The 287143-nt window shown below is 37.7% G+C and overlaps 3 protein-coding genes, 1 long non-coding RNA gene and 1 pseudogene across 7 annotated transcripts; 3 read left to right on the plus strand and 2 right to left on the minus strand.

Moving 5' to 3' along the window:
- Window positions 1-3015: 3015 nt before the first annotated feature.
- Window positions 3016-20801, minus strand: LOC141279191 (uncharacterized). 2 transcript variants are annotated; one of them, XR_012333113.1, is made up of 5 exons: window positions 20312-20801; window positions 18871-19239; window positions 17515-17612; window positions 9488-9542; window positions 3016-4755 (listed from the first exon to the last, which is right to left on the minus strand). It is a non-coding gene; the product is annotated as an uncharacterized lncRNA (long non-coding RNA). The 2 variants fall into 2 exon arrangements; XR_012333112.1 differs by lacking the exon at window positions 20312-20801 and having other exon boundaries at window positions 18871-20279.
- A 228-nt stretch (window positions 20802-21029) lies between these two features.
- On the plus strand, window positions 21030-112416 carry ACVR1C (activin A receptor type 1C). Its single transcript, XM_019922259.3, has 9 exons — window positions 21030-21233; window positions 65998-66228; window positions 87053-87292; window positions 92068-92298; window positions 94887-95054; window positions 96391-96547; window positions 98526-98650; window positions 100794-100924; window positions 105284-112416. Exons 1-9 carry the CDS (start codon window positions 21161-21163, stop codon window positions 105407-105409), a joined length of 1482 nt encoding a protein of 493 aa, XP_019777818.1. The 5' UTR covers window positions 21030-21160; the 3' UTR covers window positions 105410-112416.
- A 43533-nt stretch (window positions 112417-155949) lies between these two features.
- CYTIP (cytohesin 1 interacting protein) lies at window positions 155950-220298 on the plus strand. Of its 2 annotated transcripts, none has more exons than XM_073807698.1 (8): window positions 155950-156076; window positions 197958-198010; window positions 198224-198278; window positions 203352-203454; window positions 203668-203761; window positions 206534-206603; window positions 214582-214648; window positions 217077-220298. In XM_073807698.1, the coding sequence occupies exons 1-8, from the start codon at window positions 156074-156076 to the stop codon at window positions 217535-217537; spliced, it is 906 nt and encodes a 301-aa protein (XP_073663799.1). In that variant the 5' UTR covers window positions 155950-156073; the 3' UTR covers window positions 217538-220298. The 2 variants fall into 2 exon arrangements, with proteins under 2 accessions (XP_073663799.1, XP_019778849.1); XM_019923290.3 differs by lacking the exon at window positions 155950-156076 and adding an exon at window positions 190813-191055.
- Window positions 220299-231400: 11102 nt separating this feature from the next.
- LOC117313058 (U2 spliceosomal RNA) lies at window positions 231401-231607 on the minus strand (annotated as a pseudogene).
- Window positions 231608-276473: 44866 nt separating this feature from the next.
- ERMN (ermin) lies at window positions 276474-281236 on the plus strand. Of its 2 annotated transcripts, none has more exons than XM_004324286.4 (3): window positions 276474-276714; window positions 277367-277459; window positions 280318-281236. In XM_004324286.4, exons 1-3 carry the CDS (start codon window positions 276474-276476, stop codon window positions 280839-280841), a joined length of 858 nt encoding a protein of 285 aa, XP_004324334.1. In that variant the 3' UTR covers window positions 280842-281236. The 2 variants fall into 2 exon arrangements, with proteins under 2 accessions (XP_004324334.1, XP_019777890.1); XM_019922331.3 differs by having other exon boundaries at window positions 277427-277459.
- The last annotated feature ends 5907 nt before the right edge of the window (window positions 281237-287143 follow it).

Genomic DNA, 287143 nt, shown 5'->3' on the forward strand with positions numbered 1-287143 from the left:
TTGTATTTAATTTTTGGTAGTTTGATTAATATGTGTCTTGGTATGTTTCTCTTTGGATTTATCCTGTATGGGACTCTCTGCGCCTCCTGGACTTGATTAACTGTTTCCTTTCCCATATTAGGGAAGTTTTCAAGTATAATCTCTTCAAATATTTTCTTACTCCCTTTTCGTTTCTCTTTCTCTTCTGGGACCCCTATAATTCGAATGTTTGGGCATTTAATGTTGTTCCAGGGGTCTCTGAGACTGTCCTCAGTTCTTTTCATTCTTTTTTCTTTATTCTGCTCTGTAGTAGTTATTTCTACTATTTTATCTTGCAAGTCACTTATCCATTCTTCTTTCTCAATTATTCTGCTATTGATTCCTTGTAGAGAATTTTAAATTTCATTTATTGTGTTGTTCATTATTGTTTGTTTGCTCTTTAGTTCTTCTAGGCCCTTGTTAATCATTTCTTGCATTTTGTCTGTTCTATTTCCAAGATTGTGGATCATCTTTACTATCATTACTCTGAATTCTTTTTCAGGTAGACTGCCTATTTCCTCTTTATTTGTTTGGTCTGGTGGGTTTTTACCTTGCTCCTTCATCTGCTGTGTGCTTCTCTGTCTTCTCATTTTGCTTAACTTACTGTGTTTGGGGGTCTCCTTTTCGCTGGCTGCAGGTTCGTAATTCCCATTGTTTTGGTGTCTGTCTCCAGTGGCTAAGTTTGGTTCAGTGGGTTGTGTAAGCTTCCTGTTGGAGGGGACTAATGCCTGTGTTCTGGTGGATGACGTTGGATCTTGTTTTTCTGGTGGCCAGGACTGCATCCTGTGGTGTGTTTTGGGGTGTCTGTGACCTTTTTATGATTTCAGGCAGCCTCTCTGCTAATGGGTGGGGCTGTGTTCCTGTTTTGCTAGTTGTTTAGCATAGGGTGTCCAGCACTGTAGCTTGTTGGTCGTTGAGTGGAGCTGGGTCTTAGTGTTGAGATGGAGATCTCTGGGAGAGCTTTTACTGTTTGATATTATGTTGAGTCGTGAGGTCTCTGGTGGACCAACGTCCTAAACTTGGCTCTCCCACTTCAGAGGCACTGGCGTGACACCTGCCCAGAGCACTAAGTCCCTATCAGCCACACAGCTTGGGAACTTCATGTTAGTCTGGTGGTCAAGACTCAGCTCTTTCACCACCATGGCCCAGGTTCAATCCCCCGTTAGGGAACTAAGATCTGAAAGCAAATGGTTTCTATAGTGACAAGATACATCCACACTGGTGTTGACTGAAAGGAACATATCTCAGACCTAACAGAGGACACAGAGGATGGATATCTTTGGGAATCTTTCTTTTCTCCAGCCTTTCTGTCCTTGGTCCTGGCTGTGGACCCTGCAGTGCCTGGTAAACTGGCTCTCATCCTTCAGCGTGGTCTGGGAGTCCCTGGAGAACACAGAGTTAGACCGAAGGATGAGAGTGCCTTTGTAGAAGTCCACAAATCCTGTAGCGTAGTTCCAGCGTAACAGGCATACGGCCCTTCACCTGCGGCTGGCAGCACGGCATGCCGAAATTCGAATTTCGTGCGTCTGGCGAGCTGGTGTAGCATCCAAGATATATTTTTTAATAAGCTAAAATAGGGACTTCCCTGGCAGTCCAGTGGTTAAGACTGGGTGCTCCCAGTGCAGGGGGCACGGATTCGATCCCTGGTTGGGGAACTAAGATCCCGCATGCTGCGTGGCGCGGCCAGACACCGAATCTGCCATCTGCCAGCACCTTGATCTTGGACTTCCCAGCCACTCCCGTTGTCCGTCTTTGGTCAGCCAGGGTGGAGACATGTTCCTGCCCCTATGGCCCGAGAGACTGCACAGTGACTGCCTGAGTTTTGTTTGATAATTAGAAAGTTCATGTCATGTTCCAAGTTGTTTAACAAAATCACTTGATCTTTTTAGCACTTCTACAGATTAATATTTTTTCACATTTAGATCTTATGTCCATCCAGAAATCCATATCAAGTTTCAAATTTACTCATACTGATTTAATGCCCAACGTACATGACACAAACCCCTACTTATCTAGATTTGAGGACCTCAGCCACTGTGTTAGTGTCCTTCAGTTGTTTTCTGGATATTCTCATAGGGGTTATTTCATGAACCATCTGATATGAGGCAGGATAATTTCTTGGCTATAATTATAGCTTCTGGAATCAGACAGGTTTTGATTTGAAATCTGGTTCTGCTATTTACTAGCTGTGGCATCTCCAGAAAATGTGAGTAGTTGCTGAAGGTCATAGCAGTAATAAGACTTACATCATAAGATTACTGGGAATATTAAATGAGATGATACATGTCATCCTGATACACCTAACTGGCAATATTTGGAATGATTATCATCATCAACATATTAATGTGATTATTAATAATTAATAATAATGTTATTATTGTTATTATCATTAAAGTCAGTTTGCTGGGTAGAACCCCAATTGTGATAGCTTCCTCTGCTGATCTAGAGAGAGCCCAAGTGATGCCAAAGGTAAACATAGTGGGAATGTCATTGTTTAAGGTAGTGTCTCTAAACGTGCCACACTCCCAGAGCCACACGATTTTAGAGCTGGATTATATGGAAAATTGTTGACTGCACATTGCCACATGGGCCCTGAAGAACCTGGCCTGCCCACCAAGCTTTTCAAGAAGGCTGAAGACCCACATTCATCTAATTATGAGATTCAAACCCAGGCCAGTAGGCCTGGTGAGTAACCGGTATAGAAAATAGAGAAGAGGGACTTCCCTGCTGGTCCAGTGGTTAAGAATCGCCCTCCAATGCAGGGGACATGGGTTCGACTCCTGGTCAGGGAACTAAGATCCCACATGCAGTGGGGCAACTAAGCCTGCACACTGCAACTAGAGAGAAGCCCATGCGCCACAACTACTGAGCCCGTGCACCACAACTAGAGAAGCCCTCATGCTGAAACTAGACAGAAGCCCTCATGTCACAATGAAGACCCAGGGCAACCAAAAAAAAAAAGAGAAAATAGAGAAGAATAGTATATTTATAACCCTGAAAGAGGTAAAACTTTCCTGGGATTCACAAAATTCAGAAGTTATAAAGGAAAGCATCAACTGATTTTAGTATTTAAAAGTTCAGAATTTCTGTGCAATAGATGTCAAAATTAAAGTCAAAAGACAATTGTCAACCTGACAGAAATTTTTTGCAACATATGGGCATAAAATGATATCAGCCTTAATATCTAAAAATTTCATGCCAATTAAGATGGGAAAAAACAACCTAATAGAAATTCAAGAAATTACAAATGATTAATAAACATGTGAAAAATGTTCAAATGCAAATTCAAACAGAGATATATTTTTGCCCTTAGATAGACAAACATTTAAAATATTTGTAATAGCCAAGAGCATATAGGTATATTGCAGGTAGAATATAGTTTGGGAGTACCTAAAAAATTATACATTCACTTTGAATTGGCAAATGCCACTTCTAGACATCTTTTGTACATACATGTGTGTACTAAGATATAGGATTAAGAGAATTAATTGCCACATCATAAAAAATATAGAAACAATTTAAATATCCATCAACAGAAGAATGGTTGATATGGAATGCTATACAATGGTTAAAAATCATGTGGTAAATTCTAATAAGGAACGGTTTCCCAAACATACTGCTGTATGAAAATGCAAGTTGCAGAACAAAATGTATAGTGTGATTCCAGAAGTGATAAGAAATCCTCCAGACAAAAGTATATATAGTGTATATAGCTATGTAGAAGAATGTCTGGAAAAGTCATACGTAAAGGTTAGTTTAGAGTGCTTCTGTTAAGGAAAGTGGGATCCTCTGAGGAGAGGGAGGTGGAGAGGTAGGGGAGAGAGTATGGGAGATTTTCACTTTTTATTCTCTATATCTCTCTGTGGTTTAAAGGTTTATGACTAGAATGTATTCAAGTACTTGTGTATCTGAAACTTAACAAAAATGACATCATGGTTATCCTTATACAGTACTGCTTGCTGCAAAGTTTAATGGAATAGTTTCTTCTAAAATCTCACCTAAGATGATTTATAGTTTCAGAATACAGTTGGAAAACCAATTATGAGATCACAAATAAGCAGGGTGTATAGCAGGATTGCTCACAAACCACTAAATTTAGGACTGGTTTGCCAGCAGCACATGTTTTAAGATAAGGCCGAAGTCCTTGTTAGAGCTGGTGCCGGTTATAATGAGGTGATTTTGCTGACAAACTGAACCCAGCCCCATCATACTAAATTCTGCACTGCAGCAAGTAGTGTCACATTCTGGGATGGGCTTTCTTTCTCTGCTGCAATCCTACTGAACTTTTGCTCTTTAACATATAAGAAAAACGGTGGCAGGATGAAATTTCCCTGGTATCATTAAAATTGTGAAACTGACTTACAGTTGTTTGGCAAAGCCATTACATAAGAACATAATTTTTCTTGAAATTTCATGAGAAAAAGCTTGATGCCCTCATATTCATGAATTTTCTCCCTCTAAGAATGGCCTTTTTGGTCTGTCATTTGTTTTCCTGCTTTTGACAAAGACAGAGGTCCAAAAAATATTTCACTTTCCTCTTGTCTGTACACACTATCTGCATAAGCAAAGCAAGAGTGAAAACACCATGGTAAACAGCAGTGATATTCATCTGTAGCAGCAGGGAATGAAGAGGACTGTGACAAAATAGTAAGTGCACGCCCCATCCAAAGAGGCAGCTTCGTTCAGTTCCAGCTGGTTATTATCATGTTGGAATGGAAGTCCAGTGCTGCAGATTTTCTAGTTTTTAAGGAGAAGCCAAAAAAAAAAAAATTCTGAGTTTATGTGGTTATTAAATATTGGGAAATATAAACTATAAATACAAAATATAATGTGTAAAAATCACTTAGCCAGCCCTGTAAAACATATGAAAACCAAATTTAGCTTGTGGGCCACCACTTTGCAACTCTGGATTCATGTCATTCTTTTTGTCCTGAATGCTCTGCATCATGGGTTCCCAAACATGGCAGTGCAAAAGGATTCTCTATGGAAGTTATTAAAAGTCCAGACTATCAGGCCCCATTCAGTGTACTAAACTTGTAATTACATTTTTAACAAGTTCCTCTATTAACTGTATACAGCTTGCCCAACAAGAGCTTTTGAATAGCTGCCTATCAGCTACAATTGGAATAGCAGATGAAACCCATCTTGAATGCAAATCGCAATCTATTAATGGTAGTTGCCCAGGGCACTGATTTGAGGAGAACTGTCTGAGTGTGACCAGGTTCAGTGGGGAGATTGATGATCTGTTAGTGATGTCTACCTTGGGCATAGACAGGGAGAAATGCGGTACATGTGCAGTTTCTTTGCTGACCATGACCAATTGGTGAGGATCTGTGCTTTTAAAAATAATATTTGAATAGCTCCATGATGTGGCCTCACCTTCTTCTCTGGTCTCATCATCTACTATATCCTGCCTCATATGTGAATCTCCAGTAACAAAGTATTTGTTGCTTCCCATATGTGTCGTTCTGTTTCACTGCTCTGTGGCTTTGCTCCTGCACTTTCCATCCCTTACGCCCTCCCTTTCTGGCTGACTCTACTCCCTGGGTAGGGCTCAGCTTGGACATCTTCTTCCAGAGGAGGATTTTTCTGACTTCTTCTCCCTCCCTCTTTATTTCAGGATGGGTTAAGTGCCTTGTGCTTCCTCATATGAGTGTCCTAAGAATATCTCCATCATAGTATTTGTTTCATATTATTAAAACCATCAGCTTACACTTGACATTTCTTTCCCAAACTTGAAGCTTTCCCATCTTGAATATTTTATTCATATATGTATAAACACACAATGTATCATCAATTACATAACTAAACTACATCTGATATATCTGTAGTGCTGAATTAATGTTTATTAAATTGAACTTAGCCATTTTTATTATGGATAGCCTTATATTATATATATTTGTATTGGAGACTTATCTTTCTTGCTGAATCTTATCTTGCTTAAACATAGATGTTAAAAAATGTTGAAGCGTAGAAGCGCCTTAGAAATTATCTTATTAATATATTTCTCTTGTAATTATACACAAGAGGAAAATGAGGTTAGGAGAGGAGAGAAGCCTATGTGGTTAAGCTTAATTTCTGGAATCATACTGTCAGGGTTCAAATCCTGGTTCACCACTTCCTAGCTATGGGAACTTAACTGTAAATTCTGAGCTTCACTTTTTTTGATGCGAGGATGAGGCCAATAATATTAAGTCCTTAAGAGGGATAATATGTTGTTTCAATGAGAAAACCCCTTTTTTTACGCTTGGTAAAATTCTTATCATGTTTCAAGCACTAACTACATGTTACTTGTTGTAGTTTGCCCCTAAAATACATAGTAGTTAGTGAAAGAACCAGAAGAAGAACCCAAGTTTTCTGACTTTCATTCCAGTTACGTTAACAGTTTAATTAATCCTCTACTATGGCAGACTACATGTTTACCAGTTTTGGCACTGGCCTTGCCCCCCAAACACCTAATACTTAGCAAGAGGGCTAAGCAATGAGGGCTTTTTGCTGGAGCCTTTAAAAGTGCGTGCAAGGTAAAGGGAAAGCATTCTTAAGCAAAAACAAAACAAAATGAGAACAATGACAGAAATTTGGACTAGATGAATAGACAAATTCTTTTTCTCACATGTAATACATTCTGCAAAACATTTAGATAAGCCACTGAATACATTTCAAGTCAAGTTTGCTTCGGTGGTTTAAAAATAATCATCCAAGGTGAGTTGGAGGGAAACATGTCTGGCTGTGTCCTCTCAATGACAACGTGCTTGTAAAATGGCGAGCATTTGGGAGTCCTTGATAAAATCATGACAATCATTTGAGCCATAATCATAGTGAATAGTGTCAATAAATTATTCTTTTAAACATTGTCTGTAGCATTACATAATGTTCAAGTTCTTGTTTTTAAATCAATTCTACAGGATTCTCACTAATCTAAAGAAACCAAAAATATTTTACCATTGCAGTGGGACAACCAATTGCTCATCAGTTCAGCTTTGTATAGAATGTTCTATTCAATGTAATGTCTGGCATCCATTTTCTTGCCTTGCCTACAATATCCTCTATCAAGGCTTCAAGACATTATTTAATGTTAGCCATGCTCACTGGAAACTGATTAGTTTGATCATATATATAATCAAATAATCAGTTTTTAACAGATGGTTTTAATGGATATGTTTTTAATATATATTATTGTAAAATTAATCTGTTTTAATATATAGCATCAAAAGGTTTTTGATAATCCCAATATTGAAGTTGACAGAAATCATTGTGTTTTTATTGAAAACAATAATGCTTAACTATAGATTTAGATCAGTATATCGTAGGAACCTAAATCCTTTAAAAAAAAGGGATATATGTTACCTGTGCAGAGTTGAGGCTGGCATGGTACGTTGGTTCTTTATGACAATGTGATCTACCAAACCAATGCTGAGACTGCCCACCTCCAATTCTTTTGTTAATGAGTAAGAACTGTGTCATATTCCTACCACAGGACAAAGGGGAGTGACTTAGGCCAATGATAATTTAGTCCACAGGGCTGGACACATTGCAACCAACAAATCAGAAGGAAGGGGATAATGAGCAATGGGGCAGTAACCAAAGGTGTGTGCTGCATCACCTCTAGAAATCAATTCGAAGAATAGATCCTAGTGCTAGGATGATGAGTGTTTCCTCACACCACGATGGCATTCCTAATGATCAGGCATTCATGTTCATGAACAGCTTGGAGGATAAAGGTGTGCAGAAGTAATAACTAGCATGAATTTAGCTGTGGTAATAAGATACATACCATTTAAAAACTGCTCTAGTATCTATGCAAATACGATACGTATTTAGGGAAACTTTTATTATTTCAGGCCACCAACTGGTGCTAGTTAATAAGAGGTTTTAGTTAATAAATAGGATTAGTGTTACACCAAGAGTCTCAGGAAATAATAGTTGTTCCCAAACCTGGCTATGAAGCTGAATCACATGGACTTGAGAAATTCCAAGGACTTGTGGGATAGATGAAGAGGTGTTAGTATGAAAGGTGGAATGGTCCAACGTATTTTTAATTTGAGCAATAAAAAAGCTTTGAGATATTTTGTGACCTATAGAGTTTAGAGTAACACCGTATGAAATAAACACGCCTGCCCTGAGCACGCTGGTATTCTTAAAAGGTGAATAAAACGTACTCAGGTGTGAATAGAAACCCTCATTTAAAAAAATGGAACAAACTCGCTTGTGTTTGCCTCTATCCAGTGGTTCTTAACTTTCTTGGTTCAAGGGCCTCATTGAGAATCTGATCAAGGTTATGGAACACTTCCCAGAGAGATGCACATTTACATATTCACACAGTGCTTTGAATATTAATACTCCCTTCTCTAATGTTCTTGGTCTTATTAGAAAAACCGAAACAGCATAACTAATAACTAACAACAGATACGATTGATCAAGTCCTTACCAGTTTTCCAAGTTCTACCTAGATCTACTGAATTAGAAGCTTCAGGGGCTCAAAAATACGTAATTTCATAAAGTCCTTTTGTTGTTTCTGATGAAATTAATTGGATCCCTCTTGATTAGTCAGAGAAACAAGGGCTTTAGAGTCAGACAAACTTGAGTTAAAAAATCAAAACTTTACATTCAATGAGCAAGGAAGTCACTTAAACACTGTGTCTTAGTCCCTCTCACCTATAGAATGTGAAAGGCAGCTGTCTTCACAAGAGTGTGATAAAAATAATATGATATAATGTATGACAGGCTCAGAGCACGCCCCTAGCATATAGTAAGCACTATATGCATCTTTTCTTTATCGTAGATACTCATAAGGGGCCTGATTTGTTTGCAGTGAGGATATTGTCCTAATATTAAATAATTCCTTGAGATAAAAAATTCAGAAAGCAGAAATCGTGATACTAAAACCAAGATAAAATAGGAAAGGCAAGAGCTGCAGATGGCTTTTATTTGAGTCGCATAATGTATAAACATATTATCACGGCAGAGCTTCAGAAAACAAAGCTCATTGCTCCCCAGATGCACAGGTCTCATCTTTAACCTTAATTTTGCAAGGCTTCTGGAAGGTTTCCAATTCTTAAAGCTTTTAAATTTTCATGTCAATATAGTGAATTCTTGGTTGTGTGAAAGGAGACACAAGTGTTCAGAATGGTTCTGAATTGGGAAAAGGATAATATAAATCATGTTTTATGTCTAGCAACAAACCTTTGAGCATGATGCAATAAACACTGTGGAGAAGAGTTAAGATTTAGAGATGTACCCCGATTGTTTGGTCAACCAAAAAAGAATATTCTTATTGGAAACGTTAGCTTTAAAAAGGATAAAAATGGGGGGTCTGGGTTAGACAAAAAAAAAAAAGAACAGTAGCGGCATTGGGTGAAATAACTGAGAAAATGGAAAAGGAGGAAACAGCCAAAAACAGGGAAGCAGTGATGACTGCTGGCATTTTGGGAGAGATTTTAAAGTAATTTTGCATAGCTCAGTAACTTACCTGGGAGGTTTTCTCTCGCTTCTTAGGTTAATGTATCTTTGATACATCCAAGAATCTAAGAGATGGGTCAGGAGAGTTAAGGTCAATGATGGAGTGTCCCGAAATAGAATCAGATCACTAAAAGAGCTTAGTGACATTTAGTGACCCATGAGGCCACTATTGTCTCACAGAGAATCAACATATGAGATAAATATTTGCCCTGAGCTGGTGAGTGTCCTCTCAAAATGTTGAGTGCGGAACCATGGCTGTGAATCAGTACTTTCACAGAGAACAGAGCCAACACGTGTTTGTTTTTTTTCCGTGGTCTTTACGTTTTCCACCCATGGACTTCACTGAAAATCTGACAAAAGATTTTATATACCCTTCCTAGAGAAATTGTTTACATTTACATATAAGCATAGTTTTTTGTTGTTTGATCGCCACTTCTCTCATGTTCTTGGTCGTCTAGGGAAATATAAACAATGTAACAAGTAATAATACCTTCAATTATTAATTAAGCTAATAATAACTAATAGTTACCATTAATTAAGTCCTTACTGTGGTAAGGACATTGTGCTAAGCCCTTTATATGCATTACCTCATTATATCCTCACATTTACCCTATGAATTAAGTAATATTATGGACCCCATTTTATAGATGAGAAAACTGAGGCTTAGAGAACTTAAATAGCTTGCTTAAAGCTCTACGGCTAGCAAGTGGCAGAGCCTGGAATCAAACTGAGGTCCGTGTGGTGCCAGTGCATATAATCTTAAACACTCCTTCATAATACCTCTAATTTTTTTATAGAATTTTTTTATAGGCACTTAAGATTCCATATTCCAACCTGAGCTCTAAAAGATTAGTGAACCTTCTGAATTTATACATTGTGTGCGTGTGTGTGCAATGTTTGTTTTTCTGGAGATCGATAGCTTTAAGCGGATTCCCTTAGGATACCTCGTCTAAAACAGTAAAGAGTCAGTCATCTAGCTCTGTCAGATTTTAGCTGTGGAGTAAGTTAGGCCATCATAGAACCACATATTTGGGCCACATTGACCGTCTTCTCTCCACTTCTGTCATCTCACAGAATTGCTGTTATTGAGTTGTTTTTGGAATAATGCCCTAGTCTTGAATTGAAGAATACTGCCAGAAATAGATGTATAAAATCTACGACTGCATTTGCTTTAGGAATATTTTTGAGTATATTTTAAATATACTCAAATATTTTAAATATTTAAAATGTTTAAAAATACCTCCAGTGTCTTCTAAACGAAACCTCAACCAACAAATTACTTTTAGAAGAGAGAATATACCTTCCTTATGCATAATAAAGAAAGTAATGATGTATCCCTTTACGCAAAAGCCAAAATTTCAGACTCGAATCTGCAATCCAACTTTAGTACTTTTGGAGGGGTCTTTGGCTTGCATACTTGAATTTTATCTCACCCTCAGTTATAGTCATCTACTCTGATTTGTATTTTCCCTTGTTTTGTGTGTGTGTGTAAATAAATATATATATTTCATTCCATGAATTTTTGTTTTTGGCGGGAGAAGGATTTATTACTTGCAGCAAGTAGGGAGAACACAAGGGATCTTTCCTAAAGCAGTGTCTCCATTCCATGAATTCTTGTAAAGCGTCTGAAATTCTTTATGGAACACTGAGGAATATAAATTAAAAATTTAAGTTTTCCTCCTTCTTCCTTTTCTATCACTTCATGCCTAAAAAGAGGCAGAGCTTTAAGACCTTGCAAATGTTTGTTCTTTAATGCCTTAACCGACAAAGATCATTTTCAAGGAAATGATCCCCAGTTAGGGCAAAATAGCAGATTAAAATAGTACAAATGCCTTCAATGACAAACACTTTCCTTACTGATTAACTTAGCAGAGGACCATATCTTGCTTCCCTCCTCCCCTACAAATATTTTCTCAGGCAAAAATGGATTTCTTTCATTCACGACTGGATTTTCTGAGAAGTAGCTGTATTGTAGCTATTTTGTGTTGTGAATCTAATAAAGCCACATGGTTTAAACCCAGATTTGAAGGGGCAAAGTTCTCTTCCGGTTGTGTATACTTAAGTACCTGAATGTGAAGTCTAGCCCAGTGAAAAGATCAACACACCAGCTCAGGCGTTAGCTAATATTGCTGATATTTATGCATAGAGTTAACATTTGGCTCAAGAAAGAACTTTGAATTTTCTTAGTCAATTAAAACAAGTAATTGGTTAAGAGTCTAAACCTTGGTGCCATAGAGCATGATTCTTGAAAACATTTTAGGTCAGGTTGAACCAATTATGAACTCTGCTGGGAAACTGTAAAAAATCAGGAAAAACTTTAAGACAGCTACAGTGGGTGTCTGTTCTGAAAAAAGTGTATACAGAAAATCTTTTCCACTGCCTTGCATACCAAGAGAACTCTCAAATTTTTGCTTCTCACCAAGATCAGTCTTATAAACCCTACACTTACATATCTCACTACTGGTTCCTCAGCTCTAACGCATGTCTCATCATTTCGAACTCAGTATCTGAAGTGGAATTCATACACATCCAACCTGACTCTTTTTTTTAAGTATAGTTGATTTACAATGTTGTGTTAGTTTTAGATGTACAACAAAGTGATTCAGTTATGCATATATATATATATATATATATATATATATATATATATATAAAATGTACTTTTTCAGATTCTTTTCCCTTATAGGTTATTACAAAATATTGAGTATAGTCCCTGTGCTATACAGCAGGTTCTTGTTGGTTATCTATTTAATATATAGTAGTGTATATATGTAAATCCAACCTGACTCTTCTCAGTGTTCCCTCTCTGAGTGAATGGCCCACCCAGGGCAGGCATCAGAACGCTGAGGGATACCTTGAATCATTCCTCTCCTTTCCTGTCTCCCCCTCCTCTTTCAACAAACTGCTCTTTTTTCTATTTCCTTTGTCAAAATTTGTTCCTGCCAAGAGTCTTTTTTCAGCCAGATGACTGAGCAATCCTCCTGGCTAGTGACCTAGATTTCACTCTTGCCTAGGCACAGCCCATTCTCTGCATTAGAAGCTGGAGTGGTATTTTAACATTTCAGTCTGATCATGCCATTCCCTTTATTGAAAACTTCCAGTGACTCCCCATTACTTTAAAAATTAGGATCCAAATCCTTAATGTTGCCTAAAAGGTGCCCATCTTCAGACTCATCTCTAGCATTCGGATTTCTCTAAAACCAAGTGCCTACTTGCCTTGAGTCTTTCATACACACACACACACACACACACACACACACACACACACGCAAGCACTCAACCCCTAACTAATTTCTATTCTACTTTCAAACTCTGCTCAACACACATCCTAACAGAAACTTTCCTTGCTACTTCTGACAGATTCAACCCACTGTAATTTTTAGAGTACCCTATATTTGCCCTTTCTAATACTTATCACAATTTAATTAATTCTGTAACTAGTTTTTAATATCTTTTTCTTTTGTTTGACATAAATTTCAAAAAAGTAGATGACATTTTTTTTTTACACTATATACCCAGTGTCTGAAATTAGTGCCTTGCACAAAGCAGGTATTGGGTGAATTAAGTAACAATTGGTGAACCACCTTGTGAGTTAGGTACAAAATGCTACTCTAAATAGTTATATGATTTTTACCTTGTGGAAATTATTAAACATTAATGCTACTAACTATTCCTATTTCCTTTGGGAAGAAGTCAATTTTAAACACAATTTTTAGTAAAAACTAGGAAAGAAGAGGATGGACATATACATTGACTGAGTGCTTACAGTGTAGAACGGCTTTAGATCATCAAGCGATACTAATTCTAGTGTAATTCTCACAATTGCTCAGTGAGAATTCATGAGAAAAGAACAGAGACCCAAAGGATAACTTGACCATAGTTACACAGTTATCAAATGACAGAGATGGCAATAATTCAAAGGTTTCAACAAAATAAGTCCACTTTTGGGAAATAACAGGACCAAATGTATCTTCTGGTGTATTAACACTCGTTAACAAAGGAGATGCTGGGATCTAGGTGTATTTGACTCAAGTGTCAAGAAACCATTTCCATCACATAACTGTCACTCCATCTATGGAATGAACGAAGAAAAGGCTCTTAGCAGTAGTGCTTTGATATACACGCTGAAGATGTATTAACTGCCCATAAAAATTAAAACTAAAGTGAAACTTTGGGGCTTTGTAGGAGCCATCTAAATTAAATCAAGATACAGCATAGCAAGTTTTCCATCTGCTTCTATGCCATGTGCTATCAGATACTTTGACCTTTGAGATTTATGAAAGAGTACGACAAAATCCTGTTCTCCAGTTTGTTTATCCTAAGGACATCATGGCTTCAAGGTCTTCCAGGACCTTGAAGAAACAGATGACAACCTGTTGTCCACTTCTCTGCCTCTCTGGTATAGTCTGAGCTTGATCTCTTAATAGATAGCTGCAGCAGGGTAATGGGACAGGCCACCCTCTTCAGCGAAATGAAATTCATATTTGGTGCTTTTGATTGCAGACTTGACTGTCAGTGATCCACAAAGAGATACGTACGGTGCTGCAGTGAATTGGGTCCTTGCTACTCTGTGTGTGTGCACATGTGTGTGCACCTGAATGTGCACATGTGTGTGCACATGAATGTGTATCTCTTTTGGTGCTTTTGGTGCTTTGGATTCTGATATGGTTCTCCTGTGAAGTGGTAAGGTCACACCTATGTGGGTGGAAGGAGAGTAAGTGGTCTCACTTTAAAGAGTTGGATATTACTGGAGTCAATGATGTGGTGAAGAGGAGGATTCTCAGAAAAAAATGAACATTTAGAAGGTGGGCTTTAGAAAGGCAAGAGGGAATGTCTGTTGCTCTCTGGGGTCAGCCTCCCCCTAAATAAGATGGCCTCTGCCGAACAGGCCACAGGGAAATGAGTCTGGAGCTGAGGGGGGAAACGCCTCTCTAGGAGACCACAGGAAAGAACATGAACAAATAATACTTTATGAACTATGTTGCCTGGTTGTATGTTCCTATCTGGTTTGGTTTCCCTTGTTATTATATCTGAGCTTCAAGTGGAGTTTGTTTCACTCCTCCAGCCTTGCATCAACTCCAGGACTAGGAATTTAGAGAGCAGTTGTGTTCCACATCAAGCTGTAGTATTACACGTGAATTTTTCTTCTATTTATGTCCCCATGTCCCCACTCTCTGGGCCCACGTGGTGGTGGCAGAGTTGATTACTGAGTTGTTTATCCGTCAACCTCTTGCCTACATGACAATATTCTCTCCATTGAAACCTCAGAAGGTATTAGACTTGAGTTATTGAGCAAGGTTCTGGACTCTTTAGAGGAATATCTTTAGATTCTTCTTTCTCGTAAGTTTCTCCATAGCCCTCAGATTTCCCACTAATAATTGCTGTTTTCTGAAAGTCATGTAAGAAAAAATTTTTCTTCAAAAAAAAAAAAAACACTTAAAGGCACAATATACAAATACACAGCTATATACTAGCCTGAAAGAATTTTGTTCATTCTGAAATATAATTTATCAACCAATAACCATACAATTTCAGAACGTTTCTTGTTTGAATGGGAGGAATGGGTGGGAGATTAGGAGCCCTTTGTGTAGGACAGAGGGGGCAAAAGAGGAATAAGAGAGGCTAGAAATAGCAAAGACCAGCTGGGCTTACTTTGCCTCTTTTCTTGGAGTGAGGCTAATTTACTTTCAACTGGTGGAGTCCTTTTGCCCAGAGTGGGAAGAGATAAGCTGTGAGCCAACTTGTTTTTCAGTGATGGACCAAGTATTGGATGACTTTTTCCCTCAACCACAGCAGTTTCTTAAGAATCTGGTTTCCAGAGAATTCATAAATAGAAGTATCAGTGTATTTTACATCTCTATACAATAGATAAGGAGAAGGGGCACACCAAGAAAATAATGTACCTCATCTTCCAAAATGTCATGGTTTGCTGTATGTTTGGTAATCCTAATGTAGGAGTCACCTTAAAGGAAATGAGTGGGTTGATAATGACTTATTATGAACCTCTAAGAGCAGGACACATGTGGGTCCTATCACAAGATAAGCACCCTACTTGGCAGCAGGTTAGTAAAAGCTACTGGGTCACATAGACAATCCAACAGGAAGTAATTGAGTTTGGATTATTTTTGAGATCTCCCAGCATCCTTCGCATCACTCTCAAGTTTACTCCTCTGGAGCTTTGGGCAGTAATGCTTTCTATCATTGTTCTTTTTGGTTTCTTGTCCTGTTAGGTTATAGAAAAATCCCTGACGTCTCAGTTTAGGAACAAGAGTCTCACTCTTAGGGGATAGAAAGTGAGTACTTCTGATAACTATTTTTGGGCTTTTGTCATTGGCAATCTTTTTTACTTTGTGCATTTTATGTTTTACAGCCAAAAGTAAATAAATAAATAAATAAATATTTTTAAAAACCTGATGCTCTGTTCCCAAGCCTTCCTTGAAGCTACAGTTAGGGTGAAGAAAGGCACAGCTAGTGTTCAGATGCAGCAGCAGGAGAGATCCTAGCGGAATCATCCACTGTCCGGCCTCAGAGTGTTGATGGCATCAGATGCACTGTCTGTGCCCATTGGGGGACAGGGCAGAGCACTTCAAAGGCCAGTCCCCCTGGGTGCTTATTATGTGCCAAGTTAATTTCAGTTGCCAATGTCAGAACTGCCAGTGTTAGAACTAGCAATACGTCTTAGGTAGCATTCTGTTACATGAACACATTTGTGCTATAAAAAGATCCTTCTGGCTGAAGAGTCCATGAGAATAGATTGGAGAGGAGTGAATCTCAAGGAAGGGGGACCAGTTAGGAGGCATGTTTGACATTTCAAGTAAAAGAAGATGATGACTTGCGGTAGGATGGTCGCAGTGAGATGGAAAGAAGTGAAAAAATTTGAGAGATTTTTAATAAAAGTTAGAATCCATAGAAACTGCTGATTAACTGGATGTAAAAGATGAAACAGAGGGAAGTGATAAGGGGGAAAGAAACAGGGTATTTGTCTGGGGTTAAAAATAACTGTCCTTTTTGAGTGATTTACTCAGGAAGAGATGCATTTGTACTGAGTCATCTAACTCTCTTACCTCCCTGTAACCTCACTCTGGTAGAGTATAATTACAGGCCCATTTTAAGGAAATGATCCAAGTGGTGGAGGCTTGCTTACTTGGAACTGAATCTCTGACCTGCCTTTTATAGATAGAGCCTGTATTGAATGCACCTAATCAGCTTAGCACACTGACATTAGCCAGTGGAAGAGAAAACAGACAAAGTTTGAGTTTGTTGAAAGACCATATTAATAGTATTAAAAGCATACAAAAATCAGTGAAGGGGGTGCAGTCATTTTGGAAGGTGGTGAAAACACCTAGTGTGAATACTTTACAAAGATATTAAGCTTTTAGCAGTGGCAGTCGAGCTAAGAAACTGTTTGATATCCCCCCATTATCCATGTCCACAGAGCGGGGTCATTATTTTTCTTTTTTATGAGACCTGAGCTGTCTCATGAGGTATAGACACTTTGAAGGTATATATTGTAGAATCTCAACAAAGTTCCTAAAACACATGACTATTTTCATGGGATGGAATTAACAACAGACAAGAGAAGAAGAAGAACCGAAGTGAAACTAAAATTTCCCAGTGTAAAACTTTCTGGGATTAAGAGATGAGATGAGTGAAGATGAGTGTGTCATGCACTTCTTTAGAGAGAATGTGAGTTTAGGGAAGGAAAAACGCAGTAAAATGAGAAAAGATTAGACCTTGACAGTATATAGCAAATTATCATAGTATGCCTCCTCACCATATGCTTGTTCCATGACAAGTTCATGTTCCAAGATGAAATGAGAAATTAAGATGCATGGCATTCATGATTCTGGAAAGGATAATAATAAAAGAAACCTGTACAATAAAAAAAATCCTAAACAACCACACCCAACCAATAGTCATTTTCAAAGTTCAGTTATTACACATTTACTTGCCTTATTCATTTGGAATGTTATTCTGCAAATGCATCAAATCTTTACAATTTATACCTGTTTCCCTGGTTATGTAAGATTTACTCACCCGAAGTCTGTTTTGCTGATGGGTTATGAACTCCTCAATTATTTGTTGTTTTTGTTTTCCGTTGATGATGAGAATCCAGGAGTCATGACGTAATGTTGCTATGGTAATGAATATGTACAAATAGATGATTAAGGGTGGGGGGAACCTTAAATCTTTAGAAACATATTTGCATGTAAATTTCTTTCCAGTGAAATTTTTTAAAATTTCACATGTAAATTTTTTTGTTATGTACAAAAGTATGAAAGATGTACTATATTATATCGTATCTTGAACAATGCATTTGTGCTGCTTGTATTAAGTAACAGGAGTCACTCACTATGCTCCAAGGAGTGTTTTCTTAATAATAGTTCATTTTTAAAGATATTGGATTAAAACTGGATTAATTTCCATAGGTGCGTTTATGTGTGTGTGTACAAATAAAGTATACTCTTTTAAGTAAAAATTGGGACACATTATAAGGGTGAAGCTCTTTTCTTCAAGCCTATCAGAAATATTTATAGTTGCCTAAGAATATACTTTGCCAGCCATTGGAACTCAATACATGCTGAGTGGTTAACTTGTTACTTCAAAGCTGCCATAGAACTGATGTTGGAAGAAGACATGAACTTAGGACAGAGGGAAATGGTATTTGGAGATGTAGTTTAATATAATCCTACCAGTTAAGTATTTAGATTTTGACTTATTAACCTTTTTTTGTTGTATCACAGAACTTTGCACCAAGATGTCAAGAGTTGCTGCTTCCTTCATTGGCTGGCCACATGTTGTCTGGCAAGGTACTTAACAACACTTGGCTTTTTTATACTGTGCTTAAGACAAAGGTAATGATCTTTTGCCATTTGAGGAGGATTCATTAGACCAGCATTGTCCAATAGAGATAGAATGCGAGCCACACATATAATTTAAAATTTTCTAATAGCTATACTAAAAAGTAAAAAGGAAGAGGTGAAATTAATTTTAGTAACATTTTATTTGACCCAATGTATCCAAAATATTATCATTTCAACATGTAAGCAATATAAAATTATTAATGATATATTTTACATTCTTATTTTGTAATAAGTCTTTGAAATCCAGCATGCATTTTTTTTTTTTTTTGCGTTGCACGGGCCTCTCACTGTTGTGGCCTCTCCCGTTGCGGAGCACAGGCTCCGGACGCGCAGGCTCAGCGGCCATGGCTCACGGGCCCAGCCGCTCCGCGGCATGTGGGATCTTCCCAGACCGGGGTACGAACCCGTGTCCCCTGCATCGGCAGGTGGACTCTCAACCACTGCGCCACCAGGGAAGCCCCAGCATGCATTTTATACTTACAGCACATGTCAATTTGGACTAGACACAGTTCAAGTGCTCACTACTCACATGTGGCTGGTGGATAACATAGCAGACAATGCACCATTAGACTAAGAGGAAAGTGTTGAATTTATTTAGAATATTGAAGTTATTCAGTATCAGACTTCTTGGGCTAATAACCTTGCTTTCTTAGAAGATGAGAGCTTTCCAACTTGCAGGGAAATTGCTTACTGTATTCAAGAGACAAAATAAATATGTGGAGGGTAAATACCTGACATTAGCATAATGCCTTGGTTTGACAGTATGTTCACTTTCACTACCCTTTTTAATCCTGTCGTGGTTCTGAGAAATAGGGAGGAATGAAGTTCCACTTACTTTTGAGGAAGCAGGCCCTGATCTTTAGGCTCCAAGTCTCATGATCGAATGGTAGATCACCATCTAGGGTATAGTTACCAAATAATGAGCAAGCCAAGTCAGCCAAAATATAATGTGTTCTAGCATTTTCTTTTCTTTTTTTAAAAAAAGCATCTGTTTTGTGGGTGTCTGGAAGGGCTCAGGCTTGTCCCAGATCTCCATTTTTTTTTTGATTTATTTGTTTGCTTGGATCCAGAATGAAATGAGAACAAAGTCTTTTTATGCTTAGGAATGTTTTGATTCATACAAGGTGGTGGTGGTGGGGGTGAGATCCTCAAGACTGTCACTATCATGCATCAAAGTCCAACAAATATCCCACCCCCAATACTGTGACTCTTTGATTAAGTCAACTGCATACAGCATTTCACCATAGGTCTTCCATAGATGTGCTATTTAGAGCTAAAGTAGGTGAAGAAGCAAGTAATATCTCTTACTCGAAAGCAATTCATTTATATGACAATCACTTTTCAAAGAGGCCCCTAACAGCAGCAATAACACCAGCACTGGATTCTTGGCTTTTTGTGTTGTTCAGTTTAAAATAATCCCATTCAGACTGACATATACACACTACCATATATAAAATAGATAACTAATAAGGAGCTACTATATAGCACAGGAAACTCTACTGAATACTCTGTAATGGCTTATATGGGAAAAGAATCTAAAACAGAGTGGATATATGTATATGTATAACTGATTCACTTTGCTGTACACCTGAAACTAACACAACATTGTAAATCAACTATACTCCAATAAAACTTTTAAAAAATAATTCCACTCACTTTAATGTACAAGCTACATACCTGGATTAAATTTAGGCTACTTTCTATTAATTGGTAATGCTGCCCTTATATTTTCAAACGCAATCCACATGGGAAGCACACTCATTTGATAAGCCCCAGGGATTTAAACAATACTCAAAGTGTCTAGTGCAGTACTTTCAATCATTCTTCACCTCCCCTTAAAGCTTGTGTATGATTCCAACCCGCCCCTCAGTTTTTCAACTGCTGAAATTGTACTTGCTAAGTATTTTGCATAGGACGGGTCCTCTACTTCCTTCTAAACCTGGATTACACATTGCAGACGACCACATCACCTGGTGCAGGTAGTCCAGCTTCGGTCGCCATTCATGGGGGGGCGGGTCACTTGAAGGCATCAGATTAGAGATGAAGTTTGTTAAGCCAAAACTATAGGTAGCCTAGGAAGTGAGGCACCTGGTTATTTCCAGGGCTGGACAGAGAGGGCGCCCTTCCACAGACGCGCGCACAGCCAGGACGTGGCGGAGTGAGGAGCCAGGAGGAATACCCAGGATGTTTCAGGGCTCAGTCTAGTTAGAAAACCTTTAGGGCACTGGACAACAAATGAGTGTCGAGACCTGGACGCGTGGATCTTCTGTAGGAGACTATAGAGCGGAGCAACAGGAAGCAACTGCTGCAGGGTTTAAGTCTTCCTGAAGTCTCAGTAGGGCTTTCCCTCCTGTCCCGACGCCCTTCTCAGCGTATCCAGTCTTGGGGACTCCGCGCCACCCCACCTGCTTTCTTTGCCTCCCCCTGCGCCCCCCCCGCCCCCACCTTTCTGCGATCTCACTGCTTCTCCTGCGGGCCGCCCTTGCCCGCCAGCCGGGCTGCGGCAGGCCCCGTGCGGCTGCCGGAGAGCCCAGGGGGCGGAGGCGCGGCAGGGGCGGGCTCTGTCGCCCCCCCGCCCCCCGCCAGCCGGGCTGCCGGGGCCAGTGGCTGGAGCGCCGCGCACCGCCAGCCGCGGGGGCGGGGGATGGGGGAGGCAGGGGAGGGGGGCGCCCGCGCTGATTAGAGCCAACCGCACACTTCAAAAGGGTGTCGGGCAGTGCTTCCCTCCTGCGCCCCGGGAACTTCAAAGCGGCCCGCGCTGCCCCGGCCGTCGCGCTCGGCTCCGGGGCCTCGCAGCCCGGGCGCGGCGCCTGGTGGCCATGACCCGAGCGTTCCGCGCCGCGCTTCGCCAGGCTCTCCTGCTGCTCGTCGCGGCCGCCGCGCTCTCGGCAGGTACTACAAGCGACCCTTTCTCCGCGCCCGTGAGGGTGGGCGTCGGGGGCGGTCTGCGGGTGGGCAAGGGGTGGGGAAAGAAAGTGCTCCGAGCGAACTGACCTTCCTCGGGGCGGAGTGCAAAGCGCCAGTTAGATTGAAGGGGCGCGGGATAGGGCGCAGCGTGGGCACCTGAAGTCGGCCAGCAGGGTAGACAGGTGTGTTGGGGATGAAGCCACCAGGAGGGGGGAAGAGCTCCAGGGACGTTGGGGTATGGGATTAGGGGTGAGGTGGGTGACACATTTGGGGGCAGATTGTAGCGGAGGGAGTAGGAGAGTGTTTGTGGGTGTGTGCAGGGCTGGGAGTTGGGTGGCACCGTGAGTTCACTCTGCAGGGGCTTGGGGGACGCTCCGTGCTGAGCTCCGGAGAGCTAAGCAAGGATGACGACACGGTGGTGGTGGGAGAGTGGGGAGTGGTGGTGGCGATTCAGTCAGAGTTTTAGGAGATGAGGGATACCTCAAAAGCCGCTGGTGCCAAGCTCTGTAGGCGGGAGTGGGAGCTTAAATCTGCGTGGTTTGCAAGGCACAATGCTTTCGAGGTATGATCTTTACTAAGAGCTGCAGGGAAAAAAATTTCTGGCAAGAGTCCCAGCGTTTATGACAGGTCTGTGCTTTGATAGGCTAAATAGAGCCCTCGGCCCAAGCTAGAAATTAAACATTTCTTCATAATGTTTACTAGAAACTGGGGCAAATGCATATAGTGTGCTATGATGAAGAGCCCTTTAACTCTAAAATTCTTTTCATTATCACATTATTCTGGGTTATGGAGAGAGACCAGGAGCAGATTCCTTGCTAACTCATTCTTTAAACATGTCAATCAGACATTTAAGACATTTGCACATAAAAACCTGGTGTTTTTCCGTAGGGCTGTACTTTGTCTGAAGCTGATTTTGATGCATTTTTGTTTTCTCCGATGACAGTCTGTTTGACATTAATAGCTATACTCCAGGGTAGGTAGTTTTCCTCTTAGTGACATGTGCACGAGAATGTTTTGAATAGTATGATTGCTGTCACGTGCAGATTCAGTGTTTTAGATGGTCTGAGAGACTCACCAAATACAATATTCAAATGAAAATTTGATTGTTGGAAGTGATCAGTTGATACAATATTAGAATGAAAACATTTCAGTTATCTTTGAAAAGGCACAGCCTTTTAGGAAGCAGTTACCCAGAGACTTGTCAGGAAGATGATGGGATAAAGGGAAGTATTTGCATTCAGAGTTAGTAAATTCATCACTGGGAAGAAAAATGACTATGGGAAGGTCTTTATGAGAAATGGGCAGAAACTCCACTAACTTGGAATACTCAAAGTGCTCTTGATGACTTAGTAGAATTTACACACACAAAGTCTTCTGGAGATCACAGTTTTAACTGGACACCTGTGAAGTTGCCTCTGAAGGCTATCTTTACAAACCCTTTTTTATTTCAGGGAGCTAATAGCTTTGTTGCAGACATTTAAAAAAATAGACTCAATTATTTTTTATCTAGCTTGAAAGGTATATTTTGTTGTATGACAGAATCATTAGAAGATTTCAGAGACTCTGGGCATAGCAACATGGGAAACACATGCCCTGCCTGCTATGTTCTTAAAAAGGCATGGAAACTTTTGACATTGAAATGTGCAAAAAAAAAATTTGATTGTTTCCTTAAAATTTGAAGGCTAAGAAAAATGCCTGATATGGAAATAATGTGGCAATACAGTAGAGAAGGACTTATCAAAATTGAACTTTAATGATGAACTTTTCTATGTAGAATGCAATCATTCTGAAACCTGTTTAAGAAATTTTACTCCTCTTTGTGTCCCACAGGAAAAAAAAAGTATATTGCAATCTACATTTTTGATTCTTATTTCTTTATACAAATCTTTGATTATTTGATAGAGGGAGTCAAGGTTATTTATTTATTTAATCTTTTAAATTGTTTTCTCATGTGGCTACCTTCATTATCTTTGACCTGGTCACTTTTTTTTTTTTTTTTTTTTGCGTTACGTGGGCCTCTCACTGTTGTGGCCTCTCCCATTGCGGAGCGCAGGCTCAGCGGCCATGGCTCACGGGTCCAGCCACTCCGTGGCATGTGGGACCTTCCTGGACCGGGGCACGAACCCGTGTCCCCTGCATCGGCAGGCGGACTCTCAACCACTGCGCCGCCAGGGAAGCCCTTGACCTGGTCACTTTTACAAATTGCATTGTTAATCATATTTACCATGTTTTGGAGATGTACATGCCATTGTTGACATGTTATATGAGAAGTTGCTATTGACAGTGACATAGCAAAACCACATGACAGAAAACACTACTTTCCAACTTGGCTCTGTTGAGCACCAAGCCTAGGATCTTAAATATCTGAAGATATTGATGAACGAATAAACCCTTTTTGCTTTGGCTGTTCTTCCCCAGCATCTCTAGCACCTTAGGTATGTCAAGCCTTGACAGCAGAGTAGAAATCATTGCTCCTTGGTGAAAATCTCAGAGGGTAACCGCTGGTCTGGTGGAAACTTAGAGAAACTATTTATTGGTCTGGACTGGCTAAAAAAATTAGGCTGCTCTGTGTTGCTCTAATTATCTAGTTTCTGGGTTCCTTGATGTTGATAAGAAAGACCTGACATGACCTCACAACATTTATCATGTGTATTAAACAAAGAATTGCCAGAAAATGCCCTGGAGTTCTCAAATTTGAAGCTGGACTTGGGCATTATACAGATTTACACATTGTATATTTTCTACTAATTTCATGAAACTCCTTTGTCTTCTGGCTAGAAAGGATTATTAAGAGTCCAGAAAGCTAGATGCTGTTACTCTAAAGGTGAAAAGATAACTGTTTCATTTAATAACCACAGTGGGGTAGGGGTTTCAGGTAGTGAGGGGTTTTTTTTCCCCCACTTAACAGCAGTTAGCAGTTCCTACCATACATTTTAAACTGTGCTGGAAGTAAAAGTGAAAGCCTTGGACTGAGTTTATAATGCAAAAGATGGCACCTTTGCCCTTCTTTAAGCATGGTCATTTATTGGTTGATTGACACAAGTGTAGCAAGAGGCTCCCTGGTTCCAAAAAAGAGACTTCTTTGGACTAGGAGAAACTCTGTGCAGAAGTCCTTGGGAGCGTATTTCTTCATTGATTGTACTGCCTGAACCTGTTTTCTAGCCTCAAACTTACAGAAGTATAAAATAGAGAGTTCCTCCGATTTTCTACAATGACGCAAAAATACAGGATTTGAGGTGTGAGAGTAAGAGAGGAGCAAAGGATGACACAAAATTTTGACCCAAGCAATAGAAGAATAGACCATTAAGTAAGGTGAGGCTGACTGCAGGTGGAGCAGGCCTGGGGAGAGGTGGGGCATGGTGGAGGAGAGCTGGAGCTCAGTTTTGGGTATGTTGAGTGTTAAATGTCTCATAGGTACTGGGGTGGAGATGTCATGTGAGCAATTGGTTTTATGAGTCTGGAGTTCAGTCTGACCTGAAGATTAAAAATCTAAAGCCAATGGCATTTACAGATAATTTTATTTATTTATTTATCTTTAAATATAATTTATTTATTTGACTGCATTGGGTCTTCATTGCTGGGTGTGGGCTTTCTCTAGTTGTGGCGAGCGGGGGCTACTCTTCGTTGTGGTGCACGGGCTTCTCATTGTGGTGGCTTCTCTTGTTGCAGACACGGGCTCTGGGCGTGTGGGCTTCAGTAGTTGTGGTTCACGGGCTCAGTGGTTGTAGCTCACAGGCTCAGTAGTTGTGGCGCACAGGCTTAGTTGCTCTGCGGCATGTGGGATCTTCCTGGACCAGGGATCAAACCCATGTCCCCTGCATTGGCAGGTGGATTTTTAACCACTGCACCACTGGGGAACAAATAATTTTTTAGTATAAGTAAGTTACAAATATGACATGGGGCATATATATATTAAAAATTAATTGCTGTTTAATTCTAGTTTAACTGGGTATTCTGTACTTTTATCTGGCAGCCCAACATTAAATAAATATTGTGGTGAGATGAACTGCTTCAGATATATGTATTCCCGGCTCTTGCATTAGAGAATACACTTATTTTCTAGTTCTCATCTCTTAAAACTTCTGTTCTAGCTTTGCTGCCATCCCCATGTGTATCTCTGAATAGATCACTTCCAAGTCTTGGCACTGAATGTCCTTCTGAGTCAACAGAGGGGGATACCCAGCCTTTCCTAATCTTACATGAGTACCTTAACATAAAAGGATGTGTGAAAGAGAAACAATACTCTCTAGACTCTCTGCAAATATTTATTGTTACGTGAAAGCAGTTGGTTTTGCCCAAAGTTATGGTCTTTTGAATGTGATTGTTGCTTTCAAATGCATTTTTAGGGTATAGGGGGACTGGTTCCAGGATCCCCGGGATACTGAAATTTGAAACTTGAGGATGCTCACGTCCCTTATGTAAAACGGTGTAGTATTTACATATGATCTATGTACATCCTCCCATGTATTGTACTTTAAATCATCTAGATTACTTATAATACTCAATACCGTGTAAACACTATGTAAATAGTTGTAAATATAATGTAAAACCTATGTAAAGAGTTACCAGTGCATGGCAAATTCAACTTTTGCTTTTTTGGAACTCTCTGGAGTTGGTTGGTTATATCTGCAGATGCGGAATCTGTGGCTACAGAGGGCCAACTGTGTTTTCCTTTTGAATAAACATTCATGTGTTTCTCTTTAAAAAACTTCTAGGCAGCAGCTGAGATCCAGGTTGTTGTATTTTTCTTGGCAGAACTTGCATCTCTTATTGTAAATAAGGAAAGGTTCAAGAGAGGAGAACAACTAGGGTCACACAGGACCTGATAATCTGACAGTTTATGGTTCCAGAGCATCTTCCTAAAAGAATGATCTTGAGTCCTTCAGGAGAGGGACAGGGATACATAAATATCAGCCAGAGGATGTTTAGTTCCTGCTCTAGCTAAGTCTCGACCTGCTACCAAATAATTAGCATTGGCTTCATTTTGAGGTTTGCATGGGAAAAGTGTCCTATAAGTGAACTGTAGGCATGGATCATTAAAAACTCAAACAGATATGTTCACATGAATAGAAAGAGTTTGTTTTAATAAATAAACAATAGGATTAATTTTCAAATATAAATGGAAAACAGAACTAAACAGGAAAAAAAGGAAAAGTTCTAAGCACAGAGTGTGTATTTATCATTCCTTATCTTTTATATCTTTTTCTGGATTTTTTATCGATTGGGATTTCATGTTTAAAAATTTTCACAGCAAATACTAAAAATCTCAAGGTTTATCTTTACATTGTTTAAGAAATTGGGATAGGACTTCACTGGTGGCACAGTGGTTAAGAATCCGCCTGCCAGTGCAGGGATCACGGATTCGAGCCCTGGTCTGGGAAGATCCCACATGCCACGGAGCAACTAAGCCCGGGCGCCACAACTACTGAGCCTGTGCTCTAGAGCCCGTGAGCCACAGCTACTGAGCCCACGTGCCACAACTACTGAAGCCTGTGCGCCTAGAGCCTGTGCTCTGCAATGAGAAGCCCACACACCACAATGAAAATTAGCCCCTGCTCGCCACAGCTAGAGAAAGCCCGCGTGCAGCAACAAAGACCCAACGCAGCCAAAAATAAATAAATAAATTTATTTTAAAAAATTGGGATAATATTGGGATATGTTCATAAATGATATAGAAATTCAAGATAGATGCACAACTATATGAATGTACTAAAGCCATCAAATTACATACTTTGACAAATTGTATGGTATATTATTTTATCTCAATAAAGCTGTTAAAAAGTAAATATAATAATAATAAAAAAAAGAAATTACTCTTTTGTTAAGGGACCTAGGAATACCTAAATACTGTCTTGGTTCAGCTGTGCCTCTCCTCCAGTCTAAGATGGCTTACTAAGGGGGGCATCTAGAAAAGGGAGGGAAAATAAGGCAAGGTAACTTTTTTTTGTTGTTGCCTGGTACTTTGGCCGCAAATTCCATGGCAGAACTCTAATATTCTCCCTTTTTCTAAACTTTGAACAACTAAATAGCCTAGGATAAAGAAAGGGAGGTTATGATAAGTCAGAATCCTGGATCCTGACACTACGCTACCAACAAAAGGTCTTGCAATGCATGGATGAAGCCAGAGTGACAAAGCAGGGGACCTCTATCTCCAGTAGCTCATGGTAGTTCAACCTTCATGGCAGCTCTGACAGGAGTTCTAGGCCATAATCTCAGGGGTGACTGCTAAGTGGGGAAAGATGGAGTGTCTGTGGAGTTAGGTGGCTGGTTCTCTTCTATGAGGAAGCAGGTCCTGCCCTTCCCACGCTTGCTATGAAAAGAAGTAGGAGACAGGGACATGACCATGAGCCCTGTGCCTTTCATGTTCTTTGAAAGCTGGATCCCTGAAGCGCGTGGGTCTCTCGGTTCCCTGGAACCTGAACAATACAGATCACTACTCCTCTCACTTAGGGATCCAGCAAAAAGTAAAAGAGAGGGAGGAGGTGAGTAGGAGTGTGAAAGAGACAAGGAAGACTTTATTTTCATAGAAGCCAATACTCCATTATTTTTCACTCTTTTGCCTTATCATGTGGCTCTTGAATTCATCTGCTCTGATTGGCCAACCAGGCTAACAAGGTTCTATTCTGTCCTGATGCTTCCCTTTTTCTCCTCTAGAATAATTTCCCTTTTCTGTTGTTCTCTTCTGGTTTTTTTAGAGTAGGTATGTGAAGATGCTGTTTCTTCGGAACTGTTTTAAATTAATCCCCTCAAGAATTCATGGGTGAATCATTCCGTATGACTCAAGAGCTTGGCTTATTAGTTTTTTTAAAACAATTTAAATTTGCCAGTGACTTAAGCATCCCAAATTAGATCAGTCTACTTTTTCATTAAACTTTTCACGTCAAGAAAATGATTAGGTTCTCTAATTTTGAAAGTGAAACACATATATTTTCTTCTAATCTGTTTTATCATTCTTGTCTCATGCTAAAGTAAAATGACAGAGATAGATGCTACATCTCTGTATGCTGATTAAGTTCCTTATACATTTTTCATTCAGTGCCATGACTGAATTAATACTTTGGTCAAAAACCAGATTAGAAAAAAATCTAATCCATCAGGATCTGGACAATTATCATTTTAACGCAAAATGTTTAGTTTCATAAGTGCATGCTTATCTTAGAGATGTTAACTCAGAGGGTGGTAACCCAGATTAACACAGCTTTCAGGAGCCAGATTGTTTTCAAACAGAGCCAAAATATATTAAAGAATATTAACTCATCACATCTCATAACTTTATCTGATGACATTTTCCTGGCCTGATCCCCTAGAAATGTGTTTTTTCCTTCTTTCCATTCCCATTATTTCTCTTCAAGAGTGAAGATCTACACTGTGAACCTTTGCCTCTCTAAAATCATAGTGAGACTGCATTCTCACTCAAATTCCACTTGGAATCAAGAGTGTGTATTTCCAGGAAATAGACAATACACTCTAAATTTGAAACACTGAAAAAAGAATAATTATATGATTAGCAGAAGATTCCTTACAGAATAATAAATGCATAGTTGAATGAACCTCTCTCCCTTTTATAGCTGTTCTCTAGATACAGCTGTTCTCTAGATATATTAGCTATATTATATTAAAAGGCATTGCTTTTTTGCACATAGAAGAAAGTTGACTTTGTTAAAACAGCTGGACCTCTTTAAAAGGATTGAGAGTTACTGTGACAAATCAAGATGAGATGCTCCTTTAGAGTTAGTTTTCCTGAACTCTCCTTTGGATATTGTCTTTATCATAGTTTTTCATAATATTTCCTTATTACCTTTTTAATACCTATAGTATTTGTAGTGCTGTCCCTTCTTATATTCTTGACATTGAGAATTTGAATATTCTTTCTTTTTCCCTTGATCAGTCTAGCTGGAGATTTATCGATTTTATTGATTTCTTTCAAATAAAAAACTTTTGGTTTTATTGATTTTCTTTGTTGTTTTTTTCCTTCAATTGTTTTCTGCTCTTATCAGCACTGTTTCTTTTCTCTACTTACTTTGAGTTTATTCTTTTTTATTCTATCTTCTTAAGTTGGTACCTTAGATCAAGAGTTGACAAACTTTTTCTTATAGGGGCAGATAGTACATATTTTACTCTTATGGACCCTACAGTCTCTGCTGCAGCTACTTAATTCTACCATTGTAGTATAAAAGCAGGCATAGACAATACATAAATAGGTGTTGCTGTGTTTCAATAAAATTTTATTTACAAGTGGGACAGCCAGTGGGCCATAGTTTGCTGACTCTTTCTTAAGTCATTCACTTAAGACCTTCCTTCTTTTCTGCTATAAGCATTTAAAGCTCTAAATTTCCTTCTCAGCAGCTGCTTCAGCTCATCCATAAATTGTGCTGTACTGTGTTTTTGTTACCATTGAGTTCAAAATATTTTCTAGTTTTTGTGATTTTTCTGGGACCTGTGGGTTATTTAGATATCTGTTGGTTAATTTCCAAATATTTTGGGAATTTCCAGATCATATTATTATTGACTTCTAATTTAAATCCATTGGGGATGAAAATACATCAGCTGTATGATTTCAGTTTTTTAAATTTCATTTTTATTTGTTTCAGAACCTAGCATGTGTCTGACCTGGTGAATGTACCACATGCACTTGAAAATAATATGTATTCTGTTGTTGTAGGGTGGAGTGTTCTATAAATGTTATTCAGGTCAAGTTGCTTCACATGTTATTCAAGTCATCTATATCTTTACTGATATTCTGTCTTCTTATTTTATCAATCACTGAGAGAGGATTGTTGACATCTTCAACTTACATTTGAATTCAGCTATTCTTCTTTTTAGTTTTTCCAATTTTTGCTTTATGTATTTGAAAAGTTTGTTAATGGGTACATACACATTAAGATTATTATGTCCTCTTGATGTATATTCAGCATTAGGAAACCACTTGCTTTATCCCTGATAATATTTATTATCATGACATATCTTTCTTTATCACTGGCAGTATTCTTTGCTTTAAAGTCTACTCTGTCAAAATTAATATAGACATCCCAGCTATGCTTAATATTTGTATATCTATCCTTTTTTTACTATTAATATAGCTATTCCAGCTATCTTGTGCTGAATGTCTGCATGTTATAGATTTCCCATCCTCATATTTTTAACTTTATGTGTACATACATACATTTATACATGTACATATACGTAATATATACATATGTATATATGTATGTGTGTGTTTATGTATGTGTATAGATGGTTACTTGAAGAGAGCAAATGGTTAGGTATTGTTTTTCATCCAGTCTTCCATACTTGTCTTTTAAATGCAGTGTTTAGACCATATACATTTAATGCATTTATCAATGTGGTTATGTTTAAATCTGTCATCTTATTATGTTTATATCTCTCCTTCTCTTTCTTCCTTTTTTTGCCTTCATTTAATTGACTAAATGTTAGTATTCTATATTATTTCTTTTTTAAAAATTAATTAATTAATTAATGGCTGTGTTGGGTCTTCGTTTCTGTGCGAGGGCTTTCTCTAGTTGTGGCAAGCGGGGGCCACTCTTCATCGCGGTGCGTGGGCCTCTCACTATCGCAGCCTCTCTTGTTGCGGAGCACAGGCTCCAGGCGCGCAGGCACAGTAATTGTGTCTCACAGGCCCAGTTGCTCTGCGGCATGTGGGATCTTCCCAGACCAGGGCTCAAACCCGCGTCCCCTGCATTAGCAGGCAGACTCTCAACCACTGCACCACCAGGGAAGCCCTTATATTATTTCTAATACTAGTTTATAAGCTACATCTCTTTGTTTTTAGTGATTACTGCAAGATTTATAACATCCATCTTTAAATTATCAGAGTTTAATCTAAGAACATTATTATCATATTCTTCCATTTCTGTCTTCTTGTCCTTTGTGCTATTAATCTCATATATTTTACTTCTAAATATTTTATAAACCATGGGACAAGTTATTATTCTGGCTTTAAATATTTAATTTTATTTATTTTATTTGTTTTTAGTTTTATTAACTTTTCCATTGAAGTATAGTTGATGTAATTACCTTTAAGTGAATTAAAAAATGAATGTGGGGGCTTCCCTCGTGGTGCAGTGGTTAAGAATCTGCCTGCCAATGCAGGGGACACAGGTTCGATCCCTGGTCCAGGAAGATCCCACATGCCACGGGGCAACTAAGCCCGTGCATCAAAACTACTGAGCCTGAGCTCTAGAGCCTGTGAACCACAACTACTGAGCCCTCACGCCACAACTACTATAGCTCGGGTGCCTTAGAGCCCGCAGGCCGCAACTACTGAGCCCACGTGCTACAACTACTGAAGCCCGTGCACCTAGAGCCTGTGCTCCGCAACAAGAGAAGCAATGAGAAGCCTGCACACCACAATGAAGAGTAGCCCCTGCTTGCCACAACTAGAGAAAGCCCACACGCAGCAACAAAGACCCAACGCAGCCCAAAAAAAATAGAAGAAAAAAATGAATGTGGTATTTTGCGTTTACCCACCTATTTATCATTTCCATTTATTGCTCTTCATTATTTTGTGTGGATCTGAATTTACAACTGGTGTCACTTTCTTTCACTTACACTGGAATTGAAAGTTTTCTACATCTTTGACTCAACTCCTGTTTTGTAAATAAGTTCATTTGTACCATTTTTTTTTAGATTACACATATAAGTGATATCATGTGATATTTGTCTTTCTCTGTCTGACTTACTTCACTTCGTATGGCAATCTCTAGATCCATGCATGTTGCTGCAAAATTATTTTGTTCCTTTTTATGGCTGAGTAATATTCCATTGTATATGTATACCACATCTTCTTTATCCATTTCTAATCTGTTTTTGTTTTCTGGAAATGCTTTTATTTTCATTTTTCTCAAAATTTTATTATTAAGCTTTTCATACACTGGAATTGAAAGAATTTTATAGTTACTACTGACACATTCACCAACTAGATTATATTTGCTTTGTCCATATACATCCATTTATCTCTCTATTCATTAATACATATTATTTTTGATGCATTTTTAAATAAATTACAAATAGCAGTACACTATTCTCTAAGTACCTCAGCATGCATGTCATTACACAAATTCAATATTTGCAAACACTTGCAAACACAACACTATCCTCTTTTGATGAAACATTTACATATAATGACATTCACAAGTCTTATGTGTGCATTCTTGGTGTTGAGAAATGCAGTCACTTAATCTTCTTCAAGATGTTAATGTTAAACGTCACCACAATGAGTTTACTCATGTCCTTACCCAGTCATTTCTCAATGCCATACTCCCAAAAGCATTTGCTGTTCTTATTTTTTTCACTGTAGATTAGTTTTGGCTGCTGAGTGTGTTGCTTTGTAAATGCCAATTAGGTAAAGTTTGTTGATAGTGTTGTTCACATCATCACATTTTTACTGAGAGGGGAGTGTTAAAAATCTCCTACTGTACTTGTGGATTTGTCTCTCTCTCCCTTTATTTCTGTCGGTTTTTATTTCATGTGTTTTGAAACTCTCTTATTAGACACATACACATTTAGAGTTGTCTGTCTACCTGATGCAATGACTATTTAATTACTATAAAGTCTCTCTCTTCATCTCAGTAATACTTCTTGTCTTGAGTCTATTCTCTCTGATATTATTATAACCATGCTTCATATTTGCATGTATATTTTCCCCATCCTTTTACTTACAACCCATCTGTATCTTTATATTTGAAGTGCACCCTTTGTATATAATGTTCAGTTGGTTCTTGATTTTTATCCTTTAACGATATGACAATATCTGCATTTAATTTGGTGCAGATATTGCATCAAATTAAATGGCTAGTCCATTAACATTTAGTGTAATATTTGATATGGATTTAAGCCTACCATCTTGCTATTTGTCTCTCTTTCTATTGTTCCTCTGTTTCTTCTCTTTTGCCTTCTTTGTGTTTGATCATTTTTGGGGCATATTCCATTCATTTCCTTTATGGATTTATTTACACTCTGTTTTAATTATTGTTATTTTTAGTGTATCTAGAGTAACCTAAAATTAATAATAATAAATTAGGTTACTCTAGACCTAACTGTATTCTTTCTTAACTTAATGTTTACTTTGAGTCAATATTGTACTATTTCATACTTCACTCTTTATACCTGACACTTCATTCTTCCTACTTTACTCCCCTCTTTATCCCATGACATCTCCTACTTTAATGTAAAGACCATATAATAATATGATTACATTTACCAATAGTATGATTACACTTGACACCAACCAAAAATTATTAGAAACACAAATAATCAAGGAAAAAACCTTACTGTCCGGAGACAGGGCACTCAATAGAACCTAGTTTAGATGTGATGCAGATATTGGAACTATCATACAGGGAATTAAAAATAACTGTGATTAAAAGCTGTGTGGAAAAGGTGAAAAATATGCATGAACATCATTTGCACTCTGAGTGCCATCCCAAGTGAAAGAAAATTGACAGAGTGAGGCACCTTTATTGATAAAGGCTTGTTTTTTCAAAGGATTAAAGCTTAAATGACAGAGCTTGGTTTATGAGTCCTAAATGGAAAAGGCTTCCCAAACAGGTGTTGAATTCCTCCCTATTCACAACTTGCTCAGCTTAATACATGCTTCTTGTGCTCCCTGAAGTGCCTGAAAGTTTTTATTTTTAATTTAGTCTTTTTGCTTTGAAACAGGTTTCATTTACTGTGTGCTTTTGGCATTATTTATTCTTTTCAATTTTATTTTCTAAAATACTGTTGTCCTAGATTCTACTCTACCCTGGAGCCCATTTTTATGTTTTAAAACTGATTAGGTGGTTTATTTCATTTGTTTGCTTCTGTTTCCTGATTTTATGTTTAGTAGAAATAAAGCACCATGTTACGGTATGCCTGATGAGAAAAAAATATGCATGAACAGACGTGGCATTTTAGCAGAAAGATAGAGTGTAAGAAAATGTCAAATGGAAATGCTAGATGTGAAACATGAGAGGAAGAATGTTCTTGATGTGCTTATCAGTAGACTTAACACAGCCGAAGAAAGAATCATGAACTTGAAGACGGAACAATAGAAATTACCTTATAATTATGTAATTTTACTATTATAAAGTCATTACACAAAAGTGGAAGGTGTCAGGAGGTAAAGACGGAAGAATGAAAAGAACAAAAACAAGGCATCCAAGAGGTGTAATACAATATCAAGTGGCATAACATATGTGTAAATGGAATCAGGTGGAAAAGAGAATGGGATAGAAGAAATATTTGAAGAGATTGATGAATAATTTTCCAAATATAATGAAAGATATCAAATCATCAATCACAGAGACTCAAAGAAGCCCAAGCAGGATAAATATCTCTCCTTCCAACCCCCACACTATTAGACATATCATATACAAATTGATCAGATTCAAAGATGGAGAGTAAATCTTGAAGGAAGCCCAAATAAAATAGACCTATAACATACAAAGGAACAAAGTTAAGAATTAAAGCAGATGTCTCATCAGAAGCTATGCAAATCAGAAAACAATAAAGTGACAACTTTAAAGTACAGTATAAAACTGTCAACTCAGTATTCCATAAAGTTATCCTTTAAAATGGAGGAGAAACAGACATTTTCAGGCAAATAAAAACTGAGAATTTATTACCACAAGACCTGCACTACAAGAAATGTTAAAGTAACTTTTTCAGACGGAATGAGTACAACATCAGAGACTTGTATCCACAGAGTGAAGCAAAGATCTCTGGAAATGGCTAAAATGAAGATAAATATAAAATAAATTTTTCCTTAACTTTAATCACTCTAAAAGATGATTGACTCTCTGAAACAAAAATAAACTCTGTGAGTTTATAGCATATGTATGGATAAAATGTATGACAGCTTCAGCACAAAGGATGGGAAGGAGGAAATGGGAATATACAATTGTTAAGTTTCTCATATGTGAAGGGTTATATAGTATTATTTGAAGTTATACTATAATTAATTAAAGATGTATATTTTACAATCAAGGGCAATGCCTAAAATAGTAAAGTGTAAATTAAAATATTAAGGTATAAATAAGAAACAAGTACTGTACATAAAATAAAATGAAAAATTTTAAATCCCAAAACATGATGACAAAATGGCAAAGGCACCAAACATAGATGGAACAAATAGAAAGAAACTAGCAAGTTGGTAGATTTTAATTCAACCATATCCATAATCACATTAAATGCAAGTGGTTTAAATACAGTAATTAAAAAGATGAGACTATCAAATTGAAAAAACAAACAAGAACTAACTATATGCTGGCTATAAAAAACTCACTTTCAATATGAGAAATGCACTTTAACTATAAAGACACAAATAGGTTAAATGTAAAAGAATGAGAAAAGTGGTACCATGCAAACAATAATCATAAGAAAACTGGAGTGACTATCTTAATTATAAAATTGACTTCAGAAAATGGAATGTTGAAAGGGATGTTCCATAATGATAAAGGAGATAACTAACCAAGAAGATATGATAATCTTAAATGCGTATGCACCTAAATACAGAGCTTCAACATTCGTGTAACAACAATTGATAGAACTGAAAGGAGAAAAGACAAATCCATAATTAAATTTTGAGTCTTCAACACTCCCCTCTCATAATTGATAAAATAAGCAGACCAAAAATTAGTAAGAATATATAAGGTCTGAAAAATACTTTTAACCAACTTGACTTAATTGACATTTGTGTAACATTCCTATCAACAACAGAATATACATCATTTTAAAGTGCACATAGAATGTTAATCCACATAGATCGATTGTGGGTCATAGAACAAACCTAATAAATTTAAAAGAACTTAAAATATACAGGGTATTTTCTTTGAACATAATGGAAGTAAACTAGAAATCAACAACAGGAGCCTACCTGGAAAATCCCCAAATATTTGGAAATTAAGCAATAAACTTCTGAATACTCATGGATCAAAGTAAAAGTCAAAAGAAAAATTAGATATTTTTAATGGAAGGAAATGAAAACACAACATATCAAAAACTGTGGGCTATACCCAAAGCAGTGATTAGAGTGAAATTTATAGGAACAGCAAATAAAGCAAACAGAAGGAAGGAAATAAAGGTAAGAAGAGAAGCCAAGGAAGTTAGAAATAGAAAAAACATTAAAGAAAATCAAGGAAACCAAAAACTTTGTTTTTAAAGATCAATATAATTGGTTTACCTCTATCTAGATTTACCAAGGAAAAGGGCAATACACAAATTACCAATGTCAGAAGTGAAAGACGACATCACTATAGACCCTACATACATAAAAATAAGGGAATATTTCAAACATTTTTACGCTCACAATTAGGATATTTAGATAAATGAATACATTTCTTTTTTTTGATTTTTTTTATTGGAGTATAGTTGATTTATAATGTTGTGTTAGTTTCTGCTGTACAGCAAAGTGAATTAGTTATACATATGTATATATCCATTCTTTTTTAGAGTCTTTTCCCATATAGGTCATTACAGAGTATTGAGTAGAGCTCCCTGTGCTGTACACTAGGTTTTTATTAGTTATCTATTTTATATGTACTAGTCTGTATATGCCAGTTCCAATCTCCCAATTTATCCCTTCCCACTTTTCCCCCTTGGTAACCATAAGTTTGTTTTCTACATCCATGACTCAGTTCCTGCTTTGGAAATAGGTTCATTTGTACCAGTTTTTGGTTCCACATATAAGTGATATCATATGATATTTGTCTTTCTCTGTCTGACTGACTTCACTTCACTGACAGACTCTAGGTCCATCAACCTCACTACAAATGGCATTATTTCATTCTTTTTTATGGCTGAGTAATATTCCATTGTATATATATGTACCACATCTTCTTTATCTATTCCTCCATCAATGGACATTTAGGTTGCTTCCATGTCCTGGCTATTGTAAATAGTGCTGCAATGAACACTGGGGTGCATGTATCCTTTTGAATTATGGTTTTCTCTGGTTATATGCCCAGGAGTGAGATTTCTGGATCGTATAGATCCAGCTGGATCATATGATAATATCTCTATTTTTATCGATAGTGTTTTTAAGGAATCTCCATACTGTTCTCCATAGTGGCTGTACCAACTTGCATTCCCACCAACAGTGTAGGAGGGTAATGAACACATTTCTTAAAAAGTACAAACTACCAAGTTTACTCAAGAAGTAACTGAATAGTCAGAGGGATTTATTTCATAGCTCAAAGCTTGAAAACTTTTATCAAAGAAGTATCCAGTCCCAGATGGCTTAACTGGAGAATTCTATAAAACATTTTAAGAAGAATAATGTCTATTTCCACAAATTCTTTCAGAATATGGAAGTAGAGTGAACACTTTTCAGTTCGTTTTATAAGACCAGCATTACACTGAGACCAAAACTAGGTAAAGACATCTCAATGAAAAAAACCTACAGACCAGTATCTCTCATAGAGATGCAAAAACTTCAACAAAATATCAAATTGAATCCAACAATATAATAACAGGGTAATACATCATGATCAAGTGGGGTTTTACCTGGGTATACAAGACTTTCGACATTCAGAAATCTGTTATTACAATTCACCATTTCAGTAGCCCAAAGAAAATAAAAATATGACAATATCAATAGATGCACAAAACCCAGATGACAGCACTCACATCTATAATAAAAACTCTCGGGCTTCCCTGGTGGCGCAGTGGTTGAGAGTCCGCCTGCCGATGCAGGGGACGCGGGTTCGTGCCCCGGTCCGGGAAGATCCCACATGCCGCAGAGCGGCTGGGCCCATGAGCCATGGCCGCTGACCCTATGCGTCCGGAGCCTGTGTTCCACAACGAGAGAGGCCACAGCAGTGAGAGGCCCGCGTACCGCAAAAAAAAAAAAAAAAAAAAGTGTAATTAAAAACTCTCACCAAACTAAGAATAGAAGGTGAACTTTCTTAACATGAGAAAGAGCTTTTTCAGAAAACTTACGGCTAACATTGTACTTAGCTGTGAAAGACTGGATGCGTCTCACTAAGTGTGGGAACAAGGCAAGGATGTCTGTTCTTACTACTTCTAATAAATACCAAATGTAAAGTCCTAGCCAATGCATTAAGGTAAGAAAACTGTATAAAAGTCATATGGATTAGACAGGAATAAACAAAAATTCTTTATTCACAGATGATTTGATTTTATATATTAAAATACTAAAGAATCTCCAAAAAATTATTAGAACCAATAAGTTCTTGTTTAAGTTCAAGGTTGCATGATACACAGTATAAAAAAATCAATTGTCTTTTTATGTAGTAGCAATGAAAAATTAGAAATTGGAAAAAAGGAACCATTTACAGTAGCATTTAAAAATCCATGTAATATTTAGGTATCAATCTAACAAAATATGTGGAGAATCTGTATTTTGGAAACTGTAAAACACAGTTGAAAGATTCAAAGACCTAAATAAATGGAATGATATACTATATTTACAGAATTGAAGGCTCAATGTTGTTAATAAGTCAGCTATCTACAAATAAGTCTATAGATTCAGTGTAATCACAGTCAACATCCCAATCAAAATTCCAGCAGGGAGTTTTGCAGAATTCACCAAACTTTAAAAAAAAATTACTATATATGGAAAGGCAAATGAGCTAAAAGAACCAATCAGTTTTGAAAAAGAAGAACAAAGTTGGAACTTCACAATGCCTGATTCAAGGCTTATAAATCTACAATAATTAAGACAGTGCATTACTGGCAAAAGGAGAGAGGAATATTGGTTAATGGAATAGAATAAAGAAATGAGAAATAGATCCACACATTATGATCAATTGATTTTTTACAAAAGTATAAAGGCAACTCAGTAGAGAAAGGACAATCTTTTCAACAAATGATGCTAGAAAAATAGGCAAAAAAAAAGAATAAAGAACCTCAAAACATGACTGACATGGTTATAATTGTTAAGTCAGAATGGGTAATACATGTAAAAATAACATCTAAAACTATAAAAACTTCTAATAGAAAACATAGAAGAAAATCTTGTGATCTTGGGTTAGGCAACATTTTTTAGATGAGAGCACCAAAACCATGATCCATAAAAGAAAATATTGATAAATTGAACTTTATCAAAATTTAAAACTTTTATTCCTTGAAAGGTGCTGCTAAGAGAATGAAAAGACAAGCTGAAAGCCGGGAGATAATATTTGCAAGACACATGTTTGATAAAGCACTTGAATCAGAATATATGAAGAATTCTCAGGACTCAATAACAGGGAAACAAAGAACCCAGTAAGAAGTGGGCAAAAGACCTGAACAGGTATAAGGAAGATATCTGAATGGAAATAAGCACACCAAAAAATGAGGAAACGCTTATTAAAACCACGACATGCTGCCACACACCTGTTCCAGTGGTGAAAAAACCAAAATAAAACAAAACAACAAACAAAAAACAAGATAAAAATACCAAGTGCTGTCAGGAAGGCTAAATACCTAGAACTCTCATACATTAGCAGTGGGAATATAAATGGTACAGCCACTTTGAAAAACACTGGTAACTTTCTATAAAGTTAAACATACACTTTCTGTAAAATGTACTAATCCCACTCCTAGATACTTAGAGAAGAGAAATGAAACATTTCATATAAAAATCTGTATATTAATGTTTATTACAGACTTGTTCCAAATCAGCAAAAACTTGGGAAATACGTCCTTTAACTAGTGAATGGATCAACAAACTCTTGAGCATTCATTCAATGAACTTTAAACATTTTTAAAAAAATTTTTATTGGAGTATAGTTGATTTACAATGTTGTGTTAGTTTCTGCTGTACAGCGAAGTGAATCAGTTATACATACAGTTTTAGATCCTTTTCCCACATAGGTCATTATAGAGTATTGAGTAGTGTTCCCTGTGCTATACAGGAGGTCCTTATTAGTTATCTATTTTATACATAATAGTGTGTATATGTCAATCCCAATCTCCTAATTTATCCCTCCCACCCTCTTTCCCCCCGGTAACCATAAGTTTCTTTTCTACATCTGTGACTCAATTTCTGTTTTGTAAATAACTTCATTTGTATCATATTTTTTTGATTCTGCCTATAAGTGATATCATATGATATTTGTCTTTCTCTCTCTGACTTACTTCACTTAGTATGATAATCTCTAGATCCATCCTCATTCAATGAACTTTGGTTGTATGCAACAACATGAATGAATCTCAAATGCCTTCAGGCAAATGGCAGAAGCCAGACTCAAAAGGCAACATTCATTTGACATTCTAGAGAAGGCAAATGTATAACAGAAAACAACATTGTTTGCTATGGGCTGGGGTAGCAGGAGGAGTTGTCTAACAAGCTGTATAGGGAATTTGGGGGGAAATTTGAACTGCAGTTGTCAAAACTCATAAAACTGTATACTAAAAAGGATGAATGTTACCATATGTAAATTACACCTCAATAAACTGGACCCTGCTTCCCAAATTGGAATGCATGTGTATGAACTAGGGAGTCTTAATATAAATCAGGAAGTCAGCAGATAGTTGTTCAAATTGGTTAATCAAGAACAGCACTCTATTTTTAGAGTTAATGCCCTAAGACAGTATCCTAAAAACAAGAACAAAAATAGTTAAAAATGGGTGCCTCTGGGAAGTGAGACTGGACAGATTCTTTTCATTTTAATTCTTCCTATACTACTTTTTTTTTTATCATGTGCATTTGTAACATTGATTAAACAAACAAAAAATTAAAAATTACAAGTAATTGATTTACTTTTGTTATATAACTTCCATGTAAGTAAGGGATGTCTGTACATATTAAAATGTTTTTTTGTGTGTATCATCTTCAGTCTGTAAAATAGCATAAGGTAGACAGAAATGAAATCAAATTAGGGTACATAAGGCTGTGTTTCATTCATTAGTGGGGAGTAGTGATTTCTTCTCTTAGCAAAGGAAATTGCAACTGAGGGTTGTTATCCATACACAGATAAAGCCCATTGTAAATGTGGCATTGCTCACCTGCTTTTTTAGGTGAAAGCATTTGGTTCAACTTGAAAGGTCATTTATCACCTACAAGAGAGCACTTATGGGCTGCTTTGGCTCTTTTTGTTGGTTTACTATAGCATTAAGCTTGCTTATGGAGAATTTTGCTTACATCTGCAGTCTATACACAGACCCATTAATGCATTAACAAACCTTATTTTGCTGAGTCAGGTTAGAGGTACCCCTTGTTTAATACAGTGTCATGCACATAGTGGGCAGTCAGCATTTTCTTGATTGTCTTCTACACAGTCAGAGAAAGTCACCTTGCTGGTTTTGACACTCTTCTAAGACAAATTAAAAGATGAGAGGAAATGTTGTAGAAAGATCATCAGGCTACACTGGTGTGTTGGTTTATGTCCTCGAGATCAGGTAAGATTCCAGTGTAGAGTGGGAGTCATTATGTGATATTCATATATCTGAATTTTCAGGGATAGCCCTGCTTTCAAATATGCTAGCCTATTTTCAGAGCACAAATTACAATTTTTGGACTTGAAAATAGAGTTGCTGTAAGCAATGGGGTAACATGGCAGCACACATGTGGGTGAATGCCAGACTCTGCCATCAGTGTTATTTTAAAGGCATAGGCAGAAGAGCTGACTGAAGATATCCCTATGACATCCTCAGGCACTCCCTATGAACTAAATATTTTAACAGAGCAAAAAGTGATTTTAACAAAACTTTTTTGTTAGTTTCTGATCATAGCATTAATATGTGTTCATTATAGGAAATTAGGGAAAAGTGTTCAAAAATGTAAAAATCATCTTTAGTTTGATACCTCAGAGATAACCACTATTACTATTTTGTTTTCTTTCCTCCTAATCTTTATTTCTATGTAAATTAAGATCATATCCTAGATGTTTTATGACTCTACTTTTCATTTAATATCTATAGTGAGCTACTCTAATTAAATATTATTAAAAACAGAGTATTATGCTGTCATATGTATTATCAAAATTTATTTAAACATTTTGATTTGGGGATATTTAGGTTATTTCCATTTTTCACTTTTGTGAATAATAATTCCGCAATGGAAATTTTAAATAAAATTTTTTTTTTGATTATTTCATATAGAGGAAGTGGAAATGCAACCGCAAAGATGATAAACATTTTTAGGACTCTTGAGACAGATATGTCAGATTGTACTCCCAAGTTTGTACCAAATGATACTCCATCAACTGTGTGTAAAGGTGAAATTAATTGATCCCCTCTTGTCATTTCTGGTTGTTATAATTTACAAAATAATTTTAAATAAAAATTATGTCTTTGTATTAATTTCCTGTTTTGATTATTAATGAGATTAAAGCTTTTCATGTTTATTGAAAGTTTTTCTTTCTCTGTTCATCTTCTTTGTTCATTTTTCTATTGACATATTTGTCATTTTCAAATTTATTTGTCAAACTCAAGAAATCATTGATTGATATGTGGGAAAAAAATAAGTGTAGCAACCAATATGAGAGTTAACATTCTAGATACTTCTACTCTTTGATCATGCTCAGATGTCAAAGCTTTGGGGTTTTCTTAAGACAAAAAAAGTCTATTTCGAGTTACAGCTGCTGATTTTATCACCTTAGTGGAGCAGTTTCACTACCAAAGAAAAAATTAATCAAAGCCAGAAAGAGTTGTCAGAAACACTCACAGTTATATTCAGGGAGTATGGTTTGGGCTTTGAATGTTGAGCTCTGAACAGCTTATAACTTATAACAGCAGGAACTTAATTTTTAGGTTTTTTGTTTTAACCTCTGTGTCAAATGTTTTATATAAAATATCTCTTTTAATCACAAAAACCTTGTGAGATTGGAATTATTATCCCTGCTTCCCCAGTGCGTAGTCACATTTAGAGAGGTGAAGAAACTTCCCGGGCTGTGCAGCTGGTCTAGCAGTGGCTCAGGATTTCAGCTACAGATGTGGAGTCTTCTGAAGCACAGGATGCTTTCCCTACACCTTACTGAATTCCCACAATGTTAAACTTAAACGAACAGAGCTAGAAAGATAAGGGTTGTTTTTATTATTTTGCTACAGTTTTTGTTTTGTACTGTTTTATACTGGCTTATCACGACTGTAGCAGCAAAACTCAGGACTACCTGCCTTAGACTTTCCTTTTCTTTTGGCTTAATATGAATTCTTTGAGGTTTCTGAGGTCCTCTAATTTCTTATATTTCTTCACTTTTATGTCTTGAAATATATTTGCGTAGCTGAAAAAGCAAGCAGTTATTTTGTTTAATAATGCTTTGATAAACAAAAGGAAGACATAATTCCAGGGAAAGCCATGTAACCTACCTTCTGTAGCAGCTATGATAATCCCTAGAGGTCTGAGAATTACATATGTTTTAAAAATTATGAATTTAAAAATGTCATCTCCCACTCATCCGCTCCCACTCCTACCCATCTTCTTTGAATAGAGGAAGGTAATGCTGCCCATTTCATGCTTGTACAATGTAAGTTCTTCACAGTATCCAAGCTAAACCTTTGAGTTTTGGGGTCAGTGTTGGAAAGAGGCCCAGTGGGATCAGCCTTAGAGAAAACTTTCCTTTTAAATCACTTGCCCTCCTCTTCCCCTTTCAACTCTTCACTTGCCACTCTATTTTTAGTTAGAGTAGGTTCTTACTTTGTATAGTTTCCTTTTATTTCTAGATTGAGAATTATCTATTCCTTACCATATCTGATCGTAGAAATGAAGAACTGTGGATTGTGATAAAAATTTCTGACAAGTGAGCCCTTAAGAACGCTGAAGACTTTAATTTTTCAATTTTATTTGCCACTTTCATTCTAAACTTGCTACCATTTTGTCTCTTTTTCTATCTGTGTATTCTTTTAGTCCTGTTGTTTGACTATTAATTATTAGTTACATTTTTCTTTATTGATTATTTTAATTGCCTCCTTTAAATAAGTCAGAACCTCCTTAGCTTTTAAAAGTTTATCTTTGTATCAACTTTCTGTATTTTTTTTTTTTTTTTTTTTTTTGCTGTACTTGGGCCTCTCACTGTTGTGGCGTCTCCCCTTGCGGAGCACAAGCTCCGGACGCGCAGGCTCAGCGGCCATGGCTCACGGGCCCAGCCGCTCCGCGGCATGTGGGATCTTCCCAGACCGGGGCACGAACCCATGTCCCCTACATCGACAGGTGGACGCTCAACCACTGCACCACCAGGGAAGCCCCAACTTTCTGTATTTTGTTCCATTTTTTTATAAATAGATGAAATATTTCACACGTTCGTATTCTCCTTTCATCACCAAATTCTCTGTGTTCCTCTCCCACTTGGTTTCTATCTTCTCTACTTCATAGAGATTGAAAAGACAACACTAGCTTTCTATGACTCAGTGGACTTCCAAAGTATGAACTCTGATTATACACTTCAATCTTCAGCAGAACGATGCAATAGTCTCCTGAACAGGTTTCTTCGAGAACTAAGATTCTAGGACAATGACTTCTTTGTTCTCTGGGTATGCAATCACTCACATTGCTCTATCTCATACTGCATGGTGACCATCTATGCATTCACCTCTTGGAGTCATAGATCTTTAGAACTGGGAAGGACATTAGAGGTCATCTAATTGAATTCTTTCTTGGATGGATCAGTTGAGGTCGCAGAAGTCTCAAAGGCCATGTTACTAGAACTAGGATTAACACCCTGCCTCCAAAATACACTGAACTGAATCAGAATTCCTGGGCCGTTCTTTTCTTTACCTAGGTTCATTTCTCCATGCAACAGAGTAGCAACCTGTGCTCATCACTACAAGATATTGCTGGAAATCATATCCTTCAGGAGGTGGTTATAATTGGTAATAATTTCTCATGGAAACAATGTTAAAATTGTACAGTGTGTTCCTGATTAAGAGCTCATCATCAAGTAAATCACAGATTTGAGAAGCAGTATATTGAACACAGGTCTGTAATAATTTTAAAAATACCTTCCTCCAAGTTCAATAAAATAGACCTAAAAGTACAGGTTGATTAAATACAGTGTTAATATCTGTGCCCCAATACTGGTGGAAGCATTTACAAAGTGAATCTTTGGCAGGTGAGAATTTGCCTAGACTGAGCTCATTGAGTTGAGTCCAGAAGGCCCAGCAGTCTGTTTTCTGAACAAAGAAGTCCCTTGTTAGTCAAACACTGTGCTGTCTCCCACTATTAGCTTTCTTTGTAGCTTGGCGTGCGTGGCTTTTATTATTCAGCTTTATTCAGTTTTTTGGAATGTTCCATATTGAATAAAAATAGCACTGTGGATGGTTGCCTCTTGCATTTAAGAGAACATTTCTATGTGGATTGTGGCCATTGATCATGAACAAAACAAAGTACAGGAACAGGTTGAACACTCAAGTTCTGCTTTCTGATGCACAGTTCATCCCCAGATGAACAATCTGTATCAGAAAAAGACAAAAGAAATGTAACATGATAAAATACAATTATGTTTTACAACATCTGAAAATTTTAAAAGATATCCTTGATCTTATTAAGGTCTGTCCTTAAACCTGGGATTTATGTCCTTCCTTACTTCATTGGTATTGTAATTCCCTTTCTTTTTTGAAATGATGCTAATAGAGTGTGCTTTTTTTTTTCTTTTTTTAATGTTCTTCCTTGGGAAAGCAAAAATTTAGTTCAACCCTTGACTGAGTCTCAAAATTATTTTCGAAATTTTATGGGTGGGCGATATCCCCAAATCTGGTAACCATTACTATCAAGTGTGATTTTATGTGAACATCAACATAGCAGCTCTATGGGCAATGGGATCTAAATGAATATGCAAATAATAAGTATTAAAGACTTAATTATCTATTTTTCTTTTATTCATTTTATTTCCAATGTCAAATAATAGAAAACTAAGGGTGTCAGATTTTTATGTTTAGTTAAAAGAAATACGGGTTTTAAAAATGCTTGAGAGGGACTTGCCTGGTGGCACAGTGGTTGAGAATCCGCCTGCCAGTGCAGGGGACACGGGTTCAAGCCGTGGTCCAGGAAGATCCCACATGCCATGGAGCAACTAAGCCCATGCGCCACAACTACTGAGCCTGCACTCTAGAGACCATATGCCACAACTACTGAAGCCCGCACACCTAGAGCCTGTGCTCTGTAGCAAGAGAAGCCACCACAATGAGAAACCTGCGTACCGCAACAAAGAGTAGCCCCTGCTCGCCACAACTAGAGAAAGCCCGTGCGCAGCAACAAAGACCCAACGCAGCCAAAAATAAATAAATAAATTTATTAAAAAAAAAAAAGGCTTGAGAAACGCTACTCGGGAGTGGAGGTTATTCTGTAAAAAGTAGCCCGCGTCCTCTCTATGCTGCCACTAGATGGTACCCAGGATCACTGGGAAGGCATCTCTGGAGTGAGACTCTCTCTGGGCAGGCAGGGGGTGAAGCCAGCCGGAGCTGACTGGGTCCGGAATTCACTCATGCCAAAGCCCAGCTGACATCCTGGGGATCTGGGCAACCCGAGGGAGGACCTGCAAACCGTTCAGGTGAAGAGGAGGTAGAAGTCCCCAGGCCCTGTACAGGGGGAGGGCTCTGAGCCCCAACCTGCAACTCCAGGGAAGGTGACTGAACCTTCCCAGTCAGTGCCAGAAGAGTCGAGGGGCCCTTGGGAGGGTGGTGCCCAGGACACTGAGATGCTTGGACTGAGAATGTAGTTCCATCTGGGGAATGGGTGTGACAAGAATATATTGGCAAAGTGGGGACAAGTTAGCGCCCATATATTTCAGCCCCATAACAGGAGCTATTTCCTCACTGTCCAGTGGGTGAGGACTGCCATGCTTTCCCCAGGCTGGTGGGGCTGGCTGGAGGGTCTTTGGGGACTGCTGAGAGTGTGGGGTGGGACTGGTACTCTGAATGGGGGAGGAGAGGAGACTGGGGATGGTGAAGAACAATTGTGCTTCTCAAGACTCACCTCAAAGGAACCTTCCCTATCCACCCCTGCCCCCTCCCCAGCTGAATTAAGCAGCACTCAGCCTCTGTGTCCTAACACACTGTGTACACATCTCTGGCTCCGTTTTCCACATTATAGTACTGTCCTTTAACACTGCAATTTCTTTAGGAAATGACCTTTTTGCTTTCCTCCCTACCTCCTTTCCTTAGCTCTTACCATGGTGTTTGACACATAATAAATACTTGTGATGGTTAATTTTATGAGTCAACTAGACAAGACCATGGTACCCAGTTTTTGATCACCAGTGTGGATTTTGTTGTGAAGTTATTCTTAAGATGAGATTAACATTTAAATCAATAGTCTTAGAGTAAAGCAGATTACCCTCCATAATTGGGTGGGCCTCATCATATCAGTTAAAGAGCTTTTGAGGAAAATTAAGGTCCCAGAAGAAGGAATTCTGCCTCCAAACCATTTTTAGACTTGAGTTGCAACATCAACTCTTCCCTAGGTCTCCATTCTCCTGGCCTATTCTGCAGATTTGGAATTGTTAACCTCTACAATCCAGTGACCAATTCCTTAGAATAAATTTCTCTTTCTCTCTGTAGGTACAGATGTATAGATATATATATATACACACATACGCGCATGTGTGTGTACACATCCTACTGGTTCTGTATCTTTGGAAAACCCTAACTCGTACAATATCCTTTTTGTTAAAGTCTAGTTTATATTTATCACCATATACTATCACAAGAGTTTAATTTTCAGATTCTACATATAAGTGAAATCATATGATGTTTGTCTTTCTCTGTCTGACTTATTTCACTTGTCATGATGCCCTCAAGGTCCAGACATATTGTCACAAATGGCAAGACTTCATCCCTTTTTATGGCTGAATAATATTCCAGTGTGTGTGTGTTGTGTGTGTGTGTGTGTGTGTATGTGTGTGTGTGTATACCATATTTTCTTTATCTATTCATCTGTTGATGGACACTTAGGTTCCATATCTTGGCAATTGTAAATAATGTTGCAGTGAACATTATTTACATATATAATGTTCATATACCTTTTCAAGTTTGTGTTTTTGTTTTCTGTGAATAAATATTCAGGAGTGGAATTGCTGATTATATGATAGTTCTATTTAAAATTTTTTTAGGGACCTCCTTTTCCAGAGTGGCTGCACCAATTTATATCCCCATGAACAGTGTACAAGGTTTCCCTTTTCTGCACATCCTCACCACCTCACTTGTTTGTTCTTTCCTTCTTTCTTTTTCTTTTTTTTTTTTTTTTTTTTTGCGGTACGCGGGCCTCTCACTGTTGTGGCCTCTCCCGTTGTGGAGCACAGGCTCCGGACACGCAGGCTCAGCGGCCATGGCTCACGGGCCCAGCCGCTCCGCGGCACGTGGGATTTTCCCGGACTGGGGCACGAACCCGTGTCCCCTGCATCGGCAGGTGGACTCTCAACCGCTGGGCCACCTGGGAAGCCCCCTTTTTCTTTTTTTTTTTTTGATAATAGCCATTCTAACGGTATAAGATGATATCTTCTTGTGGTTTTGATTACACTTCCCTGATACAAATTCTTAAAAATTGCAATATTCTTTTAATAATGTTTTAAAAAACATTTTTAACATCTGGGAACTTGGCATAAAATAATTCACTTATCACCTTCCCTGGTGGCGCAGTGGTTAAGAATCTGCCTGCCAATGCAGGGGACATGGGTTCGAGCCCTGGTCCAGGAAGATCCCACATGCCGCGCTGCAACTAAGCCCATGCGCCACAACTACCAAGCCTGTGCTCTAGAGCCCGTGAGCCACGACTACTGAGCCCACGTGCCATAACTACTGAAGCCCACATGCTTAGAGCCCATGCTCCGCAACAAGAGAAGCCACTGCAATGAGAAGCCTGTGCACTGCAACAAAGAGTAGCTCCCGCTCTCCACAACTAGAGAAAGCCTGTATGCAGCAACGAAGACCCAACGCAGCCAAAAATGAATAAATAAATAAGTTTAAAAAATAAACAAAAAAGATTTATGTATTTTTTCATACCACAATCAAATTCCACATGAATTTAATGGTTAGTGTATAAAAAATCATTAGGTGGAATAAAATATTGAACATTTAGAAAACATCTGGATGGGAGATTTTTCAAGCTTGAAGGCAAAGGAGGAAAGTGCCAAGTAAAAGACTGGTAATCCAGAGGAAATATATATATTTTTCAAAACAATGAAGATGGTGCATTAGGAAAAAAGCAAATAAAATGAAAGTGGGAAAGGTTATATGTGACACATATGACAAAGGATTTCTATCTTTATAGACAGCTCTTTTAAACTGAGAAGTTTCAAGATTTATCCAAGAGATAAACGGCATGGACAAAAAATCACCTAAGAGAAAATCCAGAGGAAATATTAAAAAAAATTTCAACCCCATTAGGAGGGAAAAGCAGATTAAAATGAGATGCAACTTCCACCTGTCATATTATTAAGTTTTTAGTGAGAATATCTAATGCTGAAAAATGTATTGTGAAATAGGTACTTTCATAAGGGCCAATGGAAATCTTAATTAGTACAACTTTTCTGGAAAGCTGTTTGACAATTCTATCAAGAATGTCAGATGTTGTAATTCTGGGGGCTCTAGATTAGGAAATTAAATTTGGTTAAAAATTAATCCACAAAGATGTTCAACAGTGTTATTTAATTGCAAAAATTAGAAACAACTGAAACGCCTAAAAGTAAGGAAATGCTATATGCCATCCATTTACATTAATAATAGGTCTATCAATACCATCGAATTACCATAAAGAAGATATTATAAAGCTCATGATATAATGCTGACAGACTTAAAAAGCAGCACTTAAAATTGTGTTTATAGGTAGAATTCAACTGTGAAAAACTCTTACGGAAAAAACTAGGAGAAAATATACCACAATGAGAATATTATAGGGTTTTGAGTTGTGTTATGAATTTAGCTATCTTATATTCTTCTGTACTTTGCAGTTTTCTACAATTTTTAATTTAATACTTGTTAATTGGGTTTTTATCATATGCCATACCGTCTTCTAGTTGTTGGAGAATATGATGGTAGATAAGGCAGGAAAAGATCCCTGTCTTCATGAAGTTTTCATTCTAGTGAGGCTGATATAATAAATAAGCTAATTACAGATTGCAGTTAAGTACCAGAAAGGACGGAGAGCAGATGGTCTGGCAAGAGGAGTCTGTGAAGATTTCTCTGAGGTGGTGATGTTCGAGCTGAGATCTGAAGAATTAGAAGGAAAGGAGGAGCATGACAGGCAAAGGGACCAGTCTGAGCAAAGACAATGATGTGGGAAAGAACTTGTTATTTAGAACTATAACAAGGAGACCGGTGTGTCCAGGAGGCTTAGTTATAAGAAATGAGGTTCAAGGATTGAGAAGAATCCAGACTTACTAGGCTCTTAGGTCATAATAATGATTGTGGATTTTGTTTTATCCTAAATGTAATTGGAATCCATTGAGATTCACTCTTCTCCTAGGCAGAAGACAATACAAAATCTCAGGACTTGAAGGAACAGTTTGATAAGGAACCACTTAGGCTGCCAACGTAAGAAAACTTCTCAAATTCAATAAGAAGTATATGGGAGGGTAGCAGAAGACATGTGTCCTGTGATTAGGAACAGCCTTTTCTTTGACATGATGCTTTGAGATGGGAGACCCCAAACAGCGTCAGTCCTTTTCTTCCTTACATGACTACAGTCAAGGTCTAAAGTTGTAATCATGTATATACGGTGATTTAGGGATTAGTCAAGAGTCTGGATGTCAAGATCAATTCAGAGAGGCTTTGAACTTTCCTCTACTTCCCCAAAATGTCATGCTGCATCGAAAAGAACATTAGATTCTCATATGATAAATATAGAGCAAGATAAATCATCTTTAATATTGACTGGAGAAGTTTTGTTGGATTACAAACCTGTAGGATCCACTCACCCACTGAAATATGTGTGTGGATTTGGAGGTACAAACCTGTCCTTCACTGGGTGCTCATATTTCTAACCCAAGCTCTCTATCTATGATAGATCGGGTAACCCCAAAATTACTTATATTGAGATTGTGACCTGAGCTCAGAGCAGAAGAGGGCTATAAAATTGGAGGGGTCTTTAGAAATCGAATCTACTTCCTGACCTTATGATATATCGGATGAGGAGTCTAAGATGCGGAGAGGTTGAGAAATTTGTCTGAAGTCTTAAGTGGTTTATGGTAAAGGTGGGCTGAAACCTCAGGTTTCATTTAGTGCTGCTTTATTTTTTAATATTTATTTATTTTATTCTATTTTACTTACTGATTGATTTTGGCTGCGTCGGGTCTTACTTGCAGCATGCAGGGTCTTCGCTGAAGCATGCAGGATCTTTCACTGCCGTGTGGGCTGTTCGTTGTGGCATGCGGGCTTCTCTCTAGTTGTGGCTCAGGCTTCAGGGCGCGTGGTCTCTGTAGTCTGCGGCATGCGGCTCTCTCATTGAGGCGCGTGAGCTCGGTAGTTGTGGCACGTGGGCTTAGTTGCCCCTTGGCATGTGGGATCTTAGTTCCCCAACCAGGGATTGAACCCGTGTCCCTTGCACTGGAAGGTGGATTCTTTACCACTGGACCACCAGGGAAGTCAATTTAGTGCTGCTTTTGGATTGAGGACGTTCAGAATGGCTAATATTAGAATTCAAGATGTGCTGGACTTTTCCTAAATTGAGCTCTACAACTGGAAGTGAAAGTGGTTCACCTAGATAGCATTCCTCCTGTTAGGGTGGTTCTGCTCCTTCTCAGCCATGAGGATGAGGCCTCCTGGAACAGGGAATACAATTGCCACTTGTACAAAGGAATGGTTTTCCGTTGTGCTGGGTATACATTCCTATATTTTAGGAGTTATGAATTTCTTTGGATACAGCCAGGCAAATATAATTTCTAGAAGTTGAATTTCTGCTTAAAGCTCATTTAGCCAAAAAGTTTGCTTTTATATTGCCCATATTTTATTTCTTTATTTAGCATCTTTATTGTAGTATAATTGCTTTACAAGGTTGTTGTTAGTTTCTGCTGTATAACAAAGTGAATCAGCTATATGTATTCATATATCCCCGTAACCCCTCCCTCTTGCATCTCCCTCCCACCCTCCATATCCCACCCCTCTAGGTGGTCACAAAGCAGTGAGCTGATGTCCCTGTGCTATGCAGCTGCTTCCCACTAGCTATCTATTTTACATTTGGTAGTGTATATATGTCAATGCCACTCTCTCACTTCATCCCAGCTTACCCTTCCCCCTCCCTGTGTCTTCAAGTCCATTCTCTACATCTGCATCTTTATTCTTGTCCTGCCTCTAGGTTCATCAGAACCTTTTTTTTTTTTTTTTTAGATTCTCTGTATATGTGTTAGCATACAGTATTTGTTTTTCTCTTTCTGACTTACTTCACTCTGTAAGACAGACTCTAGGTCCATCCACCTCAATACAAATAACTTAGTTTCATTTCTTTTTATGGCTGAGTAATATTCCATTGTATATATGTGCCATATCTTCTTTATCCATTCATTTGTCAATGGACACTTAGGTTGCTTCCATGTCCTGGCTACTGTAAATAGTGCTGCAATGAACATTGTGGTACATGACTCTTTGAATTATGGTTTTCTCAGGGTATATGCCCAGGAGTGGGATTGCTGGGTCGTATGGTAGTTCTATTTTTAGTTTTTAAAGGAACCTCCATACTGTTCTCCATAGTGGCTGTATCAATTTACATTCCTACCAACAGTGCAGTAGGGTGCCCTTTTCTCCAAACGCTCTCCAGCATTTATTGTTTGTAGATTTTTTGATGATGGCCATTCTGACCGGTGTGAGGTGGTACCTAATTGTAGTTTTGATTTGCATTTTTCTAATGATTAGTGATGTTGAGCATTCTTTCATGTGTTTGTTGGAAATCTGTATATCTTCTTTGGAGAAATGTCTACTTAGGTCCTCTGACCATTTTTGGATTGGGTTGTTTGATATTGAGCTGCATGAGCTGCTTGTATATTTTGGAGATTAATCCTTTGTCAGTTGCTTCATTTGAAAATATTTTCTCCCATTCTGAGGGTTGTCTTTTCATCTTGTTTATGGTTTCCTTTGCTATGCAAAAGCTTTTAAGTTTCATTAGGTCCCATTTGTTTATTTTTGTTTTTATTTCTATTCCTCTAGGAGGTGGGTCAAAAAGGATCTTGCTGTGGTTTATGTCATAGAGTGTTCTGCCTATGTTTTCTTCTAAGAGTTTTTATAGTGCCTGGCCTAACATTTAGGTCTTTAATCCATTTTGAGTTTATTTTTGTATAGGGTGTTAGGGAGTGTTCTAATTTCATTCTCTTACATGTAGCTGTCCAGTTTTCCCAGCACCACTTATTGAAAAGGCTGTCTTTTCTCCACGGTATATTCCTGCCTCCTTTATCAAAGATAAGGTAAACATGTGTGTGTGGATTTATCTCTGAGCTTTCTACCCTGTTCCACTGATCTATATTTCTGCTTTTGTGCCAATACCATATTGTCTTGATTACTGTAGCTTTGTAGTATAGTCTGAAGTCCAGGAATCTGATTCCTCCAGCTCCATTTTTCTTTCTCAAGATTGCTTTGGCTATTCAGGGTCTTCTGTGTTTCCATACAAATTGTGAATTTTTTTGTTCTAGTTCTCAGAAAAATGCCTTGGTAGTTTGATAGGGATTGCATTGAATCTGTAGATTGCTTTGGGTAGTATAGTAATTTTCACAATGTTGAATCCTCCAATCCAAGAACATGGTATATCTCTCCATCTGTTTGTATCATCTTCAATTTCTTTCATCAGTGTCTTATAGTTTTCTGCATACAGGTCTTTTGTCTCCTTAGGTAGGTTTATTCCTAGGTATTTTATTCTTTTTGTTGCAATGGTAAATGGGAGTGTTTCCTTAATTTCTCTTTCAGATTTTTCATCATTAGTGTATAGGAATGCAAGAGATTTCTGTGCATTAATTTTGTATCCTGCTACTTTTACCAATTTCATTGTTTAGCTCTAATGGTTTTCTGGTAGCATCTTTATGATTCTCTTTGTATAGTATCATGTCATCTGCAAACAGTGACAGTTTTACTTCTTCACTTCTGATTTGGATTCCTTTTATTTCTTTTTCTTCTCTGATTACTGTGGCTAAAACTTCCAAAACTATTTTAAATAATAGTGGTGAGAGTGGGCATCCTTGTCTTGTTCCTGATGATAGTGGAAATGGTTTCAGTTTTTCACCATTGAGAATGATGTTGGCTGTGGATTTGTCAACATGATCTTTATTACATTGAGGTAAACCCCCTTTCCAGAGGGTTTTTTTCATAAATGCGTGTTGAATTTTGTCAAAATCTTTTTCTGCATCTATTGAGATGATCATGTGGTGTTTCTCCTTCAATTTGTTAATAAGGTGTATCACATTGACTGATTTGCATATATTGAAAAATCCTTGCATTCTTGGGATAAACCCCACTTGATCATGGTGTATGATCCTTTTAATGTGCTGTTGGATTCTGTTTGCTAGCATTTTGTTAAGGATTTTTGCATCTATGTTCATCAGTGATATTGGCCTGTTGTTTTCTTTTTTTGTGGCATCTTTGTCCGGTTTTGGTATCAGGGTGATGGTGGCCTTGTAGAATGAGTTTGGGAGTATTCCTCCCTCTGCTATATTTTAGAAGAGTTTGAGAAGGATAGGTGTTAGCTCTTCTCTAACCGTTTGATAGAATTTGCCTGTGAACCCATCTGGTCCTGGGCTTTTGTTTGTTGGAAGATTTTTAATCAGAGTCTCAATTTCAGTGCTTGTGTTTGGTCTGTTTATATTTTCCATTTCTTCCTGGTTCAGCCTTGGAAGGTTGTGCTTTCTAAGAATTTGTCCATTTCTTCCAGGTTGTCCATTTTATTGGCATAGAGTTGCTTGTAGTAATCTCTCATTATCCTTTGTATTTCTGCAATGTCAGTTGTTACTTCCCTTTTTTCATTTCTAGTTCTATTGATTTGAGTCTTCTCCCTTTTTTTCTTGATGAATCTGGCTAATGGTTTATCAATTTTGTTTATCTTCTCAGAGAACGAGCTTTTAGTTTTATTGATCTTTCCTATTGTTTCCTTCATTTCGTTTTCATTTATTTCTGATCTGATCTTTATGATTTCTTTCCTTCTGCTGACTTTGGGGTATTTTTGTTCTTCTTTCTCTAATTGCTTTAGGTGTGAGGTTAGGTTGTTTATTTGAGATGTTTCTTGTTTCTTGAGGTAAGATTGTATTGCTATAAACTTCCCTCTTAGAACTATTTTTGCTGCATCCCATAGGTTTTGGGTTGTCGTGTTTTCATTGTCATTTGTTTCTAGGTATTTTTTGATTTCCTCTTCTATTTCTTCAGTGATCTCTTGGTTATAAGTAGTGTATTGTTTAGCCTCCATGTGTTTGTAGTTTTTGCAGTTTTTTTTCCTATAATTGCTATCTAGTCTCAAAGCGTTGTGGTCAGAGAAGATACTTGATATGATTTCAATTTTCTTAAATTAACCAAGGCTTGATTTGTGACCCAAGATATGGTCTCTCCTGGAGAATGTTCCATGAGCACTTGAGAAGAAAGTGTATTCTGGTTTTTTTTGGATGGACTGTCCTATAAATATGAATTAAGTCCATCTTGTTTAATGTGTCATTTAAAGCTTGTGTTTCCTTATTTATTTTCAATTTGGACGATCTGTCCATTGGTGAAAGTGGGTTGTTAAAGTCCCCTACTATGATTGTGTTGCTGTCAATTTCCCCTTTTACGGCTGTTAGCATTTGCCGTATGTATTGAGGTGCTCCTATGTTGGGTGCATAAATATTTACAATTGTTATATGTTCTTCTTTGATTGATCCCTTGATCATTATGCAGTGTCCTTCTTTGTTTCTTGTAATAGTCTTTATTTTAAAGTCTATTTTGTCTGATATGATAATTGCTACTCCAGCTTTCTTTTGATTTCCATTTGCATGGAATACCTTTTTCCATCCCCTCACTTTCAGTCTGTATGTGTCCCTAGGTCTGATGTGGGTCACTTGTAGACAGCATATATATGTGTCTTGTTTTGTATCCATTCAGCCAGTTTATGTCTTTTGGTTGGAGCATTTAATCTATTTACATTTAAGGTAATTATCAATATGTATGTTCCCATTACCATTTTCTTAATTGGTTTGGGTTTGTTTTTGTAAGTCTCTGTTTCCTGCCTAGAGAAGTTCCTTTAGCGTTTTTGTCAAAGCTGGTTTGTTGGTGCTGAATTCTCTTAGCTTTTGCTTGTCTGTAAAGGTTTTAATTTCTCTGTTGAATCTGAATGAGATCCTTACTGGGTAGAGTATTCTTGGTTGTAGGTTTTTCCCCTTCATCACTTTAAATATGTCCTGCCTGTCCCTTCTGGCTTGCAGAGTTTCTGCTGAAAGATCAGCTGTTAATCTTATGGAGAGCCCCTTGTATGTTATTTGTTCCTTTTCTATTGCTGCTTTTAATATGTTTTCTTTGTATCTAATTTTTGATAGTTTTTTTGTTTGTTTTTGTTTTGCGGTACACAGGCCTCTCACTGTTGTGGCCTTTCCCGTTGTGGAGCACAGGCTCTGGACGCGCAGGCTCAGCGGCCATGGCTCACAGGCCCAGCCGCTCCACGGCATGTGGGATCTTCCTCGACCGGGGCATGAACCTGCGTCCCCTGCATCAGCAGGCGGACTCTCAACCACTGCGCCACCAGGGAAGCCCGATAGTTTGATTAATATGTGTCTTGGCGTGTTTCTCCTTGTATTTATCCTGTATGGGACTCTCTGCACTTCCTAGACTTGATTGACCATTTCCTTTCCCATATTAGGGAAGTTTTCAAGTATAATCTCCTCAATTATTTTCTCAGACTCTTTCTTTTTCTATTCCCCTTTGGGACCCCTATAATTCAAATATTGGTGAGTTTAATGTCCCAGAGGTCTCTGAGACTGTCCTCAATTCTTTTCATTCTTTTTTCTTTATTCTTCTCTTTGGTAGTTATTTCCACTATTTTATCTTCTAGGTCACTTATCCCTTCTTCTGCCTCCGTTTTTCTGCTCTTGATTTTTTCTAGAGAATTTTTAATTTCATTTCTTGTGTTGTTCATAATTGTTTGTTTGCTCTTTCGTTCTTCTAGGTCCTTGTTAAACGTTTCTTGTATTTATTCTATTTCCAAGATTTTGGACCATCTTTACTATCCATACTCTGAATTCTTTTTCACGTAGACAGCCTATTTCTCTTCATTTGTTTGGTCTGGTGAGTTTACCCCTTGCTCCTTCATGTACTGTGTATTTCTCTGTCTTCTCATTTTGCTTAACTTACTGTGTTTGGGGTCTCCTTTTCACAGGCTGCAGGTTCACAGTTCCCATTGTTTTTGGTGTCTTCCCCCAGTGGCTAGGTTTGGTTAAGTGGTTTGTGTAGGCTTCCTGGTGGAGGGTACTGGTGCCTGTGTTCTGGTGGATGAGGCTGGATCTTGTGTTTCTGGTGGCCAGGACTGCACCTGGTGGTGTGTTTTGGAATGTTTGTGAACTTACTATGATTTTAGGCAGCCTCTCTGCTAATGGGTGGGGTTGTGTTCCTGTCTTGCTAGTTGTTTGTCATGGCATGTCCAGCACTGTAGCTTGCTTGTCATTGAGTGGAGCTGGGTCTTAGCATTGAGACGGGGATCTCTGGGAGAGCTCTTGCCAATTGGTATAACATGGGTTCCGGAGGTCTCTGGTGGACCAATGTCCTGAACTAGGCTCTCTCACCTCAGGGGCTCAGGCATGACACCCGGCCGGAGCATGAAGACCCTGTCAGCCACACGGCTCAGAATAAAAGGTAGAAAAGAAAGAAAGAAAGAAAAATAAATAAATAAAGTTATTAAAATAAAAAAAACTAAAAATAAAAGAAGAGAGCAACCAAACCGATAAACAAATCCACCAATGATAACAAGTGCTAAAGACTATACTAAAAAGAAAAACAGACTGACAGAACCCTAGGACAAATGGTAAAAGCAACCCTATACAGACAAAATCACACAAAGAAACATACACATACACAGTCACAAAAAGAGAAAAAGAAAAGAAAAAATATATATATATAAAGAAAGAGAGCAACCAAATCAATAAAAGAATCTATCAATGATAATAAGCTCTAAATACTTAACTAAGATAAACATAAAACCAGAAACAAATTAGATGCAGAAAGCAAACCCGAAGTCTACAGTTGATCCCAAAGTCCACCGCCTCAATTTTGGGGTGATTCTTTGTCTATTCAGATATTCCACAGATGCAGGGTACAACAAGTCGATTGTGGAGATTTAATCTGCTGCTCCTGAGGCTGCAGGGAGAGATTTCCCTCTCTCTTCTTTCTTCGCACAGCTCCTGGGGTTCAGCTTTGGATTTGGCCCCGCCTCTGCATGTAAGTCGCCTGATGGCATCTGTTCTTCGCCCAGACAGGAGGGGGTTAAAGAAGTGTCTGATTCAGGGGCTCTGGCTCACTCAGGCCGTGGGAAGGGAGAGGTACTGAATGTGGGGCGAGCCTGCAGCGGCAGAGGCCAGCGTGACCTTGCAACAGCCTGAGGCGTGCCGTGTGTTCTCCTGGGGAAGTTCTCCCTGGATTACGGTACCCTGGCCGTGGCGGGCTGCACAGGCTCCTGGGAGGGGAGGTGTGGATAGTGACCTGTGTTTGCACACAGGATTCTTGGTGGCCGCAACAGCAGCCTTAGTGTTTTATGCCTGTCTCTGGTGTCCGCACTGATAGCCGTGGCTCATGCCCATCTCTGGAGCTCTTTTAGGTGGTGCTCTGAATCCCCTCTCCTCACGCACTCCGAAACAATGTTCTCTTGACTCTTAGGCAGTTCCAGACTTTTTCCCTGACTCCCTCCCAGCTAGCTGTGGTGCACTAGCCCCCTTCAGGTTGTGTTCATGCAGCTAACCCCAGAGATCCCAACCTCTCCCTGAGATCTGACCTCCAAAGCCCGAACCTCAGCTCCCAGCCCCCACTCTCCCCAGTGGGTGAGCAGAGAAGCGTCTCAGGCTGATGAGTGCTGGTTGGCACCGATCCTCTGTGAGGGAATCTCTCTGCTTTGCTCTCTGCACCCCTGCTGCTGCACTCTCCTCCATGGCTCTGAAGGTTCCTCCCACCCCGCCCCAGCCCATCTCCACCAGTGAAGGGGCTTCCTAGTGTGTGGAAACTTTTTGTCCTTCACAGCTCCCTCCCAGAGGTGCAGGTCCCATCCCTATTCTTTTGTCTCTGTTTTTACTTTTTTTCTTTTGCCCTACCCAGATACGTGGGGAGTTTCTTGCCTTTGGGGAGGTCTGAGGTCTTCTGCCAGCGTTCAGTAGGTTTTCTGTAAGAGTTGTTCCACATGTAGATTTTTTTTTTTTTTTTTTTTTTTTTTGCGGTACACGGGCCTCTCACTGCTGTGGCCTCTCCCGTTGCCGAGCACAGGCTCTGGACGTGTAGGCTCAACGGCCATGGCTCACGGGCCTAGCCGCTCCACGGCATGTGGGATCTTCCCAGACCAGGGCACAAACCCGTGTTCCCTGCATCGGCAGGTGGACTCTCAACCACTGCGCCCCCAGGGCAGCCCTAGATGTATTTTTGATGTATTTGTGGGGAGGCAGGTGATCTCCACATCTTACTCCTCTGCCATCTTAAGGTCCTCTGCCCATATTTTATTAAAGCTACTTTCTTTTTCTATTCTATTTTTCCTTACCATTAAGAAAGGAAAATGTTTTGAAATGACCATATGACAAGAAAATAAAATTTTGAAAAGGAATACAAAGGGTCAAAGAATTTCCATTGCCCTGTCTAGCTTTACTTCACAGACAGTAGTGCCAGTTGTCCCGGCTCCTTTCCTGTTGCTGTCCTTTTCATATTCAAAACACTGATGAGCTTGAGTTGTTCTTTTTTTAACTCAGAAGTCTGCAAATGATGAAAGGCAGCAGGTCAAACCTGAGAGTTTTCTGAATTAAAAAGATATTTTGCATTTTATGTCCTGCTCCCAAATTAGGGAAATTGAATCACCTAATTTTTGGAAAAGAGGAAAAGGTATGTGTCAGAAATTTATGTAAGGCACTGGCTAATAAATGTTTTAGCATATAACCCCCAAATGTAGGAAACCAGTTTATTGAAAATAGTATCTAATTCAAAACACTAATATTTCCCAACCAAATATTAGTAAGAATAGCACACAAACACAAGTGATACATTGGGTTCTTTTTTGTAGTCTTATGGTCTTTACATTTCTAGACACCAGGGTGTGCTTGCCACCACGTGTAAATATGGATGAACATTTATTTTCTGGTTGATTAGAAATATGCACATCCTTTGGTTTCACGTGGGTAACAGATGTCTTGTGGGTAACAGATGTCTTGGCTTTTATAGACTAATTGGCAAAAAGGGGGAAGAAGAGGATAATTAAAAGGGTAGGAGGAGACACAAGAAAAATGCAATCTTCCTTGTGGGGAAAATCTAATAGACCTCCTTATTACGGGTAATTACCTCCTTCTTCTACTTCATTTGCTATCCCTTTCCATATGACTCAAGTACAGTAATGGGAAAGTATAAAATAAAGAAATGTAAGTCTGACCTGTTGTCTGCTAACAACCAGTTTTATCCTGTCATAGAATATTCTAGTGTAATTGACTCAATAACATAATTTTTTTTAAAAAACAAAATATGAATGCATGTCTCGTCTCTAATGGCAACCTATGTTTTAATTGGTAACACTAGGGATCTATGTTCAGTCTTGCATTTTTCATTTCCCACCAATCCACTATGTGCAAGACTGAATACGTTTGTAGGTTGTGTCTTAGATATACATCTTAGGTTCGTTTTAGTTTACTGTTTGTTCTCTGTCAGTGCTACAGTACAGCCAATTGACCTGGAATAAATGAGGACATTTAGCAATTGTTTGAAGCCATTATCATCAACAAATCCTCAGTTTTGTCAGTGTTTTCCAGCATGCAAGATTTAAAGTAAATGTGTCACTTAACTATGTCTTAACTGTATCACTTTGGTCTGTATTATTCTTCTGATTGGTACCTTTTACTTTAAATTGAAGGAGTTTTTTTTTTTTTGCAGTACACAGGCCTCTAACTGTTGTGGCCTCTCCCGTTGCGGAGCACAGGCTCTGGACTCACAGGCTCAGTGGCCATGGCTCACGGGGCAACCGCTCCGCGGCATGTGGGATCTTCCCAGACCGGGGCACGAACCCGTGTCCCCTGCATTGGCAGGTGGACTCTCAACCACTGCGCCACCAGGGAAGCCCTGTAATCATTTTTATAAGGAGCTAGTAATGCTTCCAAGAGAAAGTATCAGATTATGTACTTAGAAACTTACACTTAATACAAAACTTAAACAAACTGAAAGGTAAGATTATTTATACTAGATATTAGGCACAGGATATTGACTTTTATTTGACCACTTGTCTCAGAAAATATGTAGTCAGAATTTGTTTAAAAAGATAATTAGGACAATAAAGATCAAAATATCAATTGTCCATTGTTAAGTAATTATTAATTTCTTTTTGCTGTATTAGAATTAAATTTTATTCTAAAAATAAAATATTTTCTTGTATATAAAATATAAATTTTATAATAAGTTATATTTTATTCACCATTGCTAGAAACTGGTGAGGTGTGAGGATGGTTTCTGTACCCATCTTTTTTTTTTTTTAATATCAGCTTTGGTAGGATAGAGACAACATTGTTTGAGTAGTCTGATGACTGCCACATAAATTCAGTCACTTGATCTTTTTGAGCCTCATTTCATTATCTGTAAAATGGAGAGAGTGGCAACTAATTCCCACGGTTGCACTGGGAATTATATGCAACGATAAGCACACATGAAACTAACATATGTTTAGTTATTGAGTACTTTATGGTTGTCTCCACTCATTGGACCCATATCCCTTAGTTACTTGCCTTGATTTCCAGGCTAGGCTTCTCATGGAAATAGAAAATTCAAGGAGACTCTGATGAAGAGTCTAGTAACAAATGGTTTGAGACTATGTGTCAGGAGAGTTATTCTTCCCAACTTCAGCCCCTTAAAATATGAGATTGAAGAATAACCACAGTGGGGTAGGTTTTTTAATTGTAAAAGAATTTTCCATATTTTTAAATTTCCGTAAGTTGTAAATTTATAAAATTGTAAAATGTTGGCACTCTATGAGACTTCAGGATTTCTAGACCCACTGCCCTTCCCCTGGTTAATTTCCCATTTTTCAGAGGAAGGCACTGAAGCCCTATAAGGTTAAATATCTTCTCCAAAGCCAATCAACAAGTGAGTGACAGAGCCAGGACTGGAAACTTGGTGTTTTCCTGAAATCTTTATCTGTACTATCACAAGACCACCCTTCTTTGTGACCACTGGGGATCTAGCCTGGACCATTAAAAGAATAAGAGCTTTCAACTCACTCAGCCATGTAGAAAGAGATGCATTTCTTTGTTATGCTTTTTTATTTTTATTCTTTATTGGAGTATAATTGCTTTACAATGTTGTGTCAGTTTCTGCTGTACAATGAAGTGAATCAGCTATATGTATACATATATCCTCTCTTGGATCTCCCTCCCACCACCTCCCCCATCCCATCCATCTAGGTCATCACAGAGCACCAAGCTGAGCTTCCTGTTCTTTATAGCATGTTCCTGTTAGCTATCTGTTTTATGTAAGGTAGTGTATATATGTCAATCCTAATCTCTCAATTCGTCCCACCCTCCCCTTCCCCCACTGTGTCCACTTGTCCATTCTCTACATCTACGTCTCTATTCCTGCCCTGCAAATAGGTTCATCTGTACCATTTTTCTAGATTCCACATATATGCATTAATATCTGGTATTTGTTTTTCTCTTTCTGGCTTACTTCACTGTATGACAGACTCTAGGTCCATCCACATCTCTCCAAAGACCCAATTTCGTTCCTTCAAATGGCTGAGTAATATTCCATTGTATATATGTACCACATCTTCTTTATCCATTCATCTATCATTGGACATTTAGGTTGTTTCCATGTCCTGGCTATTGTAAATAGTGCTGCAATGAACATTGGGTACATGTGTCATTTTTAATTATGGTTTTCTCAGGGTATATGCCCAGTAGTGGGATTGCTGGGTCATATGGTAGTTCTATTTTTAGTTTTTTAAGGAACCTCCATACTCTTCTCCATAGTGGCTGTATCAATTTACATTCCCACCAACAGTGCAAAAGGGTTCCCTTTTCTCCACACCCTCTCCAGCATTTATTGTTTGTAGATTTTTTGATGACGGCCATTCTGACCCATGTGAGGTGATACCTTATTGTAGTTTTGATTTGCATTTCTGTAACAATTAGTGATATTGAGCATCTTTTCATGTGCCTCTTGGCCAACTGTGTGTCTTCTTTGGTGAAATGTCTATTTAGGTCTTCTGGCCATTTTTTAATTGGGTTGTTTGTTTTTTGATATTGAGCTCCATGAGCTGTTTGTATATTTTGGAGATTAATCCTTTGTCCATTGCTTCATTTGCAAATATTTTCTCCCATTCTGAGGGTTGTCTTTTCATCTTGTTTATGGTTTCCTTTGCTGTGCAAAAGCTTTTAAGTTTCATTAGGTCCCATTTGTTTATTTTTGTTTCTATTTTCATTACTCTAGGAGGCGGGTCAAAAAAGATCTTGCTGTGGTTTATGTCAAAGAGTGTTTTTCCTATGTTTTCCTCTAAGAGTTTTAAACCCAGTGATAAACCCACACACATATGGTCACCTAATTTATGACAAAGGAAGCAAGAATATACAATGGAGAAAGGACAGCCTCTTCAATAAGTGGCTCTGGGAAAACTGGACAGCTGCATGTAAAAAATGAAATTATAACACTAGCTAACACCATACACAAAAATAAGCTCAAAATGGATTAAAGACCTAAGTTTAAGACTAGACACTGTAAAACTCTTAGAGGAAAACATAGGAAAAACACTCTTTGTTATGCTTTTTAAATGGTCTGTGCACATTAGTTCATTCAGTCTTTCTTTATGGATTACAAATGTATTTTGATTGTTTCATAGGACCACCAGCTTTAACTCCTCCAGTAAAAGAAGACAGAGTCACTAATATTTACATAGTAATTCCTATGAGCCAGGCATTATTCTTAGGACTTTATGTAGATTAACTATTTTATTCTCCATAATGGCACCGTGAGGAGGTATATCTCACCTTTCATATAAGGGTGTGGAAGCACAGAGGAGCCAAGTAATAGCCAAGATTATTACCAGGATTTGAAGGCTTTTGTCAGATTTGAATCAGAAGATGCTAGAGAGAGGGAGATTCCACTGTCAGAAGATGCCTGGGTGGATGGATCTTTATTATATGAGCTCTCTTTTATGCAAGGAGAGTGACTTAAAACATTTCCAAATTACCTAGATTTTATATATCTAGCTCTCCTGAGTCCCAATCAGTCTACATTATTAGGTTCTACCATAGCACATTAATATCAACAAAAGATTATATTTATTTATATTGATAACCACTAGAATAAATAGAAGAGTAAGCTATTATACTTGATCCAATGTTGATAAAAAAAAGGTATTTTATTTCATGATTGTAAGTCCCTTAGCATGTAGTAATAAAAATGTTTGTAGGGATGGTATTTTGCTGTTCAAGAACAATTATCAAAAGAAGAGGTAATTTCTATTGATCACTATGTGGTTTGTTCTTTCTTACACATGCAGTTATATAGGAATATTATCTATATTGCTTACATTGGTATTTGAAGTTGAGTATAAAAATGGCCATTTCTGTATCAAATATTTTACAGGTATAAAATCAGCTCCAATTTGAGTAATTAGCAATTTAAAGACTTTAATTTGAGAAAAAAGTGATTGTATGGAAAAACGTTGGACATTCAGAAATTGCAGGGTGCTGTTACGATTTAACAAAACCTTCATTAAAGTAATGATACAAAAGGCTTATTCAGCATTGTTCTATTTAAAAATAATTTAAATAAAATTTGAATAAATTACTCACAACCACTGGATTATTCCAGTGGTTGACGTGATGACAGATATTTAACGTCAGAACAGAAGTGCTCTACCACTTTGAACATGTGAGTTAACGTGGGGTGTGTGTGTATATGTGTGTGTGTGTTTATTAAGTAGGGAATGTTGAGAAAACTTGAGAAGAAAACAGATTAATTTAGCAAAGTCTAATTTTTGAAAGTTTTATTGATGTGAATATATTAAATTCTATGATTGATTTGTTTTGCTCTACTGAATAGATGTGTTCATTAAAGAAAATTGCCTGAGGGTCATGGTCTATGTTCAAATGACTCTCGTTCTGAGATGTATTCTTTAGTGAACAGGGGGAAGTATAATGGCTCATCAATGCCTTAAAGGTAACTGTGACAATACAATAATGTTAAAGAATCACAGAATATAAATGTGAAGAGTCACACTATTTTTTAAAGCTGTAAATATCTATGGTTAGGTTTGTGTTTAGCACATTCACTTAACAATTTAAAGGAGAAATTGTAAATGAACAGAATACACTGGATTGTTCAGTTACTCAGCTCCTGTAACAATACTTATGTTCTACAAGTGATGCTGGACAGTGCCCCTAGGTTGCTGTGTTACTGTATCCTAGCATTTCATAGGAGCTATTGATTTAGGAAAGAGCTGGTTGAGCTTAAAAAGGAGGGATTTACACCATGGATTGGAAAATTGTTTCAAAATATAGTAGCAACTGAATAAATTGCTTGTAAAAATATAAGCAATAGTAAATGATGATTGGGCAACCCTTTTGATAAAACACATTGCCGAGAGGGAGTAACAGCTTTAGCATGTGTGTCTATCTAGTACTATTTAAACCCTCTCTCAATCTTCATAAAGATTGAATTTCGCTATTCAAGTATTATGAAATAAATTTGCATTATAGCTTCCTAAAGCTTTTTGCCTTACCTTTTCCAGGTTTGAAGTGTGTTTGTCTTTTGTGTGACTCTTCAAACTTTACCTGCCAAACAGAAGGAGCATGTTGGGCTTCCGTTATGTTAACCAACGGAAAGGAACAGGTGATCAAGTCCTGTGTCTCTCTCCCAGAATTAAATGCGCAAGTCTTCTGTCATAGTTCCAACAATGTTACCAAAACGGAATGCTGCTTCACAGATTTTTGCAACAACATAACTCTGCACCTTCCGACAGGTAAAGGGTTTATCTTTGTTCATGCCAAATTTAATTGTACTCTTGGAAAGTTATATACACATGATAGAAATCAAACTGTTTTATGTTTCTTTAAATAAGAAAATCTGTTTTACAGTTCTCTCTCTCCCTTTTTTTGTTTTTGGTAAAATTCTCTAGAGCCTAGTTGAGATTGATTTTTTAAAAATTGCGCAAGACTGTCAAAACATTGACAACAGCATAACAATTTTGAAGAAATCTGTACACGAGTTGTATTTTTTGAAGTGATTAATGAACCTAAAGTAAAATATAAATTTTTATGGATTCTCTTAAAGGAAAGAAATTAAAATGTATACCAAGAAAAAGAAGAGAAAAAAGAGCAAAACAAAAATAGTAGATTGCCAACTTTTATGGAGACAGAATCTTTTTTTCATAGGTAACTTCTGCATATCTTCTTTGCCCACACTCAAGTGAGAGCACTCATTAACAGAAGACAGATAGAATGGAATTTGACCCTTCATTATTGTGCAAATATATTCTTGCCTTTCCCCCAATTTCATGGAGTTTTATCCTAATTTACAAGGTACAAAAATCTTAATCTGGCCTTTTATCAGTAATCTGGAGTCTGAAATTTTGGGGGCTAGTAAGGGGCAAGTAATTCAAATTAAAAACTAATTTATGACATGAAAATGTCCTGCGTGTAGATTTTCTTTAGTACGTTAATATCTATACACAAATACATATTCTTCCTCACAAATGAACATTTACATGTACTGTTATCCAATCTCAGATGTTCATATATCACCATATTCTAATATAGTATTTTTAACCTATTATTATTATTTTTTTAATAAATTAACTGCTCTCCCCCTTTTTTACTGGAGAACATTTACTTTATGCAAAAACTTGACATTACTTCTACAAATGAAAAACCAATTTACTTGCCATAAATAAAAGGTAACTACGTAAATAAACAAATGTACTGACTGCATTACAGTTAGGTATTTTGTATTTTCTTTTTGTTTAAAAGAGAAGACAGTGGTGTTAAAGACATACTAACATGAAATGAGTGCTTTTGATACATAATCAGAAAAACTAAGAGAACTAGAGGAGAAATTCTTGTGTGATTCAATGTTATTTAGTATCATGTTGGTTTACCACTCCAATTAATCTCAAGAACCCTTAAAAATCATTTCATGAACCACCCCTAATACTTGTCCCATTCTTTGAGAAACACTACTCTGAAGCATTATCCTATATGTTACGACCTCAGAAGTCAAAGTTGGCATATTTCATCCCCCAAAGCTACTAGGAGTCTTTGATTTTAGACCACAGTTATTTTGTCTCAGATTCCATAGATTTCCTTGGTTTGATAGTGATCTGGTATCTATTCTGATACCAGAATTTTTCTTTCCTTATATATTCTCCCCTGATTTTGGTGGACCAGAGAACCCTAAAATGAAGGTCCCCTATATTTGATGCTGGTCTTCCCATGACAAGATCCAAAAGATTAAGGAGGGGAAGGAAAGTCTCCATATTAGGCTGTGGCAATGACCTCTTTAATGTGTCTTCTTAATAAAGAATTATCCATAAGACCATGTTCTGCCAGTCAGTATGGGTACAAGACAGTACTTTGACTGCAACAAAAGGTCTTGGAGGACAAAATGGTTCACACGCAGTTGGGCAAATTAAAGGTGCTTAGCGCAGCTAGGATGTGGGTCCTTCCCAGCCCAACTCTAAACTGTCTAACTACTGAGATGCCTATGATCTACCTTTAAGTCCACTTGGGAACCAGACTTTCTTTTTAAAAAATCAGTTTTATTGAGGTATAATTTGGATATAATAAAATGCACACATCTTAAGTGCACAGTTTGATGTGTCTTGACACATACATTTGTGTAACTGCCACAACATTTCCGTTACCTCAAAATGTTCTCAGTCAATCGCCACTTTCACCAGGGCCGGGAAACTCATCTATTTTCTAATAGCTGTAGATTAATTTTTACTGGAGTTTCACATAAAAGGAGTCCTATGGAAGATATAATTTTGCACTTGGCTTCTTTCACTCAGCATGTTTTTGAGATTTATTCATGAAGTTGGGTATATCAGCAGCTTGTTTCCTTTTTACTGCTGGGTAATATCCCACTGTATGTTTTGTTATTTTTACGTTTTCATCCACAATGGGTATTCAGGTTGTTTTCATTTTGGGGCTGTTATTAACAAAGCTGCAATGAACAATTGAGTACAAGTCTTTGGAGATATGTTACCTTTCTCTTGAGAAAATACCTAAGAGTGGAATTGAATGGTCAAATAATAACTATATGTTTAATTTATAAATCTAATCTCCCAAATAGTTTTCACACTGCTTATACCATTTTATGTTCCCAATAGAAATGTATGATAGTTCCATTTGATCCATATTTTTGTCAGCACTTGGTATAATCAGTCTTTTTAATTTTGGCCATTCAAGTGATTGTATAGTGGTATTTCATTGTGGTTTTAATTTGCATTTCCCTAATGATGATCAATTATTTTTTTCTTGTGCACATTGGACATTTGTGTTTCTTTCTTTATAAAGTGTCAAATATTTTACATATTAAAAAAACTGGGTTATCTTCTTATGGTTGAATTTAAGAGTTCTTTATATATTCTGAATACAAGTCCTTTATCAGATATGTATATTATGCCTATTTTCTCTCATTCTGTGGATTGACATTTTGCTTCCTTGAAGGTGTCTTTTGCAGAGTAGAAGATCAAAATTTGATGAAGTATATTTTATCTTATTAAAAATTATTAATGGTTCACATATTTCATGTCCTGAGAAGTCTTTATCTATCCAAAGGTCATAAATATTTTCTTTTATGTTTTCTTGTAGAAATTTTAACATTTCAGCTTTTACATTTAGGTCTATGTTCAATTTAAATTTAGGTCTATGTTCAATTTAAATTTAATTTTTGTTATTATGTGAGGTTAGGTGGAGTTTTATTTTTTCCACATGTATATGAAGTTGTTCCTAGCATCATTTGTGGAAAAATCTATCCTTTCAATTACTTTGACCCTTTGAATTAAAATAAAGTGACCATGTATATGTGGGTATATTTCTGGCCTCTATATATCTATACTTATGTCACTATCAAACTTTCTTGATTATTGTAGCCTTATAGTAAGTATTAAAATCAGGTCGTATGACCCCTCCAACTTTGTTCTTTTTCAAAATTGATTTGGCTATTCTAAGTCCTTTGAATTTCCATTTAAATTTTGGAATTGGTTTGACAATTTTCACAAAAATATGATGATGAAATTTTTATTAGATTGAGTTGAGTATGGATTATTTGGAGAAAATAGTCATGTTAATAATATTAACTCTTTTGATCCATGAACATAGTATGTTTTTCCATTTATTTAGTTTTTCTTCAGTTACTCTTAGTGTATTGTAGCTATCAGAAAACAGGTCTTATACATATTTCCTTGAATTTATCCCTAAGTATTGCATGTTTTTAGATGCTACTATAAATGGTATTTTTAATATATCAATTTCTAAATGTTAACTGCCAGTATATGAAAATAAAATTAATTTTGTATATTGACCTTATATCCTGTAAGCTTGTGAAAATAGCATATTAGTTCTAATAGCTTTTTAAAAAATTCTTTGGCATTTTCTACATACAGAATAATCTGTGAGTACAGACAGTTTTACATCTTCCATTCTGATCTCTATACATTTTATTTCTTTTTCTTGTTTTTTTGCACTGGCTAGGATCACTAATATGATGATGAGTAGGCGTGGTTAAAGATCCTTGCCTTTTTCCTGGTTCTAGGAGGAGTGCACTCACTCTTTTACCATTAAATATGAAGTTTTTTTTGTAGATCCCTGTTATCAACTGAGGAGATTTGCTTTTATTGCTAGTTTTGGGAAAGTCTTTTTTAAAATCATGAATGGATATTAACATTTTTCAAGTATTTTCATGGATTTATTGAGATTATAGCATGACTTTTCTTCTTTAGTCTACTGATATGATGGATTATCTTAATTGGCTTTCAAAGATTACTTATAACAGGGAAGGTATGTATTATCTAGCCAGTTAATTAATATGTCTACAAAAAATGTTATGTGACATTTAATTGATATCAAATTTCTTTACATAAACTAAAAATTTGTTTCTTTTAGTGACATGGGTATGGTAAATTGACATTGAATTGAGTAGGATTGCATATGCAGTCATCTTGCGTTAGGTTGTTCTCTCTGTGAGGCAGCACTGAATGGTTATTAGCTGTGTTTGGAACAGCAGCTGTTGGAGAGGAGTTGGGAACCTCTAGGCTGAGCTGTGATATAGCCAGTGCCAAGAACTCTGCTGTTTTTGTGTCATCAGGTGAGTGTGATTGATATCCCCTGCTCTGCCTAGTAAGAATTTATCAATTTCAAATGTGATCACATGTATATGAAATATATAAAAGCACACTGAAAAGTAGACAGTGTGATATTTCCACAGTACTTAATCCTCTGCATCACATTCATGGGTAAAATGATAGAAGAAAAGGTTGAGAGGTGACCAGAACAGGTTGGAGAAACTCTGGGACTTCCCTTTTCAGTTTCAGCTGAAAGCTAAGTGGATCCTTCCCTTTTGGCTCTTTCATTCATCACCCCAGATTGTGGTGTCATTTCTGGCTAACTGACTTCATGTAGGTACAGTTACCCACTCTTGTCATGTTTCAGCTGGCTCTTTTCCGTCCGTAAGTCCTGTTTGTGATGATTGGGCTCTTGCTTTGTTTCTTTGTGACAAACTTCCTACCTTGAATACATCTCGTGACTTTTTTCTCCCCCCTTCCTCTCCCTGATGGTGTCCTAGTAACTCAGCAACTGGAGATCTGTAGGCACAAACTCTTGCCCTCCTAAAAATCCTCTTAAGTGTTTGATTCTAATTCTTAAAACTTCAGACCAGTGGCTTTCATACAGCTTTCCATTGTGGCACACAGAAAGAAATACATTTTATATAATTTCCCCCAACCCACATGCACACACATCTGAAACAAGAATTTCACAAAATATTCTTACCCATAAAATGTACAAGGTACTCTGTGCTCTTTCATTAAGTAAAAATGCTGATCAGACCCCATAAGTTGTTTACATATTTACAGTTGAAGAGAGACTGCTTTAGTTGATATTTAAAATGTGGTAATTTTAAATGCAGCAAGGACATTTATTATTTTAATTAACTAGCTCAACAAACTATTAAGAATCTGGTTACTATTTTAATTTACAATGTTTTTCTTTTAAGTGGCCTTTTAAAACCTTCTTACCCATTCATTTATAATACTAAATTGGATTAAAGTTGAATTAATTCAGATCATTGTAAGCAGGATTTGATTTAGATCACATTAAATTTGATCACTTGCCCTTAAAAAAAAGTACTTCCTTGCTTCACGTTGCATGTGGGTTTAATTTTCAGGAGTTAATTTTTTTGATAGAAGTAATTTTATAGTTTAGTAGAAATATAACATTAGAAAAATTGCTCGTTTCCCTGAAGCTTATTGTAGTAGATATCTTTGATGTCACTGGAGTGACCTTCCAAGTTCAACTATTATCACAAATATTTAGAGGGCTTTTTTCTAAGTAAACTTGAAAGGTGAAAACCATTTCCAAAAACAGGCATGTATTTGACTAGTGCTTGGAGCTCATGTCTCTACTAATAGTAAATATGTTATTTTCATTATACGAACATACTGAATATTTAAATAATACAATTAATATAGGCTATGCAAATCAGTTAAGCAAGAGAAACATATGTATTTTATGTAGTGTAACCTAATTTCTTATTACTGTTTATTTCTAGACCAGATAAAAATAGCTCTTTTAAACTCCAAAAATATCTGCCCACCTTTCTGGATTCTACTTGTCTTTCCCTGACTCCAGTGACTTTAGATCTAGTACTCTCAGGCTTCAGTACATTTCCTGCACAGTAACTCATGCAGATTGACCACTCACAGCTTCCTCTGAAATTAGGAGAGAAGCCACTTTGGTGGGAAAAATTCACCTCAAAAATAAATGATGTTTTCTTAGCTCTTCAAGAGCATTTCCATTTCAATAAAAAAAGGACTTATTTACCCAAATTAGTGCGTACTTTTGGGGTGGAGGATGGGGAGGGGGATTGTTTTCAGGGTAAACAAACAAATAATAAGTGACAAAGTTCCATTCTTTTGGAAAATGTTCCAAAAGATGTTTGGGGTGTGTGTCCCTGTAATGGGTTCTGTCTGTGAGCCCTCTAATAAGTTCTCACAGTTTCTTTACTGGTTTTGTGTAAGTTGGGCCTTCTGTATCTATTCTTCAAGCTTCTTAAACTGTTTTCCCTATATTTTCTAATATTTGAGTCTCTGATAATTAATTAATAATATCTACAGCTTCTATGAGTTTGAATCTGCTGACTCATATTCTGGGTGGCTACTTTCCTTGCGTGTTTTTTAATTTTTGATTGTGAGTTCATGTTTTGAGAATCATATCTGGAGGAAACTTTTGATGCCTGTATTTAAAATATGTTCCTCCAGAGGAGATTTATATTAGCTACTGCCAGGTATCTGGAAGTGCTACCAACTCCAACCCATTCAGTGTTTTGATTACGTTTTTTTGGCCAACATATAGCATGAATTCTGGCTCTAAGCCTGCCTATATAGATGCACACTTATGGTGAGGACCTCTCAGGGAGGTTTTTTTTTGCTCTACCCAAAGTCAAGGTTGAGACAGACAAATAGATGAATATACACCCTGTCTCTCTCTGCAGAAATTTTCTATTTTGTTTTATTTTCAATGTAATGCCATTCATATTTGACTGATTTATACCAGGATCTCTGATCTGACCTTTCACAATTTCAGGAACCATGTTTTATTTCCTGATCTTGTTATACAATCTGATAAACTAAGCACTGAACTACCAAGAACTGGCAGATGCCTCCAGGGTAAATGGCAGTCCCAGTGCTCAGATACCTCCTGGGATTTGCATTTTATTTTTGGCTGCTGAGCAATTCATTTATTTTCCTCCCAGGTTAATCATATAATAGAAAAAAGAGTTTTTCATTTATATTTTATTCAGCATTTTTGTGTGTGCTGTACTAAGAAGGGCTCTGTGGACATCTAAAGTGTAACTTGGCAGAAGTGGAAACTCCAGGATGGTTTATTTTTGAAATGATGCTGGCATAATTATCTATCCATCTGGAAGAAAACAGGGCTGTACCACAGTGTCATACCATATACAAAAATAAATTACAGCTTGATTAAATATCTAATTGTGAAACATAAAACAATTTAAATGTCAGAGGAAAATTTAGGGAAAAAAGGGTTTTTATGACTTTACAGTATGGAAGCTGTTTTTAAGTAAGACAGGAAATCCAATTGCTGTAAAAGGAAAAGACAGATATAATTGACTACATGCAAACTAAAATAAAAATGAATAATAAAAGATAACATAAATAAAACCAAGATAATGAAATATGGGATAGAAATATTTGTAGCATATATGACTGGAAAAAAATAACTATTTAAAAGATAAAGAGCCTCTGTGTATGTGTGTGTGTGCATGTGCACATGCCTGTGTACATGGCAAGGGAGAGAGTGGAAAGAGAGAGAAGGAGAGGGGGTGCTAAATGAAAAAATGGGCAAAAAACACACATGGAAATTTTACAGAAGAGAATCTTCAAAGTGGTAAAGTATTGAAAAGATGTTCAACAAAACTAATAGCTGGGGAGATGCAAATTAAAACAACATACTATTATTTTCCACCCACTGGATTGGTAAAAGGTAAAGGAGGATGTTTTCAACTAAAAGTATCAGAAACTTAGATAATATCTTAACTAGTGAGGGAGTTCACAGCCTCAGCATGACAAGAAATCTGGAAGTAGGTTCTTTCTATGATTTGTTAACAAAGAGACTCAACAGTGTCAACAGCCTACTTCCAGTTTTCTTTTTATGTGAATTGGTGAACACCATTATTGTTTAAGACATTATTATCTAACTTTCTGATGCTCTTATCTGGTACATTTTTTTCCTCATGTGTATCTGCTTTTTCTAACAAGGGAAATGTTGGGTTTTGCTATTAACAATTTGAAGATTCAGGGAAGACAAAAGTAAAACATCATGATTTGCTCAGATTGGGTCGTCTAATAGAAACTGCCATATTTAGCAGAATTATCAAAGGTCTCTTTCCTTATTGCAAGTTTAAACCAGACGTAAATACATCTCCTTCTAACCTCAGGGAGGAGGCTTGGGTTTATTACTAAGCAGAACAGGGGAAAAAAAGAAATAATGACAAGCAACAACTTTAAAACAAACCAAAAACCTTATTCTTGAGAAGCTGTGGACATAGCATAGCCATCACATGGATTTTAAACCTGAGTTTCCATTGTCTGAGTGGTACTCTCCAGAAGAAAAACTTTTTTAAAGTATACCCAGACTAATAGTGTCCCCAGTTGCCTGCCAGAAGAAAGTTCAAACTCTCTGGAGAAAGGCACTTTAATATTAGGTCTCAAAGAGACACAACAAACACTTTTTCAAGGACATGAGAAGTACATAATGAAGAACAAGGACTCCAAGCTTACAGGGGTTCAGAACAGCATGAGCATGAGCCAATAGAAGAGAGCACAAAGTTTCATATATTGGAATTATCAGACAATAATTATAGAGTAGCTATTCTATGTTTAAAGAAACAAAAGGCAAATTTGAAAACATTTGTTAGAGAATAGGAAATTATAAAACAATGACCTAGCAGATTTGAACAATATTAAAAAAACTTTTTAAAATTAAAGATACAATAACAAAAATTAGAAACTTAATGTATAGGTTTAACAACAATTTGTATAACAACAACTGAAGAGAGAATTAGGGATCTGAAATATGGGTCCGAAGAAACTATTTTGTATTCAGTAATAAAGAAAATACATAATGGAAAATATGGAAGAGAGGGTGACAAATAGAGGAAAGTATAAGAAGGTTTGATATGTGCTTTTACATATACCATGCATAGATTACATTAATAAAAATGTTGACATATTACTAGCAGGCAAAATTAACTTCAATGAAAAAAATTACTAGAGTTAAAAAGTTCACTTTTTAATGATTAAAGTTTCAATTTACCAGGGATTCTTTTTTTTTTTAATTATTTTAAATTTATTTTTGGCTGCATCAGCTCTAGTTGCGGTACTCAGGATCTTCGTTGAGGCACACAGGATCTTTCGTTGTGGTGCGTGGGCTCCTCACTGTGGCACACAGGCTTCTCTCCAGTTATGGCATGCAGGTTTTCTCTTCTCTAGTTGTGGCGCATGGGCTCTGTGGCGCGAGGATTCCAGAGTGTGTGGGCTCTGTAGTTTGCGGCACGCAGGCTCTCTAGTTGAGGTGCGTGAGCTCAGTAGTTGTGGCACGCGGACTTAGTTGTCCCGCAGCACGTGGGATCTTAGTTCCCTCACCAGGGATCAAACCTGTGTCCCCTGCATTGCAAGGCAGATTCTTTACCACTGGACCACCAGGGGAAGTCCCTACCAGGGATTCTTAATAAATTTAAATTTCTGTGTACTTAAGAATATGGTCTCAGACTTTCCTGGTGGCACGGTGGTTAAAAATACACCTGCCAATGCAGGGGACACAGGTTTGATCCCTGGTCCAGGAAGACCGCACATGACGTGGAGCAACTAAGCCTGTGCACCACAGCTACTGAACCTGTGCTCTAGAGCCTGTGAGCCACAACTACTGAGCCCATGCGCCAAACTACTGAAGCCCGCATGATCTAGGGCCCGCGTGCCACAACTACTAAGCCTGCGTGCTGCAACTACTGAAGCCCACGTGCCTAGAGCCCATGCTTTGCAACGAGAGAAGCCACCACGATGAGAAGCCTGCACACCACAAGGAATAGTAGTCCCCACTCGCCGCAACTAGAGAAAGCCCGTGTGTGGCAACGAAGACCCAATGCAGCCAAAAAAAAAAAAGAAAAAAGAATATGGCCTCAAAAATAAAGAAAATATTTACAGATCTATAAGGAGAAATAAAGAAGTCCATGATCTCAGAAGGAGATTCACCACTGTCTTGGTAATTGATAGAATAAGTAGATTTTTTTAAAAAACCAGTGAGACTACATAAGGTTGAAACAACATGATTTATGAGCAACCTAATTTTTAGAAAATTATAATGTAAATTGTAATAGTCTTATGATGTATCTGTAAGGAAAATTTCAAAGCCAAGACGTTCTACCACAAAATTCTGCTAAATTTCCAGGAACAGATAACTGTGTAACTGTTACACAAACTCTTCCAAAACATGGACAAAGAAGAAACACTCCTTAACCTATTTTATGCATAACCTTGATATCAAAACCCAACAAAGACGGTATGTAAAAAAGAAATTACAAGCCATTCTCATTTATGAGCATATATGTAAGTATCCCAACTTTAACCTGTAACCATACAGGAAAAGGGATTCTGGGAAGCACAGTACAAGGAGAAATGATTATTTGCCAAATCAGGATAATGATTACCCTGGAGGTTGGGAAAGGATATGATCATGTTGGGTATCTCCGAGTGGGGGAACAGGTAGTGGGTAAGGGGGCTGGTGATCCATGGGGGTTTATAATTATTTTTATGCTCAGTGTATATGTTGTATGCACTTTTCTGTATATTTATTATATTTCACAACAAAAGGAAAACAAAACATCAAGTTTCAAAGTAACTTTTTTTGGCCACACCGCGCGGCACGAGGGATCTTAGCTTCCCGACCAAAGATCAAACCCGCACCCCCTGCATTAGAAACACAGAGTCTTAACAGCTGCACCACCAGGGAACTCCCAAAGTAACTTTTGAGTATGGGTAAATTTATGAAAATTACACATTCTCTTAACATCCGGAGTTGATATCGGAGAGCTAACCGGCTGAGGACATTATTTAATTCTTTCTTTATAAATTTTTATACTGTTTGTTTTGTTGCAAATGTGTTCTTTTTCTAATGAAAAAATCTAATGGCTCAAAGTTTGCTAAGACTATAAATGTTTCAAAGACATCTAGTTTCCTCCAATACCCATTTAGTAGCAGAACCTAGACTTAGCTAGGTGTATGGCTCTCCTACCAACTGACAGTATTTTCAGCTACTCTTACTGGTAGGTGTGGCGTAAGTTGTGGCTAATGAGTTGACTGGCAGTGTTTTGGAGAACTTCTGAGAAGACTCATTTAAAACAGAACTGGCACCTTATATGCCATCCTCCATCATGCTGCCTGGATGTAAAGGATGGAGTTTAGCAGCTGCCTTGGACTACATGATAGGGATGGAAACAAGGGAGATGAAAGGACCCTGACCAAAAACTACATGGAACCAACCTGCTGACATTGTACTATCCATCTTCAAATTTCTTTTACGTGAAAGAGAAAATGAAACTTCTATATAGTTTCCTCTGTCATTAGTAGCTAAATCTAATTCTAATGAACATAGAAACAGCAAAACAAGTCATTGAGAGTTCTACCTGCTTATTGGTTGTACCTGACCCACAGACAGGTTTCATTTGATCTACATAGTTTCTGGGAGAAAAGAGTGAGTTTCTTTATAATGTTAAACATTGAGTCAGTATAAAACTCCAGACATCTGGCTTATCTTGAAAAAATCAGAAGATTTGGCATTCTTGAAGTTGGCTGTAGCAGAAGTGACTGATTTCCTTCCTTGTTCATTCATTCACTCATTCAATACCTATTGAACTTATAGCCACTGGCCTAGAGTTCCTACTATCAGTAGTTTAGTCTATTTTCTATTTTAATATAATTGAGTTATTCTGTTTAATATAATTTTATGTCTGACTTTCCTTTCTTATTATTAAAACATGTCTTTCCTATGTAAGGAATCACATTTTGTTGCTTGTTTCTTTCATAGTGGGTTGCATTGTGATTTGTAACAAATGATTTCTGGGGACTCTAGGTGACATCGGAGACATGCTCCGAGAAATAGTGGTGATGTCAAATAGCATCAAGAACATTCTAAAATTGTCTATGAAAGTTCATCGAGGATAAGGTCAGGAAACCTGGGCTAGAGAAGCCTCTTATTTATAGGGTTAATTTTTATAGGAACTGCTATTTGGTTTATGCGTGCACTAATTACCACCCTTCATATGGAAATAGAGTATTCAATAAAAACATTCAAGTTCTGGGTATCTTTGTTCCCATTTTGCTACCAAAACATACAGTGACTGAAAGGGTAAGTGTAATAATAATTTCTGATTTTTCCTTTTGGAGTTCAATACACTATTTTAATACTATTATATTTTTGACTAATTCAAATAATTAGTTTCAATAAAGAAAATACATGCACAACATTAAAATGTGGGTACTTTCCTAATTAACCTCAGTACAATTTTCACCTTCCTGTTCTCAATTGTGTAAAGAAAAAAAGAACAATTTATTATTTATATCAGCTAGGGTAGCTGAACAATGCATATTGTTAGGCACATGTCTAAATTAGACTTTAAGGCAAACTGAAGGATTACATTTGAAGGAAGATAAAATGTGAAAACATTAGAATTGAATTTATCAAAATTAATCATTTTAAAGCGTGCTATAATTATAAAAATTTGCAGGCTCAGATAGTGAATATTATTCTTTGGGGAGCTGAAAAGTCTTGCTATCTTAATCCCTTTAAAAAATCCATTGTTGTCTCAATTTTTATGGTTTTCTATTTTAAATGTAAATTTATTGCTCTAGGCAGTGTAAGGTGATATCAACATGCTGAGAAATACTCATGGGACCCCTTGTGGAATTGTTCTGCCACCACATGAACAAATCCATTTGTAGCTCATTCTCTGAGGAGTCCCCACACACCTGACAGGTGTGCCAGACAGGGATTTTTTTTCCCCCATAAGCTGAAAGATGCTATGATTTTTACATTTTGAAAAGTCTATGAAATATAAGCATACAAAAAATCAAACTTGTACTTTAAATGTTTAATATAGGAAGCATTTCTTGTCTGAAGGAACAAGTACACTGACTTTAATTATGAAATTTTGTTCATAGGAATTAATAGGAAATTGAAAGTAAAATTTATAACCAATTCTAAATTGAGGATTTTACACTATGTAAGCCCTACTCTTCTCAGTTACATAAATACTATTACCTGTTTACTCAAATATTTTTCATGTGATTATCATATACAGGATGTTGAACTGGGTCAAAATATCATTATCTCATGTCATTCTTTTCCAAATGGACAAGCTGCTTTGTGTGAATGTGTTAGCTGAGGGAGAAATTCTATTAGCGTGAACTTTAGGACAGAGAAGTGTAACTTTTCCTTGTCACCAATATTTTTAAGTGCCTTCTTTGAACAACGCCCTCAGCTATGAGATAGGGTGCTTCTTCCAAGGAACTTTCATTTTTCTTAAGTAAAAGTTTGGCTTAAAAAAAAATTAAAATATTCTTTGAGTAATTACTATCTAATTTCTTTATAGATATGTATCATTCAAGAATACACACTACTATATATAAAATAGATAATCAACAAAGACCTACCGTATAGCACACAGAACTCTACTCAATACTCTGTAATAACCTGTATGGGAAAAGAATCTGAAAAAGTATAGATATATGAGTATATATAACTAAATCACTTTGCTGTATACCTGAAACTAACACAACATGGTAAATCAACTCTACTCCAATATAAAATAAAAAATTAAATAAATTAAAAAATGGATATGTGTTTTGATGACAGATTAAGAAACTGATCTCTGGTGCGTGCCCTAAAATTAAGAAAAACTGCGAAGCCGATTTGAACTCTTCCTACATTGTATTAATCTCACCTCTGCTTGAGTCAGAGTTCTTCCTACCCCTTATGCCAAAGATTATACTCTTCAATCTAACATTCTTATTTCCTTAATATATAAAATCATTGTTATTTTTAAATTCAGGTGCTGGTGGACAGAAGAAGATTTGAGGCTTCTCAGTGTTCCTCCCAGAAAACTGGCAGCACAAGGGGAACTAGCTAGGAAATATTTTGATGTGGGGTGCTGTCTGCCTGTTACACATGCATGAACTCAGGCCAGATGTAGACCTTGTATACTAGTAGCCATTTATAGATTGATCACTGAATGACGGAATGGCCCATCAATACCTCATCTGCCTATGGTTAAAGGCAGAAGTAATTCTCTGCCATCTGCCTATGGTTAAAAGGCAGAAGTAATTCTCATGTTATTTCTGTCACTGTCATGGCTCAGTTGAATCTCTAGATTAGAAAATATTCTGCCATTGTTCAGTACTTGAGGTTCATGTTGATCAGAAACAACCTGTTTGACATGATTATTCTCACTCTGTGAAGACGGGGGACCATTTGCTTCCCCCTATAGTGAAGCATGTTGGAGGGATCTAATCAACTTAACTTCTAACTGCATTTTTCTTGGTGACATTTATAAATATAAGGGTCACTGTGAAGAAGTAGGAGGCTAGGACAAGCTCTCGTGGGTGGTGGTGGAGGGCTCCCTGTAATCAGGAGTAAAGAATTACATGGAAATGTTAGACAAATAAAACTGCATTTGTGACTTAACTCCTTGGACCCGTTCTACATCCCATGTGTGTGCTTCACACATGTAAAGTTTTAGTTACATATTCTTTATACTAGACTGATTCATCATGAATGGAACTCTTCATCATGATCTTTTTCTTATCTGCCACATCTCTCGCTCCTACATAAAGTTTTCTCCGTATTTTTACCAGCCAAATTGCTTTGGAATTGTACCCTAGATAGTAGATTTTAAATTCCACAAAGATGTGGACTCTGCTCCACTCTCTGCTCCCCATCCCAGAGAGTTGTTCTCAGTGCAGTATTATACACACCAATCCATTTGGTTCCAGGTTTTGAACCAATTTAGTAAAGCAACCAATTAGAAATGTATTTTCATTACCATCAGGCAAATGTTTGAGATAATGGTACCCATATTTCTGGGTGCTTTGAAATGGCAGGTAAAGGAGAAGATTTGGGAGATTTCTTGTTGCTTAACATGTCACTCTGTTTTTGACAAAAGAAATCATTCCTGTTGAGCTAATTAGCAAGGTAGCTTTGAATATCTTAGAGGTAATGTATTTCTTTTTTCTGTTTCAGCTGCACTTATTATTTCCACACTTTCCCGCCAGAAACCTTTGAACTAAACAAAAGGCTCTTTAACTGAAGTCAGAGGTCATAGAAGTTTATAGGGTAGGTAGATGGACTGTACATCACCATGTCATTCAGTTGTTCCTAGTGGCATTTCTTCTGGTGCCAGGACAGAAACAGACCTATCAGAAAGCATCTCGAGCTACACTGTCTTTTTGGTTGCTTTATTCTGAGAACATTTCAAAGCCACAAGCTGGAGAAACAAATGCTTCCCTTTTCCTGGGGTGGGCGGGGGGCGAGCGGGTGGTAGGGAGGCAGTTGAAGACTTGATATTTATACGTTCATGGATTCAACCTTGCAATAATAGCATCTTTTCGCTTGGGGAAAACTTTTGATAAAAGGAATAGGGGTGGTTCAATGCTAAATTAGTTTGTGGTTTCTTTAGGGGTGCTTTGGACCCTCTTAAATTTAGGTAGCTACTTGCTATAGCAACTTTTGGGAAGGAAGCACTAACCTTGAAATGATTCATAAAAATTCACTTCGTCTGGATGAAGACCTCTGTTTTCTTTGCTCAGATTTGTTTTTAAACAGCTGTCCAGCCAGTATATATCTTTTCAGTCACTATATCCTCATTTTCTGTACATCGCTCCATTGTAATATATCAGTTTCTAGTCGGTTGAATGCCATTCAAATACAGTGAAGAAATATACCTTTAAGTTGAACACAAATATACTACAGAATTTTTGTGTTATTTGAAGGCACCGATCAAGTCCACATCTCTCCTCAGTTCTAAGGCATCTCCTCCTATTAGCATATACTAAAGAAATACAAATTAATTAATATGAAGTTCATATAAATCTCATAAACATCAATAATTTTTCATACTTTTAATAAAGAAAGAGAAAAGGTCAGCAGGGGAAGAAACATGGAGATCATGCCCACATTTTCTCATCTTTTTCTTTTCATCTTGAGAAGTTTGCCTCCCTAAAGCCAGAAATAGGAGGTGGCGAGGAGGTAACAGGAACTGTCCTGGGAGAAGCTGAGGCATCTAAACTGGTTCTGAACTTTATTTGGGCAGGAGTAACCACCACTGCTTTCACAATCACCAGTTCCACTCCTGTCTCTAGGGAAAGCTGCAAAGTCACAAAAATAGTTTTAAAAAATTTCTCCTTTCTTTCCTTTTTTCTTCCTTCCTTCCTCCCTCCTTCCTTCCTCTCCCTTTTTTTGTTCTTACCTTCTTACAATCTTTTGCCTTTTGTATGATTCCCTCCAGCTGCCCAGAATCTTCCACCTCATACATTCCCTTCTTCCTGGCTTGTTAATACCTCCTTCCCCTGCACCATCTTGGTTTAATGGACTGCAGAACTTATATAGGGGAGACTCTCATCCATGTGGGCTAGTGTTTGTCTCTTTTTTCCCAACCTCTTCTATTTCATTTACTAGAGAGTGAAATAACTAGAGTTAGCAATGCAGCACTCCCAGACCTCACTTTTGGGATTAACGTATGCCACCATGGAGCTGCTTATTCCATGGAGATATCACCTCAGTTGACATGGTCTCAAAATTTGGAAATTATCAAATAATAAAAGTTCTCCTGGGACTTCCCTGGCAGTGCAGTGGTTAAGAATCCGCCTGCCAATGTAGGGGACATGGGTTTGATCCCTGGTCCAGGAAGATCCCACATGCCACAGAGCAACTAAGCCCGTGCACCACAACTACTAAGCCTGTGCTCTAGAGCCTGCGAGCCACAACTACTGAGCACACATGCTGCAACTACTGAAACCCGCATGCCTAGAGCCCTGCTCTGCAACAAGAGTAGCTACTGCAATGAGAAGCCTATGCACCACAATTAAGAGTAGCCCCTGCTTGCTGCAACTAGAGAAAACCTGTGCACAGCAATGAAGACCCAATGCAGACAAAAAAATAAAAATAAATAAAATTATAGAAATGGAAAAAATATTTAAAAAAGCAAAAAACAAAGAAAAGAGTTTTCCTATGATCAAGAATGTAAAATCTGGGGCTTCCCTGGTGGTGCAGTGGTTGAGAGTCCGCCTGCCGATGCAGGGGACACGAGTTCGTGCCCCGGTCCGGGAAGATCCCACATGCTGTGGAGCGGCTAGGCCCGTGAGCCATGGCTGCTGAGCCTGCGCATCCGGAGCCTGTGCTCCACAATGGGAGAGGCCACAACGGTGAGAGGCCCGTATACCGCAAAAACAAAAACAAACAAAACAAAAAAGAATGTAAAATCTGTTGGGAAAATTAATATTTTCATCCGAGATAACTTATTAAAATGTATTCTTAACTGCACTACTGTCTTTTTCTACCATGACTTATTGGGTGTAGACCACAGTTTTCTTCATTTGTCTCCTGTAGAGATTACAATCAACATTTGGTTTAGAAGATAGTTTTACAAATGTTTGCCTTAAAAATTGCTCAGTGCTTAAGGAGCTCTTTCTGGATGGTGTTGCTAGCCTTTTTCTAGCCGAGTCATCTTTTTTTTCTTACTAACTCGTTTCAGTAAATTGTTCACAAAAGTAGAAACATTGCCCATCTGTAATAAACATCCCTGAGAGCAGTAGCCATCACCAGAGCTGTGCACTTTTATAGATATTATTCTATTTTCAGGCTTGCTGACCTTTCGCCTCTTTATTGGTTGCCATAGTGATGATCTGAGCTCTGCTTAATAGAGCTTTACTAAAATGAAGACAATCAATAAACTTTTTAACAGTAATGTTTATACTGATAGTTCCTAATAACATGTATCAAAATAAAATTTACCCATATAAATATATCCAATAGTGGAGTTTTATTTTTAAAAACATGTTTAGGTACATGTTTATGTAATTTGCAAATGGTTAAGTACATTCTGTGACTTTCTTAGAATTCCTGGAATACCTTTGTGAGGACATAAAAATATGGATGCAACTTGAAATGTAGATTTGAAAGATTATTATGAAGTGGATTATAAAACTTTTTTATAACAGCAAACTTCAGAAGTGCAACTTCCATGGTTAATGATTTCTCATTCAAAGTCAAATCTGAGATCTCTTGTAGCACCTTGTCCTAAGAACACTCAAGGCCAAGCTGTCCTCATATGCACCTGTACAACTTCTAATGATTTCAGAGGAATCCTGCAACACTCAGAAGAAGGAAAGTTGGTGATCTGCCAAAATTCACCTGGCAAAGTAGAAGAGCATGAAATATGTTTGTTTCCAAAGTTCACTTAACAGTTTTAAATATTTTACTCATTGATAGTAGATAGACTACTATTTTTAGGCTTATAGTGAAACTTTTATGAACACATCTTTGAGGAATTTGATTCTTTTTCCTTTAGAATTAAATAATATTTGTTTTCAAATTATGTTCACATATTCTGGTTAACATGTTGTAAGTAAAATTCAAGTGCATTTAGTATAATAAGCTCTCCTGGGTTGTCATTACCAAGAAGGAAGTCTGACTTAATTCCTCCTCTCATTAAGAACTAGCATATGTTTTTTGGAAGAAATCAGATAATAAATAAGTGAATCTATGATGTGCCAGGTGGTGATAAGATCCAGGAAGTTAAATAAAGCAGGACAAGGGTATAGAGAGTAAACGGGGAGTGAGAAGGAAGTACTATTTTAGATAGAGTTGTCAGCCAAAACCATCATCTCTGCCTGCATTATTGCATCAGGCTTCTAATTGGGTTGTAGGTATTTTCCAGGTAAACATCCTCGCCACAAACATTTTTGCAGCAAACAGTTTTTGCCATATAACTAATTGGCCGTAAGGTAATTTTGCCATGAAAGATGAAATAACTGGTTGACAGTTTGGTTTCATTTCTCCATTGATGGAGTACTCCTGTTTTTATATTAGAGAAATCTTAGCCCTCATAATGGTCTCTACAGTGATGAGTAGATGTGGTGATCTTAAAATACTGGATGATAACAATTATATCAACTTGATAGAAAAGACAGTAATAAATTACTGGAAGTGTGAAATAAGAGAATGTAAAGCCAGATTGCATACGATACTAGAAAATGATAACATATTGGTTTGCAAATCCTCCGGTGATTTGAAGGTGCAGAGTTGAACCCACATTTCCCATGCAACTTTGGAATGTCTATCAGTAGACGTGTGACAGTTTGCCAAGAACAAACAACAGCATAGAGGTTTTCGTGAAGCAATACAAAGCTCAGTTACAAGTATGCATCCGGGCATTTGGAAACTGATACCTCTCTTAATTAAGGAAGAAATTTTAGCGAAAAGGTGTGATGCTGAATGAGGAGACGAATCAACAAGCAAAAACAAAAGGTATAAAATACTATGAACGAAAGACTTGGAAGACAAGTACTTAGGTACAACTCATTAACTAAAATTAGTTATTTATGCAGTATCACCATGAATCTCTTACACATTTTACATGTATTCAAATATTTTGTATTTCACTATAAAGTCTTTTAAATTTTGTTATTCATTTTTCATTGTTTCCTTTTTTTTTTTTTTTTTTTTTTTTTTTGCGGTACGCGGGCCTCTCACTGTTGTGGCCTCTCCCGTTGTGGAGCAACAGGCTCCGGACGCGCAGCCTCAGCGGCCATGGCTCACGGGCCCAGCCGCTCTGAGGCATATGGGATCTTCCCGGACCGGGGCACGAACCCGTGTCCCCTGCATCGGCAGGCAGACTCTCAACCATTGCGCCACCAGGGAAGCCCCATTGTTTCCTTTTTAATGTCACTTTTATTTTTTGTTATTTTATCTTTTACAGCAGAATTGCCTTATGGCCAAGTAGTTATTCAGCAAAAATGTTTGCGGCAAAAATGCTTACCATGAAAATACCAGATACATTGTAATTGGTTTCTTAGCTTTTACTTTGTGCCCCTAGTGTCTGTTCACACAGTGGTCACTCAAGATATGTTAGATCCTATCTTCTGTCTGTTCAGAACCCTGTGCCAGCTTCCACTTGGAATACAATTCACAGTCCTTTTAGCCTTCAAGACCCCACATGATCTTTTTCTTTTTGACCTCCCTGACCCCATTTCCTTCTACCTTTCTCCTCATTTACTGCACTTGAGGCAAAGATTGTTCCTGAACACTCCAAGTAGGTCTCCACCTCAGGGCACCTTGCACTTGCTTTCCTTCTGCTGGCAACATGCTTCCCTGAGATACTTCTCTTGTAGCTCCCTGCCCCCTCCTCAGAGTGGCCTTCTGTGACCAGTCTCTCTAAAGTAGTGTCCCACCATCACTTTGTCTCTTTGTTCTGTTTTCTTTTTCTTCATAGCACTTATGATTTCTTGCTTTTGTATTACATACCCATCTGTGGTTGTATGAGAACATAAGCACCACAGAGCAAGGATTTGGGCTCTCTCACTCACTGCTATATTTCCATCACCTGGAATAGTGGCAGCATATTGCAAGAGCTCAGTAATTATTTGTGGCTAAAAGAACGAATGTGCCTTAAGGATGGATTGCTGAAAAATGGGGAGAAAATAGTAATAAAATGTCAAATGGTTTGGAGGTTTTAAAAAGGATCGCAGGTGCTAGTGCTTTCCATGATCCTAATTCTATCTTCCATTGTCACCTAGCAGAACGGAACTGCAACTGCATCCTCACCTCAACTTCCTTTCCCCACCTTTGCTTTTATCATAGAGTCTTCACCAACTAACATGAGTGCATACTGTGTAGCTGCACATTATAGATGTAAAATTTTGGTGATCGCATTTCCAATTTCTAAAATACTTAACGTGGGTTAACATATGGTCATGTTCTTTCTTTTTTTGATTACAGCATCACCAAATGCCCCAAAACTCGGACCCATGGAGCTGACCATTATTATTACTGTGCCAGTTTGCCTCCTGTCCATAGCTTCACTGCTGACAGTATGGGCATGCCAAGGTCGACTGTGCACCTACAGAAAGAAAAAGAGACCAAACGTGGAGGAGCCCCTTTCTGAGTGCAATCTGGTCAATGCTGGGAAAACTCTAAAAGATCTGATTTACGATGTGACTGCCTCTGGCTCTGGCTCTGGTATGTGCCTATTGTTCATTTTTCAATAAGAAAAACTCTACTTAAAACTAACACCCATTTTAACAAGAAAGGGCCCAAATATTCTTAATTCCATTGTTTAAAATGCTTGATATGGTACATTCTGGCATGGAAACTCCTTTCAGGATTTGATGAAGAATAAAAACTGTCCTGGCCTAAAGAATGAAGTCTTATCAATTGCTTTTTGTGCCTTTAGGTGTTCAGATTCTCATTTCCACATGCCTTCAGAATTTATTTCTGAAGCCAGAAAGAGTTTTTTTTCTCTGCGCTCTGCCACATTATGGTTAGTAATAATCATGGTTGCCGTCTTGGTCACGTTTCATGGGCACAAAATAGTTACGGGGCTTAAGCAGTTGAGTTCTGGGGAAAACATATTAGTTATGCAAAGTAGCGTTCTTTGCTTGTGATTATAAAGGTCTTTGGAATCAGTCCCCCGGGATCAAGAATGTGGTCTTAAAGCATAGAAACGGAAGATGAAAGGGAGCAGCACAGCATTCCTGGGCTGGCTTGTGCTCCTAAGGTTATATGACAACTCTTTCCCTCTTTAATGGAACTTCAGAACCCCTGATGAAGCAGTTCAAAATACCAGGCTGTATTACGGCTTAAATGAGCCTTTCTCATAGCACAAAGCAGCTGAGGGCCTTTTGTGTTTCCGGTGACAGAAGAGCGTTGACCCCCCGACCCACATCCCGTAATAACAAACTCCCTAAAATGGCAGGGGACTCCCAACTTTCATGTATAATTCCAGAAATCCTGTCAGCATGTGGTGTTGCAGAAACATGAACGAGGGTAAGCCTAATTGAGTCATTTCAGGCACCCCTGCATCCCATCTTGCTTTGGAAAGATCATTAAGGATGATTACCCCAAACAGATTTTGAGGAACTCCCTTGCCCATGGCCTTTCGGAGTGTCCAGGCAGGCATAATTAGCAAGGGCAGGTGACAGAGGGTTGGTAGCATCTATGTGGGCATCCATATTTAGCAAGAAGCAGCTTTGGACTCAGAAGTATTTATCCGAAAAGAGAGGCCTAGGGCTTCCCTGGTGGCGCAGTGGTTGAGAGTCCACCTGCCGATGCAGGGGACATGGGTTCGTGCCCCGGTCCAGGAAGATTCCACGTGCCGCGGAGCGGCTGGGCCCATGAACCATGGCCGCTGAGCCTGCGCGTCCGGAGCCTGTGCTCCGCAACGGGAGAGGCCACAACAGGGAGAGGCCACAACAGTGAGAGACCCGCGTACCACAAAAAAAAAAGAAAAAAAGAAAAGAAAAGAGAGGCCTAATTATGTCATCCAGAAAGCCCAGATAGTTGGCTGCTTCTGGGGGCAAGATCGCTTGCTCACTGACCAAAGCCTCAATGTTTACAACATCACTGCACAAATCAGGCGGCATGTTTTCAAAGGAGGAATACTGGAAAGAGTATCTCCAAACTGCGAAGTTTATAAAACTGAAATCCAGATTAAATTGTTGGATAGAAAGTTGACATTTTTTCTTTAAAAGTAAAACTTACTAGGATTTAATACTCTTTCCTTCCTTGAGTGTTACCTTTTGGGGGCCACTGCTCCCTAACTTCCTGAGCCCTGGCAACGTTCTAGGCTCAGAATATAGGCACAGAAAGCTCTGGTTTGTGCCAAATTCCTTGAAACCTTATACAATTTATTAAAAGGTTCAAGTGATTAAATAACCATCTATTTAATCCCCACCAAACCTTTCAGTTCGTATGAAGAGGTAAGGCAGAAATATGTGTTTTGGAGCTACTTCTTGACTATACTTAAGATTGACCAAGGATTTCCCTTTCAAATAAAAGTAATGAAGATTTTATAACTGGAGACTGGATATTTAGTTTAAGAAAGTGGTTGTGAGCCAGGGCATAAAATCAAAAATTAACGTTAAGTTTTTTGGTATTTTTGTGCATCTTGAAACCTAAATCTGGACTTATTGACTGCTGGACCCTTTCCTCTTTAGATTATTCTAAGTTCTCTCTTAAAAGAGAGCCGTGAATATACCCAAGCATGGATGATTTCTTTAATGATCAACTTAAAATAGTTCTAGGCACTTTTCTCCAAAGCCAGCTACATATGTTTGCCAGTGACCACTGGCTAACAGTAATGGATGGCCATACTGCCTTTGATCATCAGGGAGAACGGGTGCATGTGTAGCAAGGCTTCTGTCACAAAAGCTCACCCATAGGAAGGAAATCAGTTCTGCTTCTCCTCTGCTTCTCTTCCCTGGACAGCGACCTTAAGCAAGAAGCAGCTTTGTCAGATGTTGAGAGACAAAAATTATGAAGCATATCCCGACCTGGTCAGGGACAGATTTCGAAGAGATATAATGTTCGCAAGAGAGGAAAATGGACTGGTGTTTGACGGGATGGTCTTTGAGAGATCATGGTGTCTCAGGTGGCTTCTAAGAGGCTTGGTAGGTTTCTGCTTTCCTGTCGTGATATAACACTACTGAAGGATGGTGACATTTCCATAAGTCAGGCATCAGCTTCTACAGCCCCTGGTAAAAAAGAGTAACATAGCAGGGAGAGCCAAAGTCCATGTGTCTTCAAAGGAAGTCTCTAAGTGTGTAACACAAAAATTACTCAGATTATTTTTGGTGGTTGCTTTGAAAGATGCTGAAGCAATTTTCATTGTTTTACCTCCTCAACTTAATTGCTGTGCTGAGTACCATAGATGAAATCCTTCTTTGTCCCTGGTCTGAGGCATTGATTATGTGCCTGATCCATTTGCAGTTTGAAAACATTGGCTTATCTAGTTCTCTAGCCAATTGTTGTTGTTGTATTGTTGGTATTGTTGTCGTTGTCATTGTTGTTGTGACTGGTCGTGGTGATGCTTTTGTGAGTTTGTGTGTGTACAAGACGAGGGGAGGGAAGAGAGAGAGATTGAAATTGTACTTTGGCTTAATAATTGTTAGTACAACTTTCATTGTGTGGCAAGTAGTGAAACTGACTACGGCTTACAAAAATATCCTGGATAGTTTGCTGCTAGAAATCTTTGCAGCTGGGGAGGACTGTAGTCATATCCACTGAATGGTGAAAGCATAAGAATTTGGATTGAAAAACAGTGTTTTAGTTGTAGGTCTGACTTCCACTTATTCCTGGGCAAGTTTTTGACTACCACACAGCCCCAATTTTCTCATCTCTAAATGATAAAGTTGAACCAGATGATCTCAGAAGAACTTTCTGGCTGTGAGGCTTTGTGACTAATTGTTGAGATCCATAATAGCAAATTTATAGTCTGTGCTTATTTAGTCGTGGTGGGTGGTTCTCATGCACATGAGAACATCTGAATAAACTGGCTCATTTCAGGAGTAGAGGTCGAAGCCTACAGGAGCTTACAGGGTTGTTGCTATAAGGGTTTCCCAGCCATCTGAGTACAATGACAACTAAACATGACTTTCCCAAATAAATTATACTGTGACCTCTTTAGCTATTTTCCTTCTAATTATAAGAGTAATAAATATTTATGGACTATTGTGGACATTAAGCAAATGTAAAGAATTAGAAAGGAGAATATCACAATTTGCTTCACCCTGATTCCACTAAATAGAAATACCCATCATAGCATTTAGCATATATTCTTTTCAGTCTTTTTCCCGTGAATATTTTCAATAGCTAGATACACTTATCTAGATGGATAGAATTTGCTATGCTATTTGTCTTTAACAAAAGTATTTTTTCACTTAACAAGGTATGGTTTTTATTATAGCAGAAGTACTTTCCTATGTCATTAAGAAATAACTCTTCATAAACAGCATCATTATTTTTGGCTCTAAGTAATCCATCCTTAGACATAATGTTAAGGGCAAACCATTATTGAGCATGTAATAGGCCAGATACTGTGCTAGGTGCTTAACATGCTTATTAATTCTCAAAGTATCCCTATGATATAGGTAATATTATTGCCCACAGGTTTTCAGGCAAGGAAGCTGAAGCTCAGAGAAGTTCAATAATTTGCGCATGATTACCATGTGGCACAGATGAAATCTGAACCCAAGCCTTTCTTATCTGTGGTCTCAACCTCTGCACTGTACTTAACAATTTTTCCATTATCAGACACTTTTCCTTACTTTTTCTATAAGTAATAATATATTAAATATCTTGACATAAATTTTTCTGCATTTTTCATTAAATCTTTAGAATAGAATTCTAGAGGTAAAGCTATTGGTTCAAAAGAACCTAAACATTTTACATACATTCAGAATATATTTTCTTTGACTTTCTTTTATTCCACAGAAAATATCCATTTGATATTTTCTATGACTGTACCTTGCTTTCAGTGTAACATGATTGCCTCACTTCATCATTGAATTCGATTCTTCACTTTCCAATTTTAACTTGGTTTTTAAAAAAATTCATAAAGCATTCTCTGTTGTACTAGGAATCATATTTTATTTTAGAGGCTGAAAACTTATGCTTTTTAACCTTTGTGTATTTAGCAAACTGACTGGCTTCAATGTGCAAATCAGAGAGATTTGCAACAATTTTGGAAAATTAGATATCTGCAGTGGCAGGCTATATTCAAGAAATTTTTATTTGTTAATATGAGAAGAGAAATCATAGTAAGAATTTGGAGTGCTTTTTGAGCATGCTTTGACTAAATTAAAGTTTGGTATAATGGTGCTTATTTCTTCGAAATCAGTAAAATTACTAAAGTGGTTAAATGTTTGCTTTTTTATGTGAAAATAATGGTCATCACGACAGTTATTTTCTGGCAATTACTTGTTTTTAATCATCGATTTCATCTTTTCTTTGGTTAGGTCTGCCTCTGTTGGTTCAAAGAACAATTGCAAGGACGATTGTACTTCAGGAAATAGTAGGAAAAGGTAGATTTGGTGAGGTCTGGCACGGAAGATGGTGCGGGGAAGATGTGGCTGTGAAAATATTCTCCTCTAGAGATGAAAGATCTTGGTTTCGAGAGGCAGAAATTTATCAGACCGTTATGCTGAGACATGAAAACATCCTTGGTTTCATTGCTGCTGACAACAAAGGTATTTTCAATCTAATTGGGTCCAGCAAATAAGATATTATGTCTACTATCAGAGGAGAATAAATAATCTCTTTGTTTTAATAAAATCTACGTAAAATCTGATTTCTTTTTTGAGGAAAGAAAATGCTTTCCTCTTCTCCACAGATAAATGTGCAATAAATGTAAAATAAAGCAGGGCAGACGAGTGATATGAAGTCATGATGACGCTATAGCCAGCTTGATACTTAAAATATTTGATGACTGGTCTGGCACAGGAGCTAACCAACCGGAACAGAAGCTTCAACTGGAACAGAGTTTTGGGAGAACCCTGCCATGCTAGGTTTTATCCCTTTAGTTGCTGGGTCATAAAAAGATCTGGAGGCATCTTGAGGGTTCAGGAGTTGCTTTGGGTGTCTAGGGCAAAGGAATACCATTGGAAGTTTTGAATAGCAGCTGTTAATTAAACAGGACAGAAATATTTCAATATTTTGATAACTGGTACAAAGATACCAATGAATGATAGTTGAATATTCATCTTTGTTAGGACTATACTTTCATCTGTACAGCAGACCTCAACTCCAGGACTCTAGTTTTCTATGAACATTATTAGAATGGTGGCAAGCAAGACACTTTTAGTGAAATTAATGTACTTTGAGTATGGTTTATATCGTGAGGTTTAACATTAACAACCCCAAATAACACTGCTTTATGAGATTTGTGGAATAAGACAGACCATCAACTTTTTGGTATTTAAATCAATAGTCACAAAATTTTGTGTATATGCCCAGTAATCAGGGACTAGATATAGAGTTTGTGGATTACCTATGCTCTCTTTCTTCTTTTTGCATAGCTTTTACTCACTTAGCTATGCAACAATTCCCTTAAAGGGAAACAGGGAACAAAGGTGAGCAAAACTTGATCCAGTCAATTATTTTTTTATTTGTATCAGTTATACTCATGAAGAACTTTGGAGAGGTGGAGATTATAACATCAATCTAGCCACAAATTATCTGTGGCTATCAGAAACCTACCATTACCTAGGAAAATTTTAAATCTATGGTTATTTCTATTTAATATAAGCTTGATCATGAAAGTATTTATGATTCATTAGATGGCCAAAGGGAAGTTTAGTATTATTATACATTTTGGCCATAGTTATGTTTGCTGATGATTTGTCTTTTCTGATTTGCCAGGGAGAAACTGAATAAAGCCAAGTCAAGCCAGGGAGAAACTGAGCTTAAAAAAGGAAAAGGTTCTTTCCAAATTCTTAACTATACTATTGAAAGTGAAACATTTCTTATTAAGCTGTTAAGAACTTTTACTTTTTCTTCATAACATTGAGCTAAACTATCTACTGGTTAGCTTCATTCGCAATGTTATGAAAGCAGTAATGACTACCGTTATATGGATCATCCTGATAGAGCTAATTTAATCATGACATTTATTGGATTATAAAACAATATGCACAACAAAGATCACCCTTGATTGTCTCTTCTTCAGTTTAACTGGTCTACCTGTGTCAATGGCTTACTTGTCAGTGGCTTTGATTCCAAGTGGTCTCTAACATCACTTTCATTTTCATGCATTTCTATATCTTTTGCAACATTTACAGTTTCACTCTTTAGTTTAGTCAACTGTCTGACAAAGACGTTGATACGAGAGGGCAAAGATAGCCGCTGGTGTTAAGCAGGGAGAGAGGTGTAAGTGTTAGTTTTATATGTGGTCAGTTTATTAGTGAACTTTATCATGTTATGTTGATTTTTGCATCCCTAGGAAATGTTATCACTACCTGGATTTGGAAATTAAATACTTGGATAACCAGGAGCTCTTGTACATAAAGCACTAAGTACAAAAATTCCTTAGCAAATGTTCTTTAATTATAGTTCCCTTTCACTGAGGATCAAAACTGGTCAGGACTTCCCAGGGCTATTGTAGACATCTGATTCTGAAAGCTAAAGCTAAGTCTAGGGACTCTAATACCTAGAGAAATTTTAGGCTAATTTCTCGTCTGCTAAAAATCTTTTATAAACTGGATTAGCTTTGGTTAAATAAGGTAAATTATTTGAAAAGGTCTAGTAATTGTGTTTGGCACTTATATTAAGCTTTGAGGGAAATCATAAATTTCATATTTTGAAAGATGAATAATATGACCATCCTTGGAATGTTAGAGTTTTATGATAGTAATAATACTTTGTGTAAATTTGTTATATTTCTGTTTTTATTGGTACAATCTTTCTTAAAAGCTCAAGAATAATTTATAACACAACGCTGAGCCTAAATGCATCTCTCAGTAGTTTCTGCCATAAAGGGGTTGCTATTACCAGCAGGTATTGATGTAGAGGGAATAAGAAAGGAGTAGTTCAGTTGGTAGAATCACTGCCTCACAGCTTCCTATAGCAATGGTGGGTACATGTAACAGGTTCTAATATGTCAATAGGAATTCGTTGAGAATTTTCACCCTACTAACTTGGACTATAAGTATTATCACGGAAGGAGTTAACTTTGCTTTGTTAACAACACAGATTTGCTTTAAACACTGACATTTGTTAAAAGCTTTTGGCTTCTTTCTCAACATAAACTTACAGCAACAAAATAACTTTTTCCTGTTAGATAATGGAACTTGGACTCAACTTTGGCTTGTCTCTGAATATCATGAACAGGGCTCCTTATATGACTATTTGAATAGAAACATAGTGACAGTGGCTGGAATGATCAAACTGGCACTTTCAATAGCTAGTGGTCTGGCCCACCTTCATATGGAGATTGTTGGTACACAAGGTATGTATTTTCTTTCTAATTTTTTTTCTCCTTGAATATGAAGATAGAAACACTAAGTTGTATTTTAGTGTTCAGCTGTGTTTTAGTTTATTACAATTATCAAATGTAAAGAAACACTAAAGGTATTTTATAAAGCTGAAGGTTTTGTCATGATATAGCCAACTCTCATCTACATACTTGTCATTTTGTATACTATCCATAATAATATTTTGATTCCTAGTGGCTCTATCTTTGCTATTTACAATATGTACCTGAGAGATCTTGCTTTGGTGGCAAATGCTCTATTTTCAGAGAATACAAATGATTTAACTGTTTACCTTTGATAATTAAAATAATTAGAAAGAGTTATTCTGACCTTAAAAAAATACTTATATATCATGTACTTGAACTCCAAATAATACACACTGTCTCGTCTGTTTATTGAGTTAATAGAGAATTGGCTCTAGAAAGTCAGTCTAGTCACCGTAGTGCTTCTCAGATTTGGATTCATGATCCCTTTAAACTCTTAAAGATTATTGAGGACCCCAAAAGTTTGTATATTTGGGTTATATCTATTAATATTTACTATATTAGAAACTAAAATTGAGAAATTTTAAAGTATTTATTAATTTACTTTAAGTATAATAATTAACCAATTAAATATTAAAATAAATAACATAATTTTTAAAAGTTACATAATTTTTGTAGTACAAAAGCCCATCTAGCTAAAATAATGCCATTTGACACTTTTGCAAATCTCCTTAATGTCTGGATTTTCATACCTGTTCTTCATTCAGTCTGTCCCAGTATGTTGTTTTTGGTTGAAGTATGTGAAGAAAATGTGACATCACACAGATATGTAGTTGGAAAAGAGCCTTAAGGACCCCCAGGGATCTTTGGGCCGCATTTGAGAACTGCTGGTGTAGGGTGGTAGAAGTTTGAAACTTGTTTTGTAAGAGAATATTTGCTATGTTCTTATGTGGACATAGCAATGCTAATACTTTCCCTACTTATTCAGCAAATATTTACCAGTGGTTACTAAATGTCACCTAGTGTTCTAAGCATTGGAGGCACGGTGATGAGTAAGACATAGCCACTGCCCTTAGGTAGCCTACAGTCTAGTTGGGAGGGACAGATAATGCATATGAATGAGTAAGATAATTTAGATAGTGATAAGGGCTATGAAGAAGGCAAAATGGGATAGTCTGATGGAGAATGACTTGGAATGTAGAATGGGGGTCAGGGAAGACCTTTCTTAGAAGATAACATTTGAGCCAAGTCTTCAAGATGACGCCTTTCAGAGAGGTTCAATCTCCAGTAATGAAAAAAGTGAATATGTTTACCTTATGCTTCATAGGTAAACCTGCTATTGCTCATCGAGATATAAAATCAAAGAATATCTTAGTGAAAAAATGTGAAACTTGTGCCATAGCAGACTTAGGGTTGGCTGTGAAGCATGATTCAATACTGAACACTATTGACATACCTCAGAATCCTAAAGTAGGAACCAAAAGGTAAGATAACTTACTTTGGTAGCATACTGAGACTTATGACTGCCCATAAACATGAATGCCTGGGATATGTGTATAGGGAGGTGGGTGGAAATCCAAAGTTGGAAACCATTAGGCCCAAGAAAGCAAGAAGTCTTCTCTGGGTCACCGAGAAATCAGTGGCACAATGGTTATAAAGCAAGAAGAGTTGGCATTTGGTCATATAGAAAGTAGCTATTTGTGTGGGGAGTCCAGTGGAAAGGAATGGTGGAAGTGATGGTGATATATTATTTTTAGCGTGCCACATCTGAGAATAGTTTTCCTACAGAGAGGAGGAAAAAAATGTTAGCAGTGTATAGCTCCTCCAAAGCCTTTATATCAATTCTTCAATACCTCGTAAATGAACTGAAACTCAGGGCTAGTTCTATACATTCAGGTCCTAACAACAGATATAGAATCAATACACTTAACTAGATAGGTGATATAATATATATATATCTATATAATATAGGTTATATAGATATATATCTATATAATATTCTCTCAATATTTAAAAATATTATGTAACATATTTACCTATAGTTGTACTTATCCATAAGTCTCCCCAGTTGATGTGTATTAAGGTAATATGAGTTGGACACAATTCCCACTTTCAAGGAACAGAATCTCTGAAAGTTAAGAACAAGCATGATTTATATAGAGCATACCACACGTATGTCAGGACAGACCCATTAGTAATGGGATTCCTGGTGTTTTCTTATTATAGCCAGACTGTGGCCATATGGCCAGCATACTTCTGTTTCCTTTCATTTGAATTTCAGGATCTGTGCTACTTTGGCATAATTCCAGGTTTCTTGACCTTGAAATCAGAAATAACCAAAACACTTTCCTGGAGTTGTTAAAGGCCCTTGAGAGTAGAGAATTTCTAAGCTGGTATAGTTAGCCTACAAGCCATATTTGAGATTCCAGGCCAGTCCCTCTGAGTCCTTCACTTTGTTCCCTGGGAGACTTTAATGGGGCCCCAGAAACACTTTAGGACAATTTATTCAGACTGGGCAGCCCTAAGGGACCTCTTCTTTTTTCCCTTTAAAAAGCAAGTTTTAACTTGTCCGTCAGGGAAGTCTGGGATGCTGGATTCCTTCAGAGAATCTAAAGCTTTTAAAATATTGGGGAGAGTGTTGCATCCTCACCTCAATATTCTGAGAAATCCTCGATATATCCCTAAGACAGCTAGGCTCTGTCAGGTCCCAGGGACTGTAGAAGTTTTGATTTAGTCCTATTCAAGCAAGGCTGTAATTTTATTGGAGCCAATATATAATATGAATATATGTCTTGGAGCCAATGTATAATAACATTGTTCATTCAGAGCAGGTATTTGTGGAATGATGCTGAGCACTGTGTTGGAGTACTGGGCCCACCATGATGAATAGAACATACTCCTTGCCCTCAAGGAGCTTTCTTGGCTACAAACTACTGGAAATTGAGTTCCATCTTTCCTATTGAGTGCTTTCCAAGTACTTGGCTCCTGGCCCACAGGCTTTAACACTAGGATGATCTCTAGTTCTATTTAAAATGTTTTAAAAATTATCGTTCAATAATTAAATAAATTTATAAATAAATAAAACACACAATTATGTCAATAGATGCAGTAAAAACATTTAACTAAATTTAATCTCCATTATTGATAAACACTCCCAACAAACTAGAAATGAAAGGAAACTTTCTTAATCTTATAAAGGACTCCTACAAAAAACTTACAGTTAGCATCACACTTAGTGAACCCTGGCCCCCTGCATTGGGAACGCGGAGTCTAAACCACTGCGCCACCAGGGAAGTCCAGTTAGCATCATACTTAATTTTATTCTATTATAGTGGCTCAGATCAACCTGTAAATTTGATGTAAACTGCCTTAACATATTGTATATCAGGATTTATTAACATTGTGTTTTACTGGACTGCTATAAGCTCATACACAGAATCTGAAGTGTGCATGTTTTTGAAGGTACATGGCTCCTGAAATGCTTGATGATACAATAAATGTGAATATCTTCGAGTCCTTCAAACGAGCTGACATCTATTCTGTTGGTCTGGTTTACTGGGAAATAGCCCGGAGGTGTTCAGTTGGAGGTAAGATTTTGGAAATATTCTTTGTGTCTGCCTTTCCTTGATGCTCTAATTCAATGCACTATATTGAATAATTTCTAAATATTTAAGAGATTACCTTTTGGCGATATCTTTCCAGTGGCAAAAGTGGAGCATTTTGAACAGAACGGAGATTTTAGGTTGTGATTACCGCTTAGTTCTCCTGATAATTCTGATTTCCATAATAATACTTTGCAAAGCACTTGAAAATTTTCTTCTTTGAGCTGTATTCCTATTTTATATCAGAAATTAAACCCAAGGAAGCTAAATGACTTGCCAAGGCCGCAGGACTTAAATTGAAGTCTTCTGGTTCTCGGGCTTTTCTTGTTCATTTCTTTCCGGTGATGATGTATGTGTGGGGATTAAAGTGGAGGACAGAGGTAAGCAAAGACTAACTTCCTGACTCTACTGCTCCCAGCAGTTTAGAGATTAATAATGAGAGGAAGAATTTGGGAAGATGAAACCCTGTAAATGCAGTCTGATGAAGTTGTTTCATCAATGGAGAAAAGTTAAATCCTGGTAGAAAATGATTTAGATTTTTCAGTTTCAAGTGAGACAGACTTAGTCCTAAACCTTGGTTTAGCAACTTCCTGAATGTCTGACTTTAGGTGAGTTATATGGTCTCACTTTCCTCATCTGTAAAACGAAGATAATAAAACTGACCTCTTGGGCTTTAAGGATTTAATGGACTAATTCAATTAATTCATGTGAAGCTTTTTGTATAGAGCCTGCTCATAGTAAACATTCAATGAAAGAACTGTCATTATTAAACCACTGTCAGTTTTTGCATTTTGTATTGATGTCATTTTGCCTTACATAAATCTCATATTTAAAAAAATGAAAAGCTTAAAATTTAAAATTATATTTGAATGAGAAAACATGCTTTCCCCCTTTTATTCCTAGGTTAGATAATAAAATATTCAGGAAGATGAAACTATTCACAGAAGCAATAGACTTAGAGTGGTGCAGAAACAGTACATGGACACTGGAATCCCCAAGCCTGGGATCAAGTTCCAGATCTGCCACTTACTAGCTATGTGACCTTGAGAAAATTCATGACACTCTTTGTGCCTCAGTTTCCTGATTCTGTAAAAATGGGATACTATGTACTTTCTTTAGTCAGTGCTTTTGAGGAATAATTAGTTAAAACATGTAAAGGGCTTAGGAAGGTGCTTGGTAAATAGCAAGATTCAAACATGTTACTATTTTTTTTAATTTCATACTGATATTTGTCTAGATTTGCTTTTAGATTTTTGTCCTTAAATTTTCTTCAACAGTTGAAATGGTAATTTAGTTAACATGATTTGAATTTCATTTTCTAAATTATGCCAATCTTAAATATTTAAATTAAAAGAACTATAGTTTAATTCAATTGATTCTGTAAGGAAATTCTTGAACTCAGGTAACATTCTGATAATTAAAGTCAAATCTTTGTCTATTATTTGAGACTCTTTAAATATTAACCTTCACGTTGAACTGTTCATCTTCAAATACCTTTGGCCATTTCTCTGGAACATTCTCAGATCTAGTAGCTGTAAAATCCAAATGTAAAAAACTCAGCTCTTAAAAGATTGCCTAACAATGTTCAAAAAGAGAAAGCTATTGTGTTTTGAAAAGGAGAAATATACTTCATTCACGGAGAAATATACGTCATTCACAGATCAGTGAGGCTTGCTGTACATTTTGTAATTAGATATTACTTCTGAATTGCACAATGGCATTTTATGAAAATCAAAATTTACATAATTTTCATAATATGAAATTATATTTTTATAATTATTAAGTTATGTAAATGTAACATATTTTATATAAAATTATATATGTATAATTATATAAAATTATATATTTTATACAGTAATTACATATACTTTTGTCTCATATAACTTGTTTAATTATCAAAATTATATAAATTTTCATAGTATAAAATTTCATAAACTTATATAACTATTCAACTTAGTGCTTTAAACTTATATCTTTGGTTTTACAATGATACATAATTTTAATAAGCCTGATTTTCCAGTTTTCCAGGGTACCACTTGTGCCTAGAAAACTTAATTGGTATTATTTTGAAGTAAACATCTTTGTTTATTATTCACACTGGGAAATTTATTATGCAACTTTTTTATAGGAATTGTTGAGGAGTACCAGTTGCCTTATTATGACATGGTGCCTTCAGATCCCTCAATAGAGGAAATGAGGAAGGTTGTCTGTGACCAGAAGTTCCGACCAAGTATTCCGAACCAGTGGCAAAGCTGTGAAGTAAGGCTATGTTCTTATGTGTATTTTTCCCATTATAATTTTGAGGTAAGTATCAGGGTGGATTTTCAGAGGCCATAGTCCTCTTTATCTAGGCATCCAATTCATTTCATGTATGTAGGTATATGTCTTCATATAAGCTTCAGAAGGATTTTATTCCCTTTAGCTGTCAGTATCATAAGGCTAAGTTATGTGGCAGGAACAACCTTGACATCCCAGTGACTTCACACAAGACTTTATTTCTTGCTACGCCAAGTCCCCTGTAGGTTAGGCAGCTTTCATTGGAATCTGTGCTCCCTGTGGTGATTCAGTAATCCAGGTGACTTTGATCTTGTGATGCTGCTATCTAAACACATAGTTTCCAGAGGTCTAGGTCAGGAGAAGAGAGGAGCTGGAGGGTCACACACTGGCTCTCTAATACTTTGGCTCAAGTGACACATTTCATTTCCACTCATGGTTCATAGACCAGAACGAGTCACACAGTCCCATCCAGCTGGAAGGGAGCTGGGAATGTCGGGAACACAGGCATATTCGGTGGGTAGTCAATGTCTGTGCTACACAGAGTATTACAATTTCAGTCATCCTTAGAGTCAATAAATTATTCCTAATCCCTAACTTGCTGAAGTTTGAGTTTATTCTCTTCCATCAGAAAAGCTTCCCCATGGCAGGGACCATTGTTGTTTAGCTCCTCATCTTGTACCACACATGTAGTAACCATCATAGAGCAGACATATTGCAATGCTTGTTCTGCCTGTGTGAAGAGAGAGACTTCTCTAGCTCCCACAGGAAGTAAAAGGGAAGGTGGAGGAAAGACTATAAATCATCTAACTAGTTCCACAACTATTTTAATGCTTTAATCTCCCCCATCCCAATTATGACTGTTTGTCTTCTGCCATATTTAAATGTAATGCTTGAGGCGATTTTTTTGGTGACATCTTTTAGTTTTGGCTCTGTCATATCTTATACGGTTACGTTTTTCCTCATTTTTCCTCTCCTTCATGTTTTGCTCAACTCATTTCCTATTTAAGGCAAGATTTATGTCCTGATATTTCTATTTTGTGTAGATAGCTTACCTATATACTCATTTGAGAAGCAGAATTTGAGGCATTTATAAGCAAATTGAAATTAAATTAAAATTTTTTCTGATATTAACCATTTCATGCATATGAGAGGATATTAACATATATGTAAAGTTATATGTAAAGATAATAGAATTCATGACCAAGTTTAAAGAATAGGACACTTCCAATACCTTTGAAGATTCCTCACCCCTCTGAGAGGCTACTATTATAACTAATCATTTTATTATTGCCTTGCTTTGCTTTAAAATTTAGCCATACATATATATATATATATATATGTACGTGTATATGGCTAACTTTTGTTTATTTGTGAAATATATTGACACTTACTATAGATATTCTTCTTAATTTTTTTTACTTTACCTTATATATGTATAGCTATAATCTGTTTATTTTCATATCTGTGTAGTATTCCATTGTATGTATCTAATTTCTTTTTTTCACTCTACTGTTGATTGTCACATGTGTGATTTTTAGTTTCTTTTAAAACAATACTGCTGTGTGTGTGTGTAAAAATTATTTCTTTAGGGTATAAAACTATAGATTCTTTTGGGGTGCCTACATAGATGATCATATCCCCAAATAATGAGAGTCCGGGGACTCATACCTTTCTTATTGCAGTTTCTAGGATTTCCAGTATAATGTTGTGTGAAAGTTATGATAGTTTTGCCCCTTAAAACTTTTCATGTCTTACCTTTGACACCTTTTTTTATATTAGTTTTGTTTTTTATTGTTTGTTTTGGGGTTTTTGTTTTCTTTTTAAAATTTTCTTTGTTTTTTGTTCTGATTCTGTAAAAAAATGCCATTTATTTGTTTTGTTTTGCTTTTTTTTTTTTTGCGGTACGCGGGCCTCTCACCGCTGCGGCCTCTCCCATTGCGGAGCACAGGCTCCGGACGCGCAGGCCCAGCGGCCATGGCTCACGGGCCCAGCCGCTCCGCGGCACGTGGGATCCTCCCGGACCGGGGCACGAACCCGTGTCCCCTGCATTGGCAAGCGGACTCCCAACCACTGCGCCACCAGGGAAGCCCTCTCTTTGCTTTTTAAAATGTACTTTATTTTTTAAATATTTTATATCATTTAATTCTAGCATCTAATGTTTTGATAGGTTTGATTTTCCTGTTTGTTGTTTTGACTAACTCTTGCTTGTGATACTTTATTTCCTCATCTTCTTGTGAATTTTCACTATGAGCTCAGGCTTACTGCAACATTTTAAGGCTAAGGTTTGATTTTTTCTTTACCAAGATCAAAGATTTAGACAATTTTCTTCACAAAGTTCCTTCTAAGACCAATTCATCCTTACAGTCTGGACTTTGTAAATGTCTTGATCTGACACCTTCTGTGTGCTTTGGGCTGTATTTCCTGTCTTTCACATATGGTCCATCAATTCTGAAATTCTAGACTGTGAGATCAGCAAATGCCATCAGAGCAACGCCTTGCTTCAGTGATTTCTTATACCTCTCTGGATTCATGCATTCTCATTGTTTTCCCCTCTGAGTATTTATCTTATTTATTTACCAGTTCACTTATACTGATTTTTTTAATTCAAAATTTTTGATATTAGTATTTAGATCATTATTTTATTGTGGCATAATTTACATATGATAAAATGAATAAATCTTAGTATGTAGTTTGATGACTTAAAGAAAAATGTATATGTGTGTACTTACCATCCAGAGCAACACAGGGAATTTCCAACCCATCCCTTATCCATTTTTGTCTTTCATGTCCTTTCTTAGAATATTTTAAAAGATAGTCATTCTACCATATTCCCAGAATTTTCAATTAAAAGAGGATTAATAGCCTCCCTCTATAGGATTAATATCTGTGTTTTGACAGGATTTTTAGAAATATTTTAATTCCACTACAAAGATTTTAAAGAAAGTTTACATATTCTGAAAGCCCAAGGGCAGAAATTGTTAGCTTTTTTATACATAACATATATAATTTCTTAATTGAAAGCATTTTATTTTCATGCAGCTTGAAAGAAGAGGAAAATTTTCATAAAATGCATACATAAAATGCATAAAAAGATTAATCGTTTCAAAGATTATTGATCATCTCAAGAAGATAAAGCTATTCAATTGATTTCACTTACTCTAAAAGGATGTTGTGTAAGGTGGCCATATTCTCTTTCCTAAAATTACATTCAACAGAGTAGGTGGAAGACAAATAAACAACTAATCACTAAACAGAAAAGACTAAAACAAATGAAACTGGTCCATCATTTCACATTATGCTAATCAAACATGACCTTAAAAATGATAGTGTAATTCCATAAACCAAAATGCCACTGAGCAAAGGCTCCCTATCATCTCCTATAGCTACCTTCAAGGTCCACAAATGATGGCTTCAAATCATCTAGCAGATCAGTGGGCCCTGTGCCTCTGCCTGAAGCCAGAGGAGATCGCCTGGCCGCTTTCTGAGAGGAGACACCTGGCCTGTCTGAGAGAAGACACCCTGGTCTCCCTAGGAGAGGAGGTGCCCTGATCTCTGTTTGAGGGGAGACAGCCTGGGCTCTGTCTGAGGGGAGAGCCCTGGTCTTTCTATGCTTGAAGTTGACCTGGTCTCTGTCTGAGGGGAGAAACTTTTTTCTCTGTTTGAGGGGAGAGCCTGGTCTTTTTCTGAGAGAAGTCACCTTTGTCTCTGTCCATGGGGAGACATTCTGGTCCCTCTCAGGGGAGATGCCTTAGTCCTTATCTGAGGGGAGACAGTCTGGTCCCTTTCTGAGAGGAAATGTCCTAGTCCTGGTCTGAGGGTAGATGTCCTGGTCTCTAAGAAGAGACACTCTAGTCTTTTTCTGAGAGAAGTCACCTTGGTCTCTTTCTGTGGGGAGATGCTCTGGTCCTTCTGAGGGGAGATGACCTGGTCTCTGTCAGTGGGGAAATACCCTGGTCCCTTTCTGAGAGAAGTCACCCTGGTCTCTGAGAGGAGACGCTCTGGTCTTTTTCTGAGAGAAGTCACCCTTGTCTCTGTCTGGGAGGAGAAGCCACGGTCCTTGCCTGAGGGTTGATGCCCTGGTCCGCGTCTGAGGGGAGATGCTCTGGTCCTTGTCTGAGTGGAGACGCCCTGGTCTGTGTCTGGGGGGAGATGCCCTGTTCCTTGTCTTAGGGGAGACACCCTTGACAGGATTTTTGAAGTGATTTGGCCCTGATCTCCTTCTCATATTGATTTAAGTTTACTATTTCTGTATCAGAGCTTAGCATCGATTCCTGTGTTTGTGGCTTTTCTTCTCTCGTACTGTGTTTTGTGCTAAAGACTTTGATATTTTCTCTCTTAAAGGCACTCCGAGTCATGGGGAGAATAATGCGCGAGTGTTGGTATGCCAATGGGGCAGCCCGCCTAACCGCCCTCCGGATTAAGAAGACTATTTCTCAACTTTGTGTCAAAGAAGACTGCAAAGCCTGATGATGAGAATTGTGTTAAAAAGAAACCTCTCACATCTTTCTTTCTCATTTTTCCTTTTTATGTGAATTTTTTGGCCTTTGTTTTGTCATCGTTGCTGTTGTTCTACCTCAAAGATAATGCAGTGCAGTATTTAAGTGCCCAAAGGCACCATGAAAAAATAACTAAAGTCAAGTATGGGCTGGAGTTGACTTCATCCACTCCCCATGTTGTCTTTAATTTTATTTTGAAAAGCAACACATCAACTCATCTTTTTATTTAAGAAACATATTACAAAAGTGTAAAATAAGCTATATGAAATAATGAAAGTTATTAAGGTTTTATTTTACTTGAATCAGGAGCACATGAATGAATAGAAAAGAAAATATAAAAGCCCATTGTTTTTTCCTGAGATGAAAACACGTTTATTAAAAATGTGGCCTGGAGGATGTTATATCTAAACAAAACTTTAGATCATAGAATCTGTGGTTTTCTCTTTAAACAGGATCTTTTAAAAATTAAATATTGCTCTGAACTTTAGTATACAAAACATGTAAAAGTAGTGCTGCTCAGGTGGAAGATGGAAGGGAGATCAGATCACTTCCCTGGTTTCTCCTTCCCTGTTCTCCTCTTCATAATCCACCACCACAGCAGCCCCTGAGGCAAACAGTTGGGAAGTCACAAGGTTGTTACTTTCTCTTATTTTCAAATGAGACACCTGACACCTTGAGACATTGACAGATGTCCCAAAGTCACATAGCTAGTGATAGAGCTGGCACTAGGTCCAAATCTTATGATAATCCACATGATAGTTAGCTAGCTTCCTACTTTACCTTTAATTCCTATAGTATTTTTTTCTCCCTATGTAGAAACAACATCTTTCATGACGGAATTTGTGGTTTAGTCAAACGGAAGACAAATTAAGTTATTTTGCAGAATCATAATGGATCTGTATGAACTCTCAGGACAATATCCACTGACATTTTCCTCATAGAAATTCCATAGTCACCCTATTTGTTAGATGAGTTTTAATGTTCTCTGAATACTTCCAGACATTAATCAGTCATAAGGTCATAAATTGTCAGAGATGTCTTTAAGATGTATTGCAGAGGTCCCTACCACTTTTGTACATATACATTTAGAAAGAGAAGAACAGAAAAGGAAGAGGCTACTAGGGGATATTTTGAGGAAAAATTAAGAAAACTCTTAAATGAAATATGATAACCAAACCCAAGCAAGGGTTATCAGTAAAGAGATATTCCCTTACCCTTTCAAAATGAGCAATGGGTACAGAAGGCTCATGATAACTTTGCTTTTATTCTATTTCCTGTGGAAACAAAAGTGATGCATTCTGAATAATACATGGAACATTAAATTTTTCCTTCAAATCTATAATTCTGCTTTGGTGAAGCAAGATTTAACATGGTATTGTTTATTGTTCTAAAACATTGTTTCCTAAACTCTGTTCCTTAGAATGCTCTTCTGAGATGATCAAAGACCAAAAGTGTTCTTTGATAGATTTTTAGAAAGTGATACCGCATATTAGTATATTATGTGCTTTGAGGAGTCTAGCAGTAAAAAAATGTTACTTGAATTTCTTTAACTGGATTTTCCAAATTATTTGACCAATGGAACTCTTTTATAAAAAACGGGAAACCTTTCACTAGCCCACATTTTAGTTTCTACAAAGCATGACTTGGGTAACAATGTTCTATAGGATATACCTGTGTATTATCACATAGAGTACAATCTAGTGATTACACTTCATTCCACTATGGAAATGTGTTACTAAACCCATCTTCATTTGACTAGGATGAGATATCAAAGGCAAAAATCTGACAGCTGTGGTTTATATATACCTTCATTCTCATTCATGCAATTATCCATTCATTACAAAATGTGGGGCACTGCATATCTTCCTTGCCACAATTTTGGGTTCAACAGGGAAATTAAAAGGTGGATAGGTTCTGCCCTCAGGGATTTTAAAGTCTAATTTGGGAATGGGAACAGGGATGTGGGTGTGTAGGGGAAGTAAATTGACAAATGTGAGGATGTCTTGAATTCTATATGACCGTGGGTTTCAAAAATTGCTCTCAATTTGCAGCACATGTAGGAAGTATCTTTATTGGTTATTCGAGACAATCTAAATTATGTAATCAATTTTTTAAAGTGCATATGGGAAGGAATTCTAAAAAGAGCTTCTGTGAAGGAGTAATCTTGCTTGTGCTTGTTACCTTGGTTTCTCATAGATTGTTTCTGCATATATGAGAATGAAATTATTTATTTACTATGATTGTACTATAGTTTCATAAAAACAAGAGTAATATTTCCTCTTTTATTCACATATGATGGGTGAATATACTTATTTAATTTTTGAGAGAAGGTGTTTTATAATCTCCCATTTTCCTTGACATTATGTTTTATAATCTATTTGAAGGTGTCCAAATATAATTCCATATTTTTATTGAGTCAACTTCCACTGTAGAGAAATCTGTACATTTTGAGATATTTTTCTTGTTTTTGTGTTTGTTAACTATAACTCCTAAATGAATAGTCTTATATTTCAATTTCCAAATGCATTTTTAAAGAAAGAGGGTAGGTTAACATAAATTATAAGAAAAAGTTAAAAGTTTTAATTTTTCCTTAACTTTCAGAATGATTATAAATAGAAAATGCTCATTTACAGAAATATGATCCAGTTTAGAGCATTAGGCAAATTCACTGTATATAACCTATGCTGTTAAACTTTACATTATTTCTTTTTAATGGAGTCATTGTGTAATATTTATTTCTTTTGAATTGTGTTACAAGCAAAAAATATTCTTCTTAGGCTCAAAGTGTCAGTGTTCTTTGCTCCTTTCAAATATTTTGGCTTTGGATATAACGTGAAGCTTGGGAAAATGCTATTTATGAAATTTCAGTACTGTATAAAGTGGTGATGGGATTTATATGCAGCATCACTTCCTTAAACTAAGGGAAGCATCATTTGTTGTCAATATTTCAGCATGAACTTGTTGCCTTATAAGCTAAGCATTTAAGTGTGTAATTGGTACAGATTCTGTTGTGTGCTTTCTTCTGTCTAAAATATTTGGCATGTCACATCTAGAATTCTTAATTTATGTTCTGACTTGAAAGTTAAGTGAAACATGACTGTGTCGTGCACTATTTTAGGTATAGCACTTGCTTCTCATCTTTATACTTTCAATTAACTTTGCATTTTAAATTTCCATGATTATATGAAAATAGTAACCTGATTGCAGTGTCTGAAGACTTCAAAATCAGCTTTTATTTTAAAATGAAAATCTACAATAGATTCACTAGGTTAGACGTTCCATAAAAGTTTATTATTTGTAATATTTCTACCTTAGTAGAATTATTAAATAAAACAAAAGAAAACTACTTCTACTATGCTGGATTTTTGCCACCATGTGACTTATTGGGGCAGAGAAAACTCAGGGCTATCTTAGAATTTACGCAAAAGTACCAGGGAAACTACTTAGCAAATCATCTGAAGACAGGGAGCTCACATTTGCCATTATATAAAGTTCAACTTAAAATTACTTAGCAGGGAATAGTTTCTGATTAATTATTTAAAATAAATACGGAAATGTAATTCATTTACAAAAATTTATTTAAAGTCTGGACATTTTATTTCCCACCAGGAAATTAAGAAAGTAAAAATAGCAAATGAGTGAAGGTGATGGTAGTTGATGTCTTCAATAATTGTTCCTTTAAATAAATTTACAAGTACAACATTTTAAGTTATTTGGAAATGTTTAAGAATTAGTATCTTAAAGTGGTGTCATTGTGGTTTCTGAAGAGATTCTAAATATTTTTTCTTTTGTGAAACATATTCTTCTGTGTTTGATAATGTTTTGTATTAGCTCCCTCCACAAGCTAATACCTACATGGACTTGATGCATTATTTAGTGAAGACAGTAATCCCTTTGCTCCTGAGGGCTTCTTCTAAACAGAAAAAATGTCAGTTGGAATACAAAAATTTCATTACAATGTTAATATTAAATAGAATTTCTATAGTATAGACAATTTTTCAAAGTCTTTTAATACAAATTTTCAGATATTTGGCTTTCTTTTCTCCCTCTAGCTTTTCTTTTATGCTTCATTATTTTTCTCACCTCCTTTTAAAATATTCCCTCACTGTCTCCCAAAATTATCTTTAGTCTCTAATTAAAAAAAAAACAAAAACTAGCTACTATTTACCTTAATCATTTTACTATTTAGCCTTCTAATAAAGGGAGAATCCCTTGGTGGTCTAAATTAGTTTAGTGGTGTCACAGACAAAAACCAAACCCAGTATTTGGGAACTGTAAAGGATGTAAGAAATTTTATAATTCAATTCCCATATTTTGTCAGATGAAGAAACTGAAGATCAGAGATTAAATGACCGCCAGTTATTAGCAGAACTAATGTGAGAAACCAGTGGTGACACCTACCACACTGCCCTGCCACATCCAACATTTAATAATTAAAAAATAATTAGCATCCATGTACACCTACGTTGAATGTAAACTAACATGCCATTTAATGGTGATGATCAAATCCCCCTTCTCTTTTTATTTCTGCTAAAATATTCTGCTCACTCATGGTGAGATCAGTGAGTAAAACTAAAATAATCTAAGGAAGAGTTGTAAAATAGTTGTCCAGCTAGGTAGGTGACCACTGGAGTGCTGAATAAAATTTAGAAATTGTGAGAATATAGAATTTCTTAGTGCAAGTAGTGATAAGAGGTGCTTCATGACTTCTTTCTATAAGGATTTTTCTTTATATGCACTGGAGTGGGAGTGAAAGATGATTTGGTAGTTGAACGTGGGGCCATGTGTAAGTAGCACATTATCTTACTTCTTTCTTAGTTTCTCATTAGTTCATCCTCGGCATTCACATTCTTTCAGTGCATTAAAAAATATCTTTGCTAGATTTCATCAATTCCAATCACTGTTCTTTTAGTATTCTAGCTCCTGTTCAGATTACTACACACTGAACCTCTTAACAAGATTTTAATCTCCCGTATCCACATATGAGAGCTTTCATCTCATGCCTTCTGGTACTTTTTCATTAGCATTATGAAGAGTGTATTTGTTAACGGCAGAGAAGACTTTCTTTTAAATTTTAAAAAGACTAAGCAGTCTAGGTATATTCTAGCTTTTAGCTAACATACAAGGGATGTCTACTTTTGCCTTAATGATAAATTCCACCTAAGACGTAGATTGGACAGAGAATGTGAAATATATGTCCCATAATGTGATTGCTAAATTTCTTTCTGCTATATTTCATACTATTGCTTTGTTTTGCTTTGACTGTCTTAAAATTAAGCCATTATGCTATATGGTTTGGAATATATTATATTGATGTTAGGTAATAATCCCCATTTAAAAAGTCCCTCTATTAATATAACTTCCAGGATACTTCTTTTTTTTTTTTGCGGTACGCGGGCCTCTCACTGCTGTGGCCTCTCCCGTTGTGGAGCACAGGCTCTGGACGCGCAGGCTCAGCGGCCATGGCTCACGGGCCCAGCCGCTCCGCGGCATGTGGGATCTTCCCGGACCGGGGCACGAACCCGTGTCCGCTGCATCGGCAGGTGGACTCTCAACCACTGCGCCACCAGGGAAGCCCTAGGATACTTCTTAATTAAGTTGTAGATTAATACAACATTTGGGAGAATATGAGCTCTATCTAATCCTAGATTTTAATATTTTCAGATATGACTAATTTTTTTTTATCATTGGTCAATGTTATCCTACAAGAAGTTTTTCTCTCCATAACTAACAGTTTTAACTGCTAGATTTTTACTCTGGGCTACATGAACATGAATACTAGCATAGCCACTAAGAATCCAACTGTATTAGGGAAATTAACCTTATGCTGAGTGTCACCAGATCCAGCTGGGCGTGTGCTTTGCTAGAATCCTCTCAGGTGAGGGGTAGGTAGGGGCTGAACTCCAACCTGCAATTGCAGAAATATTTTTATAGTTTGCAGAAAAGCACCGTATTAGCTTATATAGCTTTAGAAACGGGCCTGCTTACACATCTTCAGAAAATGAGAACTAAAACTTCAAAATGGTTCCTGATATCTGCAAGTTGAGAACTTGGAAAAAAAAATACTTTAGATTTTCATCCTACATTCCCAAGAGAGCAAAAGAGATTGCATGTTTATCTTGTTGATTTAATTTTTCAACCCAGACAATAGGTAGCAAGACACATGGACCCTAATTTTTATATCTCCATAGAGTTTTTAATTCCACACCCAAACCTATTTGCTGACTTTGCCTTTAAAAAGGCAATTATGTGCCTAAATTCTAACTGATGCAGGATTAGAGTGATATTTACCAATATCTCCATTTCCTCCAGTAGGCTAAATACAAGTAGTTAAATATTTTTGAAAATCCAACTCTTTTTTCTCTTTATATAAAGGAAGGTTATTTTAGCCAACATACTAAATTCTAGTTCATTTCCACAATGACTAGTGTTCAGCTTTTGTACTCTTCTGATCCTAGACTGGAGAAAATTATTCAAACTTAATCTGTGTTTCAGATTTTAAAATATCCTAAAAACAGAAAATTAGATTCAGATCTCGAAAAAAGTAATTTTGGATTGACTTTCAAAGTACTAATACTAATTATACTTTTCTTTTGGTAGTGTGACTTTTCTTATACCTAAGAACATATTACAAATGTCAAAACCATTGCATTTTGACATTGCAAAGCATGCCTTGAACTCTTGAACTACTGTGAAAAGAATCACTGTTGTAAAGACATTGTAAGCTAGCTGAAATTCTTAAGAATGTAAAAAGATATTACCTTTCAACAGACAGGCACAAATGAATGTATATAAGAAATATGAAGAAATAAATTAGGTTTTAAAATGAGAAATAGGCAATAAATTGTATAAAATATATGTAGATGGAAATTTTAGTAGTTGCAATTTAATCATTGATGCTGAAGAGAATTCCAAATTCCAAAGAGAAATGAATGACATTCAGAAGTTTCATTAATTTCTAGCCGGTGGAAATATGCATTTTATAGTAATATATGTATACTTATTTTGTTTAAAAATAACAGTATTTTAGAATTTAGTATGAACTCAGTGATAGCCTTCATACCAAATGTTTAACTTTACCAAAAGCAAGTCATAAAAGTATTTATTTTAAAGCTTTTAAAAATATTATTGCATAACTTTCAGTTGCCTCCAGATGTAAATAGGTATCTGCCTGAATGTTATATTTTTATGTATGCATTTTCCAAAAAAGTATTGTTTTGTAAAGTGGCAAAAATAATAAATTAAGCACTCCTTGAACTTGTTTCTGTGAAGCATATAGAGCTCTATTTTAAATAAAAAGAAAAAGTGTCATATTCCAGTTTCTATACAATTATGTTCTATTATTTTAAAGTCGTATTTATATTTGCATGCAGTATATGGAGGGGGTTTTGGGAATTTAAATGCTGCCTCCATGGGCACTGGAATTTTCCTTCCTTCCTTCCTGGAAGTGACACTTGCTTCTTCAACAGCTGTTTCTCTACATGAGACTTAGGACAATAGCCTTTGTTTTACTTTTCCTGTAGAGTAACAGGAAAAATATTTGAGCTGGGTTGTCCTGCTTTCAAGCCTAAAATAGCTTCCTTCACACTTAAAATAAAAGCCTAACACTCACGAGGTCTACAAGCACCTTGGGGATATGGACTCTGACAACCTCTCTGCCTTTATTTCCGGTATCCTCTTATCTCCAGCCCCAGCTGTTCTGGAGATGCCTGATCTGGCTGTTCCTTGAACTTGCCCTACACATACCTGTCCAAGGGATTTGCTCTATTTCCTCTGCCTGTTCCTTCTCTAGACATTTGTATGGCTTAAGTTTCTGCGCGAAAACCATCACACCAAACAGACCTTTCTTGCCACCCTTTATAGAGCAGCACCCTTTGTCATTCTATCCACTCGGTCTGTCTTATTTTTCTTTATGGCATTCTGCATTAGCTGGCATTATATTATATCATGTGTCTTGTAGTATATAGAACCATGGTGACTAAATTCTTGAGCACTAGAATTAGGGGTAATTTGAGCTAAGTTTGAAGATGTAGGTTTTTAAAATTTATTTTGTATTTAAAAAATTTTTTATACAGCAGGTTCTTATTAGTTATCCATTTTATACATATTAGTGTATATATGTCAATCACAACCTCCCAATTCATCACATACTTTAGATGGACATTTAATTCCTGAGTGGTTACCTTAAGCTATCATTTTTCTCTCTCAAATTGTTTGATAGAGAACACTTGGTAGCACGTGTGACTCTTGGAAATAAGAACCTTAAAACATGAAATTTTGTATTACAGGTTTTTTTTTTTTAACATCTTTATTGGAGTATAATTGCTTTACAATGGTGTGTTACTTTCTGCTTTATAACAAAGTGAATCAGTTATACGTATACATATGTTCCCATATCTCTTCCCTCTTGCATCTCCCTCCCTCCCACCCTCCCTATCGACCCTTCCAGGCGGTCACAAAGCACCGAGCTCACCTCCCTGTGCTATGTTGCTGCTTCCCACTAGCTGTCTACCTTACATTTGGTAGTATATATATATCCATGCCTCTCTCTCGCTTTGTCACAGCTGCCCTTCCCCCTCCCCATATCCTCAGGTCCATTCTCTAGTATGTCTGTGTCTTTATTCCTGTCTTACCCCTAGGTTCTTCATGACATTTTTTTTTCTTAAACTCCATATATATGTGTTAGCATACGGTATTTGTCTTTCCCTTTCTGACTTGCTTCACTCTGTATGACAGACTCTAGGTCTATCCACCTCATTACAAATAGCTCAATTTCGTTTCTTTTTATGGCTGAGTAATATTCCATTGTATATATGTGCCACATCTTCTTTATCCATTCATCCGATGATGGACACTTAGGTTGTTTTCATCTCTGGGCTATTGTAAACAGAGCTACAATGAACATTTTGGTACATGACTCTTTTGGAATTATGGTTTTCTCAGGGTATATGCCCAGTAGTGGGATTGCTGGGTCGTATGGTAGTTCTATTTGTAGTTTTTCAAGGAACCTCTATACTGTTCTCCATATGGCTGTACCAATTCACATTCCCACCAGCAGTGCAAGACTGTTCCCTTTTCTCCACACCCTCTCCAGCATTTATTGTTTCTAGATTTTTTGATGATGGCCATTCTGACTCGTGTGAGATGATATCTCATTGTAGTTTTGATTTGCATTTCTCTAATGATTAATGATGTTGAGCATTCTTTCATGTGTTTGTTAGCAGTCTGTATATCTTCTTTGGAGAAATGTCTATTTAGGTCTTCTGCCCATTTATGGATTGGGTTTTTTGTTTTTTTGTTATTAAGCTGCATGGGCTGCTTATAAATTTTGGAGATGAATCCTTTGTCAGTTGCTTCATTTGCAAATATTGTCTCGCATTCTGAGGGTTGTCTTTTCATCTTGTTTATGGTTTCCTTTGCTGTGCAAAAGCTTTGAAGTTTCATTAGGTCCCATTTGTTTATTTTTGTTTTTATTTCCATTTCTCTAGGAGGTGGGTCAAAAAGGATCTTGCTGTGATTTATGTCATAGAGTGTTCTGCCTATGTTTTCCTTTAAGAGTTTTATAGTTTCTGGCCTTACATTTAGGTCTTTAATCCATTTTGAACTTATTTTTGTGTATGGTGTTAAGGAGTGATCTAATCTCATACTTTTACATGTACCTGTCCAGTTTTCCCAGCACCACTTATTGAAGAGGCTGTCCTTTCTCCACTCTACATTCCTGCCTCCTTTATCAAAGATAAGGTGATCATATGTGTGTGGGTTTATCTCTGGGCTTTCTATCCTGTTCCATTGATCTATTTTTCTGTTTTTGTGCCAGTACCATACTGTCTTGATTAATGTAGATTTGTGGTATAGTCTGAAGTTAGGGAGCCTGATTCCTTCAGCTCCATTTTTCGTTCTCAAGATTGCTTTGGCTATTCGGGGTCTTTTGTGTTTCCATACAAATTGTGAAATTTTTTGTTCTAGTTCTGTGAAAAAAGCCAGTGGTCATTTGATAGTGATTGCATTGAATCTGTAGATTGCTTTGGGTAGTAGAGTCATTTTCACAATGTTGATTCTTCCAATCCAAGAACATGGTATATCTCTCCATCTATTTGTATCATCTTTAATTTCTTTCATCAGTGTCTTATAATTTTCTGCATACACGTCTTTTGTCTCCTTAGGTAGGTTTATTCCTAGATATTTTATTCTTTTTGTTGCATGGTAAATGGGAGTGTTTACTTGATTTCACTTTCAGATTTTTCATCATTAGTGTATAGGAATGCCAGAGATCTCTGTGCATTAATTTTGAATCCTGCTACTTTACCAAATTCATTGATTAGCTCTAGCAGTTTTCTGGTAGCATCTTTAGGATTCTCTATGTATAGTATCATGCCATCTTCAAACAGTGACAGCTTTACTTCTTTTCCGATCTGGATTCCTTTTATTTCCTTTTCTTCTCTGATTTCTGTGGCTAAAACTTCCAAAACTATGTTGAATAAGAGTGGTGAGACTGGGCAAGTTTGTCTTGTTCCTGATCTTAGTGGAAATGCTTTCAGTTTTTCACCATTGAGGACAATGTTGGCTGTGGGTTTGTCATATATGGCCTTTATTATGTTGAGGAAAGTTCCCTCTATGCCTACTTTCTGCAGGGCTTTTATCAAGAATGGGTGTTGAATTTTGTCGAAAGCTTTCTCTGCATCTATTGAGATGATCCTATGGTTTTTCTCCTTCAATATGTTAATATGGTGTACCACATTGATTATTTTGCATATATTGAAGAATCCTTGCATTCCTGGAACAAACCCCACTTGATCATGGTGTATGATCCTTTTAATGTGCGGTTGGATTCTGTTTGCTAGTATTTTGTTTAGGATTTTTGCATCTATGTTCATCAGTGATATTGGCCTGTAGTTTTCTTTCTTTGTGACATCCTTGTCTGGTCTTGGTATCAAGTTGATGGTGGCCTTGTAAAATGAGTTTGGGAGTGTTCCTCCCTCTGCTATATTTTGGAAGAGTTTGAGAAGGATAGGTGTTAGCTCTTCTCTAAATGTTTGATAGAATTTACCTGTGAACCCAACTGGTCCTGGGCTTTTGTTTGTTGGAAGATTATTAACCACAGTTTCAATTTCAGAGCTTGTGATTGGTCTGTTCATATTTTCTATTTCTTCCTGATTCAGTCTCAGAAGGTTGTGCTTTTCTAAGAATTTGTCCATTTCTTCCAGGTTGTCCATTTTATTGGCATAGAGTTGCTTGTAGTAATCTCTCATGATCTTTTTTATTTCTGCAGTGTCAGTTGTTACTTCTCCTTTTTCATTTCTAGTTCTATTGATTTGAGTCTTCTCCCTTTTTTTCTTGAGGAGTCTGGCTAATGGTTGATCAATTTTGTTTATCTTCTCAACCAGCTTTTAGTTTTATTGATCTTTGCTATTGTTTCCTTCATTTCTTTTTCATTTATTTCTGATCTGATTTTTATGATTTCTTTCCTTCTGCTAACTTTGGGGTTTTTTTGTTCTTCTTTCTCTAATTGCTTTAGGTGCAAGGTTAGGTTGTTTATTCGAGATGTTTCCTGTTTCTTAAGGTAGGATTGTATTGCTATAAACTTCCCTCTTAGAACTGTTTTTGTTGCATCCCATATGTTTTGGGTCGTCATGTCTCCATTGTCATTTGTTTCTAGGTATTTTTTAATTTCCTCTTTGATTTCTTCAGTGATCACTTCGTTATTAAGTAGTGTATTGTTTAGCCTCCATGTGTTTGTATTTTTTACAGATCTTTTCCTGTAATTGATATCTAGTCTCATAGCGTTGTGGTCGGAAAACATACTTGATACAATTTCAATTTTCTTAAATTTACCAAGGCTTGACTTGTGACCCAAGATATGATCTATCCTGGAGAATGTTCCATTAGCACTTGAGAAAAATGTGTATTCTGTTGTTTTTGGATGGAATGTCCTACAAGTATCAATTAAGTCCATCTTGTTTAATGTATCATTTAAAGCTTGTGTTTCCTTATTTATTTTCATTTTGGATGATCTGTCCATTGGTGAAAGTGGGTTGTTAAAGTCCCCTACTATGAATGTGTTACTGTTGATTTCCGCTTTTATGGCTGTTAGTATTTGCCTTATGTATTGAGGTGCTCCTATGTTGGGTGCATAAATATTTACAATTGTTTTATCTTCCTCTTGGACTGACCCCTTGATCATTATGTAGTGTCCTTCTTTGTCTCTTCTAATAGTCTTTATTTTAAAGTCTATTTTGTCTGATATGAGAATTGCTACTCCAGCTTTCTTTTGGTTTCCATTTGCATGGAATATCTTTTTCCATCCCCTTACTTTCATTCTGTATGTGTTTCTAGGTCTGAAGTGGGTCTCTTGTAGACAGCATATATATGGGTCTTGTTTTTGTATCCATTCAGCCAATCTGTGTCTTTTGGTGGGAGCATTTAGTCCATTTACATTTAAGGTAATTATCGATATGTATGTTCCTATTCCCATTTTCTTAATTGTTTTGGGTTCGTTATTGTAGGTCTTTTCCTTCTCTTGTGTGTCTTGCCTAGAGAAGTTCCTTTAGCAGTTGTTGTAAAGCTGGTTTGGTGGTGCTGAACTCTCTCAGCTTTTGCTTGTCTGTAAAGGTTTTAATTTCTCCATCAAATCTGAATGAGACCCTTGCTGGGTAGAGTAATCTTGGTTGCAGGTTTTTCTCCTTCATCACTTTAAGTATGTCCTGCCAGTCCTTTCTGGCTTGCAGAGTTTCTGCTGAAAGATCAGCTGTTAACCTTATGGGGATTCCCTTGTGTGTTATTTGTCGTTTTTCCCGTGCTGCTTTTAATATGTTTTCTTTGTATTTAATTTTTGACAGTTTGATTAATATGTGTCTTGGCGTATTTATTCTTGGATTTATCCTGTATGGGACTCTCTGTGCTTCCTGGACTTGATTAACTATTTCCTTTCCCATATTAGGGAAGTTTTCAACTATAATCTCTTCACATATTTTCTCAGTCCGTTTCTTTTTCTCTTCTTCTTCTGGAACCCCTATAATTCGAATGTTGGTGCTTTAATGTTGTCCCAGAGGTCTCTGAGACTGTCCTCAGTTCTTTTCATTCTTTTTTCTTTATTCTGCTCTGCAGTAGTTATTTCCACTATTTTATCTTCCAGGTCACTTATCCGTTCTTCTGCCTCACTTATTCTGCTATTGATCCCATGTAGAGTATTTTTAATTTCATTTATTGTGTTGTTCATCGTTGTTTGTTTCATCTTTAGTTCTTCTAGGTCCTTGTTAATGTTTCTTGCATTTTGTCTTCTATTTCCAAGATTTTGGATCATCTTTACTATCATTATTTTGAATTCTTTTTCAGGTAGACTGCCTATTTCCTCTTCATTTGTTAGGTCTGGTGGGTTTTTATCTTGCTCCTTCATCTGCTGTGTGCTTTTCTGTCTTCTCATTTTGCTTATCTTACTGTGTTTGGGGTCTCCTTTTTGCAGGCTGCAGGTTCATAGTTCCCATTGTTTTTGGTGTCTATCCCCAGTGGCTAAGTTTGGTTCAGTGGGTTGTGTAGGCTTCCTGGTGGAGGGGACTACTGCCTGTGTTCTGGTGGATGAGGCTGGATCTTGTCTTTCTGGTGGGCAGGTCCACGTCTGCTGCTGTGTTTTGGGGTGTCTGTGGCCTTATTATGATTTTAGGCAGCCTCTCTGCTAATGGGTGTTGTTGTGTTCCTGTCTTGCTAGTTGTTTGGCATAGGGTGTCCAGCACTGTAGCTTGCTGGTCGTTGAGAGAAGCTGAGTGCTGGTGTTGAGATGGCGATCTCTGGGAGATTTTCGCCGTTTGATATTATGTGGAGCTGGGAGGTCTCTTGTGGACCAGTGTCCTGAAGTTGGCTCTCCCACCTCAGAGGCACAGCACTGACTCCTGGCTTTAGCACCAAGAGCCTTTCATCAACACGGCTCAGAATAAAAGGGAGAAAAAGTAGAAAGAATTAGTATAAGAATAAATAAAGAAAGAAAGAAAGAAAGAAAGAAAGAAACAAAGAAAGCAGGCAGCAAGCAAAGGACGAAGGCAGGGAGGGAGGAAGGAAGGAAGGAAAAAAAGAAAGAAGATAAAGTAAAATAAAATAAGATAAAATATATTAAAGTTATTAAAATAAAAAGTAATTATTAAGGAAAAAACAAAACAAAACAACCTGGATGGATAGAACCCTAGGACAAATGGTGGAAGCAAAGCTATACAGACAAAACCTCACACAGAAGCATACACATACACACTCACAAAAAGAGGAAAAGGGGAAAAAATCATAAATCTTGCTCTCAAAGTCCACCTCCTTAATTTGGGATGAAGGTTGTCTATTCATGTATTCCACAGATGCAGGGTACATTAAGTTGATTGTGGAGCTTTAATCCTCTGCTTCTGAGGCTGCTGGGAGAGATTTCCCTTTCTCTTCTTTGTTCGCACAGCTCCCAGGGGCTCAGCTTTGGATTTGGCCCCGCCTCTGCGTGTAGGTCGCCGGAGGGCGTCTGTTTGTCGCTCAGACAGGACGGGGTTAAAGGAGCCGCTGATTCGGGGGCTGTGGCTCACTCAGGCCTGGGGGAAGGAGGGGCACGGAGTGCGGGGCGGGCCTTCGGCGGCAGAGGCTGGCGTGACGTTGCAGCAGCCTGAGGCGCGCCGTGCGTTCTCCCGGAGGAGTTGTCCCTGGATCCCGGGACCCTGGCAGTGGCGGGCTGCACAGGCTACCCGGAAGATGGGTGTGGATAGTGACCTGTGCTCGGACACAGGCTTCTTGGGGGCGGCAGCAGCAGCCTTAGCGTCTCCTGCCCGTCTCTGGGGTCCGCGCTTTTAGCCGCGGCTCGCGCCCGTCTCTGGAGCTCCTTTAAGCAGCGCTCTTAATCCCCTCTCCTCGCGCACCAGGAAACAAAGAGGTAAGAAAAAGTCTCTTGCTTCTTCGGCAGGTCCAGACTTTTCCTGGACTCCCTCCCGGCTAGCCGTGGCGCACTAACCCCCTGCAGGCTGTGTTCACGCCGCCAACCCCAGTCCTCTCCCTGCGCTCCGACGGAAGCCCGAGCCTCAACTCCCAGCCCCGCCCGCCCCGCCGGGTGAGCAGACAAGCCTCTCGGGCTGCTGAGTGCCGGTCGGCCCTGACCCTCTGTGCAGGAATCTCTCTGCTTTGTCCTCCGCACCCCTGTTGCTGCGCTCTCCTCCGCGGCTCCGAAGCTTTCCCCTCCGCCACCCGCAGCCTCCGCCCGCGAAGGGGCTTCCTAGTGTATGGAAACTTTTCCTCCTTCACAGCTCCCTCCCACTGGTGCAGGTCCCGTCCCTATTCTTTTGTCTCTGTTTATTCTTTTTCTTTTGCCCTACCCAGGTACGTGGGGGTTTCTTGCCTTTTGGGAGGTCTGAGGTCTTCTGCCAGCGTTCAGTAGGTGTTCTGTAGAAGTTGTTCCACGTGTAGATGTATTTCTGGTGTATCTGTGGGGAGGAAGGTGATCTCCGCGTCTTACTCTTCCGCCATCGGGTGTTTTTTGAAGATGTAGTTTTAAAACATTAAGACTAATATATTGTTTTGCACAGTGAGTAATACTTTATGGAATGCATTAACTCCCCCCTCCCCCAGAAATGTCTGTAGTAAAACCCAATCAAGAATAGTTTAGCCAAATTCATAGTGGCTGTTCCAGACTGACATTATGAGAAAATTAGGTTGTTTGGTTTATATTTCCAGCCCTACAAAGATTTTTCTAGGACTTAGCATAAGAGAAGCAGAACCCTGCGTGGGTTTTATTTTTGGTGTGGGTTCTGAAGTTTTTTGCTTCATTTTTTTTCCATTTGGGGGGCAGTTTTGTTGATGTGTCCTCGTCTTGCATTAAGTGGGTACTAGCCAGATTTACAAGCCAAATATTCTTGCTCAACAATCATTAAATCAGGTTCTCATCTGGCTTCATCATTAGCTTCTTCTTGGAGTTGAGGAGAAAGGCAGAATATATTTATTTTACATCAACCTAGGTTGTGAAACCTATGCAATAAATAAAACAAGTGGTTTAGTTTCAGCAGCACTAGTGTTAGTATTTTATCCTCAGCTCTAATTTTGTAATAACTTTTTAGCATTTGATTTTTTAGCACTAATGTGTGCAAAAGTTGAACATTCATGCTGATGAAATGATTTACCTAATGAGTGAACTTAACAAATGAAGAGTTACCTTCCTTCCCTTAGGATGGATTCCTGGAGATCAGGGAATTACTAAATCAAGGCTGTTTTATGGGATGTTTTGGAAGAGATTGATGACTTTTATGACTTTTAGAGGAAATAAATGTATGTTCAGTTAAGGAGGGTTATGAAAACTTTAATTTGAATAGTTTCTTTAAAATTATTTAATGAGAAACATTTTTCTATAGTTTTTAATGCTATATCTAACAGTGTTGTAATTACAAGTTCTATAATTAAAAGTTAAAATTATTTTCCTCTCATATATTAGTCAACAAATCTTTATCAAATATTGCTGCTGCATAGTATCATAAGAGTCATTGTAGGTGGTGCTAAGAAACCAGTAAGCTCCTGCGCGTAAGAAGATAATCTATTAAGGAAGACAAAGCATGTACATGAATTGCTATCTAGCCTTAGAAGCTAGTAATACAGAGATGTCATAAGGAAGAAAATTATTAAGGCTGAGTGTGGGTACAGGTAAAAAATGATAACAAAGACAAAGAAATGAAGTATGAGTTAAGCTGTAAGAGGCAAGAAAATTACTGAGTTGATACTGTAAGATGGGAAGGATCTGTATAAGTGGAATAAACAGAGAAGTCCTTGGTAGGAAAAAATATCTGAAAGTCAGGAATGCTAATGGCAGTGAGTAACCACGGAACTAGAATGGAGGGTCTGATGAGGTTCAACATTTAAACTTGATTCTGCCTTTGAGGAAGACTGAAGGGTTTAAAGCAGCAAAGATAATGGGACGTTGGTATTTAATAAAGGCAGTAAAAGAGTTATCTTCTTAGGAGATTTATCAAAGTAACCTGAAAATCCTGCCATTACCTTTCTTCCCTAATTGGTCAATATTTAGAGAGAGCAGACAGGTGAAGAATTTCAAGATAAGCTGTACGGTTGGTGTCATGTAGGTGTCTTTATATGGTACTTTTTTCTTACTTTTTACTGTGCCTTAAAAGAAAAGCAAATTTTATTCACAAGGAAGAGAAAAATTAAATGAAAAATTATTAAAGATAATTAAAGATTTCAACTTTAGTAATTTAGTTTTATCACAAATATGACCCAGGGTATTTTAAAACACAAATATGACCCAGGGTATTTTAAAACACACACACACACACACACACACACACACACACACACACAAACAATCATCTTAAATAGTCTTTCTTGTAATTTTATCTATGCATGAAGAAATTTCCAGGTGCCACTGAACTGTGTGCAGTAAATTTCAAATATAATCAAATTCGGTTTAGAAATACTAATGGTGATTTCATAGAAGAACACTTGCTTCAACAACTTAGGAAATTACACTTGATTTTCTTTTGAGTGTTACTCAGTTGTGCTTGAAATTGTTCATTTGAACTCTTCTAAACAAGAAGCAGGTGGTTAAATGTGGGCGCTGTTTAACATTTACACAAAACATTCCAAGCACAATGCACTTTTGCCATTTGAATCTCAACCAGCTCTCGCTTCTCTCTCACAACCTGTCCTTCCTAGGCCATTTGATTTGACCTCACTACATCCCTGAAAGGAGAGTTTGTTCAAAAGTAGTTACCTGCTAGGAAGCATTAGACTATTTTTACAATCTTCCAGCTAAAGCTTTTAATGTGGCAACTGCTGGTTACTGAAGCAGTTTAGGAAAAAAGGAACTGCTGAGTTTGCCTTTTATTTTCAAATGGAGAAACACAAGGTGACACAATCACGAGATACAAGTGAACCAGAAACAAGGAAATACAGCCTAGTTTTCTTCACAGGCAAAAACAAGACTTTCAATTCTATACCGCAATCTGGATCTTTGCTTTTATATAATATGTGAACTAGTTTATAAAATGTGTTTTTCTCTAAGTCAGCTTTTCCTTTATCAGAAAATGCATGGGTGATATCATGAACCTCTTACTGAGAAGCCATTTGCTGAAGAGTACTTATTAAATAGCCCAAATTTATAATCAGGTAGGAAGATTACATTCACAGAAATTCATAGAAATACATAGACGTAGCTATTTCTTTATGTCTTCATTCCTTTCTGAAACAAACTTCTGTAGGATATATTCTCTGTCCCCATCTCCCCTCTCATCCATTCCTCAGTCCACTGTAATAGACCTTTTTTCTCATTGCTCCTCTAAAATATCCTTCTCTATGCTCAGGAATGACCGTATATAGCCTAGTGCAGAAAACACTTTACCCTTTTCTTTCTTAGTCCTTCTAGGATCTTTGACACAGAATGTCCTCTCCCAGAATTATTTTTCCTTATTTTCTGAAATATCATTTTCTTCTGGTTCTCCTCCTACTACCTCTTTTTCTCTTTTTCAGTGTTCTCCACAAAGTTTTTTTTCTCTGTGTATCCCTAAAATGCTAATATTTACCCAGGATTCTGGCTTTGGTTCTTCTCAGCCTAAAAATTCCCTTTTGGTGATCTCATCTGCTCTTTTTCTTTAACAAACCTACATGTTTGTTCCAGACTTCTCTTCTAAGATCCAGTCCTAATTTTTAGTTGCTTCCTGATGTAGCCACTCTGATGTGCTACAGTTACTTGACTCAAATGTCCTTTTTGTATCTGACTTCCTCTGCTTAGCATAATGTATTTGAGAATTGTTCATGTCGTTAGATGTATCTGCAGCTTGTTCTTTTGTATTGCTGGATACAATTCTGTTGTATTAACATATCACAATTTGTTTATCCAGTTACCTTTGGGCATTTGGGTTTTCCAGTTTGGAGCTATTATGAATAAGTCTGCTATGAACATTCATGCAAAAGTTTTATTGTGGATATGTATTTTCATTTCTCTTGGGTAAATACCTAGGAGTGTAATTTCTGGATCAAATGATAAGTGAAAACCATTGTCCAAAGTATTTGTACCATTTTATACTCTCACTGTCAATGTATGAGGTAATAGTTGCTCCCAACTTTTTCATTTTAGCCTTTCTAGTGACAATGCAGTAGTATCTCCTTGTTATTTTTTAAAATTTAATTATTTTATTTTTGGCTGCATTGGGTCTTCATTGCTGGGCACGGGCTTTCTCTAGTTGCGGTGAGCGGGGGCTACTCTTCGTTGTGGTGCACGGGCTTCTCATTGCAGTGGCTTCTCTTGTTGCGGAGCACGGGCTCTAGGCACACGGGCTTCAGTAGTTGTGGCACACGGGCTTAGTTGTTCTGCAGCATGTGGGATCTTCCCCGGCCAGGGTTTGAACCCGTAACCCTTGCATTGGCAGGCGGATTCTTAACCACTGCACCACCAGGGAAGCCCTCTTTGTTATTTTAAATTGCAATTTTGTGATGGCTAATGATATTTAGCTTCATTTCCTGTGAGTATTGACTCCTATATTGGGAGGTATGTTAAAATAGTTTGCCCATTTTAAAATCGGTTGTTTGTTTTCTTATTGTTGAGTTGTGAATGTTCTTTATATAGACTAGATACAAATATTTTGTCAAAATGAACTCATTTTCTTCATGACAAACCTGTGCTCTTGACTATGATTCTCTTGTTCCACCCAGTAACCAAGTCCTATTGTTTCTAGTTCCTTAGTGTGACTATTCCTCCTCTTCATCTTTATGCCACTACTGTTTTAGCTCATTTCTACTCTTTATGTTTCCCCCTTTACAGATAACATTAGCAATAGTTCTAAAACATAAGTATGATGGCTCTAAGTCATAAAAAATAGGGGGCAAAATCTCATTCTCCTTCTTTCTACTTATCAAATAGGAATAAGCAAGTTCTATATACTTTGACCAACAGATTCTTGGAAAAAAGAACATCTTTCCAGAAGTTGGCAGTATTCCCCCTTTGCAGATGACATGTTGTCCTTGTTAGTGGAATCAGTCTTCTGAGCCCAAATCTAGTTTACTGATAGTTTTGTCCTGAGTTGTCCATACTCCAAATGGTTTCTATCCTTTTTAACTTATTATTCAGTGTATTGTTTTATGGTCTGGAATATGGTTTATCTTGGTGAGTACTCTGTGTGCACTTGAAAACAATATGAATTCTGTAGTTTTGTGTATAGCGTTCTATAATAGTAAATAAAGACACATTACTTGATAGAGTTTTCAAGTCTTTTTAAACTATCTGATTTCTATTTTCTGTCAGTTACTGAAAGAAAGATGTTGAAAACTCCAAATATAATTGTGGATTTGTTGGTTTCTGCTTTCACTCAGTCAGTTTTTGTTTATGTATCTTGAAGCTGGTTTTAGGTGCATTCACATTTAGTTTTATGTCTTCTTGTTAATGAATCCCTTTATTATTATGAGATATCTCTTTTGAAATCTCATAATATTCTTATTCTGAAATATGCTTTGTATGATATTAATATAGCCAATGCAGCTTTCCTGTAGATTGTATTTAAAGTGGATTTCTTGTAGACAGCATATAGTTGGGTCTTACATTTTTAGCCAGTCTGATAACCTCTGACTTTACAAAATTGGAGTGTGTAGACCATTTATATTTAATATAATTATCAATATATTTAATTTTAATTTATTACCTTGCTATTTTTTTGTAGTTTTCTCATCTGTTTTTTTTATTTTACTTTTATTCTTCTTATTTTATTTTGAACTAGTTCACTACTTTTACTGTTCTAATTTATTTCCTCTATAACTTAGTGACATCTCTTTTTTTTTTAAGGGATCACTGTAGGTTTTACAATATGCAACTTTAATTAATTTATCCTAATCTTCCTTCAAATACTGTCATATCAGTTTATGTATAATGTAAGAATTTTACAAAATATATTTCCATTTTCTTCCTCCTTTGTGTTTTTACTGTTGTACAATTTACTTCTCTGTATGTTATAATTTCACAATTTATTGACTTAATTTTCACTTTAAATGGTCGGTTTTGTTTTAAATAAATGAAAAATCCTTAAATGAGCACTATTTTTTCATCATATTTACTATATCTGATGCTCTTGATTTCTTTGTGTAGATTTGAGTTTTAATCTGAGGTTATTTTCTTCAGTCAGAAGATTTTCATTTAACATTTCTTATATAGCACCAAGTTCTCTCAGCTTTTGTTAATCTGAAAATACCTTTCATTTTTGAAGAATGTTTTCACTGGACATAGAAATCTAAATTGCTTTGTTTTGTTTGTCAGCACTTTAAAGATGTTGTTGTGTTATCTTCTAGTTTGCATTATTTCTGATACAAAGGTCAGTGGTAATTCTTGTCTTCTTCTGTATTATGATCTTTTTTTGCTTTTTTCTTCAAATAGGAGGCTTCAAGTATGTTTATATTAGACAACCTCATGTTGTTCCATTGGTAGCTGAGGTTCTAATCATCTTTTTTCTGCTGCTGCTTTTCTGTGCTTCAGTTTGATTCATTTCTATTGCTTATGATTTAAAGTTTATTGTCTCTTTCTTTTGCATTTTCCAATCTGCTTATATACCTTTCTAGTGAAATTTTCATTTCTGATATTATGCTTGTTTCAGCTCTAGAAGTATTGTTTGGATTTTTTATACACCTTTTCTTTTCTCACTATTTTCATATGTACTTTTATGTGTCCTTGAGCATATTTATAGTAGCTGTTTTAAAATCTTTGTCTTCCTTTGGGTCTGTTTCTTTTAACTGCTTTTTCTCTTGTTTGTAGATTATATTTTTCTTCCTCTTTGCATGTCTTATAATTTTTTATTAGAAGCTGAACATTGTAAAGGCTACATTTAGTGAGTGTCTGGATTTTACTGTCATCCTTTTAGGAGAGTTGAAGTTTGATTTAGAAGACATTTTAGGGGCTTGGAGAATAGTTTTATCCTTTCAAATCTTGTTTTCAAGATTGTTTTGTTAATCTAGCTACTTTTGTTAAAGTAGCCTAACTCTAGGGCTAGTTTAACACTATTACAAAGGTGTGACCCTCCTGGGGTTTCAACTGAATGCCCCAGGTTTCAGTAAGCTCTCTATACACTGCCTGGTCAGTACTCAAACATTTCCCAGTCCTGTGTGAGCTCTGGGAATTGTTCAGTTTACAACTTCTTGATAATTGTTCTTTGCCTTTTCTCATTAAGATTCATCTAAGCATGCACTGTACTCTATTTGGCAAAAGACTCAAGGGTACCTTACTGCAGACATTTGAAGCTATTTCTCTGTGAAGCTCCCTCCTGTTCTGCCAGTATGAGTTATCTTAGCCTTCTCAAACTCCAAACTCCATCTCCTCAATTTAATGAGCTTGGTTCCTCCTCTCTCCTCACAGTCCTCCGGGAAGTGCCTCTAGGAATATATCCTGGGCAATGGTGGGGCTGCCTGTTTCATGTGTTTCCCTCATTTTAGCAATTATAATCCTGTGCTTCCTATTGTTGGATGTCTGAAATATATATATGTAAATATATTATATATAATATAAAATATATAATACTGCATGTATAGTTGACCCTTGAGCAATGTTGGGGTTAGGGGTGCCAACTTTTCATGCAGTTGAAAATCCGCATATAACTTATAATCAGTCCTTCATATATGCAGTTCCTCCCTATCTGCTGTTTGGCATTCAGGGATTCCAACAACCACAGATGGTGTAGTCCTGTAATATTTACTAGTGAAAAAAATCCTCATCTAATGAAGCCACACAGTTCAAACCAGTGTTGTTCAAGGGTCAACTGTATATTACACAAGTATATTTGCATATCTATTTCACATATATATTGTGCATATATTTCATTCATTTCAGATTTTTAACTCTTTATGGCAGGGAGGCAATTATAGCACCAGATGGTCTGTCATGGATGGAAGCAGAAGTATCTACTTTTATTTTTTAAGCTTTTGATGTATTAAATGTGTTTTTCAAATTACTTATCAATAAGCTTGTCTATCCTGTGGACTAGGTCTTTTGAAACTGAATCAAGTAGAGGAACTACAATAAAATTTTGGACAGGTACAATTCATTAAGCCGTGTTTATACTAAAGGGGACAGGAACAGGGAATGAGAGAGACAGAGAAAGATCACAAAGGCTTCACAATCATTTGTTCATATCGAGGAGTTAGTATAGACAGATGGTGGGAGGTGGTGAATAATAACTTTGAGGTACAGACTACTTGTAAGCAGGCAAGCATTTCCAAAATTGTCTCTGCAATGTTCAATTTCGTTGTAGAAATAGCTTGAAAATAATATTTTCTAGCATGCCTATGTTACTTGGATCTTTAGTTTTAGATCGCTATGAAATTTGCAGTTTTTACAGAATGCTAGAACAAAACTATTGATTATTATTCTAAATGAATGTAGGTAATTATATATACTTTTGACACTTCCATCTTATTTCTGACAGTTACAAGTTTTTCTTCTCTGGAATTGGGGGTTGGAGTGGCAAGTGCCTGACGTCCTTCCTAATATAACACTTATATTCCTCTTTCTTACTACCACTTTTTCTCCTTTTCCTTTCTGATTATGTGTATTTTTCCATTTCCCGCTCTAGTTACTCAAGAAGCAGTAGATAATAGGAATTATAGTGGTGAGGACTGGTTTAGAAGGGGAAAAGAATTTTGCTTAATTACTTCCTCCTTCACATGGCTTGGTCACCTTTGAATCATGACCCATGTGAATCTAACTTAATGTCTTTTGAGGCTAGATTCATGAAACCAGAGCTTGTTATCGAAATTTGAGAACACACAACTCTAGGGGCAGGTTGACACAGTCCCCAGTGACTTTCAGTACTATCATAATGTATGTTCTTTGATGCCCGCTCTAAAGAAATAGTAATGCTGAATTACTGCAAATTGATTCTGGTTTCAGTTGAGAGAGCTTATTTAACACATAAAGAGATAATATGTGTTTGCTTAAGACTATATAATACATATCATTTAGATTAAAAAAATGATAGGAAATTTAACTTTTTTGTACCAATGCTCCTTTTTCCTTCTGTTAATTTCTCTGAATGAAACACCTGTAAAACTGACTTCAGCATTACAGGAAATAGGTCCCTTTTCCAAAAATGCAATTTAAAAATATTGTACTCTATAATACAGATCATAGCAATAGTTCTTAATTGTATTTGTTTCTGGTCAATGATATTTTAAGAATGTGATGTGTTCTCCCCATATAAAAATTTTTACACACACAAACACTCACAAGATTGTGCATTCAATCCAAGGTGTCTTTAAAGACCATGAATATATCCCATGTTAAGGCAGTATTCTGCATGAAGGTAGAAGAGAAATGTAGGTTTTGCTTGAGACAGAGAATTGATATGTGTTGAACATTTACTTTTTTAATGTAAATTATTTCATTTATCTCCTTTGAGGCAGACGGTATTTTCCGAAAATGGCAATAATATTTTTTTTGGTCTCACGTACCCTTCCAGAACATTGCTACTGTCCCTTCTATGGAAGCTATTTCTCTTCCACTTGAAGAGTGGGGCCTGTGTGACTGTCTCAATGAAAAGAATGTAGCAGAAGTGACATCCATGACATCCATCTGTGTCATACAAGGTAATACATCTTCTTATTGGCTTACTATTTCTCTAAAAATGTTCACTCTTGCAATCCAACCACCTTGTTGTAATGAAGCTCAGGACACATGGAAAGATTACATGTAGGTGTTCTGGCTAACAGCCCCAGTAAAGATTTAAGCCAACAGTCAATATCAACCAGCAGGCATGTGAGTTAACAAGCCTTAAGGTTATTCCAGGCCCCAGCCTACAAATCATTTGCAAGATTTTAGTCTACCAGCTGACGTCCCAAACGTCATGGAGCAGAGATAAAATGTGAATTCAGTCATCAGCCTTTAAGCTGCCCCTGCTAAGGCTGAGTTGAGCAGAGATGAGCAATCCCCACAGAGTTTTTCTCTAATTGCAGATTCCTGAGCAAAATAAATGTCATTCTTTTAGGTCATTGAGTTTTAGGGTGGTTTTATAGGCAGGAGTAAACAGTTGGAACACATTTGGGTTTCAGGAAGTAACATACAGCCAAAACTAAAGCAAATATGTGTGGAAATAGATTTAAGACTAGGACTCAGGCAGAAATGAGAAGCATCCTTATGACAGTGTTAGTGCAATCTTAAAGGGGTCAAGGAAATGAGTAAAGGAAGCCTCATGGATCTTAAAAAGGCTTTCAGTGAAGACTTAAAGGAAGAGGAAAATGCTGGAAGCTGGAGGAAAAGATACTCTTGTTATGTAGTGAAAGAAAGTTTAGCAACAATGTCTCCTGCAATAAGGTGGAAAATAAGAAGTATACCTATTTTCTAGCTAAGAAGAATTGCTGAAAGAGGGTTGAATGTACTTTGCCTCTTGTCTGCTTCTAGCTGCCTGCAGTAAAATGCAAGGAAGAAAGATGAGCTAAAGAAAGAACTGTTATATATAAAGTCTCTAGGACTTGCTGGGTTGGAAAAGAAAACTGTTTCTCATTCCCAGCCTCTCCAGATGGCAAATGATGCTAAAATTAAGATGTGGCTTCTGAGCAGAGATCAAATCCAGGGTGCTGTCAGGAAAATGTGGTCTAAATATAAAACCTTTTGTTAAAGCCTCATAAAGGTTTTAGATAGTGCCTTAGAGACCATTTCAAACAGACAAAAGGCCCTCTAGGGATCTTGGTAGGTGCTTCACAGATTCATTCTATAAAAACAATAAGCTTTTTAAGAATCTTAAAGGAGGTGGCCTTAAAGAGAGCTCAAGTCAGAAAAAGGCTTATCCCAGTGAGATTTGGACATATTTCTATTCTCTAATGGGGTGGATTATAAATTGATTCATAAGAAACCCACAGAGTGTTTAAAGGAATTTTATCTCCTTGTACTGAAAATGATAGAGATAGTACAACATGAAAAGATATATTTGGACCCCTCAAAATCTATGGACAGGAAGCAGATTAAAAAACCACTCAACTGTAAAGGTAACCTATATTTTAGGGAATAGAAAGATGAGTCAGTGTTTGGAAAGAGCCCAAAAAGCAGAGCAAAGAGTCATGGAGAATTCCTGATAGTAGGACTGAGCACTAATTAGGGAACTGGTAACATGTACCTGGCTGTATTTCAGAATTGTTATGAACCAGTGACTACCGTGTTTCATCTATTTTACCTTTTTTGACTATGAGTACATTTAATGGTTTTCCTCTGTCTAACACATCATTGTGTCTCAGGTGTACGTGGAGTTGATGAATCATATGTTTAGTTCACAGATCTGCAGATCAAGAGGAATGGCACTCAAGGTGCTTAACCCAAGGAACCACACCCAAAACACTTGATCAAATTTAGATGACAAGATCCTAAACCTCAAGTCTAAGCTTGATGAGCTTGGGAGAGAGGTCTTGGGGAAGAAAGTGAGTGTATTTTGCTTGTGGAAGAGATGTGAATTGGTATGGCCTGAAAGTTAATCATGGCATATTTTAGTTTTCAAGAGTAGCCTCTACTCTATTTTTGGCCCCAAGTGATCTTCCAGAACATTGCCACTCCCCCATTAATGGACCGTATATCCCATTCCCTAAAACCTGGCGGACCTTAGTGGCTACCTCAAAGAATAGATTGCTATAAAAAGTATTGCTGTGTGGCTTCTGAGGCTAGCGCACAAAAAGAAATAGAGCTTCCACCTAACAGCTCTTTCTCTTGGAATGCTTATCTTTGGAACCCCACGTTGTGAGGAAGCCCAAGCTACCGGGAGATGTAGATGTTCTGACTGACTGCGCCAGCTAAGGAATCAGACCACAGCCAGAATCAATTTCCAGACTTGTGAGTAACGAAGCCTTTTCATGATTCTAGCCCTAGCCTTCAAGCTGCCCCAGCTGATGCTAAGTAGAGCAGAGATGAGCTATCCCTACCAGACTCTGATCATATCACAGAATTATTAACAGAATAAATATCATTTTTAAGCCACTAAATTGTGAGGTGGTTTGTTATGCAGCAATAGGTAACTCAAATAACCACCAAGAATACTGTAAACTAGGTATGATCATCAATTTTTACAGACAAGGAAATACGCTGACAGCCACATAGCACATAAATGGAAGAGCTGAGTTGTGGATCCCAGGGTGCCTAAATCCACAGTTTGAGTTCCTTCCACTCTTTGAAACCCTTCTGTAAAAGGGCATAGGTTGACCAGAAAGACATTGAGTTGAACTTGATTGAGCTCTAGACCGAGAAGATTGAGCCCAGCGGAAGGAAGATGAGATTTGTAGCCTGCTAAATGTAGAGGCCTTCCTTGAAGACAGGATACATTTTGCTGTCAAAAAATTTAGAGTCAAATTCTGTTCTTGCATTTATGAGTTTTTGTGTGACCGCAAACATGCTATATAACTTCCCTGTGTGCAAGTTTCCTCAATCAGGAAAAGGTGATATAATATCTGTCTTGTAAAATTGTTCTAAGAATTATTATTTTTATATGAAAATAAGAGAAACTATTATTATTAGTCTGACTATCTTACTGTAGTCATCTGAAAGTCCTGTGGGAATATGAGTGTCATACATCCACTGCTCATTGACCTTTGATCAAAATGTCAGCACTGAACCTGGCCATTGTCCCTTTCTCTTTGGAAACACTGCCATCTCTTTCCCTAGTTTCAGATACTCACTGCCCTCTGGGGCTCTAGCTATCAGAAGTCTGCCACTTCCCCTAATCCTCAGAAAGTTTCTTCATATCTCCTTCCCCTACCACAAACTTTTCTGCCTTGAATTTTAGCTAAAATAGATTATTTATTTAATGACATTCAGGTGCAAGTGAGGCTTAACCCTATAAGACCTTTGCACTTTAAAAGAACAGCTCATTAACTACTATGAGTCTCTACTTGGTAGAATTAGTGGGAGAAACAACTTTTGTTCCCAGAGCTCTTGGCCTACTCTCTCTTTCCTCCCACAATAAGCAAAAAATATTCCTGAAAGTTACTTTGTAACCTCTCTGCACTCCTTTTGTAAAACACTTTATATCCCAACAGGGCCCAATAGAAATGAATTTGTTGCCAACAGGGCCCAAGAGAAATAAATCTGTTGCCTGAGGAGGGAATTGAGGTTGGCAGTAAGAACGCAAATGAACTTTATTTTAAAATTACAGTTTCTTTACTACCTTTCACCCTCCTCACAGAGTGGATGGAGTTGGTTGGGGGAGGAGGCTACCATTTATTGACCGCCTTGAAGTACTTGATGTCGCTCTCAGTTTATTCCATTGTTTGCTTGTGTATTTACTGTCTGGATTAGCCAAACCTTATTTTCTTAAAAATATGTTCATTATTAGTGATTATTTGAATCCTATGGGGGGGCAGGAGAAAGGGAGATTTATGTTGTTCCTATGACTCTGGAAAGGTGACTTCACTCCATTTTGTTTGACACTGAACACAAAGCACTACTGTATGCGATGCTGTAGAGGCTCATGGGGTAGACATTACAGAGAACAAAGTGTATAATTAGAAGTTCTTTGGAACAGGCATTTGGTTCATTCTTTAGGAAATATGCAAGAGAGGTTTTTACAGTTCAGGCCAATGAGGGAGATGAAGAAGGAGAATAAGAGTAGATAGAGCTTGTATTATACATATTTTTATCGATTCATACTCTCCCCAGTATACATAAAATGAAACTTGTAATTCATTATAATTTAATCAAGATATAAAAAAATTTGTCCTAAACAGTATTGAACAGTCCCCATCCAAATCTCTAGCTTCATTTCTAGTCAGTGTAAAGTTGTCCACTTCATTACATTCCCTTTGGATTTATTACTTTGAGGTTTCATTTTGTTCAAGTGCTCTGTCTTATAATAATTAAACCCACAATTTTATTATGGTAACCTTCCACTTTCTTTAGCATCAATCTTGTTCCCTTTGATCATGGATCCCTCTGTCCAGGGCTCTTGCTCCATTAATGCCACTATATGGTGCTGGTACCTCTTCTAGTCTCAAAGGCTGGCTGTGTATCAGACTTTCCTGAGGAGTTTTGAAAATTATAGATTTCTAAGGCCCATCCAGAGCTACTGCATCATAATGCTTTTCATATCTGTTCCTTCTTTTTCATTCTCATTACCACCCAAGTCCAAATCTTCATTTGCTGGGTTGTTGCAATTATTTATGAATTGTTGCCTCCAACTAGTCTCTTGTCTCCCCAAGAATGCCTTTGCCAGATTAATCTTCCTAAAATAGTGCATCACACATATTGTCCCAGTGTTCAGTAATTGTTAATGTATCCCTCAGGAATATAATCAATTATCTTTAGGGTGGCATTGAAAACTGATACAATTTAGCTTCTACATACCTTTTCAATGTACTTCAGTCCTTATCTGACTTGACTTCCCACCAGTACATGTCTGATGAATCTTTCTGTCTTAGTTTAGACTCCTATAACACAATACCATAGAGTGAGTAGCTTCTTAAAAAACAAATATGTATTTTTCACAGTTCTGGATGCTGGGGAGTCTAATATCAAGGTGCTGGCAGATTCAGTGTCTGGCGGGATCACTCTTCCTTGTTTGTAGGTGGCTGCCTTCTTGCTGTATCCTCACATGGCAGAGAAGGGAGCTCTGGTTTCCCTTCCTCTTCTTATAATTGTGCTGATCCCATCATTGAAACTCTACTCTCATGACCTTATCTAAACCTTCCCAAAGGCCCCACCTCCTAAGACCATCACATTGGGTGTTAGGGCTTCAACATATGAATTTTGGGAACATAAAAAGATTCAGTCCAGGAATTCCCCGGTGGTCCAGTGGTTAGGACTCAGTGCTTTCACTGTCATGGCCTTAGGTTTGATTCTTGGTCAGGGAACTAAGACCTTGCAAGTCATGTGGCATGGCCAAAAAACATTCAGTCCATAACACCTTCCTTCTTACTAAAAGACTTTCTTCCTATGATTTCTTTCATATCATAAATTCTTTCTTAAATTTTATGTTGAAATAATTTCAGACTTTCAGAAAAGTTGCTAGTATAAACACTTCCTTATTACCCTTCACTCAGATTCTCCGTGTTAACATTTTACTATATTTGCTATAACATTTTCTGTCTCTCTTTCATCCATATATATATAGCAGACATGATGCTACTTTACTTCTACCTGCTTCAGTATGTATCTCCTAAACACAAGGGCATTCTCTTAGATAACCACAGTAGTATAATGATCAAAATAGGAAATTAACATTGATACACTATTATTATCTGATCTACAGAAAATGTGGATTAAGCAAGGCACAAATGAAAGAACATTTTTCAAAATATACGTATATGAAAAAGTCTTACCTTGAGAATATAAAAAGAACTCTTATAATTCAATTATAAAAAGATAAATGCTCCCTTCCCCACTGGGACAAAGACTGGGACCTCCCAAAAGAAGACTGACAAATGGTCAAAAAGCACATGAGGAGGCGCTCAGTATTAGAATGCAAGTTAAAACCACAATGAGAGACTACCGCACACTGAGTAAAATGCCTAAAAACATAAAGACAATAGAAAACCCCAAATGTTATGAAAACATGGAGCAACTGGAGCCATCATGCATTACTTTTGGATATAAAATTATTCAATCACTTTGAAAAACTGGCAATTTCTTATAAAGGTAAACAGGTTTTCCTTATGACTCATCACTTCCACTCCTCTTTAATTATCTAAGAAAAATGAAAACATATGCCCACAAAAATACTGTAGAGGAATACTCATAATATCTTTATGTATAAAAACCAATAATTAGAAACCACTTAAATGTCTATGACTAGAAGAAGAGATCATTAATAGTATATTTATGCAATGGAATAACATTCACAGTAAAAGGAGACATACCACAGATAAAACTATGTGATGAATCTCATAGATGTGATGTTGAGAGCAAAAAGCAAGAATAAAAATTAAAAATTTAATTTACGGAAGTTCAAAATATATGGTGACAGAAATCAGAACAGTGTCTGCTGTGGCAGAGAATGTACCGACTGGAAGGGGTCATGAGAAAACGTTCTGATGTGATGGAAATGTTGTATGTTTTAATTTGAATGTGGGATTTTTAGGAGTATACATTTGTCAAAGTTGATTGGCTCATGTACATTTCACTGTGTCTCACTTATATTTTAATAATAAATGTAAAACAGAACTTGTGAGTGGGGTGCAGTCGAACTACAGGGATATGCTGGAACACAGGTCTGCTAGCAGTGGAGCTACTAACATCTCTAGATGGAAGGCCTGGGTGAAAGCAGAGATTTCCAAAATTCAGAAGAAGAGTGAATTCCCTACAACAGGCCAGTGAACTGACTTCAGTTAGGGACATGGACAAACTTCGGTGAGTTGCAGGGATGGAACCAGTGAAATAAATAATCAGAACTCTATTATCCTCTATCCCTTCTATTTCTGCTAGGTCTTGCCATTGGTTGTACATCTGAAAGCAGAGGGCATGAGAACACTGTAGATATAGTACTTACAGGTCAGCTTCCCAGGGGATCGAGTGGGGAGGAGAAGGAAAGAGATTAAATCTTAAGGGAAAAACAAGATACCTGGCGTATGGCTTATTTTTACACAACTTCAAAGGGCATCATTTAATTATCGTAATGGTGGCTTGGCCAAGAGGTTCTACAGACTGAGAGACATCTGAGTGAGTTGAGAGTATATGAAAGAGAGTAATTGCAACAATTGATTCTGGAATTTAATCTTTTTAGTAATAATGAAAGTGAGCATACGATGGGATGAGGGACAGTGCAACCATGGTAGAATCAATGGAATACGGGACCATGTAGGGTAAAAAAATTATTGGAGTTGTAGTACTACGAGGAGTTTTTGCTAATGAGACTATGGAGGGATTTCAGTTAATAGTGGTGAAAGGTCAGGTATATGTCTATGGAAATCTGTGGCTAAGGTAACAGAATACAAAATGATTGAAGGAGAGGAAATCAAGGAACTAAGCCACCAGGAAAATGGAAGGATTTTCTGCACATATATTGAAATAATCAAGAATTATCACAGGATGGAGAAAACGACAGAGAACTAGGAGCTAAAAGTTTAGAAAGAATGATGAGGACCAGAGATGATTGCAATAAGGAGAAGTGGGTGGTTTGGTCTGTTAGCCTGAGTCATCCTCAATGCTTTTCTCTCAGCCCCCAGAGTCAACCAGTCATTAAATCCTGTCAGTCTATTGCTTTTCTCAATATTAGCACCACTCCAGTCACCCACTGGGTTTTTAAAAAAATCATTTCTCCCTGTTTCAAAGCATTAGTTTTCTAAATGAGGTTCCACTAGCTACTTTGGCCAGTCTGTTTTCTTTGCTGCAATCAGTGAACTTTTCTTAGTAAATATTGTCATGTCATGCAATTCCCCCCTATCTTCCTCTAATCCAGCACGTATATTTTTTTCAGTGGGACTCCACTGCTTTTAAGATTAGGAGCAAATTCTTTCAGGTTTCTAATGAGCCCAGATGATCTGGCTTCAGGTCTATTTGTCTAGTCTTATCTAGCAACATATTCCCCCATCATCTCTCTGTGCACCAGTCACACTAGCCTTCCTGTTCTATCCCCCTGCAGGGTCTTTGCATATATATGCATCTTGCTTTGCCTGGGGTGTGTCCTCCTTCACCTCCCTGTGTTTCACCAGGTTAATTAGCAGTCTTCAGTTAAAGCTCTGTTCGAATATCACCTACCTAAGGAAACCATTTCAACATCTCCCAGACTGAGTCTGTAGCTACACCCTTTATATAAGGAACAGTATGAGTGCTTCTTAAGGGAGACGTTCAAAGGAGTACCTCATATGGGAGACATTTAAAATTTATGTTGGCTTCTCCTTTGTTAGGGTTGTACTCAGCTAGTTGCTGAGATAGAAGGAACCGATTGACGTGAAAAAGAGAATATCCTTAAAGAAGTCACAAATGAAGTCTAGTTTAATGACATGGTTTCAGCATATGAGTCTAGTGGAGAACTGGTTTGGACAAGTGTGTAACTTTTGCTGGAAACTCCCTCAAATGCAGCCTTTGTAGCTTAGGGATTTTGATTCCACTTTGAAGAAGGAAAACGGATTTTGAGCTGCAGTTTGTTCAATGTGAAACAGGTTCCATTGGATCTAAACCAGCAGGGACACTGTAGTGTAGGAAAAGCCTGTGCCTCCAGGTAACAGATGGGTCTTTAATAGCGACACTCTGTGGTAGCAAAAACACCAACAGTAGTGGGCCTGTTTAGTGGTCTTAAATTCTTGATTGTCATTAGAATCATTAGGAAGCTTTGAAAAGATACCAACAGTGGTGATGTTTGAACAAATCTATAAATTTACTTTAAAAATTATTTAATTGTGCACTTAGAGTATGTGGATTTATAGTGTAAATTATGCCTTGATAAAGTGGTAGAAAGTATTAAAAAATGATACTGTTGCTTGGCTGCACTCTTCAATTATACAAGAACCTCTGGGGGTAGGGCTTGGACATTAATAGGTATTAAAACTCCCCAGGAAAATTTAGCAATCTTTAACAAAGGTACATATGCTTTTACTTTTTGACTCAGTTCTGTTTCTAGGAATTTATTTTGGAGACCTATCTCTAGCAATACAATGCACAATATTATTCATTTGAGCATTGTGTATAAAGGCAAAATATGGGAAACCATCTAAATGTACTATGATACATCCACACAATAGAGAGCATTATGCAGCTATAAAAAAAGAATGAGGAATACCACTTCGAACCAACACGTAGTGATATCCAGGATATGCTTTCATATGAAAAAAAGCAAAGTGCCAAAATATATCTAGAGTATGATACCGTTCAAGTAAACATGAAGGAGACGGAAGAAATTATACATATATCTGCTTATTTGTGCAAAAAGGAATACGGCAAGGATAAATTAAAAACTTTAGGGCTTCCCTGGTGGCGCAGTGGTTGAGAGTCCGCCTGCCGATGCAGGGGACGCAGGTTCGTGCCCCGGTCTGGGAGGATCCCACGTGCCGCGGAGTGCCTGGGCCCGTGAGCCATGGCCGCTGAGCCTGCGTGTCCGGAGCCTGTGCTCCGCAACGGGAGAGGCCACAAGAGTGAGAGGCCCGCGTACCGCAAAACAAAAACAACAACAACAAAAAAACTTTAATGTGATTGGTTACCTACAGAGGTGACTGGGAATGGAGCAGGAAGAATGCGGGAGAGGGAATGGGTAGAAGGGATGAGCGGGGACACTTCTGTAAACACACCTTCTTGTACAGTTCTGACTTTGAGAACCAAGTAGTGGTTCACATATTAACAAACAGATAATTAATATTAACCAGGATGTGTGAGAATCCAAACAGAATACAAATGATTACTAATGTACTAGAAATGAATACCACAACCATAACAAATGGGATAAAAAAGAAAATAACAAACCTAAGTAATATTGAAAAACAGTATTTTGAATATATTCTACAAGGCCAAAGTCAAAAGCGCTGCACACAAATACTGTACTCTTTTCAGTAAATTTGTTTTTCACAGAGGTATATATATTAGTAATTCTGAAACTATGTGTATTCTGAAAGTGAGTAAATAAGTAAATAAATTTTGTAGAATGAGAGCCGAATTATCACTGTCAGAGAAAGGGGTTACAACTGAGGAAAGGGAGAAGACTAGAGTGAACTTCAGGTATTAGCATCGTAGGTATCCGTTTCACTACTAGTTATATATATATACATAATATATTATGTAATATAGATATATTTATTTATAATAATTTTCTATAATAATTATGTATATATAATATATATAGGGGGAGAGAGAGAGAAAAAGGCAGATATAAAAATAGATACAGATGTACATGTAGTTGTGTGTGTATACATGTATGTACTTCCTTGCTCTGTTCACTTAGAAAACCTAGAAGCAATGACACCTCAGCAGTAATGAGTATACCTAGTACCCAGAACTTGGTTTTTAAGTGCCATTTTTCAATAAAATGACTGAATCCAGGGTTGGGTGCAGAAAGCATACGGTAATCCTTGATCATCTTGTGGTACCAGAAAGTAAGTGTTCAATAAATGATGGGAGCATATTGAAAAGCTTGGACACCAACCTGAAGTAGCTCAGTTGCCAAAGCTGGGATAATTTGGGTAACAAAATAAATAATGATAATATTGGATTATAACACACTGAATAAAATAAATATCTGTGCGTCTGTTGATTAGTACAGATGATTGACTACATAAATAAATACAGCAGAAAAGACTGCTCTTCATTACAGTAAAATTCCAATCAGTAAATGTAGAAGGAATGGTGGAAATGTAAAAATCACCATTTCGCAAATGCCCAGTAATAGTTGTCATAAGGAAGACTCAATGGATGCTAAAATCAGTAGGCAGAAACATAATTAGAAACAAGATATTTGCATAATCTCAGAATATCTCTCTACAAGATACTAATTACAAAGATAAAGTAGTATCTCTACAATGGAGAAACTTGGCAGACACCAATGTAAGTGACCAAAGTTAACATCACCAATAATGTGATACGCTGACATCATGGATTTCCTGATAGGAGGTACTGAAAAGTGCACAACATCATTTCTTGGTGTTCTTCCAAAACCACGTAACTTTCATGTAATTATGAGGAAACATCAGACAAACCCAAATTGAAGAACATTTTATGAACTGTTCTGTACTGACCAGTATTCTTCAAAAGTGTCAAGGTCATGAAAGACAAAGAAAATATAAGGCTGAGGAACAGTCCCAGATTGGAGGAGACTGGGTGGGATTAGAGCCTGTCTTGGGGGTGGGGAAGCTCTCTGGAGAGCCAGGTAGGATTTTATGCTATTAGAATATAGGTGATTTCTTGCATAATTAAAGAGATGGGGTCAAATGAATAATCCAGGAAGTGGTGCTGGTCATAGAGTTTAAGAATGCTCTTGTAGCACCCTGAACTTCTCCAATGCAGCATTTATCAAGTTACAATCCTGTCTGTCTCCCCTATTAGAATGTAAGCTCTATGCACACAGAGAGGTGCCACCTCTATCTCATTCACCGCTCTGTCCCACACATTGCCTTACACATAGTCAGTGTTCAATAAGTGTGCTGAAAAGTATAACCTTAATCTTCTTTTGCTGGTCAAGCCCATGCAAACACATTTTGTCTTTCACTTTGCTCCGAGTAGCTGCACTGGTTGGAATGCTCTATCCGCTGGTGGCTGAGGGCTTCATTCCTTTATTTAATGCTTCCTCTTCCTTCAGGCTCAATGCAAGCCCCATCTTTTAGTGGAGAGCATCTTGGGCTTTATAATTTATTTATTTATTTAAAATGTGGGATCTTAGTTCCCTGACCAGAGGTCAAACATACACCCCCCTGTACTGGAAACGTGGAGTTTTAACCACTGGACAGCCAGGGAAGTCCCCATCTTGGGCTTTAGAGACTAAATATAAGGATTCAGATCTTACTTCTCTCACCCTCCAGCCAGAAGCCCACCTCAGTCTTTCCCCCTCTCCAGGCTTGGTTACTTCAAGAGTAAAGAAAGGTCTTTGGATTTTTTTTTTTTTTTTTTTTTTCAGTACGCGGGCCTCTCACTGCTGTGGCCTCTCCCGTTGCGGAGCACAGGCTCCGGACGCGCAGGCTCAGCGGCCATGGCTCACGGGCCCAGCCGCTCCACGGCATGTGGGATCTTCCCGGACCGGGGCACGAACCCCCGTCCCCTGCATCGGCAAGCAAACTCTCAACCACTGCGCCACCAGGGAAGCTGGCCAGGTCTTTGGATTTTTAAGCAATGATTTTCAAACTTTTAAACATTTGTTTTGCTGTTGTTGTGATTATTGACGAAGGGATTGTTTATTTGCTTATTTTCTAAGGCCCCTTTTCTTTAAAAGAAATCTGTATGTAGTGTCCAGAGGTGTACATAAATAATACAAGGAAAAAAGGAATTGCTCCATCAGGGGACATGTGGAGGGAGGAGTGTGTGGTAGAGTGATGGAAAGCCTGCCCAAACAACATCCCTTCCCCAGCCACCACCCAACTCTGGAAACCTTTGAGGTACCAATGACAAACTTCCAGTCCATAGTCTGAAAACTCTAGCAGATTGTTGCAATTTTTCTACCACCTTCAGAAGCCCTGGTTTATCCCTACTGTGAGCTGTGGTTTTTATCCTTGCTCCCTTCCATTTTGCATTGACCATGCCACTACCTGCACGAGGAGGAACGGGCAATATATTTTTAGATTCAAGACCTGGTATAAAACCTTCACCTAGTATTTCATTTGGTGAAAATTTCTTGATGATGATCGTTGGGGCTGGGATCTCCAGAAACTTCTTAGAGGAGGTGATCCCTGAGTTGGGCCTGGGGAGAGAGAGAGGATTTGAATTAGCAAGCAGGAGGTCATTAGCCCCTATCATTGGGGACTGTGCAGTAATGACAGGCAGAGGAGGGCAAGCAGTGGGAAGTCACGAGAAGTTTTGAAAGAGAGAGCTGGTAGGTGCAGGGTGGGCTGAGGTGGGCGACCTGAGACAGGACATGTGAGTGTAATAGCCCAGCTGTGACCTCAGACAGCCTAAAACCAGAAACAGAAATTATCATGGCACATTTTAAATTAATTCCCTAGTGTAGCCTCTTCAGAAAGATATTTCAGGAAGATAATTGGAATTGGCTGGTTTCCAGGTATCTTAATTTCAAGTCCCAAACAAAACATGGGCAACCTCCAAAGCAAAACTTTTCCTGACATTTCCGAGGCCACATCCCACAGCCGCTATTCGCAGCTCAAGCCTACACCCTTTATCAGATCCAGGTGAGAAAATGATGATTGCTCTAAAGGTAGAACACTCTCTACGAAGCAGTTGCTCTGGTTTGGCTGTTGTCACCAGCTAGCTGGCTGTTGGTGGGAGCATCCTGCCCTCTGCTGGATTTGGCAGGAAAAATGAATTTGCATTGCCTGCTAAAGAATTAATGAAGGTTGAAAGTTTGGGGTTTTATCTGAAAATAAATATTTGCTTGCATGTTGATGAGGTCTAATTAATCAAGGAGTGCATCCCCTGATGACATGTGGCTTTCTTAGAAGACTTCCAGGTATCCAGGAAAAAAAATAAATCTTTGTGTATCATATGTATACATCTTGCTCAGTAAATAGGAGTGCAATGTTGGCAGTTTTAAAGAAATGTAAAGAATCAAAGCTGCATCTCTAATAATTTTTAAAGTATTCACATGGTATATGACAGGAAGAACTTTGGGAGAACCGTCAGACTGCCCGGATTTATATATTAATTCTGCAAGTTACTAAATCTATCTGAGACTCAATTTCTTCTGTAAGGTACATATCCACCTTAAAACGTTGTTGTGAGGATCAGATGAGCTAACGAGGAATGAGAAAGCACTTCGCTGTGCCCACTGAAAGTATGAGGTCTTAAATATACGTGCTTTGCACAGGTTCACACAAGAGTACACACACACACACACACACACACACACACACACACACACAAAGTAGAGGCACACCGCAGTGATATTGCAGGGTTGGTTCCAGACCACTGCAATAAAGCAAATATCACAATCAGTTGAGTCACACAGACTTTTTGGTTTCCCAGTGCATATAAAAGTTATGTTTATACTGTAGTCTATTAACTATGCAATAGCATTATGTCCAAAAAAATGTACATACCTAAATTATAAACTATTGCTAAAAAATGCTAACCATTGTCTGAGCCTTCAGCGAGTCAATCTTTTTGCTGGTGGGGGGTCTTGTCTTGATGTTGACGGCTGCTGACTGATCAGGGTGGGTGGTGGCTGAAGGTTGTGGTGACTGTGTCAATTTCTTAAAATAGGGCAACAATGAGGTTTGCTTCCTCGGTTGATTCTTCCTTCCATGAACGATTTCTCTGTAGCCTGCAATGCTGTTTAATAACATTTTACCCACAGTAGAACTTATTTCAAAATTAGAGTCAATCCTCTCAAACCCTGCCAACCGTTTTATCAACTAAGTTTACGTAAAACAGAACACACAAGAGTTCACACAAACGTACAAACCAACATTGTTCAATTATTGACTTCCTGAAATGTATTTGGGTAAAACTAGAAAAGAGATCATCGATATTTCAAATCCAGAGAGTGAAAAGAAAGCAGGATGCCCTGCAAATAATTTTTATAAAAAGCTCTAGAGACAGAACTTTTTTACTAAGTAGTATTTATCTTCAACTGCCTATCACTATGTTCTGTACAACCTATAAGAACATCTGCTTTTCTCACTTTCATAAAGAGAAAAATGGCAAAAATGAATTTGAAGAATAATCTTTTACAGAAATATAATCCCTCCCTTTTCTCCTTTCCTCTTTTTTTCTTGGGCCCTTCCCTATCCTTCTCTTCCATTTGTTTGATTTGAAACCAGAAATAAGTAGCTTCAGCTAGTATTGTCACTGCTGTCAATGGTTAGCTATTTCTCATACCCTGTAGAGATTCCTTAAGTATGTCGTTTTCTCTTCAGTGTTATGATTATAATTGGAGTAGAGTATGGTCCTGGCTCATTTAAAGGGTAAAAAGCTGAATGACAATGGTGTTGATGTTACTGTAGTAGCTTTTTTTTTTTTTTTTTTTTTTTTGCGGTATGCGGGCCTCTCACTGTTGTGGCCTCTCCCGTTGTGGAGCACAGGCTCCGGACGCGCAGGCTCAGCGGCCATGGCTCACGGGCCCAGCCGCTCCGCGGCATGTGGGATCTTCCCGGACAGGGGCACGAACCCCGGTCCCCTGCATCGGCAGGCGGACTCTCAACCACTGCACCACCAGGGAAGCCCTGTAGTAGCTTTTTAGTAAAAAAATAATTGTTTTTTATTTAATTGATGTTATTCTCTTTATTAGCAGCTCTGCATGATAAAGGGTTTTTAAACATCCCATTTGTGCTTTCACTTGAAGAGTAAACCCAAATTTAACTGATCACCTTGCCAGCCTCAGTAAGTGCTATTTTGATGTTCTGTAGGAAATTCTACTTCAACAACGATTTAGTACTATTTGCTGAACATATGCAGAAATATCTCTATATATGAGATATTCATGAGATATGCAGGCTTTAGTTACATACTTATATAACTAAATACGTGATAAGCTAGTGGTGTGGAAAATGGGGAAGAAATAACTAGAAGATATCACTGGATCTTAAAATTGAACAATTTTCCAGGTGGGCAGAGTGAATATATGCATGTGTTAGAGTGGGTGAAGCCTTCAAGAGAGAGAGTTCCAGGTAAGTAAGATATAGCGAAAATTATGAAAATCTGTGCAAATAATGGGGAGATGAGGCTGAGGCGTGACTGGTGGTTTGGGGCCCAATGCAGAGGCTATTAAACTAATAAGATATAGAGTTTGAATTTCACTGGGTATGTGTGTAAACTAATACACTTGAGTGACGAATTAATATTATACCCCTGTGATATTCTGTTTAGTCAGGGAAGTGTTTATGAGGGAGGGTTGGGTTTGAAGTTGGGTTTTAAGTAGTGTTATAATTCCCTCTGCCTTTCAAACTACCTGTAAGTTGCTGAATGAGGACTGCAACAACCTCTAAATTGGGTTAGTGAGTGAGTCTCAGAACAGATTATAATCCTTATATTGGATCTTTAAAACACAACAGCTTAAATCCCTTTTGAATCATCAGAAAGTCACACATTTTTAAAAAGCAGCCTCTGTGGTCCAGTTAGTCTTAGATAACCATATACCTTAAAATATCGAGTCCATTGCCTAAGGAGAAGTATTTACAAATGTCATAAGTCACTTTCTATGTCTGACCTGCTGTTTTGTCACATAAAATAAAAAAGAGATCAGAAAAAGTCCCATGGATAAGGGCTCTCCACTTCACCAAATATGCTCGCTCATCTGATTAATCATTTTTAAAAGTCAAATTATTTATATAAGCTGCTTGGAATGATATTACTGATATTAAACTTTCTTGTCTGCCTACAGTAATTCCACAAACATTGCAAGAGACACGTTGCTCACAATAAAGCTTTGTTTATGGCATCTTAAAGAAAGCACTTTGAACTGATATTCCCCGATCCCTATCATCATAATGAGATTTACATTTAAGTTAAGAAATTTTTCTTTTGTGTGTTTGCTCAGCACTTAGCACATTATAGGCATTCTGAAGGATGGCACACTCCATTCAACAATTTGGGCAAAAATAAAGTGTAAATAAGTGTGATAAGAAGTGTAGCCAGGTTCTTAGTGCCCTCATCGTACAAACAAGAGGCCATAGACTAGCATAAGAGCCTGGAGGAGCACAGATGTTGGCTGTCTTGCTTGTTTCTCTACCGCCAGTGCCCTGCACATAGTAGGTACTCATTAAATATCTGTGGTCTAATGAAACAATGAATAGACTCTCTTTCCTCATGACCTTGCTTGCAGTCGTTACCTTAAGGGCATAATAAAGTAGTAATTGCTCCATGACTGCTTGGTCTTATGAGTTAATGTTTGCAAAGCACTTTGAACTTCTTGGGAAAAAGAATGGTGTTTTTTTTGGCACCATTTCATGTTTGCAGTGGCACACAAATTATTCCTCCTCCTCTTCCTCCAGCTGCCCACACTGTGCCCTCCCCCAGCTCTGTGCTGCACCAGGATCTCCCAGAAGGCAGCCACACCGCTCTCACTGCCTTCTCGCAGCTGTTACCTCCAGCCCTGCAGGACAGGTAGGGACAGAGCAAATGCCAGAAGGATTTCTTTAAGACCTTGCAAGAGACTCTGGAAATATGGAATTTGGGTTGATTTTAACAACACTTAGAGCAACTGGTGTATAGAGGGATGCAGATTCTTGGTCGGCCATGGAAGAAGCTATTGGGACAGGCAGGTTGATCTGTGACGATACATCAAACTAGATCCTGAAGGGGAGATAGAGGGTGTCACAGAGGCAACTGGGAGCATGTGCCAAAGCAGCTGGTTTCTAAAGTGTATATGATTTTAGACACACAATACAGAACCTTGACTAGTAACTGGCAGAAAGTACTAGAGTTGTTTTAAAAGGGACTCCATAAGACAAGATGTGTTTCTTTTACATGGGTAAAAATTTCAACTGTTATGATTACTTTCCCTATAATTTAAAAAAATATTTGATGATGAAAAAAAGAGATTCTATCTCACAATAGATAATCATAGGCTGAATGTTTTCCAATGTGTTTATTGCTATAAAAATTGCCTTGATTTTTAGAAACTCAATAATTAAACAGTTCAAATGTGATTTGGGAAACAAAAGCTGTTTTCTATTAAGAATGGTTGTCCTTTATGAAGAAATTCTAGAAGAAGAGTTTTTTTTTTCTTTTTCAGGTTACAATATATGAACTTTCAACTGATCACACACAATACATATCTCAAGGTAATTCCGGGAAAGCCGGTTACAGGTGCAGAATAACTAGAATGACTATATCAGGGGCAGATCTTGCCTTAAAGGCAGGAACAGATCCTATTTTCCACAACTTTAAAATGACTTGTTTTCCAAACCAAATCATGATGTTTTCTCTGTGTGTGGAAAATTTTCCATGATGCATATTTATATGTTAGCTGCTGTATGCGTGAAAATTTGCTCTCTCTAGAAATTGTTTCTAGGGACTGGAAATGAATGTTATGGGGATAAAAGCTAACATGGTTTTCTATTGAAAAGATAGACCGTGTAAATGATGTCTGCTTTGCTTTAAAGGGAAAACTCAGGTAAGCATGGTTTAGTTGAACAGCATGAAGTCAACCAAAAGTCTCAAATTTTGTTCAGAATAAATTACGGAAGTACCTTCCAATTAAATTGCAATCATTATTAATCTGAAAACAAAAGCAAGGGGAATAAAATTTGTAGTTAGTTTACAGTAAGTAGTATTTGAAACTCTGAAAGTTTAGCATCCCCATAAAAGCCACATGTGAAACATTGAGATGGGAGTGACTCCAGATAAGAAATGGTTTCTTTCTCCACTTAATTCATTATAGAATGAAGAACCCTGATTTTCCATTTGTACAGGGCTAAAGGATCACATAGGCATTACTGAATTTTTGTTGTTTCCCTCTGTCTTTTTTTTTTTTTTACATCTTTATTGGAGTATAATTGCTTTACGATGGTGTGTTACTTTCTGCTTTATAACAAAGTGAATCAGTTATACATATATATATGTTCCCATATCTCTTCCCTCTTGCGTCTCCCTCCCTCCCACCCTCCCTATCCCACCCCTCTAGGTGGTCACAAAGCACCAAGCTGATCTCCCTGTGCTATGCGGCTGCTTCCCACTAGCTATTTACCTTACGTTTGGTAGTGTATATATGTCCATGCCTCTCTCTCGCTTTGTCACAGCTCACCCTTCCCCCTCCCCAAATGGAGTCCATTCTCTAGGAGGTCTGTGTCTTTATTCCTGTCTTACCCCTAGGTTCTTCTTGACATTTTTTTTCTTAAATTCCATATATATGTGTTAGCATGACGGTATTTGTCTTTCTCTTTCTGACTTACTTCACTCTGTATGACAGACTCTAGGTCTATCCACCTCATTACAAATAGCTCAATTTCGTTTCTTTTTATGGCTGAGTAATATTCCATTGTATATATGTTCCACATCTTTATCCATTCATCTGATGATGGACACTTAGGTTGTTTCCATCTCCGGGCTATTGTAAATAGAGCTGCAATGAACATTTTGGTACATGACTCTTTTTGAATTATGGTTTTCTCAGGGCATATGCCCAGTAGTGGGATTGCTGGTCATATGGTAGTTCTATTTGTAGTTTTTCAAGGAACCTCCATACTGTTCTCCACAGTGGCTGTATCAATTTACATTCCCACCAACAGTGCAAGAGGGTTCCCTTTTCTCCACACTCTCTCCAGCATTTATTGTTTCTAGATTTTTTGATGATGGCCATTCTGACTGGTGTGAGATAATATCTCATTGTAGTTTTGATTTGCATTTCTCTAATGATTAATGAAGTTGAGCATTCTTTCATGTGTTTGTTGGCAGTCTGTATATCTTCTTTGGAGAAATGTCTATTTAGGTCTTCTGCCCATTTTTGGATTGGGTTGTTTGTTTTTTGGTTATTGAGCTGCATGAGCTGCTTATAAATTCTGGAGATTAATCCTTTGTCAGTTGCTTCATTTGCAAATATTTTCTCCCATTCTGAGGGTTGTCTTTTGGTCTTGTTTATGGTTTCCTTTGCTGTGCAAAAGCTTTGAAGTTTCATTAGGTCCCATTTGTTTATTTTTGTTTTTATTTCCATTTCTCTAGGAGGTGGGTCAAAAAGGATCTTGCTGTGACTTATGTCATAGAGTGTTCTGCCTATGTTTTCCTCTAAGAGTTTGAAAGTTTCTGGCTTACATTTAGGTCTTTAATCCATTTTGAACTTATTTTTGTGTATGGTGTTAGGGAGTGATCTAATCTCATACTTTTACATGTACCTGTCCAGTTTTCCCAGCACCACTTATTGAAGAGGCTGTACTTTCTCCACTCTACATGCCTGCCTCCTTTATCAAAGATAAGGTGACCATATGTGCATGGGTTTATCTCTGGGCTTTCTATCCTGTTCCATTGATCTATCTTTCTGTTTTTGTGCCAGTACCATACTGTCTTGATTAATGTAGATTTGTAGTATAGTCTGAAGTCAGGGAGCCTGATTCCTCCAGCTCCATTTTTCATTCTCAACATTGCTTTGGCTATACGGGGTCTTTTGTGTTTCCATACAAATTGTGAAATTTTTTGTTCCAGTTCTGTGAAAAATACCAATGGTAGTTTGTTAGGGATTGCATTGAATCTGTAGATTGCTTGGGTTGTAGAGTCACTTTCACAATGTTGATTCTTCCAATCCAAGAACATGGTATATCTCTCCATCTATTTGTATCATCTTTAATTTCTTTCATCAGTGTCTTATAATTTTCTGTATACAGGTCTTTTGTCTCCTTAGGTAGGTTTATTCCTAGATATTTTGTTCTTTTTGTTGCAGTGGTAAATGGGAGTGTTTTCTTGATTTCACTTTCAGATTTTTCATCATTAGTGTATAGGAATGCCAGAGATCTCTGTGCATTAATTTTGAATCCTGCTACTTTACCAAATTCATTGATTAGCTCTAGCAGTTTTCTGGTAGCATCTTTAGGATTCTCTATGTATAGTATCATGTCATCTTCAAACAGTGACAGCTTTACTTCTTCTTTTCCGATTTGGATTCCTTTTATTTCCTTTTCTTCTCTGATTTCTGTGGCTAAAACTTCCAAAACTATGTTGAATAAGAGTGGTGAGAGTGGGCAAGCTTGTCTTGTTCCTGATCTTAGTGGAAATGCTTTCAGTTTTTCACCATTGAGGACAATGTTGGCTGTGGGTTTGTCATATATGGCCTTTATTATGTTGAGGAAAGTTCCCTCTATGCCTACTTTCTGCAGGGCTTTTATCATAAATAGGTGTTGAATTTTGTCGAAAGCTTTCTCTGCATCTATTGAGATGATCATATGGTTTTTATCCTTCAATTTGTTAATAGGGTTTATCACATTGATTTTTTTGCGTATATTGAAGAATCCTTGCATTCCTGGAATAAACCCCACTTGATCATGGTGTATGATCCATTTAATATGCTGTTGGATTCTGTTTGCTAGTTTTTTTTTTTTTTTTTTTTTTTGGCGGTACGCGGGCCTCTCACTGTTGTGGCCTCTCCCATTGAGGAGCACACACTCCGGACGCACAGGCTCAGCAGCCATTGCTCACGGGCCCAGCTGCTCTGCGGCATGTGGGATCTTCCTGGACTGGGGCATGAACCCGTGTCCCCTGCATCGGCAGGCGGACTCTCAACCACTGTGCCACCAGGGAAGCCTGTTTGCTAGTATTTTGTTGAGGATTTTTGCATCTATGTTCATCAGTGATATTGGCCTGTAGTTTTCTTTCTTTGTGACATCCTTGTCTGGTCTTGGTATCAAGCTGATGGTGGCCTCATAGAATGAGTTTGGGAGTGTTCCTCCCTCTGCTATATTTTGGAAGAGTTTGAGAAGGATAGGTGTTAGCTGTTCTTTAAATGTTTGATAGGATTCGCCTGTGAACCCATCTGGTCCTGGGCTTTTGTTTGTTGGAAGATTTTTAATCACAATTTCAATTTCAGTGCTTGTGATTGGTCTGTTCATATTTTCTATTTCTTCCTGATTGAGTCTTGGCAGGTTGTGCATTTCTAAGAATTTGTCCATTTCTTCCAGGTTGTCCATTTTATTGGCATAGAGTTGCTTGTAGTAATCTCTCATGATCTTTTGTATTTCTGCAATGTCAGTTGTTACTTCTCCTTTTCCATTTCTAGTTCTATTGATTTGAGTCTTCTACCTTTTTTTGTTGATGAGCCTGGCTAATAGTTTATCAATTTTGTTTATCTTCTCAAAGAACCAGCTTTTAGTTTTATTGATCTTTGCTATCATTTCCTTCATTTCTTTTCCATTTATTTCTGATCTGATTTTTATGATTTCTTTCCTTTGCTAACTTTGAGGTATTTTTGTTCTTCTTTCTCTAATTGCTTTAGGTGCAAGGTTAGGTTGTTTATTCGAGATGTTTCCTGTTTCTTAAGGTAGGATTGTATTGCCATAAACTTCCCTCTTAGAACTGCTTTTGCTGCATCCCATATATTTTGGGTCGTCGTGTCTCCATTGTCATTTGTTTCTAGGTATTTTTTTTTATTTCCTCTTTGATTTCTTCAGTGATCACTTCATTATTAAGTAGTGTATTGTTTAGCCTCCATGTGTTTGTATTTTTTACAGATCTTTTCCTGTAATTGATATCTAGTCTCATAGCGTTGTGGTCAGAAAAGATACCTGAAGCAATTTCAATTTTCTTAAATTTACCAAGGCTTGACTTGTGACCCAAGATATGATCTATCCTGGAGAATGTTCCATGAGCACCTGAGAAAAATGTGTATTCTGTTGTTTTTGGATGGAATGTCCTATAAATATCAATTAAGTGCATCTTGTTTAATGTATCATCTAAGGCTTGTGTTTCCTTATTTATTTTCATTTTGGATGATCTGTCCATTGGTGAAAGTGGGTTGTTAAAGTCCCCTACTATGATTGTGTTGCTGTCAGTTTCCCCTTTTACGGCTGTTAGTATTTGCCTTATGTATTGAGGTGCTCCTATGTTGGGTGCATAAATATTTACAATTGTTATATCTTCTTCTTGGATTGATCCCTTGATCATTATGTAGTGACCTTCTTTGTCTCTTCTAATAGTCTTTATTTTAAAGTCTATTTTGTCTAATATGAGAATTGCTACTCCAGCTTTCTTTTGGTTTCCATTTGCATGAAATATCTTTTTCCATCCCCTTACTTTCATTCTGTATGTGTCTCTAGGTCTGAAGTGGGTCTCTTGTAGACAGCAAATATATGGGTCTTGTTTTTGTATCCATTCAGCCAATCTGTGTCTTTTGGTGGGAGCATTTAGTCCATTTACATTTAAGGTAATTATCGATATGTATGTTCCTATTCCCATTTTCTTAATTGTTTTGGGTTCGTTATTGTAGGTCTTCTCCTTCTCTTGTGTTTCTTGACTAGAGAAGTTCCTTTAGCAGTTGTTGTAAAGCTGGTTTGGTGGTGCTGAACTCTCTCAGCTTTTGCTTGTCTGTAAAGGTTTTAATTTCTCCATCAAATCTGAATGAGATCCTTGCTGTGTAGAGTAATCTTGGTTGCAGGTTTTTCTCCTTCATCACTTTAAGTATGTCCTGCCAGTCCTTTCTGGCTTGCAGAGTTTCTGCTGAAAGATCAGCTGTTAACCTTATGGGGATTTCCTTGTGTGTTATTTGTCATTTTTCCCTTGCTGCTTTTAATATGTTTTCTTTGTATTTAATTTTTGACAGTTTGATTAATATGTGTCTTGGCATATTTATCCTTGGATTTATCCTGTATGGGACTCTCTGTGCTTCCTGGACTTGATTAACTATTTCCTTTCCCATATTAGGGAAGTTTTCAACTATAATCTCTTCACATATTTTCTCAGTCCCTTTCTTTTTCTCTTCTTCTTCTGGAACCCCTATAATTCGAATGTTGGTGCGTTTAATGTTGTCCCAGAGGTCTCTGAGACTGTCCTCAGTTCTTTTCATTCTTTTTTCTTTATTCTGCTCTGCAGTAGTTATTTCCACTATTTTATCTTCCAGGTCACTTATCCGTTCTTCTGCCTCACTTATTCTGCTATTGATCCCATCTAGAGTATTTTTAATTTCATTTATTGTGTTGTTCATCGTTGTTTGTTTCATCTTTAGTTCTTCTAGGTCCTTGTTAAATGTTTCTTGCATTTTGTCTATTCTATTCCCAAGATTTTGGATCATCTTTACTATCATTATTCTGAATTCTTTTTCAGGTAGACTCCCTATTTCCTCTTCATTTGTTAGGTCCAGTGGGTTTTTACCTTGCTCCTTCATCTGCTGTGTGTTTTTCTGTCTTCTCATTTTGCTTATCTTACTGTGTTTGGGGTCTCCTTTTTGCAGGCTGCAGGTTCGTAGTTCCCGTTGTGGTTGGTGTCTGTCCCCAGTGGCTAAGGTTGGTTCAGTGGGTTGTGTAGGCTTCCTGGTGGAGGGGACTAGTGCCTGTGTTCTGATGGATGAGGCTGGATCTTGTCTTTCTGGTGGGCAGGTCCATGTCTGGTGGTGTGTTTTGGGGTGTCTGTGGACTTACTATGATTTTAGGCAGCCTCTCTGCTAATGGGTGTTGTTGTGTTCCTGTCTTGCTAGTTGTTTGGCATAGGGTGTCCAGCACTGTAGCTTGCTGTTCGTTGAGTGAAGCTGGGTGTTGGTGTTGAGATGGAGATCTCTGGGAGATTTTCACCGTTTGATATTATGTGGAGCTGGGAGGTCTCTTGTGGACCAGTGTCCTGAAGTTGGCTCTCCCACCTCAGAGGCACAGCACTCACTCCTGGCTGTAGCACCAAGAGCCTTTCATCCACACAGCTCAGAATAAAAGGGAGAAAAAATAGAAAGAAAGAATTAGTAGAAGTATAAAGAAAGAAAGAAAGAACGAAAGAAAGAAGGAAGGAAAGAAAGAAGGGAGGGAGGGAGGAAGGAAGGAAGGAAGGAGGGAAGGAAGAAAAAAGAAAGAAGATAAAGTAAAATAAAATAAAGATAAAATATAATAAAGTTATTAAAATAAAAAAGTAATTATTTAGAAAAAAATTTAAAAAAAAACTAAAAACGGACGGATAGAACCCTAGGACAAATGGTGGAAGCAAAGCTATACAGACAAAATCTCACACAGAAGCATACACATACACACTCACAAAAAGAGGAAAAGGGGAAAAAAATCATAAATCATGCTCTCAAAGTCCACCTCCTCAATTTGGGATGACTCGTTGTCTATTCATGTATTCCACAGATGCAGGGTACATCAAGTTGTTGTGGAGCTTTAATCCGCTGATTCTGAGGCTGCTGGGAGAGCTTTCCCTTTCTCTTCTCTGTTCTCACAGCTCCCAGGGCTCAGCTTTGGATTTGGCCCTGCCTCTGCGTGTAGGTCGCCGGAGGGCGTCTGTTCTTTGCTGAAACAGGCCGGGGTTAAAGGAGTTGCTGATTCGGGGGCTGTGGCTCACTCAGGCCGGGAGGAGGGAGCCCCACTCAGGCCGGGAGGAGGGAGGGGCACGGAGTGCGGGGCGGGCCTGCGGTGGCAGAGGCCTGTGACGTTGCAGCAGCCTGAGGCGCGCCGTGCGTTCTCCCGCGGAAGTTGTTTCTGGATCCCGGGACCCTGGCAGCGTCGGGCTGCACAGGCTACCCGGAAGGGGTGTGTGGAGAGTGACCTGTGCTCGGACACAGGCTTCTTGGTGGCGGCAGCAGCTGCCTTAGCGTCTCATGCCCGCCTCTGGGGTCCGCGCTTTTAGCCGCGGCTCGCACCCATCTCTGGAGCTCCTTTAAGCAGCGCTCTTAATCCCCTCTACTCGCGCACCAGGAAACAAAGAGGGAAGAAAAAGTCTCTTGCCTCTTCGGCAAGTCCAGACTTTTCCCCGACTCCCTCCCGGCTAGCCGTGGCGCACTAACCCCCTGCAGGCTGTGTTCACACCGCCAACCCCAGTCCTCTCCCTGCCTCTGACCGAATCCCGAGCCTTAACTCCCAGCCCCGCCCGCCCCGGCGGGTGAGCAGACAAGCCTCTCTGGGCTGCTGAGTGCCGGTCGGCCCTGATCCTCTGTGCGGGAATCTCCCTGCTTTGTCCTCTGCACCCCCGTTGCTGTGCTCTCCTCCGCAGCTCCGAAGCTTTCCCCCTCCGCCACCCGCAGTCTCCGCCCGCGAAGGGGCTTCCTACCTTTTTTCCTCCATAGCTCCGTCCCACTGGTGCAGGTCCCGTCCCTATCCTTTTGTCTCTGTTTATTCTTTTTTCTTTTGCTCTACCCACGTACGTGGGGGGTTTCTTGCCTTTTGGGAGGTCTGAGGTCTTCTGCCAGCGTTCAGTAGGTGTTCTGTAGGAGCTGTTCCACGTGTAGATGTATTTCTGGTGTATCTGTGGGGAGGAAGGTGATCTCCGCGTCTTACTCTTCCGCCATCTTCCCAGAACGCTCCCTCTGTCTTTGTAAGGTATTTGATACTAAGCAGTTTGTCCATGTCCTGGAATAAATAGATGGGAACCCCCTTCAGGAAAGATGAGGAGGTTAACATGAGTTAGGGTGAGATCAAATTTCCTTTTCAGAATGTCAGCGTCTTGTTGCATTGCAGGGGGCTGTAAATTCATCTGCAGCCGACTAGAGGACACCTCATATGCTCTGGTGTTGAGACCAGGAGGGATCTCTGACTGAGATTTGCCAACTAAACTTCTATGGTAAGTTTGACTTTGAAATATGCGGTTGATTCTCATTATGTTCTTGTCTTTGATATGGGGGAGGGGAGGAAGCAAACGAGTTTTAATGAAGTGTTTTTTAATAAGATAAATAAAATATTGACGGAATTATTATTGGGAATTCCTTATTCAAGTGTTTAATGAGTAAGCTGGTTGGCTCTTTCTGGTTTATTTCCTAAATATTTTGGACATCTTGTTTTTACTAGGTCTCTCGTTTTTGTTGATATTCTCGTTACTATGTCTCTGCTACTTTTTCTGATAGCATATGGTCAGCAGATTTGATGACAGTGTGTCTTCTATCAAGGCAAAGGTTGAATTTGTAATATCCAGACAACTTTTGGTAATAGAAAGGTCCAATAAAAACAGGAGTGTGACATTACTGCAAGAAGGGAAAAATAGAAGAGGCTGATTTAGAAAGTTGAAGGTTCTTATTAAGAGAAAAGAAAAGAGGGAATTGGTAAGAAGCCAGGTTTAAATTGGCTGAGTGCTAGAGCTCAAACACAATATTCTAATGATGAAGACAGGGTAAGGCAGCTAATGGAAATTTACGGTGTGTGTGCGTGTGTGTGTGTGTGTGTGTGAGTGTGTGTGTGTAAGAGACAGAGAGAAGACTTGCTTATTTTCTTATCTATATCCACACTAGCCTTTCTGAGGAGAGGGACTCTGTTCTGAGCTCTGTACAATCTGCAAAGAATGACAATTAAAAAACATTTATTGATCACAAAAGGTATTTCTTTTTGTAGCTGCTACAAAAAAAAGGTCCATAAACTAGTTGCTTTTATGTGCTTTCTGTGAGACAGGGCTGAAGAAGGTAATCAGAGCTCAGGCAGAGGCAGCTGGAACTTAATCAAATAAGTTGCAGCCAAAAGGCGAGCTGTGAGCAGCAGATCACAGAGTATTCCCTCAAATCCCCGTCAGGGTGGTCACGCTTTTAGGTTAGACCACCACAGGTCAGGACATTGTCTCCAAGAAAGCTTTGTTAAAGGACACTTTTGGTGTCAAAGAAGAAAGACACAGGGCAGTGGATCTCAAACTTTTAAAAATGAAAAGTGTTCAAGGACTAGTTCCGGGTTGTCACTTCTAGTGATTCAGATTCAGGAAGTCATCAGTTGGAGTGGGACAGATATCCCTGGGAATCTTTACTCTGTAAAAGATGTAGGTGTTGGAGGACGTCACTTTTGAGAAAAAAGTGTCAGGCTTCTCTAGCTTGTTGATCTCTTCGCAGGACTGTTGGTTCAGAACCCACCAGCTGCCTGGCTCTGAGAGGGACTGAGCAGCTTGGATGAAGAAGTAATTCATGCCTGTGCCCCGCAGACCAGGGTTTGAATCCCCTGTGGCTTTGCGCAAAGTGTTTTCCTTCTCTGAAATTCAGGTTCCTCCTTTTAGAAAGACGAGAACCCTATTGTCTACCTCATGGATTTAAAGAAATAATGCAAAAAAGCACTTAGCAGAGTGACTGGCACATAACAAAGCAATCAGTAAACGTTACTTCTTGTGGTGGGGAGAGAAAGAGATGTCAATAAGTCCTCTGAGGCCAGGAAAATGGTGTGCAGCAGACAGAGCAAGGCAGGACCAACCAGGAGGCTAGTTCTAAAGATAGATGAGATCCTAGACCGGAAGATGAATAAACATGAGCTTGGGAGACAAAATTTCTCACCATTACAAATGTTTCCCAAGAATGGTAATGAACATCCCAGATGGCACAGTTAATTGGAATTATAATTGATCCCCAAAAAGTATTTAAGTCAATAGTTTAATTGATTGTCCTCGGGAAAACCATTATAAGAACGTCTAAAAGGGAACAGAATGAAATGCATCAAATTCAGTGATTTGTTCATCTCTGCCGCCCACCCTACATAGAAGGATTAATGAATGAAGAGAAAAATGGTCAAAGGGAGGAAGGGAACAGGGACCGCAAATCAAATAGACTGTCATTAAATGAAATCCTTTTCTGGTAATTCATTGGTACATCAGGTGGTACCGAACCGGCTGGCTTGCTTGCATGTGGCTGCTGCCAGGTACTCTCCCAAGATGACACATGAAGAATAGAGGAAAGGGGACTGATACCTTCCTTAAAAGACAAAGATGAGATTTATCAGCACTTGAATGTATGCTATGGCCGAACCAGCCAACAAGTTAGTAGATGAGGGATATGGACAGGTGGGGGTGAGACAGGATCAGACTGTGTGTAGGCAAATCTTTTAGCTCTTTGGGCCTTACTTTCCTCTCTAAATGCCCTTCTAGGCCTGATACACTGTGATAAGGCATAGATGGTGGGTCAGATCCCAACACTTTAAACATTTTATTTTACATTTTTCACACCTGGAAAGTAGTCCCTAACTAAGGTACCTAAGTTATCACCAAATGCTAGCTATTTTGAGGAATTTTGTTTACCCTGAACTATGAATTTTTTAGTGCTTTTTCCCCCATAAATCCAAATTTCAACTTAAATATGTTTTTACCAATGCTGTTAGTTCTCTGGATAAATAACTATGATAATACAGACTAATGATAAATAGTGAAGAAAAAAATAACAGAAGCCACTATATTTTGAACACCTATCATCTGCCAGTTACTGTGCTCATCACATTTCATCTTTCGTCCTTATACTAACCTTGTTAAGTTGGCGTTATTGTGGCCATCTTCCATGAGAATTCTGAGAGGTCACAGAGACAGCAAATAGCAGAGTCAGGATTTGAATCTAGGTCTTTCTAATTCCAAAACCCATGTTTCTACTCCTTTAATATACCATAAATCTGCTGTACTGAGTGCATTCATAATAATCCTGTATAGTTTCTCCTTGATTCAGAGTCTCCTAATTTTTATTCAGAAAGACGCAGACATAGAGAATGGACTTGAGGACACGGGGAGGGGGAAGGTTAAGCTGGGACGAAGTGAGAGAGTGGCATGGACATACATACACTACCAAATGTAAAATAGACAGCTAGTGGGAAGCAGCTGCATAGCACAGGGTGATCAGTTCAGTGCTTTGTTACCACATAGAGGGGTGGTATAGGGAGGGTGGGAGGGAGACGCAAGAGGGAGGAGATATGGAGATTTATGTATATGTATAGCTGATTCACTTTGTTATAAAGCAGAAACTAACAAAACAAATATTTGGAGGCTTGGAAAAATTATATATGTATTTGAAATTTAAAAAAAAAGAAATACAATGCAAAGTGTGTTAGTGTCCTACTCCTTCACTTTTCACTTATGATCACTTTAGTGGAGCATTTCTGTTCTTAACGGCAATATTATATTATTTTGTTTACTTTGAATAAAGAGTTTACTGATGAATCTGAACTTGCCTGAGGAGTCTGAACTTGAAGGAGATAGTGGCTCCAGTCATTACTTATCCAACGTCTTTATCCCAATATTGGGGCCTTACAGGCCATATCTAGGGTAAGAGGAAGACTTGCCCTCAATAGCCTGTTACATTTGTGCAATCTTGGGGGCAAAAATTAATTGATATAAAATATAAGGCTTCTTATCTGTGAAAGACATTGTCAGTAGAATGAAGAGGCAAGACACAGACTGGGAGAAAATACTTATAAAAGACATATCTGGTAAAAGACTGTTATCCAAAATATACAAAGAACACTTAAAACTCAACAATAAGAAAATGATCAATCTGATTAGTAAATGTGCAAAAGATCCGAAACAGACACCTCATCAAAGAAGGTATACAGATGGCAAATAAACATTGTAAAGATGCCCAACATCATCTCATTAAGGAATTACAAATTGAAACAACAGTGAGATACCACTACACGCCTATTTGAATGGTGAAAATACAAAACACTGACAACAGTAAGTGCTGGCCAGGATGTGGAGCAACAGGAACTCTTATTCATTGCTAATGGGAATACAAAATGATACAGTCACTCTGAAAGACAGTTTGACAGTTTCTTACAAAACTGAATATATTCTTACCATAGGATCCAATTGCACTCCTTGGTATTTACCCAAATGAGTTGAAAAATTGTATCCACGTTATAACCTACATATGAATGTTTAAGCAGCTTTATTCATAATCACCAAAACTTGAAAGCAACCAAGATGTCCTTCAGTAGGTAAATAGATAAACTGTGGTATGTCCAGACAATGCAATATTATTCAGTACTAAAAAAATGAGCTAGCTATCAAGCTATGAAAAGACACGGAAGAATCTTAACTATATATTACTAAGTGAAAGAAAGCAATCTGAAAAGGCTACAAAATGTATGATTCCAAATTTCAACTATATGATATCCTGGAAAAGGCAAAACTATGGAGACATTAAAAAGATCAGTGGTTGCCAAGGACTGGAGGGACAGACATGAACCAGTGGAGAACAAAGGATTTTAGAGCAGTGAAATTTGTCTGTGTGATATTACAATGGTGAATACATGTCATTGTATACTTACCAAAACCCATAGAATGTACAACACCCAAAGTGAACCCTAATGTGAACTCTGGACTTTGGGTGATAATGAGGTGTTAGTGTAGGTTCATCAGTGGTAATAAATACGCTGGTGTGGAATGTTGATGGGGGAGGAGGCTGTGTGTGTATGAGGACAAGGGGTACATGAGAACTCTCTGCACTTTCTGTTCCATTTTGCTGTGAACCTAACACTACTGTAAAAGATAGTCTACTTAAGCATTAATTTGTATTGAAATAGTATTATAAAAAGTCATAGGTAGCTAAAGTAGAGAAGTCTGCTTTCTAAATGGATAACAGATTTTCCACTTTTGTGTGGGACTGAGTGATGTTTTGTTATATGACTCCTTCCCTTGGACAGTGAATGTCTAGCAAATGATAGATGCATTAACTCTTCTGCCTCCTCTGTATTTTATGGTCATCGATACTGATCCTGAAATGACTAGGCAGCAGCACAGGTGGGTGAGTAGAGACGCCTCTTCCTGGAAGCCTTCTCTTTGATAGCGCAGCTGCTTTCAAGGCCACAGAAAACTGCATGACACTTACTGTTCTGAATGATGTAACTCTACAGTGACTCATTATTACCTAAAAAAACCAGCAGTTCCTCAAATTTGGGATTCTGTTTTCCTAGAACATTCATTTCTGTGTTCACAATTTTAGTTGATCTTTGAACCAGGTTAAAAGAAGCAGAGAAAGACAAAATTTAAGCTGGCAAACTTGACATGGTATAGCAGCTCTGAGAAATGTGGCCCCTTGGGCAAACCTCGCATTTGCCTATTATGTTACTTTTTCACATTTAGCTATAGACACCCATTCTGTGCCTCAGTATCTCAGACTACCTTCTATCAAAATAAGAGGTCGTGCCCAACTAATAAAGAGTTAATATTTGGAAATCTTCTAGCTAGGTATTAAGAACGTGTATTTCTTGGTGCTGGTATGAAAGGTGATTTAAAATTATATTTACGCATTTTCTGAAAAATGTTCTTATAATAGACATGCATTTTTTATTATCAGAAAAAATTAATCTATTTTCATTTGAAAATAAAGGTTATCTAAAAGAAAAACAGATAAAGGAGGTACGACAATTTTTTTTTTAAATTTTATTTATTTTATTTATTTATTTTTGGCTGTGTTGAGTCTTCGTTTCTGTGCGAGGGCTTTCTCCACTTGCGGCGAGCGGGGGCCACTCCTCATCGCGGTGCGCGGGCCTCTCACTGTCGCGGCCTCTCTTGTTGCGGAGCACAAGCTCCAGACGCGCAGGCTCAGTAGTTGTGGCTCACGGGCCTTGTGGCTCACGGGCCTAGTTGCTCCGTGGCATGTGGGATCTTCCCAGACCAGGGCTCGAACCCATGTCCCTTGCATTGACAGGCAGATTCTCAACCACTGCACCACCAGGGAAGCCCGGTACGACAGTTTTGAAAGATGAGGGTTACAAGAAGGACTTGCACTGCTAACACAGAACACTGACAACAATAATAGCCAATACTTCTGTGGCACTTTCTACGTGCCAAGCACTGTTCTAAGTTCTTTATTCTATTAATCACTTTACTCTTCATGACAGTCTCACGATGGAAGTAATATTGGTATGCCTATTTTACAGATAAGGAAACTGAGTCACAGAGAGGCCATAACTAGTCTATTGTTAGATAGCTAGTAAGGGGTAGAGCTGAAATCTGAGAACAAGCACCAGTACCAGCTAAAGATCAGAGCTACTAATGTAATAAAGATAAATAAGATAGAATAAAAGAAAAGCTTAACAGGATAAATGAAGCACCATATATCAGTGAGACAGGGGATGGGTAATTTAAAATGCTATTTTGGGGAAGCTGATTATTTAGATTAAATAAATTCATTTTAGCAAATCCCCCTAAAAATAATAACCCATTTTATTCTAAATAGATTAAAAAGTTAAGTCTAAATAGCTAAACCAAAATAACTTAGAAGAAATATACTTTAATATTTACCTGATCTTTAGATGGAAAATGATTTTCTAAACTTAAAAGCAATTAAGGAAATCACAGAGGAAGAGATTGATGGGTAAAATAAAAAAGTTTCTGTATGTTATAAACCAAATGAAAAGATAAACAACAACTAACACATTAAAGAAATTGTGGTTTTTCATACACATCTGTAAGAAAATCACAAAAGAGGAAACAGAAATTGTTAACAAAATATGAAAAATACCTTCTTTTGTAATATAAGAAAGGCAAATTTTTCAGAAATTCAAATTAAAACAAAAATTAGGTAGCAGTTTTCACAGAGCACATTTTACCAAAGATTTTTAACTGATAATAATCAGGTTGTCAGGAGTTCTACAGGATGGATGGACGATTTCATGTTGAAGCTTTCTGACAATAATTTAGCAACTTCTGGCAAGAGCCTTAAAGACAGCCATATTTTTCAAACCAATATTTTTTCATATAAGGATTTGTCCTAAGAAAATGGTTATGTGGACAAAGATTTATGTTCACATTTTTATAACATCATTAATTTCTAATAGGGCAATATTAGAAACAATGTTTAATAAAATTGAATTTGTTGGTAATAAGTGGAAAGTATGGTACAGCTATAGGATGGACCATCACACCACAAATAAAGTCATGTTATGAGCAGTTCTTAGTGAGAAAAGAAAACGGTTATTAGATAATGCTTTGTGTAATAAAAGAGGATATATAATTATTTATGCATAATTGTCTTATCTAGTTAAAGTTAATAACAATAAAAAAAGGAATTGAAAAGTCATGATAAATGTCCATGATGATAATTGGTGACAGAAAGGATTTTTTTTTTAAATTTATTTTATTTTATTTTTTGGCTGTGTTGGGTCTTCGTTGCTGCGTGCGGGCTTCCTCTAGTGGTGGCGAACGGGGGCTACTCTTCCTTGCGGTGCGCAGGCTTCTCATTGCGGTGCCTCCTCTTGTTGTGGAGCACGGGCTCTAGGTGCACGGGCTTCAGTAGTTGTGGCTTGCGGACTGTAGAGCACAGGCTCACTAGTTGTGGCACAAGGGCTTAGTTGCTCTGCGGCATGTGGGATCTTCCCAGACCAGGGCTCGAACCCGTGTCTCCTGCATTGGCAGGTGGATTCTTAACCGCTGAGCCACCAGGGAAGCCCCAGAAAGGATTTTTATATTTTACAAACTGCCTAAAACAAACAGACATAATAATGGGGAAAATTATTTTAAGTAAGAAAAAAGAAATACAGAGTGCAATACAGAGACAAAGGAAAAAAGGGCAGATCGTTGAAAATGGTGAAAGGCACATGGATATTATCTCAGATCTGATATCCTGGCAGAGCTGGAATGGAGCAGAGAGCAAATAAATGTATTGGAACAATTAATGCTTTTGGCCAGCTCCTTCAGAGCGCCAGAGTCAATATAACAATTGCAGGGACAGACATCTGCTTCTCGCTCAACCATTGGAAAGCCAGTCCATCCTCTGGGATATGTCGATGAAAGTGTTTTCTTAAAACAAACTAGTTTTCTGCCCAAACTCATGTTTTTACAGATGTCATGTAGGTTTTCAAATTTACCTCTAAAATGTCTGGTTAAAATGTTTTCAAAGAAATGAGTCTTGGAATTCAGTCTCTAGCATTTTCTCTATATTTTGTTTAAGTCCAGGAACATGCTTTCCGATTCATGCTGTATTATAAATTTTGAGGGGTTCAGGAAGCAGCAGCAAATGTAGATGTAATTTGTCTATTAACTGTTGCTTTTATTTCTCTATAGTCTAAAAATACAGAAGTTTCCAACTTTTCCTTTGCTCACATCAATTGGCCTCCTCTGTCTTGGAGGCGTTTGAAGGTCTAAGTATTTTCTTAAATGCTTTTCTCTTCTGAAGTTGGATGTGTTTATATCTTGGCTGTAGGCTCTGCACCATGGCCAAGGGAATCTCTTCCCTGCATTCTCAGTTCTCAACTGGACCTCTTGGTTCTAATCAAACCCTTCCAGAGTCAGGCTCTTATGTGCTTGCTCTCAGCATATTGGATCCCTGATCCACACACTCAGGTTTATAAGTTCAGCTTCTGTCTCCTCAGATTACTCTGGGATCTCATCCTGTCCTCTCTTGCACTAAGTAGCCTGCCCACCACCACCTAACCCCATATTCCAACAGTGAGTGACCATTTAGGTAGGCATGATAGAAAGGAATGTGTTTTTTTTAAAATTCCTTTTTAAGAGGTATCAATGTTTCTTTGGTTAAAGCATGAACGTAATTATTTATGTCTAAAGAACTTGACTAGAAACAAAGTGTATTTAGAGTCGTGTTTTCCATTGAGTCATCGTTGAACTATATTATGTAGAGAGGAGAATTTTCTTTCCCCTCAGACTCAGTAAGATTCCACGGGGTTCTCCATCAACCCAGGATGTGACATTCTGGTTGGTGGATCTCCAAAGAGTGATGTCACCGAGTCCCAGGGCATTAATCATCAGAGCATATGTAATGTTTTGCTGCTTTGCTCTGCTGAGCCAAGGAGATGATGCCTGTGAATTCATACTCCTCCACCCTCACTTTCTTTCATCTCCTCTCTCCTCTTTCTCTCTGAAGGCAGTTTTGCCTGCCACCAAATACTGTACCCCAACTGCCAAATTTTTTAACGCAAGTGGTGTTGTGCCTATTTACAGGAACATCTCATCGCTTGAGCCAGTTCATCTTTCAGTGGGGACACACCTACTTGTAATTCAGCTGTGATTTTGGCTGCTGCTTCGTAAATATAAAAGTCGCAAACAATTGTAAAATGCTAGTTTAAAGTCGGAATGTCTATAGGTAGGCTCAGATGCCTCTCGAGTCACTAAGTCTCTAGAAGTGTGGAGCTGCGTTAGCCTGCGGTTTTACTTCATATCACGTAAGTCCCTCTGTTCCCTCTTGGAATTCTTGTTGCTATTAACCTCTGATGTAAACCCTTCCACCATGGCTTCTACCTCTAGCATTCAATCATTCTTTTAGCAAATACAGAGAGAGCACCTACCATTGCCTAATTACCTCATCTTCAGATAACATCACATTGGGTATTAGGGTTTCAATATGTGAATTTGGAGGGGACACAAACATGCAGTCCGTAACACAAGGCAAGCAAAGGGTCTTCTTGAGGCCAAGTGGGCCCCATTGGTGGAGAAACAATGTCAGACTCCAGAATCAGCAATCAGTGGGGAGGCCTGAATACTCCATCCTGGGGCAGAGGTGTCATTAGGCATTAATTTTCTGTTCTGTTTTGTTTTATTTTTTGTTTTCGTTTGTACTGTTTACTGAGTGTTGGTTGTTATGGGCTTAGAGTTGTTAATTCTTGGCCAGAAAAAATGATCTGAAGTATTGTAGTTGAAACCACGCTGGTTGGGGACAGGGAGACAGGTGCTTTGATTATCAGATCAACACCATTTACATCAGCAGTTCCTATGTAACCCTGCAAATATACTGATGCTTTGGCGCTGCTATAAAAGTTTTATTAGTAAAAAAACACGTTTTTATGAAAATAATTTTTTACTTATTGTAAGAATACATAAAATAAGAAAGAACACAAAAACAAATTTTAATTTTTACTCTCTGTGCTATGTGGATAGATAAAAAAGATTATAGAGATTCCTTACTTCAAGGGGATGAAGTTAGAGCAAGGGTCAAATTGGTTCTAACCAGGTCGCTGAAGAGGCACTTTCAGTGATGGAGGAAGAGGTATGGGCTGGGAAGCTAAGAATAGAAGGTGTATTTAGCTATAGGCCATGGATTAATGGGGCTCTATTTCTTGTTTTGAAGTACTGTCAACCTCCATAGACTTCTTTTTTTTCCTCCAGCTTTACTGAAGTATAATTGACAAAGCTGTAAGATATTGAAATTGTAACATGTGATGATTTGTTATATGTATACATCATGAAAGGATTCCCCACATTGAGTTAATTAACACATCCATCACCCCACAAGTTTACCTTTTTTGTGCATGTGTGAGAACATTCAAGTTCTACACTCTTGCAAATTTCAATTGTACAATACAGTGTTATCCACTATAGTCTCAATGTTATACATTAGATACTCAGACCTTATTCATCTTATACTGAGTAGCCTTCTTGTTGAAGAACCACTAGTGCTAAAGGCTTGTGATAAAAGGGTACTTAGAAGATATCAAAGAGAATCACTTCTACTTCTTTTTTCAGAACGTTGCCGTAGACAGAGACATGACATGGAAGGGGAAATTGCCTGGAAAAGGGCTGTGGCTGACTGTCGTATCACATAAATCTTGTTTACATTTCTTTTTGTTCTTGGCTTGGACAAGCTTTCAGAAGTCCCAGCTAAGTGTCGTCACAAAATCTTTATACGTAAATTTTCCCCCTTCAAGAACTTCACATAGAGCTAATTAGGGATGCTTCCTGCCCCTATACAATTCTACCCAATGTATCAGCAAGAGTTTTGAGCATTCAAAACTACACTCCGGTCTACACTCCATATTCATTACAATTCACATACACACATTTGTTCATATGCACTACACAGTGATGGAATCAGCCAGATTTTGTTTGTTATTTAGCCAATCTCGTGGTTTATTTAATCTCATCCCTGTTTATATCAAAAGGGATTTAAATGGTTAAATTTTAGTAAAATGCAACCAGTTGGCTCAACCGGTTGACATTTAGCATGGTTTCTCTTTTCTTTGGAAAGTTTTACTTTTTTGGGGAGAGGGTTACTTCATTGTGAGTATAGAGGATTTGCAGTTGAGAAGCTGGAATCATCTTTAAGTTAACGAAAGGAAAATTGAGATAAAAGAATTTTTCTGAAATGCCAGAAATTTGAATGAGGTAAAGCACCTAGTTCATAAGAAAAAACATTAAGTCCAGCCATCTTTAAGGAGCTGAAATAATATTTTATCTGTTTCTAAGATACTTAGATAAGTTAAACCAAACAGGAAGCAACAGAAGTCCTTGAGTCAGAGAGGAACTGCTCATTACTCATGTGACTTAGCAAGCAGAGAGATGATGCCACTACCCTGAAATCTACAAAACTTAAGACAACTCATTGTCGATTATGAAATACTATGGTTATGCTCTCACACCATGTAATCTCATGGAAAACTTCACCTTCTCCATTTCCTTTAGACAACTCCAGCCCTTCAGAACTAGATCATATTTTCACAAACTTTTTAGAACATGGGACATTTTGGGGAGGAAGAAGATGACTTACAACACTCCGTCTTTTGGGTGACCTACTCCATACTGTGTATTGGTAATTTGAATGGGAAAACTATATATGAGAACAAATGGAAAGATTGGTGTTCCTTTGACATAGTTGAGATAATAACTGGTTTCTCAAAAATCCAGGGAGAAGCTAAACGTTAGATGCAAAATTGTTGTAAACACCTGGTCTCCTTGGCCTCCTATGGAAGGCAGTCATCTGTAATATACAGACAGCTTGTCACACCCAATGAAAACCGTGAAGGGGAAGCAGAATGGGGAAGTGGGATGGAAAGTTTTAAGTTAGTGGTCTTTTAACATGTTGGAAAATGTAAGTCAATGTGGCATTTGCAGAAGTTCTAACATTGTTATCAAAATCATCTTATATTCTCTTTTGTAATTGCACCTGAGAATGCTGGTCCCTTTTTATCCTTTAATGAGGAGAGAGAATGTCTTTCTTCCTAAAGCAACTGTCTGATTTTGCCACTTGGGACCCTGTGTCCACGTGCCGTGCCAGTGCTCAGCCACTCAGGATATCTTATTTTTATTAATATTTATTGAGTGCTTGCTACTGTGTCAGGTACTTCTACAGCACTTCAATTTTCACAAAAACCATATGAGGTTGGTACTGTTTTTATATAGATGTGAAAACTGGGACACAGAGAGAAAATGCAGTGATTCCCAGCAGCTTGGTTGCCTCCTGTCCTCATGGGGTCCCTAGTACAGTCCTCATGGGGTACCAGCAGCACTTGTTTAGCTCTTTTCCTCTTTATTTCATCTTTATTTTACAAATTAAACTGTTTTTGAAGCTACAAAAGTAAGTGCATGTATAAGGTAAGGACTAAAACATACAAAGAGATAGGGAAACAAAAGGAAGACTTCCATCCCTTACACCTAAGGACTACTCCATAGAGGTAAATATTATTAATTTTTTATGTATTTCAAAATTGTCTATGCATAAATCAAGATATACACACATATGCATACATATTCATTTTAGTTTTTGGATCTGTTAAGGTACTTGTGTCATACCTTGACATATTATAGTTATCTGTGAACATATTTACTTCCCTGAATTGACTGTAAGCTCTCTGAGGTCATGCTGTGTGTGCTGTCCTGGTTATCTATTGTTAAATAACAAATAATCCCAAGATTTAGTGGCTTAAACTAAAGACAACATTTATTTTGCTCACAGATCTGCCATTTGGGCAGGGCTCACTGAGAAAATCTCACCTTTGCTGCACTCAGCATCAGCTGGGGTGGCTGAGGCTGGAGGCTAGAATTACCTGAAGTCTCAATTGTTCACATGTGTGGTGTTTGATGCTGGCTGTCAGTGAGACCTCAGATGAGGTGGTGGCTGGGACGCCTACACATGGTTTTTCCATGTAGCCGCTTGGCTTCCCCGAGTGTGGTGGTTGGGTTCCAAGCATCCCAGGAGAACTATGAAGAAGCTGTATTTTCTTTTATAACTTACCCTTGGATGCCACATAGCATCATTGTTGCAGTAGCCATGGGCTTACCCAGATTCAAGGGGAAAGAATGTATACCCTGCCTCTCAAAAATCACATTGTAAGTAGATTGTGTGGGATAAGCTATATGGATGAGGCCATCTTTGGAAAATACAACTTGTTACAAGTATCTTTTTATTTTAGATCCATCACTCTACTGTACAGACGTTTATTTCCTATATTTGTATACAGTAGATGCTCAATTAACATCTAGGAGATAGAATTGTTGACTCCAGATTGGGAGGAGGCAGCTCTTTGCACTGCTCTGGGCTAACAAGGGAGGGGAGGTGGTGGCTCATGCTTGTGACTATGCTGTCCATTATCTCAAAAGGGTATAAAATCTCACAAGGGACAATTGCTAGGGGTTAGTAGAAAAGGTGCTTATGAAATGATTCCCTTGAGGTAACTAGTAGATGCCTTTGAGCTGTCTTCTTTGTCCAGGAGGTTTCTGAGAAGTGCCCTTTTGATTGTGAAGGGGAAAGAGGGGCCAGTGCTAGGCTCAGTTTCATGTGAGCAGGTGCACTGAAACTGTGCATCCTCTAGGAACCACGGTCAGCACATAAAGCCCTGCCCCTTTCTAGTGAAGCTCACCTGCACTGCTCAAAAGTTTTGCATGTTTGGCAGTGGTTAAATTAGTATGAAGGTGAAACTCTGGGTAGGAAAGATGAGAGCCAAGTGTGAAGGCTGTGTCTTATTTAGCCTTGGGGGGGATAAATATTATAGGTGCCTATCAGAGCACTGACAGTATCTATGTTGGCCTTCTGGTACTGAAACTAGTCTGTAACACCAGCTGAGGTCTGGTTTTGAAGAACACGTTTCTTGACCAAGCCAAGCAAAGTAAGCTGTGCAAAAGAGAGAGGTGGAGATAGGATGGATGCCCTTGTTCACAGAATTTGTCTCAGAACCTATTCCTGTTACGTGTTATTTTGTCTTCTTTGTTTCTCCGTCATCTCCTCTGAACTACCCTTCATCGTCTCACACTTGGTTTCCTCACTCAGCTCTCAACCTCCCCTGTTCACTGGAAATTGACATATTAGTTCTCTCTTGGTGTCACTTGAACTGACACCTGGCTCAGACCAACCTGGCCCCTAGGAATAATCTCTGACCCCCACCACATGCACATGTACAACTGTAATGCACATACTTGTGGTCTTCCCTCAGAGGAGTCTTAACTGGGGCATGCAAGCTCCAAGGGCTCTTCTTTTCTTCCCATTTTGGCTTCGATAGAGTTGGAACAAGCAGTCATTAAGGTTCAGTGAAGATGCAAGGGCTTAGAACCAGAGATACAATGGAAAAAAAGCTTGTTGTACTCACAATTAAGTGTATTTGGAAAACTGTCAGACAGACAAGGTCAACGTCTTTGGCTAAATACGTCTGGGCTACCTGTAGAAGCTTTCTGTCATGTTGCCTACTGACATCTCCACCCAAGTGGATATCCTGAGTATTGCTTGACTCCATCCTCCCTTTAATTTAGTGCTAACAGGAGAGGTCAGGTGTTGGCTTATGCTTTATTATTATTTTTAATATTTAAACTACTTTAAACCATTGCTTTTGAATAGGTCATTAAAGGCCAACCTCCAAGCTGCCTACCTATCACAGACCAAGTTCTTCCCCTCTGATAAAATTCTTTGGTAGAGTATAACCTCTTAGTAATCATTGGGGGTTGCCTGATATAGGAAGAGAAAGCAACTGAAATATGAATTTCACGACAGCCTCTTGATACTCAAGTCAGATTCTCTGATTGGACATCGGTCTAAAGGGACGGTCAGACACAATTATCTTGTCGAGTTCAAGGTGTACATTTCGTGTGGCTTTCAGAATTACTGTTTTGGAAAGCTACAGAATCTTGACACTTGTTGACTTGCCATTGAAAATGGCTTCTGTAGTGTGGGATAAAGAGAGAATTAGATTTCCCGGTGTGATTTTAATTTTTGGACCTCAGAGGTTGAGCACAGTTTGCTGGGTCTTGACTGGAGTGGTGGCAGTGAAATTAGGATCTAAAGATGGAGCAAAATCATTAGGCTCCTTGTCATCACGGTCCATCATCCTTCCTATTCCCCAGGGTGGTTCAGTCATCATCTCCCTTTATTGCTCCTCATATCCAGGAGGCACAAAACTCTATTGCTTATTCCTCTCCAGTGCTCCTGGCTTCTACTCTTTCCCGTCTTCCCCCACTGGCACTGATCTAGTTCAAGCCTTTATTGCCTGTTTTTAAGATTATGACATTAACTGAACTGGTCTTTAGCTTTCTCCCTTCAATTCTCTTATAATCCAATGCCAAGTCAATTTTCCTAAAATTCCTATTTAGTTCACTTACGCCTCTCCTCAAACAATGAGTGATTCCCTTCGGCGTTCCCTGGCGGTCCAGTGGTTAGGACTCGGAGCTTTCATTGCTGTGGCCCAGGGTTCAATCCCTGGTCAGAGAACTAAGATCCCACAAGCCACGTGGAGAGGCCAAAAAAAAAAAAGTGATTCCCCTTTGATTTTTTTTTAAATTTTTATTTGAGTATAGTTGGTTTATAACGTTGTGTTAGTTTCAGGTGTACAGCAAAGTGAACCATTTATGCATATACATATATCTACTCTTTTTTAGATTATTTTCCCATATAGGCCATTACAGAGTATTGAGTAGAGTTCCCTGTGCTCTACAGTAGGTCCTTATTAGTTATCTATTTTATATATAGCAGTGTGTATATGTCAATCCCAATTTCCCAATTTGTCCCTCCTGCCGCCCCATCCCCTGGTAACCATAAGTTTGTTTTCTACATCTATAACTCTATTTCTTCCCCTTTGATTGTTGAATCAAGTTCAAATTATTTGATATAATAGACAAGGGGCCTTACCCATCCAGCCCTGATAAAGTGCATGTTAGTTATCCCTTACTAAGCATCCCACAGTCCTGAAACACCAGTCTCATTACCAATCTCTGATCAGTTCTCTCTCTGTGTTCTCTCTTCATGGCTCTCCTTAATAAGCTCATTTCACATGGGAAATGTTGATTCTTTCCTGGCCACCACATCTTACTATTGGAATTACACTGATTCTTTAAATTTCTCTTTGTCCTTCAATGGCAACTCCTACGCCACCTCAAGAAGAAATTACTCTTTCTCTTCTGTCTTCTTGAAGTGCTTTGTATCGTTTTCTGTCTTGTAAGCTATGGAAGTGGGCGTGTTGATTTCTTACCAGACTGTAGGCTCATGCAGGGCTGAGATGAGGTTTTAATAACTTCAGCATCGCCTTCCCTTAGCTTAGAGCCAGGTAGGTAGTAGACCTTTGCTAAAATTTGTTGTTTTGAATCGAATTTTCACAGGTTCTCTCTGGGTAAAAGTTACATCTAATTCAGACCATTAACTCCAGTTTTTCTGTATGTAAAGAGTGTAAAGCAAGGGGTATGTAAAGAAATTGTATGATTGGTTTTGGTGCCTAATTACCATGATTATATTTGCTAAGCCAAAAATTTTAAGTGTGATTTATTAAAGGATATCACAGAGATATAATTGCCCAAGGACAATAGGATTGTTTCCTCAAAAATTGGATGTACAGTGGTTATTCTTTTGTGTTAAAGCTTATCAACTCTAACAACTCTCGTAGACAGTAACTCCAATTATAAGTAACCCAATATGCTGACATGGGAAGTCTTTAAATACTTTGCTATATATGCCTTATGCCTTTGTTTTCTTCATCTGTTTTTTAGAGGTGAACTCTGTCGTGTGGTAGGTTTATGAGAAGAGAGAACCTCCGACGTGTCTTTCCATCTTCAACTATACTAACAACAGCCAACTGATGTGTAGGCTAGTTTGAGAATTAGGGTCACAGAAAATTGCATATTAAAGTCTTAAAAACTGCTATTTTTAAAGAAATGCTCTTTCTTGTGATTTTTTGTTTCAAATCTTTTTTCTGTTATATTAAATGTTATAATGTTCAGAATTGATTCTCTTTGCACCTCAACAATATTTAGTTATCCTGTTTTCAGTTTTGAAGTGTGTCATTTTTCCATCATACCTTCAGGTAATACATACATATATATTTTGGTAATGTTATTCATAATGGATCTGATTTTCAGTCCCCTACATATTCAACTATTTCTTTTGGGCACAGAGCTTCCTTTGAGGTCAGTCAGAGCTTTGTTCATAGATGAAATGTGTGGCAGGATGGGGGACGTTTCCCAACTTCCTTTCTCTCTGACTCTTTCATCGTGTGTAACAAAGTTTTCCATTCTTCTATAGATAAGAATCTTTTTGTGAATTTTCTATATTTAATACCAAGTGCTGTTAAGCAACATCAGCCCTTCTCACCACACCCACTCAGATGAAAAGTGAGTTAAAGACAATTAGGTTAGTCTGGCAGGAAATGTGACCCCATAAACTGATAATTTTTGATAGTATCTTTCAGTCCTTGTAGATGCAAACAGCGTGTTCTCTTCTGCAAATGCTAGTTATCCTGTTTTCAGGATAGGAAAACAGGAGACAGACTAAGGCAATTTCCTTTTTACCTCCTGTTTTTGTTTGCTTTTTGTTGTTGTCGTTTTATGGTTTTTTGTTTTAGAGAATAGGATATATTTTCTTTTCTCCACATTCTTGGTCATTTGCTTGATTTCTTAGGGCTAGATGGGTGCTTGATGATACTCACTCCTTACATGCTCAGTTCTTTTTTTTTACAGCCGTGCCACACAGCATGCAGGATCTTAGTTTCCCGACCAGGGACTGAACCCGGGCCACGGCAGTGAAAGCACCGAATCATAACCACTGGACCACGAGGGAAGTCCCACATGCTCAGTTCTTATATGTAGTCACTGAGTTTCATCCAACCCTCTTCCCCAGATGTCTTGCTTAACTTTGTAGAACTTAGGAAAAAGATACTTCACAAATTCCCTTGACAGTACATGCTGATGTCAAATGGTTTTCTTTTCTGGAAAGTACCACCTCAAGTAATCATCTGAAGAGTAATAACCAGGTTGTTCTTATCGGGATATCTGAGGACGTCAGTCATGTCCTCTTTTAGATAATCAGAAGACTGATATCAAGTTATTTATCTATCATGCTTTATCCAAACCCTGTCATTAGGGTCTTAGCTTCTTCCTGATTTCTTCTCTGAATCACCTCCCAGATATCCACAACCTATGAAAGACCAGATTTGGGGCTTTCTTTATTCTAGAGTTATTTTCCATATTGAAGTTTCTTCTACATGAAATAAACTCAGTGAAAGAAGTTTGCTTTTTCACCAACTAGTTCAGCTCCAACTCTTCTGGTTAAGAACCTCAAGGACCAGGAAGATATACTCCTGTGACAACTTTTAGTAAAAGGTCATTCTGAGTCCTTCAACTTAGTGTCTTTATATACATGGGATTGAACACTTGAGGAGAGACAATATATCTTTTCTAAATATTCAGTTATAAGTTTTTGGTAAACTGATCTAAAGGACCATCCCACCACCTCCTGCCCAGAGTAGTTCTGTTTTGGAATTAATTTATTTCTTCTAACTTATTTAGAATAAGTTTCTATGTGTTCTTGGGCAAACTGAATACCCTGTTTCTACCTAAGTTTCTTTGTCTATAAATGAAGCAGAGGAACGGGATTATGCCAAGGATGTTTCATACTCCAATCATACTTGTTGATTTTGAGATTGTAGGTGAACTTCATTGTGGATAGAAAGGTGATGTGAAGGGACAGTTGGACAAAAAGACATGAATTTTGAAGTTAAAAAAGAGTTTGGGAGTCAAATAGGATCATCTTTCTCCTGCTGAGAGAGTCTTCACCGTAACTCAGGAAGAGTCTTCAACCTTCTACTTCCCCTGCTGATTTTCTTTCTTCTTCTCCTTTTTATTTCCTCCTCCTTCCCCTATGCTCTCCTTTCTTCTTCTTTCTTCCCATTTTATTCTTCCAGAGGAAAACAGGCATACTTTTTCTAGGCAGCACACTTAGGATGCTTTTGCAATGACTACCCCAGATTCTCATTCTTACGTAGACTGATATTGAACAAAAAGTCTGTGACAATGTCCACGTGTGTTTTAAAAACTTTATTATGTGTATATTAAATTAACTTTGCATCTCCTTAGCTTTCCACCTGAGACAGAAAGGGCTCAGTGGATAGAATATTTATTAGAGAGTGAGATTCCTTATATCCATGATATTTTTCCTTCCCATGAAAAAAGGTCATGCTAATTCAGGGTGCATATTTTAGTATGACGGGTTTTTTTGCTTTAACATATTAATTTTATTTTCTAATGAAATTCCAGTTACCATGATTGAATCTGTATTCTACCTCCTTTCCTTTCTACCTTAAATAATCAAGGACAGAAAAAAGTCTTAGATTTATTTAATTTAGAAGAATAAGTAATAAGAAAAGCAGTTTCATTTAGAGTTGTTTTATCTCAGACTTTTTTCCAGGTTTTTTTTTTTTTTTTTTTTTGCTTTCCTATAATTATGTTTTAGTATTGAGAGTTATTTTTTGTCAGAGTATATTTCTAGCAATTTAGTATAATGTTGTAAATCAGTAAGAGTCTTTAAAAAATTTGTCCTGCCAAGACTGTGAAATACATTCCTACATATTCATTTTTGAATTGATGGATGGATGACAGGCAGTAGGCAGCAGGATTGAGTACTAAACGATTCTTGTGTCAGGCTTCAGAAATCTTAGCAATCTGATCTGTAGCACATGAAAAAGAGTAGGAAAAGAGCAAAAACAGAAATATGTATGAGAATTTGGTCTAAAGTCAGAAAATAGCAGCAAGGAATTATTTTTACTAGGAGGAATAGAAACATAGTAAGTTTAGAGAGCTGGAACTTTTGATACCATTACAACAAAATGAACTGATTATTTTTTATTGAAAAATTACTTGTGCCATGTTGAAATTTTACAGATTAGTTGAAAGACCATAAACATGATTGAAAATTTGGATTTATGAAGAAAGGTGAGAAAACGGCAAAGTGGGTTCTCATGATGATCTTCCAGTAAAAGGTAGTATGGTTTGGCAGGAAGAGCATTGCTCTGTGAGGTAGGAGACCTTTGCCTTGTTCTACAGCTGCTGCCAATGACCCAAGTCGGTTTACCTCTTTGTATCGAATTGTCCATATTAGTCAGTGAGAGCATTGGTTAATTTTTAAGGTCTCTCCAGCTCAAACTTTATCATGGCTTATCATCTATCAGAAATGTGGAACAAGAAGAAATGTACAGAGTGTATGGTGTTAACCTTGGTAAGAAAAAAATACTGCATTTTTAAAGCTAGGGATGAAACATTCATAGAATTGGGGGAAATTTTATTTAATCTATGATGTTGGCGTTTGGGTTCAATGTTTATCTTCTTTCCTTCCCTTTGTAAAGCCCATTGTGTCTTGCTTATTCTTAGCAGTTCAAATACCAGCTGTAAAAAAGAAAAAAAAAATGTAAATAGAAAAATTAATGCCAAGTACAATTTCTTCTGGGGAGTCTACTTGTTTCCTTCCAGCCTGCCCTACTTTTTTTCAAACCTGGTTTGCATGCCAGTTTTGTGTGTGTCTTTGCAAACTGTGTTAGAGTTTTGGCAAAAAAAAAAAAAAAAAAAGTGGGGCTAAAAAAGGAAATAAAAAGAAAGGCAATCACAAAATTAAATAAAACTAACAGACTTTCAGTACTTAAAAGCAAAATAGCGGAACTGCATTCCTCTCCACACCTAAAACCTTCACAAGCCCATGGAATCGAGTAAATAACTAACTACTCCTCCCTTGGAGAATGACAAAGAGGGGTTCAAGGTTTGTTGAGCAAGGACTAGACAATCTTCAAAGTCCCATGCAGTCTAAAGTTTCCGTGACATGATTCCTGCCTCTAGGGAAATCGCATTCCAAAAGTGGAGGAAAGGGGAAGTCACACTAGGGCAAGGTGGTTCACTTGAAAATGACAAAGCCTGTTTTACTTCCTAGTGTGTCCCTACCCAACCCCCCTACCCAGCATTGCGGATAAGTATACTCTTTTTCCTGGGGAGTTCACTAATTTAGGGGGTTTTTGTTTTCCAGTTGCTTGAAAGAGTGAGCCATGTTTCAAAAGCCAAACCATTAAGCAAAGGATAGCAAACAGCAAGCAACGGGTCCAGTGGAGAGTGACAAATCAATATTACTATGCACTTGTGAACTCTTTACTATTTTAGGGAATTTCTACCCTTTGAAAAATAAAGTCATCGGTTAGCAGTAATTGGAAAACAAATCAGTTAATCGTAGTGAACACCATTACTCATGTTATCCCTGCATTTTATTTTATCTTTTTAAAGGTTCCTGGATAATTCTTTTTTAATTTAAAAAACTTATTTATTTATTTTATTTTTATTTTTGCCTGCATTGGGTCTTCATTGCTGCTCGCGGGCTTTCTCTAGTTGCGGCGAGCGGGGGCTACTCTTCATTGCAGTGCACGGGCTTCTCATTGTGGTGGCTTCTCTTGTTGTGGAGCACAGGCTCTAGGCACGTGGGCTTCAGTAGTTGTGGCACGTGGGCTCAGTCGTTGTGTCTTGCGAGCTCTAGAACGCAGGCTCAGTAGTTGTGGCATGCAGGCTTAGTTGCTCCACGGCATGTGGGATCTTCCTGGACCAGGACTTGAACCCGTGTCCCCTGCATTGGCAGGCGGATTCTTAACCACTGAAGCATGAAGGAAGTCCCTATCCCTGCATTTTAGAAAGAATATTTCAAAAACATCTATTTTGAAAATCTACTTTAAAATCTAGTTAGTAAATTGACTCTCAAAGCCAGGGAAAGATGGGAGTCAGTAGCCTGGCAAAAAAACACCTTACAACCCTTGGTTCTGGGAGTGAAATCTTGGGTCTGTTTTCCGGAGTCAAGAGGGAAGGAAACATTCCCTATTTGGTTCTGTATTGGTATGTAATATGTAGAGAATTTTTGCCAGGTGTGTAAGACAAAATAATGTGACACAAACACACTTGGCCCTTATGATAGGTATTATTTAGGGAGAGGAAATGCAGCACCATGAGAAAGACTAGGAAATGTTAACAATATTCTTACCAGGGAGGGGAAGTACATCTTATACACCTATGGTGGAGTTGAATATCACATCATGGATAGGAGTGACAGATCGATACAATCTGGCTTTTCCTTCATTCAGTTTTTAGCTTGTAGCTGGAAGCCAGGGTTATATTTTCCTCTCTTTGTTCCTCCTCCAAGCAGTTGCTATGCTTTCCTTCCGTTGCTCAGCCATGTTCAGTGTGTTTCTTTGAGGTCCTACTGAGAATTTTAAACAGTCCTGGCCAGTAATTACTGTCTCTCTCCAGATGCATCTCTTACACAGACTTCATTTTTATTCCTCTCCAGTCTTATGGAGAAGGGTGGTGCTGAAATTCTCTGTGTTACAGAGCTTATCTGCTGAATTCATACCACTAGCGAGAAAGACATAAAGTGCTTCCTTTTCTCTTCCTGCAAAATGGCATTATTTTTCCTTGCTTCTCTCTTTCCTGTAAAATGGTGATGATACATTTTTCCTGACACTGCTAATGCAAAATACTGATATTTTGTAGATTACTTACACCCTGGTTTGCCCCCTCTCTGACTCTGAAACTAACGTTTTATAATTTCCACTTTGCACTTGTTCTGCTTGGTCTAAAAAACAAAAATTGGTTGGGACAATGGCTATTTCACCTTTTAGTGCATTCTAAACATGTCTGGCGTGTTCCTCTACCACGCTTCTGAGTGTCCCGAGTGAGCGTGCGAAATAGCTTGAAATAAAATTCTTAATTTCAGTAATTTTTATTCGGTCTGACTCCCTCCGTGTCATCTCAGAAACCACCATGTGACATCTAATCAACGAAATTACCTGTTTCAGAAATCTTACTTATTTGACATATGTTAATCCAATTTTTACTAAACCAAGATGTTCAAATCTACGAGGGTCACAAATAGATATAAATTGGGGTTCCTGTCCTAATAGGAGAATGGCCATGCAAATAAATAACTGGGTTATATGGTGATGTACCAAGGGTTATGTGAATGGGACAGATACTAAATTTTATGGGAGTTCAGTAGTGGTAATGAGATATTTTGGCTGCTGTCCAAAGGGAATACTTCACAGGGGAGGTGGAATTTGAACTCAGCTCTTAATAGCAGAGGGGATTTCAATGAATAGAAGGGAGTTTTAGGAAGAGGGAATAGTTTAAAAAAAGATGCAGAGGTATGACAATGCTAGGTATGTTCTCAGGAGGAAGGCTATTATATCTTGGCACCTCTAAGTCAATTTATTTAGATTAAAACTTAAGACTGGAACATTAGGTAAGAATTAGACGGTGGGTAACTTTTAATGCAAGGCTAAGAAGTCTAAACTTAATTCAGTAGGCATGGGGTAGGACATGATTAGGTAGTAATAGTTAGGTTTGGGAGACTCTATTGGGAGACCCGTTGCCTGCTATTGTATGTGTTGAGGAGTGAACCCAGGGCCTCAGCTTGGAAGCAGCAGGTGGTCATGGAAAGGAGGAGACAGATGTTAGACATTCTAGAGGCAGAAGTGACAAAACGTGAGGTCCAATCAATAGAAAAAGAAAAGTCTGAGATAAATGAGATGCTAGGCTGTGTTCTGCTCTACAGGACTGACTGGGTGAGTCTAGTTTAATGTGTGTACATCTTGGGGTATGGAGGGGAATATGTATTGGGAGAAAAGAGCCCTGACTGCACTTCTTCATGTTGTTGCACCTCTACTTTACCCTTTACATTTCTGAAATTAAGATGCTTCTTACCATCTATGGACACATTTAATGTGAAAGCTTTCCTTGAAAGGTTGTTAGTAAATCAATGGTGAATACTGTCATTGATGGCAACTTATCATAATAGAAATAAAGTTTAAAATATATATTGTTACTGTAATGGATTTTCATTCAAACTGCCAAATTATTTCATTCTCATTATAATTAAGCCAAACTACCCAGTAAATATAAATTACATTAAGTATTAAGCACACAGTAAATACTATTCATCAAATACCTACATTGCCCAAAGAAAAGAATCACTAGGAGAATAAATCAGCTGCCAGAGCTTTGGGGAGATTATGGTTGTATTCATCAAATGCGTACCGAGCAGCTCTTATGAGAAAGTCACTCTTCTAAGGGCAGGAGGGATACAAAGATGAATGAGAAAGAATCTCTGTCTTGGGGTAGGACTGGGGGCTTACAAGTTATTACAGAAGAAAGGCAGGTGCACATAATTTTCACAGGGCAAAGTGTGATTTATCATAAGAGAGGTCCTTTAGATGTACTTTGGATGCTCTGGGGAGGTGATGCTCATATCTGCTCGGGGATATCAGTCAAGGCTTCATGAAGGATGTAGCATTTAAACTTGGCCTGGGAGAATGGGTAGGATTTCTACAGATAGAGGTGAAGTAAGTGAATCCAGGTGAACCATGTGTTATGAACAAAGGTTAAGTTGGAAAGAACCATGCATATTCAGGGAGCACAGCAGCCCAGGGTAGTTGCAGGGAAAAGTGTGAATAATAATAATAACAATGATTACAGGAAACATTTACTGAGCAGTTACTATGTGCTAGGTCCTGTTACACTTTATTTGGTGATATGTAGAATGATTGGTCCCATTTTATAGGTGAGGACAGTGAGACCAGGTCAGTTAATTAACTTGCCCAGGGGTCTAAGAGCTCAAGCTGAACCATTGGCCTTATTCCTTTCATAAGCAGTGTGCTTGTAAGGGCACACACAGGAATATACAGCTGTGAAAGAATGCTGGACATGGGTTAGGGAAGGTGCTGCAAACCATGTGATGGAGTCTGAAGTTGACTCTGTAGCTAATGTTATGGCATTCTCTGGATTTGGAACACTCTGCCACCCGCCTTTTGGTATGTGTAATAGAATCAGTGTGTGTAATGGTCTTTAGAAATACGGTACCAGAGGAGGGTAGGTTGTGTGTCAAATTCTAGCAGCCTCCAGGGAACATTTAAAACCCTTAAATTGTTATAGGACTTTACATTCTCAAAGATCTTTTTCATTTCCTATGTCATTTATTTTGATCCACAGATTGATGCGGCATTTCTCCCTGCATTGGGTATATGGGGAAACGTACCCTACATTGGTACTAACTTTGCCTAAGCAAGCCCCAGGGCTGATAGATGGTGGAGCTAGAGAAGGAAGCAAGATCTTCTGGAGCTTAAATCATTGCTACTGCTTTTTCCTCAGACCTCTTTTCCTTTTACTGGTTTTACATCAACAATCCCCTCTTTACATTCAGAGGTGTAAATGGGTCTACATACTGTAATTGATGGGTTTGCTCAACACTGGAAATAAGTACTCCTAAGTAGAAGATAGTATCCTTGCCCAACAAGAAAAATGGACCAGTTTCTGGCTGACACAGGCAGGACCACACAGTCAGGTGCTTGGTCAGGAGACTTCTGTACTTTTCCACTGCTGAGGAGGGAGCTGTCCTAGCTGCTGCCTCTTAAAACAGTGTCAGGATTTCATGGAAAATTTCTCAGACTTCTCTTTTGGGAACTAGGCCAGCTGTCCAACTATCTTAGGTTAAATCATTCATTTCACAACCTTTCTGACCCCCACTCTGCAGCTTATTAGTGAAATAGAATGTCCACAGTGCTTGGCTAAAGAGAAGGTGTCACTATTTCTGAATTCAGCACAATTCTTTGTCATATATTTGTATATTAAATTTCAATACTGGTTATTTCAAAGAACTTCCACTGTGTTTTGGGTTAATATCCTGGCCAATGAGGTGCTGAACAATCACCTCTCTGTTCTTGAGATTGACAGCATCATTGCACTTCTAATATTGTCATAATATCTCTAAATGTAAGCAAGAATAGAGAGTGTATGTGTTTCCTAGCGTATGAATTTCCTAGTTACCATGACAAATTATCACAAATTTAGTGCCTTAAAACAACAGAATTTTTTCCCTCACAGTTGCAGAGGCTAGAAGTCTGAAGTCAAGCTGTCATAGGGCCATGTTCCATCTAAGACTCTGGGTAGAATACTTCCTTGCCTCTTCCCGGTTTCTGGTGCTAGCCGTTGATAGTTGGTGTTCCTTAGTTTACAACTGTAAAGCCTACAATCCAAACTCTGCCTCTGACATCACGTTGTGTTCTTCCTGTGTGTCTGTTTTTAACATGGCATTTTTCTCTTCTTATAAGGACATATCAGATTAGGGCCACCCTAAGACTCCATCTTAACCTGATGACATCTGCAAAGACCCTATTTCTAAAATGAGTCACACTCACAGATACCAAGGGTTAGGACTTCAACATCATTTGGGGAGATAGAATTTAACCTATAAGATAGTAAGCAACAGGGCTTCCCTGGTGGCGCAGTGGTTGAGAGTCCGCCTGCCGATGCAGGGGACACGGGTTCGTGCCCTGGTCTGGGAAGATCCCACATGCCGCGGAGCGGCTGGGCCCGTGAGCCGTGGCCGCTGAGCCTGCGCGTCCGGAGCCTGTGCTCCGCAACGGGAGAGACCACGACAGCGTGAGGCCCGTGTACCGCAAAAAAAAAAAAAAAAAAAAAAAAAGATAGTAAGCAATAATTGGCACTTTTCCTTTTTATTATGGTTAATTCTATACAGATAATAACATTTTATCTAGATTGTAAAATTCTTAGGGGTATGAGTTGAACTATAGTAGAGGGAGTACTGTTTTGTTCTTTGGTAAGTTCATAGTGGTTGTTCGAATCACTGTTTTAATTGCTATCACACTGAGACATTTTTTTCTCTTTCTTTCCTACCAGATTCTGATCTCCGTGAGGGTAGGAGTCATACCTGGCTCATCCGCACAGTGTTAGCACAATTTGGGGAAGGCAGCTTTGCATAGTGGTTGACCTTGTCATTGGAAATGGATGATGTGGATTCTAATCCCAGCTATCCTAGGTATCAGCTGTGTAATGTTGGGCAGGTGTTTTAGCCTCAGTATCCTCATCTGGAAAAGCATCAAAAATATAATACTATTCTCATTGTTTTATGGGATTAAACTCTTTAGCACATTGCCTAGCTGTTACTATGACTATAGTCTCAATAAATTTTTGTAGAATTGAGTTGAAGGAGACCAAGTTGTCCAGCCATAGTTCTGCCATTAAATTACTGTGTCTCTTTGGCAAGACTTACATTTTCTAGGCGTTATTTTTTTTAATCTGAAAATTAAGGGAGTTAGATGACATGGCTCTGAGGTTCCTTCCAGTCTAACATTCTGTAAGTTCAGCTGGTATCTTCTGATGACTTCAAGAATACATATATAGTTTCAGTTCTATATATAGTTGATTCTATTCTAACAAGCACTGTGATTACCAAAGAAAGATGTATTGTTAGTGGTTTATCTCCTGTCCTTACTACCTTGTGCTTATTTGTTTGGCTTTATTATTTTAACTCAGTAAAGTTAAAAAATATTTACTGATGCCCACTGTTAGTCTCTGTGTTAGGTTATACATAGAAATGACTACTATACTATTCTTCCCTGTGTTACATTTGAATATCAAAGAAGTTGAGATTGCATATCGTTTTCTGAAACTGTAATCAGACAGGGATAGAAAGAAAATAGGGGATTCTGATGTTCTAAGACGTTACCTTATTGCTCTTCTGTACTTCCTTCTGGTGCACACACATTTCCCGCTACCTGCCCCTGCCACCTTTCTAGACTCTGAAAACAAAGACGGGGAAGGTGAGGATCAGTCCATTAAGCTGCTTCCTGCTGGCCCTTCTCTGCTGATTCTCTTGCTATTGTCAAAGGCAAGTCTCCACCAGGTGGCCAATCCAGGCAGCTCTGGGGGGTGAGCAGACTGGAGGGGTGTCTACTTAGAGAACTCCAAGGTGAAAGCTCTCTTTGGAGCTGTTGCGTTTGGATGCAGCCTGTTTAACACCTTTATCCATTCAGTTAGGAATATTTGGGGCCTCTCTAGTAGATAGCATTTGAGCTGAGATTTGAAGAGAGAGACAGAAAGAGAGAGAGAAAACAAGACAAATGAAGGCTGGTGGGGAGAGCAGGCAGAAGGAATGTCTGATCCAGGCAGAAGGAAGAGTCAGTACAAAAGCCCTGAGGAGAAACTGCCTCTGTTGGAGGGTTAGAAGGAAGGCCAGTGTGACCAGGATGTGGTCTGGTAATGACGCCATAGGATCTACTAGAACAAACATGACCTTAAATGACAGGCTAAAAAGTTTGGATTTTATTCAAAGGCCAGGGGGAACTTACCTACATCTCAAGTAAGTATTTTGTTGTTCCAAGTATTACACAAAATTCCAGTCCCAAACAGGTTTCTTGCTTTCTAAGAAGCTACTTTCTAAAGCACTAAAGCCCTTCTCAGTTCTGTGGGGTGGCTCTGCCCAAACCCATTGAGCAAGTTATGTAAAAGCTGAACCCTGAGTGTGACACAGGGTGTTAGTTAAAGGAAGAGGAAGGAACACTGTCACCTGTTTACCCTGAATTTTGATAAAAGATTTCGATTTTGAAATGGAACAGCGTGTATGCGGTGGGGGAAGGTGGAGGTAATAATGACTAATGAGAACTCTTAGGCAGTTGATAACTGCCATTTGAGAACCGCAGATTTCAGCAGGACAAACTAATGCCCTTTGCTTCCATGAGAATTAGCGGCGTGATTGCCCTACTCTCCTTTACTGTACTATTTTGTGGAGACTTCAGCAGTCCTTTTTGAGGAGCAATTTTGCTTGGTTGGAAGAACATGATAAAGAAATATGAAAGAATTACTTAAAAAATCCCATTAAGCAAAATAAAATTTTAGCCTATAAACAAATGGCAAACATTCAGTAGATAGACCAATAATTCTTATCAGTAAGCATAAACAGTATGAGGACCTAGAAAATCATAAGGTATTCTCAGCAAAATGTGATTGGCTTTTAAAAATTCTCTGTGAGTTATTAATATTTTAAAAGTTGACCAACTAATATAAGAATGCATACTTATTAAAAAAGGTTCAAACCATATATATAATAGAACAAAATTTGGAAGTCTTCCTTCACAAACCTTCCCACTTTCTCCCTCAACTCGTTCTCCAGAGGTAACCACTGTTAACAGATTAGTATATGTAGATCTTCCTCGACTTACAATGGGTTTACATCCAGATAGACTGAAAATATTGTAAGTTGAAAATGCATTTGATACATCTAGCCTACCGGACATCACAGCTGAGCCCAGCCTACCTTAAATGAGCTCAGAACAGTTACATTAGGCTACATAGTTGGACAAAATCACTTAACACTAAGTCTATTTTATAATAAAATGCTGACTATCTCATGTAATATATTGAATACTGTCCTGAAAAACAGAATGGTTGTAAAGTCTGTCGTTTGTTTACCCTCGTGATCAGGTGGTTGACTGGGAGCGACGGCTTGCTGCCCTGCCCAGCATCATGCGTGTCATCCCCCATGTTGCTAGCCTGAGAAAAGATCAAAATTCATAATTCAAAGTATGGTTTCTACTGAATGCCACTTTCACACCAAGGCAAATTTGAAAAATCCTAAGTCAGACCATCTTATGCGGGGAACCATCCATATTATGTAGTCTTTTTTATGTCTGTATGTGTCACTGTACATATAGATAACATGCTCTTTCTTTAAGAAAAAAGAATAAATGGAAACATATCGGGCACATTGTTCTATCTTTTCCCCTACTTTATCTGTCTTAAAAATATTTATGCACGTAATTGTTTATTTTATACTTTCTAGTGGGTGCCGAGCATTCCATTGAATTAAATTATCATAAGTTATGTAGCTACTTCTCAACTGATATACATTTAAAACTTCAATTTTTCACAATTTCAAACAATGTCACAAGAAACATACTTGTTTTCTGCACATGTAAGAGTACTTCTGTCGGATAAATTCTTAAAAGTAGAATTCCTGGAGTGCATTTTAAAATTTCAATACTGTCAAATTACCCCACTAATAAAGTTTTATTGATTTCTATTCCTACTAAGTGCCAAAAGCCCATTTACTTGTAACTTCACCAATACTGGATATCGCCAATTTTTATTTTTTGTTCATTTTTTGGTAGGCAACAGTTAGTATCTAACTGTTGTTTCAAGTTTTACTTTCCTGATTACTAGTAAGTTTGAACATCCTTTAATAAGTATATTGATGATTTGAGCTTTCTCTGTAAATTATCTGTTCAGAACCTTTAATCATCTAAAACTACTTTTCTTCAAAGAATAAAGTATTCCTTATGTATTATGGCCTTTAATCAATTATGTATCACAAATAATTTCTTGTTGTCATTTAGCTTTAACCTATGTATATTATAGCTTCCATTGAACAGAAGTTTTTTTTCTTTGAATGGAAGTTATTTATGTTACTAATGCTCTCTGGACTTCTCTGTATTGTTAGAAAAACCATTCCCAATCTAATCTTACTAAAATACTTTATATTTTTGCTATTATTTTAAATATTTAAAATTATCTTTATACTTAACTCTTTAAGCCATCTGGAATTTATTATTATAATGTAATAAAAGACTATAACTTAATTGTTTCCACACGGGTACCAACCCATTTATTGAAGGGGTTATTCTTTTCCTAATGAATTAAAATAAGTTAATGATATAGTAAATTTCTGAATATTCATGGATATGTTTTGGGATTCTCTCTTCATTGACAATATTTGATTTGTCATTATTCTTTTCATTGACCTATTCTATTTGACCATACAGTCCTAACTCTTGTAATATTTTCTGATACCCAAGTAGGGTGATTTTCTCAATGCTCATCCTTACCTCTATCCCCTACCATTATTATTTTCAAATTTTTCTTAGCTCGTCTTGTGCACTTTCTCTTTCAGATGAGTGTAAGAATGTATGTCAAATTTTATAAACAAGCAAACAAACAAAACCTGTGTGGATTTTGAATTCAGTACATTGAATATTTTAGAAAATTTGGGGATAATAGACATCTTTACAAGAAGGACTCTTCTCATATGGGAACATGGTATTTTTTCCCTTACTCTGGACTTTATAATGTTCTTCATAAAATCTTAAAAATGCTTGCTAAGTTCATTCCTGTTTTATGAATTTTTGGCTATTTTGATAGTATTTCTTTCCTCTGATATTACCAGTTCATATCATCCACTGCTGCTGTATGAGAAATTTCTTTCTTTTTATATGTTACCCTTAGAATCTTACATCTAGGAAAACTATCTTAAGTCTGTTCTTCAGTGGATTGTCTTGGATATTCTAGTTATGCAACCATAGCACCAACAAACCTTATAGTTTAGTCTCTTTCTTTACAAATTCTATACCTCCTATCTGTGATATGAACTACAACAGTGATCAGTGGTGAGGGCTATTGCCATCTCTGCTTTCCTTCTCACTGTAATGGAAACACATTTCAACATTGAAGATGATATTTTGTGGGTGTTTCTGGTAGATACCTTTCATTATGCTAAGAAAGTTTTCCTTCTATTCCTCATTTATTTAGGATTTTTCAAAGCAAAGATGAATCACTATACTGTCGGTGTCTATTGCATTGAATTTCTTCTTTCATCCAGAGATTTAGTGACATCTGTTAGTATTTTATATCCTAAAGTTGAAGTATCCTTGTGTTCCTGGGGTACATCCTACTTCGTTGAGAGGTATTATTTTTAATACACTATTGGACTCAATTTGATATTTTAATTGTATCAGAATTAATAAGTGAGATTAGCTTAATTAGCTTAATTTCCTCCCTCCTTTCCTTCCTTCCTTCCTTCCTTCCTTCCTTTCTTCCTTCCGTCACTCCTTCCTTCCTTCCTTTTTTCCCTCTATATACAGTTTAGGATCAGATTAATTAGCTTTAGAGAATGCATCTTGTTTTATGCTCTGGGACTATTAATATAAGATTTGTACTTATCTTGAAAATTTGGTATAGCACTGATAAAGTAACCTGGGTCTAATCTCATGATTTTTTGACTACTTTGACTACTGTAAAAGGTTCTGTCCACATCTTTCAGATCACTCTTATAGAAGACTATAGCACTTTGGAATATGGGTTAATAGCACAAAAATTTTCTGCCAGTTTAGTTTTTCTTCTTTGATGTTTTAGAACAATATTGTTGAATTCATTTTGTTAAACATCTACTGCTCTACCCTTTTCTTTTTCTTAACAAACATTTACTGAACACCTATAGATATAGGACATGAGTGTAAATTTAAAGATGAGAGATGGGGCTTGTGCTCAAGGTAATTAGAGGAAATTAGACAGTGTAGAAACAGACTTGTGTACAATTAACTGTAGTCTAACAATAAAATATTAAGTCTTAAAAGAATGATCTAAAAAAAGTGATATGAGAGCAAAGGCAGATACCATGTCCTGCCCTCCGTCTGCAGCACACAGTGGGGTATTGCTCCAGGACCTTGCTTCAGATCCCCCATCCATTAAACCATTGATGTCTCTAAAAAAAGTGATATGACATTTCAGAGATGAAGTTAGGTAAGAACTTGAAATTCTTTAATTTAATTTTACTTTTAATTTTATTTTATGGACAATGAGGGACTCGTGAAATCTTTTGAGCAGGTAGATAGCTTGGTCTGATTTCATTTTATTATAAAATAAAGGGGATGATGAAGGGGAAGACAGCTTCAGGCTATTATATTTGTCTTAAGGTAAATTCTATAGAAAAGAGAAGTTGTAAATAGTAGAACACCTTTGTAAATCAAGGTTTGAGGGTGGAAGTCACATTTGTATGGAAAGATTAGTTTTTCCCCACATTTTGTCACAAAGGATACTTTTGATCAGGGATGTTATTAAAAATATTTAATAACTAGTATGACACACGTCCTGACAATCAGAACAGGGAACTGACCAATCAAAATAGACCAAGTCATAAATATGTAATTAACAAGTGTGACCATGCCAGTATGTACTGGCTGAATGTCAAACTTGCCTTTGACTCCAATTTTACAGCCATGGATCTCATGATTTGAAATATTCTACTTGTTAAACACATTTCATAAATTAAGTAAAAAGATAATTTATTTTCCAATTTCTTAATTTAATAATAGATTTCTATAATTTATATTAGCTTAAGATTAGTATCACACAACTAAATTGATACAATTTTAGCATCCATCTGTAAAACTTGGTTGTTGGTTGGCCTAGTGGCCTTATATCAAGCAAATATGTAATTTCCATTTGGTATTTTGAAATATTAAAATATTTCCCTAATTTTATAAAATTCCCAGAGGACAGGAAGACTGCTGTCCTCAAGTAACAGTGTTGATTTAAGTCATGTACCTTATAGCAGCCTGGAGATGTTTTTAAAATCAATCTCTCTCTCTCTGTCTCTCTGTCTCTCTCTCTCTCTCTCTCTCTCTCTCTCTCTCTGTCTCTCTCACACACACACACACACACACACATACACACACACACGTATTACATAAATGTCTTTATAATTGACCATATTTTTAGTTGCCAAAGTCTCTGCCACTCCCTTTTGTTTTACACATATATGTTATATTATTTTACCTACCTGAACCCAGACGGCATATGTGTTTGTAATCCCTGATTTAGATCTTTTTATGTCTTTGGAGACATCATTTTGCTCATGTCATTATCCAGTTCCAATGGTAATGAGTCATGCTGTGATAGGGTTTTAAAAATTTTTGAGGTGGCTCCATCTCTTGAAGCACTGTTAACTCAGAAGATTTTACAATTTACATTTGGCAGGCTCTGCTTGAGCTGAATTCACATTGACTTCCATTTTAGTTCAAAGACTTTCTGTCTCTACAATCCTACTATTGACCTTCCAAATGATTTTGAAAATGACAATTGACTTTTTATACTATGCAAAATTTCTCATTTTTATTTTTGTTTTGAATCTTCCTTCTACTTATATACACTGCTGCTTCTCTAAAATCAAGTCTCTTAAAACTGCATGTCCCCAATCCCCCCACCCCCCAGCCAATAAAAGCATCTGTGATCTTGAGTAATTCATGATGGTACCCTTGGCCCATATGCATAAGCAGGGACCAACTGGCAACATCCTTGTGCCACCTTGGTCTGCCTATTACTTTCATGGCCTCCTCATTCCTCCCCTGGGACCACTTGCTGATGCTGTGACAAATTCCAGTCTAAGATATGGACAACTTTGTGCTCTAAATGGGCTGGTCTTCCCCTCCCATTGTTCTTTGTAAAGATAATGGATAATTTTAGTGAGGACAGAGTAGTGGAAGGGCAATCAGAAGAATGCTGAATGGTCACAGACCACGTGGCAGATATAATGTCTTTTTGATGACCATTAATGAGCTAAGATGTACTTTGGGGAAAGTACATTCCAAGGACTTCGTGAGAGGACCTTATGACTGGATCCTGTAAGTCTTGCTTATATTCACAAGAACTCAATGTCCGCACATCCTGACTTTTACATTGCACTGACCATATTAAGTAGCCTAGTGGATGGCAAACAAATGGCAGAATTTGGGGAAGTTTTTCTTTTTGCTTTGAAAAAAAAAAGGCAGATGGTGTTTTGAACACAACTTGCCATAGAACATGAAAGCATAAGAGTTCTGGCTGTTTGAAGGAGAAAAAAAAATAAGTCGACTTATTTTAATGGTATAAACTAGCTTTAGGTTTTCTCAGGGGCTTAAAGAAAAGAGCACTGAGAAATGGGAGTGAACTGCAAGATAGGGTTTGTGTAACAAGTACCTCAAACCACAGAAGTCACATGGGCTCTCTCTGCTTTGCTACTTTTGATTACTTGTCAGAGGGTTACGCTCTTAGCTTCCCCCAGCCTGCAAGGCCACTCAACCATGTGCTAGCTGGAGTAATCTTTATTCACAATGTCTTTACAAAGGCTCATGCAACAGAGCAGCAATGGCAGTTTCGTGGAGTACTGCGCTGGTCCAGCGTATAGCTCTTACCCCACACTCACAGGCAGCTTTCCCATGGATGATAATAGAAGGCTTCAAATGCTGGCAGATACTGTGGCTACTTTGCCTCGGGGAAGAAAGCAGGTACGGTTGCTATTTTGTACCTTTTAGAGTGTTCATGTTCTCTTGAGAGCAGAGTGATGTTTGTCTGACTGCATATTAAAAATGTTATTTTAGCTGCTTTGAAATTAGTGGCTCAGAGTATGGGTGAGGAAGGAGGTGAGGAACCCAGAAAGCTCCTGCGCTAATCCTTAAATCTTGAAGATTTAAGACTATAAGACAACATTTTTAGGGCAAAAGTTAAAAGAAGATTGTTTTTCTTACTGGAAGAGGTGTTCAGGTAAAATAAAAATCATTGAGCGCATCAACTTGAAGAAGGTGTATGTAGACACAACCAGCTTGAGAGTTATTGTTCCTTTTTCCTTTTTCCAGTGTCTCCCATTGATTCCTTCCCTCCCAGCCTCTCTCCCAGTCGTTGATAGTCATTTCAGTTCATAATCCAATGAGAATACTTTTATTAGGGCAAATTTTATTGACTAAATTATCTTCAGTTCTGGGGCACTGGCACATACCTCACACTATTGGGAATTAAGACTCTTAATGGGATAAATGAGTGCAAGGTCCACCACTTACTAACTGTAGAATCTTGAGTAGAGTCACTTTCTTCTCTAAGATTCAGTTTTGTTTTTTCTAAAATGATGATAATAATAGAACCATCCAGTGAGGCTCTTCTGCAGCTTAAGTGAGGAAATGTACAGTGCTTAACAGAGTGACTGACATGTAGTATGTGCTCAGTAATTATGCTATTATTTTAATTTTTATTGAAAAGTATTTCCCTAGAGAGGAAAACTCATTTGGAAAAAATCCATGTACAACTGGATTTATTGTGCGGTTTTTTTTTCATTTTTCAATTTCTAGCTAGTAAAAAAAATTTAAACCAAAACACCTCTTCAGATTTTGGTTAAATAACTTGCTATAATGCCCCACGTACATATCTGAATACAGAAAATATTAAGAATTGCTTTAAAGCATGAATTTTTGCCCTTAAATCTTGTATGCACATCATATGTTCCTCTTAAGCCTTCTAATTTCAGGATTAGAGAGTCACAGCATAGTGGGAGAGTCGTGATCTTTTTTCAGTGATGTACATAGCTGATTCCTTGGTATTTTTCACAATGAAGATAAGGGAATAATTTGTCATGGTTTGGATGATTGATCCTTTTCAATCCAAAAGTGCCTTTATGACATTGTTTAACATAATAATGAATATTCTTATCAATTTACTGTCTGAAACTAAAGCAACTGTGGGAAGTACCAAAATCTCTATTCACTTTTCATGTGTACAGCAGTGTAGGGTGTACAAAGATGAGAAGGACACTTTTTCCTGGTCTTACAGGGTTTACAACTGAGTAGGCAGAACCAATAGGCATTATACAACGTAAAATAATATACCTGCTCCAATCCAAGTACATGTCTTTGAATACAACCTTGAAGGATAGATATTCCAGATATTGAAGGGTATTCCAGAGCAAAGGAATAATTTAAATGCCGCAGCACAGATCTTGGGGCTCTTAGGGCAGTTTAAGTAACAACACATTATTGTGTTAGGTGGACCTGATGAGAGTCTGTGTGGGAGGGGAGGGGAGACCTCAGAGCTGGGCTGCTTTACACAACACTTGGACACTTTCCCTGAGGAAGTAGTAATTTGACCAGCACAGGGAAACAACTGAGCATGATTGAGTAGAAGGTTTTAGGAACCTTAGTCGGACAACATGCTTGTCGGTAAGTGGGTAGAGAGAGACTAGCAGTGAGGGAGCAACTTTTGTAGTTGGAGAAAGAAGATTCGAAGGAATGGAGAAGAGGCTCAGAGGCTTGGCTGTGAAGGCAGTGAAGAAGGAGGAGACGCATCTGGTTTTAAGCCTGAGTGAAGGTAGCATGAACTAAAAAGAGGAATCAGTAGAAGGCTATTGGCAGAAGATAATGAGAGGGATGTAGGCATATGAGATGTACCTGAGTGTGTGTGTGTGTGTATAATCTGTATAATATCTACACATACACACACATTTCCACACCAGTTATTTTATTCATATGTTCTCATCTTTTTTAGTTCTTCTCTTTTCCCTTTTCTCATATTCTTTCCCATGGTAAGACTTTTCCTATTCAAACAGCTTTTTCTTACTGTTGTGAGATTTACTTAAGAAAACAAAAAGGCAAAACAAAACGTCTTGTATACGATACTTCTGATTCTATACAATTATCATCAGTGAGGCTTGATGCAAGTTTATCCCAACAGTTCAGAATTTTCCGAATGGATGTTCATTTCCCTTAACTGGTTTTTTAGAGAATAATCACCTATTTGGCACTGACTGAACTGCAGGCAACAAGATCCCTTTGAGGCAGTCCCACAAGCAGGTGTTTCTCTGCCCACTGTTATTTTCAACCCTTTCAGGGCTGATGTCAGCAATTCATACTTCTTGTTATCATTGGCTTTGCTTTCTGCAAAGCTCTATCTGGTTAGCCAGGGTGTTTATACTCAACATTATTTAAAAACAGATTTCTGTGTGTTTATATGATCTCAATACCTTTATTTGTAGGAGGTGACACACTCCCAGTGTGGCTTCTACTTCTGAACATGGTTTTAGAAAAAAAACCATCTCTGCAATAGAAAACGCTGTAGGAGGGAGACAGGATCAAGTAACGTCATCTTGATGAATGTGGCAATGCTAAAGGAGTACCACTGGACCTTACACCCACTCTCCCAAGGGCAGTGGGTTGTCGTTGGAAAGTAGTTTTCACTGAATGCTATAGCGAAAACCTGACAAACAGAGGAGAAGCCTGCATGTGCGTTAGTGGGACCACAGACAGACTCTCTTTGCCTGGTTTTCTTTTGGTTATCGAATTATTACTAAATAGACAACTTCTGGAAGGGTTATTTCACTTGTAAGTTCAGGTACAGAATATTGTGCTAAACCCGGTAATGCGTGTATTTCTGGGATGGGTTCTGCCCTTCACGAGCTTTTGCATTATTTCTGGCTATACACCCATCCATTACCAAAACTCCCAAGTGTTCCTGACTGCAAGATATTTTGATCATTGAATGTATACGTTCAGTAGAAAACTGTTAATTTCACTACAAAAGAATTTGAAAAGTATTCTCTAATCCATACTGTGGTATGCTTAGAGACAATATCCAAACATTCTTTCTTGAAAAAGAGGTTCATGGGCCCACAATGGGACTTTCCTGAGAAGCCACAACCTTCTATTTGGGTTCCTAAAGGGCCCTTAAATTTAAAAACTTGAGTTCAGCTCTATTATTTTGCTAATCTTAGAATATTTCTGTGGAGCCCTGCTATCCTAAAGCTCCTGATTTGAAAAGGAAAAAAAAAAAAAAAACAACCTGTGTTCATGGAAGAATTGGGAAGAATGAGGCAGGGGACTGGAAAGGGAGCAGAGCACATAATTTTGGGACTTTTGAAACAAACAACAAAACCAAAAATACCTCATCTGTGAACAGGTATCCTCCCCTCCCCGACCCACAACAGTTTCAGGAAATGAGTACACAGAGGGGCCAGGAAGTAACAGGCTGTTACTTAGCCGCAGAAGTGGCTACAGTATGGAACTACAAGCTCCTTCTGCAGGGCTGTCTGGCTGGCTCTGGGGCAGATTATTCCTAGTTTTTGCAAACTGACAGCTGAAGTATTTGGTCTTGGTTTCGCACTAAAGAGGGGCATTGTGAATCATTGCATAGCAGCAAAAATTACATTTTAACATTGATGTCTAATCTTTTAAGTCCTCTGACTAAAAACAAAAGAGACGGATCCTCAGCCCTACCCCAGGCATCTTTATTTTAGAAGCTAGCAAGGGGTTAAAGAGCTGTCTACTCAGCAGATGTAATTGAATGTGTAGTTTGCAGCCCTGCCAAACTGCTAAACCTAGATTTCTCATATTAGATAATGTGTAATAAAAGACAGCTGTTGCCAGCATATGCTGTTCGTTGCACACCAGTTCCTCATTCATGAGTTTTGCTGTCATCCCCACAGCCCTAAGAAAAAGCTCAGGCTGGGAGGGCAGTCAAGGGAGCAGAGACTCCACTGGTCAGATGCTAGAAGAGGGCTGCTCACTCCAGGGCCGCAGGGAAAACTTTTTCTAAAGTGTAAGACCTTTGCTAAGACCTCAGACGTACTTCTTGTCACTTAGGCAGATAGTTGGTTGAACCCTGAGAACGTTCCTTTCCACATCGCCTGAGTCTGACAGCCCAGATCAAAACCAAGTAAGCATTGTGGCGAGATGTGGAACGTGTCAGAGAATTTGATGGTGCTTAATTTATTTAAATTGTTTTTTTATTTAACCGTTAAGTGCCTATGACAGGCTCATTGCTGATCCAGAGTGGAAACTAATTCCTAATTTGATTTAGTCTGAGTTTTTCCTTTGTGTCACTGATGACCTGGATCAGTCAGTCCACAAGAATTGAGTATCTGCTCTGCATCTCACCTTGTGCTAGGCAGATATTTCCATGTTAATCTAGTTGATTAGCTAGATAGAAAGGTTAGACCGAGAGAGGTGGGGAAATTTCCTTCTCTCTAGAAGTCTGGGATTTGTCATGTGGACTTAAACAATTTTATATTTGAAACTATCTGGAATAATTTTTGATTTAGAAGGCAGGTTAAATGGTGGAAGAGATGAAATCTTGAAGTTCCCATCAATGCTATGATTATTTGCTTAGCAAAAGGGTATTTAAAATTGGTGAAGGAAAGCTCAAAATTGTAAGGACTCATTAATTTTTGCCACCATTCATTCATTTAGCAGTTGTGTATTAAGGCATTACTGACTGACTTTGCTTTCTATTAGTCCTTTTTCTATGGTTCTTGCTGTTTTGCGATTCCGGTGTTTGTTTTTTTTATCGTTGTTTGTTTTCTTTCATTTTAAATTTTACTTCATATTTTTAAATGTACACCCTTGAGCTTTTCCTATGGATATTTAATTTAATGAAGGACAGAGTTGAAGGCTCTCTTACTTTGGATCTCCCACCACCTCTTACCTGCTCGTCTTGTAGTCTAGTAGTTTACTTCTGTTTGTCTGTTTAGCTGTTTTTACGGTTCCACTCGACTCCAGGCCCTGTGATGGGCACTGGGGTAGAAAGTAAAACAAATACATTCCCCAAGAGGCCCAAAGGATACGGGGAATTATGAACAGAAGTGAGGTATTTAATCCAATCTGCCCTTCACATAAATACACATCTGTGCCTCCACATGAATGAATATGTGCATTATCTGATGAATATTAACAGCAAGAGTAATGATTTTAAATATCAACCCTAGTTATGATTTACAGATAGCACGATTAGTTATGACCTACCTAAGTACTTTACAATCTGAAATAAGGATCAAAGCCAAGCAAATGAAAATAATGAAAGTAGATAAGAAAATGTGTGTACAGTATAATAGAGAGGTTGAGAATGCTTGGGCATATCGAATTTACTGCTATCTTCCTCAAGAAGACAGCCTACTGCATAACTGAATGGTCCCCACCCTTGTTAATGGTACTTATCAGGACAAAATCAGGCTGAAACAAACCATACAAACTGTTATAGGTCTTCCACAGTTAGTCCTTATAAATTGAAAACAGATACTTTTTAGCAAATAGAGAGAACTTTTTTCGTTTTTTGGTTCTGAGCCTTCCTATTGCAGTCTTCACGATGATATAAATGATTTGAAGTCCAAAACTGACAAGAGAGGAAAATATAATTAATTTACATCAAATTGTTAGGAAGAGGTCTTCGTAGGTCTTCATTATGTTAACATTACTGACCAGTGGCCAAATTCTGAACACTGAGGCATTCCAGAAAATTTGTGAGAATGCTGACATTTTGTACTTGGTAATTCAAATTCCTTCTAGTGATGTAAGCTTCTCCACTCTCAAATGCCTTAATGAAGATTTAATTTGTGCATTCATTTCTTCTACGTGTTTTTCTCCTGGCTTTCATCCTCTATTTTACTTTTATTTGTTTGGACTCCTGCATTGATCTCCTGATATTTTCTGTAGTCCTTGACATATGAGAAGCATAATAGGTTGCCAGTTAAATAAACACCATGGGTTAACTAGTAGAATGAGCTTATGTTTTGGAGCCCTGGACCAACACTTGAGAAAGAGCTAATTAACATTTGTTAATTCCTAAGCAAATAAACAAAACAAGAAACACAAAAACTCAGTATAATTACCTTAAAAACAAGATGCCACTTTTTGTTAATTTTTACTTTGTTTATAACGGTAGACTGTATCCTGGAAGCTTATGTTTATATGATCTTTTCCCAAAACATGCAGAGGAGTAAAGGTGATGTTATTTATACCATTTACATCATTCTGAGGTTCCTTTCCTTTCTTGGCTGGAAATCTCACTGTACTCTTTTACAACTATTGCAAAAATAAATCATGAAAAGAATTGAGGTTTTGAGTCTCTGATTTCACCCGAATTGTGCTTCTGAGTATTCGTTAGTTCTTTAGAGATGATTTTATCCTGCTAAAAACAGTAACATATTGAACTATTACAATAAACACAGTCATTTCATCAGCATCTCCCCAAACTATCAACTATTTGGGTTTTATATGCCATTCCATGGGTGTTATTTTTCTTTGGATTTCAGTGTGATTATAAATTGCTGTGGTTAACCTTTCAGAGGCTATTTTAAATACAGATTAGATATGAAGTTCTTTTTGGAAGCTTTGGAGCTTTGCCACATTACATTAACTCTTTTGCCATGGGGTATTATTATGGAAGCCTCATTTAATCTTTCAAGCGGACTGCCTGAACGGTCCCTTTCCCAGCTCTCCTTTGCTATCGCTAGAGAATGGAGATTACCGCCTTTCCGTAACAATTTCCCAGGAGCTGGGCCAAAGAAGGTGATAAAGAACAAAGTCCTTTGTGATATAGAACATTTTGCAGATGTGTCTTAAGGACCTTTCAATAACTGTGTGCTTGTGTTTTTCAGCTTGCTCTGACGAGATCAAGTTCTTTAGATCATACCTTTTTCTGGTCTCAAAGGTAAAGAAATTAATTTATTTTTTGGTTTCTCAGCAAGATATTTAGGAACACAGCTTTCCAGGCTGTTGATATCACACACACACATAGAGTCTTATATACTACAGTTAACATAAACATCAGCTATTTTTTATTGACAGTTATTTTTAATGATAGGTATGTGCCAAATGTTATACTTTGATCTTCATGCCTAATTTTTTGTTTTTTGTTTTACAGAAAGCTTGTTACTGTGGAAAAACAAAATAAAGGAAAATTTGGCTTTGAAATTCAGGTGGGCAGTTTTCAGATTTTCCAGACTTTTAGTGAAGAAAGTGGCACTGGTTATGTCATGATATTTGCAGAGAAAGAATGAAGTTGGGCTTAGGGAATGATGGAGGCTGTGACTTGTTTTCAATGTTTTTGGTAGTCTTTCAGTGTGTTGGGTACCATCAAGGAAAGAAAACATTCAGCGGATAAAAAACCCACCCTGAGACATAGTCTGCTTCTTGTTTGTAGCGCTTTAGTCTTCTGGTAGGTTTGAGACTGATCAGAAATTCTTGATATCAGCCAGCTCATAAATAAGAGAGTGATGTACTCTTTATAATGTGCATTTTATATATTTGCATTAGTGATGTGTTTTTTTTTTTTTAACATCTTTATTGGGGTATAATTGCTTTACAATGTTGTGTTAGTTTCTGCTGTATAACAAAGTGTATCAGCTATATGTATACATATAACCCCATATCCCCTCCCTGTTGCGTCTCCCTCCTACCCTCCCTATCCCACCCCTCTAGGTGGTCACAAAGCACCAAGCTAATCTCCCTGTGCTATGCGGCTGCTTCCCACTAGCTATCTGTTTTACATTTGGTAGTGTATATATGTCAGTGCCACTCTCTCACTTCATCCCAGCTTACCCTTCCCCCTCCCCGTGTCCTCAAGTCCATTCTCTATGTCTGCATCTTTATTCCTGTCCTGCCCCTAGGTTCTTCGGAACCATTTTTTTTTAGATTCCATATATATGTGTTAGCATATGGTATTTGTTTTTCTCTTTCTGATTTACTTCACTCTGTAGGACAGACTCTAGGTCCATCCACCTCACTACAAATAACTCAATTTCGGTTTTTTTTATGGCTGAGTAATATTCCATTGTATATACGTGCCACATCTTCTTTATCCATTCATCTGTCGATGGACACGTAGGTTGCTTCCATGTCCTGGCTATTGTAAATAGTGCTGCAATGAACATTGTGGTACATGGCTCTTTTGGAATTATGGTTTTCTCAGGGTATATGCCCAGTAGTGGGATTACTGGGTCATATGGTAGTTCTATTTTTAGTTTTCTAAGGAACCTCCATACTGTTCTCCAAAGTGGCTGTATCAATTTACATTCCCACCAACAGTGAAAGAGGGTTCCCTTTTCTCCACACCCTCTCCAGCATTTAAACAGCATTTTGCAGTTTTTTTTTTTGTTTTTTTTTTCCGGTACACGGGCCTCTCACTGTTGTGGCCTCTCCCGTTGCGGAGCACAGGCTCCAGACGTGCAGGCTCAGCGGCCATGGCTCTCGGGCCCAGCCACTCCGCGGCATGTGGGATCTTCCCGGACCAGGGCACGAACCCGTGTCCCCTGCATCGGCAGGCAGACTCTCAACCACTGCGCCACCAGGGAAGCCCCTCATTATAGTTTTGATTTGCATTTCTCTAATGATTAGTGATGTTGAGCATTCTTTCATGTGTTTGTTGGCAATCTGTATACCTTCTTTGGAGAAATGTCTATTTAGGGCTTCTGCCCATTTTCAGATTGGGTTGTTTGTTTTTTTGATATTGAGCTACATGAGCTGATTGTATATTTTGGAGATAAATCCTTTGTCCGTTGCTTCATTTGCAAATATTTTCTCCCATTCTGAGCGTTGTCTTTTCATCTTGTTTATGGTTTCCTTTGCTGTGTAAAAGCTAGGTTTCATTAGGTCCCATTTGTTTATTTTTGTTTTTATTTCCATTTCTCTAGGAGGTGGGTCAAAAAGGATCTTCCTGTGATTTATGTCATGGAGTGTTCTGCCTATGTTTTCCTCTAAGAGTTTTATAGTGTCTGGCCTTACATTTAGGTCTTTAATCCATTTTGAGTTTATTTTTGCTTATGGTGTTAGGAAGTGTTCTAATTTCATTTTTTGACATGTAGCTGTCCAGTTTTCCTAGCACCACTTATTGAAGGGGCTGTCTTTTCTCCATTGTATATTCTTGACTCCTTTATCAAAGATAAGGTGACCATATGTGTGTGAGTTTATCCTGTTCTGGGCTTTCTATCCTGTTCCATTGATCTATATTTCTGTTTTTGTGCCAGTACCATATTGTCTTGATTACTGTAGCTTTGTAGTATAGTCTGAAGTCAGGTAGCCTGATTCCTCCAGCTCCATTTTTCTTTCTCAAGATTGCTTTCACTATGGCAACATTTTTAAATTATTATTTGAAACACTTAAGAACATTTGGCTGTATGTGCGTATTGTCTCGTGCTTTAGGAAAATTTTGACTTCTTTATGGATTTCCATTTAATAGCCTAAGAATTTCATTTCTTATTTTCTGTCTGCTTTTCGTGGCCATATTTGCTAAGGTGATGAGTTAGGTCAAATGAAGTCTAGTCTAATTAAGTGCAAGAGAAGTAGTTTAAGTATTACTGTGTTCTTTTTCCATTACACTTTTGCATTTCTTTTAGAGGCATTTTGCATAACCATATCCTTATACTGCACATCAGTTTTTATATCTTAACTTTGGTGCTGCCTTCAGAAAACTTTGGTGACTAAATATAAGCCCCACAGTTGTAAAGTCAGTGTGTTTTTAGATTAGGAACAGGAAGCTGCTATGTAAGATGTGTTTTATGAATAAAGAAACAAAATGGAACTCTAGCTGCAATGAATAGGGAGAAGGCTCTAGGAGAAAAGAAGAGACCTTCTCCTTTCTTAACTCCTCTACTTTTGAATTTGGTGAAATCTCTAATTCTTCCATCAGGTTTGAGAAGCATAGTACTCTCTCTTGTTCCTCATTCACATGAAACACTCCTTATTCTGTTGTAGAGACACTATGCTTTTTGTGACCACTTCTTTTCAAATGAGATTATCCCCAAGGATGTGCAGTGATTGCTACTGAAAACAGGAGCAAAGTCTACTCACTTACTCTTACTTAATGTAACCAGAGAGGATCTCTTCTCATTTTTCTATAGATATGTCACTGCTTCCCCCATGTTTCTCCCTTATACCATAAACACTCTATATGAAGCAAGAATCAAAACTATCATTAGTAGAGAGCAGGCTAGTGCCTTGAAACTTTGTGGATTCATGTGAGCTAATGGCTTCACCTCTGGACTGCAGCACGTCTGTGCTATCTTACTGATGCAAGGATCTACTCCTCTGCAAATTCCCTTATGGCGTATGCTTTCCATTACCAGCTCTACGCCGTAACCTATTCTCTAGTACTCATAAGATTTGTAGTAGTCATCAAATAGGGGACATGCTCTGGCAACATTTGGAAGACCAGATAGAACCTCACGTACCCTTATTGTGCCCCCATCATTAACACGTATTTGGGCCCTTGTCTACCAGGTGCAGGGCATGCTGGGAGAGAACAAGTCCACCTCCTCTGGTTTCCACGGGTGCTAGTTTTTTGCTGCTACAGAGAGTAATGTAGTAATTTGGCAGGAAGATAGACCTTAGATTCACGTACACCTGAGTTCATATCCTTTCAGTGCTACCTTAGTGGGTTCTTAGGCACTTCAAATGAACTAACACATAAAGTACTTAGTAATGTGCCTGGTTCCAGTAGAAGATCAGCAAACGACAACTGTTAGAATGAAGGCTATCAGGCATGAGAAAGGCAATGTACTTTTGTGTCTCTAGGAAATGACTGAGCTAGAAGACTGGATAAAAGAGAGAAATATCCAACTAATAATTTCTTTCCAAAACTTGGGGACCTCTGCCTTTCCTTCTCTAAGCCACAAATTTTATACCTGTTGCAAACATATACACAGGTGCAACACAGGTGCAGGCTACATCAATTAACATGTTTCCCCTTCACTGTACTCACCTTTCTCCCTGGACATGGAGGGTAGACTCTCACTGCTAATGAGAATCATTACAACAGTGGTTTCCCAAAGGAGGGTCTGTTATAGCTTTGGTTCATGTCCTCCATGAACCAGACCACCCTTCCATCTCTGGAAGGGCCTGGGCTGTGGCAAGAAGACTCCCGGGCAGAAAAGCTGTTAAAGGGATCTCTGGCATAGATGGAAAGTAGATTACACGATCTCTGAAAGTCCCCTCTATCTTTAAGATACGGGGATTCTAAATGCCTTGCAGAGTACATAGAAATCTCTTAGGTTAACAAAGTCAAGTTTCTAGAAGTTTGACTGACTTCTGGTTCTGCTGGTTCTGGAGCCTGGAGGTCTGTAATACCAAAAGGAATGAACATCGGACATTCATTTTTCCACAGGGAAGCAGTGCTGGAATGTGGTTTAATTTTAGGAAACAGATGTTTAGAAGACTTACTCAACTCAGAATGCTGACTTTGATTCTAAATGCAGCAAGACCTCATAACTTAAATATGTGAAAAAGAAAAATATAGGTCCTTGGGCCACTCTATTCACCAAACACTTGTGCTGTGTTCTTGGTACAAATCGAAAACAAAAACAAAAACAAAAACAAGCTGCTTTTGCCAAATTGAGGCCAGAGGCGAAGCATAACTTTTTCTAATTCAGTCGAGTGGCTAATGAATGAGTATTTAGGGCAGATGTACCACCGAGCGCTCAGGAATGAAGGTAATTGAGTCAATCATAGTGCTTTTGAATGAATGCAGGGCAGATTGTCATTATTTGCAGAACTCTGATTTAAAATAATTATTGTTGGCGTATCTCCCTTGCTGGATGTGTACTGTTTCATACGCTCCTGTAAGAAGTACTTTAGCTCGGGAGAACCACATAGAGATTTTTCTCTCTGCTCTTGGCCATTATTGTTTTAGCCCATTGGGAAAAGAGAAACCAAATTTTTCTTGTTAAATATGCGATAATGATAGCATCAGGTGGTCTCTTAGGCTTGAAAGTCTTAAAGTCTTAAGCCAGTCTTATCCTACTTTCTTTCTTAAGCCAGATGTATTTTTTATGAATGGAGTCAGCTACAGGTTGTGTGGGAGAAGTGTAAGATTGGTACTTAGATTTAGTTTATATTCAGAAAAGCTTCCCAAATTGTTCTTTGCACTTATCTATTATGCTGCTTAAGGTAACTGATACCACTTAATATTTTTTTAACAAATAGATTTTGAGTTTTTTGGTAATGGTGATCTATTTTATATTTGGTAATGGGAATTATGTATCCCTTTAATTTTACAGACTTACAGGCTCCAAAACCAGAACACCTGCTCCTCAGAGATGTGCACCCTGATCTGCAAAATCCAGGAGGATAGCCCAGCACACTGCGCTGGCCTGCAAGCTGGTAAGTTAGAACTATGCTCATGTTAGGAATTATTTAAATAGCAAGAAAAATAACTTTTTTGATAGTGAAGGTCAGGACATGATTGTTGCTTTGAATTTCCTTAACTCCTTTATGTTGCCAAGGTTTGGGTCTTGCTTGTTTTATTTCATTCGTGGGTCAGGAAAGATTATTTAACCAACCGTTTTAACACTCATTTTTCTTGGCATCTCCCAGGTGATGTCCTTGCAAATATCAATGGTGTGAGCACAGAAGGTTTCACCCACAAACAAGTTGTTGACCTGATCAGATCATCAGGAAACCTGCTAATGTAACTATCTGGCTGCTTCCCGTGGGGCTTCAAAAATGTTACGGTCTCTCATAATGCCTGTTGAGTGAATGAATAGGCTTTTTGTTCAGGATCACAAGAAGGGAGGCAGTGCACCATAGCTTGGGGATTGGGTACAGACATTTTTATCGGTTCCTTTTGTTTCTCAAGGTTTCCTCAAACTTGAACATGTTGTCAACATCTGAAGTCAGAGGAAGGACATCAATAGCCCAAACATCTGAGTGGGTGGGATAGCATTTTTTACATTTTATTTTTAATTCAAATTCAATTAAACTGGCACACATTCTCTTTGGACAGAGAGGAATGGGTCCAGTTTCCATGGCTGATATAATCCTGTGGTTAGAACAAATGAAAGGTCAGAAGGGCTGAGTTTTTTCCTCTTCTACCACCAGCCAATTGTTTTTCTCTCCTAGTGTTCTGTTTGAAAGAACAGTCTGCTCGGCCCTCATGCCGTGCAACACACACACTCACATCTGCTACTATTCCCAACTTACTAATGGGACATTTGTTTCCCCAGTTAGAGATTCAACTGACATTTCCACCCTTAGTAACTAATAAGACCTTCGTAATTAGTTAAAAGATGGAATTTACCCATTCACTAAAACGATATTTATTGAGCAAATACTATGTTTCCAGCTCTGTGATAGGCTCAGGAGAGATAAAGACTCTTCTATTGCTTTATTGTGGAAGGAGATAGGTAAGAAGAGCCTGCAACAATAAGTAATTTTGATATTTCAGTTATTGATAACTGCTATAAAGAAAGTAAAACAAGAAATGGGATAGAACATTGAGTGAGGGGGCTGCTATTTTAGCTTAAGTGTTTAAAGTGGTCCTTTCTGAGAAGGTGAGCTTTGAGCTGAGAGCGAAATGAAGAGAAGGGATGGTTAGATGAACTCCTGGTGAGAACATTTCAGATAAAGGGAGAGGTCTCTGAGTTCTCAAAGTGGGCTTGGCATATTCAAGGGATAGAGAGGAAGCCAGTGGAATTGGTGGTTGGTGAATTAGGAAGACTATAGTAAGAAATGAAGACAGAGTTCTCCAGGGAGCAGAGTATGGGCCTCACCAGCCAGGCTTAATAGTTTTAGAATTTATTCTGATCATCTCATTTATTCTTCACAGAAGTTAGTTATATTCCTATTTATAAACGAAGTGACTCAGGCTGAAATGAGGTTTAGTTAAGACCAACCATCTAGTAAATGCCAGGGCTGGGATTTGACCATCTGCTCTGGATGCCAGGCCCTATTCTCCAGCTACACCACAGCTGCTCCTTGTAAGCTGCCAATAAAAAATCTGCTGGACACTCTTTAGTGATTCTAGTCTAAAACTTCAAAGGCTATTTCTTTGGGGTTTGTGTGAGAGTAGTTTTGAAAGATGACTGGTGGTGGTAGAGGACTGAGTCCAACTCTGTGAATCCTATGAGTTCAGGGTAAAGGTTGGGGCCACTTGAGCTCCAGAGAAACTTGAGTCTATAAGGTAGGAATCATATAGAGTCCAGGGGAATATGCTGGTGATTAGAAACAGAAACCTATATTCCAGATGGGTAAAGTGGGCAGACCTCAGGTGGATAATTAAAGAGTATTGGGTGGAGACAATTGGAAATCCAGAGATAAGGAAGATGAGAGACCGTTTGTACAAATACTGAAGAGAGCGGCCAATCTATGGCTGCAGTTCTGCCCACAGACATCTATTGCTTGGGCAGGTCAGGTCAACATTAAAGTGCCAAATAGATTCATAGGAATTGTCACTATCGCCCAGAGTCAAGACCCGCTAATGAGAAAGCAGACAACGTGTTCTCTTGCTATCATCTCATTATCTTGGGCATAATGCTGTTGGAAATAGAGGGAAACTGGTCTCTGCATTTAATACTATTATTTTACCATGTCTTGAAAATTTTCTTGCATCTTTATAGAGTTACAGCTTATTTATCAAAATGAATTGGAACCAATATTTTAAAAATGCTTAGTTGTATAACTCACATATCATATTTATCTTATGCAGATTGATGGCATCTAACTTGAGCCCACAAAACAAATCAAATCACTCGGGATAGAGCAAGTCTTTTTATTTTTAGAAGGGCATTTGGTATAGGGAGAAAGAACACCATTAGATGGATAATTCTAAGATTAAAGTTTGTACGCTTAAAAGGTTTTGAGATGAGAGTCATATGAAAGTTATTATCTCATAGTAGTTCTGGTTCTATTTGTTCTAGTTCCAAAATTAAGGCAATTTACAGAGGTAAAATTTCCTAGAATCTTAGGGAAGAAAGGATTTTCCCTTGTTTCAAGAAATAGCTTCTTGACTCCATTGTTTGAAAGTCCCTAGTGCCTGTTTTCATTGCTGTATCCCTCACTTTTAGCACGATGTCTAGAGTCTGGCACATAGTAGATGCCCAATAAATATTCACCAAATGAAGGAGGTGACTCACCCAGACCACACAAGAATAGGTTCTAGCAGAGAACAACCGTCATTGCCATATAGGGGCTTCTATAAAATGAGCTACAGTTTACAAATAAACCAGAGTCTTTTCTTTCAGTCACCCTCTCAAAGAGAGTATTTATTTTCCATAGTCTTTCTTAGAATGTTGTCAGAAGGTTTGGCTTACATCCAGATACTTGAAGTGCCGTGAGGATGGTAACATTTACGTTACTTTTTAAGGATAGCCTGTGCTCAAAGTGTAGTACTCCATAAGGATGGTACTTGTTTGAAAGAATCACTCATGCTATTCCCTTCCCCCTCCTTTTTTTCTTCAAACAGGATAGAGACTGTTAATGGAACAATGATTCTCAAAAGAACAGAGCTTGAGGCAAAGCTGCAAGTTTTAAAGGTAATTTAATTTAATACAGTGAGACACATTTTTCATCCTTGAATGTGAGTGGTAGAATAAAGATCTATTTGAAGAATTGAGATAGCCCTTGAAGATGAAATGTCGTGATGAGACTAAACTGCTGAATTATCAAGAGCCATACAATTACCTTTGCAGGAATATTAAATTCCACAAACCAGGGCAAATCACTTTCTTCCTTCCTTCTTCTGCATGTCTATGAGGCTCAGAAAGGCAACAGGAAGGCGCATCACCTGAAGAACTTTTCATTAATGCACCTGTGATCTCTTTCAATTTACATTTTGTTTGGAAAAAACCAAAGAAGTAGAAGCTGTCTTTTTGTCATTTTCCCAAGTGCTATATATGTGTGCAGGAGGGCCTGGGATTTTTGTTTTTCTGTTGTCCTCCTCTGCATCCTTTCGTTTTGCCTCATTCTTACTACAAAAATCATCTCCCTCTACTCCTGTGGCTGTCCTTGTATCTACTTTCACTGGCAAATACAGTGTCAACTTTGAAGAGGAAATTAAAGTTTACAGGAGGCAGTGTACAATGCAGGATGTTCAGTGAAAATTCTCTAGGCTATTTGAGGGTCTTAAAAATCTCAGTTTCCTAGACTGGTGAGGTTCTGGCAGACCATGAAGTCTAGGCCCTCGCTCATTTGCATCTCAGGATGCACTCAGTTATTGAGCTCAGGAGGGTAGAGTTGGTATATTCCTACTTTATCTTTTATTCCTCCCTTCTACCACATTTAATTCATCAACAAGACCTGTTTTCTTCTTTGTCAACATTGGTTTTATATTCTTGTCATTTTGCTTACCCCTGTGATCTTTTGAATCAATTTATAAAATTCATCGGAAAAAAGTCCTCTTCAGACTGTGATAGTAATTGAATCGTATTTATAGAATAAATGATATCAATCGACGTTATTATGGTTTTTGCTTTCCTTACTTCAAACACAGGATCTCTCTTTCCATTCAGGTCTTTTATGTACTTCAAAAACATTTTGTAATTTCTTCATACATTTCTATATATCTTTGATTATATTTATTCCTATATACCTTCTAATTTTTTTGCTATAATTAATGTGGTCTTTTACATTTTCAACTGCTTATTGCTATTGATTTTTGTGTAAAGTTTTAAATCCAGGAGTCTTGCTGAACTCCCTTTATTCTAGTAATATGTTTGTAGATTCCCTTGGATTTTTTTATATAAACATAGTATCATCTGCAAATAATGAAAGTTTTGCCCCTTTACTCCCAATTATTCAACTAGTTTATTTTTTCTTCTCTTACAATATTGGCTAGGACCCTCAGGATGTTATAAATAGTGAGTCATCTTCTTCATGTTAAAAGGGGTGCCTCTAACATTTTATCATTAAATTTTTGTAAGGAGTAAATAGTTCTTCATATTATATTTAGATTTTTTAAACTGTCGAAAGTTAATTTGTTTCTGCAAAAGAGAGAGAGTCTTAGTGAACATCATTTTCAAAAAAGTAAAACTGGCTTTTTCAGGCTTTTGTAAAAAAAAAAAAAGGAAAGAAATGTAGAATGTAAACTAGTGATGTTATTTAAAACATAAGTGAAAAATAGGTTTATGTTTCATGGAATAAAGAACTCTATTGCACAACACATATTTGCATACTTCTAAGCATTTTCTGTTCTTTGAACATTTTCTCTTGAACTTTTAATATACATACTTTATTATTTTTTCTAACCTAGAAAATTTTCAACATCTCCATCCTCTCCCAGAACATCATGAGGACCTCAACATGTTTAAATGTCCATTTAAGGCTCCATCTTCCTTATTATTGCTTACTTGAGAAAATTCTATCCATTTTTAAAATGAAAAAGACAGGCTTTTTTTCTTAACAGCTGGTAAACAAGTATACCAACCTGTGAACTGTCAGCCTTGCCCTTGTTTCTTGTATTCTGTTCTTTACCTCCGGGTTTACTTTCCTTCTTGCTGTAGTATTATACTCCTTTAGTGAGGGTAGGTGGGTCTTTATTGAAAAATATCTATCTCACTGCTGCCATAGAGAGTTTTATAGGTAATTGAATTATTCTAAGTTGGTGTTTTGTCTCCTTAGCACTTTGAATGCTTTGTTCCTTTGATAGTTTGTTTATGAGGGAGCTCCTAATTGTTTATCCTTTGTAAGGTACTCTGCATTTTCTATATTTTCTTCTAAAAGTTTTAAAGCTTTTTAATATCCAAGTCTTTAATTCATTCAGAATTAATTTTTGTATGTAGTATGAGATAGGATTCCAATTTTGTTTTATTTTTTTCTATTTGAGTACTCAGTTCTCCCAGTACCATTTATTTTATACAGTCCTTCTTTTTCCCCAACGGACCTGCAGTAAAACCTCTATTTTTAAGCTAGTTCCAGATATGAATGGATCTTACAGGCTTCCAATTCTGATCCATTGATCAATTTGTTTATTTCAAACTCAGCTATTGTACCTTTGTAATAAATATTGATGTCTGATTGGGCAAGCTTTCCAGGTGATTCTTGGCCCTTTGATTATCTGTATACATTTTAGAATCAGATTGTTAAGTTCTATGAATGTATGTTGGAGCTTTGATAGATAATACGGCTTTATATAGATAGATCAATTGGAAGAGACTTGACATCCATATGGTATTGAGTTATCTTACTGACAGACTACCTCAGTAAATAATTTTTAATTATTTTCTTTCCATAAATTCCTATAATTTTATGCAGATAGATCCTATGCAGCTTTTATTAGATTTATTCCTTTGTAAAATGATTTTTGTTCTTATTATAGTTTCTTTATTAAAAATAATGTTTTGATTAATGTGTAGATGTGTGAAATCAATTTTTCTGTGCTGTTATATTCAAACACCCTGCTAAACTATATAATTTCTAATAAATTAGATTATTTTGAGTTTCTCATGAAGATAATAACTACCTGCTGAGAATGATATTTAGCTCTTTTTCTTATTTTGCTACACTGGTTAAGGCCTATAATACAATGATGGATAGAAGCTAAAATAGTAGGCATCCTTGCTTTGCTTTTGACCTTAAAGGGAATTCTTTTGATTCTTTCCTGTCTCTAGGGTTATACTTTTCAGATTAAGGAGGTTCCCTTCTACACCAAGTTTTCTGATAGTTTTTACAGTGCTCGTGTATTAAATTGTATCAAATACTTTTTTTCTATAAGTGTTGAGGAGGTCTCATTTATTTATTTTTAAAAATCTGTCAATTTGGTGAATAACATTTAAAAATTTTCTAATGTAAAACCACCCTTGCATTTCTATAATAAATCCAATCTGGTCATAACTTATCATCTTTTTAATATACTTGTAGATTTGATTTGATAACATTTTCTTTAGCATTGTTGAGGGTAACTTCATCTTACAGGTAGAATGGCTTGTAATTTTCTTTTCTCAGACTATCTTTTTTAGTTTTGGTATCAAATTTACTGGACTCTTAGCATGAGGTGAGGAGTCTCTTCCCCTTTTCATCCTCTGGTAGAATTCTTGTAACGCTATCTGAATTATCTGGGCTTGTGTTTCTTTTTGATGTGAATACTTCTAAACTCTGTTTCAGTTTCTTTATTAGCCATAAGACTGCTCAGCCTTTCTATTTTTGTTTGTTTGTTTGAGCCAGGTTTATTGAATGATGCTTTTGTTAATAAAGTTTTAAAATTTTCAAATTTATTGCCTGAAGTTGATAATAAACATTCTGTTCTCATCTTTTTCTTTTCTATCGCAGCTGTGCTTGTGTCCCCATTTTCATTTATACTACTTTTTATGCCTTCTTTCTATTTTTTTTTTCTCGGTAATTCTCTCTAGAGGATTTCCCATTTTTAAGCTCTTTTCAAAACCCAGTATTTCAATTTTGGGCAATTTTTCATCTTTTGCTGGTTGCTTTTAAGGTGTTCTTTTGTCTTTCCTGATTTACAGTTTCACCACAATGTGATTAGGTCTGGATTCATTTCTAAATTTACACTGCTTGGAACTTGCAGCGTCCTTCCAGTCTAAAGACTCCTGACTTTCTTCAGTTTTGTATAATTGTCAGCTTGGCCTTTTTGAATACACCTTCCTCATCATTCCCTGGATTATCTTCTGAAATTTCTGTTAGACATATTTCAGAGTCTTTTGATTTATTTTCCATGCTTCCTAACCACTTCAGATTTTGTATCACTTTATCTTTTTTGTTATGTTATTTTTTATTGAAGTATAGTCAGTTTACAATATTGTGTTCATTTCAGGTGTACAACGAAGTGACTGAGTTATACATACATGTGTGTATACATCTACTATATCTATATTCTTTTTTTCAGTTCTTTTCACTGTTATGTTATTTTTGAATTCTTTAGTAATATCTTCAGTAATGTTGTCTGTGTTCTGTATAGAATGTGTTTTTTCTCTTGAGTTTTAAAAGTTAATTTTTTATTTTCAAATAGTTCTTTTTCGTGTCTCTCTGTTCTTCCTTTGTTTCAAATTTCTTATTCTTAGGAACATCACATTTCTCTCTCAGAGGATTGTAAATATTCTTATTTTAAAGTCTTTGAACACTTTTCTATTTTTATTTTGTTGTAGAGAGTCCATGTACTGATTATCAGTTTTGTTGTCTTTCTTTTCATTAAACTTCTGTGGAGCTCCGGAGTCTGGATTGCCCATTTCCCTGGGCCTCTTCCTTCCACTCAGTGTGAGAGTTGGGCAGTGGCCTCTGCTCTGCACTTCAAGGCTTCCGGTCTAAAGCCAGGTCTGGCAGCTTGGATGCCTTCCCTGGAGGGCCGGTGTGCTGCTCAGTTCAGGTCATGAGGCCACGTTTATGTGCTCCTGCTTCTCTGGGTACATGCTCTCCATGAGCTTTAGTCGCCCTCAACAGCTTTGCTCAGCTCCTTTTCACAATGGTGGAGCTTCAGCCAAGGTTCTTCTCTCAAGCAGGAAACTTGTCTTTGTCTCTGCCTCACATAATTGCATTTAAACTATCGCCATAGGGTCCAATTTCCTTGTGACCTGTTTCTTTTTCTCCAGGTCCAGAAGACTTTTGGGTTCATTTCTGCTCACTTTCTTTCATTTCTGTTCCTTTTCTAATCTTGAAATTATGAGATTTCCAGCTCATCTCTTGAGCCAGAAATGTCTGGGTGTGACCTATTAACCAGAGTCAGGTTGGCTTCCCCTTCACACAATGACATTTAGTTTGTGCATCCTACGTGTGCATTGTGTCCCTCAAAGACTCTTTGTGGGGCCATAACCTCTTCTTTAGAAACAATGGTGCCTTCTGAGCTGTGTTTTCAGGGATTCCCTTTCTCATGGCCTGTGATTCAAATGTTTAACATGAAAACAGTACATCTAGTGGGCTGAGGGACCTACTTTTTAATCCAGCTCTGATATTTACTGTGTTTGTAGCCCTTGGGAAATATTTTGCTACATTAAACCTTTATTTTCTAATCTGGAACTTTTTAGGACAGTTAGAAAAATTAAACAGCATATTATCCATGAAAGCACTATAAAAGTAGTAAAGTGCCGTGAAAATGTTTAGCTATATGTCTCATGTAGAATGAAAACGTTGGAGATATGTTCAACCAAAATATCCAGTCTGTGATAGCTGAGTGTTATTCCAGGAAGCCATCCTTTCATTTATTCATTTAGCCAATATTTACTGAGCATCTGCTATGTACCAGGCGCTGAGCTAGGCACAGCGAGGTGACGTGATCCAGTAGGGTTAAATCTCACATGTATTTTAATTTTCTTCTAACAGTGAGAGGTTAGATTTGTCCAAATACACTACTGTGATATTAATAATAGGCTGACTCCGAGGAAAATAAGGAAGCTTCAATATAGACTAAAAACTCTTAGTCACTTTGACACATCTGCTCTTTGCATTGGTATTTTCTTGGTTTAAGTGACGACATACTTAGATGACTGGGACAAATCAACAGATTTGACATTTAAAAACCTTGACTTTCACAGAAACTGTTTGGCAAGCTCTAACTTTGTATTTCTGCATAGTAAGTGCAGAAATACAACTTCCTCTTCTCCCTATAATTAGTTTTGAGCATCAGTCTATCCTTATGCTCCCCAACTAGACTCTATTCTCTCGCAAGAGATAAACCTCTTTAAGAAAGGAAAAAGGGCTTGGTATATATGCCAGATCCCTGCTAGTTCTGTACTTCCTGGTTTCCTAACTCTGACCTTCACATGACCACAGGTTTACAAGAGCTGTAATTCAGGTAGCCCAGCAGTCTCATAGCCAGGTAGACTATATTATAGTACAGAAAGAACAAGAAATTAACTGAGCCAGGTATTTTATGGCTTTGACTCATTGATTGCATATTATATTGACAATCATAATGATTGCTGCTAAATGTTACTCTTATCAAGGCTTGGAAAATCCTGCCCAGTGATTGTTCAATCCCTGAACTGAGGAACCAGCCACTTTCCCCCTTAAACACTTAATGACATTCTTGTAATATTTTCTTTTCCTTCAGTCTTCCCCTTCCAAATGTGCTTTTTTCCCCCTCTTCCTTTTTAGCCTTCGCCTGCCCCTTCCAGACTGATTTGTACAAAGGACCACTTGTTTCCAACTAGGCTGGCTGTCCTTCAGGATAAGTGTCCCCAGGCAAATCTGAGCTGTTCTTACCTGCTGGACTTGCTGTGGGGACCTGAAATGGCAAAGGAAGAGGTGGAGTAAAGAGAAAAGAGGGGGAGGGAGAAGGAACCTTTTTGCCTTGTCAGATGCCTTCTGCTTGGTTGACTTTTGATTCCAGCCTGTGGGCTAGGCCAGGCCTCACGTGCAGTCGTGACCATTACAGCAGCCATTTCATCTTTCCCTGGGCCACTGCTCTCATGTGCGGGGTAGCCAAGGAAGGAAGCAGTTAAGAAGTCAGGGTGCTTACAGTGTTCTAAGTTTAGCCCTCCAAGAAAGCCTTTTAGAACTGGTCAGCTTCCCCTTTTGGGTATAGAAAATAAGTAGATATCCAGCAGAAAAGACTATTTTAGTGCCCCAGGCTTATAGAATGATGGTGTTTTTTTTTTTTAATTGAAGTATAGTTGATTTGTAATATTGTATTAGTTTCAGGTGTACAGCCAAGTGATTCAGTTATACATCTATTTTTTTTCAGATTTTTTTCCATTACTTGTTATTACAAGACACTGAATGTAGTTCCCTATGCTGTACAATAAACCCTTGTTGTTTACTATCTTATGTATAGTGTGTGTATCTCTTAATCCCATACGCATAATTTATCCGTCCTCCCGTTCCCACTTTGATAACCATAAGTTTGTTTTCTATGTCTGTGAGTCTGTTTCTGTTTTGTAAATAAGTTTATTTGTATCATATTTCAGATTCCACATATAAGTGACATCATATGGTATTTATCTTTCCTGTCTGACGTACTTCACTTAGTATGATAATCTCTAGGTCCATCCATGTTGCCGCAAATGACATTATTTCGTTCTTTTTTTATGGCTGAGTAATATTTCGTTGTATACGTATACCACGTCTTCTGTATCCATTCAAAATGATCATGGTAGTTTTTGAACATTTACTAAGCTGTACCCACTGTTCCAATCATTTTACATTTACTAATGCATTTAATCCTCATGACAATTCCCAGGTTCTGTTGTTGTTCTCATATTGCTGATGGAAGAAGCCTAGAGTGTAAAAGCCTTGCCAAAACAGCTAGTAAATGGACACAAACCTAAGCAATCTGTTTCTCTAATATTTTTAAATTAAAAAAATACAAATATCATTGTGTCTATTATCTGTTGTTTCTATTGAAATGACATCATTGTTTCAACTTGTTGGTGATACTAGATTATTTCTTGAGAAATTAGTGTTCCCAATATTCTGCTTTTATACAGAAAAAGAATCTTTCAAATGAGTGGGAGGGATTGTTAGTGATAGAAAGAAATGAAAAAAAAAAATAATGACAAATCTCAACACCTGGAAGTAAATTGCTATCTTCACTGGGGTTTCCAAATAATTAGCACTTTTCTTCTTTCTCAGCAAACCTTGAAGAGAAAATGGGTGGAGTTCAGATCTCTGCAGTTACAGGAACAGCGCCTGCTTCATGGTAAATGTGATTTCCTGTTCAGAAAGCACACTTACATTTCATTCTTTCAGTATTTCTGCCTCTAAATTGTTTTAAGATTATCATCATTACAAGAAAAAAAATTGCCTAGCATGGATTGAGAATAGTAGCCTGTGTTTCTTTGGCATGGCTTTTGGAGTGACCACTGTATTTGGAGGAGGGGTAAGTCATCATCACACCCCCTCCTCCATACACAGAACACATGCACATGAAAACATGGACACAGGTGCATGTGTGCACTCGCTCTCAAGAGGCACCTGGGGATTTTAGAAGAGTAATATGAATGATTGCCTGATTTTCCTACTACTTCAGCAGATGAATTAAATTCCTGAGAACATCTGCGGTTCAGGGGCTGGGTAGTTCTCAGAAACTCTTGAAGCTGGGAATGGTAACATGCTTCTTGGGTGGAGCTCCTATTATTTGCTCAAATTGTGTAAGTTACAGTAATGCAGAGAAATCCTTCCTCATGGCCCTCAAATCCAAAACAGAAATATGAAGGATCGTTATAACAGTAAATGCATGGCTCTTGCTGTTGTGTACATTCTGAAAAGAAGGGTTGAGTTTAAAACTTGTTGACGTGGCATTTGCCATGTGACTGGTATAACCTGAGGAATGAACTTGTAGATACAAATAATTCACTGAAACCACTAACTGTGTGGGTGTGAAATATAGGTTGTATCTTCAGATAACACAGAGCTAACGTCTCTATAACCTTAGAATATCTGTTTGTTAAAAGTGATAATCTGTTTACAGAAGAAGGGTACATTTAATTCTTAATTAGGCACGAATTTATGGCTTAGGGGCTTGTGTCAAAGTTCTGTTTTTTTCAAAAACTGAAACATGTATGAGTTACTTCTCTTTTCTGTGTTTCTAAATTAATATTCTTAAAAACCTATAGCAGGCTTTGTTGGGGGGGATCTGAAGTTTGCTAACCAGACAGAGGCACACATTTCTGGCCACTTCCTGGATTTCTGTAGACTTGAGGGTGTTTGGGATATCTTTGCCTCTACTTCCGGAGCATCCTGGAGCGGAGATGGGGTTTGGTCTGGTAAGTGTAGGCAGTTCTATGGCTTTATGGAAGTGGCCTTGTATGGACACGATCCTTAGTTCAGAATCAAGGAGTTTGACTTTTCATAGGTCATTGTTGTACATATTTTTTGAGAGATTGAAGGAGTTCTTTAGCTTACTTTTTCTAGACCTACAGTAAATATCCAGGGCATGAGTTTCTACAAGCCAACTGCTCGCCAATCAAAAGAAATTCATCAACTTGTTGGGAGATGAAATAAAATTGGTTTTGTTAACAAAAAGGAAAGCATTATAACTAGTCACCACAGGGCTGGCCCTACTCAACCTTGCAGATCAAATGGAAAAATAAGCAGTCTCTTTTTATAGTGTAACCAAGGACAAAGGAGAGCAGAATTAGAGATTATCAGCACAAAATAAAACAATTTCTGAGTGTGTAAGGTTCTACTACTTTTCCTGAAGCAAAGTCATCTTCTAATGATGTTTTTCTCATGCTAGTATTACAAATAATCTCCTTTCTTTTAGCAGCATACTAACCAACTCAAGTAGTACAGAAACAAGTGGGATATGAACAGGCTGTTGGTGTGAGATTAAAATTTGAGTTTGGAGAGCCCAGATGTAGGTTATAAAAGGTTGATGAAGAAATTCAGCTAAACAGATAACATTCATTTCTTCAAATGAATTATTACTTATTTTAGGGATGTTTTCTGGGTACACTACCATTTCAAAGCATTTAAGTATTAAAGTGTTCTAAGAATCAACTGGGCATATCGAGGCTGGAAGATATCCTTTCTGTTTTAAACATCTTTGAATTCTCTAATAATCAGCCTACAGGGGCAGGTTTTATAACTGTGTTTCCCATACACTTCAAGTGATGTTATAATAATTTTACAACTATTAAAAAAAGATAGTAACTAAAAATCAGAGGAACTAAAATAGAGAAAAGCCATAAGAGGCATTTCCCCAAGTATATTCTTTGGAGCCCATTTCTATGATAATTTTAATAAAAGGTGGCATGGTCACTACAATATAAGAAATGATTCTTTTGGAAATTCATAATTCACACTGGCATACTGTTAGATGAGTTGAACTGTTCTCATATGAAGACTCTCGTTTCAATTTATTTAATCTAGCATTACCATTTTTGTCACCATAGAACCCTTTTACCTGGAAACTAGTTCATGAACAAATAGTTTGAAAAATCATACTGTAAGGTTTATTGAATGGTCTCATGAACAGTTACTTATTCATGCAAGTGAAAATTTAGTGAAAAGTATTATTTACCCTTATTCTTTCTTGTGCCCTTTAAAGAGAAATTTGGTGTATTTACTTGTAAGGAGTGATGCTCAGATCCATTTCCCAGTAGTCTTTGTTTTCTGCTTTCTAGGTGATGCAGCTAACTGCCCAAGTTTGGAAAATATGGACATAGATGAATCAACTTTGTTTGGACCCCTGCCGGGTTCAGCTCTCCTGGACCGGAGTCGCTTATCCAGTGAGAGCAGCTGTAAGAGCTGCCTGAGCTCCATGACGATAGACAGTGAGGATGGGTACCAGACATGTGTGTCTGAAGACTCGAGCAGGGAAGCCTTCAGCCGGCAGACAAGCACAGATGATGAGTGTTTTGTCCTCAAGGATGGGGATGATTTTCTGAAGAGGTGTTCTTCAAGGAGGAACCAGAGCATTAGTTCTGCTAGTAGTGGGTCCATGTCTCCCTTGTGGGAAGGCAACTTCTCAAGCATGTTTGGGACTCTGCCCAGGAAAAGCAGAAGGGGAAGTGTCCGGAAACAGCTCTTAAAATTCATCCCTGGCCTTCATCGCGCTGTGGAAGAGGAAGAGAGTCGCTTTTAATGGGTTGTAGTGCCCTTTTGTATTAGCTTATTTCATAAATGTCTTCAGGTTCATTTAGACCAACTCCACCCAGCTTAGCGGGAAAGTGCAGATGGATTGCAAAACTGACATCCCATTTCATGGCAAGAGTGAACTTTATTTAAATTTTTGTATCATTATGTTTGCTCCTTCAATCATTTTTTTAACCAGAACAACTCAAGTTCCAAGCAGGCAGTAGGAAAATTAAGTAATAAATTAGAAAATATTAACAAATTAACACAAGTGCCTGCTCATTTTAATGCTGCCTGTGAAGGCAAGAGTAAAATTTATTTTCTAGATTATTCATGTAAAATGTTGAGAACTTTTTGGAGTCAAGTGTGAATAAGAAAGTGACAGAGTATAATTATTTGGAATACCTTCTGTAGGTTAATTGGTAGGTTACAAAACTTTATATTTGCTTAAGCTCGGTAGCCTTTGGGGAGGCTTATTAATAGGCAATTTTGAATGTTTCTGTTCAAATCTATGAAAGATTATAAACAAAGATGATCATCAGCCCTTTTTTACATCCACAGTGACAATAAATCAGGAAGTATACGATTTAATATGGGGGTTTAAACTTTATGAGATCCATGGAAAGATGTTATCTAAGATGGGTGCTAAGGAAGACTATAGTAAGTCCTTTTTTATTGGTAGCCTAAACAAAATGGATGAGGATGTCATTCTTACCTAATTCAACATTTGTTCTGCCTAAACATTGATGACAAGTCTAGCTCTCTCAAGATCCTACAGCCTTGTGATTTTTTTGAACAAATGTCTAAAATTTGAAAAATTAGTCAGGAAAAGTATTTTCCTCCTGTAGATTTTTTTCCACGTTACTCCTCACTTTATATTATATATTCCAAATAGTTATTGCCTCAGCGCTCTTTTGTCTATTAGTTATGTTAGTATCACATTACTTCTAGCCTTTCAATCATATTTTTATTCAATACCCATTAAAGTCCATGATTTCTCTGTTCTGGTGATAAAGGTGCTCATTACCTATATTCTAGGGTAGATAATCTGGACAATGCAATAAATAGTCCTTACTGATTTTAAACTCCGTGTGTGTGTGTGTGTGTGTGTGTGTGTGTGTGTGTGTGTGTGTGTGTGAGAGAGATAGTTGACTTTGAGCGCAACTGATACACTTAAACACTTAAATAAACTGAGTAAAGAGTGAGTCATTTTGAGGAAAAAAAAAAAGAGGTGAAGGTAAGGAAGCTTGTAGGGTAAGAAATAAATAATAAAATAGAAAAAGATTTCTAACTGAGATCTGCTTCCTATTAAGTCTCTGAATTCAGAAGTATCCAGTGGGCTCTGCTTGAGAATCACTCATGTGAAAAGCAGAGCTTTCACAGGAACAACAGCAATCTTGTCTGTCATTTACTGAATGCATAATAGGTTGTAGATGCTTGCCATGTCATCCTTGAAATAACCCTGTAGGGAGATGTTAAGCATACAGATAAGGAAGCAGGTATTGGGAGAAGTTCCCATGGTCAGTGGCAGTGCTGATATTGGAAGCCAGTTCTTCCCGGCTCTAGCCTACCCGCTTAGTCTCTCTAGATATTGCTTACCCTTTTGCTGGGTCTGTGTAGTTATCACCACAGGACTACCTCCTGCCCCAATCCCAGGAAAATTTAAAATGCGCAGTTGTAGATATTGCATGAATAAGGATATTGTAAATAGGAAAAAAAAATTCCTATTTGGTAAATAGGAAAACAAACATATATTTTGTTTTCCTAGTTCCTTCCTTCTCGCTTCCACAAGCAAGTTTTCAGATATAAGCACATTAATAACTGCATGGTTAGCAATACATTTATTTTCAACAAGGGCTTGCAAATCAATTGTGATTTGATTGATACTGCTTATTTCTCATCGTAGGCTAGAATTATCACGTTAAAGATCTGTTTACATGAATGCAGTATTATCTGTTAATCCTATTTTGCCAAGTCAAGGGGAAAGAAATATCACATTTATTTGAGGAAAGATGACTTTAAAGTCTTCTACAATGTGAACAATGTTTCAAGAACTACCACAGTTCATCTGGAAAAGCAGACAATATGTCATTTGCTTTTCAGTGGTTTTAAGTGTTAAATATAGTTTAATACTTTCTTACAGTAAATATCAAACCCAAAATGGTACAGGGAAGAAGCACATGGCATGTTTTGCTGTAGTCTGTGATGAGCAGAATTAGAGTCAAGAATTAGATATGTTCAGGAAAAAAAGTTAAGCACTTTTTAACCAAAGTACAGGAAGTAAGGGTATGTCATGTTTTGTGTGTTCACAAGTTGTATGAAAACTCTTGTTTAGTGGAAATGTGGGTAAATTTCTCATAGCACAGCTTTTCAGACTGAATCTGACCTCAGTGGGGCTTTAGAAGATTTCATTTCTCTAATTTTCTGGTGCACAATGACCACAGGACTCACTTTGCTGTAATTTACTGGGAAAAGAATGAAGAGTTTTTTTTAACCCCAAAGTTGTCAAATATGTAATGTTAGTGAACTTATTAATTGATAATTTGTTATGAAAATGTATTTTTCTAGTATGGCATTGATTGATAAGCCAAATTTGAATCAAGCCTATTGGGAATTACTCTGTCATGTGACTAAAAGGAACACCACCATGTCAAACAGGTTGGAACCATATTTTTTGAAATGAACTTTTATTTATTACTTTATACTTTTCAATTCTTTTATATCTTAGTTGCATGATACAAACAGTATTAAAAATCCCAGTTTGAACTGAATATCAAACTTGGACACAGTTTGTGTGACTAATCATAAAGTATAAATATCTATGGATGTATACAATCTAAGCACAGTAAATAATACTTAACAGCTATACTATCCTTCAGATCACAAAATTATTGGTGCTTTATATCCATTTCCTTACAGAACTATGGGCAATAAAATAAAAATTTGATACCTTTTTGAAATAAAGAATGCTATTCTTCAGTGTCAGAACTTTCTGCTCTCTCTCTCACTTTACTTACTTACTTTAAATGAAATGGTTGTTTTTAAAGAAGATTAAAAAAAATCTGGGTGACCTCTTAACACCTACCTCTTTGCGGTTCTTAAGAGGCATTACCTACTTAATTGAAGCTTTGCACTTGTATTAGCTTTCTGTTGTTGTTTGACAAATTACTGCAAACATAGAGGCTTAAAACATATTTATTATCTCAAAGTGTGGGTCAGGAGTATGGGCAAAGCTTACCTGGGTCTCCTCAGTGTCTCACAAAGCAGCAATCACGGTGTCACCCAGGACTGAGTTCTCATCTGCAGGCTTTATTGGGGAAGGATTTCCTACCACAATCCTTCAGGTTGTTGTCAGAAGCATTCCTTGTGGCCATAGGTTTCATTGCAGCTTGCTTATTAAAACCCAGCAACAGAGAGAAAGAGATAGTGCAAGCAAGACAGAGTCCGAAATAATGCAACGTAACCAGACTGACATCTCGGCACCTTTGCCATATAATAGAACATAATCACAGGAGTGACATCCTATCAATTGTGGCATATTGTTTGTCAGACACAATTCACAGGAACCACCCACACTCACAAAGCAGGGCTTACACAAAGGCATGAACATCAGGAGGTGGGGATCAGGGGCTACCTTAGAATCTATTCACAACACTATTCAAGGAGTTCACAGATTGATAACTTCAGATATTGAGTCTTCTCTAAACTTCTTTGAGCAAAAAGAAATTGTGATGTCACCATTTTTAATTTTTATAGAGAGAAATGTTAAGATTAACAACTTTTGAAATTAAAGAAACTGGCCAAGATTGTATAACTAGCCAATAAGCTGAGTAGGAAACTGTATCCAGGTCTATTATTGACCACCCAACTTTGTCCCCCAAGTGCATGAAATGATAGAAGATTTTAAAAGAATATTAAAGAGTGAACCAGTAACTTGCTTCCAAATTCTGCTCAGGGAATCTGGATGTATTTAAGTGAATTCAGTGATTGACATGCTAGACTTCATCACTTCTATGTGGGTGCATCTTTGTGAGCAGATGACAGGAATTCCACAGAAAAACAAAACAAAACTTTCATAATCAAAACTACAAAGCACAAAAGGAAATGATCAGCCATGAGCAAATGTCAGGTGATTCCACAAATAGCAGAATTATTAGAACTTGAGAAAATAAAACAGTTTGAAAGAATATAAAAAATGTATATCTTAGGAATAAAGGATAAGTCTCACAACTTGATAAAGAATATCTACAAAAAAGATACAGCTAATATCATAATGTGAGAAACTAGATGCCTTTTCTCTAAGATTAGTTACAAACTAAGGATGTCCTCTCACCACTTCTATTTACCACTGTACTGAAAGTCCTACTTAGTTCACTAAGACAAGGAAAGGAAATAAAAAAGCATACAAATTAGGAAGGAAGACATGAAACTGACTTTGTTTTCAGATGGTATGGTTGTCAATGTGGAAAATCCCCTCAAATCAACAACAAACATTCTAGAACTAATAAGTGAGTATAGCAAGGTCACAGGACACAAATAACTATACAAAAGTCAACTGATTTCCTATATACCAGAAATGAACAACTGGGATTTGAAATTCAACAATCAATACCGTTTACAATAGTACCAAAAAAAAAAAAAACGAACCACTTAGGTATAAACCTGACAAAATATGTACAGAATTTATATGTGGAAAACTCTAAAACTCTGATGAAAGAAATCCAAGAAAATCTAAATAGATATTCTGTATTCATGGATTGGAAGACTCAGTAGTGTTAAGATATTAATTCTTCCTAACTTAATCTATAGATTCATTGAAATTCCAATCAATATTTTGCAATCATTGAGAAACTAATTCTAAAATTTACATGGAAAAGTAGAAAACCTAGAATAGCCAATGTAATACTGAAGAATAAGAAGTATAAGAAGGAAGGGGAGGAGAAGAAAGTTGGAGGAATCACAATACCCAATTTCTAGATTTCCTATAAATCTACAATAATTAAGACAGCATGGTTTTGGCAAAAGAATAGACATATAGATCAATGAAACAGATTTGAGCGCCCAGAAATAGACCTGCACAAATATAGTCACTGATCTTTGACAAAGAAGTAAATGCAGTTAAATGGAGAAAGGACAGTATTCTCAAAAATGGTTCTTGAACAATTGGACATCCATATGCAAGACTTTACACATTTCATGAAATTAACTCAAAATGAATCATAGACCTAGATGTAGAACATAAAAGTATAAAAGTTCTGGACAATAACAAAGGAAAACATCTAGATGTCCTTGGGTTTCATGATAAATTTTTTAGATACACCAAAAGGATGATTTGTGAAAGAAAAAGTTGATACATTGAACTTTATTAAAATTAAAAACTTCTGCTTTGGGAAAGATACTGTTAAGAGAATCAAAAGAAAAACCATAGACTGGGAGAAAATATTTGCAAAACACATATTTGAAAAAGAACTTGCATCCAAAATATAAAAAGAACTTTTAAAATTCAAAAATAAGAATACAAACAACCCAATTAAAGCATGTTCAAAAGATGTGAACACATCTCCGAAGATAATATGTAGGTGGCAAATAAGTGCATTAAAAGAGTTCAATATCATTTGTCACTTGGGGTTTACAAATTAAATCCCAAGTAGTAACAAGATACTACTAGATGGCTATTAGGATGACTAAGATCCAGATAACTAACAATACAAATTGCTGGCAAGGATGTGGAGTAACAGGAATGCTCCTTCATTGGTGATGGGAATGCAAACTAGTACAGCCCTTTGGAAGACAGTTTGACAGTTTTTTACAAAGCTAAACATAGCCTTACCATATGATCTAGCAATTGCACCTCTAGGTACAGGCAGACCTTGTTTAATTGTGCTTTATTTTATTATGCTTCACAGATATTGCTTTTTTTTTAACAAATTGAAGCATCTTTTTTTTTTTTTTTTTTTTTTTTACAAATTGAAGGCAACCCCACATTAAGCAAGCAATATCAGCACCATTTTTCCAACTGCATTTGCTCATTTTGGGTCTCTGTGTCACATTTTGATAATTCTTGCAATATTTCAAACTTTTTCATTATCATTATATTTGTTATGGTGATCTGTGATCAGTGATCTTTGATGTTCCTATTGTAGTCGTTTTGAGGCACCACAAGCTGTGCCCATATAAGACGGCAAACTTAATTGATAAATGTCATGTGTGTTCCGACTGCTCCGCCAACCAAGTGTTCCCCCATCTCTCCCCCTCTCTGAGACACAATATTAAAATTAGGCCAGTTAATAACTCTACAATGGCCTCTAAGTGTTCAAGCAAAAAGAACAGTCACACGTCTTTCACTTTAGATCAAAAGCTAGAAATGATACAGCTTGGTGAGTAGGGCATGCTGAAATTTGAGATAGGTCAAAAGTTAGGTCTCTTGTGCCAAATAGTTAGCCAAGTTGTGAATGCAAACGAAAAAATCTTGAAGAAGTGAAAAGTGCTACTGCAGGGAACACACGGATAAGAAAGTGAAATGGCCTTATTGCTGATATGGAGAAAGTTTGAGGGGTCTGGATAGAAGATCAAACAGCCACAGCATTCCCTTAAGGCAAAGCCTTATCCGGAGAAAAGCCCTAACTCTCTTCAATTCTATAGAGGCTGACTGAGGTGAGAACGTTATAGAGGAAAAGTTTGAAGCTAACAGAGGTTGGTTCATGAGGTTTAAGGAAAGAAGTCGTCACTGTAACCTCAAAGTGCAAGGTGAAGTAGCAAGTGCTGATGCAGAAGCTGCAGCGAGTTATTCAGAAAATCTAGCTAAGATGATTAATGAAGGTGATTACACTAACCAACAGATTTTCCATGTAGACCAACAGTCTTTTATTGGAAGAAGATGCCATCTAGGACTTTCATAGCTAGAGGTGAGACGTCAATGCCTGGCTTCAAATCTTCAAAGGACAGGCTGACTCTCTTGTTAGGGGTTAATGCAGCTACTGACTTTAAGTTGATGTCAAAGCTCATTCACCATTCTGAAAATCCTAGAGCCCTTCAGAATTATGTTAAACTACTCTGCCTGTTCTCTATCAGTGGAACAACAAAGCTTGCATGACAGCACATCTGTTTACAACATGGTTTACTTAATATTTTAAACTCACTGTTAAGACCTACTGCCCAGAAAAAAACATTCCTTTCAAAATATTACTACTTATTGACAATGTGCCTCGTCACCTAAGAGCCCTGGTGGAGATGTACAATGAAATTCATGCTATTTTCATGCCTGCTAACACAACGTCATGGATCAAGGAGTAATTTTGACTTCTAAGTCTTATCATTTAAGAAATTCATTTTGTAAGGCTGTAGCTGCCATAAATAGTGATTCCTCTAATGGACCTGGGCAAAGTAAACTCAGGAAAAGAGCCATCATTCTAGATGCCATTAACAACATTTGTGATTCATGGGAAAAGGCCAAACAGGAGTTTAACAGGAGTTTGGAAGAAGTTAATTCCAACCCCGAGGGGCTCAAAACTTCTGTGGAGGAGATAACTGCAGATGTGGTGGAAATAGCAAGAAAACCAGAAGTAGAAGTGGAGCCTGAAGATGTGACTGAACTGCTGCAATCTCGTGACAAAATTTTAATTGATGAGGAGCTGCTTCTTTTGGGTGAGCAAAGAAAATAGTTTCTTGAGATGGAAGCTACTCCTGGTCATGATGCTGTGAAGACTGTTGAAATGATCACAAAGGATTTAGAATATTTCATAAACTTATTTGCTAAAGCAGCAACAGGGTTTGAGAGGATTGACCCCAATTTTAAAAGAAGTTCTACTGTGGGTAAAATGTTATCAAACAGCATTGCATGCTATAGAGAAATCATTCGTGAAAGGAAGAGTCAATCGATGTGGCAAACTTTTTTTGGTCTTATTTTTAAAAATTTCCACAGCCACCTCTACCTTCAGCAGTCACCACCCTGATCAGTCATCAGCCATCAACATCAAGGCGAGATGCTCCACCAGCAAAAACATTACAGCTCACTGAAGACACAGACGATGGTTAGCATTATTTAGCAATAAAGTATTTTTAAATTCAGGTGTGTAAATTGGTGGGGTTTTTTTTTTTTAGATGATGTTATTGCACACAATAGACTACAGTATATTGTAAGTATAACTTTTATATGCACTGGGAAACCAAAAAATCATGTAACTCTATTTATTGAGATATTCACTTTACTGCGGTAGTCTGGAACTGAACCTTCAATATCTCCCAGGTATGCCTGTATTTACCTGATTGATTTGAAAACTTATGTCTACACAAAAAACCACACACAAATATTTGTAGCAACTTTATTCTCAATCACAAAAAAATTGGAAGGAACTAAAATGTCCTTTAATAGGTTAATGGATAAACAAACAACGGAATGTTATTCAACTATTATAAAAATGAGCTCTTAAGCCAAGAAGAGACTTGATGAACCTTCAATGCATGTTGATAAATGAAAGAAGCTAGTCTGAAAGGGCTACATACTGTATGGTTCTACTTATAGGACATTCTGGGAGAGACAATACTATAGCAATAGTAAAGAGATCAGTGGTTCGCAGGGGTTTGCGGGTGGTGGTGGGGGTGTGTGTACGTGGAGAGGGTTGAATCGATGGAGCACTCATGAGTTTGTGTGTGTGTGTGTGTGTGTGTGTGTGTGTGTGTGTGTGAAGAGGTAGAGGTTTATTGAAATACAAACATTCGAGAACATATAAGATAGAAAATGACCACAACATGTACAGACATTTGCTGCAAGAGGACTTCTGAAGTATTTACCCACTGCCTAGGCTACCCATGTGCTATCACATGATTTCCTGGTTAAATTCAAGTAGGATGGGGAGGGGGAGGGGACAGAGCGGCCCTGGCCAATGGCTGCCATGTGACCTCAGGGCTGCACCATCAGGTGAGCTCCTCTTGGCCCAGGGCCCCGTTCTGGGGGCACCTGCTGGCACTCCCACCCTCGGACTTTCAGGCTGAGTCCCTGCTGTTGCTCTTGAGGGCAGCGAGGGCTTGCTGGTACTCATGAGTTTTATAATGTTCTCTTAGTCTACGTGAGCTACTGAAATAAACTACCACAGATTGTGTGGCTGAAACAACAGATATTTATTTTCTCATAGTTCTGGAGGCTGACTGCCCAGCAGAACCTTGGGGGGTAGGGAAGCTATCTGAGGACAAAGAAACCATCTGCAACCCAAGGAGACAGCTCTAACCAAAAACTGAACCCTCCCAGAACTTGATCTTGGACTGGATCTGGAACCAGCATCCAGAATAATGAGAAAACAAATTTTTATCGCATAAGCTATCCGGTCTGTGGAATTTTGTTATGGCAGCCTGAGCTGACTAAGACAAGAGTGGCAAACTACTCTGTGTGATATTGTACCAGTAACTGTGGATACATGACACTATGTGTTTGTCAATTTCCACAGAACTTTCAGCACAAAGAATGACTCAATGTATGCAAATTAATAAAAACCAACTTAGGAGTTTGGGGGATCCCAGAAGAGAATGCAGAATGTGACAAGACAATCTAACTGTATTAATAATGTATGCAACAACCTCCTTAAGAAAGTGGAAGGAAAAGAAGCTGACCTAAGTAACTTTGGAAACGACTTAAGTCTGTAAAATTAAAGGCAAAAAAATGATACATGAACATTTGTACTTTCCTAAGGGAGAATTTAACTTACCATTGGTGGCGCGCACACTTTTCCTTCTTTCTTATATTTCTGCAGTTACTAGGTAAGGAAAATATTTATTAAAGGGACAAGGATTTGAAGATATGTATGTAAAAGAATACATATATTCAATCTTTACTTGTTTCTACAATCATCCAAGTCAACAAATCATTTTTGAGCTAATTCTAATTAATGGGAACTCTTAGAAAGTCAAAACAACTAAAAATCCCTTATCTCAAAAGGTAGAGTTCTGTCAGAAGACACATATTGATATTATAGCATGCTAAATTCTTTTTTTTTTTTTTATTTTTTGCTGTACGCGGGCCTCTCACTGTTGTGGCCTCTCCCGTTGTGGAGCACAGGCTCCGGACGCACAGGCTCAGCGGCCATGGCTCACAGGCCCAGTCACTCCGTGGCATGTGGGATCTTCCCGGACCGGGGCACGAACCCATGTCCCCTGCATCGGCAGGCGGACTCTCAACCACTGTGCCACCAGGGAAGCCCCCTTTTTTTTTTTTTGTTGACTGCACCGTGCGGCATGCGGGATCTTATCTCCCCAACCAGGGATCGAACCCTTGGCCCCTGCAGTGGAACTATGAAGTCCTAACCACTGGACCGCCAGGGAATTCCCCATGATAAATTCTAAGGTAAAGAAATGTAACGTAATTTAAGAACTTATACAAGGGCCACTTAACTCAGACTGTAGTTAGAAATGTGATCATTATTTTTCACAAACCCTTCGGGGGGAGGAGTGCAAAGAACTTCACCTGGTTATAACATTAAAGCAGACATATGACAAAGGAAATTACAAAGTTTTTAATCTAAGCAAATCACTTGGATTTGAAGTAAGCTTTCCTTTTCTTCACAGCTGTGCCAATTTGGTGATTATGACTTGAGAGCCTTCTGGTCAGGTCACAAATTCATTATTGATGAAAGTGTGTGCTCAGACTGAAGAGCAGAGCAGGTGGAATGGTACCCACTTTCCTTCCCAACGGCCAATGAAGAGAGCATCTTCCATTCTTGCCACACTCGTTTCCTACCTGAATCTCCAAATACCAATGAACCAGCTAAACCAGAGAGGAAATGTGTTTGCACTGTTTGGTGAGTGAAATTCTGTAATTGTCTTGTCCTCAAATGCTCAGAATTAAGTAACTAGGTCGATATATCTTCAAATCTAATTGACTGAACAATGCAGTTTACTATTATAACATTGCTTCAATATAGTTATTCTACCATTCTTGACCATCAATAACTAAGTGGATTTTTAAACTATTTTTAAATATAAAATAATAACGAAACCATAGAAGATGATCATGGGTATGAGTCTGATCCTAGCTAGCTGCACTTGAAGGCACGGTTGTCATTTCCTCACCACAGTGTGTGACACTTTTATTTAGTTTTAAAACTGTAGACGGAGCCACTGATTAAAAACAGGATGTGGGTAAACAGTTATGCGTAGGACTTGCTGGACTAGACATGAGCTAAGATAGTGGTTCTGAAACAGCATCTTCAGACCAGTGCTGGCTTGCTGTGTAAGAATCACCTGAGAAACTTGTTAGGATGCAAATTCCCAGGCACCAGATCCCAAAGAGTCTGTCAAATAGGTCTGGGCGGGGTCCAGGAATCTTCCTTTTAAACGAGCTCCTCAAGAGATTCTCATACAGATAGCCAAGGAACCACACTTTGAGAAACACAAGAAGCTTACAAGTTCTCTGCCAGCTCTGGTCATGTTAAAGGGCTAGACTGAGTGATAAAGAGAGAAGTATAAGAAAAAATTATGAGAAATCTAAAAAATATTAAAAGTGTCTTTAGAAAAAAGCTACCTCCTAGGAATTTCCTGTTTGATTTCCCATCAGGGCTGTGTGAAATCTTTACCCTTTCCAGCCTCTATTACCCCTCATTTTCAGTGAGTGACACTAACCCTTACTCCACTGCAGTGGAAGTCTTCTGAAAGGAGTTTCCTTAATTCCCTTCCCCCATTGACTTCTGTCTCTCTTTCCCTTTGCCCCTGTTTCAGAGATAAGGTACTGACTGAAGCGAATTCATGTTTTTCCCTTCCCTCACATCTTTTTTACTTACCCACGGATTTCTTCCATTAGGCCTATAAATGTTTTCTATTTTTCCTTATTCTGAATTTAACCAGTTGGACCTGCTTTTCCAACATGAAGTAAAAAGAAGATCACATCTCTTCAATATTTAATTTCATGAGCCCACAATCTGCTCAGCTTTGCAGGAGGAGATTTTCATTCATGGTTCCTGTTCTGCCTTCTTTCCTAAATTCCCTGAGAATCGAGGGTCCTTAATTGGTGGTGCTTCCAAACTTCCTGAAAAGAGAAATGGAGAATTTGAAATGCCACTAGTGGGCCCAGGTTCCGTTACTGTTCTGCTGCTGTCACAAAATGTTGTTACCGAAATCCTGCCCTGTAGAGTTCAAGGCACTGACACCATTCCTTCTCCTGAGCCTTCAAGAGCTTGGTATTGGAAAGAAGCCAGTCTAGGTCATCTGGTATTTAATGCAGCCAAAAGAATGTGAGCTCCCAAGATGGCAGTTGTTTTAGCTTTCATTCACGTGCTCCATTTTTTGTCTTCAAGACCCCTTTCGTAATGGGATGGCTGAATTGGAAGGAGCTGTGGTCTAATTTTCAAAATGGAGCAACCCCTCTTTGCATGCCTAGCAAGGTTCAGATATGGAGCAAAACCCACCAGTTGAGACTGATCCTTCCCTTGTGGTGAAATCTCTTTGTGAGCTTTTCCTGTTAGTGGACCTCATTAAAGACAATCTCAGTTTATCAGAGGTCTTAAGTAGTTAATTTTAGAGTCTAGAGAGAGGAACCAGTATTTCTTTTCTGGCTTCTTGATTCTCCTCCAATGGTGTCCAACTTCACATACCAAGGGCAGCCATTGTTTGCTGATGAAGGGTCCTGTTTTATTTTTACACCTGGGATGGTAGGTTGCTACTTGTGTTACAACTAGCTAATTAAAGAGCCATTCTAGTGATTCTTCCCTTATTAACAAAATCATTCTTCAGGATAACTTGCAGTCTCCACTTCCAGGCTTAGAGAAATTTGTCGTAATTTTATATGCCTTAAATATATGTGTATATATATGTGATATGTGTGTATATATATATATACACACACACATGCATATGTATACATCTGTATATATGCATCTTGACTGATTTCTTCTTGCATCTGTTGCTGTATCTTTTTCCTTCTGTTAACAGCTAATCTTGGAAAAGTGTCATTGACAGCCTTCTAAAGAACAGTGTTATGTTTTTTTTAAAATTAAACTTTATTTTCCTCAACCTCTTTGTAACATTTGATATCTGTGATCACACCCTTTCCTTTATGAAATACTCTGCTCCTGCCTTCTTGATTATTCCTTTTCTGATTCCTCTTTCAGCCACTTAAACGGAGCCATTCCTTAGGTTCTCTCCTCTCTATACTCTTTTCCTTGGGGTCCTCATCTTCTGTTACAACTTCAAATATCACTGCTGTATACCTCAGCCATTTTCCCAGACCAGAATTCCTTGCTGTTAATCTAACCCTCTGACCTTATCTTTCCTTGTCTCTCCTACATATCCTGTATTTTAATTGTATTGAATGAACAAACTTTTCTGTCTCTATGACTACAGAGATTAGAGAGAATGCATAAATGAGTGGTGTGGGCCAGGGAAAGACGGATCATTTTGTAACAGACACTCAACCTCAGTGTCAGGACAACAGGGAAAGGTGGGCACTCAGGAGGTTATGGCCAGGAAGCCAGCTGCTACTCAGCTCCAGTGAATTGTTTTTCAGGTTTTGTTTCCTTCCGTCCCTCCTTCTTTCCTTCCTTCCCTCCTTCCTTCCTTCCTTCCTCCCTCCCTCGCTTCCGCTTCCTTTTCTTTCTTTCTTTTGAAAGATTGTATTTAAATACTTAAGAGACTTAAAATCTGTCACTGAATTTGCAGGCCAGTAATAATGAGTTCCTTCCCTTTTTCTGTCATCGGAGTTGGCACATGAACCAACTCCGGGTAGAAAGATATATTGAACTTACAAGTGGTATATAGCCAGGCAAATACTGAGTTGACGTTCACTGCTTTTAGCAAAATCTTTGGATTTTAATACATGATCATGTTTGCAGTATCTATGCTAATTTTACAATTCGAGATTGTAAATCCACATGCTTTACTTTTGTGCAATTGGAGGTTTTTGATTGTTGCTATTTTAAGGGGAAGAATTTCACATTCAAAATGGTCCAGAAGACATTTATTGATGTTTCTGCCTTAAAAACAAAAAACTTAAAAATGTTGTGTATGCATCACTAAGCATGGGACAGACAAAAATTTGGCAGTCATTTTAAAATAAGAACAGATACTACACTTGATCTTAGCCTAAAGGCCAAGAAGCGATGGCAGTCATTTTAGAAAGGCAACAGAAATATGTGTGCCCTTTGGGTTTATTTTGGAAACAAAAAAGAATTTGAAAATGTCAGGTTTACAAGAGCAGAATCCCCTCGCGGGGTGCCAGAACAGGGAACGTGCTTAGCAGGAATCAAGCATGGGTCATTGGCAGTACTCAAATGAGAATGTACATGAGCATAGCTGCCTGGCAGTGACAAAACAATTTTTGTGCTGTTATTAAATCAAATTGAAAACGTTCAGTTAACTCCTCTTCACTTCCTCAGAGGTATTTTTGTCAAAACTTTGGTGAGTTTTCTTATAGGCATTTGTCTGGGCATTGATATATTAAATTGTGGTTTAAAATATATGTGTATATATATATATATATATATATAATTTATATATTAAATTGTACTTTTTAATATCTAAAAAGCCAAAAACGTTTATTATACTTATATAAACTGAATTATACCATATATAATGCTCAGCAACTTGATGTTTTAAATTTCATTAGAGTCCTCTTATTTCTGTAAAATTTACAATCAAGTTTTTTAATATCTAAAGTTAATTATGTTACCTTGAAATGTTTTCTTGTAATTAGCATTTTAACTATCTTAATGAGTCCCTTGCTTATGCTAATGATTTCCTGATTTTCTTCTTCCTTGTCTATGTTAGTTACAGATATCCAGTCACTCCACTCCCACCCCATCCTCCTTATCCTATTTGAGGTTTAAGATTACCCAAAACTTTCTAGTACTGGTTATGGTCCTGACTCTTAACTGAACCATTTTCCTCATTGTAGCCTGTTGGTCTATCAAGGTAATACTAGCTTTAGGGTTGAAGTGAGGAATGTCTGCTCTTTTTCTATTCTCCCAGAGAGTTTCTGAAAGGTTGGCATGGTCTGGTCCTTGAAGGCTTGGTAGAACTCACCTGTAAAATCACCTAGGTCTACTATTTACTTTGCACAAAAACTTTAAAATTTTGATTTGATTTTTGTACTAATTTTAGGATAATTCTGTTTCTTCTTGAGACAATTTTAATAGTTTATGTATTTCTAGAACTCTGTTCATTTTGTGTAACTTTTCAGAGACTTTAGCATAATATTTTTCATAGTATCATTTTATTTTCTTTTTAATCTCCACTGACTTTCTGGTTATGTTACCTTTTAAAAATCCTAATTTTTTTGTCTCTTTTCATTTTCCTTCTTCAATCTTGGCAGAGCCTTGTCTATTTTATTAGTCTTTAGAAATAAACTTTTACCTTTGTTGAATTTATTGTATTTTTGGTTTTGATTTTATTAACTTTTGCTCTTTTAAAATTTTCTCCTTCCTACTACTTTCTGCAAATTTAGTCTACTGTTCTATTTCTAATTTCTCATGATGGATTTGTATTTTCTAAAGTAATAATTGAAGGCTATAGATTTCTTTCTGATGACTAGCTTGGATGCATCCCACAGGTTTTGACAAATATTTGATATATGTATTTTTTTATTGTTGTTTGGTGCTAAATATTTTAAGTTTGCATTATTACTTATTTTATAAATGAGATATATAGAATTGTGTTTTATATTTCCAAATGTATGGGATGCTTTATTTAACTTTTCATTATTTATTTCTTAATTAATTATAACGCAAATAATATGGTTTGCATCATGCATTGTGTTTAACATGAGCTGAGATTTTCTTTAGCTTTTTACATGGTCAAGTTTTTCTTGCTCCACGTTTATTGGAGCAGATGTGTATTCTGTAGTTTCTGGCTGTAGAATTATATATAATTTACCTTTCTGTGCATGGACAATGAGAAAGGTGTTTGAAAGTCTTCCACTTCAGGTTAGATTAGTCAGTTTCTCATGTTTAAATGATATTTTGCTTTATGTATTCTGAAGCTATTTTATTAGATGTATAAAAATTTAGAATTATTATATCTTTCTGATGACTGGCTACTTTCAGCACTTTGTAGCGATGTCTTTGTCCCTATAGCACTTCGTATTAAAGTCCATATTTCTAATATTAATATATATATTTCAGGATTTTTAATTGTTGTTCTGATTTGCCAGGTGTATCATTTTCCATGCTTTCCATGTGTTTGGATCTTTATTTAGTTATTTAAACATCTTTATTGGAGTGTAATTGCTTTACAATGGTGTGTTAGTTTCTGCTTTATAACAAAGCGAATCAGCTATACATACACATATATCCCCATATATACTCTCTCTTGTGTCTCCCTGCCACCCTCCCTATCCCACCCCTCTAGGTGGTCACAAAACACCTAGCTGATCTCCCTGTGCTATGTGGCTGCTTCCCACTAGCTATCTATTTTACATTTAGTAGTGTATATATCTCCACGCCACTCTCTCACTTCATCCCATCTTACCCTTCCCCCTCCCCATGTCCTCAAGTCCATTCTCTACATCTGTGTCTTTATTCCTGTCCTGCCCTCTAGGTTCTTCAGAACATTTTTTTTTTAAGATTCCATATATATATATGTGTTAGTGTATGGTATTTGTTTTTGTCTTTCTGACTTACTTCACTCTGTATAACAGACTCTAGGTCCTTCCACCTCACTACAAATAACTCCGTTTCTTTTTATGGCTGAGTAATATTCCATTGTATACGTGTGCCAAATCTTCTTTATCCATTCATCTGTCAATGGACACTTAGGTTGCTTCCATGTCCTGGCTATTGTAAATAATGTTGCAGTGAACACTGTGGTACATGACTCTTTTTGAATTATGGTTTTCTCAGGGTATATGCCCAGTAGTGGGATTGCTGGGTCATATGGTAGTTCTATTTTTAGTTTTCTAAGGAACCTCCATACGGTTCTCCATATGGCTGTATCAATTTACATTCCCACCAACAGTGCAAGAGGGTTCCCTTTTCTCCACACCCTCTCCAGCATTTATTGTTTGTAGATGTTTTGATGATGGCCATTCTGACTGCTGTGAGGTGATTCCTCATTGTAGCTTTGATTTGCATTTCTCTAATGATAAGTTATGTTAAGCATCATTTCAGGTGTTTGTTGGCAATCTGCATTTCTTCTTTGAATAAATGTCTGTTTAGGTCTTCTGCCCATTTTTGGATTGGGTGGTTTGTTTTTTTGATATTGAGCTGCATGAGCTGCTTATAGATTTTGGAGATTAATCCTCTGTCAGTTGCTTCATTTGCAAATGTTTTCTCCCATTCTGAGGGTTGTCTTTCAACTTGTTTATGGTTTCATTTCCTGTGCAAAAGCTTTTAAATTTCATTAGGTCCCATTTGTTTATTTTTGTTTTTATTTCCATTTCTCTAGGAGGTGGGTCAAAAAGGATCTTGCTGAGATTTATGTCATAGAGTGTTCTGCCTATGTTTTCCTCTAAGAGTTTTATAGTGTCTGACCTTACATTTAGGTCTTTAATCCATTTTGAGTTTATTTTTGTATATGGTGTTAGGGATTGTTCTAATTTCATTCTTTTACATGTAGCTGTCCAGTTTTCCCAGCACTACTTATTGAAGAGGCTGTCTTTTCTCCACTGTATATTCTTGCCTCCTTTATCAAAGATAAGGTGACCATATGTGCATGGGTTTATCTCTGGGCTTTCTATCCTGTTCCATTGATCTATATTTCTGTTCTTGGGCCACTACCATAGTGTCTTGATTACTGTAGCTTTATAGTAGAATCTGAAGTCAGGGAGCCTGATTCCTCCAGCTCCATTTTTCTTTCTCAAGATGGCTTTGGCTATTCGGGGTCTTTTGTGTTTCCATACAAATTGTGAAATTTTTTGTTCTAGTTCTGTGAAAAATGCCAGTGGTAGTTGGATAGGGATTGCATTCAATCTGTAGATTGCTTTGGGTAGTATAGTCATTTTCACAATGTTGACTCTTCCAATCCAAGAACATGGTATATCTCTCCATCAGTTGGTATCATGCTTAATTTCTTTCATCAGTGTCTTATAGTTTTCTGCATACAGGTCTTTTGTCTCCTTAGGTAGGTTTATTCCTAGGTATTTTATTCTTTTTGTTGCAATAGTAAATGGGAGTGTTTCCTTAATTTCTCTTTCAGATTTTTCATCATTAGTGTATAGGAATGCAAGATATTTCTGTGCATTAATTTTATATCCTGCTACTTTACCACATTCATTGATTAACTCTAGTAGTTTTCTGGTAGCATCTTTAGGATTCTCTATGTATAGTATCATGTCATCTGCAAAGTGATAGCTTTACTTCTTCTTTTCTGATTTGGATTCCTTTTATTTCTTTTTCTTCTCTGAATGCTGTGGCTAGGACTTCCAAGACTATGTTGAATAATAGCGGTGAGAGTGGGCAACCTTGTTTTGTTCCTGATTTTAGTGGAAGTGTTTTCAGTTTTTCACCATTGAGAATGGCTGTGGGTTTGTCATATATGGCCTTTATTATGTTGAGGTAAGTTCCCTCTATGCCTGCTTTCTGGAGAGTTTTTGTCACAAATGGGTGTTGAATTTTTTCAAAAGTTTTCCTGCATCTATTGAGATGATCATATGGTTTTTATCCTTCAATTTGTTAATATGGTTTATCCAATTGCCTGATTTGCATATATTGAAGAATCTTTGCATTCCTGGGATAAACCCCACTTGATCATGGTGTATGATCCTTTTAATGTGTTGCTGGATTCTGTTTGCTAGTATTTTGTTGAGAATTTTTTCATCTATGTTCATCAGTGATATTAGCCTATAGTTTTCTTTTTTTGTTACATCTTTGTCTGGTTTTGGCAACAGGGTGATGGTGGCCTCATAGAATGTGTTTGTGTTCCTCCCTCTGCTACATTTTGGAAAAGTTTGAGAAGGTTAGGTGTTAGCTCTCCTCTAAATGTTTAATAGAATTCACCTGTGAACTCATCGTGTCCTGCACTTTTGTTTGTTGGAAGATTTTTAATCACAGTCCAATTTCAGTGCTTGTGATTGGTCTGTTTATATTTTCTATTTCTTCCTGATTCAGTCTCGGAAGGTTGTGCTTTTCTAAGAATTTGTCCATTTCTTCCAGGTTGTCCATTTTATTGGCATAGAGTTGCTTGTAGTAATCTCTCATGATCCTTTTTATCTCTGCAGGGTCAGTTGTTACTTCTCCTTTTTCATTTCTAATTCTATTGATTTGAGTCTTCTCCCTTTTTTTCTTGATGAGTCTGGCTAATGGTTTATCAATTTTATTTATCTTCTCAAAGAACCAGCTTTTAGTTTTATTGATCTTTGCTATTGTTTACTTCATTTCTTTTTCATTTATTTCTGATCTGATTTTTATGATTTCTTTCCTTCTGCTAACTTTGGGGTTTTTTTGTTCTTCTTTCTCTAATTGCTTTAGGTGCAATGTTAGGTTGTTTATTCGAGATGTTTCCTGTTTCTTAAGGTAGGATTGTATTGCTATAAACTTCCCTCTTAGAACTGTTTTTGCTGCATCCCATATGTTTTGGGTCGTCATGTCTCCATTGTCATTTGTTTCTAGGTATTTTTTAATTTCCTCTTTGATTTCTTCAGTGATCACTTCGTTATTAAGTAGTGTATTGTTTAGCCTCCATGTGTTTGTATTTTTTACAGATCTTTTCCTGTAATTGATATCTACTCTCATAGAGTTGTGGTCGGAAAACATACTTGATACAATTTCAATTTTCTTAAATTTACCAAGGCTTGTTTTGTGACCCAAGATATGATCTATCCTGGAGAATGTTCCATTAGCACTTGAGAAAAATGTGTATTCTGTTGTTTTTGGATGGAATGTCCTACAAATATCAATTAAGTCCATCTTGTTTAATGTATCATTTAAAGCTTGTGTTTCCTTATTTATTTTCATTTTGGATGATCTGTCCATTGGTGAAAGTGGGGTGTTAAAGTCCCCTACTATGAATGTGTTATTGTCGATTTCCCCTTTTATGGCTGTTAGTATTTGCCTTATGTATTGTGGTGCTCCCATGTTGGGTGCATAAATATTTACAATTGTTATATCTTCTTCTTGGATCAATCCCTTGATCATTACGTAGTGTCCTTCTTCATCTCTTGTAATAATCTTTATTTTAAAGTCTATTTTGTCTGATATGAGAATGGCTACTCCAGCTTTCTTTTGATTTCCATTTGCATGGAATATCTTTTTCCATCCCCTCACTTTCAGTCTGTATGTGTCCCTAGGTCTGAAGTGGGTCTCTTGTAGACAGCATATATACAGGTCTTGTTTTTGTATCCATTCAGCCAGTCTATGTCTTTTGGTTGGAGCATTTAATCCATTTACATTTAAGGTAATTATCGATATGTATGTTCCTATTACCATTTTTAAAATTGTTTTGGGTTTGTTATTGTAGGTCTTTTCCTTCTCTTATGTTTCCTTCCTAGAGAAGTTCCTTTAGCATTTGTTGTAAAGCTGGTTTGGTGGTGCTGTATTCTCTTAGCTTTTGCTTGTCTGTCAATTTTTAATTTCTTTCTCGAATCTGAATGAGATCTTTGCTGAGTAGAGTAATATTGGTTGTAGGTTCTTCCCTTTCATCACTTTAAATATGTCTTGCCAGTCCCTTCTGGCTTGCAGAGTGTCTGCTGAAAGATCAGCCATTAACCTTTTGGGGATTCCCTTTTATGTTATTTGTTGTTTTTCCCTTGCTGCTTTTAATAATTTTTTGTATTTAATTTTTGATAATTTGATTAATATGTGTCTTGGCATATTTCTCCTTGGATTTATCCTGTATGGGACCCTATGCGCTTCCTGGACTTCATTGGCTATTTCCTTTCCCATATTACAGAAGTTTTCAACTATAATCTTCTCAAATATTTTCTCAGTCCCTTTCTTTTTCTCTTCTTCTTCTGGGACCCCTATAATTTGAATGATGGTGTGTTTAATGTTATCTCAGAGGTCTCTGAGACTGTCCTCAATTCTTTTCATTCTTTTTTCTTTATTCTGCTCCACAGTAGTTATTTCCAGTATTTTATCTTCCAGGTTACTTATCCGTTCTTCTGCCTTAGTTATTCTGCTATTGATTCCTTCTAGAGAATTTTAAATTTCTTTTTTGGTGTTGTTCATCATTGTTTGTTTGGTCTTTAATTATTCTAGGTCCTTGTAAAATGTTTCTTGTATTTTCTCCATTCTATTTCCAAGATTTTAGATCATCTTTACTATCATTACTCTGAATTCTTTCTCAGGTAAACTGCCTATTTCCTCTTCATTTGTTTGGTCTGTTGGGTTTTTACTTTGCTCCTTCATCTGCTTTGTGTTTCTCTGTCTTCTCATTTTGCTTAACTTACTGTGTGTGGGGTCTCCTTTTTGCAGGCTGTAGGTTCGTAGTTCCCATTGTTTTTGGTGTTTGCCCCAGTTGCTAATGTTGGTTCAGTGGGTTGTGTAGGCTCCCTGGTGGAGGGGACTGGTACCTGTGTTCTGGTGGATGAGGCTGGACCTTGTCTTTCTGGTGGGCAGGACTGCGTCCTGTGGTGTGTTTTGAGGTGTCCGTGACCTTATTATGATTTTAGGCAACCTCTCTTCTAATGGGTGGGGTTGTGTTCTTGTCTTGCTAGTTGTTTGGCATATGGTGTCCAGTACGGTAGTCTGTTGGTTGTTGCATGGAGCTGGGTCTTAGTGTTCAGATGGAGATCTCTGGGAGAGCTTTCGCCGTTTGATATTACATGGAACTAGGAGGTTTCTGGTGGACCAATGTTCTGAACTAGGCTCTCCCACCTCAGACGCACAGGACTGACACCCAGCTGGAGCACCAAGACCCTGTCAGCCACACAGTATGAACCAGGAACTAATCCAGGTCTGTGGATTTCAGTAGTAAAAAGCAGTCAAAAATTTCTGGCTTCATGGAGTTTATACATTTCCTTACAATCTGGAAGGGAAAATCCTTCTGGACAGGGAATATCCTTGTTTCTTTAGTGCGTATTACAATGCCTGGTCCATCACAGAAACTCAATGTGTAATCGGGAAGAACAAATCTGACTCCATACTGGGTCAGTTTCTTTTACTTTTAGTTTAACCTTTGTATTTGTTTGCTTTTGCTTAGTCATATTAGCTCAAGCAGTCATGAAACCTAGCAGGACCCTGTGGGGCCCTCTCAAGTACAAATCCTTCCTGTGTCCCTCATTTCTCATTTGTAGGAAATAGGCTTCATTCAGCTTCCTAGACCTTCCCTGAGTTCCAAAGGGCTTAGATCTTTATGTTTTAAATGTCTCTTTTGAACAGGATATAGCTCAATTTTAAAAAGCTTGTCCTTAAAAAGTCTAATTTTTAGTTGGAATATTTAGTTTCATTTTATTTATTTTGATAAATGAATTTTTTGTCCTAGTATTTTATATTGTGCTATTGATTTGCTTTTTCTGTGCTTCCTAAAATGCTCTTTTTTAAAATGAGTGGATTTTGTTTTTGTTTTTCCCTCTATTGGGTTGGGTTTGAGATTATACCTCCTATTTCTATACTCTTAATGGGCACACTTGAACTTGTACCTTGTGCACTTAATAACCTAGCAAGGCCTGAAGTTAATAAAAACAGTTAACCTCTCTTTTGAAGAAAGCAAGAATATTATCCATTAACTCTGATCATCCTTCTTTTCACTTGCATGCTATTATTTTCCAGTATTTGAATTCTAACTATACAAATTAAATATAATAAATATTATTTTATAAAGACAATATTTATGACCCTTATCGTGATTAATTCTTACTATTCCTTCTTGTTTCTCAGACAGTCCTGAGATCATTTTCTTCCTTCCAAATATTGATCCATTAGAAAATCCTTTAGTGAAAATCTAGTGGTGAATACTCTTTTTTGAATACAAAAAAAACTTTATTTCATATTTTATGAAATAAATATTTTATGGATTCATAATTATAGGCATGTAACAATTTTTCTCAACACCTTGAAGATTTTATTTTATGACTTTATTAATTTTTTGCCCTTGAGAAGTCTGCTATCAGTTTATTGTCCTTCCTAGGTTGTTTTTTTAAGTGGATAATTTTTATATATTCATTTTATATATAATAATCTACCTTTCTCACTGCAATATGTATAGGTGTTGATTTCTTTTGTTTATCTTGATTGACATATATTTTGCTTTCCGTATCTAGGACTTCTTATTTTTTATCAGTTCTGGGAATTTTTCAGCTATATCTCTTGAATATCACCTTGCCTTCATTCTCTCTATTTTTTCTCCTTCTTTATATTTAATTAGATGTATGTTGGATAATTCCATTCTATGCTTCTGTGTTTTAACCTCTATTTTGCATTTTGCCTCTCCTAGTTTCACTGTGTTTCCCTCTTGATTTCTTCACATTTAACTAATTCTGGATAATTTCTTCAGATTGTTCTTTTATCTGCATCAAATCTCCTATTTAATTCATTCACTGAAAGTTTAATTTCAATGCTTATATTCCATAAATGTTCTACTTGGTTTTTTTTCAAATTTTCATCATTACTTAGTACTCTTTTGTCCCTTGCTCATTTAAAAAAAAACAATTTTTCATTTTTAAAAATACCTAGTACATAGCTATTTTATATTCTGTATCTGATAGTTCCAATATCTGAAGACTTTGATGATACAATCTATTGTTTCCAGTGACTCTTACCCAGGGTGACTTGTTTCCTTGGTGTGTTCTTGGTCATTATAGCTCTTCATTGAATACCTTTTCAGAGTTCATAATCCTTTTAACTTTCAAGAGTGTAGGGTTGTAGTGCTTAATTTTCTTCTATTTCTTAGGGTACTATTAGATTTTTTTTGCTTGGTCTTATCCTTTTATTCATTTTTTAAAATTTTGTAGCTTTCATTTGAGGTTCCCATGTTGGAATCTTTATTTTTATTATTCCTGTTCCTGAATGAGGAAGTTAATGTGTACCTGCACTTTGATTAAGAGCAGTATGGACCAAGCACCCCTGGTCTGAGCTAGAGCCATGGACAGCTTCAGTTCAGGAATGTTGCCTCACAAGTCCTCATCAATTCAACAGAGTTTTCTGACCTTGTAGCACTTTTCCCTTCAGGGTGAGCAGGTGAACTAGTCAGAGGTCATATTGGGTTTCAGTAGAGCATCTTGGCTTACCATGGTCTTGAAAGTGATCATTCTGGATTTACTTCTGCTCAGTTACATTCATACTTAATTGCAAGTCTGGTTTTTGTTTCCCTTTTATTCTCCTCCTCCTCAGGTTACCTCCAGATGGTGGTTTGAGGTCAAATATCCCAGCTTCAGTGGTAGTTTCTCCTGTGCTATTTGCATGATGCTGGCTTTGACATTCTTAGGGCTCTACCATGAGTCTTCTGCAGAAGCCGTGCCCTTAATCCTCCTTATGTTATATAAAATGCCATCAGAAGAGTCTTTGAGTGATCCTCTGGCTTACTTTAAGATGCTTAAGTTTATAGCTGCCTCCTTCATTTTGGCCCATATTTTACTGAACTCAGTAGATTTCGCATGATCATTCCCCTTGATTTTTTTTTTTATTATGTTTGGTTGTATGGTAGCGCTTTTCTGAACTTATGAATGTAATGTTCCTCCCCATATAAAATTTTTTGGTACTTTTGGTAGATTTCAAGGAAAAGTATAGAATAGATATACCTTTAATTTGACATATTTTCCTGAAATTCCAAACTAAACAATTTTAGAAGAATGGGGCTAAATGCAAGGCCTGCTTCTTTTCAATACAAGCCTGCAGGATGGTCCTTTGATGTGGTTTGATATGAGATACCATCTAAGGAGGCCAACCCGAACAGCAAAGCAAGAGAAAGGTTTAAACACTATGAACTTCTTCCCAGAAAACATTTTTAGGAGACTCTCTTTCCCCCATGTTACTTCGATTATAAAGAGTGACACCTTGCATTTCTGTTTCTATCCACCAGAGTCTTACAGATATTTTGGGTCACAAAAATACTGTGGGAGCTTTTACTTATAGCCTCTCCTCTCCTTAGAACTTGGACAGTAGCTCACATGGAGACTGGGGTTTGAGCCAAAGGACAAATCCAAGCAAAATTAACCATCACCAACTGTAGCATTTTAACAGCACATAATCAGGTAGAAGTCTTTCCAGGAAGCTTCTCTGTCCTGCTATTATTGCAACTTGGTGTTCATAGGACCTGAGATACACCCAAGCATATTTGCATAGAGTTTATCATTTCTATTCAAAAATACTGTTGGGTAAAATTAAAATTTTAGTATTTATTTAATGCTTACTATGTATGCTATAGCACTCTTTAAACTCTACACATACATTATCTCATATTTACTGATCATAATCTGAGAGCCAGTTATATTATTATTCCCATTTTTCATATGAGGAGATTGTGGGTCATTAAGGTTTTATGTCTTACCCAAGGTACCCATAGCTAACAAAAAGTGACATTAATCCAGTTTTATAATGCCTAAGAGTTTGAGTTTGTAGTCGCATAGCTCTGGAATCAAATCCTGTCCCTGCTTTTTGCAAGCTTTGTAATGTTGGACAAGACACAACTTCTCTGAGCCTCGGTTTCCTCAGACATAACATGGAGATAATAGCAGCATCTACCTATAGAGATTTGTGAGGATCAAATAGAATATGTTATGCATAGAGCTTAGGACCAAGCCTGGCACATACTAAGGCTCAATAAATGCTAGCTATAAAAAATAAATAATTCATATCTTCATTGAAAGCAAGAGGTTACAGAAGAGGAGGGAATTCCTGTAAATCAATCTGATAATCAGAGTTTTCTGAAATTCATACCTAGTGATACTTGCAAGAGGAAAAGAAAATGGAATAGTTCTTTTAATAAGTTTACTTGGAAAAAAAAAAGAAACCCAATATGGAGATTTTCATAGGCTCCATAAGAAAATGACCACAAATTGTCAGACTGTGCCCGATATCAGGCTGCTTGTTTTGAAGAATTTGATCCCATAAGTTATGGTTAAACACCAGTAGGCTGCTATTGGTAAGTGGAAATGTTTGAGCAGAAGCTTACGAGATCTACCGGTGCTGTTAAAGAGTACAGTGAAAGGGTTGAGAGCTTGGACTTTGGAATCAGATGTTGGTGTTTCTGTCTACTAATTATATGATCTTGCCCTATTTTTTTAATCTTTAAAATGGAGATCAAAATATTTTATACCTCATGAAGTTGTTGGATGATTAAATGAGATAGTTAATGTAAGCTCTCAGTACAGTGCCTGGTCCATAATAAAGATTCGACAAATGTTAATTAGGTTTAAAAACTGCCACACTTTGGCATTTATCTCTGCAACTCTTTTAGAAGGGTGAAAGTTGGGAAATTCTTCCATTGGTTCTAGAATTCCTCTTTACTTATAGATAATCCTGCTTGAGTTCTTATAACTTAGACCATTCCGTTCCAACTCAGTTCACCTTAAATAAATCCACACTCGGTGTTCTTCTCCAGATACTCTGATCCTTTCTCTTAAAACGCCTTTGAGAGAGAAGAAATTGCCTATCTTGTTAGCCTTTTACTTTCACTTATTCCCTTTATCCCTAAGCCTGTAAAAAAGGTGTTTCTCATTATCCTTTGTCCTGAGCTTCTAAGTTAACAAGAAGTGTATTTGTGTAAAGAGATGCTTAACTCATTGCCAATAATAAAATGTCTCAGTGTAATTAGAGAGGAGGATGCAGTATTTTAAAGAAAAATGGAATTATAGAACTCATTGAATTTTCTTATTTCTTGAATAGATGCTGTTTTGCTTTAAATACAAATTGATATAGTTTTGCCACCTATGCTAGTGATAACACTGTGAATTAGATGTGAAGGTGTTTTAGGTATTACATACCATGGGTCAAATATTTCCAAGGTAATCTCTCATTTATGTCTTTGAGCAACTCCATGAGATTAATTTTTGAATCTAAATTTTACAGTTAAGGACATTGAGGCTCAGAAAGGTAAAGTAATTAGCCTGAGATGATCTGGCTGGTGAGTGATGGAGCATGAATGCAAACATGTCTTTCTTACTAGATACTTTGTGCTCTTTTTGCAATACCACATGGCTTTCCAATAAAGTAGCTTAAACACGTGAATTAAGCTGTAATGCATAATCTTCCTTTTGACATTTTTTCCCAGGTTTACCTTAGCCATCTATATATACTAGTTATTTTTTTTCCATTGATGGAAAATATTGTTTCTAGAGGGGCACACTGGTACTTGCTGATTACCAATAAAAAGGAAAACTTGTTCTCTACTTTTGTATCACTACTTTTATATTTTATATAAAAATAATGTGTCCCTCCCTCCAGCCCCATTATCCAATTCACCTTGGCCATTTTACCATGAAAAGTTCTATAGAAATACTCCAATTTTAACTCAAGTACCACTTTGTTTTATTTACTCATGTTGACAAAATGTCTTCTGTAACTGTTATAAAAGTTAGTTAAGGGCTTCCCTGGTGGCGCAGTGGTTGAGAGTCCGCTTGCCAATGCCGGGGACACGGGTTCGTGCCCCGGTCCGGGAAGATCCCACATGCCGCGGAGCGGCTGGGCCCGTGAGCCATGGCCACTGAGCCTGCGCATCCGGAGCCTGTGCTCCGCAACGGGAGAGGCCGCAACAGTGAGAGGCCCGCGTATCACACACACACAAAAGAAGTTAGTTAAAACAGTTTAGAGCTTTGAATCTTTAAATTTCTTCTACTCTTTATCCATGGCTAAAAGGAGCTGACCATTATGTAATGAGCTGGTTAAACTGGATGCTTGCAATTACCTCGAGACTTACAGAAGTAAAGCTTTATAATGTTTTCTACAACCCAAGTCTACTTTCATGAGATTCTTATTGAAATTTCCTTGCATCATTTATAAGGTTATGAAACTAGGTTTACCAAAATACCAAGGGTCATGCAGTTCAAGGCAGATCTTTCCTTGTATAATAATATTTGTACTTCAAGGACATAGCCTGAGATCCTATGCTATTCTTCCTCTAAGTATAAAGGGTTCTGGGCATTATCCTTGTAATAGTAATACAGATTGCAGACTTGTTCTCTTGGTTTTTACTGTTCACCTCCACAAATACAAAGTTTTGGTAGACATAATGTGATTTTTTTCAAATGCCTGTCACAAAGCATTCAGACTTTTGCCTTGCCTGGAAGCCTGATACATGGTTTCTAGAGTAGCCAACAAAGAGGATGGAAAAAAAAAATAGAGAAGAGAGGCCTGAAATGCAGTAGTTTGGAGCCCCAATTCTCTGCAGAGTTTTTCTTTCAGCATTTCATCAAATTTGTTTCACTAGACTTCTCTTTCACTAAGAAAACTAACTTACTAAACCAAAGGTTAGGTTCAGATTTTTTTTTTTCCCCACTGAGAAATTCATTAGAGGATTTCTAAGTATGCCTCCCTCAAGTAGACTTGTTTTAAATTTTTCTATTAACAAAGACACGTTATCAGTCTTGGCCACCTTTTGAACTCACTCAGTTCAAAACTTCCTCAGTTCAAAAGCACACAGGAGCTGATGTTTAGAAATGAATTTGCTTTGTATTTGCCAGGCATGTTTCAGGCTTTTCCCCTCTGTTTCTTTCATCCTCTTTGTCTTTACCTAGTGTTTTCTCACTTTCATTTTGTTTTTTTCTTTTCTTTGTCCATATCTATGTTGGCCAAATTTTATTGAAATTATGTAATAGGGTTGTGGCACTTCATTAAACATTGCGAAACATTTATAGTCTAATGTGAAACATAAAGACAGAAGTAGCATAATGTGTTATAATAAAGGAAGGACATGGAAAATTCCACAAATCCAGAAGCCCTGGTCTTCCTACAATGATCACAGAATTAGAGACAGCATTTACTTACTTTTGTTTCTACGGGGGTCTCACAATGCATTGTTCTGCAATTCTCTAATATCTAGTAGACCCTTCCTCATTCTCAAACCTTCTGGGGCTTCCCTGGTGGCGCAGTGTTTGGGGGTCCGCCTGCCGATGCGGGGGGCACGGGTTCGTGCCCCGGTCCGGCAGGATCCTGCGTGCCGCGGAGCGGCTGGGCCCGTGGGCCGTGGCCGCTGGGCCTGCGTGTCCGGAGCCTGTGCTCCACGATGGGAGTGGCCACGGCAGTGAGAGGCCCGTGTACCACCAAAAAAACAAAAAAAAACCCTTCTCTTATGTAGATACTCTTTATTTTTATTACCAACTATGAACTCCTACCATGCAACACAGAGGTTGGTATAAAATGGACTGAAGAATAAAGTACAAAAATTGCTGCCTCATTTCCTCATTTTAATTTCACATGTCACATCAATCATAAAACCCATTGGCTTTACTTCCAAAATACATCCTGAATCTGACCACCTCTCAAAGTCACCATTTCTTCTCTGCACCCACCTTCAATGGCAGTCCAAGCCATCACTTTTTTTGTCTGTATTACTGAGTGTTTCAAAATCCTAAATGACTTCCCTACTTCCATTCCTATCTGCCAAATAACCAGAGTAAGCTCTTGAAAATGTAAATTAGGTCCTATTGGTCCATTGCTAAAAACTCTCCAATTGCTCCTTCCCATGGAACTTAGATTAAATATAAACTCATCATCAAGGTTCCCACGTCCTTGCAGAATCTGGCTCTCATTTGTCACACTGACCACATCTCCAAACACATTCTGATTTCCGTGCTTCTGCCACAGTGGCCTCCCTTCCCTAATATGTCATGCTTACCATTGTGGTTCCCTCTACTTTAACCATCCTTCCTCCCAGTGTTCAAGTGACAGGTTTCTCATCACTCAGTTCTTCTCAGGGTCTTCCATAAGAATCCAGTAGAAATAAGCTCTTCTTTGTCCCCATCTCTGTAGCTTTTCCTGATTCTGTTACCCAGTTTCTTTTTTTATAACACTTATCTCCATGTGGAATTATATATTTATTTATTTATTTCATTGTTCAATGTCTGCCTTCCTAAAATAGAATTGTGAATGTATGAGAGAAGTATACTCATCTGTCTTGTTGACTGCAGTATTCTTAGCCTTGGGATACTCAATAAATGTTGAAGGAATGACTATCGAAAGAGATTCATGCATTGAGAAAAAAAAAGATGCATGATACCTCCTGTTTAGATTATGAGTTCTTTATGAGTTAGCCACAACAGGACTATTGGTCTCAAACACGCTATTGTTATACACATAAGGATATTTAAATAATTCATCTGCTTGTCATTTTAGTAACTAAGAACTTACTGCAGCTTCCTGGCTACTCAGTGAAATGATTCTCAGACACTAAATATGTATTGCATTAAAATAAACATTAAAAAAAGTTTAGGTGTGTGTATGACAAAAAAACAGACGAAATCTATTTTTAGCGATACTTCATGTGATTCTTAATTATTATCCCTGCTTATTCCAGAGAACAAGAAATGTGTCATAACAGACTCTTGGGTTTTTCCCCTAAGATTTATTGTCTAAGTTGTAACTCCCTGTGATTTGCAGAGACTAATAAGAAATATAGAATAATCAGTGGTTGTATACATAAGGATCATTAAGGGCAATCAAATGGGAAAAATATGGAGAAGGGAATGGTGAAAATCAAGGCAGAACAATTGGCTAGCTGTGAGTTTGTCATCTAGAAAGGTGCCTGAAATTCCAAATGCTCAGTTTTCTTCTGAGCGCCAAACAGGTGCTCTACAGTTGCTTGAAAGAATGTACTTTGATAACTGGAGATACGGAGGAAAACAAAATCCTGTGATTTTAATCATTTCTGGATTATTGATCAAGGGTATTATAGAAATTTTTGTTATTTATAAAGAATTATATCATTTGATTCCTACATCCTGGAAGCCAGGTGATAGTCTCCACATGTTTCAAATGAGAAAACAGAGTCTCAGAGAGATTAAGAGATTTGCTTAAATTCAGCAAGTAAAAGGCAGGATGGAACATGTAAAATATAGGCTGTGTCTGTATACTTATAACTTATTCTCATTTCTCTCTTTTGTCTCACTTGTTAACTAATGGTCCGGATTAGAGGCTTGTGTTGGAAGAAGTAATATTATGTTCAATTAATGCTTTGTAGTAAATATGATGCCAGTAAGTCTAATATTTCCAGAAGACCTAAAATCTAGTTTATCAATATGATAAAATAAGTTCATAGTTATTCTTTAATGTAATAGAATATTAGTGTTGGAAAAGACTATGGAGGAGATCTTATTTAACCTTCATAAAGAGTGAAAGCTCCTTCTGGAACATTCCTAAGAGATGGTGGTATTGGATAGGTCATTGAAAGTGTCTGCCATTCATATCCCCGCTTAAGAATTTCCTTCATATAGGTTGCAAAATGTTTGCTATCATGTGGCAGCAACATCCTGGTCACCGCTGAGTGGATTATGCTGGATAGCTCTCCCCAAGGCAGCTATCTGGAGAGAGTAGTAAGAAAGACAGCCTCATGAGAGAAATCTAATAGTGATGCACTAAACTGGATGTTGACAGGCCAATACAATAAGATGATCTCCTACAAAGTTTTAAAGTAAGTCATGGAGAAAATCATCAGATAACAGAGCTGTCAGAAGCCAAACAACAGAGAAAGAAACTAGTGAGTACAAACCATGCGGCAGGTTCTCCTGCCCTGAAGCATAAGAAGTCATGAATAGGAGAAGCCATGAGATGGAAAGAAGTTAGTCAATTGTGGGACAGGTCAAAGCAGTTGGAGCAGCAAAGAGGAGAAGCTCAGTCACAAGCATAGCCAATAACTGGAGTTGCTGTGTTGGGTCAACAGAACAGTTCTTTGACAACTAAAGATGTCTGAATTCTGGACATCAGTACATAATATTCTATTTCTTCTTTAAACACAGCTATGAGATTTCTGAGACTGCCATTTTCACTAATGAATTTTCGGAGTGAAACTTTATTAAGTGAAGTAACCAGAAAATGCCTCTCTTCCTTGGTAACTTCTAAGAGACTATCTAACGAGTCTAATCTTTCATCAGCCTGTTTTCTTCTTAGATACCTTATTGAATCATTTTATTATGTTACACCTAAACTTAATCCCTTATAACCATAATTTGTTAGTCCTAGTTCAGCATTCTAGAAAACCACCAAGTCTACACCATTATCCTTATGACAATCTGTTAACTATGGCAAGATAACTACCTCTCCTTAGCGACCCCAAGCCTCCAACCAAATATTTATATCAGTTAAAATATTCTCAAGTTAACCAGTAATGTCATGTGACATAATTCCCAGAACTTTCAACTTTAATGTCAATGGCTTCTTTTATTTATTTATTTATTTTGTTTGTTTGTTTTTTGTGGTACGCGGGCCTCTCACTGTTGTGGCCTCTCCCGTTGCGGAGCACAGGCTCCGGACTTGCAGGCTCAGCAGCCATGGCTCACGGGCCTAGCCGCTCCGCGGCATGTGGGATCTTCCCGGACCGGGGCACGAACCCACGTCCCCTGCATCGGCAGGCAGACTCTCAACCACTGCGCTACCAGGGAAGCCCCTCAATGTCTTCTTTAATTTGTAAACATTCTATTTCAAAGTTTCATCCAGGGCCAGACATACACCCTAACCTCCTTTAATATTGGCAGTATACTTCTATTAACATAGCCTAAGATTTCATTAACTTTTAGCTTTGTCATCATCTTTTGACTCATGGTAGCTCTGCTTCTGGGCATTTTAAATGACATTTTTCGCCTGGAATTTGTTCTTGCACAATCAGACTTTAAAAATATCCAATGCCAGATTAAAATTGCTCTCTATTAAATTTAGTCCTATTGGTTAGCTCTATTATAGCTTTTTTCTGTCTCTTGCAACATACTTCCTACAGAACATTCATGTGCTCACAAAGGTAGTAAGAGAGTACAAATGTACACACACACATTTCCCATCATGTTATAAGTTTGAGAAGTTCTGGGTTAAAGAGAGGTTAAAAATATTTATCTCGGGCTTCCCTGGTGGCGCAGTGGTTGAGAGTCCGTCTGCCGATGCAGGGGACACGGGTTTGTGCCCCAGTCCGGGAAGGTCCCACATGCCGCGGAGCGGCTGGGCCCGTGAGCCATGGCCACTGAGCCTGTGCGTCCAGAGCCTGTGCTCCGCAACGGGAGAGGCCACAACAGTGAGAGGCCCGCGTACCGCAAAAAAAAAAAAAAAAAAAAAAAAAAAAATTATCTCTGTACAACCTCTCAGAGCCTAATCTGTAGAAGAGAGAAATGGCATTAGCTGTTGTTTTACAAAAATTATTTACTGTGAAATTCTTTTTTGTAGAATACCTACCAACACTTGCAGAAACGAAAGTATCTTTATGACTTCAAGCACATTATGTACCTTCCAGAATCATGGCTTCCTAATCCATAAAGTAGAAATAATATTTGTCTTATAAGGTTATTATGAATATTAAAGGAAGTGATATATTTGACCTGGAGAAAGAGCCCAATGTTTCTCTTTTTTTGTTCTCTTTTGTTAAGATTTTTAGTTCACTGTTTATGATTTTTCCTGACATATTACTATATTTAGTCATCTAAGTCTACCAAAATGTTTATATTTGTCTTTAATTTTTCAATGGAATTACCAGACTCCTCTATATTCTTTCTCTATGCTTCTATTCTAGAATTATTTTAGTCTTCTATTCAAATATCACATTGAAATTCCACTTTGTTGGCTAGTTTCAATTAAGTTCAATTCAACGCTGTTTCCTGAGCTTTCTTGCCAAGCATGTTGACCCTGGCCTTCTTAGCCATGCATCATAAGTCCTCATTCCTCCTCTCCATCCCTTTTCCCACCTCTTAGGGTGCAATCACATTGAGTTTAGGGCTTTTCAAACTTTCTTTGACTGTCTCAACCTAACCTCTAAATCAGACATTCAGCTCTTGTCTACTGAGATGAATAGCTGTTTGCAATAAAGTAATTATTTTAATTGAGAACTCAATCTCAAAGTGATCTTGGCTGATACCTGCAAAGACTTTTCAGTTTTTTTTGGTTTATTTTCATCTTTTAAAATTTTACCTGTGGCAAAAAAGGAAAGAATTAAAGAAACACACAAAAATGAGACAGGGAATAGGTCCATACTTGCAACTTCTCTGTTTCGGTGGATCTTCTCTTCATGCAGAAATAGCAGTACCTCCCCCGTGTCTCCCCACCCAGGTGTCTGGGGCTGTCGCAGAGAATGCCCTGGCTGCCTCTTGCAGCTGTGATGTGCAGTGACCCAGAAAAGGGCAAGGTAGTGAAGGGAAGGGAGCCAGTGGGAAGAAAAGATGTGGCTGAGCCAGCACATTTGCTTTAAAATAACAACTCCTAATCATTTGGGAATATTAGAAACCATTTGTTTTCTGAGTGCTTTCGGATAATAATTAGTCCACAGGGACTTCCCCGGCGGTCCAGTGGTTAAGACTCCATGCTTCCAAAGCAGGGAGCCCAGAAAAATATTAGTCCACAGAAAATTCTATGAAAGGAAATTATGTGTATTGACAGAACTCTTGAAATCCCTCTGAGTCCACCCTTTCCTCTCCTTTGGGAACCTGTAGTCCCCAGCCTAGATAACACTGCTCTGGAGAATTCATGTGTGCATGTCACCTGCCAGTCCTTCACCTGCCAGGTAGTGGATGCAGGTGATCCGGGTCCTACTCAGGCACAGATGGGAAATCAGCATCCCCACCTTTTCAAGCCTCACAGTTTCCTTTACCATTTCAAAGCAGACTTGTTTCCTCAATCCTAAAGAAGGAAGCTGTGTTAGACCCATAATTTCATTCCCACAAATAGACATGGTTTTGATAAATAACTGATGTGTGAGTGTGTGTGTGTGTGTGTGTGTGTGTGTGTGTGTGAATTATGTTGGCACAATTTGGAAGAGATGGCATTAATCTTTAACACCCCCTTCCACTCTTAATTTCCTTCATAAAGGGCAGAATCATTCAGATTTGTCCTCCCTTTCTTAGCAAAACCAAACTTGTTCCTCTCTTGTATCTAGTCCCCAGATTCTTTCTTCCTTTGTAGTAACGTGAAAGTTAATGGATTAATCAAAAAAAGTTTTTTGTATGTGACTCAAAAGATTTGTGTTCATGTTATCACTCTGCCACATTCTATCTGGGTGATTCTGGCAAGTCTCAATAATTCTGGACTTCAGTTTTCTCTTCTGTAAAATGAGGGCACTGGACTAGGATGGCTTCTACGGTGCCACTCAGTACTAAGCTAAACTTCAGTTAGCTGGGTGGTATAGGTATCCAAGGTGGTGGAAATTCCCTTACCTCCACAAGTGTGCTATTTATTTCTTTGTAGAAAGAGCATGGGGCTCACAGCAAGATAGACTATGTTCTCAATCTCATTTCTTATTAATTTATGTGATTGTCTCAGTCAGAGCTCAATTGGGAAAATAGAAACCACTGTGGGCGACATAATGGGCTGCCTACAACTTAGAACTCACTGCTTACTCTTCAGAGAGATGTGGAAGTCTGTTCTCTATGGAACTGAAGAGTGGTGGTGATAAGCTGTTCCACTAGATGATAAGAGTAGGATTTCTTCTCATTATGATTTTGTTTGCATTTCAGAAAACTGCGATCCAAGGGCTTCTAAAACTTCATAGAAGCATTCTTAGTGTAGGAATCCTGTTGGGGTCTCTTCTAAAAATTGGTTTATTGGAATAATTCAGGGAGGGGTGGATGAAATGTAGAAGCAGGGCATATTTTGGAAAGAGTAAACAGGAAGAGTTTTAACCAAAAGATATAGTGAAAACACTGTTTAGGAACATGAAGAAATATATATGGATATAAAATTCATATGCCCCAGGCTGCCTCCAGATGCAATAAGCAGATGCCAACATGCTTTACTAGTCAGAAAATTTGGGAATCACAGACTTCCATATGGAAGCATTCATCAGGCAGCCAATTGTCCCGAGCTTTGTTTTTCTCTAGATGAAAGCATGTCTTCTTCGAGAAAGCTGGAAGGGTCGTAGACTATTTCCCCAAGGTTTGGTTATACATACATGGGAGGAGTATTGTTTGCAGATTGCTCAGGCTTATTAGATTCACAAGTGCTGTTGGTCTGCAGGAAATCCTATTAATGAGGTGCAGAAGGCCTGACTTTCCTGAATTTGATAAAACAGCAACAGTAGAAATTATTAGCTGTAAAAAAAAAAAAAAGAAAAAAAAAAGCAAGAATGTAAATAAAAAACCAAAATTGAAACAGAAGCTTAAGAGTTTGAACAACAGACTAATTATAAGCATTAGCAAGATGTGGTAGTCCATTTATTTTCTGTATTTTCTGCAGAAAGGATGACTATGGTCACATATACATGAAGCAAGTGTAACAGCATTTGAACAGAGGAGCTGTTTTACCATCACAAGTTGCCAGAGAGGGTACTAAATATCTGTTGAGATTTGATTTTCTGATTGAACAGATGGGAGAAATAGTTGCTTCTTAAGGCAAGTGATAAGCTAATATTGGATGCAAGTCAATTGAAATACTTCTTTTAATATTCTAAAACACACTTAAGATTACCATTATAACACTGTTTTGGAGTTCGCTGGTGTAATAGAAAGAGAATGGCTTTTGTAGTCAGACAGACCTGGATTTTAACTTGCCCTGCCCTTCACAAGTTCCATAACCTTGAGTAACAACTTTCTAAGCTCAGGATTCCTTCTCCCTATAATGCACATAGCAAGACTTTCTCATTGAGTTGTTGGGAGGAAGACAGGAAATATCACATATAAAGGGCAAGATAGAGCTTGGTCTTTCACAAAGTAGTTACACTAGAGTCCTTCTTGAGGGCAGGCGGAAGACTGGGCAGACGCTTGTTATCAGCCAGCAGTCAGCCTGCCCAGCGTTCAGAAGGTTCAGAAATCTAGGTTCTGATGAACAACCTAGCATGCCAGACAAATGTCAGAGCTTGGGATTTTAGCCAACTGTGTTATTTGGGCAGTCAGCCAAGTCACTTTTTTGATTAAAGACCCTAAGAGTAAGAGTAAGAGTCAGAGGGCTTCCCTGGTGGCGCAGTGGTTGAGAGTCCACCTGCCGATGCAGGGGACACGGGTTCGTGACCCGGTCCGGGAGGATCCCACGTGCCGCGGAGCAGCTGGGCCCGGGAGCCGTGGCCGTTGAGCCTGCGCGTCCGGAGCCTGTGCTCCGCAACGGGAGAGGCCACAACAGTGAGAAAGGAAAAGCATAGTACTAGTTGAGAGGATTCCACAGGCTTAAAGCAGAACCTAATCAAATGCAATTGGTATGAGCTCTACTAACCCAGCTTCAAGGGCAGAGAATTTAAAATCTGCCTTTAGCTGGCTTTCCTCTGCAGGCTTTGGTTTTCCTTTTCAGATATTTTAATGGTAAATAATGCTTCTCATGAATATTGAAATATCTTCCAAGATGAGGTTCCTGGAAATGTTTTTTATTCCTTTTTGGCTTAAGACTTTGAACAACCATTTTTATGATTAGAATGTAGAGACATTGTGTTTTTTTGTTTCGTTCTGTTTTTTCCTATTGGTTATAAAGGATTTAGTTATTTCAGACATTAAAATGTTAGGAGCCCACAAGCAGAGAATACAGATATGGATGAGATCCCTGAAGAGAAAAGTCAAAAGGTCTCACCTTTTGACTGTTGATAAAGGCTCTCTTTGTAAGATATGCATTGTCATGGTGATGGGGAACAGGGACTGAATTGGGAAAGGATCAGAGAAGGCATATATAATTACACTTAATGACATGTAATTATAATTATAGCATATATAAACTATGGAGAAAAGTACACTTCCTTGACCTAGACTCAGCCTGCTTAAGGGTACTGGCAGACATTATGCTAAACAGCTGAAGATTCTATGAGCCAGACTGGTCTCTACGTTATCTAGCTATAACTTCATAGTTGAGAATGGGAGTTAGGTGAGGAAATTGTCCTGCTAGTTAACATCCAGTGATACTTTGAGAAGAGTTGGGGAGGCACTGATATCTTAAACATAAACTTTCTTGATATTCCTAAATGTCAGTTTAACACATTTGAATATTTACTTAGCAACACTTACGCACTCAGCACTCTGAGAGTTAACCGTAGGACAAACAAAGGCAGTAGGATATTATCCCTAACTTAAAGAAGATAAAAGTCAGACATCAAATGCAAGTTGCATTTTTATTTTTTATGGATGAATTCTTTTAAAATTCTGTGTAAGAAGCGTTGGGAATCAGGTGTAGGAAATTGTACCAAACATCAATTTTTCAAATAATGATTTGTTTTTAGCAACAAATAATAAGAATATAATTTCATTGATAATACCAGTATAATACAGTAAAATGAGTACATTTCAGTATAGGATATTTCCTCAGTCCTTTTTTTTTTTTTTTTTTTTTTTTTTTTTTTTTTTTTTTTTTTTGCGGTACGCGGGCCTCTCACTGTTGTGGCCTCTCCCGTTGCAGAGCACAGGCTCCAGACGCGCAGGCTCAGCGGCCATGGCTCACGGGCCTGGCTGCTCCGCGGCATGTGGGATCCTCCCGGACCGGGGCACGAACCCGTGTCCCCTGCATTGGCAGGCGGACTCTCAACCACTGCGCCACCAGGGAAGCCCCCTCAGTCCTTTTTATATTAACTTCATGATTTATGCCAAACCTTAAACCATCTGTACTAGTTTTTACTCACTTAAAAAGTCAATTTCCTTTTTTTTTTAAAGTCAATTTTCTTTTTATTTCAATTTGCTTATTTGAAAAAGAAATGGAAAATCAGAAACAAATATAGTTTAAATAGAAAGTAATTATAGAAATAAGTACAATTGCGACTTCCCTGGTGATGGAGTGGTTAGGAATCTGCCTGCCAATGCAGGGGACACAGGTTTGAGCCCTGGTCTGGGAAGATCCCACATGCCACGGAGCAACTAAGCCAGTGCGCCACAACTACTGAGCTTGCGCTCTAGGGCCTGCGTGCTGCAACTGCTGAGGCCCGTGCACCTAGCGCCCGTGCTCCACAACAAGAGAAGCCACTGCAATGAGAAGCCTGTGCGCCGCAATGAAGAGTAGCCCCCGCTCGCCACAACTAGAGGAAGCCTGCGTGCAGCAACGAACACCCATGCAGCCATAAATAAATAAATAAAAATTAAAAAAAAAATTAAAGTAAGTATAGTTCTAAAAAATGAGTACAATTAAAACAAAATAATGTAATTAAATTCTAGATAAATGCTGTTGCCTGCTGAAGGGAGGCCTGTGACCTACATTCCCTTTGTTTAAAAAGGAGATTAACTAGGGCTAGAAAGGTGTGAAACCATACCAGCACCAAAAAGAGACTTTCTTCTTTACATAATTAAAAATATTGGGGCTTCCCTGGTGGTGCAGTGGTTGAGAATCTGCCTGCCGATGCAGGGAACACGGGTTCGAGCCCTGGTCTGGGAAGACCCCACATGCCGCGGAGCAACTAGGCCCGTGAGCCACAACTACTGAGCCTCCGCATCTGGAGCCTGTGCTCTTCAACAAGAGAGGCCGTGACAGTGAGAGGCCCGCGCACCGTGATGAAGAGTGGCCCCCGCTTGCCGCAATTGGAGAAAGCCCTAACACAGAAATGAAGACCCAACACAGCCAAAAATAAATAAATAAATTTAAAAAATATATTGAAATCATTTTCTTACTATGTGATTTAATGTTACTTAGTATTGATGCATGTCCAACAGCCATAAAACAAAACAAAACAAGACAAAACAAAACACCATGTCCCATACTTTGAATTCACTGCCTTGAGGCTTTCAAGGTCAAGATCATACACTTTATTTCATCTACCCTTACAAGAACTTTATGAGGTTGGCATTAACAGCTTGTTCATGTATTAGACCAATTTTGGAGATGAGGAAACAAAGACTAAGGAGGTTAAAAGACCACTGCTCCCCCGTGTTTAGTGTTAGATACAGACAGGAGCCCAGATTTTTGAGAAACAAAGCACTTTCCAATTATACAATCATTGTATTATATTATTATGTTTCACACTATTATTGTGTTATACGTTATACAACGACTATTTCAAGCTCTTTTTATTCCTTTTTTCTCCCCAGCTTTATTGAGATATAATTGACATATAACACTGTATAAGTTTAAGGTATACAATGTGTTGATTTGATACACATATATTACAAAATGATTACCACCATAGTGTTAGCTAACACCTGCATCACATCACATCACATAAATTACCATTTTGCTTTTGTGATAAAAGCATTTAGGAGGTAGTCTCCTAACAACTTTCAGGTATATAATACAATATTATTAACGATAATCACCATGTTGTATGGTGATTATCATTATTATTCTGTATCTCCAGAATTTGCTCATCTTACAACTGGAATTTGTATTCTTTGACCAGCATCTCCTCTATTCTTCCATACCCCAGCCCCTTGTAACCACCATTCTAGTCTCTGTTTCTGAGTTCGATTTTTTAAAACTCTGCATATAGGAAAGGTCATACAGTGTTTGTTGTCTCTGTCTGACTTATTTCACTAAGCTCTTTTATTATTAAATATCTCAAATAAGTAACAATAAAAATTATCAAAAAAATTTATTAAGATACAGGAAACTGATTTTTCTTATTTCAATACCCTGAGGGTAGACATTTTATTAACTGACATTCAGCCTCTGCTTGTGATTTATTTCAAGAGGGATCTGGGTTGGTTAGGAAATTTCATTCATCTGCTTTCATATATAGTGTAATAGATGTATGGAGAAGGAAGAGATTTGGCCTGAGTGGCAGTATAGGAAATGTACTAGACTCTTCAATGACCTTAGGTTTAGAGAAGTAAAAATAAGGGCTCCTGATACTGAAAAATTTAAAGTCACAGCAGAGGGGGGAAGCAAAGATCTGAAGATCAGCTTTAGAAAGACTAAGATCCAAAGTGGTTTGTAACTTATGAGAAAGTCAAGGATGACCAAATGATCTTAGTTACATTTAGAACAAGAATAAGATCATCAAGAGAATAGGCTCAGGGACAGGGGGTATATCACAATTAGGATATAAAGTTGCTTGCTGACACCAGAGAGTAGAACTCTTTTTTTTTTCCAAAAACATATTAATATTTTATTCTTTTTTTAAAGAAAAAAGCAAGTAGTTCATATTTTACACTGATACATTCTTTTTTTTTTAACGTCTTTATTGGAGTATAATTACAATGTTGTGTTAGTTTCTGCTGTATAACAAAGTGAATCAGCTATACATATACATATATCCCCATATCCCCTCCCTCTCGTGTCTCCCTCCCACCCTCCCTATCCCACCCCTCTAGGTGGTCACAAAGCACTGAGCTCATCTCCCTGTGCTGTGCAGCTGCTTCCCACTAGCTATCTATTTTACATTTGGTAGTGTATATATGTCCATGCTACTCTCTCACTTCGTCCCAGCTTACCCTTCCCCCTCCCTGTCTTCAAGTCCATTCTCTACTTCTGTGTCTTTATTCCTGTCCTTCCCCTAGGTTCATCACAACCATTTATTTTTAGATTCCATATATATGTGTTAGCATACTGAGATAGACTGACTTCTATATTAAATTGTACAGAATAAACATTGGTTAGGCAGAATGGAAGATAAAGATGGAATAAAATAGTCTAAGAGATAATCCTGCTACTAAAAATGTGTTCAAGTTTCCTGCTGTGGCAAATCAGGAGTACAGTTTCCCAGGGTGCAAATGAGGACAGTGACGTGTAAAGAAATTAGAAGGAAAAGTTGAAGATACGATAATGCAAATTTAGATTCACATTTTAAAAAGAGGAACAAAAAAGAGTATATTCTGACATTCCAGATTAGTGAGATTTAAATTAATATTGGGCAAGGTTCCAGAATGAATTATTAAAGAGAGGATTCAGAAAAACTGAGAAGAAAATCCAGCAAGAGTTCACTAAGATCACTTCATGACAGAATAACTTCATTTCATCTTTTAGCAAGAAATATTGCCTGTTGTATGAGTGTATTTGATCTTCCACAGGCATATTGGAAGTTCCTTCATAAAGTTTCTGGAGAAAGGATGAAGAATAGATTTAATACAATTATAAATATCCTGTTGGAAAATGGTTCACATGCGTCTGAACAAGGGCTGCTTAACAGAATGATGTTATCCAAAGAGGAAGTTCTAAATGCTGCTTCCCAGGATTCTTCCACGTTTAACATTTCTTGAAGGATGGGTCTGTTGGTGATGAATTCCCTCAGTTTTTGTCTGAGAAAAGTATTTCTCTTTCATTTTTGAAGGATAATTTCACAGGATATAGAATTCTAGGTGAGTGGACTTTTTTCTTTTAACACTCTATTTCACTCTACTCTCTTCTTGCTTGCATGGTTTCTGATGAGAAGTCTGTGGTGATTCTTATTCTTGGTCCTTATAGGTAAAATGATTTTTTCCTTCTGGCTTCTTTCATGATTTTTCTTTTTTGTGTTTGGTTTTCTGCAGTTGGAATATGATGTGGTTAGTTTTTTGTTTTGTGTTTCTTACTTAACCTGCTTGGTATTCTCTGATCTTCCCGGATCTGTGGTTTGGTGTCCGACATTAATTTTGTAAAGTTCTTGGCGTTTATACTTCAAATATTTCTTCTGTTTCATTCTCTCTTTTTTATCCTGGTATTCCAATTATATGTCATATCTTTTGAAATTGCCGCATGGGTCTTAGATGTTCTGTTTATTTTTTTCTCATTATTTTTCTCTTTGCATTTCAGTTTTTGGAAGTCACTATTGACCTATTGATTTTTAATTGAAGTATAGTTGATTTACAATTTTGTGTTAATTTCAGGTATACAGCAAAGTGATTCAGTTTTATATATATATATGTGTGTGTGTGTGTATATACATATATATATATATATATATATATATTTATCTGTGTTTTTTTCAATCTGAAAAAGACAACCTTTTCCCTTTTAGGTTATTACAAAATATTGACTATAGCTCCCTATGCTACACAGTAGGACCCTGTTGGTTATCTATTTTATGTACAGTAGTATGTAAATGTTAATCTCAAACACTTAATTTATCCCTCCCCCTTCTTTCCCTTTTGGTAACCATAAGTTTGTTTTCTATGTCTGTGGGTCTATTTTTGTTTTGTATATAAGTTCATTTGTGTCTTTTTTTTTTTTTTAGATTCTATATATAAACGATATCATATGACATTTTTCTTTCTCTGTCTGGCTTACTTCACTTATTATGATAATCTGTAGGTCCATCCATTTTGCTGCACATGGCATTATTTCCTTCTTTTTTATGGCTGAGTAATATTCCATTGTATATATATACCACATCTTCTTTATCTGTTCATCTGTCAGCGGACATTTAGTTTTCTTCCATGTCTTGGCTATTGTAAATAGTGCTGCAATGAACATTGGGGTGCATGTAAATTTTTGAATTATTGTTTTCTCCAGATATATGCCCAGGAATAGGATTGCAGGATCATATGGTAGCTCTATTTTTAGTTTTTTAAAGTTATCTCCATATAGTTCTCCATAAATGAGTGTTTTTTATTTGGAATATTTTCTTTTGATTCTTTTTTAGAGTTTTCATCTCTCTGCTTGCATCACTTATCTGTTCTTGCATGTTGCCTACCTTATTTATTAAAGCTCTTAACACACTAATCATAGTTATTATATTATAAATTACCAGACTGATCTGGCATCTCTGAGTTCTGATGACTGATTTTCCCTTTAGAGTGTGTTTTTTTGTTTTTTGTTTTTCCTTTTGGCATGCCTAGTAATTCTTGGTTGAAGGTGAGACAGGTAAATAGGTAATAGGATTTCAGTGTGAGGATTTATATTAATCTGGCTAGTAGTTGAGCTGTGTTTAGTGTTCACTATAGTGTTAGGCATCAGAGATTTCAAATTCTTCCTTAGTTTTGTCTCTCCTCTTGCCTTTGGGCTTCCCTGTTTACTTTTCCTCAGAAAGAATCTATGTCTTGAAGCTCCTTCATTGGCAACCCACTATTATACTGGAGCCCCCATTGCTGTGGTGGAAAGGTAGGGGGAGCAGAAACATTCAATAATTTTATGATTAAATCTCAGTCCTTTTTGGGGCAGTGTCTCTGAGCTGTCACCTTCACAAGTATTTCTGCACTAGCATAGCTTTTTAATTTCTCCCTTAGGTGAGACAGGGAGACCAGACGGGGCTGGAGAGGGAGGAATGCCCTCCTCCAGCTGGACTAATGCTCAGGGAAAGTCTTTCCCCAGGGAGATTAGACCTTTGTTATGAACAAGACTCTTGGGTATATTTCACAATTATTATTCTTCCTTTTTTCTGCCAGAGCCAGTAGAAGATCCTTCTCAGATCTTCATCATGAGAACCTGGTTGGGTTTCTGGACATAAAGCCCATAAATCTGTGAGGGAACCCCTGAGAAGTGTGGCCCCCAGGAATTTCTCCTCTCACACTAGTCCTCCCTCAGCTTATAGCAAATTGTCAAAGTTATTGTGTGAGTGTTTCTAACAGTTTATGGCTCCAGTACCTTCTGCTCTAAGTAAGCAGGTATCAACTGTGTCTGTCTGGATGAACCCTTCAGATTTGGAGGTTATGTTTTGCCCTGAAACCTCAATTCTCTGATAGGTCCAAGAAAAGTCAGTGACTTTTAATTTATCCAGATTTTTAATTATAAGGATGGAGGTGATGACTTCCGACCTCATTACATGTTAGATCTGAAACTGAAAGTCCTCAATTCTTCTATGTTTAACATTTATAATTCCCAGTCTAAGTGAAGATGTAGAGAATGTGGTCAGTGTGAGGATGAATGAAAACAAAAGGAACAGTGACTACATAAGATGGCAGAGTTGTGATATTGACAAGCTGGAAAAAGCATGAATTTAACCAAAGGTAATATAAAAGAGATAGACTTAAGTTTCTGCCCTTGAGTTCAAAATACATTTTTCAGGGATAGGAAAGGATAGCTGATCTTTAACAATGACATCCATGAAAAAGATCTGGGGCTTTAGTCATCATTTAGACTGCCATGAATCAACAGTGGGGATCAGCTTCCAAAGTAATTAAAGCATTGGTTCGGCTAAGTGCTTATGGGTATCAAATAAGAGTAAAACCTCAAAGGCATTGGGTTAAACTACTTTCTTTATTAAAGAACTTTTTAGAATCTTTAATGTGCTCAAGTTCATCAGGATTTTCCATGAGGATAAAGAACCTGTAGCATTTGCCAAATTTATTTGACCATTGATCTGTTTTTGAATTCTGGCTCTGACATTTAATAGTTGTGAAACACTGGGTAAGATATGTGACCTCCAAGGATCTTAGTGTTCTCTTTTCTAGAACAGAAATAATAATGATTATTTCACAGTCTTTCTATGACAGTTAGATGAGAATAATGTTTGAAAACGCTTGTCATATTGCTGGGCACGTAAGAAGCTCTGAGTAAATGTTGAAAGTTTCCTTCAAGTTGTTGTTTTTTTTTTTAAATTTCCGGCCATTACCTTGAAAAAGATAGTTAGGAATAGGTCATATTTAGAACATCTAGCAACTAATATGATTTAGTCATTTACTAATCAACACATTGGTCTAGGAACAACCTTTGATTATTTGGTCATGCCGATGTCAGGAGGGTGCCAGGTGATGGGCAAAGGCAGTGGTGGACACTCAGGGAGAGATTTAGAACCATGACTTTTTATCAGTTATAGGGAAACTATTTTAATACACAGTGTATCTATGTTAGTATATATCTGACCCCTGTCAGCCCTGTACACAGCATATGACAGTATGTTCAGGTAAGAACGTTTGATAGTGTAAAGCTACTCAATACAATGTTATATGATGAACCAGAGAAATTTATTCCAGAAAAGGGAAGACTTGGGTGATGGGGGTGGGCATGAAAGCTGTCTTCAAATATCTGAAGAGTGTCAGGTAGAAGAGAAACTAGACTTGTTCTGGGTGGTTCCAGAGGGTTCAATCAAGCACAACTGATGTGTGAAAGCTTTAGGGCATGAAAGTTCACCTCCATACAGGGATAAGTTTTCAGAACTCAGAGCAGTTCAAGCACGGCTGAATTCTCCATTATTTAACGATATTCGAAAAGAGAATAGTCAAGTGCCTGGAATGGGTGTTGTGGAAGGGATTCAACTATTGAACCGTTGGAGTCATAGATTCAGCTCAAAGATCCCTTCATCCCTGAGCATCTTTGATTCTATGACCAAGAGGCAGGAGTCTCAGTGGTAATTCTGTTATTTCTGTGAGTTACTTATATACATTATGTCAAGTTTATTCCCCTCTTTAGCCTCGAAAATAAAATGAGAGCATGAAACTACATGAGTTAACTAGAAACATAAGCTGCTGGTACGATAAACCTCTTTACGCCTGAGGGCTACTAACCCAAAGAGAGACAAATAAATGCAGAGTGTACATATCCTAGAGATGTACACAGCAACCCAAACCTATCTGAGGTCAGCTCATTTTTAAGAAGCCTGTTTAAATATTTCAAGTTTTCTTAATTCAATACATTAACCATATATTTTAGTTACATATTAATGTCAATTAATTTAGTGAACAAGGAACCAGAGAGAAGAGGTAGAGCTGGGAAAAAGGAAGGTAATTGGCAGAAGGATGTTCTCTTTTATATGCCTGGCTCTTTTGCCTCTCTTTATGTCTTAACTTCTGCTTCATGAAACCTTCCACTCCTATGAGGTTTGAGTTTTTCATCTGTAAATGGAGTGGGTTGGGTAAGATACTTTGTTTATTCGTTTAATTAAGCATTTATGAAGTGCATCCTTGGTGGCAGGCATTGCACTAGTTCTCTGTGATGCAGAGACACACGTCCTGGCTTGCCCTTAGGTGCTCTGAGTTCACGTCAAGTCAGTGACAAGACGGCTATGATCCTGGGCTGCCAACATTGTCTTTAAAAAACTCCTCACTGGACTCAGCCTGAAATGATTTGCTTCGCTCATATCAAATGAATGACTGTGAAAGACTGTGAACACAGGAATGCTCCATCTATACACATATTCTTATTATCCAAAAGCCTATGCACAGAGTGCGAGGGATTCAAAATGAGAAAGGAAACAAATCACTTTAATTTCCACGAATTTCCCCTTAAGGATGACTATGAGTTCTGAGCCCTGTCATTCTCTTACGCACTTTTTTCTTCTCCCTCAGGATTTTGGATGGAAGAAGTGGCAAGTGGTTGCTTAAAATTTGTTGCAAAAGTGAGCCTCAGGCATGAATTTTATTGTCAGCCATAGAATCTCTTGAGAACATAGCCTGGGAGACGTTACCCTTTAAATTATGTTTCTTACTGTAGATAGTAAAAACTAAGTATAACCTTTAGGCTTTTAGGTACACATTAGCTCTTTCCCTCAAAACCAGCCTTTCACAGAGGTTGCTAGGACTTCTCTATCCCTTTAGTCTTTCTGAACCTTGACTTTTATTGAGGATGTATTGGTTTTATTAGGCAGCTCATTTTTTAAAATTAAAACTGCAAACAAGTATAACGTTGCAAGTCTATCCATGAACACCAGACTAAAGAATGTTATTAACCATGGGAATTCAACATTGGGATATTGTAAAGTATAAGAAGTGAAGACCAACCTATTAGAAAAAAAATTTTTTAAATCAAACATGGGAAGGTGGAATGCATTAAAAGGTGGCCTGTGACTATACTATTAGTTACCTGTTCCCCTGGGATGTCTATTAAATAGAAAAGCTCTACGGGAAATTTGGTCCCTTATTTGACTAATAGCTGTTTAGTCCCTGTGATTTGGTTCGGTCGTGAATAGTGCTATATTTTTATAAAGGGTGGATCGTGTTTAAGAACATAGGCTCTGACCCAGACTTTCTTGGTTTAGATGCTGGCTCCTGGCTCTGTCCCTTACTAGATAGATGACTAGATGGTGCCTAGGTTTCCTCTTCTGTAAAATGGTGACAACCAGAATACCTATCTCAAAGATTGTTGTGAAGACTAAAGGGCTATTGCTTTCAGAGCTCATTGACCAATCTTGGTACATAGTAAGTGCTAGCGCGTGTTGGTTATTATTATTACTACTTTTATTTTGAAATTATTACTGTTATTCCAGAAATTTATTTATTCACAGTCTTTAAGTTCTTAAGTAATATGAATAATGAAAAAAAATTGTCCTCCAAGAGTTACTGCCTTTTATTTTTCCTTGTTTAGGTGTGTGTTGGAGGTTAGAAAGTGTAGTATTACTTATCAGAATGTGTACCAGAATCACCCAGGTGTCTGTTTATAGTGCATCTTCTGGACTTCAACCAAGTTAGAATATCTGGGAGTACAGTCTAGAAACCTAGATTTTAAAGGAGGTGCCCAGAATATTCTGAGGCAAACTGAATGTTGAAGATGACTGAGTAACGCAGGCATGGCCTCTTTTGCTTAATCACAGCAACAGGTCTGTTTCTAGAGCATATATTAGACACCAGCCACTGAGATCTCTGGATAGGATCTCATTAAGCCCTCATAAGAGGCCTCTGATGAAAGGATTTGCCCAAGAGCTACTGGTGAGGGGGCACATTGAGGGATAGGGTGGGGTCTACCCGGCCAGAATCTAGGGCTCCTAAACAGGCCAAGCGCATCACATCCTGTCTGATCACGTGCTCCTCCTCTGTGGAGGCTTTCTGCTCTGGGAAATCCGAGCCAGAATATTCACCTCCAAATCAGTGTCAGCTGACTTCTAAAACTCTCTACATGAAGACTGTATTAGCCAATGTGTATTCTACTGAGAGGTTCTGTCCAGTGAGCAACCAGGAGGGTGACGATGAGAACACTGAGCACAGTCTTCTGTGGCACCACAGAGCTGCTTTTTTTGGTTTTGCTTTGTTTTGTTTTTTGCGGTGCGCGGGCCTCTCACTGCTGTGGGCTCTCCCCTTGCGGGGCACAGGCTCCAGACGCGCAGGCCGAGCGGCCACGGCCCACGGGCCCAGCCGCTCCGCGGCACGCGGGACCCTCCCGGACCGGGGCACGAACCCGCGTCCCCTGCACCGACAGGCGGACTCCCAACCACTGTGCCACCAGGGAAGCCCCACAGAGCTGCTTTTATTTCACTTTCTAACAAACTCTGCCTGTTTGCCAGTAGGTGGTGTCTTCGAAAGCCATACCACAATCCTACACCGTGGAAAACCCAACTCTTAGATCCTGAATCCCTAATACTTAATTTAAATAGATAAAAGCAGATTTGTAAAAGAAGGACAAGAAAGGGATCCGAGATATATTCAAATGAATTTTATTGTCACATTCTAATGCCAGAAACCTCTACTGCCAACTCAAATCTTGTGTATATAACATAGACTGTGAACTAGGTGGTGTGCTTGCCCCTGTAGAAGTACAAAAACAAATCACGCAAAGCCTGCAAGTAGCCAACAATATATTAATAAATAGCGTTGTTGCTATTATTCGGCTCTCACTACGTATCAAACACTGTACCGGGTGATCCACATATATTTTGTCACGTAATTTAATCTCAAAAACTCCATGAGGTAGGCATTCTCCAGATGTTCTGAAGTTCTGAAAGTTCCAGACATGGAGAAAAGAATACTCCAAGACATGCAAACGGGAGTCACATGTGGTAACACAGAATACTTCTCTGTGGCAAGGGTAGAAACAAGAACGGGGCAATTTGGGGTGATCAACCTGGAAAGTAGCTGTATTGTGTTACAAGGAACTGGTACTGAATATGGCAAGCAGTGGAGCAATGGGCAAAAACTGAGTTTCTCTGTGTGTGAATGAACATTTGCTGTGAAGCACATAATGTACTTGGAATTTGCAATATTACCATTTGGAGTTGGGAGACAGAGAATTGAAGACTGGAGGTGGGCAACCAGGTAGAAGACTATTACTATGGTCCACATCAACAATTCCCAGAACCTACATTTACCTTGCTGTGCAGACCCCACAGAGCGAGTGTGCTGTTCTTCTACATTTCTCTGAGTCAGATGACTTCTTTTTATTTTATTTTATTTTAATTAATTAATTCATTTCTTTATTTTTTGCTGTGTTGGGTCTTCGTTGTCTGGTCTTTGTTGCTGCCCGTGGACTTTCTCTAGTTGTGGCCAGCGGGGGCTACTCTTCGTTGTGGTGCGTGGCCTTCTCATTGCGGTGGCTTCTCTTGTTGCGGAGCACGGCCTCTAGGCACACGGGCTTCAGTAGCTGTGGCACACGGGCTTCAGTAGTTGTGGCACACGGGCTCATTAGTTGTGGCTCGCGGGCTCTAGAGCACAGGCTCAGTAGTTGTGGCTCGTGGGCTCTAGGAGCTCAGGCTGCAGTAGTTATGGCGCATGGGCTTAGTTGCTCCATGGCATGTGCAATCTTCCTGGAACAGGGCTCGAACCCGTGTCGCCTGCATTGGCAGGCGGATTCTTAACCACTGTGCCACCAGGGAAGCCCCCAGATGGTTTCTGAAGTACATTTCCTGTTTGGCTTCAAGTTTCGGGGTGCAGGGGGGTGAATAAGCTAATCAATAAATAGAGCTTTCAAATCATTGCTCTCCTCATCTAAACGTCAGAAGAATCTGCACAGCTGTGCAGTGTTCCTCATTTGGATTCAACACAAAGGATTTACAAGAAATTCTAATCTCTCTGCAGATGTATTTCACTCATTGAGAGTGTGTGAATTTTTCCTGCTTACCCTGAAACAGTCTTCTGAGCTAAGTTACCAGAGGCATCTTTGAGGAGATTATATTTGTTCATGGTCACATCACATCACCTTTGTACAAAAGCAGAGATGACTTGTTTTTTCTTTTTTTTTTCCTGAAGGAAAAAGGTGTTTAATTATTTTGTTGCCTTTCTCCTCTGAAAAACAATATGTTGCCTTAAACTCCTAGTGACATTCAAAATAGTTCAGGAGGGCTGCTGCTGGCAGTGATATGACTTTCATAGCTCTGCTTCCCCTGGAGGATGATAAAATGCTTTCAAACTACCAAAGAGTGTGTATGCAGTTAAAAACTTTCTTTCTGTGGTTTTATAAACACCTGCACAAATTCCTTTTATTAACTAACATATATGGTGTGTCCGTGAATAAAGAAACCATTCTTTCCATTAAAGTGCATCAAGAAAAATCCCACTGTAAGTAAGACAGGATTATTATAATTGCCTGGCTAAAAGCCCAGCTCATCGGGGACACTCCTTCGTGCATCTAGGAGAGTATACTCTTAAAATTATGGCCAACAGAGTGAAATGATTTCATTCCATGGGGCTTCCCCTTCCTTACCTGTGCGATTGCTCTGCAAGGGTCTCAAACATAGTTCATTCTCTACTGCAAGGATTGATGTGTAAGAGAGATCTAGGGTTCAAGGTTTTCATAGTCATCTGTTATTTCATACATTTTTAGGATCAGTTTCTTTACATTTTTAGGATCAGTTTCCACCAAGCCAATGCACTGGGGTATTTGTAGTGGCCACAGGCTGGCACTCACACACTAATCCCAATTCAAGATAGGAGGGATGAAGCCACGGTACTCACCCAGGTGTGTGTTATTAGATGGAACAGATGCCACCATTGTTTGCAATGACCCTCTACAACAAATCATTCTAAAGTGTGTCAATGACTGAAGTTTTCCCAGGGACTACAGGAAGGGATAGGACTGAAGCTACATTAGATCTAAATTCCATGTATGTGTGTCAGTCTCGGGAGCAGCCCACGCATTGCCTCCTACTGAGTGAAAAAGAGCCTTTCAGTGATCTAATGATACCTATCTCAGAAGTCAAATTTCAGCGTTTGGTTTGTAAAAAAAAATCTATGCATATGTAGATAAGATAGGGGTGGTCCTGTTCCTTCTCTCTCAGATAACAATAAAAATAATATCTCCTCTTCATGGTTCTCTCCTATGTGCCAACCTTGTGCCTGGCACCTTGTACATATTAACTTGCTTTTTACTGTTACGCGACAAGGGATGTGTTACCATTCTTATTAATATGAAGGAATGGGCTCAGGTAGGTTAAGTGACTTTTCCAAAGCTACATGGCTAGCAGTCATAATAATAGTAACATAACTAAGTAACGATAAAACAATAAACAAAAAAGAAACAAGTATGAATGAATATCTATTATGCCACACGGTGCTAATCAGTTTCCCTGGATTAACACATTCAACTTTTACAATTCTAGGAGGAATATTATATTAGAATCTATCTTTTACTGATGGGAGACCTGAATCTCTTCAAAAGGTAGGCATCTGCTAATGTCTGGTTTTTGTTTGTTTGTTTGTCCTATAGTCCCTCTCATTGTCTTTGCCCATTTTTCTGCTCAGGAGTGGACACCTGTCCCAGGCCTGGCAACTGGAGGATTCTATCCCCCAAGTCACAACAACTGGCTCGGGAGTTAACCCATGCCCCAAAGTGGCCCAATGAAGACCATCCCAGGGACTTGGGCTGGAATTAATGGGAAAGAAATGCTCCTGTTTCATATTAATAATTATCTTGATAATGTAAACTTAGGGTTGCCAGAGAAGTATTTGCTATGACCTTGGGAGAATTTACCTGAGAAACAAGCCAGTATAGAGCAAAGTAGAACAATAAGAGAGAGAGAGAGAGAGAGAGAGAGAGAGAGAGAGAGAGAGAGTGTGAAAGAGAGAGAGGGAGAGAAATGAAACTTTCCGGAAGCCAGAATAATTCTCCTTTCTGTGGAATTTGTTTTGAATTGACTCTCTTTCATTTTCAACCAGTGAAACATTATATATCAAAGAAATGGACACCAAGAGTGAAAGGTAGATTATAGACCTTAAAATGTGGGATTGGATAACTAGGAGTGATGAGAAGAAATGAGAATTCTCTCATTCCTGATTGTGAAACTGACCATCATTGCTCTAAACCGTCCCCTCAAATCTTGATTAGGACCATTTCCTACTAAAGATTGAATTTTAGAAGACTTGATAGAAAAATATCAGGATGCTTGAGAGTTTATAATTTTCTTATAGTTTTTAGCAAACTGCTACAGATAAAGTCAAACCTGTACTGATGGACAGATGAGTGAGAAGAAAATACAACCTTATTATGAGAGTATGAGAGGTCTTCTTGGCCAGTAGGAAGCAATCCAAGATGATTAAGATTCAAAAATATATATCCCACAAATAGTTGGAAAAGCTGAATTTTCTGCCCCAAGGCAGTCAATGAAAATGAAAGCAGAGAAACAAGAAACTCAGTGTATTAGTTTCTTATTACTGCTGCAACAAATAGTCACACATTTAATAGCTTAAAGCAGCACTAATTTATTCTCTTTCAGTTCTGGATGTTGGAAGTCTAAAATCAAGGTGCTGGCAGGGTTGTACTCCGTTCAGAGTCTTTGTATTCCATTTCCTTGCCCTTTTCAGCTTTTAGAGATGATTCATGTTTCTTACCTCACGATCCCTTCCTTGTATGACTCCAACCTCTTGCTTTCCTGTGACATCTCCTGTGACATCACATTTCACCTTCTTACCTCTTTTTTTTCAGGGCCCTTGTGATTATTACATTGGATTCAATCTGATAATCCAGGATAATCTCCTTATCTCAAAATCCTTAATTTAATCATGTCTGCAAAGTCCCATTTACCCTGTAAGGTAATGATTCACAGGGTATGGGAATTAGGGGCTTGGACACCTTTGCGGGGTGGTCATCTTCCGGCCTATCACACTCAGCTGGAAATCTTATGGGACCTAGAAAAAAGTTTCACCCAAATACCTCCTAATCGTCACCTTCCTTGGAAGAAAGAGAGAAAGGTTACCTGTGACACTGTTTAAATCCTAGGATCCAAACAAGTGCAAAGCCAATTCTGGACTTTCTAGTGAAATGATCTATTAAATCCAGAGTTTAAGATTTTTTGAATTGAGTTTCTGTAATCTGCGACCCAAACATGCCTGATTTGTACACTGGCTCAGGGTCACAAAACAGCAGAGCAAGGGCTTCCCTGGTAGCGCAGTGGTTGAGAGTCCGCCTGCCGATGCAGGGGACATGGGTTCGTGCCCCGGTCCGGGAAGATCCCACATGCCGTGGAGCGGCTGGGCCCGTGAGCCATGGCCGCTGGGCCTGTGTGTCCGGAGCCTGTGCTCCACAACGGGAGAGGCCACAACAGTGAGAGGCCCGCGTACCGCAAAAAAAAAACAACAAAAAAACGAACAGCAGAGCAAGATTTCATGCCAGGTCATCTGATGACCAAGTCCAACCTCTTGATCATTATAGGGGTCGCTGATGATAATGCTCATTAGCCCTTTATTTGAGGGGGGGGGCCTCTTAATTCTTGGTTCGTGCTCTCACTCCCACCTGCCTGCCTTGGCCACAGGGATTTACGTTGTGGCTTCTTGTTCAGGGCTACACTCTCTTCTAATCCTCACCAAATTCCTAGCCTGTTTCTTCCAGTACTTTTAAAAATATGGTAAACAGTAACTCACTGAGAAGCTAGGCCCCAGATTCTAGGGCTGCAAAGACATGTATCTTTCCTGGGGTATAAGAAAGACTTTGTCTTTAGAGAGATAACTAACTATCCCCTTCCAACCGATCCCATCTCCAAGACTGGAAAGCATGCTTTTAGTAAAAAACAGTTGAATTTTTAAATTTTGTTACATTAAATTCTTAAACCTCAACTGTTACCCACAGACTTCACTACTGGCTGCCTGGAAGACACCATCCTTTGCTTCAAGACCTTATATTGCCCAAATGATAGCTATTGCTTCAAGCTAGGCTTAAATATAAACACAAGGTACGAAGATGGCATAAGATAATCAACTTAATCTAATTTATGCAAGGTGGTAGGCAATTATTGTTTTTCGAAGTGAGATATATGATTACTGATTGATTTTATGATGTTATAATATTTTGTATTTCTGTAACAGTTCACTTTAGCTGGGCTGTCCCGTCAATTTGGAATGTTAGTCCCTTAAGTGAACCAAATCAGGTTATCCTGGCTCCTTAGCTGGACCTAATATAGCCTTAAGATTCATCATTTGGCATTTGACAAGTGAAATGTGGGTATCTGCATAATGTAATTTTGATACTTTTTAAGTTCCCATGTGAAAATTCTTTCATTATCATATTTTGTTATAGATTTCAGAATGGTTATATTTATATAATATCCTTTACCATTTAGAATAATAACTAGGGAAAAAACATAAATACTCCAGTAAATTCTCTTTTAAAAAAGTCATATTTCATGCAGTGAAAATTATGCAATGGTTTTTTTTTTTTTTTTTTTCTGCGGTACGTGGGCCTCTCGCTGTTGTGGCCTCTCCCGTTGCGGAGTGCAGGCTCTGGACCCGCAGGCTCAGCGGCCATGGCTCATGGGCCCAGCCGCTCTGCGGCATGTGGGATCTTCCTGGACTGGGGCACAAACCCGTGTCCCCTGCATTGGCAGGCGGACTCTCAACCACTGAGCCACCAGGGAAGCCCATATGCAATGGTATTTTGAAATGAGGATCCTTAATGCAAATTCAAACACACTTTACAAATCGTAGGTTGTTACAGTCAATGGGTGACAACATACCTTTTAATAGATAAAATACCCTGTGTTTTATTTGGTTGTTAGACTCATTTTGGAGCTAAATGGTTTTTGTGTTGCCATCTACTTATAGGAAAACTTATACACGTTACAAAACATTTTACCTGGCTTTTTATAGAAGTGAACACACTGGTTAGCCGAGGCTGATAGAAGTCTGGATCACTTTTCTATGTTTCTAAATCTGAAATAATTCTAATGCCCCCCAAAAATGTCAAAGCAAGGCATTAGAAAAAAGATGATCCTCCCCCCACCCCCAAATTTTAATCCCCATAAAAACTAAGCTATAGGTACAAGTTGCAAGTTGCTATATGGTCATAGCAATCTAAGAGTATGAGAGAGAAACAAAACTTTGCTGTGTCCCTGAAGTACTTGGCAGTCTCGAGGGAACTGACAGATGTTGGAGACAGGATTTCAAAGCTAATGTGAGCGCTTCTACATTTTTATGTTTATTGCTGGGCATTCGGTTGAATTAGTACTATTTCCTGCCCTTCTGCATCTCACAATCTAGTATGTCCCCATACTTTCCTAGCTTTGGTGTTAGTCTCTGCATCCTCCCGTCTGATTCCCCCTATATTTTCTTCTTGCCCTAGATCCTGGGCTGTTCTACCTCTAAGCTAGTGGGGGTGGATCGACCTGGCCCTGAAGCTCCAGGTTCTGATTTTTGAATTAAGAGAATAGCTCTGTTATTTCTGATGGGAAGGAAACTCCCTGACCCTCCCAACCCTGTCCTCAGCAGCTGGGGTGTCTGTCTTGGGAAGGCCTTGATGACACCTCAGGCCTTCTGTTGCCCTTTCCTGGCTAGAGCTACTTCTGCTGCCGAGGCGGTTAATTCATCAGGCTGGAGCCCAGTGGGTTCTCTGGCCCAAGGAAACACTAGCACCCCGACCAGATGGCTCTTGGCTTCATCTAAGCTGCAAACTCTCAACAGTAGGTTTACCAGCTGTGTGACCTTCAGCAAGTTTCTTAATCTCTCTGTGTTTAATTTTTCTATTCTGCAAAATGAGGCTAATAATAGCACCTTCCTTACACTGCTGTTTTGAAGATCAAATGTGTTACTATTTGTGAAGCATTTGAACAGTGCCTAACATATAATAAATCCTATATGAAAGTTTGTTAAAAAAAATAAAAACAAACAAAAGAAGAGCATTAGGATATGCCACTCCAAAATATGTCTCTTTGGCATAAGGATTATTTTGAGCTAATTTTTTTTGAGAAACTGCAGACACTGGAGAAGCTCAGAAAATCGAAAGTTATCTTTTGTAAGGGAAATTGGCACTTATAAAGGAGATCTCCCTTTGTAAGGGTGTCTCCCTCTCGGTACCAGGAAAAGAAGGATAACTCTAAAACATAACAGAATCTTGTCAATGGAGAAGGCAGCCACGTAAATCTGCATAACATACCATACCCTTGTTGACTGTGGTTTTCCTGGAAACCTCTAACTGGCCTCCTCTGTTCCACCCCCAGCACACACCTTTCTCTTTTGTCTTTAGCTGGAGATGATATTTATGGGAGTGGCATAGGCCATCTTAGGGAGTTACTAGGTTTCCCTGGGTCTCTCCCATGTATACATGAGGCATATTTGTTAAATTAATTAGACAAGGAGGCCATTGGACTAATGTGGCTCTAGTGCCTGGTGGCCTACATAAGCAAACCAAAATAAAATATATATTTTATATATTCCTCACGCTTCCTAGATCAAAATGCTAAGGACAACCAGTCATAAACAGGCAGCTAGGTTTTAAGCTGTAGTCAATCAATAATTTCCTTACTTTGCTTCTGCCTTTTCTCTATAAAAGTCTCCCCATTTCCTGTCCCATACAGTGCTCCTAGCCACTTCTGTTTTAACATTACCCAGTTAGAATTGATTTTTGCTCAAAAAAAACTCTTAAAATTTTTAATATACCTCAATTTACCTTTTAACAACATATTAATAAACGTCTGTTCCCTTTTCTCTTGTTAATCTATCTTTTATTACAGGGATCTCAGACAAGAACTCAGAAGAAGGTAGAGGGAAAGTTAATTTTCCTCCTGTGCAGAAACAAACAAACAAATAATCAGTGTGTTGGGTAGAGAAGAGTTAGTGATGACAAGGGAGAGAATTCTAGGATCATAGAGATATCCTCCAAGTATGTGGGGAAAGGGGATGAGACCAGAGTGCCTTGTATTTGTCGTCCCTGATATAGACCCTAATGCATTCAGCCCTAGACACAGGTTTAAAGATGATAAATGTGCAATTACTCTCAAACCTTATTCTTCTTCCCTTTAGAAAAGATCTTAAATGTATTCTCTAGGGAGTAACATTCATTCATTTATTCAACAGTAATTTTTTTTTCTCTATTCAGTACCTACTTATTTCAAGGCAGATGCTACATGCTGGGGACACACATAAGTAAGTTAACCATGGTCTCTGCCCAGATAAGGCTTAGATTCTAGTTGGTGAGAGACATTATGCAGATAACTGTGCAATTACTTATTTAATCACAACTGTGAAGAGCACTCTGAAGGAGAAAGATAATGTGTAACAGGAGTCCCATCCTAATCCTGTGGGTCAGGGAAAGTGTCTTTAAAGAAATGGTATTTCAGAGGAGCTGGTTAGGCCAGGGGTTTGGCCTTGAGGAAGAGAAGGGCGTTCCAAGCTGAGGGAGCAACATGGGCAAAGGCTCTGGAATCATTTTGCACTAGATGAGATTCAACAAAGAAAAGAATTAATGTCTTACTTTAAGAAGGAAGGAACGGTAGGTGGCAGATGTTTTATATAATCACCTGTTTCCCCCAAAGGCAGACAGTGTGGGTGCCTTATAATTTTACCAGCACCATGAAACAGCAGTAGGGAATATTGAAAATAATTCTGATTGAGGGAAGGGAAGATTTCATGGAGGCAATTATACTAGGGTTTTACAGGATGGGTTGAGCTACAATAGACATGAATAAACTAGAGGATAAGAAGCTATAGACCAAATACATCACTGAAATGTAAAACGTTTGGTATTAGCAAGACGGCAGAATTTATGCTCGTATTTTCTTAGATCTACTTCTCTGGGCTCCCGAAAGCATACCGTGGAATCCGCTGCCAGACCACTTACAATAAAGTTGTCCTGTTTACAGGTTTTTGATAAGCTGTTTTTATTCTTTAATAAATAAGAAAAGAGGCCATTGTCCTTTACAAAATAGCTGAGGTTGTACTTGAACAAAATCTGTTTGGAAATGTTAAGCTGGTTACACAGAACTAATATGCCTCAAGGTGGTCATTCTCTCTGGATTAAAGCTGTGGAACAATTGTGGCTCCTGTTACAAGGAAAATGACAAAGGGCCATTATGAAAAGGGACAAAAATCTCTGTTCCCAGAGGGGGACTGACAAGCTGAAAGTCCCCCTGTACATGCCAACACAAAAGGCTGATTGCCTCGGATTGTTTGTTTATGTAAATCAAAAGGCTGCCATTAATTCTGCAAGTGGGACTGCTGAGCAACAAAGAAGGTGGTGATTGGCCAGATTCTCGCTCATGGGTTGGTGGCAAATCTGACAAATTCTATTACTTTTGTGCTATGCTCTATCTGCACACCTTCAGGAAAAGAAGCTTGTTATTATGCACTAAAGGGAATCATTTGTGTCCTTAGAGTAAGAGCTGGATTTGAAGGCAAGAGAACTTCTCAAGGATCTTCCCCAAAGCTCTCTCCAAGTCGGACTCAACTGTACATCATGACAGACGTTCCAGTGACATTCAGTCAGGTTGAGTGTAATGGGGATACACCCCCTGAAAACGGTCAACAAAAAATCACTAAAATCACGGAAAAAGCCAGTGATATGGATGGCACCCCACCATACTGCAGGGTAGAATCTAGTCTTGAAGATGAACCCACGAAAGGAAGTCAGGAGAAAAGTGAAAAATTACAAGAGAACATACTGCTCCACTCGTCCATGGATGAGAAGATTCTAAAAGGTAAAGCATTTTCCTCTTCTATAATTTGCTTGATTTGATTTGTAAACTCACTCAGGAATCTTTGGGTGAACTGTTATGACAGGAATAAGCTGCACATCCTCCCACCCTTGCCCCTGCCCAAATGCAGTCCCTTATCCTACAGGGGCTGCAGAGTATAAGGACTAAACCTCTGCCCTGGGTCAAATCCAGGCTCATTTATTTGATAGCTCTGTGACCCTAGACAACTTTCTTGGCTTCCCGAAGCCTTGGTTTTCTCATTAGAAGAAGGCAGAATAATAGTTCTGATATTTGTACAGTTGTTGTGAAAATTCCTGTTGGTTAAATGTTAACTACTGTTATTTATTATTATATGGACAGCACCATTATTATTCAGTCAGAAGAAATTCATAAATTCAACTTTTCTTTCTAAATCTACCTGGAAGTGTCTGAATTCGTGGTACTATAAACTTACATAGACATTAAAGGAGAGGTTACCGTTATGCTTATACATAAAAGGAATCAGTGAAGAAATGAGTTGGAAGAATGAAATAGTTATTTTTGGTGACCACAAAAATCAAAGACCTCGACCTTGTTAGAGTCTTCATTGGTAATTTATTTATCTTAGACTACTTAAATGTTAAAATATTAATCTTGTGGGGGGTTTTCTTCCCAGAAAAACCAGAAGAGAATCTCTATATTGCTCATAAGGCTATCACAGATCTTTCTCTCCAAGAAACGAGTGTTGACGAAATGACATTCAGAGAAGGTAAGAGGAACTTCCATTTCGTACACAGAAATTGTTTGATGGAAGGTGGAAGACAGTTTTTGCATGGGATGTTACGTGAGTGTGGTATTGAAAAAGCAATCCAGGTAATGCTTTCAAAAACTCAAAGCTGCTATAGGCAGATAAGGGAGTCTGGATTTATCTGTGGGTTCCACCTGGGAAAGCATTACACACTCTTCAAGACTGAGACTGCATGGATCGGTAAAACTGATTGGCACACTTTGACCTGATGATATGATATCTGCGTCTTAATAAGTCAGTCTACTAAATAAACCTTTCCTTTTGATTAAGTGTCTTCAAATCTATGTCAGGCGCCTTGCAAGATGTAAACATTTCGAAAACGGGTTTATCTTAAAAGTTTACCATTGGCATACTGTTTAAAATAATCTTATGAATTTATTTATCTATAGGAAAATTCTAGGCCTCTGCTGTAAGCACAAAATGGTTACCTAATTCTTGTCAAAGAAATCTTCCAGGTGATGAAGTTAATTTTACTTGTGTTCTTTCAGAAAAATGGGAGAAGAAAAAGAACATTGATTTTTAAATGACTGTATTATTTTTCAAATAAACTCAAGAGTCTAAGAGACACAAAATCTTTTAGACTTCTAAGGAGACACCTACATTCAAACAATTTCAAAATAAAGTGGAAGATAAAAATCTACCAGTTAATCATTCATATCCTCTCTTGCAGCCATACACATCTTATCTCAAAATTGAAGTCAGCTTGGTAGACCTAAGTGATTTAGCTTAGTTAGGACCTTAACAAGTAAAACATTGAAGAGATTATTGGTTGAAATATTAGAACATCACACAAAATAGTAGATGCCTAGGAGGATAAGGTTGTTGGCAGTTTCCTGGGTTTGTCCCCTTTGCCTGGACACCTCTCAGACTGTCTGCTGACTACATACGGTGGTCCACTGTGTAGTCACTCAAAGAAGAATGTAGTAAGCAACAGTCACTGTCAAGCTCTTACATTATCACAGATAATTTATAAGACCTAAACCACATGAAATGGACTAAATAACCTCTCACCCTAACCCTTCTACTGCCAATGAGCAAGCGAATTCTGAGAGGCAGGGATCTCAACCTTTCAACTAGAGCCCCTTTCAAATTTGTGATCAGAAAGTCACTGGAGACAATAGTTTTCTATGATCTTTCATTTCCTTCAAATAAAGAATAAAAGCAGTCTGGATTTTTAAAGTGGATGATCTCAGGGTGAGTTTTTCCCTGCATGAATCCTTTTGTGTTTGGTGGAACATGTTCCTCCTGTAGGGTTAGAAGGACACATTATGGTGTTTTTTATTTTCACAATGGCAAACAGCTATAAAGTCCCCAAAGAGAATACTCCTGAGTTGAGAAATAGGAAGATGTTAAAAATACTTAGAATTATAATTTAAAGTCAAGAAGTAATTTCATGCATGACAACTCCATGCCCAAGTCACGAATATGAGTAAAAAGATCAGTTTCTTTGGTTCTTATGGAAAAGAAGAAAACAAAACAAAGCTTAAAATTATAGCAAACATTCGAATACATATTTATTTATGATGTAAAAAACACTGACTGGATGCCAGTGGCCTGATAGGAGTTGTGCACAGCTAATGAGGAGAGATGAACCACCTCCACTTCTATCTCTTTGTGTAAGTTTACAATCTGATTCCTATAGTTGGGAAAACAAAACGAAAAGAGAATGAAAAATCTCTGATGGAAATGGACTTGTCAACATCTTTCAGTGAAAATAGGAAATTGTGGAGGAGAAGGGCAAAGAGGAACAGTGCCTCTCGCTTTATATAAAGACTGTTATGGTGTTGAAAGGGAATAGTGAACGCAACTCTGAGTCATGTGCACTGCAGGTTGAAGCTTCCCACAGAAGTCCTTCAGGGCTGAAAGCTCTGAGAACAACCTCTACTCTCCTATTATTAATTCATTTTTTTCATGCTCAATAAATATTATTGAGGATATGCTGATAGGATGTGTTTGCAAAGTGAAATTTGCAATGAATTAAATGAGCCTCTTAAAAGTCACTGCATGGTACCAAACAACTTAAGTTAATTAGTTGTCGGTTAAGGACATGTCGAAAATAATAGGCTAACCTAACACTCTGTAGATACGACCTCAACATGATTTTTAAATCTTGACTCACTAGAAATCAGTAGCAGATCTTAGGCTCTAGCGTGTGTCCTTTCGTGGACTTGATGCGTCCATTAGCCCAGCACATGACTCTTGGCCATCTGTACTCCTCCTCCATAGCTGGTACTTTAGGACTTGAGAACTCTGAGAAGCATGGTGGTAAACACTGAATTTGCTACTCTGAGTGTGACCAGTCACTGGCAGTCATTATTTCATTATTTTTACTGTTGGAAGAAAGCCTTTTTTCTAACTTTCCTTGAGGAGTGTGTGTGTGTGTGTGTGTGTGTGTGTGTGTGTGTGTGTGTAGGAGCTAGGTCCAAATATTTTTTAATATATTCACATATCCACTCGTGATAGGCTAGACAGGATTTTTAAAAGTGTGTCTCAGGGAATACCAGTATCACTAGATACAGTAGTCCACACCAAAAATGTTCCATAGTCAAATGAGGTTGGGTTGCTGGATGCTAATATCCATTAGTATTTTAAAGGCTTGGATAAATTCTGAAGAGGCTTACTTCATTGTGCTTAATGCAGTGTCTTCCAAGCTAATTTGATGGTGTAGCCTGTTTTATTGTATAAAACATATTAATAACCCATAAAACAATATCCCATAAAATGTTTGGTGGAAAACGATTGTCCAGAAATATAATCTGGAGAATCTGTGGTATTTTGAAATCTCTACACATATCAATTGCCAATTGATTTTGCTACAGGACGTCAGTGGGAGAAGATTCCTTTGAGCAGCAGTTACCAAGAACCAAGTAGACGAAAGGAAAGGATTGCTGAACAACCTTTAGGAGAGAGAGAAGATGAGGATCTGAAGAACAAAACTCAACATCAGGCAATGGAAATTGAATGGCTAGGATTTCGGAAACCAAGCCAAGCTGATGTGTTACATTCTAAGCATGATGAGGAGCAAGAGGTTTGGGATGAAGAAATTAATAATGATGATGATGATGATTGCAAAGATGATGAAGATGAAGTTCGAGTGATAGAACTTAAGAAAAAAAATGAAGAGGGTTCTCAGTTAAAAGAGGAAGGCGATGCAAGTGAGGACTCCCCACTGAGCAGCCCCAGTTCCCAACCTGTCACACCTGATGAGCAGCCAGCCTTCGGGAAGAAGGGTGATATTTCCAGAAATGCTTATTCAAGATACAATACGATATCCTATCGGAAAATCAGAAAGGGGAACACCAAGCAAAGAATTGATGAATTCGAGTCTATGATGCATTTATAAACTAACTGGAACTGAGAAGTTCTCATGCCCACTAAAGCAAAAGCTAATTCTCTTCTCCTGAGATGCATCTTTGTATGCCTTGAGTCATCCCCTATAAAGAAGTGGAAGCTTAATCTCTGTTTCACTGCAGAATAATGTGGAAATAACCCTAGGCAAAACTCAGTCTGGTAACCTCAAATCAAAAAGCTTTAGATTCATTCTTGGATATTTGCTTTTTAAACCCTCACTAATATAGCCTGTGTGCTAAGCACTAAACAGTTTGACTTTAAAAGTAGCAATGCTGGGAAATGTAGTCATCAAATGAAAGAGGACTATTTGAAATGAAATGTATTTCTTTTGGTGTCTTTCTTCCTGAGGGTGATAGAAAGTCTGGTATCAAATCTCTCTTTCTTTAAAACGTGGTTTTATAGACTCTGGCAATAAACTTTCCAAAATACTTTGCCTTTCCTATTATCTTCAGATTTTAAGTTGTTTTTCTTGGCATGTACGGAGTGAAATTCTGTATAGGCTACCTTCCTAGGTGTTACCATTCACTGAATTTTCTCACTAGAGGGGCTGAGCAATTGTCAGTCAGGAAAATTCTGTTTACTAAATGTTGGCTTTATGTTCTCAAGATGAATTAAAGCCATTGTGAGATTGCCACAGGGAGGGGCTGGAAGATTGGTGGGCAATTGACTAGAGTTATATCAGATAGATTATTTCTGAGACTGAAAATAAAATCTCGTCTAGCACAGTTAATGTCATTAAACATGAAAATGACAGCTTTAGCACAATTTTAAGAAAATACCCCTCTCTATTACTACACTTTCTCCTATTAAGAGTATCTCAGAATAATTTTCTTTCCTTAGAAACCTGAGACAACTCTAGTCATAACTGTACTAGTTACTATGAAAATGGAAATAATTATCTTAGAATATTTTCAAAGTAGAGTGTGAGCATGTATTTTTAGTGAGAAAGCTCTGATGGTTGTTGGGAATATATAATTTACTGGACCTCAGCCCAAATCAGGATGCTTAAAATTGTGCTTGTGAAGCTTCACTCAAACCAATGTGTCAAATAATGTATTGAATATTTATGAAAAGGGAGAGTCTATATTTATATTCTTAGATAGTTCCATAATTTTTCATTTCATGCTTCTATATATATTATCCTGAGCTTTCTGTCACCACAGATAAAGACACTTCTTTTGGCCCTAGAAATAAAAAGACAATTCCTTATTGTCTGAATGTAATACAGTCTTCATTGTACTATTCAACCCTTTGTTTATTTATTTTTCATTTTGTGAAAAACCCTGGGTTAGCCCTTCTCAGATTTTTGCTTATTTCTGTGTAACAAATCCCACACATTCTAAAGGCACTTTCTTTAATTCTTTATTATCATTGTTTCCATGGTATCATATACTATTAGTGTTTATGAGACTCAATTTTGAATTTTTTCCTTTTATTCTTTCAGATACTTCACAACCTGACCATATAAAAGTCTGTCATGCTTAATCTATAGAATCTATACATTTCACTCTCGACAATGCAAGTTTTCAGAATAAAGACAGGGAAATCAGTTTTTTATTGACAAATTTCAGTAGAAGATTGATGCACTAGGACAATTACCTGTTTACTTAGAGCCTCTAAATCTTTTCACTTGGACAAGCTATTTTCTTTTTGGATTACTGGTGAACCCTACTATTTTCTACTTAATTTCAAAGCACAGTATTGTGTTATCCATCATGGAACAGGACCATATTCTTAACCTACCATCAACAGAGCCTGTATTTTGAATTATTCCGGCAGAGGCAGCCAATTCCTGTGGAACTTGAGTGAGGTGGGAGGTCTGTGGTCATTTGATGTGGCCAAGCAACTAGCTCTAATTGGACTCCAAAATATAGTAACCCTGGTCCTTTTAGTTTTGTGCTCTTACCAGATGATTAACCAACTATGAAAGATTTTATCAACAAGACTATTTCAGGGTATGTTCAATGAGTAAATGCTTAATGCTCATGAATGAGGCAATGTAGTTGCAGAAGAGCACTGAAACTATTATTTGGCATTCGTGCCCATTGCCCTATTCCGCCATCTTACACTAAGGCCACAGAGCTTAGTGACTGTAAGTACATAATGGTGATGGGTGGCTGTTTGATTCTTGTAGCCTAAGAAAGACAAGGGTCTGGTTCAAATCTCATGGGGGGGGGGGGGATAATTAACATATTTGAAAAGCATATGGGACACATTAAGAACACAGATTGGTAGCCACACATGAAGGTTTACTGCTTTTGTGCTTCAAGGTTCAGGAATGGAAGAAGGACTCTGGTACCTGGTAGGAGGGAGAATTGACTTATTGTGAGAATGCTGGTATTTCTTACATGACTTTTTATTTTCCTTACATGCTGGGTGAACAGGAAGTAATAACAGCTCTATTTCTCTGTCAATATAAAACTTAACCTTCATATAATGCTACCTTTGAAGACAGAATATATCAGACTCTATCTATCTACCTATTAACAGTTTAAATAAAGAACTGTGTTTGACTTGCTCTCAATAAAAGTTTGTGTCCTTGTTTTTGGTGCCTAGATTTTATTTTTTTTAATCTGCCTTTTACAATTTAAAAGAACCCTTGCATATTAGCAGCTATTGAGACCATCAATAAATACCATTTCAGAAATCAAGAGAACACCTCATTTTAATTCATTTGCATTATTTATTTCAAAAAGGTCTTAAAATGCTTGTATATGAAATTGTAAAAAGAATTTCTGATGGATAGATATGTAATGTTCATGAGACATTTCTATTATTTTTACAGGAACTGAACTATTGTTTTAGATACATCTTAATTCCAACAACTTGAAAAATATATATATCTTTGTAGTCATTAAGGTAATACATTGCTGTGAACTATGCTGACACTTTTATAGTAATTGTTTCTGCATATTTACATGGTGGAGTACTTTTGGCACACTTTCAAATGGAGAACAGACATTTGAGTTTTTCAAAATGATAGGAAAAACATTTAAAATAAGTAATAATAGAGAATTATGGAAAAAGATGAAACACCAGCGTATCATGAAGAAATATGTCTGGCCATATGAGAAAGGCATTGTTTCTTTTAAAGCCTAAACTTTCATTTCTCTATAAAAGCAAGAGGGCTATAAAAAGTAATGTCAAAAGTTACAGCAAACATTTGTCCATATTAAAATATCAAACAGTAACATAATAAATATGAATACCAAAACGTGTACACAGCTCATGAAGATCACAAGGTAAGTAGAACATACAATTGACATAAACACAATGACACGGGTAGTAATGAGCAGTGGAAATCACCCGGATACGTGGCAAACTACAAAATCAAAGCGTTTTGTAATTAACCACCAGCTTGGATGAGTTTTGGTTATGAATTTGGAAGGTAATTGAATTTTTACTTAGAAACTTAAAATTACATATTTGATTTATTCTTTATCGTAAACTTGGTTGGTCAGAGGCAGAAAAACTGGGTACCTAAAAATGTTCAAATTTATTCCAAATTCCTTTCTACTCCATAGTTTCAATCTAGTTTTTCCACTAACAAATATTTTTAGGTAATCAATAACAAGTTCACAAATTTAACCTTTGCCTTCCCTTGTTTTTAGGCCCAGCTCTTATAGCTAATACGTATAAAACTAGCAACATTTGGGCAGTTGTTTGAAGGAGAAGAATTAACGCACGTGCATAAACCTAAACTGAATAACAAGCATCCTGATAATTTAGAGTTTGGTGACTCCTTTCAGGTCTGGAAAAAAAAATACCCAGAGTGAAAGTCTGTGTGAGATACTTTTGTCCAGAAGGCCAGATGCAGATGAAGCTATGCACTTAAGAGAGACTTTAAAAAAATCCCCAAACAGTTCTTAATTTTTCTTTGTTAGTTAAAACTCTTGGTTTTACTTTCTCTCAATTCAAAGCATAAAATATAGAAACATGCCCATAGCCATATATATATGTTTTAGTTTCAACAGCTAATATAAAGACTTTGTATAGATATTTATAACCAATATCCTTGAACTGGGAAAACCTATCAGTCAATAACAAAATAGAAAATCTCAGTTTTCAAAGAAATTACTTGTTACTTATTTGATGGCTACTGTCGTCATTAGAAACTCAGCATATTAGAAGTTGCTCTATTTGCTGGAAAATGAGATTTTTGTGTTTTTGCAAAGCAAAGATTCACATAAACTTGAAAAGAGACCCTAACTGTAGTGATAACTATTAGTTGACCCATTAGGTTGAAAACAGAGGCATTAAATCTTAGTGCGATGGTATTTTTTTCCTTTCTTTTAGGCACGGACACCACCAACACCTGAAATTCCACCCATTAAACCTCATCAGGAGTAGATAATACTTTACATGGCTTATTCAAACCTGACCATGGAATGGCTATTTGCCAAAAATGAATATTTTTGTACATTAACTGTGGTTAGTGTTCCTTTTCTCATTTCAAGGCATCTTGGCTCGTAGCAATTGTTGAGTAAACTTATGCAAAGGTTGTTGTAAAAGCATTATGGTGACAACCTACACATTGGAATGAAAGCTACACAACTTGGTTTTTGTTTTAAATTAAAGGACTCCAGTTTTTCACTTTCCACCTCTGTTCAAATTGAGCAATTTTTCAGCTTTGATTAATGGTTGGGGGAACAAAGAGTTGGTAATATCATTCACAGAGAAGCAATCTCTCTATGTCCACTTCTCCCTCTCATACTTGTTCTAGGAAATGGAAAGGAATATGTCCTGCATGAAGTCAAGGAGATAGACCACTGCGAAGTGTATGAGGATAACTATCCTTAAGCCTACACTTCAGTTGTTTAACAGAGAGGGGCGCAGCCTCTATTTCCTGTCTGTACAACATGCAAGAGAGAGACCAAAGAGGTGTGACTCTATACCAAGGGATTTTAACTGAGCCCACCTGAGTTGTCTGTCCTACTTACAGAAGAAATAGAAAGAGGAGAAGAAGGAGGGGGAGGAGAAGAAGAAGAGAAGGAAGAGGAGAAGAATCAGAGAATCACAACAGCATGGTTTACTGAAAGAGGCTCACCTTTTTTTTTTTTTTTTTTTGAGCCCAATAAAATGGAATCTGGGTTTTAACTCTTACTAGTGGGACGACGTTAGACAATCCCTCTCAGCTATCCTCATCTGCATAATGAGGAGAATGAAACTCCCCTCACTGAGTTGCGCACAATAGTGAGATGGGGCAAAAACAGTGCCTAGCACATAGTAGGTACTCAAAGGTACTTAGTCCCACTTCTTTTCTCTTTACTCCTTGTAATTTTCTTGTTTTTATCCAAGTTTTTGGGCCTTTCTCTTGAGACAGAATTTCTTTTCTGCGTTTGAATGTGAAAGTTAAAGATGTTACAACAAATCGAGATGGTACTATCTGGTGCACCTCAACTCCATTCTCTTGCATGAGAGATGCTTGAAAATCATTCTAAGCCATTCATGAAATGAAGGTTGACTGGAAAAATTGAATTCCTATATACCGTAACTAGTATCTTTGCTCCTCTACAGTTCCTAAGGCAATTCTAGAGGCAAGGTGTTAATATATAAGAAAGTATTTCCAAATTAGAGTTCAAAGCTAATGATACATTGTGATCAGAGCACATGGTGGTTTTTGCCCTTGTGAATGACAGTTGATTAAATGTTGGCAAGAAGAATTGAGCAAATTTGAGGCTGGTGATAAAAAACAGTTGTATCAACAACAGCTGTGTAATCCTTCAAGCGAGTAGGGTAGAATCTCTAGGTAACTGTTGAAAACAAGAAAAGAACTGTGCAAGCTGGAAGGCTCAGAAGAACTCAGACGGTTTGGTAAATTAGTTTTTGATCAAATAAGTCCTGTAAAATATTATCAACTATGTTTGTGTTCAAGGTAACAAGATACAGAGACATTTTTTAAAGAAAAGGCAATAACTTAAGCTAATCCAGGGAAAACTCTGAAGTCCCCAAGCACAGAGCCCCCTATTGAGGAACTTGGGCTAATTAAGACCCTAATGTGTCCCAGCCAAGGGTTTATCTTTAGAAGTACCAGAAAACCTAGAGGCATTTATACTTTTATGAAGGTCTTCTGAAAACAAAAATTAGAGGGCAATGTTTAAAAGAATGTTGGTAGTAGATTTCACAACTAGTCAATACTCTTACAGTTACGTCCATAAGATTCCTAACTACTGCTTAGTTCCTTGCTTCTAAGAGTAATTGAGCAAAAACATGGTAAAAGCTGTTTTAAAAATTCTACCCAGGGCTTCCCTGGTGGCGCAGTGGTTGAGAGTCCGCCTGCCGATGCAGGGGACG

Source organism: Tursiops truncatus, chromosome 7 (genome assembly GCF_011762595.2).
Source record: "Tursiops truncatus isolate mTurTru1 chromosome 7, mTurTru1.mat.Y, whole genome shotgun sequence".
Lineage (NCBI taxonomy): Eukaryota > Metazoa > Chordata > Mammalia > Artiodactyla > Delphinidae > Tursiops > Tursiops truncatus.

Coding starts and splice junctions, on each gene's coding strand:
- ACVR1C (XM_019922259.3), top strand. CDS start 21,161: ATGACCCGAGCGTTCCGCGCCGCGCTTCGCCAGGCTCTCCTGCTGCTC. Junction 66,229..87,052: donor AACTCTGCACCTTCCGACAG/GTAAAGGGTTTA, acceptor TTTTGATTACAG/CATCACCAAATGCCCCAAAA. Junction 87,293..92,067: donor TGCCTCTGGCTCTGGCTCTG/GTATGTGCCTAT, acceptor TTCTTTGGTTAG/GTCTGCCTCTGTTGGTTCAA.
- CYTIP (XM_019923290.3), top strand. CDS start 190,882: ATGTCTTTACAAAGGCTCATGCAACAGAGCAGCAATGGCAGTTTCGTG. Junction 191,056..197,957: donor TGCCTCGGGGAAGAAAGCAG/GTACGGTTGCTA, acceptor TGTGTTTTTCAG/CTTGCTCTGACGAGATCAAG. Junction 198,011..198,223: donor ACCTTTTTCTGGTCTCAAAG/GTAAAGAAATTA, acceptor TTTGTTTTACAG/AAAGCTTGTTACTGTGGAAA.
- ERMN (XM_004324286.4), top strand. CDS start 276,474: ATGACAGACGTTCCAGTGACATTCAGTCAGGTTGAGTGTAATGGGGAT. Junction 276,715..277,366: donor GGATGAGAAGATTCTAAAAG/GTAAAGCATTTT, acceptor TTTTCTTCCCAG/AAAAACCAGAAGAGAATCTC. Junction 277,460..280,317: donor CGAAATGACATTCAGAGAAG/GTAAGAGGAACT, acceptor ATTTTGCTACAG/GACGTCAGTGGGAGAAGATT.